Below are 288358 nucleotides of genomic sequence, written 5' to 3'. Positions count from 1 at the left end.
GGAAGTTCTTGGATGATTTGGGCGGGAATTTTAAAAGAAGCAAAAGCCTAATATAAATCGTGCCCTCATTGGTATTCAAGTCCAACAGGAGCTCCAAGAAACACGAGGACTTGCTATGAGGACAGTCAAAGGAAGACTGCTAGTCTTGAGCCGAAAAGGCCAGCTAGTGACACCAAATTAACCCAATTTGGTCGTAAAGCCGTCTACGATTTGCCAGATAACACGCTAATTGGACTGACGACCAATGGATTTCTGTTTCCTTCTCAGACGACAGCAGAGTGTGCTTGCACGGTAGCAATAGAAGAGGACGAATCTACTGAAGACCTAGAGAAAGATTCGCGCAGTTTTGCATGAAAGGAAACGTGACTTTTGGAGGAAGTTCTTGGATGATTTGGGCGGGAATTTTAAAAGAAGCAAAAGCCTAATAGATTTTTACTAAAACTGACGGTTCCATACGGCAGTATTTGGATTGGCCAGCGCGTAGCTCCGATTTAAATCCTATCGAACATTTATGAGTTGAACTTGATACTTTCTAGTCCATCACAAAACGGTGTTGTGCTAAAAATGATCAACGAGTCTAATTATCTTCCAAAGTTCGTCCCCAAAGTATTTTTTGTTGTGACATTGGCGCAGTCAGTAGGATTTTCGGGATTCAACGTATAGCACGTTAATTTTTCGAATTAACGATTAATCCATAGTATCGTATACCGTTTTGGGGTTCTACTTAGTTGGAAATTAAATTATTTTTCTTTTAAATAAATTCTACACTAAGTTTTGTTTATCAGTATTCATCAGTTTTCGATAAAGTGGAGTTCCGGCTTTCTAATCGATAATTTTTTCATATCGATAATCAGATGGTTCATTCGCAATCATATTTTTGACTTAGCCGCATTTATTTTGGCCTACTTAGTTTTCTGGTGAGTTATATTTAATAATAATCATAGCAAAGTTTGTAGACTATTCATTTTGACGGTTCGATTTTTTTTAATTTGACAAATTTTTAGTTTGTGGTCGTTCGGAAGCTTCATTACAACAGTTTCTTTGGGTGGCTTGGTTTTATCTGTTGATATCCCTTAACTAAATGGAAAATAAAATGTAAAATAGTTTCAATAGTTCAATGGGTCGTAAACGCGGCTTCCTTGTTGGTAAATCAAATATCATGGACTTAAATAATAATCACTTTTATGAAAAACAAATTTATTCTAAAACTATTTTTAGTATTATTGAAAAATCGGGTGAAACATTTTTTTAAAACAATTATTTGCTTAAATTGCACTAATAATTAAAATAAGTACCAGGGGGAGAACTAATAACGGGCTTTGCTCCCCGAAACACCAAAAAAATTAAACGTAAACCCCCGTTATTATTTTTTACGTGGATCGATGTCTGTGTTCAAATTTTGATGTTCGGGGTGACCTAGAAACATTTTTTTTGAATTGGAACCCTATGATATGACGTCGTAAATTGATTCCACACCCCAGCAATTTTCACTTTGGTCATAGAACTTTTTCCCAGGAATATTTTCTTGTTCAACATTGTGTGAATCCATTGTCCATATGCCCGGACATAATTTTGGAAATTTATATGGTGTGTTTTGAAAAACTTTTCGTCGACTTTCTCCTTTTTCCAATTTTTGAGGATTAATGACAATAACACGTTCATAAACTATAAACAAACTTTTAAAACCAAGAAATTTGAATTTATAGGGAAAAAATTTGACAACGTTGTGAATTTTTCAAATTTTTTTGTTTTTCTTTAAAAAAAACTCTGAGATTTTAGAAGAATTCAAGTTACATAATCTACAATTACGATAATAAAATTAAATTATCGTAATAAAGTTGATTTATTAGTTTTGGTTCAGTAACTTTTTATTTTTTGAAAAAAGTCGTTTTCCATGGATGCTCGTTTTAATAAAATATCATAAGTGGGAATTTTTAATTAACAAAAATGTAACGATGAATAAGGTTAATAGAAACTAAAAAAAAAATAGCTTAAATAAAAAATTATGAAAGAAGCAAGCGGAAATTATTTTCAGAATTTGAGATCGACCATTTGAAAATATAAATTTGAAAAAATCAATTTTGTATCCGTATTTACCCAATCGAGGGACATTTTTCATACGAAAATAAAATTCTTCAACTAATTTTGCGCATTTTTCATACTACAAACTTTGCTCTATCTCTTAAAATAAGACGTGGGGGAGAGCGGGAACTTGTTATGAAAAACGATTTTTATAAACTTGATTTTGTTCGAACAAGCTTTTGTCTATGAAACAAAATATATGAATTCTAAGCAATATTTAATTAGTTTCGTGAATACTAGATGGTGTTGTTTCATATATTTCAATAGGAGCCTAACAGTTTGAGTAGATATTTTAAAATAAAACTATTTGAAAATATAAATTTGAAAAAATCAATTTTGTATCCGTATTTACCAAATCAAATGACACTTTTTATACGAAAATAAAATTCTTCAACTAATTTTGCGCATTTTTCATACTACAAACTTTGCTCTATCTCTTAAAATAAGACGTGGGGGAGAGCGGGAACTTGTTATGAAAAACGATTTTTATAAATTTGATTTTGTTCGAACAAGCTTTTGTCTATGAAACAAAATATATGAATTCTAAGCAATATTTAATTAGTTTCGTGAATACTAGATGGTGTTGTTTCATATATTTCAATAGGAGCATAACAGTTTGAGTAGATATTTTAAAATAAAACTATTTGAAAATATAAATTTGAAAAAATCAATTTTGTATCCGTATTTACCCAATCGAAGGACATTTTTCATACGAAAATAAAATTCTTCAACTAATTTTGCGCATTTTTCATACTACAAACTTTGCTCTATCTCTTAAAATAAGACGTGGGGGAGAGCGGGAACTTGTTATGAAAAACGATTTTTATAAATTTGATTTTGTTCGAACAAGCTTTTGTCTATGAAACAAAATATATGAATTCTAAGCAATATTTAATTAGTTTCGTGAATACTAGATGGTGTTGTTTCATATATTTCAATAGGAGCATAACAGTTTGAGTAGATATTTTAAAATAAAACTATTTGAAAATATAAATTTGAAAAAATCAATTTTGTATCCGTATTTACCAAATCAAATGACACTTTTTATACGAAAATAAAATTCTTCAACTAATTTTGCGCATTTTTCATACTACAAACTTTGCTCTATCTCTTAAAATAAGACGTGGGGGAGAGCGGGAACTTGTTATGAAAAACGATTTTTATAAACTTGATTTTGTTCGAACAAGCTTTTGTCTATGAAACAAAATATATGAATTCTAAGCAATATTTAATTAGTTTCGTGAATACTAGAGGGTGTTGTTCCATCTTCATTCCATTTTCATTATAAAAACAGAAACTTATAAAACTTAACATAACCTATCAATTGAACTATCTTGAATTGTTATGAATGACAAGCTTTTGTTTGAATGAAATATTAGAGGACTCACAATATGGTTTTAAAAATGGAGGAAGCTCAAATAACATATTTAAAATTAGATAATTGAGTGAGAAATTATACATAAAGATAAGGAAACACATTTATGTTTCACAGTTTTGATGATACAGCCTTTGGTCAAATAAGAAAAGAAGATATAGTACTATGGGAGAGTTGACCCAAACCTTATCCTTAGTATATGCAGCGTTTATCCATGTTTCATCCAGGTGCTAAATAAATAACGTAATCAAATAACGTAATATTCACAATCATTTTTTATTAGCTGAAGCTTTTCAATTGGAATATAGCTAATTTCAACAACTTCATTAGCTGTATCCGTTTAAGAAAATTACGCAACAGACAATCTCACTGCATTACGTTAATACGACGCCGTCCCTGCACTACACATAATCTAGCGACTTCTGTAGCAACGCTGCACTCGCCCCCTTTCATTTGTGATAAATAATGGCGATGTTCACGTGATGATCATTCACTGATCATTGTTTTGGCGCATTATCATGATGGGGTTAACTGGATCATAATTTCCGACGATCCTGGAATCCTTTTACGAATTTTGTGGACAGATGAGGCTACGTATTTTTAACTACGTCCTCTAGTGGATTTTACACGCGTTTCTCGTGGCTACCGTTTCCCTGAATCTGTTATATAATAAGATTGACGGTGGTTCGTAGTTTTTCATTATGTTGAAACTATTTTGAGATCTGGGTTAAAATTCGAATGTTTCTGGACAAATTTGCTCGTCACATTTCCTCCACAAATGTGGACAGATATAAAATAGTAATATTTCGTTAACTATCTCACTAAAATCGATAAAACTTTCTAATAACCACAAATCTGTCACTTGTGGTTCAATTTCTCGAAAAGAAAGCGTTTATTTTCGTAGATTTCTTTTATTGTCACTGAATTAACAACTGGAATATATGTTTATATAGTTTCTTCTTCTTCTTCTTTTTCTTCTTTTTTATCGTACGCTAGGACTTAGTCCTGTGTTTGCATCAATGATCGCCTAGCTGATATTGGGATGATGAAGACCATTTTTTATACCATCTTGTAGGTGGTCGGGATGTATTCGGTTTTTCTTCATTTGCAATCTTTGACAACCGATCCTCTGACATTCCGCCCACGTGGTCTTTCCATTCCCTTCGCCGATTTCTCGCCCATTTCACCACATCTTGGATGTTACATATCTCCTTTATTTCATCAATTCTCTTGTGGTCGAATGGTGTTTTCTGCTCTGGTCTGTATCACGTATGTCATTACAAGTCTTGTATATTCCGATTTTGATCTTCTTCTTCTTCCTCTTTCAATAGGACCAGGTCCTGTTCAATCCTGTACGTTTGGCTCTCTTCCTGCTCTTGGTAGTCATATATTTCTTCTTTTTGGGCAAATAAGTTCAATTCCTCAATCACGAACCATAAAACTATGACTGTTAATTTTAATTTTGATGAAAAAACGTTAATTCAATCAATAAATACCCAATGTTGTTGCAGATATAGAAATGCTACAGAAGCTATTGTGAAAAAATTAAAACAGAAACTAGTACCGTCAAAATGATAACCATATCGTCATTCTTACCAACTTATCAACACCTGGAAGAAGAATCTTCAAAACAACCTTTATTTTCATCGACTAATATTATTAATTATGACAAAGATACAAATAAAGATTTGATTAATAACAATACGAAGAGTAAAGATTCAAATTCAATTGATAGAATTGGAAAAAACGATGATACTGAAGAAGTAAATGATATAAATAACGATACAACTATTGACAAGAATGAATATGAAGAAGAAAAACCGATTCGTGTTTATGGAAAATATAAATTCTTGTTATGGGAATTCGAAACTCCAATTATATGGTATAGTGTATTCTTTATAACGATGTGGCATATTTTATCTGTGTATTTTGTGGCGATCTATCCTTTTCCTGAAAAGATGCCTCTAACAATTTATGGTGAGTATGTATTTCTTCCAAATATTAGTTATGTGCATAAAATTCAACATTTTTAAACCAAAAAATCGGTACAAATTTTGTTTTTTGCGTTTTGCGCCGAACCTATGCAAGAATCAAAAAATGTTCAAAATAAGCTTTCATAAATTAAATTTCTGATGATCTCGAAGACTTTTTCCTCATTTTTTCAAAATCGCTTTACATGGATAAGGCCAGTTTTGATATGGAACGCCTCAATTGATGAATGCTAACAAAAAGGCTTCGAAAATAGCAACTTTGCGTTAATTCTATCTTTCATTTCCTCGCCTGTGATTGGGAGTGTTTTCAAAATTCACTTTTGATTATTCTCCCTTAAATAAAAATGAAAAAACTATTAGTAGGATTGATATTTCTGGAAAATTACTACAAGGCGTCCAGCAAAGGGTATCGGATATTTGTAACTTCAAGTAAACAAAAAATATTTGTAAACAAAATAAAAACTTTTATTGTTTTTTGATACTATACGAATTGGAAAATTATTTGGAAGATACGATGTTATCCAAATGAAGACCGTTACGTTGCTGGAAGTCTTCTAAACGGGAACGAAGATTGGCGATAACACGTCGACACAAAGCTGCCATTTCCGACCTGATGTTTTCCTTCAATTGTATTAAGTTCGTTGGATTATTTAGATAAACCTTATTTTTAAGGTATCCCCATACAAAATAGTCAAGCGGGTTAAGATCCGGGCTTCTGGAAGGCCAGTTAATGTTACCCCTTCGCGAAATGACTTTATTAGCGAATAATTCGTTCAAAACTTCCATCGGGTCATTCGAGGTATGGCAACTGGCTCCATCTTGGTGGAACCACGTTCTTGAGCTGAAACCTGCAGCTCTGGGACCAAAAACTTTCGCAATACATCGCAGTAACGGTCACTATTCACATTGATTGCTCGGCCTCGTTGATCTTCATGCAAAAAATTCCTTTAGCAGACTTAGCGGCCCAAACAACGACTTTTGGGCTTTGTAGGAGTCCTCCATGCTTTCGTCTCGGATTCTCGACTGTCCAGTACCGACAATTCTGCTTATTAACATGACGATGATGAACACGATGATTGAAAATGTGATACTTATAATATTGTTATTTATACTTTGCTCCCATTAAAAATATAACAAGCAAAGCAATTGATGGTAATCATTTTTGACATCCATACGTTTTACGTGAGTATCAGTTGTTAGTTGATTTCGTTTTAATGTTTCCCATTAAATGTATCATTAAAAGGTTGTTTCGTTATCAAGACAAATTACCCAACATAATCAGGGTTAATCAGGGTGATTTCAACCAAAAAAATAATGAAAAAATGCCCGTATCTTGGGGAAACAAATCAGTTTGTATAACACATAACATTTTTCAAAAAGAACTACAGAAAAATACGAGCAATGGAAATGAAATACAGCAACGAAAGAATTAGGTATTGAATTAATAGTTGAAACGATAAAAAACAAGTTTAGAGTGAAAAATAAGGTACTAGTTGAAGTTGTATGGGAAGCAATCCAATAACTAAGTACCCAAGATAACGTAGACTTAAGAAAAACAAAAAAAATGGTAAAAATAACCGTCTGGTGTTGTTGAAAGCTTTTCTTGGACAACCCATTATAGTTCAAATTAATGACCACAATCTCAGATGTATTCAGCAGAGTAGATTGTAAGAAAAAGTGAAAATTGCAGACGTTGTAGCGTGTAAATCTTGCAGACCTCAGTGTTTCTTGAGGACTCTCCTGGAATATTATAATAGCATCTGTTCAAACCAATTCCGAAAACCTTTTTCCATTCTGATATTATTGTAGAAATCAGTCCCAGAGTTGGATACAAAAAACAGGTTTCAGCTTGTAAACCAGCGGGCCCCAACTTAGTACATCACCAGCTCTTAAGGTCACCACAGGTCCCATATGAAACCTTTGTAGCGTGCGGTTTAAACCTCAGAAGTTTTTGGGGTCTCAACTGAAAGCCGAAGTTTTGCGGGCGGAAAAACCTCCGGAAAAAATTGAAGAAAATCGGCGTATATTTGAAACGAAAATTTTTCGTATTCGGCTTAATGGAAAATTATTTTTGATGTCTCCATTCGAAATATCTGCGAAAAAGGATACGATGTAAATCCGTTAAAAAGTTTTTAATTCATTTACTGCGCCAATAATCAATTGGTTTTGATCAAAATTTTTTTTTAATTTTCTGGGAATAGTTATACTCTTTTGTAGCCAGCTCCCCGTCTAAATATGGTTTTGAATCTTTTGTTTGACAGTTAGACATTTTAAACTGTTTCCAATCGTAAAGATTTTTTCGATTAATGAAAATTATTTACTGAATAGGATTTCCCTTGTCATTATTACTGTCTTTCCCTATTTTCAAAATGAACTCAAAATGGCTCTCTATAGTAAGATGGCGGGTCTCTATGACTACAATATAAAAGCGGTACGTGTTTGTGGGAAAGCTTAATCGGTACAGCTTCTAACACGTAAACAAATAAATGGGCTAGATAACTCGATGTAACTTGTTGTGATTTTTCATGAGAATCATCCCGAAACTCAACACACAAACATTTTTTCATCAAGTAAGTTTTTTATATCGAAAATGATTTGTTACTTTTCAGTTTGTTCTCTACTGAAAACAGATATTTAATTTTTTTGAATATAAAATTTATTTTTAAATGTCAAATGTCAATACTCGACGTTTTTGACAGTCATAAAATGTGTCAGTTTTATGACAGTTATACAAACATGTTTTTTCTACCATCGTGCGTAAAGTATGACGCTTTTGAGTGAATAAAACTTTACTTTACGCACTAGCGTCTAAAAAAACATACTTTGAGCAATAGTGCTTGAAAAAACAACTATTATTGAGGTCTCTATAGTGTAGTAGCTACAGTACGAGCCCCATATTCATCCCGAAACACAACACACAAACATTTTTTCATCAAGTAAATTTTTTATATCGAAAATGATTTGTTACTTTTCAGTTTGTTCTCTACTGAAAACAGATATTTAATTTTTTTGAATATAAAATTTATTTTTAAATGTCAAATGTCAATACTCGACGTTTTTGACAGTCATAAAATGTGTCAGTTTTATGACAGTTATACAAACATGTTTTTTCTACCATCGTGCGTAAAGTATGACGCTTTTGAGTGAATAAAACTTTACTTTACGCACTAGCGTCTAAAAAAACATACTTTGAGCAATAGTGCTTGAAAAAACAACTATTATTGAGGTCTCTATAGTGTAGTAGCTACAGTACGAGCCCCATATTCATCCCGAAACTCAACACACAAACATTTTTTCATCAAGTAAGTTTTTTATATCGAAAATGATTTGTTACTTTTCAGTTTGTTCACTACTGAAAACAGATATTTAATTTTTTTGGATATAAAATTTATTTTTAAATGTCAAATGTCAATACTCGACGTTTTTGACAGTCATAAAATGTGTCAGTTTTATGACAGTTATACAAACATGTTTTTTCTACCATCGTGCGTAAAGTATGACGCTTTTGAGTGAATAAAACTTTACTTTACGCACTAGCGTCTAAAAAAACATACTTTGAGCAATAGTGCTTGAAAAAACAACTATTATTGAGGTCTCTATAGTGTAGTAGCTACAGTACGAGCCCCATATTCATCCCGAAACACAACACACAAACATTTTTTCATCAAGTAAGTTTTTTATATCGAAAATGATTTGTTACTTTTCAGTTTGTTCACTACTGAAAACAGATATTTAATTTTTTTGGATATAAAATTTATTTTTAAATGTCAAATGTCAATACTCGACGTTTTTGACAGTCATAAAATGTGTCAGTTTTATGACAGTTATACAAACATGTTTTTTCTACCATCGTGCGTAAAGTATGACGCTTTTGAGTGAATAAAACTTTACTTTACGCACTAGCGTCTAAAAAAACATACTTTGAGCAATAGTGCTTGAAAAAACAACTATTATTGAGGTCTCTATAGTGTAGTAGCTACAGTACGAGCCCCATATTCATCCCGAAACACAACACACAAACATTTTTTCATCAAGTAAGTTTTTTATATCGAAAATGATTTGTTACTTTTCAGTTTGTTCTCTACTGAAAACAGATATTTAATTTTTTTGAATATAAAATTTATTTTTAAATGTCAAATGTCAATACTCGACGTTTTTGACAGTCATAAAATGTGTCAGTTTTATGACAGTTATACAAACATGTTTTTTCTACCATCGTGCGTAAAGTATGACGCTTTTGAGTGAATAAAACTTTACTTTACACACTAGTGTCAAAAAAAAACATACTTTGAGCAATAGGGCTTGAAAAAACAACTATTATTGAGGTCTCTATAGTGTAGTAGCTAGAGTACGAGCCCCATATGCGAAAGGTCCCAGGTTCAAGTCGTACTGATGCCATTTTTTATTTTTCTACGCAGAGAATAATTGACATATTTAATAATACGAATCCGTCTGTTGTATTTTGATAAAATTTTCGCTAGTAGAAAAAATATTGTATGCAATTCGTGTGTAAAGCCTTTTTTTTGGACTTATTCGTCGAAAAAAGTCCGAGAAGGTTTGAAGAATTGGGAAGCGCATCAAATCACTTGCAAGACGTATTGAGATTCGCGTTTGCGAGTGCTATACTACACGTGATTAGGTCCTTCTCGATCCTGCAAGCTGTTTCCCTCCTGATCTTGGCAAACGTGCGTTTTCTGAATCACCATCGATAGTAATTCCTTCGTTGTCGAGATGAGAACCAAAATGTTGATGCGGCAGCTGTTTGCTGAGGCGGCCCACGCGTCCCTCAACCAGTTCGATTGAAATAATTGAAACTGTCCCAAATATAGATAAATTGGGTCTCTAACGAGTTAATTTTTTTTATATATTTCAGCTTTCTGTATTGGTGGATTGTCAGGATTTGGTATAACGGCAGGAGCTCATCGATATTTTACGCATAGATCCTATAAAGCAAAGTTGCCATTGAAACTAATACTTCTAATGTGTTACAGCATCGCCGGACAAGTAAGTCGAATTCTATTATCAGGACAGTTCAATTAGAAAGAGATTTTCGAATCAAAATTGTCGAATTGTCAAAGGAAAAAATACGCGCGTTTATTTATTTATTCAAATCGAAGATTCTGGAGCTATCGGTGGTAATAATCATACTCGATACACTGTTCATACTAAAACACACACAATTACACTATACGACGTACGTTTCGATAACAAAGTTTATCGTCTTCAGTAACTATACCAAATTTTTTCACTATTTTCCATTCCTATGCTTCTAGTTTATTTCCTACTTGGCATTTTTCATTTTTGAGCCATCAGTTTAGACTATGAGTCTTGTTTGTCCGTTACTTTGGTATATGGTATCCGTGGTCGTATTTAGGGACACCTCATATTCCTTTAGAAGTCTTGGACGCCCAACCAAGTCACCGGGGTTGAACTGTCCTCGTATATTCGAAACATTATCCATAAATTCCAGGCAATATTGATTCATTAATTTATGTTTTTTCAGAATAGTCTCTATGATTGGGTGCGGGATCATAGAGTACACCATAAATTTAGTGAAACCAACGCAGATCCGCACAATGCGAACAGAGGCTTATTTTTTTCGCATGTGGGATGGTTGATGATGCGCAAGCATCCAGAAGTAATCAGGAAAGGAAGAAAATTGGATTTAAGGGATCTCACGGATGATCCATTGATAGCATTCCATATTAAGTGAGTAAACTTTATCTATTCTCATTCGAAGGACTATAGAAAGGATCCGAATCGAGCTGTGGTAGCACTAGGTCTCGTCCTCCGAAATTATGGATTGCTTAAAACATGAATCCTGATCACACATGATGATAAAATCTCCGGCGACTTTCATCTACGTTGCTTTACGATCTTACAGCACCGATCTTGTTCTTATTCAAATCTCGGTTGACGATGGTACCAAACGTGCAATCGCTCCACCATCAAATAGATCCAGGTCATGAAATTTAGAGCCGCAGCTACAGCAATTGGCCATGCATCGTTGCGGAAATGCTTTACGGGTGCCTTGGTAGCTGATACCACAGGCACGCACTTCTTCAAAGAAAGGAATTTCTATAAATTGACGTTCTGGGTGTACATGGGCCACGTCTGACTGTTGAGTAGGTCTCGGAATCAGTGCTGTAGGTGGGAAAGGTTTTTAGGAAAGTAACTACAACCAAAGGCACGGAAATGCTAGCTCTAGCTTTGGCTGACGATTTCTTGCTAGTATTGCTAGAACATCGACTGCCCATAGTAGCTAAGAGGCTTCCTAAGTTGTCTCCGAACCGCCATGTGGAAGCGCTTGTACTACTAGGAAATCAGAACATTCACAGAGATTTTTGTGTAGGCCTTATTACAAAATTTATAGCTATAGTTGTAACGATAATTTTATCAACGTTTCTGTTTCAGGCACTGGACTTTGATCAAACTATTCTTCTGCTTTATCTTACCGTCTTCCATTCCTCCTTTAGTATGGAAAGAAAGCTGGTTCTATAGCATCGGCGCCATTTGTTTTGTTCGATATATTCTATCTCTGAATTTCACATGGTCGGTGAATAGTTTCGCTCATCTTTATGGACACAGACCATATGACAAGTGAGTTACCAAATGTTATAATCGGTATGGGAATCTGTATCATCTTTTGAATACTTTCGGCTATATATTATTCATTGGAGCAACCATCTTGATGACCATAGTAACTTGGATCAACAACCACCATCATATGTCGCAAAGTCCACGACAACAGTTTGCTACCACGTCGTTTAAGGACAGTTTCCAGTACAACATCCCTTCGACACGTGGCAACCAGCTGATTAATGTGGCGATTTATTTCGGTGGACAACTTTTTTTGTTGTTATACCGAATTAACAAACGTCTCAGTCTCCTAATGAATCCTTGCTTCGATTCACTGTTCCACTTGGAGAAGACGAAGAGGTGCAGCTCGTGAATGACTAGCTTTTGAGGATACACGAAACTTGTACCATTGAAGGTATAATTCTTCAGAAGACTTTTGATGATTAGTTGACCAATAATTCGAATCATCAAAATCGGCCATCATCGAAAAAGATTTTGGAGGGATAACGTAGAAAGAATGCCAGAAGACAGATGGGCTGAAACTCAGACACCGAACACACGTAGACCTGTAGGCAACGAAGAGGTGGTACGAGAGCTGGAGTTCAGCTTCTCAGGAAGATCCAGGAACAAGGCCAAACGTATAGGATTTAATTGAACAGGATCTGGTCCTATTGAAAGAGAAAGAAGATAATCAGCCCGGAGACCCTTTTTCAGAGTTTAAATACTCTTATTGGTAATGCCGAGCGTGGCAGGATGATTAGATTAGATACGCTGGAAATTTGGAAAAGTCTACAATAAGTCACAAAACCTATACGCAATCAGTTTCTTTCTAGCTCAATAGTCTTGTTCATGCCTTTCATCATAATGATACCTAGCAACCGCATGTTTCCTCGATGACTGTAGCTGCGGCTCAACGTCTAATCATTTTGTTGAACAGTGACCAAATAACCTGATCGTTAACATTAAGGGCTTGGAGGCACCCATAGCTCACAGAGAATAGGAACAGGATGAATGACTTGGCCGGAGGAGGCTTCTGCGGAAGATGCTTTGAAATAATACAACTTTCGCAAGCGTTTGAACCAATCATCGAAGCATCTTTCCCATTCCGATTGAGGTACCTCCAACGCATCAACAACTACTTCAGGTGTACAAAAACGTTGATCTCGCAACTTTTTGTTGATCTGTGCGAGAAAGAAGAAATCATTTGGTTCCAAACAAGAACTGTACGACTAATCAAATCCATGGTTTGAGTTTTCAAAAACTTCTTTGTTTGAACTGATGTGTCCTGGTGGATTTGTCTCTTACGATTGGTTTCCCTGATTTTTTTTTAATACTTCTTGCCAACAAATGGTGGTGTAACATTAAAAATTTACTGTTCTACGTTGGTCTAATGGAACGGTGGCGGTACGTCCAGGTATTTCGAAAAAACAGGCGACAATTTGCGTCGAAGTGCATCGTGCGCGAACAACTTTTGTTGGATTTGGAAAACCAACTCGATATCACCAAAAGTTAGATGTCAGATGTCATATGTCAAGATGTCAATGTCAGATTTAATATATTCATATCAGTGTTGCCGTATCTCAAAACTTAGCGACTCACTTGGCTATTACAGCATCAAAATTCATACGAAAACTTTCTTTTCATTTATTTTTATTATCATCGTTTTCTTTATTTCAGGAAAATCTTCCCAGTTGAAAATGTAACGGTTTCATTTTTCGCCTTGGGAGAGGGATACCATAATTATCATCACACGTTTCCTTGGGATTATAGAGCGGCCGAATTGGGTCAGAAATTAAATATAACGACGGTGTGGTTGGACTTTTTCCAAAAGATTGGATGGGCGTACGATATGAAAGCCCCGTCCAATGAACTTGTAAGGAAAGTGGCTATTAACAACGGCGATGGGACACATTATAAGTGGGGACACGAAGTTCCCGAAACGGCCGATTGTTCTACAAAAGAAATTCGAAATACGCAATGAGTAACAAAATATTTTTATCGCTTGATTTGAAAGCGTTATTTCCAAAGAATATTTTATCAAAAATGTCGGTATTTTTAGAAACAATAAACATATTTAAGAAAATCGGAATTTTTCTTCACAAAGTTTCTTTTCTTTTGTGATTTAAATATCCTAAGTCGTAAGAAGAAGTGTTTGAAATAAACGAGGATCTAATACAGAGAAAATCAATACACAGACACAGGAAAAAATATATGAAAATGACGGAAAATGTAAGTTTTCCCCAAAGGTCACCGTCTGTCATTTGTTTAGCCTGAAGTTTAGTCTCTCGAATGCGATATCCACCATGTCCCTCGACAAACCAGAGTAGCCGTAACTGAGACTTATATAGTCCAGTCATTCAAGCTCAAAATAGTATCAAACCTCCGAATTCTTTAATGCGGCTCCGATTTCCACGAAAATTTAGAATTGAGCTCATCTCACCTTCCATATCGAAATTTATATGGTCGCAAGGTGTGTAAATTATTTTTAAGGGGTGAAAAACTATCCCTTATCGAAAAATACCAGAATTATAGTTTTTCCTACTTTTTTTTCAATTCAAATGTTTTTCGTTCATGCAGTATAAATATAATAACGTGTTGTATAATAGAAAATTCATATATTTTGATGTATCAACCCTTAAAAATCCTTAAAAACTACCCTTTTGATAAAAATAATATGGGAATAAATCTTTTAACGATTTAAAACATTGCAATTTCATTTTTACCGTAAAAAATTCATAACATTTTAATAAAATTTCATTTGATTATTGATTTTTATTATTCAACCCTTATAAACTACCCCTTTGCAGAGAATTAAATAAAAATAAAATCAAATGACTGCCAACTTTTAGATTTTGCATTATTTTAAGTATTAAAGTTTCTTGTCTCTAATTGAAGTAATTTTTAATTGTTTATGTAGTTTATCAACCCTTTAGAACCACCCCTTTGATAAAAAATAAAATTTTAATGACTGTTAATGTTTTGATTTTGAATTATTTCGGTATTCGAGTGTATTTTCCAAACACAAAGTGATTTTTCAATCTCTACACCCTAACACCCCTTAAAAACCACCCCTCTACCAAGATTATAAGTATATATCATGTCTTGGTACTCTCAAATGTACATACCGGCAACTTAACATCAACAGAAAAAATTCGGGCGCCAAAATTTGAAACTTTTTCATAACCTATAATTCACAAAAAATTTCAAATTCTTATTTTTGACGTAACTCCATTAATTTCGGGGCTATCACCTCCTACGAAAAACCATATTAAAGTTAATTTTCAGGACTACAAGCTTATGTTTGTTAAAAGGGCTTGAGACCCTCCACATTTTATTAATAAATGGTCAAAGGGCTATTGATAAGGAATCCTCGCACTATAGTGACTGATTAATTTGGTTATAACTCCGTCAATTTTCATGCTACAAAAAAATAAAAAAAAGCAGAATAATCGTCATAAAAAATGCTTTGATTTGACTGTTTATATGTTTTTGTATCTCTCATAGTTATGGAGAAAAAATGAACAGAAAATTTTTTTTTCAAAAATCAAAAAAAAGTATTATTTAATGCACATTTTTTTTTCTAAATTATACATTTCTAATCAACCAAAATTTCAGATGTCGTAAATAACATCCAAATAAAGTATTTGGTACAAGGAATAAGTTTAATTTTGATTTTCAATGAAATGACATTAGTTTTAGTGTAATATTTTTTTAGCTTTAACTGTTTTACATCATATCTCACTGAAATTTTAGTCGAAATAATTTTTATCAGTAATGATTTGAAAGGTCTTTTTAAGCTCTTTAAAAAGTATTTTATGACTTTTTGTTGAAAAATGTACCGTTTTCCCGTTATTTGAGGTTAAGTTCTTAATTATGTAAAATATAAGCTATTCAAGTATCTATAACTTACTTTAGGTAGAACATTAAGATGTTAAAATATATCTTAATTTCTTTGTTTTTTCATGAGCTTCATTTTTGCTCCTCACTCTTTTTTCGATAAAATACGTCATTACAGAGTTATACCTAAAAAACTATTAAAAAATCAATTGCGAATAACTCAAAATCTATTGATGTGACGAAAAAACTTTATATGGCATTTTTTACTTTAAATTTGTTGATCTTTCGATTTCTGGAGTTATTTTGGATGAAAATTTATCCACCACTTCGGCACCATGTAGATAGATCTCGCTTTTTGGATGATGATTTTATAAAATTATTTTTCTCTGTAATTTTTCTCTACCATATATTATTATTTCTGTGAGGATTACATTTTCTTTACATTATAGTTTACCAGATCATTAATGATTGTGTATATTTTCTCTTTCCATCATTTTGGTCTACATTTTTTTGTGTCTTCTTTGTCGGCATTTAATACTTATTGTAAACATATTGCCCATTTGTCTAGTTTGTACTTTGCCCTCTAGAAGCTCCGTCTCTACCATGATTTTTCTTTCTACTAAATATTTCTTTCGAAGACCTCAATTGCCACATAATATTATATTACTTCGCCACCTGGTTTTAGCTATTGCAAACATTTAAGAAGAAACCTGTAATTATTTTAAAATCTTCCATATTTATTTTTTCTTTTGAATGATAGAGGACGCAACTGTACATATTATTTTATTTACTGTATACTATTTAATAGTAATACGAGATATGTTTTTTGAAGTAAATATCGTGTTGAATTGAAAGCCAAGTCTAGTAATTTACTTTTTATTATATATACCTCCGATGTTAAGATATTTGCCATATCTTCCAATTATTAAATTTCATCGTTCATGGAGAGAAAGAGGTAGAAGTTCGATGTTCGATATTATTGTTTTTTTAATGATAAAGTAGAATTTTTAAGCAGATTTTTTTCGTTTCTGAGATGGCTTCGAAATAGGAAAAATTTTCCTTTGTATGGCTAAGGTTAGGTTGAATATTTCTACATTTGAATGGATTAGTTTGAAATTTTGACAGAAGCTCAAAAATGATGCAAATAGTATTTGCCAACGTATGCTTATAACCCAGGGGTGATTGCCACCCTTACTTGGGGGTGGAAATTTGAAATTTCGAAATAACACCGGGAATCGATAGAGAATTGAATTTTATCAAGAAAATGTGGAATGAAGTTTTTTATTTAACACGATAATTTCTGAGTTATAAAAAAACCACGTTATTCAACATTTTTTCACGAAAAACTGGAAAATTATGCATTTTCTGGAAAAAATTATTCTTATCAAAATTGAAGCTTATAAAAAAACAAAGAAATTAGTCAGTTTAAATCAAATTTTTTAAATAATATTCAGCAACTTATGAGTCTGAAAGCCAATTTTTTCTTTTTCTTAAATTTATGCAGAAGTTTGAGCTCAAATAACGGAAAAACGATTAACTTTTAATAAAAAATTTTAAAGTACTTCTTCACACCTTTAAAATGAGCTTTTACATAACCGTCTAGCATGAAAATTAAGCGAGTTATGACGAAAATAAGTTAGGTAACTCGAATTTGAAAAAAAAAGTCGGTTAATTTGACACCACGTGCGGCAAAATTAAAAGTAATCGTAGCCCATGTAAAATTATCTTTGTTTAAGCCCTAACAATACGTTCCAAAAGTTTGAATGGTTTAAAGTTACTAAGTAATAATGCCGAATAAGAAAATTTTCGTTGAGGATACTTATTATGTAAAAATATGGCTGAATATTTAGTGCCAAAACTATTATGACATATGACATATGTCAATGCAAAGATTCAATCAATTATTTTCTAAAAATTAACAATATTTGGCATGAATGTACAAATTAAACACACAGTATTACTCAACATAATTTCTTAAAATGGAAATAAACTGTAATACTGTAAGTTAAAAATCAGGGGGTTCAATGTTCATTAAAATAGAATTTATTCCAAATTAAAAACTCTCCCTGTATACTCCAGTTACTTATTATGACAAATGACATATGTCAATGCAAAGATTCAATCAATTATCTTTTAATAATTAACAATATTTGGCATGAATGTACAAATTAAACACACAGTATTACTCAACATAATTTCTTAAAATGGAAATAAACTGTAATACTGTAAGTTAAAAATCAGGGGGTTCAATGTTCATTAAAATAGAATTTATTCCAAATTAAAAACTCTCCCTGTATACTCCAGTTACTTATTATGACAAATGACATATGTCAATGCAAAGATTCAATCAATTATCTTTTAATAATTAACAATATTTGGCATGAATGTACAAATTAAACACACAGTATTACTCAACATATTTTCTTAAAATGGAGATAAACTGTAATATTGTATGTTAAAAATCAGGGGGTTCAAAGTTCATTAAAATAAAATTTATTCCAAATTAAAAACTCTCCCAGTATACTCCAGTTATAGTTGTCATTCAATTCAATTAATTAAAATCCTTTCTTCCTGTTTCTTCAACTTGTTTTTGTTCTAAATTTACAGGAAATTATGTTGGAAAATCAAAATTATTATGGTACGTTTTTATTTTGTTACATCGTACAACCCTGGTATTTAACTTTCCGATAATTACGAATTAGTCTAAATAAAAAAAAGTATATCGACCTCATTTTTAAAATTTCTTAAATATAAAAATAATCACATCCTTTAACTTCAGTAATTATGTTAATATCCGGGGTCACATCTTAAAAGTATGTACCTACGTAAAGCCGGTTTAAATATCGAGAAATTGCTCATTACCGAAATTAAATGCCCTTATTTATAAAGCAGTACATATACTTTCACTGTATTTGTCAAGTTCAATGGCATTGATACTCATTCGGATACGTGAATCGAGTTCCGTTAATTCTTTTTGTTTATTTTGTAGCCAACAGGCGCGGCTGCGCGGATTTGGTGTCAGAAGGTCACATTCGGCGATAATACAAAGATACAGGGAAAAATACGTTGTGTCTGTCGCATAGAAAACTTTAATCGCTAAGTTTTAAAAAAAAATTATTATTTATTAATTTACATGGTTCAAGACATGAAATTCAATGCTAAACTGAATACTAACTAATATTGGTTAATAATAAATAAGAAGAAGAGAGCAAAAGACAAAATGGAGGATTATTTCCTGTAGGAAACTAATAAAAAGATATTTTGAATATTAAACAACATGAAGAGGATACAGCGCGGGACGGTTGAGACAAAAAAGTTAATAAAAGATAAGAAAGAAAATTTTATAAAGTACTAACCGAAGCAAAATAAATAAAAGAAAAATTCTGAGTAAATTTCGGAAACAAAATGACAGAACACTATGGGGAAGATACAAAATGGTTCTATGGAACACAAAAAGAATCAAGAAGGAAAAAACGATGATAGTATGATGAATGTAAATGACAAAATGGTATATCATCAAGAAGGAAGAAGGAGTAATGAAAAGGGGGGATATCTTCAGAGTGAAACTAAAGATTTCAAGAAATAAATGAAGAAGAAGTAGTACTGATAAAGTAAAGTAAAATTTATCAAGAAAAAATACAGGAAATTTTGTAAATAGGAATTACACTAGCTATACAGGGTGTCCCACGACGAACTATCTGTATATGGCAAAATACTTAAAGTGAAATCATAAAAATTTGAAGAAAAGTCGAAACGTCAAATTTTATCTTCCAAAAAAAAATAATTTTAAAACAGAAGTGACCTAAAATCAAGGTCATTTAGATGCATTGATATATCAAAAGGTCTAAGAAATAAGAAATTGAAGAAATATACACAGGGTGTCCCACGACGTGTTAAAACTATCTGTATATGGGAAAATACTTATAGTAGAATCATGAAAATTTCTACGTTTGGGTTTTCGAATACGATCTTTTCAACTAATATATTTTCTAAGATGGTCGACTTCCGGTTCTACCGGAAGTCGACTGTAACTTTGTTATTTTGAATAAAACACCCTATATATTAATACATTTTTGAAATCTACGTAAAATTTCAGTATACTTTTATATAAAAACTTTTTTCGAAAAATGCATACTTTTTGAGTTAATAATTTTTTTATAAAAAATTTTATCATTGCAGACTCTTATAAATAATTTTTTTACAAGGATATCCCCAAAGATATGAAAATGGTTTCTGTTCGATTGCTTTTAGCAAGACTAGACGTATTTGAATCTATGTTGAAAAACTTTTCATTTTATACAGGGTGTGTATAACAAGTGTTCAAAGTTTTACGTCATAAATATCAAATTTCTTTATTTTTTGGAATAAAACCACCCGGTTTTTTCTATTTTAATGCATTCAGGGGTAAATAAGGCAATATCATGTAAATTTCCCTATACCAAAGCCTTACCTTTACCCAGTTATGTTTTCAAAAGTGAATTTACGTACAAATATAAAATCATATAATTTACATAAAGTACTTCGAGTAAACAATGATCTATAATATTTCGTAAGTAAACTATGTATTGGTATCAAGTCTGTTTTAGCAATGAGTTTGAATATAATGGGTAATTTGAATTTTTCGTTTTTTTGTAGTAATTAATGTGATACTAATTGTATTTCAAGGTCCTGTCGCACTTAACCTGCGCCTTTTTAAACAATCGCACAATAATTGGTTCAAATTTGATTTACAAATAACACCTTGCAATGTTACATTGTTTAAGGGAGACGTATTATATACGAGGTGTTACTTTTTTATCATCCAGGCAATTATATCCCTCAAAGTATTATATTGTATATTTAAAAAATTGATGATTTCCATTCCGAGTCCGTTCAGGCGTTCTACCCAACCGATTTGCTTAATTTTTTTTTTCAATGAAAGGTATTGATGCACAAATCAACCATCAACCATCGGATTTCATCTAATTTTCACCGTTCTCAAGTTATACTCAAATGCGATTTCCCCCTATGAGAGTTTTTCACATACACACGTTCTATCCTCAATATCTCAGGTTCTATTCAAGATAGAGACTTCGTTTTAGTTTAAAAACACTCGCTGAAACACCTTCTTTCTTTTGAGTTCTCGAACACTTAAATCGGTTGAGTTGGAGAGGAGCTAGGCGCGGACATTCAATGTGGAGTTATGGATTTTTGTAAGTTTTTGGCAATTTTTCTACATTCAAAGATCTATATCTCAGATTCTAATATAGCTACAAAGTTCGTTTTGATTTAAAAACACTCGTTGAAATATCTTCTTTCTTTTGAGTTTTTGAACACTTAAATCGGTTGAGTTGGAGAGGAGCTAGGCGCGGACATTCAATGTGGAGTTATGGATTTTTGTAAGTTTTTGGCAATTTTTCTACATTCAAAGATCTATATCTCAGGTTCTAATATAGCTACAGAGTTCGTTTTGATTTAAAAACACTCGTTGAAATATCTTCTTTCTTTTGAGTTTTTGAACACTTAAATCGGTTGAGTTGGAGAGGAGCTAGGCGCGGACATTCAATGTGGAGTTATGGATTTTTGTAGGTTTTTGGCAATTTTTCTACATTCAAAGATCTATATCTCAGGTTCTATTCAAGATAGAGACTTCGTTTTGATTTAAAAACACTCGTTGAAATATCTTCTTTCTTTTGAGTTTTTGAACACTTAAATCGGTTGAGTTGGAGAGGAGCTAGGCGCGGACATTCAATGTGGAGTTATGGATTTTTGTAGGTTTTTAGCAATTTTTCTACATTCAAAGATCTATATCTCAGGTTCTAATATAGCTACAGAGTTCGTTCTTTTCTATTATAATGATTTCTGATACTTATTTAATGGATTCGATGCGAGCGAAGCCGCGGGTAGAAGCTAGTCGCTATTAATGTCAAATATCTCTTTGTCATTGAACCGATATCTTTTTAGCGGCATTTTTAAGATGCAAAAGTCCAAAAAATCGCAAGAAACCTCATCAGCTGTCATAATTCCACCATTAGCTCGAATCGACTTCCTTTTTTGATTGGTCTCACGGAACAATTATCTTTTGGCATGGCAAGGGGCTGTTTAGGCCCTTCCACTCGAACTTTCGTTTGAATTTTGGTTAATCGTTGTGGTACCATTCAAGGAAATCCGAATGTCGGCGTGCTTTGGTACTAGGTTAGTTTTTATATCGTTTCCTTTGTAACCTCAACATCTCACGCAGATAAACGATATGATTGCGAACGATATTCAAGCGTCGACAAAATCAAATTTCTCACAAAACCATGAGTATTGTATATACAAGGTGTCCAGAAACTATAGGACTAGATACGATTCTAAGATGAGATTAGAAGTAACTTGACAACGCTGCTGAATCTGGAAGGCGGTTTACACTGTTTATCGAAACGTCAAACGTCAAACGTCAAACAGTGAACGTTGCGTTAAAATCATAGAATATGGGTTATACTTCGAATATAAAAATTTTCTTTTTGTGTGATTATTATTGAGCAAAGTGAATATTGGAAACCGATGATATTTTTTATCCAAATATGCAAGTACTGAACGCGCTGTTCACACTACCACTACACTAACACTCTAAATTACACTGAAGCGCGTCGTGACAGGTTATCGAAACGTCAAACGTCAAACAGTGTAATTGCGAGTGTTGGTGTAGTGGCGGTGTGGTCAATATGAATATCCCCAACTCTTCCAAACTTCAATTCAATCTAAGCACAAGGAATGGTTTTACCAAGGTCTCAAAGATCTTGCTGAACGTTGCGTTAAAATCATAGAATATGGGTTATACTTCAAATATAAAAATTTTCTTTTTGTGTGATTATTATTGAGCAAAGTGAATATTGGAAACCGATGATATTTTTTATCCAAATATGCAAGTACTGAGCACGCTATTCACACTACCACCACACTAACACTCTAAATTACACTGAAGCGCGTTGTGACAGGTTATCGAAACGTCAAACGTCAAACAGTGTAATTGCGAGTGTTGGTGTAGTGGCAGTGTGGTCAATCTAAGCGCAAGGAATGGTTTTACTTCTTAACTATAGAGAAATAATTAATATTATGTAAATGTGATAAATTAAATGAGATAATTGATTCATTGGCACAATTTGAATGACAGAACTTGACAATATGAGAACAATAGGTATATATCGTTTGTTTTGATTTCCATTAAGCACAATTTACGGAAAGTGGGATTTTTGGGTGGTGGAAATGAAGAATAATATTTATTTAACTGTTGGCTGATCTAATTCATAGTCTGTTGTGGTAGTGTTGCTTGTTTCACCAAGGGAATTAAGTATGTTCCAATTTATTTGTATTTTGATTATCAAAAACTGACTATGCTTCACTTTATTTTTTATGAACTAATCGATAATATTTTGGATTATTTCTCAGCAAAAATATTTCTCTACAAGTTTTTTTTTTAAATCGGATCAACTGGTTTCTTAATTTGTACCGATTTAAAAAATAGGAAAAAATAATTAAAAAATAAGCTTCTTAGTATTTACAAGCAAATTTTGAGGTTTGGAAAAAATAAAAATCTCTAGTGGTCAAATCTGGTGAATATATAGGTAGTTGAATGAAAATTATTTCTTTCCATCAATGCTGATTTTCTTTTTTAAATCTTCTGGGATTTCGTCCCCATTCAACACATTCATTGGAACTCAATGGAAATGTTTCCGGGCCTTGCTGCCTTTCCATTTTTTGACAGTAGTGAAGTTTACCGAATTTTGTCTACTACAACTTCAAATTGTGTTATTTTTCCCGTCAATAGTTGTTAGTAATGATATTTCCATTCAATAATGTCTATTAAATTGAAAAATATTTTTCAGACGACGCCATTTGAAAGTTGTTCGTTCTGTAATCATTTACATATCGAAAGTTTCGTTTTTAGTGTTCCATGTAGTGGAAATGACAGTTCCGTACTGCAAAACACTTCCGGGACGTTCTGGAGTGACTCTAGCCACTTGACAGTTGACAGTTTAACTTCGATGATTTTGCATAACCTTGAATTTTTCATTTTTGTTTCAGTACATATAAAATTCTGTCTATATACTAAGTTTTTCTTTTGTACCAGCTCATTTATTGTTTTTATAAACAATTCCGTATGCTAGATGAAAAGTATCAACAAATGGAAACTGTTCTTCATCTTTATCTAACTCTCACTGTATAAAATCTGCACCTAAGATTCTGATTTAACAGGAACATCTTTCGTTAAATTGTTTTCCATTTCTGGAAACTCTGATAACTAATTTGCATGATCCTCATCTTTTTCATTTCCGCTTTCTTCGTCAGATAAAACAGCAGAGGCTGGTGATTCTACAGACACATTTTCAGAAGTATTTTCTTCCAGAATCCAATTCGAAATCGTTATTTCAACGTTTTGATCCATTTTATTCCAGTAAAAAAGCATCAAAATATTATTAATGAATATAAAGACGATATAAATCGATAGGTATGCAGCACAAAACGTAGCAACATATTCATATTCACATTTTCTTAGAGTTCCTCTTCATCAGGATTATCCTGAGTCAAATCCTCATCCTCAATGGATGCTAAATTCGAGAATAACTGGCCATTGCAGTTGAAGTGTATTCTTATTTACTTTTTAGCAGCTGCACTTTCCTGGTACACTCCTTCGTATATTTGAAAGAAACAGTATTAAAAATTCCAACTGGAGCTGGATCCTTAGTGTTTACGATAAGAAGGAAGGTCAAGGTCCATCCTTCGCCGTCTCCAGCTCAGAGAATCCTTTGATCTATCATCTATCAGCTCTCGATTTGGAGGTACATCTTCAGAAAGCTGAAATCAGAGAGTTAGGATCGGAATCTTCATGATGAAAAGCCTTGATAGTTTCTCGTGCTTTTTTTTCAAGAAGCTTAACAAATACCAATACGAATAGTGTCAACTGAATGCCAGTTTTGGCAACAACGAGTGAAATCAGCCAAAAAAATTGTTATTTCGGCATACGAAGACATTACCGATGTAGAAGCTGAGTTTTCTCAATGGGAGTATTTGTTTTGAAGTATTTGCAGCTACTATTCGAAAAGAAATGTTTCCAATATCTCATTCCATGCACCATGCGTCCAGAGAAACATTTTTAAGCACTGGGGAGGTTCAAAATAGCTTAGCGATGCCAAACAGCCTCACTGGGCTATAATAGATTAAAGCCTCATATTGGAATTATGTCCTCGTTAATATGACTGTATTTTTGAGCTGTTGATTTGAAATTTTGATTGGTTTTTCAGAATTATGGAGCCGCATCTAGTCAGCAGCTCGAATTTATTATTGGCCGAAGTTAATGGTACTAAAAAAAATGATGCGTACACAACAAACACCACAGCTACGAAATACAATGATAATGATGGTAATAAACCTAAAATAGTGTGGTTCAACGCGTTTGTGTTTTTAGTTCTGCATTTGATAGCTTTATATGGATTATGGTTAAGTTTAACGTTGCAAGTTTCATGGAAAACAACACTTTGGAGTAAGTATTCAAATCAATATTTCAGTAACGTATAGAATAGAAAAACGATTAGTTTGACTCAAGGTTTCGTTATAAAGTTGCGTCGTCGTCGAGGCTTTCCCAAAACTTCCTCAGAGTCCGTTGCAGACATCTGCAGTTAGCCCATTCGACGATTTTCCTACTCGGAACACGACTTTGGATCGGAAGTTTTCGACGACTTCAATTCGGAAGTTTCTGAGTATCATTCTATACGAATTCCATCTGTTAGCAGGATCCTTTCCCTGTTTTCAGGCATTTCTTCGACTCAAACCTCATTAACGTTCTGTAATCCATCGTTGAGGGTCCCATTGTCCACCTCTTGGATTCCTGAATGTTTATTTGTGTCTTTGTACATGAATAATACATTAAAATTTCCGAAAATTATCTGTAGCTATTCCTTGTGATTGATAATACGTTTCAACGGTTTCAATCTATTCACGACTGGCGCTTGAATTTGAACGCTTTTGTTTGTACCGATTATGTAGCTGACTAATTTCATATTTAGTTTATTAAAGGCCGTAAAGTTTCCTATTTTCATGTCGTGGACAATACATTCTTAAATTTCTCTTTCCGCAATTAAAAAAGAAGAATGAAACATGTCAACAACAAAAGTAATTTTCTCCAGAATAATTATTATCTTCAGCTGTTGCTATTACTAAAATATTAAATATTTTTATTGCTGTAAGAAAGAAAATACCCATGAAAGTTCTATTTTATCTTTGCCATTAATTTCAATTATTCGTAATAAATGTTATGTATACAGAATGTCTCAAAACTTTACGCAAATGTAGAAGAAATCATGGGTGGCTGGAAAGTTGTTGGATTGACATGTAGATGGCGCTACAAGTATAAAATCCATGAAACAAATTTGACAGCTCTTGTACTCTCAGTTTGTTAATTGTATTTGGAGTGAGACAACTATATTTATAGAGCTTTGTTTATTGAAAAAAAATATGCTTGACTTGATAAATATTTTACCCATTTTGTCCTGGAAAAATAACTGATTTAGACGAAGCGAAATTAACTTCAAGGACGATGGACGTCACAAAGAGGTTCCCATCGAAGAAAACATCAAAATCCACAAAATAATTTTGGATGATCATGAAACGAAAATGATTGAGATTGTTCAGAGTACAAAGATATCAAAGAAACGACATATCGTGAACGAATATTTGGGAATGCGTACTGATGATTATGATCAAGATTCAGAACCGATTCGAAAGCGTTGAAAGACGCAAAAGTTGGCTAATTAGCTACTGTATTCTTCAGATCTAGCCCTAGAGACTTTTTCTTGTCTTAAAGCAAATTACTAATAAAATGATTAAGAAGAAAGATTATATATATACAGCAGGGGTCTTGCAGCTTGCTTTCTCGTTTTCCTGGTTAGCTCTGTCTTCCATAGTTTGATCAATTCCTCCCTTCCAGTTCCTGGAGGGTTTTCCTCGTCTCCTTCTATTCTGCTTTCTTCGGCCACTTGTTCTGCTCCATCACGTGTTCGTCCAGAGCAGTTGCTCAGTCTGTATTCTCTTTAAAGTCGTGTATACTCGACCTGTTCTTCGTCGTATCTCTAGAAGAAAGATTACAGTAGCAAATCAACAAGCAGACCTTAGCTGCCTCGGAACTAGATCATAAGCACTTGGTTCGATATTTGGTAGAAGAAAATGCACGATGTTTTTTTTTAATTCAAGATTTCTCTTCCAGGTTTCCTTTATCTGTCTTTTGCAAGTGTTGGAGTAACTGGGGGAGCCCATCGTCTCTGGTCGCACAGATCTTACAAAGCAAAACTCCCATTGAGGATATTTCTGATGCTGGGTCAAACGGCATCTCTACAAAATGACATTCACGAATGGGTGAGGGATCACAGGGTTCATCACAAATTTACTGATACGAACGCAGATCCGCACAATTCTTCGAGAGGTTTTTTTTTCTGTCACGTGGGTTGGTTGATGATGAAGAAGCATGAGGATGTGAAAATCAAAGGGAAAACTATTGATATGAGCGATGTTGCGGCGGATCCTGTAGTTCAGTGGCAACGAAAGTAAGTGATTATTAAGTATTGTGGCATTTTTGAACTTTGAAACCACTTCTATTTGTTTTCTTTCAAAATCGTTTCAACTTAACCATCATCATTATCCACGTCTTTGGAAACTGCTTTTTCTCAAAAGTATCGTTTGTATTTGAGCGCAATTCTCAATAACAAACCTTCATTTTATTTAAAAAACATTTTGAGTCGTTTTGTATTGGAAACTATTTATTTGAAAAAACCATCACAAATCTTCTCAAAAAGCAGCCAACTATTTCTGGATTGGAAGCCAACTCCTGGAAACCGTTTTCAAAAATAAACATTCAAGTCTTTGGAAACAATTAAAAACTTTAATTTGTTTGTAAAAACTTTTTTGTCATCTGTCTTGTTTCTTCTATTCGATAAAAAACCATCATATGACTTTGGGAAATGATTTTCTCAAAAGGAAACCATCATTTATCAAAGGACCATCAAAAGGAGATTTAGACATGGAATATGGGGACTGATCTATTCCAACCAGAGGATGGTTAACAGCGCATCCCAATTAGGGGTGCTAAACCATTATTATTATTATGTCTTTGGAAAGCTTTCTCAAAAAAATTGCATCATATGTATTTTCGTCTTTCTCAAGTTTTTGAAAACTGTTTTTGTATTTCTAATCCCAACCGTCATTGGTTGTTGGAAGGTGTCTTTTAAAAATCCATCACGTGTCTTTGGGAAATGTCTCTTTCAAAGAGGCAACATTATATTTTGTTGGGGTCTGTGTTTTTTCCATAAACTTACCATCATATATCTTTGGAAACTGCAAACAGAAGCAAATAATCATGTTTTTGCAAACTTGGAAACCAATATAAGTCTTTGAAACTGTTTTTTTTTTCCAAAAAACACCTTAATACGTTGCTTCAGTGTCATCTGCAAAGGTTGTAACCAAATTTGAACGTCTGTTGTTAACATCAGATACAGTAATGGACCTTGAACACCATCCTGAGGTACTCCAGATTCTATCGTATGGTAATTTGAGTAGATATCATCAACTTTGACTTGAAAGTAGATACCAAACTGTGTCGAACGCCTCTTGTATGTCGTGAAATACTCCAGCCCACACCTTTTTTTCTTCTAGGATTGTTGAATTATCGAATGCTCGTTTCTGAAACCGAATTGGTGTTGTGGTATGAGTTAGTTCATGGGAACAACTGGATTTAACGTAGAAATAGTCTTCCTAATACTTCTTAGTTATCGGATGCGTAGCTTCTGTAGTAGTTCCCCCGTTATCAGATCATACCCAGGAGCTTTCTTGAGATTTAACAGTTTTATTTGTTGTCGAACTTGATTGTCGATAACTTTTTATATTTTCATCGTTATTATTATCTGTTTAGAATTAGAAACAAATAATATTCAATCGGAATACGGTGTTTTCGAAGTTTTTGTCGACGTTTGTAATAATTAGAGATTTTCTTTTCTTTCAGATACTACATACCGTTGGTTATCTTATTAACTTTCGTAATACCAACTTTCATTCCTTGGTATTTTTGGGGAGAAGCTGCCATTAAGTCTTTCTACGTGTGTATTTGTCGATTTGTACTACAATTGAATGGAACGTGGGCTGTGAATAGCGCTGCTCACTTATGGGGATACAAACCCTATGATCAGTAAGTATTATTATTTTTTGAATCGGCTATTGTTGGAGTTATAGCTGTTCTAGTAAAGCAGCTTCGTATCTGAATAAAATCATTTCAATTACGTACCAGGTTTATGCACTTGAAGGAAATTAACTTCGAAGATGTGCTGGTGAAGTTTCTGTCTGGCTTCTAGCTGCACTAATGGTCAGTTGGATAGGATCATAAATTTCAATTTTCCATTCATTACATGGACTGCTACTTTTCTTATTCTTCTTAGCAAAAAAGGAATGGGTAACACCTACAAGGTGTTTTTCAGAGGTACACAACTAAGTTGACAGAGCTGCTTCATTTGATAACCCATTTACCAGTTTGAAATGACCTCAGAGTCTGGTTGTGTTCGTCAAACTTTTCAAGCTAGTTTAAACAACAACTTTTTTCATGACCACGTACAATCTTACTCATAATATGCAACCGGCGAGAGGCCAAACAGCTGGTGATCACTGAAGAAGCTCCAGAAGCTGGATAGAGAAACTTGGAAGATTATTCAAGGCGATACTATTCGTCAAATTTATCGAGATAGTTTAAATAACAATTTATTTCATGACCACGTACAATCTTACTCATAATATGCAACCGGCGAGAGGCCAAACAGCTGTTGATTACTGAAGAAGCTCCAGAAGCTGGACAGATAAACTTTGAAGATTATTCAAGGCGATACTATTCGTCAAATTTATCGGGATAGTTTAAATAACAATTTATTTCATGACCACGTACAATCTTACTCATAATATGCAACCGGCGAGAGGCCAAACAGCTGGTGATCACTGAAGAAGCTCCAGAAGCTGGATAGAGAAACTTGGAAGATTATTCAAGGCGATACTATTCGTCAAATTTATCGAGATAGTTTAAATAACAATTTATTTCATGACCACGTACAATCTTACTCATAATATGCAACCGGCGAGAGGCCAAACAGCTGGTGATCACTGAAGAAGCTCCAGAAGCTGGATAGAGAAACTTGGAAGATTATTCAAGGCGATACTATTCGTCAAATTTATCGGAATAGTTTAAATAACAATTTATTTCATGACCACGTACAATCTTACTCATAATATGCAACCGACGAGAGGCCAAACAGCTGGTGGTTACTGAAGAAGCTCCAGACGCTGGACAGATAAACTTTGAAGATTATCCAAGGCAATACTATTCGGAAAATTTATCCAGATTGTTTAAATAACAATTTATTTCATGACCACGTTCGATCTTACTCATAATATGCAACCGGCGAGAGGCCAAACAGCTGGTGATTACTGAAGAAGCTCCAGAAGCTGGACAGATAAACTTTGAAGATTATTCAAGGCGATACTATTCGTCAAATTTATCGGGATAGTTTAAATAACAATTTATTTCATGACCACGTACAATCTTACTCATAATATGCAACCGGCGAGAGGCCAAACAGCTGGTGGTTACTGAAGAAGCTCCAGACGCTTGACAGATAAACTTTGAAGATTATCCAAGGCGATACTATTCGTCAAATTTATCGGGATAGTTTAAATAACAATTTATTTCATGACCACGTACAATCTTACTCATAATATGCAACCGGCGAGAGGCCAAACAGCTGGTGGTTACTGAAGAAGCTCCAGACGCTTGACAGATAAACTTTGAAGATTATCCAAGGCAATACTATTCGTAAAATTAATCCAGATTGTTTAAATAACAATTTATTTCATGACCACGTACAATCTTACTCATAATATGCAACCGACGAGAGGCCAAACAGCTGGTGGTTACTGAAGAAGCTCCAGACGCTGGACAGATAAACTTTGAAGATTATCCAAGGCAATACTATTCGGAAAATTTATCCAGATTGTTTAAATAACAATTTATTTCATGACCACGTTCGATCTTACTCATAATATGCAACCGGCGAGAGGCCAAACAGCTGGTGGTTACTGAAGAAGCTCCAGACGCTTGACAGATAAACTTTGAAGATTATCCAAGGCAATACTATTCGGAAAATTTATCCAGATTGTTTAAATAACAATTTATTTCATGACCACGTTCGATCTTACTCATAATATGCAACCGGCGAGAGGCCAAACAGCTGGTGGTTACTGAAGAAGCTCCAGACGCTTGACAGATAAACTTTGAAGATTATCCAAGGCGATACTATTCGTCAAATTTATCGGGATAGTTTAAATAACAATTTATTTCATGACCACGTACAATCTTACTCATAATATGCAACCGACGAGAGGCCAAACAGCTGGTGGTTACTGAAGAAGCTCCAGACGCTGGACAGATAAACTTTGAAGATTATCCAAGGCAATACTATTCGTAAAATTAATCCAGATTGTTTAAATAACAATTTATTTCATGACCACGTACAATCTTACTCATAATATGCAACCGACGAGAGGCCAAACAGCTGGTGGTTACTGAAGAAGCTCCAGACGCTGGACAGATAAACTTTGAAGATTATCCAAGGCAATACTATTCGTAAAATTAATCCAGATTGTTTAAATAACAATTTATTTCATGACCACGTACAATCTTACTCATAATATGCAACCGACGAGAGGCCAAACAGCTGGTGGTTACTGAAGAAGCTCCAGACGCTGGACAGATAAACTTTGAAGATTATCCAAGGCAATACTATTCGTAAAATTAATCCAGATTGTTTAAATAACAATTTATTTCATGACCACGTACAATCTTACTCATAATATGCAACCGACGAGAGGCCAAACAGCTGGTGGTTACTGAAGAAGCTCCAGACGCTTGACAGATAAACTTTGAAGATTATCCAAGGCAATACTATTCGGAAAATTTATCCAGATTGTTTAAATAACAATTTATTTCATGACCACGTTCGATCTTACTCATAATATGCAACCGGCGAGAGGCCAAACAGCTGGTGGTTACTGAAGAAGCTCCAGACGCTTGACAGATAAACTTTGAAGATTATCCAAGGCAATACTATTCGGAAAATTTATCCAGATTGTTTAAATAACAATTTATTTCATGACCACGTTCGATCTTACTCATAATATGCAACCGGCGAGAGGCCAAACAGCTGGTGGTTACTGAAGAAGCTCCAGACGCTTGACAGATAAACTTTGAAGATTATCCAAGGCGATACTATTCGTCAAATTTATCGGGATAGTTTAAATAACAATTTATTTCATGACCACGTACAATCTTACTCATAATATGCAACCGACGAGAGGCCAAACAGCTGGTGGTTACTGAAGAAGCTCCAGACGCTGGACAGATAAACTTTGAAGATTATCCAAGGCAATACTATTCGTAAAATTAATCCAGATTGTTTAAATAACAATTTATTTCATGACCACGTACAATCTTACTCATAATATGCAACCGACGAGAGGCCAAACAGCTGGTGGTTACTGAAGAAGCTCCAGACGCTGGACAGATAAACTTTGAAGATTATCCAAGGCAATACTATTCGTAAAATTAATCCAGATTGTTTAAATAACAATTTATTTCATGACCACGTACAATCTTACTCATAATATGCAACCGACGAGAGGCCAAACAGCTGGTGGTTACTGAAGAAGCTCCAGACGCTGGACAGATAAACTTTGAAGATTATCCAAGGCAATACTATTCGTAAAATTAATCCAGATTGTTTAAATAACAATTTATTTCATGACCACGTTCGATCTTACTCATAATATGCAACCGGCGAGAGGCCAAACAGCTGGTGGTTACTGAAGAAGCTCCAGACGCTTGACAGATAAACTTTGAAGATTATCCAAGGCAATACTATTCGGAAAATTTATCCAGATTGTTTAAATAACAATTTATTTCATGACCACGTTCGATCTTACTCATAATATGCAACCGGCGAGAGGCCAAACAGCTGGTGGTTACTGAAGAAGCTCCAGACGCTTGACAGATAAACTTTGAAGATTATCCAAGGCAATACTATTCGTAAAATTAATCCAGATTGTTTAAATAACAATTTATTTCATGACCACGTACAATCTTACTCATAATATGCAACCGACGAGAGGCCAAACAGCTGGTGGTTACTGAAGAAGCTCCAGACGCTGGACAGATAAACTTTGAAGATTATCCAAGGCAATACTATTCGTAAAATTAATCCAGATTGTTTAAATAACAATTTATTTCATGACCACGTACAATCTTACTCATAATATGCAACCGACGAGAGGCCAAACAGCTGGTGGTTACTGAAGAAGCTCCAGACGCTGGACAGATAAACTTTGAAGATTATCCAAGGCAATACTATTCGTAAAATTAATCCAGATTGTTTAAATAACAATTTATTTCATGACCACGTACAATCTTACTCATAATATGCAACCGACGAGAGGCCAAACAGCTGGTGGTTACTGAAGAAGCTCCAGACGCTTGACAGATAAACTTTGAAGATTATCCAAGGCAATACTATTCGTAAAATTAATCCAGATTGTTTAAATAACAATTTATTTCATGACCACGTACAATCTTACTCATAATATGCAACCGACGAGAGGCCAAACAGCTGGTGGTTACTGAAGAAGCTCCAGACGCTGGACAGATAAACTTTGAAGATTATCCAAGGCAATACTATTCGGAAAATTTATCCAGATTGTTTAAATAACAATTTATTTCATGACCACGTTCGATCTTACTCATAATATGCAACCGGCGAGAGGCCAAACAGCTGGTGGTTACTGAAGAAGCTCCAGACGCTTGACAGATAAACTTTGAAGATTATCCAAGGCAATACTATTCGGAAAATTTATCCAGATTGTTTAAATAACAATTTATTTCATGACCACGTTCGATCTTACTCATAATATGCAACCGGTGAGAGGCCAAACAGCTGGTGATCACTGAAGAAGCTCCAGAAGCTGGATAGAGAAACTTTGAAGATTATCCAAGGCAATACTTTGCATTTTCGGAAAACTTTATATAAGAAGCAGTGTCTCGGTCTCAAGTCATAGTGAAATAACAAAATTTATTACACAAGTGTGAAATCCCAGTACGAAATACTCAATTGCACAGCATGTATTTGCTCAAAGCTTACCATTAATTACGATTTAACACTTTCTCTTTCAAATATTTTCTTAGAGAATTACTTGTTGTTGCAGAACAATAAATCCAGTTGAAAATAAATACGTGTCTGTCATTGGTTTCGGTGAAGGTTGGCACAACTACCATCACACTTTTCCTTGGGACTACAAAGCAGCCGAACTCGGAAATTATAGCTTGAATTGGACTACTGGTTTATTGGATTTGATGGCTTACTTAGGTCAAGCATATGATTTACGTACTGTCTCCGAAGATTTAATAAGAAAACGAGCGAATAGAACCGGCGACGGATCATGGAAAGACGGAAAAATCGATCTCAAGGCTATCGATAAAAAGAAAAATGACACCAAGCGCTCACAAGAGGAGTATGTTTGGGGTTGGGACGATAAAGATATGAAAGATGAGGATAAAAAACATGCTCATGTCTTCAATAAAGAAAATTAGTGTAAAAACAGTAAAAATTCCTTTTTTATATTCCAGTTTTTCATCAAATTATATTAGTTCCAAAATTCAGAAATATTTAATGTGTTTATTGTTGAAATTAAATAAAAATATACATTATATACTTTTTTTAAAACCTTTTCACTCACGATTCCACTAAAATATGCAAAAGTACTTTTCTACTGTACTAACTGGTAGTAAACAAAGTTTTTATCAGAGTTAACAGCGCCGGAATCACAGTTCTAGCCTACGCTGATGATCTGGTAGAGGTCCCAAGGACAAATTATGAAGATATAATATTTGCCAGGACGATACTTTCCAAAGAATCCTGTAGGATAAAACAATCTTCAAGAAAAAGTAATCTCTAAAGCTACTACAGCTAAATTTGAGCTCTTAGGCTTGATATGGTAACTTGAGCCTGAGTTGTTGATGACCGATACAACGGTCATCAAACCCATGATCGCATACGTATCGCTTGATTGGTGGTCCGATGGTCCGAATAAGAATAAACAACAGCTCAGGAAAAGCTAGAGAAAATCCAAAGGCTGATCTGTTTGGTTATCAAAGAAGATGCCTTACTACAACCTTGGAAGCGCCGCCTTTCCTTCCCTTATAGTGAAAAAGGCATTTATGGGCTCACAGGTTCCTCTAGCTAGATAGAAAAATCGAAGTCTGGGAATCCCTCAGGTGAACTAAGGGTTCTAGAATTAATGAAGCTATGCATGAATCTTCAGTCGGTATATGGCAAAAACGATCGTATGAAATTCCAATCGCCTGTTCAGTTCCCTCGAAGTTTTACGGTCATGAATTTATAAGATTTATAAACTTCTACATTCGCGTTTGTGCTAACGCCCTCGACATAAATTAAACAACGTACGAAGTGTGTGAAGATAAACGCTCGCGCTCGCTCTGAAGTTCGCGCCGCGTTCGCGCTAAGGCTCGCGATCCAAAGCCTAACCAATGAAAACAGTTATACAGGTCATATGACCAGCCAAGTCAGACTATTAACAACTCTAATTAATATTGCTTCAGACGGAGTAATGAAAAAATGTTGAATTATTACCAAAAACGTCCAAAGATTGATACAAAAAGATTATCTATTGATTATAATTAGAAATATAAAGATTCTAGATGAAAAATTCTTGAAAATCGAACAGGAAGCTAGTAATATAGAAGTAGGACCAAAAGAAGGGAAGATTTGGAGTATGTGGAGTTGAGAAGAAAACAAAATGGAGTTATGTATAAGAATATGGCGATGGGGAAATATATATTCGAGGGGATTGATGATTTTAAATACTTGGGAATAATAGTTACCGTCGAAAATGAAATAGAAGAGGAAAATTTTCGATATATTAAAACACGTCGCTTTCACGGTTCTCGTTACCGAAATTTTAAGTTGATTTATTACTGCAACTACTGATTCGGTGAATAAATTGACGATTTATCATTTGAGTCAAGTAGAATTTCACCACTTCAACCGACATCTTAATTAAGAATAACCGTTAACTTTTGCGACATTGTAACTGTATGTAAAAACTTTTTTTTTAGATAATGAATGAATGAAACATTCAAATTCATGCACTCGACGTATTGATGTATAAATAAAAATGACAATGGCAATAATGATAGTTCAAGTATGCTGAAAATATTTTCCAATGTTAACAATCGCTTTCGAATTGTTATTTTCGTATGTAAGCCTAATGCGGTCGACTAATTAAACTGACAATGTTCGTAGTCCGACAGAATTATACGTCGAGATTTCTCTTCATTTAACAACAATTCAAAAAAGCGTTCGAATGTTTTATTTCAAAATAAAAATATGCTTAATTCACCTCATTCTCCATTGGAAAACATCAACCACGTAATCAACCACGGAACTAGGATGGTTGAACGAAGCTGAAGTTCAAGATCTGTCTGTTGAAGATGTTGATGATGAAGCTACAGATGCTGGTGATTACTGCTTAGAGTATGGTTCTTCTTTGGAACAAGAACCAGATTCAGAAGATAATCAAAATGTATACCCTCAAGAAATGATTTATTTACCTCGTTCTCCATTGGAAAACGTCAACCACGTAATCAACCACGGAACTAGGATGGTTGAACGAAGCTGAAGTTCAAGATCTGTCTGTTGAAGATGTTGATGATGAAGCTACAGATGCTGGTGATTACTGCTTAGAGTATGGTTCTTCTTTGGAACAAGAACCAGATTCAGAAGATAATCAAAATGTATACCCTCAAAAAATGCTTAATTTACCTCGTTCTCCATTGGAAAACGTCAACCACGTAATCAACCACGGAACTAGGATGGTTGAACGAAGCTGAAGTTCAAGATCTGTCTGTTGAAGATGTTGATGATGAAGCTACAGATGCTGGTGATTACTGCTTAGAGTATGGTTCTTCTTTGGAACAAGAAACAGATTCAGAAGATAATCAAAATGTATACCCTCAAGAAATGATTTATTTACCTCGTTCTCCATTGGAAAACGTCAACCACGTAATCAACCACGGAACTAGGATGGTTGAACGAAGCTGAAGTTCAAGATCTGTCTGTTGAAGATGTTGATGATGAAGCTACAGATGCTGGTGATTACTGCTTAGAGTATGGTTCTTCTTTGGAACAAGAAACAGATTCAGAAGATAATCAAAATGTATACCCTCAAAAAATGCTTAATTTACCTCGTTCTCCATTGGAAAACGTCAACCACGTAATCAACCACGGAACTAGGATGGTTGAACGAAGCTGAAGTTCAAGATCTGTCTGTTGAAGATGTTGATGATGAAGCTACAGATGCTGGTGATTACTGCTTAGAGTATGGTTCTTCTTTGGAACAAGAACCAGATTCAGAAGATAATCAAAATGTATACCCTCAAAAAATGCTTAATTTACCTCGTTCTCCATTGGAAAACGTCAACCACGTAATCAACCACGGAACTAGGATGGTTGAACGAAGCTGAAGTTCAAGATCTGTCTGTTGAAGATGTTGATGATGAAGCTACAGATGCTGGTGATTACTGCTTAGAGTATGGTTCTTCTTTGGAACAAGAAACAGATTCAGAAGATAATCAAAATGTATACCCTCAAGAAATGATTTATTTACCTCGTTCTCCATTGGAAAACGTCAACCACGTAATCAACCACGGAACTAGGATGGTTGAACGAAGCTGAAGTTCAAGATCTGTCTGTTGAAGATGTTGATGATGAAGCTACAGATGCTGGTGATTACTGCTTAGAGTATGGTTCTTCTTTGGAACAAGAACCAGATTCAGAAGATAATCAAAATGTATACCCTCAAAAAATGCTTAATTTACCTCGTTCTCCATTGGAAAACGTCAACCACGTAATCAACCACGGAACTAGGATGGTTGAACGAAGCTGAAGTTCAAGATCTGTCTGTTGAAGATGTTGATGATGAAGCTACAGATGCTGGTGATTACTGCTTAGAGTATGGTTCTTCTTTGGAACAAGAACCAGATTCAGAAGATAATCAAAATGTATACCCTCAAAAAATGCTTAATTTACCTCGTTCTCCATTGGAAAACGTCAACCACGTAATCAACCACGGAACTAGGATGGTTGAACGAAGCTGAAGTTCAAGATCTGTCTGTTGAAGATGTTGATGATGAAGCTACAGATGCTGGTGATTACTGCTTAGAGTATGGTTCTTCTTTGGAACAAGAAACAGATTCAGAAGATAATCAAAATGTATACCCTCAAGAAATGATTTATTTACCTCGTTCTCCATTGGAAAACGTCAACCACGTAATCAACCACGGAACTAGGATGGTTGAACGAAGCTGAAGTTCAAGATCTGTCTGTTGAAGATGTTGATGATGAAGCTACAGATGCTGGTGATTACTGCTTAGAGTATGGTTCTTCTTTGGAACAAGAACCAGATTCAGAAGATAATCAAAATGTATACCCTCAAAAAATGCTTAATTTACCTCGTTCTCCATTGGAAAACGTCAACCACGTAATCAACCACGGAACTAGGATGGTTGAACGAAGCTGAAGTTCAAGATCTGTCTGTTGAAGATGTTGATGATGAAGCTACAGATGCTGGTGATTACTGCTTAGAGTATGGTTCTTCTTTGGAACAAGAACCAGATTCAGAAGATAATCAAAATGTATACCCTCAAGAAATGATTTATTTACCTCGTTCTCCATTGGAAAACGTCAACCACGTAATCAACCACGGAACTAGGATGGTTGAACGAAGCTGAAGTTCAAGATCTGTCTGTTGAAGATGTTGATGATGAAGCTACAGATGCTGGTGATTACTGCTTAGAGTATGGTTCTTCTTTGGAACAAGAACCAGATTCAGAAGATAATCAAAATGTATACCCTCAAAAAATGCTTAATTTACCTCGTTCTCCATTGGAAAACGTCAACCACGTAATCAACCACGGAACTAGGATGGTTGAACGAAGCTGAAGTTCAAGATCTGTCTGTTGAAGATGTTGATGATGAAGCTACAGATGCTGGTGATTACTGCTTAGAGTATGGTTCTTCTTTGGAACAAGAAACAGATTCAGAAGATAATCAAAATGTATACCCTCAAGAAATGATTTATTTACCTCGTTCTCCATTGGAAAACGTCAACCACGTAATCAACCACGGAACTAGGATGGTTGAACGAAGCTGAAGTTCAAGATCTGTCTGTTGAAGATGTTGATGATGAAGCTACAGATGCTGGTGATTACTGCTTAGAGTATGGTTCTTCTTTGGAACAAGAAACAGATTCAGAAGATAATCAAAATGTATACCCTCAAGAAATGATTTATTTACCTCGTTCTCCATTGGAAAACGTCAACCACGTAATCAACCACGGAACTAGGATGGTTGAACGAAGCTGAAGTTCAAGATCTGTCTGTTGAAGATGTTGATGATGAAGCTACAGATGCTGGTGATTACTGCTTAGAGTATGGTTCTTCTTTGGAACAAGAACCAGATTCAGAAGATAATCAAAATGTATACCCTCAAGAAATGCTTAATTTACCTCGTTCTCCATTGGAAAACGTCAACCACGTAAACGTTTTTTCAAATAAAATAGTAACCAGCAAACAAATTTGGCCAAATCAGGCGAATAGGGTGGATGTTTTATAAATGTTACATCACGTTAATCATTTAAAGTTTGAGTCGATGGAACGAAGCTGAAGATTAAGATCTGTGTGTTAAAGATGTTGATGATAAAGTTACAGATGCTGATGATTAGTGCTCAGAGTATGGTGGGATTATCACGATTTTTATACTTATTGATCAATAACCATTATTGGATTTTCTGACCTCCATTTCATGAAATTTGTTTTCGTAAGCTGGATATGATAAAATCTGAGTTTTTATATCTATACTTATGGTTTTTTTCGATGAAAATTGGATTTTTTAGGTTATATTCAGTTTTTCAAAGATAGTTTGATTCTTCTGATTTTAATTTGGTTGAAAATATTGTTTTTTGAGTCTCAATTGGTTTCAGATGTTTTATAAACGGCGGTTGTCGGCTTCTCCAAATGAAAAATTTTAATGTAAACTTTTTCAGAGAAAATTCACTTGAAAAAGACTTTTTCAATATTGATTTAGTTAAAAGTTGGATTTTTTGAGTTTCATCTTGTTAAAAATTAACCATTTTGTTTTTAATTTCGTCTAAAATTTGTTTTTCTGTGTCTAAAAATCAGTTCCAGGTTATTTCTTAACAAAATTGGCTTCTCCAGGTTTCATAGACAAATAACGGGTTATATTCGGGTTTATTATCCAAACATTAGTATTTCCATGATGAATAAGTTCAAAAACTGGCTTGTTTAATAATAATTAAATTTTACTCGAACATAATTATCGTTTTTTTTTGTTGAAAATTGGATTTCAGAAGTTATATTGAATTAAAAGTATTTTCTGAGTTTTTCGATATGAATTTAGTTGAAAACTGGATTTTTAAAGCTTCATTTTGTCGAAAATTAATTTTTACGATTTTAATTTGGTCTAAAATATGTTTTTTTCAGTTTCACTTGATTAAAAATTGGTTTCAGATATTTTATGAACGACTGTTGTTTTTTAGTCCAATAATTGGCTATGTTAGATATTATGTTAACTTTCTAGGATTTCCGGAGTTGTTGTTTTGTTAAAAATTAACCATTTTGTTTTTAATTTCGTCTAAAATTTGTTTTTCTGTGTCTAAAAATCAGTTCCAGGTTATTTCTTAACAAAATTGGCTTCTCCAGGTTTCATAGACAAATAACGGGTTAAATTCGGGTTTATTATCCAAACATTAGTATTTCTATGATGAATAAGTTCAAAAACTGGCTTGTTTAATAATAATTAAATTTTACTCGAACATAATTATCGTTTTTTTTTGTTGAAAATTGGATTTCAGAAGTTATATTGAATTAAAAGTATTTTCTGAGTTTTTCGATATGAATTTAGTTGAAAACTGGATTTTTAAAGCTTCATTTTGTCGAAAATTAATTTTTACGATTTTAATTTGGTCTAAAATATGTTTTTTTCAGTTTCACTTGATTAAAAATTGGTTTCAGATATTTTATGAACGACTGTTGTTTTTTAGTCCAATAATTGGCTATGTTAGATATTATGTTAACTTTCTAGGATTTCCGGAGTTGTTGTTTTGTTAAAAATTAACCATTTTGTTTCTAATTTCGTCTAAAATTTGTTTTTCTGTGTCTAAAAATCAGTTCCAGGTTATTTCTTAACAAAATTGGCTTCTCCAGGTTTCATAGACAAATAACGGGTTAAATTCGGGTTTATTATCCAAACATTAGTATTTCCATGATGAATAAGTTCAAAAACTGGCTTGTTTAATAATAATTAAATTTTACTCGAACATAATTATCGTTTTTTTTTGTTGAAAATTGGATTTCAGAAGTTATATTGAATTAAAAGTATTTTCTGAGTTTTTCGATATGAATTTAGTTGAAAACTGGATTTTTAAAGCTTCATTTTGTCGAAAATTAATTTTTACGATTTTAATTTGGTCTAAAATATGTTTTTTTCAGTTTCACTTGATTAAAAATTGGTTTCAGATATTTTATGAACGACTGTTGTTTTTTAGTCCAATAATTGGCTATGTTAGATATTATGTTAACTTTCTAGGATTTCCGGAGTTGTTGTTTTGTTAAAAATTAACCATTTTGTTTCTAATTTCGTCTAAAATTTGTTTTTCTGTGTCTAAAAATCAGTTCCAGGTTATTTCTTAACAAAATTGGCTTCTCCAGGTTTCATAGACAAATAACGGGTTAAATTCGGGTTTATTATCCAAACATTAGTATTTCTATGATGAATAAGTTCAAAAACTGGCTTGTTTAATAATAATTAAATTTTACTCGAACATAATTATCGTTTTTTTTTGTTGAAAATTGGATTTCAGAAGTTATATTGAATTAAAAGTATTTTCTGAGTTTTTCGATATGAATTTAGTTGAAAACTGGATTTTTAAAGCTTCATTTTGTCGAAAATTAATTTTTACGATTTTAATTTGGTCTAAAATATGTTTTTTTCAGTTTCACTTGATTAAAAATTGGTTTCAGATATTTTATGAACGACTGTTGTTTTTTAGTCCAATAATTGGCTATGTTAGATATTATGTTAACTTTCTAGGATTTCCGGAGTTGTTGTTTTGTTAAAAATTAACCATTTTGTTTTTAATTTCGTCTAAAATTTGTTTTTCTGTGTCTAAAAATCAGTTCCAGGTTATTTCTTAACAAAATTGGCTTCTCCAGGTTTCATAGACAAATAACGGGTTATATTCGGGTTTATTATCCAAACATTAGTATTTCCATGATGAATAAGTTCAAAAACTGGCTTGTTTAATAATAATTAAATTTTACTCGAACATAATTATCGTTTTTTTTTGTTGAAAATTGGATTTCAGAAGTTATATTGAATTAAAAGTATTTTCTGAGTTTTTCGATATGAATTTAGTTGAAAACTGGATTTTTAAAGCTTCATTTTGTCGAAAATTAATTTTTACGATTTTAATTTGGTCTAAAATATGTTTTTTTCAGTTTCACTTGATTAAAAATTGGTTTCAGATATTTTATGAACGACTGTTGTTTTTTAGTCCAATAATTGGCTATGTTAGATATTATGTTAACTTTCTAGGATTTCCGGAGTTGTTGTTTTGTTAAAAATTAACCATTTTGTTTTTAATTTCGTCTAAAATTTGTTTTTCTGTGTCTAAAAATCAGTTCCAGGTTATTTCTTAACAAAATTGGCTTCTCCAGGTTTCATAGACAAATAACGGGTTAAATTCGGGTTTATTATCCAAACATTAGTATTTCTATGATGAATAAGTTCAAAAACTGGCTTGTTTAATAATAATTAAATTTTACTCGAACATAATTATCGTTTTTTTTTGTTGAAAATTGGATTTCAGAAGTTATATTGAATTAAAAGTATTTTCTGAGTTTTTCGATATGAATTTAGTTGAAAACTGGATTTTTAAAGCTTCATTTTGTCGAAAATTAATTTTTACGATTTTAATTTGGTCTAAAATATGTTTTTTTCAGTTTCACTTGATTAAAAATTGGTTTCAGATATTTTATGAACGACTGTTGTTTTTTAGTCCAATAATTGGCTATGTTAGATATTATGTTAACTTTCTAGGATTTCCGGAGTTGTTGTTTTGTTAAAAATTAACCATTTTGTTTTTAATTTCGTCTAAAATTTGTTTTTCTGTGTCTAAAAATCAGTTCCAGGTAATTTCTTAAACAAAATTGGCTTCTCCAGGTTTCATAGACAAATAACGTGTTATATTCGGGTTTATTATCCAAAAATTAGTATTTCTATGATGAATAAGTTCAAAAACTGGCTTGTTTAATAATAATTAAATTTTACTCGAACATAATTATCGTTTTTTTTGTTGAAAATTGGATTTCAGAAGTTATATTGAATTAAAAGTATTTTTTGAGTTTTTCGATATGAATTTAGTTGAAAACTGGATTTTTAAAGCTTCATTTTGTCGAAAATTAATTTTTACGATTTTAATTTGGTCTAAAATATGTTTTTTTCAGTTTCACTTGATTAAAAATTGGTTTCAGATATTTTATAAACGACTGTTGTTTTTTAGACCAATAATTGGCTATGTTAGATATTATGTTAACTTTCAAGGATTTCCGGAGTTGTTTTTTTGTTAAAAATTAACCATTTTGTTTTTAATCTAGTCTAAAATTTGTTTTTCTGTGTCTAAAAATCAGTTCCAGGTAATTTCTTAAACAAAATTGGCTTCTCCAGGTTTCATAGACAAATAAAGGGTTATATTCGGGTTTATTATCCAAAAATTAGTATTTCTATGATGAATAAGTTCAAAAACTGGCTTGTTTAATAATAATTAAATTTTACTCGAACATAATTATCGTTTTTTTTTGTTGAAAATTGGATTTCAGAAGTTATATTGAATTAAAAGTATTTTTTGAGTTTTTCGATATGAATTTAGTTGAAAACTGGATTTTTAAAGCTTCATTTTGTCGAAAATTAATTTTTACGATTTTAATTTGGTCTAAAATATGTTTTTTTCAGTTTCACTTGATTAAAAATTGGTTTCAGATATTTTATAAACGACTGTTGTTTTTTAGACCAATAATTGGCTATGTTAGATATTATGTTAACTTTCAAGGATTTCCGGAGTTGTTTTTTTGTTAAAAATTAACCATTTTGTTTTTAATCTAGTCTAAAATTTGTTTTTCTGTGTCTAAAAATCAGTTCCAGGTAATTTCTTAAACAAAATTGGCTTCTCCAGGTTTCATAGACAAATAAAGGGTTATATTCGGGTTTATTATCCAAAAATTAGTATTTCTATGATGAATAAGTTCAAAAACTGGCTTGTTTAATAATAATTAAATTTTACTCGAACATAATTATCGTTTTTTTTTGTTGAAAATTGGATTTCAGAAGTTATATTGAATTAAAAGTATTTTCTGAGTTTTTCGATATGAATTTAGTTGAAAACTGGATTTTTAAAGCTTCATTTTGTCGAAAATTAATTTTTACGATTTTAATTTGGTCTAAAATATGTTTTTTTCAGTTTCACTTGATTAAAAATTGGTTTCAGATATTTTATGAACGACTGTTGTTTTTTAGTCCAATAATTGGCTATGTTAGATATTATGTTAACTTTCTAGGATTTCCGGAGTTGTTGTTTTGTTAAAAATTAACCATTTTGTTTTTAATTTCGTCTAAAATTTGTTTTTCTGTGTCTAAAAATCAGTTCCAGGTTATTTCTTAACAAAATTGGCTTCTCCAGGTTTCATAGACAAATAACGGGTTAAATTCGGGTTTATTATCCAAACATTAGTATTTCTATGATGAATAAGTTCAAAAACTGGCTTGTTTAATAATAATTAAATTTTACTCGAACATAATTATCGTTTTTTTTTGTTGAAAATTGGATTTCAGAAGTTATATTGAATTAAAAGTATTTTCTGAGTTTTTCGATATGAATTTAGTTGAAAACTGGATTTTTAAAGCTTCATTTTGTCGAAAATTAATTTTTACGATTTTAATTTGGTCTAAAATATGTTTTTTTCAGTTTCACTTGATTAAAAATTGGTTTCAGATATTTTATGAACGACTGTTGTTTTTTAGTCCAATAATTGGCTATGTTAGATATTATGTTAACTTTCTAGGATTTCCGGAGTTGTTGTTTTGTTAAAAATTAACCATTTTGTTTTTAATTTCGTCTAAAATTTGTTTTTCTGTGTCTAAAAATCAGTTCCAGGTAATTTCTTAAACAAAATTGGCTTCTCCAGGTTTCATAGACAAATAACGTGTTATATTCGGGTTTATTATCCAAAAATTAGTATTTCTATGATGAATAAGTTCAAAAACTGGCTTGTTTAATAATAATTAAATTTTACTCGAACATAATTATCGTTTTTTTTGTTGAAAATTGGATTTCAGAAGTTATATTGAATTAAAAGTATTTTTTGAGTTTTTCGATATGAATTTAGTTGAAAACTGGATTTTTAAAGCTTCATTTTGTCGAAAATTAATTTTTACGATTTTAATTTGGTCTAAAATATGTTTTTTTCAGTTTCACTTGATTAAAAATTGGTTTCAGATATTTTATAAACGACTGTTGTTTTTTAGACCAATAATTGGCTATGTTAGATATTATGTTAACTTTCAAGGATTTCCGGAGTTGTTTTTTTGTTAAAAATTAACCATTTTGTTTTTAATCTAGTCTAAAATTTGTTTTTCTGTGTCTAAAAATCAGTTCCAGGTAATTTCTTAAACAAAATTGGCTTCTCCAGGTTTCATAGACAAATAAAGGGTTATATTCGGGTTTATTATCCAAAAATTAGTATTTCTATGATGAATAAGTTCAAAAACTGGCTTGTTTAATAATAATTAAATTTTACTCGAACATAATTATCGTTTTTTTTTGTTGAAAATTGGATTTCAGAAGTTATATTGAATTAAAAGTATTTTTTGAGTTTTTCGATATGAATTTAGTTGAAAACTGGATTTTTAAAGCTTCATTTTGTCGAAAATTAATTTTTACGATTTTAATTTGGTCTAAAATATGTTTTTTTCAGTTTCACTTGATTAAAAATTGGTTTCAGATATTTTATAAACGACTGTTGTTTTTTAGACCAATAATTGGCTATGTTAGATATTATGTTAACTTTCAAGGATTTCCGGAGTTGTTTTTTTGTTAAAAATTAACCATTTTGTTTTTAATCTAGTCTAAAATTTGTTTTTCTGTGTCTAAAAATCAGTTCCAGGTAATTTCTTAAACAAAATTGGCTTCTCCAGGTTTCATAGACAAATAAAGGGTTATATTCGGGTTTATTATCCAAAAATTAGTATTTCTATGATGAATAAGTTCAAAAACTGGCTTGTTTAATAATAATTAAATTTTACTCGAACATAATTATCGTTTTTTTTTGTTGAAAATTGGATTTCAGAAGTTATATTGAATTAAAAGTATTTTTTGAGTTTTTCGATATGAATTTAGTTGAAAACTGGATTTTTAAAGCTTCATTTTGTCGAAAATTGATTTTTACGATTTTAATTTGGTCTAAAATATGTTTTTTTCAGTTTCACTTGATTAAAAATTGGTTTCAGATATTTTATAAACGACTGTTGTTTTTTAGACCAATAATTGGCTATGTTAGATATTATGTTAACTTTCAAGGATTTCCGGAGTTGTTTTTTTGTTAAAAATTAACCATTTTGTTTTTAATCTAGTCTAAAATTTGTTTTTCTGTGTCTAAAAATCAGTTCCAGGTAATTTCTTAAACAAAATTGGCTTCTCCAGGTTTCATAGACAAATAAAGGGTTATATTCGGGTTTATTATCCAAAAATTAGTATTTCTATGATGAATAAGTTCAAAAACTGGCTTGTTTAATAATAATTAAATTTTACTCGAACATAATTATCGTTTTTTTTTGTTGAAAATTGGATTTCAGAAGTTATATTGAATTAAAAGTATTTTTTGAGTTTTTCGATATGAATTTAGTTGAAAACTGGATTTTTAAAGCTTCATTTTGTCGAAAATTAATTTTTACGATTTTAATTTGGTCTAAAATATGTTTTTTTCAGTTTCACTTGATTAAAAATTGGTTTCAGATATTTTATAAACGACTGTTGTTTTTTAGACCAATAATTGGCTATGTTAGATATTATGTTAACTTTCAAGGATTTCCGGAGTTGTTTTTTTGTTAAAAATTAACCATTTTGTTTTTAATCTAGTCTAAAATTTGTTTTTCTGTGTCTAAAAATCAGTTCCAGGTAATTTCTTAAACAAAATTGGCTTCTCCAGGTTTCATAGACAAATAAAGGGTTATATTCGGGTTTATTATCCAAAAATTAGTATTTCTATGATGAATAAGTTCAAAAACTGGCTTGTTTAATAATAATTAAATTTTACTCGAACATAATTATCGTTTTTTTTTGTTGAAAATTGGATTTCAGAAGTTATATTGAATTAAAAGTATTTTTTGAGTTTTTCGATATGAATTTAGTTGAAAACTGGATTTTTAAAGCTTCATTTTGTCGAAAATTGATTTTTACGATTTTAATTTGGTCTAAAATATGTTTTTTTCAGTTTCACTTGATTAAAAATTGGTTTCAGATATTTTATAAACGACTGTTGTTTTTTAGACCAATAATTGGCTATGTTAGATATTATGTTAACTTTCTAGGATTTCCGGAGTTGTTGTTTTGTTAAAAATTAACCATTTTGTTTTTAATTTCGTCTAAAATTTGTTTTTCTGTGTCTAAAAATCAGTTCCAGGTAATTTCTTAAACAAAATTGGCTTCTCCAGGTTTCATAGACAAATAACGTGTTATATTCGGGTTTATTATCCAAAAATTAGTATTTCTATGATGAATAAGTTCAAAAACTGGCTTGTTTAATAATAATTAAATTTTACTCGAACATAATTATCGTTTTTTTTGTTGAAAATTGGATTTCAGAAGTTATATTGAATTAAAAGTATTTTTTGAGTTTTTCGATATGAATTTAGTTGAAAACTGGATTTTTAAAGCTTCATTTTGTCGAAAATTAATTTTTACGATTTTAATTTGGTCTAAAATATGTTTTTTTCAGTTTCACTTGATTAAAAATTGGTTTCAGATATTTTATAAACGACTGTTGTTTTTTAGACCAATAATTGGCTATGTTAGATATTATGTTAACTTTCAAGGATTTCCGGAGTTGTTTTTTTGTTAAAAATTAACCATTTTGTTTTTAATCTAGTCTAAAATTTGTTTTTCTGTGTCTAAAAATCAGTTCCAGGTAATTTCTTAAACAAAATTGGCTTCTCCAGGTTTCATAGACAAATAAAGGGTTATATTCGGGTTTATTATCCAAAAATTAGTATTTCTATGATGAATAAGTTCAAAAACTGGCTTGTTTAATAATAATTAAATTTTACTCGAACATAATTATCGTTTTTTTTTGTTGAAAATTGGATTTCAGAAGTTATATTGAATTAAAAGTATTTTTTGAGTTTTTCGATATGAATTTAGTTGAAAACTGGATTTTTAAAGCTTCATTTTGTCGAAAATTGATTTTTACGATTTTAATTTGGTCTAAAATATGTTTTTTTCAGTTTCACTTGATTAAAAATTGGTTTCAGATATTTTATAAACGACTGTTGTTTTTTAGACCAATAATTGGCTATGTTAGATATTATGTTAACTTTCAAGGATTTCCGGAGTTGTTGTTTTGTTAAAAATTAACCATTTTGTTTTTAATCTAGTCTAAAATTTGTTTTTCTGTGTCTAAAAATCAGTTCCAGGTAATTTCTTAAACAAAACTGGCTTCTCCAGGTTTCATAGACAAATAAAGGGTTATATTCGGGTTTATTATCCAAAAATTAGTATTTCTATGATGAATAAGTTCAAAAACTGGCTTGTTTAATAATAATTAAATTTTACTCGAACATAATTATCGTTTTTTTTTGTTGAAAATTGGATTTCAGAAGTTATATTGAATTAAAAGTATTTTCTGAGTTTTTCGATATGAATTTAGTTGAAAACTGGATTTTTAAAGCTTCATTTTGTCGAAAATTGATTTTTACGATTTTAATTTGGTCTAAAATATGTTTTTTTCAGTTTCACTTGATTAAAAATTGGTTTCAGATATTTTATAAACGACTGTTGTTTTTTAGACCAATAATTGGCTATGTTAGATATTATGTTAACTTTCAAGGATTTCCGGAGTTGTTTTTTTGTTAAAAATTAACCATTTTGTTTTTAATCTAGTCTAAAATTTGTTTTTCTGTGTCTAAAAATCAGTTCCAGGTAATTTCTTAAACAAAATTGGCTTCTCCAGGTTTCATAGACAAATAACGTGTTAAATTCGGGTTTATTATCCAAAAATTAGTATTTCTATGATGAATAAGTTCAAAAACTGGCTTGTTTAATAATAATTAAATTTTACTCGAACATAATTATCGTTTTTTTTTGTTGAAAATTGGATTTCAGAAGTTATATTGAATTAAAAGTATTTTCTGAGTTTTTCGATATGAATTTAGTTGAAAACTGGATTTTTAAAGCTTCATTTTGTCGAAAATTGATTTTTACGATTTTAATTTGGTCTAAAATATGTTTTTTTCAGTTTCACTTGATTAAAAATTGGTTTCAGATATTTTATAAACGACTGTTGTTTTTTAGACCAATAATTGGCTATGTTAGATATTATGTTAACTTTCAAGGATTTCCGGAGTTGTTTTTTTGTTAAAAATTAACCATTTTGTTTTTAATCTAGTCTAAAATTTGTTTTTCTGTGTCTAAAAATCAGTTCCAGGTAATTTCTTAAACAAAACTGGCTTCTCCAGGTTTCATAGACAAATAAAGGGTTATATTCGGGTTTATTATCCAAAAATTAGTATTTCTATGATGAATAAGTTCAAAAACTGGCTTGTTTAATAATAATTAAATTTTACTCGAACATAATTATCGTTTTTTTTTGTTGAAAATTGGATTTCAGAAGTTATATTGAATTAAAAGTATTTTCTGAGTTTTTCGATATGAATTTAGTTGAAAACTGGATTTTTAAAGCTTCATTTTGTCGAAAATTGATTTTTACGATTTTAATTTGGTCTAAAATATGTTTTTTTCAGTTTCACTTGATTAAAAATTGGTTTCAGATATTTTATAAACGACTGTTGTTTTTTAGACCAATAATTGGCTATGTTAGATATTATGTTAACTTTCAAGGATTTCCGGAGTTGTTGTTTTGTTAAAAATTAACCATTTTGTTTTTAATCTAGTCTAAAATTTGTTTTTCTGTGTCTAAAAATCAGTTCCAGGTAATTTCTTAAACAAAATTGGCTTCTCCAGGTTTCATAGACAAATAACGTGTTAAATTCGGGTTTATTATCCAAACATTAGTATTTCTATGATGAATAAGTTCAAAAACTGGCTTGTTTAATAATAATTAAATTTTACTCGAACATAATTATCGTTTTTTTTTGTTGAAAATTGGATTTCAGAAGTTATATTGAATTAAAAGTATTTTCTGAGTTTTTCGATATGAATTTAGTTGAAAACTGGATTTTTAAAGCTTCATTTTGTCGAAAATTGATTTTTACGATTTTAATTTGGTCTAAAATATGTTTTTTTCAGTTTCACTTGATTAAAAATTGGTTTCAGATATTTTATAAACAACTGTTGTTTTTTTATGCCAATAATTGGCTATGTTAGATATTATGTTAACTTTCAAGGATTTCCGGAGTTGTTGTTTTGTTAAAAATTAACCATTTTGTTTTTAATCTAGTCTAAAATTTGTTTTTCTGTGTTTTACTTGTATAAAAATCAGTTCAAGGTATTTTCTGGACAACATTCGCTTTTCTAGTTTTCATAGGCCAATAATTCGCTCTATTGAGAGCTACTTTTCCAAAAATAAGCTTTTCTAGCTTGAATTCGTTTAAAAACTGACTTTTCCTGATAATACTTGAAGCAAAATTCTTTCTCGAAGATAATTCAATTCAAAATTCAAAATTGTGTTTCAATATCTTATTTTTATTTTTATAACTCCACTTTTTGTGTAAGAACGGATTTTAGATGTTATATCAAATTGAAAATTGGCTTTTCCAAATATAATTGAGATGAAAATGACTTTTTCAATACGAATTTGTTAAAAAACTAGATAATTTTAACTCCACTTGATCAAAAATTGAATTTTCTGATTTTAATTTGATCTAAAGTGTTTTTTTAAGTTTAACTTGGCAAAAAACTATTTCTAGTTATTTTTATTGAATCAAAATTGGATATTATTGATATTGATTGGTTTAAAAAAGAGATTTCCTGTATTCAATCCTATTAAACGTTGATTTTTATAAGCTGGAAATGATCAAATGTGAATTTTTTCAACTACCCATATCGTTTTTGTTTCTTCACTAGAAACTGGATTTCATAGTTTACAATTACTAAAAAATTAAATAGCCACCACATTTGAGGACATTTCATTGATCGCCATGACTAAATGTATTGTATTGTACTTCGAATTGGTTGAGCATCCACCGTACGCACCAGAACTGACCCCTCTAACCTTAAAGTTTCAGTTCCAGTATGCTGCTACAACAGATTTTTCCTCCATTGCATTCTGTAATTTGTTAATTGAGACAGAATGTTATTGAGAAGGCACATCGTTTCAAATCTCACTTAGATCTTGTAGTTTCACTCTCCTATTATATTCCTGAAAGTTTGTGGTCCAACTGAAGCCTTTTGCTTCCTTTTATTATCAAGTATATTGGTTTGAAAAAACCTAATAACCTTTTTTGAGTTATTTAGTTTCCTTAGATCAACTTTGAATCGATGGCGTCGGGGCTCAATCAAACCTGATATTTTTTGACTTTATTTTTCACGAAAAAAGTTATTTATTCAATTTTTAACCGGATCATAATATTTCTCTCATGTAATATACCTTCTAATTCAAAAATTATTAAAACTAATCATTTCTAAAAACAATTTTATATTTTTTTTATAGAAAGTATAATTTTACTGGACTGTCGATAAATGATGAAGTGCTTAGACCATTAGTTTTATTTCAAGTGCTAAATATTTGAAACATTTTCTTTGTGTGCAATATCTACGGAGATAGTACTTATCATTTTGTATGTACACATTTCATTAGGGAAATAGAGAATTTTTAGAAAGTTATTTTCATATAAACAGCGAGATAAATATTGTAAAATTTCAATTCCGACACCTTAAAATGATTATTGTATTGTATTGTTGAAGTTTTATTTCTTCGAAACTTGAAACACACCTAGTTGGACAAGAGTCAATATTCTAAGTATTCTTCTACATATTTTTGTTTGTTTAATGGTTTTTCTAAGATATTCTCAGCTCCAAACAATTATTTAAGCTTTTTGTAATAATTTCTTTTATTCAATTATGAAATGTTGATCTTTCAAAACCCTCAGAACTTTATCAACTGCAGAAAAAATAGATAATTATCCTTTTGTCGGAATAATCAATTTAATAACCAATTTTTTGTTAAGCAACAGACAAATATAGACAATCTCACTGCAGTACGTCCCTGTACAACACCTGATACAGAGGCTTCTGCAGCGATGCGGCGGTCGCTCCTCCCACGCCGCTTATTATTCGTGGCACCACAGATTTTGACCAATAATAATGCCGCTCGGGATAATCACGTGCTGATTGTTTTGGTTTACTATTTTTCTTCGATAAACAGACTTTAATTAACATGTTTATAACTTCCAAATAGCTGAAGGTTGAATAGTGCAGTTTTCCAGTTTTCCACAAGGTGTGAAAGAACGCAATAAGCACCGGTAAGAAAATTCGTCTCAAATGAAGAAGCAGTTGCTGAAACTGAAGCCTACTTTGAAACAAATTGTTGTACAAGCACGACATCAGGAAGGGTGATGAATAACATCGATTTTTGGCAAAAAAATGTGTTTTTCTTAGTAACACGACTTATTGAATGAGTTTTTAGATCATTTGAATGCAAAAATCAAGGAAAAACGACCTCATATGTCAAAGAAAGAACAAATTTTTGACCAAGACAATGCACTGATTCACAAGTTGATGGCAACGATGGTTAATTCGAACGAACTAATCTTCGAATTGCTTCCTCATCCCCCGTATAGTCCAGATATTGTCCCCAGTGACTTTTGAATCTTGAAAGAATGTTTACCGGTGAGAAAATTCGTCTCAAATGAAGAAGCAGTTGCTGAAACTGAAGCCTACTTTGAAACAAATTGTTGTACAAGCACGACATCAGGAAGGGTGATGAATAACATCGATTTTTGGCAAAAAAATGTGTTTTTCTTAGTAACACGACTTATTAAATGAGTTTTTAGATCATTTGAATGCAAAAATCAAGGAAAAATGAACTCATATGTAAAAGAAAGAACAAATGTTTGACCAAGACAATGCACTGGTTCACAAGTTGATGGCGACGATGGTTAATTCGAACGAACTAATCTTCGAATTGCTTCCTCATCCCCCGTATAGTCCAGATATTGTCCCCAGTGACTTTTGAATCTTGAAAGAATGTTTACCGGTGAGAAAATTCGTCTCAAATGAAGAAGCAGTTGCTGAAACTGAAGCCTACTTTGAAACAAATTGTTGTACAAGCACGACATCAGGAAGGGTGATGAATAACATCGATTTTTGGCAAAAAAATGTGTTTTTCTTAGTAATACGACTTTTTGAATGATTTTATAATATATGATGATATGTTGGTGTTGTCTAAAATGCATACTAATGGGTCATACGATCCCAGGATTTTTTGTAAAATCTATTGGAAACATAATTGAAAAATATTCAGTGGTGAAAGAGTTATGGTTCTTCGAGGTAAATAAATCCTGAAGATTTCTATAGAAAATGACCTGGTTTGTCAAAATATTTTACTCAACATATTGTCCTCTTAATTGGATACATTTATTACAGCGAATCTGCAACGTTTCTAGACCTTTCAAAATGTTTCTTCTTGCTCTACAAACCAAACCTCCACAGCTTTTATTACCTCCTCGTTAGAAGAAAATTCACAACCTTTTAAACTTTTTTTTAGTTGAAGAAAGAGATGATAGTCGGACGGAACCAAATTTGGTGAATAAGGGGGCTGTTCTAGTAATTAAAAACCCTAAGCCACGAATTTTTTGCGTGGCAACATAAGATTTGTGTGCAGGGGCATTGTCCTGCCCTTTGGATAGTTTTCCGCTTCTTTTCTCTTTAATTTTTTCCCGTAGAGTCGTCAATAGTAATCTCCAGTTATTATTCTACCCTTATCCAAAAAATCAATCATCATTACTCCATGGAAATCCCAAAAAACTGAAGCAAGAACTTTTCCAGCAGATTTTTGAACACGAAACCTCTTAGGTCTTGTAGAACCAGAGTGTCGCCATTCCATCGATCGTTGCTTTGTTTCTGGATCGTAGAAATGTACCCAAGTCTCATCCATAGTAACAATTCGGCTTAAGAAGTCTACATCGTTGTCAAATCGAGCACAGATCGAACGCGATGTTTCTACCCTTACAAGCTTTTGGTTAACATTCAAAAATTTGGGGATTCATTCATTCTCATGTCCAAATTTTTTTCTTTCAATCAATTGTGTAACTCTGGTTTACTTTTTTGTAGTCAAACTTTACACTTACACTTCTAATAATTTATTGTTGGACACGCAATATTTTGTTTATCCATAGAACTGGTCTAGGCTAACTAGATATCATTACATCCTCGTAGATAAAAAATAAAAAATTAAATTTATGTCATGGGCGTCGAATTCCATCTAATTTGAATATTTCTTACATAATTATCGCCATTTAAATGTACGTTAGATATTAATGAGATAAACAACTCGTTGATCATATATCAAAAATATATAACAAGTGCAAGTGTGTGTGTGCCAGATCCTCCTTAATTAAATTCACAAAATTGAAAAGTAAAATTTAGTAAAAGTTGGGAGCAGTCAAATATCTGTTTATGAAGAGTAGGTCACTATATATTCTTTTTTTTTTATAAATTCTCATTGGTAGGTACTACTAAAACTTTCGAATCAACGAGAGGGGTACTCCGATCGGTTAGCAAGTACCATTTCTTGGCGGCATATTACTCATTCGAAGAACGGATTTCAAGTTCAGTGTCTCGGAAGTGAAGTGAAGTGCTTTACTTGAGCTTAAAAAATATATACGGTTATTTCCGATCCGTATCTTCATTTAAAGGTAAATTTACATAATTATAAAGATTTTTTTAATTAAATATGTCACTAATTAGATTATACGTCGTGTGTACATAGTAAGAAAGGTCATAAATAAAAAGAACTGCTCAAACATAGTTGGATAAGGCCACACCAGAGCTCTATGGATGGTGATCAATATCTGTGAAGCTAAATTCGTTTACAGTAGCCTTGAATTGACGCAGACATCGTCATGCTGATTCGCTGATTCTGCTTACACCTTTTTCGATGTTTTTCGACGCAACTAGTTCATCGAAAGGATTTCCTCGTGGTCCGAAAATATCCATCGCTTTTTGGGTGGTTTTCACGACTTTTGTTTCTTTCGGCACAGGCTCTCGATTCCCTGGAATGACACTAATTCTTTTCATAGTTTAATTGTTCATATTAAATAATTAGAAAAGTTGTTTTGAAAGTACAGATTTGTACTACAATTTATTTGCTTCTAGGCGCCGGTTACTTACAATAAATTCTGCTAATTTTATGTTTTCTCTATCTTCTAATGAGACCAATTTTTAATTATGATACACATAAGTCGTCGTAAACAGCCTCAATTCTGTTTTTGATGGCAGCTAGTTGAAACTTGCTGTATATCAGTCCAAAAGCTCATGCTTGGCATTACTTAAAAGTGATTTTCGATAAATAATAATGATAATAACAATAATAACAATAAAAATATGGAATCTACCACTCTCAAACCAATTCTAATAGAAATCTTCAGTGAAATTTATCTTTCAGAATCAGTGAATCATCTAAAAGTATAGATAAACAACAATATTAAACAAAAAACTAATCCCTTGGAATTTCAAAATAAAAACGGCCTCTAAATTGAATAATATTAAGAAAATAATGAACTTAAATATGTTAACAAACATATTTTTTCAAACATTTTGTCTATAATCAACAAGTGTGTGGTGTATTAAAAGTCAAATTATTCTCGAATAAAATTTTCAAAAAACAATGTGGCAATCGCGGTTTTAAGATCAATGAAACAATGTTTTTGATGAATACTTCTCAGACTAAATTCTACAAAATTTTGTGACATTAAACCTGATAGGTCAAGTGCAATATGCGAAAATATCTACAGAAACATAACCTTGATTACGTAAGGTACAAATACTGGAAATATTTTTGAAAAAACGTAGTTCTAGATATAAAACAATGAACAAAAATCAAACGGAATCGACAAATTCGGTGTAGTGGTTTGATTTACATAATTGGATAGTACTTATATTTTATTGGAAAATGAAAAGTAATACGAATTGAAATTAGTAGTAATTTATACGAAATGCAAAACTTTCAATTTCTAATCAACTTAATTGAATTAAAAATCGGAACACCGAATTTATTTAAATCGACTATACGAAATTGTATGACTAATTTTGTATTTGTCACATAGACAAATTAATAAACAGATTTCTACAATGATAAACACAAACTAGTAGGAAATGGTTGATAAGTAACATTTCCAACCAGTCAAAGAACCGTCTTCGGACGGTGATGATTCTGCGCAATAGAGATTACGTGTTCAGACAGGGCAGTAAAGATTCTGTTTTGTGTTCCGACCGACTTAGACATCGTCAACAGTTTCCGGGACGGTCTTTTTGGTACTTGGTTGATAGCAAGTACTGTACAGAGATTGCGTAGAAATGTCATTTGAGGACGGTTCAAATTATTAGGTCAGAACAAACCTTATAATAGCTGCGAAAGCTAACAATTTCGAGCGAAGTATACGTACAAACTTTGCACTGAGATCCAGCAAGCTGTTATTAATTGTCATGAACGATAACGAGGTTAATTTTTAGTTAAAAGAAAACCGTTGAAAATTTCAATTTTTTGGAGGAAATGACTAATTAAAAATCTTTATCCTTAGATCCATAGTCGCCTAAATAATAGCTGTAATCGTGGTAGATATCCTGAACATGTTCTATCACCAAATTCATGCTCAGTTTGAAATTGTGCTAATAAAACATGTTCAGGATTTAAAATCTTGTGTTCGTTGTGCACAGATTTCTAATTCCGAACGTGTTCTGAATACGTCCGGACACGGGTAAGGATTTTTAATCGGGCGCATGTACATTAATCCTATTTGTGATATTTACTATGAAATAACCTCAAACTTATATGGTTTTCTACATAATTGTATTTGAAAAACGTGGTAGTCAACTTTTGAAAGCATTCAGAACGTACTTTTTGCTCGAAAGAGGATATTTTTACATTAAATTACTAATCTAAACCTAACCTAACCTAACCTAACCTAACCTAACCTAACTTAACCTAACCTAACATAACCTTTTCGTGATGCTCTTTGAGTGCAAAAAGTTGAAAAATCGTGAATATTTTACAGCAAAAATTATCTAAGAAAATTTTATTTCATTATTTTTTTTTCTTATGGGGGGCTTCGCCTCCTGTACCCCAAACGAAAATAAATAACTTTTTAAAGCATTCAGAACGTACTTTTTGCTCGAAAGAGGATATTTTTACATTAAATTACTAATTAAATGTTCTATGTATTTTATTTCATAAATAATGAAAAATAACCGACAATTCTTTATGAAAAACATCAAATTATTATAATTTATTTATCGTACGTTGAGTTATATTCATCACAAAATGATGAAATTTATCAAAAATGCTTCATTTTGCTATAAAAATTTGTTTTTTTCATTATTTTTACATTAAATTACTAATCTAAACCTAACCTAACCAAACCTAACCTAACCAAACCTAACCTTACCTAACCTAACCTAACATAACCTTCTCGTGATGCTCTTTGAGCGCAAAAAGTTGAAAAATCGTGAATATTTTACATTAAATATTTTTTATATTTTATAAATAATGAAAAAAACGACAATTCTTTATGAAAAACATCAAATTATTATAATTTATTTATCGTATGTTGAGTTATATTCATCACAGAGTGGTGAAAGTTATCAAAAATGGTTCATTTTGCTATAAAAATCTGTTTTTTTCATTATTTTTACATTAAATTACTAATCTAAACCTAACCTAACCAAACCTAACCTAATCTAACCTAACTTAACCTATCCTAACATAACCTTCTCGTGATGCTCTTTGAGTGCAAAAAGTTGAAAAATCGTGAATATTTTACATTAAATATTTTTTATATTTTATAAATAATGAAAAAAACGACAATTCTTTATGAAAAACATCAAATTATTATAATTTATTTATCGCACGTTGAGTTATATTCATCACAAAATGATGAAAGTTATCAAAAATGCTTCATTTTGCTATAAAAATCTGTTTTTTTCATTATTTTTACATTAAATTACTAATCTAAACCTAACCTAACCAAACCTAACCTAATCTAACCTTACCTAACCTAACCTAATCTAACCTAACTTAACCTATCCTAACATAACCTTCTCGTGATGCTCTTTGAGTGCAAAAAGTTGAAAAATCGTGAATATTTTACAGCAAAAATTGTCTAAAAAAATTTTCTTTGCGTGAGGATTATTCTAGTTTTATTTTATTATTATTTTTTTTATGGGGGGCTCCGCTTTATAAATAATGAAAAACAACCGACAATTCTTCATGAAAAACATCAAATTATCCATTTATTTATTGTATATTGAGTTATATTCATCACAGATTGATGAAAGTCATCAAAAATGGTTCAATTTGTTATAAAAATCTATTTTTTTTAATATAATTATGTAGTATCAGGATAAATAATATAAAAAATCTTTGTTTGATAGAATTACAAGATTCACATTGAATTTGAAATGATAAAATAGTCATTTGAAACAAAGTATTGAACGCCATCTGTTGTTCAATAAAGCGATTTTGAATTAAAACGTTTGATTTTAACTATAAGTATCGATATCTCGAAAACGAAGCGAGATATCAAAAAATTTCATTCTTCATTTTCGATTTATTTTGGCCTAATCAAGCCAAATCCGTTAAATTACGGCCCCTCGGAAATCGTACTCTCCCCAATTGTAGTATATATTTTATTTTCCTAGCTAGTTTTTAATTCAAATTATAAATTCAGATATTCATGGAGTAATGTATGTTCAAAACATATTCTGAACGAATTATCTACCGCGAACGAAGCTATAACTTCAAGATTTTAAGTAATATACGAGGGCTGCTAATTGCTAATGCGTTTGAATCAATTGTCTATTGAGGTACCTCCAAAACATGTGATTTGAACGCATCAATCGTTTCTTCTGGCGTAGAAAAAAGTTGACGCGCACAATTTATCTCGGTTCCAAACCGTCAATTCCATGTTTTTACTGTTCGAAAACACTACACTTGTTTAATCCACTTCGAAAATCATCGCACAATATTCGATATTTAATTCCAGATGAATGTTTCAAGAATCTCGAATGACAGATGTCAAACTTTACGATGTCAGATTTGACATATCTACATCAGTGTTGCCACATATCAAAACATAAATAGCAACCCTTTTATTTGTAATAAGCGAAATTTTCTTTATACGAAAGCCTACGTAATATTTGAATGATATACCATAATTATGATAATTTACCATAATAACACAGTGGATTACGTAATACTCATTTGTCACAATGCGCAAACAAAAATAATCAACGAGATTACGAGACGTAAACAAAAGTGGAATTAAAACATCGTTAACTAGTTTGAAATGATATTATTATTTGTATAATACTATTAATGAATGAATATATAGAACATAGACAAATACTTTGATGATTATATTACTCAGATGTCATAATACTATTGATAATAATATTATGTAATTGACGTCTGCATATTCCTCAAACATCATAAAACTTTATTGAAAGAATCATTCATTCATTATGTGGAAATATTCGTGAAAATCCTGCACAAAAGATGATGCATTGTCATGGCGGAAAAACCAGTTTCCTGTCTTCTAAAAACCAAGTCTTTTTTTACGAAATTTTCTTAACAAATTCAAATATTAACGCTCTGATATGTAGGAACTAAATCTGCATGAAATCTGTCTTTAGTTCGACTCTGACGGACCATACACATGACAACATCCAAAGACGGAGAATACTAGGTAAAAAGACAAGCAAATAACCAAGAAACAACACGACCAGTAAACAAAACAACTCTTGACAACCAAAAATAATAGTGTCCGTTATTTGTTTACTTAATACGAGCGCATGTTTATATTTTGTCGACTAGCCAGAACCAGCAAGTGCCGGCTGATTTGTTTGTTCTCGTAAATTCAGTCTTGAAAGTTTTAAAATGAAACTATCGGTTGAAACTTGTGTATTAATCGCAAATCTTCATAATCTAGACAAAGATAACCTAACCTAACCTAACCTAACCTAACCTAACCTAACCTAACCTAACCTAACCTAACCTAACCTAACTTTAACCTAACCTAACCTAACCTAACTTTAACCTAACCTAACCTAACCTAACCTAACCTAACCTAACCTAACCTAACCTAACCTAACCTAACCTAACCTAACCTAACTTTAACCTCACCTAACCTAACCTAACCTAACTTTAACCTAACCTAACCTAACCTAACCTAACCTAACCTAACCTAACCTAACCTAACCTAACCTAACTTTAACCTAACCTAACCTAACCTAACCTAACCTAACCTAACTTTAACCTAACCTAACCGAAACCTAACCTAACCTAACTTAATCACTGAGTTGAAAATATCTCGATATAACCTGGGCTACAACATGAAAAAATATGGTTAGGTTAGGTAAAGTAAAAGTTTACATTAGGCAAAGGAACATAAAAATTCGATGCACGAATTTTGGAAAAATTTTGTGAATTGATGAGTTAAAGCTTGTGGTTTTTGGATTTGAGAAACTAGAGCTTGTGCGCAGGTCAAATGGAGATCGGATGTTGGATCCATGTGTAAACTCGACTGTAAAACACAGCGGAGGCTCGGTGATGGTTTGAAGTAAGGGCGATTGAAGACTTGGTAAAAATTAAAGATATTTTAAAGGAAGAAGAAGAAAAATGTAGTACGACGAAAGATTCGAACCCCCGATCTCCATATTGGAAAAAGTAATTCAACAACCTTACCAACTACACTGTTACGGCTCGATGGAAACAACAGTAATCAACAAAAGGGAAGAAGAATAAGTTAAAAGAGCCGAGATAAAGATAATGATAATCACAATGGGTTCAAACATAACACAGAAAAGAAAGAGAAAAGAAAAACGAAGAAATAGAAAAAGAGTAGGGGTATAGTCAACTGGGCTGGGCATATAATGAGAGGTAAACCAACTGAAATGATAAGAAGAATAATGTACTGGACTCCATTGTAGCCAAGGAGAAGAGGCAGGTTGAAAGAGACTTGGAGAAACGAAAGGAATGGAAAATAATAACAAAAGCAGTCAAGACAAACGATAAACTGTGAAGAAAACAAAATTAGAATTAGAAAACAAGGAGTAATACACAATGGAAAGGCTCTTCCAGCATGATAACGATTCCAAGCATTCCTCGAAGCTGCGTAAAGAGTATTTGAAAGAATTGAAGAAGATTTTACTGAAATTAATGAACTTCACATCTATGGAATATCCTGAAAAACAAGTAGAACCAAAAAGAGGACGATTATTTATCGAAATTTTCAAAGAGAACGTCAAAAACGTGGAATCAAAAATGTAATAATTGAATACTGTAGTTTCGTTACCACTTTATTCTAAGAAGAAGAATGTGAAAGCAGAGGAATTATATCAATAATAAAATCGATATCGAATATTTGAGAGTCTCTAATAAAGAAGACGAAAAAAGGGAAATAGGATAAAGGAGTAAAACAGCAAGATTGTTAAATAAAAATAATTAACCACGAAAAGTTAAATTATTTACCAAATAATAAAACTTAAGCATGTAAAATCCGAACAATGGATGAAAAGGAGCAAAATGAACTAACCAAGACTAACAAACAAAGAACTATCAGAATTGTATGAGCGCTCAAGTGTCCCTGGATAATAAAAGCGCATAGTACAAAGGTGGAGAAAGTGTGGAAAGAAGAAGAGAAAGAAGAATGATTGGAGGAGGTTCCTTCAAGTACAAACACCGAGAGAAACTCATGAAAGCAAAATAAAGTTAAAAGGAAAGTCAAAGAGTTCACAACGTACCCTAAAAACGCAGATTTACACTTGTGGGTTTTAATTTCCAAAAAAAGAAGCCTTATTTTCATAATTAACCACGAAAAGTTAAATTATCTACCAAATAATAAAACTTAAGCATGTGAAATCCGAACAATGGATAAAAAGGAGCAAAATGAACTAACCAAGACTAACAAACAAAGAACTATCAGAATTGTATGAGCGCTCAAGTGTCCCTGGATAATAAAAGCGCATAGTACAAAGGTGGAGAAAGTGTGGAAAGAAGAAGAGAAAGAAGAATGATTGGAGGAGGTTCCTTCAAGTACAAACACCGAGAGAAACTCATGAAAGCAAAATAAAGTTAAAAGGAAAGTCAAAGAGTTCACAACGTACCCTAAATACGCAGATTTACACTTGTGGGTTTTAATTTCCAAAAAAAAGCTTCTAGAAACTACCATATTTTCAAAAAACATAGTTTGGTTCAACGATTTCTTCTAAATTATGTTTATATATATATCAGTTATGTAAATAAACAATTAAAATATTAAATAACGCATAATTCAAGGTTACTATTCGTGGTATTGGATTTAGGCCAGTATTTTATTAGATAACAGTTATAACGAACGATTATTATTAATTTAATATTAGTTTTTGTTGTTTTAACTAGATCCATTTTTCGTCTGGCCTATTAATTTCACTGTCTTCTTCAATTTGTGGAGACACGCGGATTGCCAAATCATCACGGTTACTAGGTACATTTAATGTATGCTTGACGAGTTTCCTTTTTGCTATACACACATATATATATATATATATATATATATATATATATATATATATATTTGTTCTTTCGATATATTTTGGAGTTAGTCTTCGTGCGAATTTTGTCATATTTACATCGGGATTAGGAATCTAGTGATGATGTTATATTCACTTAAAACGAAATTGTTAGTTTACTTCAAATTCGTACCGAATAATGGGTAATTATTATTTTTTTTTGACCATTCTTAATTTTTTTCTATCTACTACGAAAATATGATTGGCACTGACAATTTTCATAATTGTATTTATCAACTACATCATGAAATAGTTTTTAATGCAACTAGTGTGTAAAGTAATACTTTTATTCACGAGTAGGACGATTTAATTCACTCACAAGTTTCATACAAAATAGACTGGATGGATTGTCGGTAGGATCGTGAATCGGAATCCATTTTGTTTGTTATTGAATCGTCTACGTAACCCTCCGCAACCGTGTTGGACTTCCACCCACCGTTTTTCTTCAGTTTTATTATACCACCAACGATACCTTCAGTTATTTTGACACCATATATTTTCCTGGGGATTCTCCTTTATCGTATTTCCAGTTTCCATATTTTTGATGCATGTAGAATTGTTTCATCCGCTTTGCTCTTGACTTATGCTTTTAAAACGGTTTTTCTTTCCCATTTTCTAATTTCTTGGTTAGTAGAGTGCATCCCCATTTATTTTGTTTGTTCTTCATCTATTTGTAAGCCAATTTTTTTTGCTTCATTCACGAATTTACTAAAAACCTTGTTTCATATATGTCTTTGATATTATTAGTAATACTAATCATCATAATCATCATACTAATAATTTTTTTTTATATTCCAAAAACTTTATATTGTTTTTTTTTCGCGTATTGAGTCATAAACCTTTTTAAAATCAATGAAATGACGATGTAGTCCCTCTTTTTTATCGCAGCTTTTGTTTTGTAAAAGTTTAAACGTTGAATATTTTCTCAACTTGGATCGTCTGGTTCTAGAACCTCGGTAATTATCTAGATGAGGTTAAACCCCTCCGATTTCGTTGAAATTTTAATATGTTATAGAAAAAAATTGATATAGGGCGCGTAAATCATCCCTTAACATAGTTTTTTAACTTCGAAGTTCCAGAAAAAGAAAAATAATTCATACATCATAGTTTAGCTTCGTATGTCTAACCTAACCTAACCTAACATAACCTAACTTAACCTAACCTAACATAACCTTTTCGTGATGCTCTTTGAGTGCAAAAAGTTGAAAAATCGTGAATATTTTACAGCAAAAATTATCTAAGAAAATTTTATTTCATTATTTTTTTTTCTTATGGGGGGCTTCGCCTCCTGTACCCCAAACGAAAATAAATAACTTTTTAAAGCATTCAGAACGTACTTTTTGCTCGAAAGAGGATATTTTTACATTAAATTACTAATTAAATGTTCTATGTATTTTATTTCATAAATAATGAAAAATAACCGACAATTCTTTATGAAAAACATCAAATTATTATAATTTATTTATCGTACGTTGAGTTATATTCATCACAAAATGATGCAAGTTATCAAAAATGCTTCATTTTGCTATAAAAATTTGTTTTTTTCATTATTTTTACATTAAATTACTAATCTAAACCTAACCTAACCAAACCTAACCTAACCAAACCTAACCTTACCTAACCTAACCTAACATAACCTTCTCGTGATGCTCTTTGAGCGCAAAAAGTTGAAAAATCGTGAATATTTTACATTAAATATTTTTTATATTTTATAAATAATGAAAAAAACGACAATTCTTTATGAAAAACATCAAATTATTATAATTTATTTATCGTATGTTGAGTTATATTCATCACAGAGTGGTGAAAGTTATCAAAAATGGTTCATTTTGCTATAAAAATCTGTTTTTTTCATTATTTTTACATTAAATTACTAATCTAAACCTAACCTAACCAAACCTAACCTAATCTAACCTAACTTAACCTATCCTAACATAACCTTCTCGTGATGCTCTTTGAGTGCAAAAAGTTGAAAAATCGTGAATATTTTACATTAAATATTTTTTATATTTTATAAATAATGAAAAAAACGACAATTCTTTATGAAAAACATCAAATTATTATAATTTATTTATCGCACGTTGAGTTATATTCATCACAAAATGATGAAAGTTATCAAAAATGCTTCATTTTGCTATAAAAATCTGTTTTTTTCATTATTTTTACATTAAATTACTAATCTAAACCTAACCTAACCAAACCTAACCTAATCTAACCTTACCTAACCTAACCTAATCTAACCTAACTTAACCTATCCTAACATAACCTTCTCGTGATGCTCTTTGAGTGCAAAAAGTTGAAAAATCGTGAATATTTTACAGCAAAAATTGTCTAAAAAAATTTTCTTTGCGTGAGGATTATTCTAGTTTTATTTTATTATTATTTTTTTTATGGGGGGCTCCGCTTTATAAATAATGAAAAACAACAAACAATTCTTCATGAAAAACATCAAATTATCCATTTATTTATTGTATATTGAGTTATATTCATCACAGATTGATGAAAGTCATCAAAAATGGTTCAATTTGTTATAAAAATCTATTTTTTTTAATATAATTATGTAGTATCAGGATAAATAATATAAAAAATCTTTGTTTGATAGAATTACAAGATTCACATTGAATTTGAAATGATAAAATAGTCATTTGAAACAAAGTATTGAACGCCATCTGTTGTTCAATAAAGCGATTTTGAATTAAAACGTTTGATTTTAACTATAAGTATCGATATCTCGAAAACGAAGCGAGATATCAAAAAATTTCATTCTTCATTTTCGATTTATTTTGGCCTAATCAAGCCAAATCCGTTAAATTACGGCCCCTCGGAAATCGTACTCTCCCCAATTGTAGTATATATTTTATTTTCCTAGCTAGTTTTTAATTCAAATTATAAATTCAGATATTCATGGAGTAATGTATGTTCAAAACATATTCTGAACGAATTATCTACCGCGAACGAAGCTATAACTTCAAGATTTTAAGTAATATACGAGGGCTGCTAATTGCTAATGCGTTTGAATCAATTGTCTATTGAGGTACCTCCAAAACATGTGATTTGAACGCATCAATCGTTTCTTCTGGCGTAGAAAAAAGTTGACGCGCACAATTTATCTCGGTTCCAAACCGTCAATTCCATGTTTTTACTGTTCGAAAACACTACACTTGTTTAATCCACTTCGAAAATCATCGCACAATATTCGATATTTAATTCCAGATGAATGTTTCAAGAATCTCGAATGACAGATGTCAAACTTTACGATGTCAGATTTGACATATCTACATCAGTGTTGCCACATATCAAAACATAAATAGCAACCCTTTTATTTGTAATAAGCGAAATTTTCTTTATACGAAAGCCTACGTAATATTTGAATGATATACCATAATTATGATAATTTACCATAATAACACAGTGGATTACGTAATACTCATTTGTCACAATGCGCAAACAAAAATAATCAACGAGATTACGAGACGTAAACAAAAGTGGAATTAAAACATCGTTAACTAGTTTGAAATGATATTATTATTTGTATAATACTATTAATGAATGAATATATAGAACATAGACAAATACTTTGATGATTATATTACTCAGATGTCATAATACTATTGATAATAATATTATGTAATTGACGTCTGCATATTCCTCAAACATCATAAAACTTTATTGAAAGAATCATTCATTCATTATGTGGAAATATTCGTGAAAATCCTGCACAAAAGATGATGCATTGTCATGGCGGAAAAACCAGTTTCCTGTCTTCTAAAAACCAAGTCTTTTTTTACGAAATTTTCTTAACAAATTCAAATATTAACGCTCTGATATGTAGGAACTAAATCTGCATGAAATCTGCCTTTAGTTCGACTCTGACAGACAATATACATGACAACATCCAAAGACGGAGAATACTAGGTAAAAAGACAAGCAAATAACCAAGAAACAACACGACCAGTAAACAAAACAACTCTTGACAACCAAAAATAATAGTGTCCGTTATTTGTTTACTTAATACGAGCGCATGTTTATATTTTGTCGACTAGCCAGAACCAGCAAGTGCCGGCTGATTTGTTTGTTCTCGTAAATTCAGTCTTGAAAGTTTTAAAATGAAACTATCGGTTGAAACTTGTGTATTAATCGCAAATCTTCATAATCTAGACAAAGATAACCTAACCCAACCTAACCTAACCTAACCTAACCTAACCTAACCTAACCTAACTTTAACCTAACCTAACCTAACCTAACTTTAACCTAACCTAACCTAACCTAACCTAACCTAACCTAACCTAACCTAACCTAACCTAACTTTTACCTCACCTAACCTAACCTAACCTAACTTTAACCTAACCTAACCTAACCTAACCTAACCTAACCTAACCTAACCTAACCTAACCTAACCTAACTTTAACCTAACCTAACCTAACCTAACCTAACCTAACTTTAACCTAACCTAACCGAAACCTAACCTAACTTAACTTAATCACTGAGTTGAAAATATCTCGATATAACCTGGGCTACAACATGAAAAAATATGGTTCCACCAGAAGCTTTAGCGATAGAAAATATTGAGAGAAGCTTTTAAAAAGTGAAAATAAAAGTAAAAGTTTACATTAGGCAAAGGAACATAAAAATTCGATGCACGAATTTTGGAAAAATTTTGTGAATTGATGAGTTAAAGCTTGTGGTTTTTGGATTTGAGAAACTAGAGCTTGTGCGCAGGTCAAATGGAGATCGGATGTTGGATCCATGTGTAAACTCGACTGTAAAACACAGCGGAGGCTCGGTGATGGTTTGGAGTAAGGGCGATTGAAGACTTGGTAAAAATTAAAGATATTTTAAAGGAAGAAGAAGAAAAATGTAGTACGACGAAAGATTCGAACCCCCGATCTCCATATTGGAAAAAGTAATTCAACAACCTTACCAACTACACTGTTACGGCTCGATGGAAACAACAGTAATCAACAAAAGGGAAGAAGAATAAGTTAAAAGAGCCGAGATAAAGATAATGATAATCACAATGGGTTCAAACATAACACAGAAAAGAAAGAGAAAAGAAAAACGAAGAAATAGAAAAAGAGTAGGGGTATAGTCAACTGGGCTGGGCATATAATGAGAGGTAAACCAACTGAAATGATAAGAAGAATAATGTACTGGACTCCATTGTAGCCAAGGAGAAGAGGCAGGTTGAAAGAGACTTGGAGAAACGAAAGGAATGGAAAATAATAACAAAAGCAGTCAAGACAAACGATAAACTGTGAAGAAAACAAAATTAGAATTAGAAAACAAGGAGTAATACACAATGGAAAGGCTCTTCCAGCATGATAACGATTCCAAGCATTCCTCGAAGCTGCGTAAAGAGTATTTGAAAGAATTGAAGAAGATTTTACTGAAATTAATGAACTTCACATCTATGGAATATCCTGAAAAACAAGTAGAACCAAAAAGAGGACGATTATTTATCGAAATTTTCAAAGAGAACGTCAAAAACGTGGAATCAAAAATGTAATAATTGAATACTGTAGTTTCGTTACCACTTTATTCTAAGAAGAAGAATGTGAAAGCAGAGGAATTATATCAATAATAAAATCGATATCGAATATTTGAGAGTCTCTAATAAAGAAGACGAAAAAAGGGAAATAGGATAAAGGAGTAAAACAGCAAGATTGTTAAATAAAAATAATTAACCACGAAAAGTTAAATTATTTACCAAATAATAAAACTTAAGCATGTAAAATCCGAACAATGGATGAAAAGGAGCAAAATGAACTAACCAAGACTAACAAACAAAGAACTATCAGAATTGTATGAGCGCTCAAGTGTCCCTGGATAATAAAAGCGCATAGTACAAAGGTGGAGAAAGTGTGGAAAGAAGAAGAGAAAGAAGAATGATTGGAGGAGGTTCCTTCAAGTACAAACACCGAGAGAAACTCATGAAAGCAAAATAAAGTTAAAAGGAAAGTCAAAGAGTTCACAACGTACCCTAAAAACGCAGATTTACACTTGTGGGTTTTAATTTCCAAAAAAGAAGCCTTAGTTTCATAATTAACCACGAAAAGTTAAATTATCTACCAAATAATAAAACTTAAGCATGTGAAATCCGAACAATGGATAAAAAGGAGCAAAATGAACTAACCAAGACTAACAAACAAAGAACTATCAGAATTGTATGAGCGCTCAAGTGTCCCTGGATAATAAAAGCGCATAGTACAAAGGTGGAGAAAGTGTGGAAAGAAGAAGAGAAAGAAGAATGATTGGAGGAGGTTCCTTCAAGTACAAACACCGAGAGAAACTCATGAAAGCAAGTTAAAGTTAAAAGGAAAGTCAAAGAGTTCACAACGTACCCTAAAAACGCAGATTTACACTTGTGGGTTTTAATTTCCAAAAAAAGAAGCCTTATTTTCATAATTAACCACGAAAAGTTAAATTATCTACCAAATAATAAAACTTAAGCATGTGAAATCCGAACAATGGATAAAAAGGAGCAAAATGAACTAACCAAGACTAACAAACAAAGAACTATCAGAATTGTATGAGCGCTCAAGTGTCCCTGGATAACAAAAGCGCATAGTACAAAGGTGGAGAAAGTGTGGAAAGAAGAAGAGAAAGAAGAATGATTGGAGGAGGTTCCTTCAAGTACAAACACCGAGAGAAACTCATGAAAGCAAAATAAAGTTAAAAGGAAAGTCAAAGAGTTCACAACGTACCCTAAATACGCAGATTTACACTTGTGGGTTTTAATTTCCAAAAAAAAGCTTCTAGAAACTACCATATTTTCAAAAAACATAGTTTGGTTCAACGATTTCTTCTAAATTATGTTTATATATATATCAGTTATGTAAATAAACAATTAAAATATTAAATAACGCATAATTCAAGGTTACTATTCGTGGTATTGGATTTAGGCCAGTATTTTATTAGATAACAGTTATAACGAACGATTATTATTAATTTAATATTAGTTTTTGTTGTTTTAACTAGATCCATTTTTCGTCTGGCCTATTAATTTCACTGTCTTCTTCAATTTGTGGAGACACGCGGATTGCCAAATCATCACGGTTACTAGGTACATTTAATGTATGCTTGACGAGTTTCCTTTTTGCTATACACACACATATATATATATATATATATATATATATATATATATATATATATATATATATATATATATATATATTTGTTCTTTCGATATATTTTGGAGTTAGTCTTCGTGCGAATTTTGTCATATTTACATCGGGATTAGGAATCTAGTGATGATGTTATATTCACTTAAAACGAAATTGTTAGTTTACTTCAAATTCGTACCGAATAATGGGTAATTATTATTTTTTTTTTGACCATTCTTAATTTTTTTCTATCTACTACGAAAATATGATTGGCACTGACAATTTTCATAATTGTATTTATCAACTACATCATGAAATAGTTTTTAATGCAACTAGTGTGTAAAGTAATACTTTTATTCACGAGTAGGACGATTTAATTCACTCACAAGTTTCATACAAAATAGACTGGATGGATTGTCGGTAGGATCGTGAATCGGAATCCATTTTGTTTGTTATTGAATCGTCTACGTAACCCTCCGCAACCGTGTTGGACTTCCACCCACCGTTTTTCTTCAGTTTTATTATACCACCAACGATACCTTCAGTTATTTTGACACCATATATTTTCCTGGGGATTCTCCTTTATCGTATTTCCAGTTTCCATATTTTTGATGCATGTAGAATTGTTTCATCCGCTTTGCTCTTGACTTATGCTTTTAAAACGGTTTTTCTTTCCCATTTTCTAATTTCTTGGTTAGTAGAGTGCATCCCCATTTATTTTGTTTGTTCTTCATCTATTTGTAAGCCAATTTTTTTTGCTTCATTCACGAATTTACTAAAAACCTTGTTTCATATATGTCTTTGATATTATTAGTAATACTAATCATCATAATCATCATACTAATAATTTTTTTTTATATTCCAAAAACTTTATATTGTTTTTTTTTCGCGTATTGAGTCATAAACCTTTTTAAAATCAATGAAATGACGATGTAGTCCCTCTTTTTTATCGCAGCTTTTGTTTTGTAAAAGTTTAAACGTTGAATATTTTCTCAACTTGGATCGTCTGGTTCTAAAACCTCGGTAATTATCTAGATGAGGTTAAACCCCTCCGATTTCGTTGAAATTTTAATATGTTATAGAAAAAAATTGATATAGGGCGCGTAAATCATCCCTTAACATAGTTTTTTAACTTCGAAGTTCCAGAAAAAGAAAAATAATTCATACATCATAGTTTAGCTTCGTATGTCTAACCTAACCTAACCTAACATAACCTAACTTAACCTAACTTAACCTAACCACTATTTTTAACCAAGAATATTGATAGAATATAAATCAATAAACAGCAATAAACAAAAATTCATAAAATTTAATCTTTTTCATGGTCAAACACGAATAAAAGAAACAAATATTGATAGATTTACTAACTATAGTCGTATATAAACAAAATAGACTAAATTCTCTACAAATTTTATGATACATGATGTCACCATTAGGTAATGAAGACATGCGAAGCTAAATTATGGTGTATGAATTATTTTTCTTTTTCAAAGTTGGAAAACTATGTGAAGGGATGATTTACGCGCCCTATATATATACATATTCTTGTTCAGCGTAATTTTCTCTTTAACATACTAAAATTTTAACGAAATCTGAGTGGTGTAACCTAATCTAGATAATTACCAATACCTATGTTGTCTTTATACTTTATTAATCGATTTAGCCTTTCCTTTTTTTATAAATTGGCCGTACTAGTGCCTTCTTTTTTATGTTTCTGGCATCTTCTCCATTTACCACAACCTCTGTAAAAGGTTACTCATTTCTTTTTTATTATTTTTCAGACTGTATACACTCCTTCTGTTAGAGTTTCGTCTCCGTCATTTTGATCTCCATTATCTCTAGTTTTTCTTTGGATTGTTTCGTCCCAACTTCTTCACTTCCCTTTAGAAACTTTTAATCTCTCCATCATCATAGAAATTCTTTATTTGTTGTATGTGTTTTTCGAACTGTGCCTTCTTTTTCTGTCCGCAGATGCGTTTTGTTATTTTTATATTTTAATAGTCGCTGTTTGTTTGTTGGGTTCTATGATTATTCCAGTTGAGGAAAGAGATGATAGTCGCACGGAGCCAAATCTGGTGGATAAGGGGGGTGTTCTAGTTATTCAAACCCTAAATCACGAATTTTATTCTTGGCAATATGAGATTTGTATGCAGGGACGTTGTCCTGCAAAAACAAAACACTTTTGGATAGATTTCCGCGTCTTTTCTCTTTAATTTTTTCCCGTAGAGTCGTCAATAGTAATCTCCAGTTATTGTTCTACCCTTATCCAAAAAATCAATCATCATTACTCCATGGCAATCCCAAAAAACTGAAGCAAGAACTTTTGTAGCAGATTTTTGGACACGAAACTTCTTAGGTCTTGGAGAACCGGAGTGTCGCCATTCCGTCGATTGTTGTTTTGTTTGTGGATCGTAAAAATGTACCCAAATCTCATCCATAGTAACAATTCGGTTTAAGAAGTCCACATCGTCGTCAAATCGAGCACCAAGGGTATTAACCACATCCTCGTAAATCTGCTTACCTCTTAACCCTTTCAAATACAGGTAGTACTTGATGATGACATTTTTTTTCTTTTAATATATTGCGTAACTCTAGTTTACTATTTTGGCGTCAAACACTTACACTTCTAATAATTTATTGTTCGTTACTATGGCAACGCAATATTTTTTGTTAATCTATGGAACTTTGTAGGTTATTTGTACTTATACGTCGGTATGCATTTATTGTTATAGTCATCTCGTGCAGAAAACTTAGTATGTGTGATTAATGACCTACTTTATCGGTCGTTAAATAATAAACTATAAAACCAGTGGATCGAAAACAATCAATAAGCATTTAAATAGATACCAATATCCATTGATGTTTTATCGCCTATTAATGTTTAATAAAATGTTAAGTACGGCTCAACTATAGTTATAAAGCATGTCTCAAGTGATTTCATAAAGATTGCAGTCTCATTTTTTGGAAAATCGTTTATAGAAGGATACCAATTCTCCCATATATTTGTCTCTATATATTGTTAGATGGATTCGACGATGAAACTCCGCGCGTGTCTTAAATCAAAAGTATTCTTCTTCTTTTTTATCCCTGTGTTATTTTTCCATGCGAATTCTTGTTCTCGAACTTCGTTATTTCCTTCTTTCGCCTACTTCCATCAATTTCCCGTTTATATTGAGTCTTTCTCTCTCGCCATTTCACCATAATTTTGTGTCTTAAACGTTCTTTTTGCATTCGATTACTTTTGTTTGCTTATCGATGTTTCTTTCGCTCATTACCCACAATTCGTATCTCACATTCTCAATTATGCTTTTCATTAACTTCCCTTTCCTTTCTATGTTTTTCACTACATTTATTTTTCATTCATATATAGATAATGATTATTCAATAACAAAATATCGTTTATGAATCATCTTCGCCTCAAAACTACTACAAATTCCTTATATAACTCTCAATCATCGCTATTAACTAGAAACAATTTTAATTTTGCTTTCTACTTCACTTTTACTTGTTAATATTGCCTTAGGTACAACATTTATTTGAGTATAATGAGTATTAATACTTTTGATTAGCTCTGTATAATGAAAAATATTTATTAAAGTCAAAATATTTATATATTGAACACATTGTTACCTTGTAGTTGTTTGTTTACTTATTTCAAAATCAAAAATAATAATAATATGACAAAATGTTCTTGAACTTTGTTATTCCAAACGGTCCACCCTATATATTTTGTGTTCAATTATTCTTTAATGTCAGTAAGTTGTTACAAAAGTTTGTCGAAACTGTTGCAGTAAAATATTTATCCAAATCATATCGAAGAAAAACCTACAACGACTGAAGACAAATCTTTAAATGTTTGTGTCCAAGAAACCATGCGATTTTTAAAACTTTACAATACATTTTGTAACATCCCTGACTGTTCTTATCTCAGTGGTAATCCTATCTTCTAATTCCTGAAAATTTTGCACGTTTTGTTTTATAAACGATGTTTTTTAAGTGATCCCGCAGGAAATAGTCTAAAGGATTCGTGTCGGGTGATCGCGGGGGTCATTTGATAAAGCCACGCCTTCCAATCAATCTTCTGGGAACGCACACACGCTTAATGAGGTGGGGCACCATCTTGTCGTTTAGAATATTATATTGTCTTTAAATGTAATTGAAAATACTTACTTGGATTCAGAAATACCATAGAATAAATCTAAATGCGCCGGACCATTTGGTTTGCCCTTTTTCGGGTTATTGGGTGTGGGATTCACGCATCCAACGAGGATTGTTACGTGACCAGTATCAACATATATGCCGTTTACGTTTCCAATAATACAAAAAGTGGATTTATCGCAAAACATATCGCAAAACATGATTTGCATCGTTTTGATTGTAACATTTTTCCATTATTAGGTCTGCAAACTCTTCACGTCTATCGAAATCATCATCTGACAGCTCTTGAACCCACGTTACTTTGTATGGATGGAGTTTATTATCACGTATCAATTTTCATTACGGATTCTTGCGAAATATCAAGTTCCCAAGTTTGGGTCAAGTATATGAACTGAAAATTAGTCACTTTTTTGGCTCCTGAAACAACCTATTCTATCGAATTTCGGGCTGGACTGTTTCCTGTAGAATAATACTCTATATAAGCAAAAACTTCATGAAATACTCCTCAGTATACAAGTTGAAAAATGATTCTATTTATTACAAATAATAAAATAACATAGAATCCCAAAAAAAGTTGATTTAATTCCATTCAAAAAAAGGAAAGTGGATATTCTTGTGTGAACCATGAAAGTTAAAACTGAAATCTCTTTCAAGGAAAAATAATTTTCCCGGCAGCTTCTTATTCTATTATAAAAGGAGTATCGAACTTATTGAACATCGCTAGGAAAAGGGTATGGAGCCAAAAGGAGATTAAGTTGAGTTTTCTCCGTTGAGCCAGGTTCTTCTAGGATCATCCTCGCACTTTCAGGGATGCTCTCCTTCAAGGAAAAATAGTTTTCTTGGTATCGATCTACCAACTTTAAGAAAACACTTAATAATGGAACACAACATCAGCCAAATGGCCGCCACGACTGCGCTTACAGGACCATATACTTTTCATGAAATTTTCCGTAACCAAATTGCAAAGCGGCTGCCCTATGTCCTCGATAGCCTCACGAATTCCATCTTTGAGGTCTTGAATCGATGCTGGACTGTTGGCGTAGACCTTATCTTTCTTTGTTGGCCCCAAAGGAAAAAGTCGCAAGGTGTTAAATCACAAGATCTCGGTGGCCAATTGTGATCACCTCTTCGAGAGATAACACGGCCCGGAAATTTTTCCCGTAAATGATCGAGATGGTTTCGTTGCTTGTGTGGTACGTAGCGGCGTCTTGTTGAAAGTAAACGTTATCCAAATCAATACCATCCAATTCCGGCCATAAAAAATCATTAATCATCTCTCGATAGCGCAATCCATTCACCGTAACAGTTGATCCAGCCTCATTTTCGAAAAAGTATGGTCCAATGACACCGCCAGACCATAAACAGCACCAAACAGTCACGCGTCGAGGATGGAGAGGATTTTCAACAATAACTCTTGGGTTTTCCGAGCCCCAGATTCGACAATTTTGTTTATTGACGTAACCACCAAGGTGGAAATGGGCCTCATCAGTTGAGATGATTTTTCGATGAAATTCCGGATCATTTTCATGCATTTCAAAGACCCAATGACCCAACTGAACTTTATAGGTCTCAAGACCCAAGTTTTTATGCAAAATACTGGGTAATGACGTTTATGGAATGGCTAATTCCAAAGAACGACGAGGAATGGACAAACCTGAGTTTTCTTCAACACTTTGGGCTACAGCAGCAATAACATCAGTTGTTCTTGAGCGACGTGCACGGGTTTTATTCTTCACATCATTAATTTGTCCCAACAGTTCGAATTTTTCCACCAATTTCTGTATTGCGGTCCGAGAAGGTGCTTCACGTCGAGCCAAAAATGTTTTAGTTTTACGAACCGTCTCTGCCAAACTTTCACCATTTTTATAGTGAATTTAAATAATTTCAATGCGATGTTGAAGCGTGTATCGTTCCATTTTCATTAATGGCGTAGTTTCTACTTGTCAAATGTCAAAAAATGACAGCTTCAAAAGTGACATTTACCGAAATAGCGGGCTGTTCAAAATAACACCTCTTATTGGAAAACCCGTTAATTCACACTGTTCCATGGTTCGAAATTAATTGACACAGACGAAGGCGTTCAGACTATGTATACATAATACGACCCTGTTTGGTTCAAGTACATCAACTGAAAATTAGTCACTTTCTTGGCTCCTGAAAAAACGTATTCTACCGAATTTCGGGCTGGACTGTAGAATACTGTATATAAGCAAAAACTTCATGAAATACTCCTCAGTATACAAGTTGAAAAATAATTCTATTTATCACAAATAATAAACTAACATAAAATCCCGGAAAAAAATTAATTCAAGAAAAAAAGGGAAGGATATCTAATTAAAAATGATTACATAATCATAATTATTCTTATACAAAAAAGTTTTACTTTATAAAAAGTCACACCAAAGTACTTATTAACATAAAAATAAAATGTAGTAAGTAAACCATGAAGGATAGGTTGTATAAAAAACGATAATCGTTGAAAAAATACGCTATTGTAGATAGTTAGACTAATATTTTAAATTTTTAAATCAAATAAAATCCTCTAACGAGGAAGATAAAAAAATAATTAAGGAACTTCGTTGAACTATAACTTTTACTTTTTTGTTATTTTCCAAAAACCCTTTGACAACCCTTTTGATCGACTTGCAAGCAGCTTTTTCATTGATACATAAGGCACTTTCATTTATTACGAGAGTGGTTTGAATATAACGCGAAAACTTTCGAATAAACATGAAGCCAACACCGGTCCTGCAGACAAGCCAGCGTCGGACTGGCCCGTGTTGTTCAGACGTAGCCAGGGGCGGCCTCGTGTGAATTGACGAAGACTGCGATTCGAAGATAGAATAATCCCGTGATAAGTAGAGATAGTTTAACGAAAAAGGCATCGGGGGAGGCGGTAAAAGTATGAAATTTCAGGTCTGCAACTTAAAAAAATTTCGGAAAATATAAATCAAGACCGCAAAAATTAATTTAAACGTAAATATTTCGTTTATTACGAGGGTGGTTTGAATATAAAGCGAAACTTTCGAATAAACATGAAGCCAACACCGGTCCTGCAGACAAGCCAGCGTCGGACTGGCCCGTGTTGTTCAGACGTAGCCAGGGGCGGCCTCGTGTGAATTGACGAAGACTGCGATTCGAATATAGAATCTTTTACAACTTTTCGGATCTGTGAGTTTACAAATATATCCTCTCTTAGAATTCCTTCTTTAATATATGCAAATATTGTTTGCGAATACAAATTCTTGTTAAGTATAGTATTTTTCACTATCTAAGGAAGTGCCTTTTCTAAATCTATATAAAATTCCATAATACCCAAAAGTCATAAATTTGTAATAATTTATTGAGAGGACATTTTATAGAATTTATTCATCTTTAATCCAGGCTATATTTGGTTTTTATTGTAGTAACATCGTTGGGTTTGGAATTTTAATTTTAATTTAATACTGAATGATACACAATGTAAAGGATTTTCCAATAAGAGGTGTTATTTTGAACAGCCCGCTATTTCGGTAAATGTCACTTTTGAAGCTGTCATTTTTTGACATTTGACAAGTAGAAACTACGCCATTAATGAAAATGGAACGATACACGCTTCAACAACGCATTGAAATTATTTAAATTCACTATAAAAATGGTGAAAGTTTGGCAGGGACGGTTCGTAAAACTAAAACATTTTTGGCTCGACGTGAAGCACCTTCTCGGACCGCAATAAAGAAATTGGTGGAAAAATTCGAACTGTTGGGACAAATTAATGATGTGAAGAATAAAACCCGTGCACGTCGCTCAAGAACAACTGATATTATTGCTGCTGTAGCCCAAAGTGTTGAAGAAAACTCAGGTTTGTCCATTCCTCGTCGTTCTTTGGAATTAGCCATTCCATAAACGTCATTACCCAGTATTTTGCATAAAAACTTGGGTCTTGAGACCTATAAAGTTCAGTTGGGTCATTGGGTCTTTGAAATGCATGAAAATGATCCGGAATTTCATCGAAAAATCATCTCAACTGATGAGGCCCATTTCCACCTTGGTGGTTACGTCAATAAACAAAATTGTCGAATCTGGGGCTCGGAAAACCCAAGAGTTATTGTTGAAAATCCTCTCCATCCTCGACGCGTGACTGTTTGGTGCTGTTTATGGTCTGGCGGTGTCATTGGACCTTACTTTTTCGAAAATGAGGCTGGAGCAACAGTTACGGTGAATGGATTGCGCTATCGAGAGATGATTAATGATTTTTTATGGCCGGAATTGGATGGTATTGATTTGGACAACGTTTCCTTTCAACAAGACGACGCTACGTGCCACACAAGCAACGAAACCATCTCGATCATTTACGGGAAAAATTTCCGGACCGTGTTATCTCTCGAAGAGGTGATCACAATTGGCCACCGAGATCTTGTGACTTAACACCTTGCGAGTTTTTCCTTTGGGGCCACGTGAAAGATAAGGTCTACGCCAACAGTCCAGCATCGGTTCAAGACCTCCAAGATGGAATTCGCGAGGCTATCGAGGACAAATCTTCTTGGAATCCTTGATGACCTTTTGATCATTACAACTTTTTTAGTCGGCACTAGGAATTATTCCGCAGATAAAACCTAAAATGACTGGACTAAATGAGATATTGAAATTTACGAAAATCGAACTCAAGGCACCATGTAAAGTGAAAAATATATTCACCAGGTGGAAGGTTAGCTGCTTATTTTCAGTAAAATTCCATTCTATATGTGGATATGTCAATTACCACTAATTGACATTATCAATAGTTAGTTTACTCGACATCATCATAAATATTGTGGCAATTTGGAAAGTTAGTTATTATAGAATTCGCAAAAAATGATAAAAATGAAAATGCCAACTCACACAACACATTTCAACTAGTAGAAGTTGATACATTCATATCGTTAGAGGTTAATTTCATCAAACTATTTTCCTATTATATCCAAGAATCACGTAAGTTTTGTTTCAAACAAAATTTGTTATTCGAAAACGATATTTTAGATTTATAGTCTATTTTTATTAATTAAAGAGTAATAAAATGATGAAGCATTCGGAATCCATAGGCGTAGACAGATATTTTTATTTATTTTGAGTATTTTCGTTGTTTATCTTCCTTTATGTAGTATTGTGCAAGCAATATTTGTAGTATTGTGAATCTTGTTTAGATGTTAAGCATTTCATTTCATTTTTCTCAACATACCGTATATTTTGTGTCTAATATTTTATATTTTGATTGAATTCACCGTTCAAACTATTTATTTTTTGTAGTATTGGTACTGATAATTTTTTTTTGTTAGGTTAGGTTAATATTTAATATGTATAATAATGGGAATAACCCCCAATTAAAATTAAATTTGAGCATAGTGGCGCATTCATTTACAAAATTGTTTTAATTCGTAATTTTTTAAAAAAAAACGCCCGGGAGGTGTTCTTGATTATGAGTGTAAAATGACACTTGACATATTTGACGTTTGAACAACAAAACATTAAATAAACCAGAAAAAATTAATTTTTTTTTTAGTTTCTTTACAATATTTTGATGAAGAAAAGTCCCTACATTCACTATCGTATCTCGAACCCATTAATTGTTATGAATTTTTTAAAATTGAAAATCGCCTAAAATCCTAATTTTCTTGAATTAGATAAAATATATAAAAAATCAAAACGCTATAATTTTGAATTCATTATATTTGTTATTTAATATAAAATGCTATTCGTCTTGATACGTTTTTTTTCCAAAATAACACGAAAGTTAAAATTAAAATAGAAGTGACTACTGAGCCACAATACGTGAACAAAAGAATATTCAAACAATTTGAAGAAAAACGTAACAAATAAAATGAAATACTTTTTTTGATAACTCATCAGTCTACGAAGACAAGAAAAAATGAAGCTGCGTGAATAAGAAGCTGCTTTTTCAATCAAAGCTACAACTTTAAAGTTATCGATATTATGGCACGAGTACGATTTCGTGGCGCTTGGATTTGACTATGCCATTTTGTAAACCGATCGAAAATAAGTCGAAAATGAAGAATAAAATTTTTCGATATTTCGCTTCGTTTTCGAGATATCGATACTTGGAGTTGGAAAAATTTATTTTTATTTAAAATTTGTATATATCAATCTAATCTAACCTAACCTAGCCTAATCTAACCTAACCTAACCTAACCTAACAAAACCTAACCTTCTCTTGGTGATCTTTGAGTGAAAAAAGCTCAAAAATCGTGAATTTTTTACAGTCAAAATTGTCTAAAAAAATTTTCTTTGCATGAGGATTATTTTAGTTTTATTATTATTTTTTTTCTTATCGGGGGCTTCGCTTTATAAATAATGATAAACAACCGACAATTCTTTATAAAAAACATAAAATTATTCATGTATTTATCGTTTGTTATAAAAATCTATTTTTTTCAATATAATTTTGGAGTATCAGGGTAAATAATATAAAAATTAAATAAAAAATCTTTTTTTTATTGAATTAAAAGATTCATATTGAATTTGAAGTGATAAAATATTCACTCATTCACAATATTCATTCAGTATTGAGCGCCATCTGTTGTTCAATAAAGCGAATTTTGAATTAACGTTTGATTATAACTTTAAGTATCGATATCTCGAAAACGAAGCGAGATATCAAAAAATTTCATTCTTCTTTTTCGATTTATTTTGGCCTAATTAAGACAAATCCTCTAAATCGCGGCACCACGGAAATCGTTATTTAGTGCAGGGCATGTTTCATCTTGCCAAAACTTATTTGGTTTATGTCCCACATCGATCTATATTTTGGTGTCTAATTTTTAGGTAATTTCTTCTCCATACTGAAATATAGGTTTCCTCTTAGTAAAATAGACATTATGAAATGCGTCTTCCAATTAAAACCTATTTCTTTTGAAAGTTTCCATAGAATGCTTCGTTTCAGTTCAGGGTAACCCATCAAAGCTTTCCTTCGAAGTCTTTCCAATGATTTTCTATTTGAAATTTTGGTCTTCCAGGAGCTTTACGTGCTGTTTGAATCCCACCACGTTTCCCAATCAATCGATCTGGACTTTATTGTCTTAGTATATGTTTTCTATGGTCTTGAAGTAAATTTGGTTTAATAAAAAACTTTTTGTCTAACCATAATTACCTAATCTGAATCACGAGTAAGCAACAAACATCTGTTTATACGTAGATAAACTGTACATCGTCTCTTAATAGAGGAAGTTTTATTTTTTTCAAGAGTTCAGTGTCAACGAAGTGATTTATTGAGGTTATTGGGTTAGTGACTTCAATAATACTTGCTGCGTGCCAAGTTCCATTCGAATTGTCTGAGATTTCACTTTCTTCGAATAGATTCACTCAAACGCAACAATGTATACACGGCGTCCTCTTGAAATTTATACATTGTGGTCGATAAGTCGAAATATTTGAACGTGGAACGCCACCCTCTTATTTTACATAGTTACCCACTTCTTGTTTTAGTCTTGAACTCTTCAAATGTCGAATTGGGTTTGTTCCATTAATTTTTGTGTACCAATTTAACTATTTGTTGTTGATTGATGTTTGTCTAATAATTTTCCATTTAAATCGCCGACATTTTAGTTCCGTGCTTTCTCTGATTCAACAAATTCTCTGTTTACGAGGGTTGCTACTTAAATTTTGAGATATGTCAACACACAGATCTGAATATGTCAAATCCGACATCGCCGTCATAAAGTTTGACGTTTCTAACGTACCCAGAACGCGGTATTGCGATACGAGGGCTATTTGAGTTGTTTACAGATACTTCAAACATTCGTCTTGGTAAAAAAGTGGAAATAAATCACATACACCAGCATTTGTTTGCAAGAAGTGTTCGAAAAAATCAATCGCAGAAGACATCACACATCAGTTCGAATAAACGTTTTTGAATAGTGTATTTTGGAAAACAATATCCTATTATGAATATCTGCCTCTTTTGTCTATCTCAAAATTTAAGTTAACTTGTTGATTTATTCGTTCTGTTTGTTAATTTAACGTAAATTTTCCGTTTTATGCGACGATAGTGCCTAGATTTTCATATTTCAATACTGTCTATAATATAAGGCTTGAAATTGCAAGCAGAGGTTCGTAATAATTGACTAGTTTCGACGTTATTACGTCTCAACAGAGTGGTTTAACAAACTATTACTTGAGCTGGGAACCCAAACTGAAGACAAAGTCAAATAGCGACACTCTTTGAATAAACTATGTAATAAATCTAAAAATTAATCCCTCAACGACTGGTTTTATACATAGAAAAGGGTCGACGACGTTTTAAACACCTAGGAAGCCATTAATTACGTAGTTAGTTACCTAAGTTGTTAATTTTTAGATTTATTACATAGTTTATTCAAAGAGTGTCGCTATTTTCGATAGTTCGAAAAGAAGAAATCCATGACTTTCCTGGATAATGCCTCGACGAATATTGAATTACTTCTTATCTGAAGAGCGTTATGTCAATCGACCTTTTTGTCGATATCAACATCCCCAATATCTCGCAATTGTAGAGATTTGTAACTACTGACTAGTTTCGACGTTATTACGTCTCAACAGAGTGGTTTAACAAACTATTACTTGAGCTGGGAACCCAAACTGACGACAAAGTCAAATAGCGACGCTATAATTGAAAGAATACAAGGAAATATGCAAACTGCTGTTTTATTAATCCCTCAACGACTGGTTTTATACATAGAAAAGGGTGGACGACGTTTTAAACACCTAGGAAGCCATTAATTACGTAGATAGTTACCTAAGTTGTTAATTTTTAGATTTATTACATAGTTTATTCAAAGAGTGTCGCTATTTTCGATAGTTCGAAAAGAAGAAATCCATGACTTTCTTGGATAATGCCTCGACGAATATTGAATTACTTCTTATCTGAAGAGCGTTATGTCAATCGACCTTTTTGTCGATATCAACATCCCCAATATCTCGCAATTGTAGAGATTTGTAACTACTGACTAGTTTCGACGTTATTACGTCTCAACAGAGTGGTTTAACAAACTATTACTTGAGCTGGGAACCCAAACTGACGACAAAGTCAAATAGCGACGCTATAATTGAAAGAATACAAGGAAATATGCAAACTGCTGTTTTATTAATCCCTCAACGACTGGTTTTATACATAGAAAAGGGTGGGCGACGTTTTAAACACCTAGGAAGCCATTAATTACGTAGATAGTTACCTAAGTTGTTAATTTTTAGATTTATTACATAGTTTATTCAAAGAGTGTCGCTATTTTCGATAGTTCGAAAAGAAGAAATCCATGACTTTCTTGGATAATGCCTCGACGAATATTGAATTACTTCTTATCTGAAGAGCGTTATGTCAATCGACCTTTTTGTCGATATCAACATCCCCAATATCTCGCAATTGTAGAGATTTGTAACTACTGACTAGTTTCGACGTTATTACGTCTCAACAGAGTGGTTTAACAAACTATTACTTGAGCTGGGAACCCAAACTGACGACAAAGTCAAATAGCGACGCTATAATTGAAAGAATACAAGGAAATATGCAAACTGCTGTTTTATTAATCCCTCAACGACTGGTTTTATACATAGAAAAGGGTGGACGACATTTTAAACACCTAGAAAGCAATTAATTACGTAGTTAGTTACCTTAGTTGTTAATTGTTACATTTATTACACAGTGTATTCAACGATTTGTTCTCAACAATTTGTATTGATGGACAAAAACTCTATTAAATAACATCGGCTAAGCAGAGCCGGACTAACGACAATTTGTACAAAACAAGTTTCCCACTCTCCCCACCTCTTATTTGAAGAGATAGATTAAACCTTATAATGAGGAAAATGCGCGGAATTTGTTAAAAAAAATGAAGTATCATTTAACATGGTAAATATGGAACAATTCTTCTTTTTTAAACTTATATTTTCAAATACGCCCTCTAGTGGTGGACGTAAAATTCTGAAAATAACTCTCACGCGTTTCTCGAAGCCACTTTTGCTGTAATTTTTTTGTATATTCGGCTGAAATATAATCCCTTTCTGAGATACGGTCGACGATAGTTTTCAGTTGCCCACCCGGTACGTAAATTTGTACAAAATGGCAGAGCGCGCATGTTCATCCATGTTCACACAAAATAGTCGTAAAAATTTGGAAAAAAAGCGTGCGTTTGTTTTTGCGAAGTCGTAAACGTTATTTAAACTATTAGTCCAGTCAACAACGGTTTTTGCCTCAGATATTCATCGAATTGTTTGAAATTTTAACACTAGATGATAAATACTTTAAAACCTATAGCCTTTTACTATGGGGTGGTAGTTTTTTTCCTTCAAACCAACCCTAGGAATCGATAGGAAAAGCATTCTAAGCAAATACTTCTGCATGGAGCTTTTTCGAAAAATCGATACTTTGTGACTTATTCGTGATTGAAATTTTGACTTCTTGATTCAAAAAAATCATATTTCTAATCAATTTGTCACAAATAACTCAAAAACTTTCGTTTAAACTTTCGTTTATAATTTATTAAAGGTGAAACTTATTTAGTGAACCGAAGATTTTGAAAATTCAATAATTGGAAAACGGGCAATTTGTCGGGAAAAATGTATAGAATCTTTTTTGAAGAACTTGAAAAAACCATTCAAATGAGACTTTATAAGACTTTCTAATGCTTAAAATAAGGGAGTTATGACGAAAATAAGATAGAACCCCTTCATTTCATTGAAAAAATCCATTCCTACCCTTGGTAATGCTACCCTATTTGGAATAAAATCTTATAAATTTGCAATTTTAATACAATTAAATACAAAGAATAGGGTGAAGAAGTTTGATTGGTTTAAAGAGCTTGATTATGAAAAAAATTATGGTTACAATAAAAAAAGAATTTTAAAATTTTTGAAAAACATTAAAAATAACTCAAAAAATATTAGGGGTGCGTTAAAAATGCTACAGAACAAAAAAAAAGTTATTTTTGAATAAGAATTTTGTTTGTTTTTTTTTTCTTAACTTCAGAGTTATCCTAACCTAACTTTTTAATGTTCACAGTTGCGTTTTGGAGCCCTTTGAATGTTTCCCTTCTAAACATCTAGGGTTCAATAGATTCCAAACCTTTTTAGCCTAATAGATTATAAATTTTCCTACAAAATTGTGCCTTTAATCGACCTCCTAGCTCAAAAATTAAGAGAGTAATACATAAAACAAACTAACAAATTGTTGTGTGTGTGTGTGTGTGTGTGTGTGAAAAAAGAGTGTGTGTTTTTTTGAGTTTCTGCATGCTTTAAGTTTCATTTTATAGAAGATTTTGAAGAACTTAATTCCAAAATATCACGCAAATCCATCAGTCTCGATAGAATTTTGAGGTGATACCATATTTTTAACGTTGTTCACTGGACTAAATAATGATTATCGTTGCTCAAGTGGGACCTGCTCTACATGATACTATCGAAGGTCAATGGCGCCTTTTCTCTTAGCGTTTTCTCCAACAACAGATTATTAAACATTTAACGTTTAGTTTAGTGGATAGATATTTCAAAATAAATGAGATGTTCAAGAGAAACTTTATAAATAACTGTTGAAATCGAAGGTGTTTCTGTATCAAAATGATATTGATTTTATTAAAATGATCCATTCTTTAAAATATTTATTAAGAAAACGAACTGTAGTAATAGTTTGATTAGTTTTTACCCGCGGCTTTGCTCGCATCGAATCCATTAAATAAGTATCAAAAATCATTATAATAGAAAAGAACGAACTCTGTAGCTATATTAGAACCTGAGATATAGAGCTTTGAATGTAGAAAAATTGCCAAAAACCTACAAAAATCCATAACTCCACATTGAATGTCTGCGCCTAGCTCCTCTCCAACTCAACCGATTCAAGTGTTCAAAAACTCAAAAGAAAGAAGATGTTTCAGCGAGTGTTTTTAAACCAAAACGAACTCTGTAGCTATATTAGAACCTGAGATATAGATCTTTGAATGTAGAAAAATTGCCAAAAACCTACAAAAATCCATAACTCCACATTGAATGTCCGCGCCTAGCTCCTCTCCAACTCAACCGATTTAAGTGTTCAAAAACTCAAAAGAAAGAAGATATTTCAGCGAGTGTTTTTAAACCAAAATGAACTCTGTAGCTATATTAGAACCTGAGATATAGATCTTTGAATGTAGAAAAATTGCCAAAAACCTACAAAAATCCATAACTCCACATTGAATGTCCGCGCCTAGCTCCTCTCCAACTCAACCGATTTAAGTGTTCAAAAACTCAAAAGAAAGAGGATATTTTAGCGAGTGTTCTTAAACCAAAACAAATTCTCTATCTTGAATAGAATCTGAGATATAGAGGATAGAACGTGTGTATGTGAAAAACTCCCATAAGTAATGTACAGGGGGAAATGGCATTTGAGTATAACTTGAGAATGGTGACAATTAGATGAAATCCGACGGTTGATTGTCAGCTGTCACACTTTGAGTACGATTGAAAATGATTTAGACATATAAGAAAAGGTAATAACGTGTGACGGATCCAATCTGTATCAAAAGGAACAAGATTTGTGTCTGTTGAAGCTGTGGAAGAAAATGCGGAGCGGAACTGACAGCAAAAAGCTTCCTGCACTGTTTGGAACAAAGGAAGATTCGCAAGGAGCAAAAAAAAATTTATATTACCAGTTTTTTTATATAATATCCATATCTTATATTATTACATTTAACAATCTCGATATTTTTAAATGAATCCAACAATTTATTGGTGGACTCGAATAATTTTACATTATTCATATTTATTTTTGATCCGTCTGTATTTTAAATGAATTATGTGCTCTTTAAACCTGACATTTAAGGATCTCTCAGTCTGCCTGACATATATCTTGTCACAATTTCATCGAAACGCACGTCAGGCAGTGTAATTGGTGTAGTTATAGTGTAAACAGTGTGTTTACAATTGACAATGACGTTGTTCCATAGACTTCACTCTCAAGGTAACTCCATAAAACTAAGTCTATACTTGGAATAATACGAATTCAATGGAATTTACATATTTTGTTTGTTTTACTGCGAAAACTATTTTCGAAGTAACCAACTTTATAAACCAACAGAATTTTTTATGTAAATAAACTATAAACTATGTATATAAAAAATATTTGATGACGTCGTAGTTTTCTATTGAAAAACAACGAATTGTCTTTTCATGGAATTTTCAAAAATACACATTTTTGAAGGATACATAGGGCAGACATCTCAGTATTTAGAAAATAGACTAAATGGTCATCAATAAGATAAATAAAATAAAACTGCATTAACAAACCATGAAATATTAAAAGAAACATAAATTTAATTATGTAAAGATTCAAAAATTCATCAATTCAAATCAAGAATTTCTAGAAATGGTTCGCATTCATAAAAACGCAAACCGATTCAAAAATACCCAAATTGTCAGTGTCAATATCATATTTTGACTTAAAGAAAAGTCGAAACGTCAAATTTTTTCTTCCAAAAATTATTTAAAAAAACTGATTTTAAAAGAAAACAGACCTAAAATGAAGAACATTGATTATTAATTACAGTGTGTTTTTATATATGCTATCAATAAACTTATTTATTTATTTTTTTTTTTAGTGATATGGCTCCTAATTTGTTAGGAAGTACTTCTTCGTTCATGATGGCAGAACCAACGTGTGCAGAACCAGTTCAGATAATAAGCACCAAAGATAACATCCACCAGAATCATCAAACGCACCAACAACCTACTAGACAGTCGACAAAAAGGAAACAACCTAAATACAAATGGGATATTGTATGGAGAAATGTTATGGCTTTCTTACTTCTACATACTGTGGGAGTGTACGGATTTTATTGTTTACTTCTTGGAAGAGTTATGTGTAAAACGATAATGTTCAGTAAGTTATTTTTTTAATTAGGGGAAGTAATGTTTGTCGTTTTGACTCTAAAATGATGAAATATTAGATGTTTTTGCAATTTGGAATAGATTGGTCAGAGGTATAGGGTTTTTTTAGTCTCGTAACAGTTAAAACGAAGAAAATTGTTGAGATGTTTACCGCGTTAGACGTTGGTAAATTCCAATTTCTTTGAATTCTTTAAAATCAATCAATTTGATCTCTTCGATTCCCCCATCTATCAGTAAGACCGACAACATCAAGCAACGACAAATCGAAGAAGAAAATAGTTTGTTCCGTATCTTGCTTTGTATGATCACGATTTTCTTGTATTACAACGTTGCCATATCACAACTGTAGTTACCATAAATTTATATAGTGTTGTTTTCCAAAAACGAATTTACTCCAATTTTAACCCTGTATATTTCTTGCCAATATGGAACTGAAGGAATCTAATGCAGAAAGTCACTAAGATACACATTTCTTCAACTGATTTATGTCAAAAATAAAACGATACCTCGAATGGCTTCGGAAATATACAAGTTTTTATAAAAGCATGTCTGGTTCTGGTTTTTTTTTACCCTTGTAGCGAAAGTATGCAAAAAACAAAGAAATCTAGTTGTTTTTCTTTTGAAAATATTCAAAAATTATTGTTAGTTTTTGGATCACATGTGTAGTTTTCTGGAAAATCCGATTTTCATAAATTTTCTCTTCAATTTTTCGCCTACAATAATTTTTTCCCAAACCACTGATATATTTTTGAACTTTTCGTACCAAAAACCCTTTTCCACAGAAATGTACAAGAATCCGAGCAAAATTTTTTCCCAATTTTGTAAATTTGAATGGAAAAATGTAAAAAAGTTTTCTTGTATTACAACGTTGCCACATCACAACTGTAGTTACCATAAATTTATATAGTGTTGTTTTTCAAAAACGAATTTACTCCAATTTTAACCCTGTATATTTCTTACCAATATGGAACTGAAGGAATCTAATGCAGAAAGTCACCAAGATGCACATTTTTTCAACTGATTTATGTCAAAAATAAAACGATACCTCGAATGGCTTCGGAAATATACAAGTTTTTATACAAGCATGTCTGGTTCTGGTTTTTTTTTACCCTTGTAGCGAAAGTATGCAAAAAAACAAAGAAATCTAGTTGTTTTTCTTTTGAAAATATTCAAAAATTATTGTTAGTTTTTGGATCACATGTGTAGTTTTCTGGAAAATCCGATTTTCATAAATTTTCTCTTCAATTTTTCGCCTACAATAATTTTTTCCCAAACCACTGATATATTTTTGAACTTTTCGTACCAAAAACCCCTTTCCACAGAAATGTACAAGAATCCGAGCAAAATTTTCTCCCAATTTTGTAAATTTGAATGAAAAATGTAAAAAAGTTTTCTTGTATTACAACGTTGCCACATCACAACTGTAGTTACCATAAATTTATATAGTGTTGTTTTTCAAAAACGAATTTACTCCAATTTTAACCCTGTATATTTCTTACCAATATGGAACTGAAGGAATCTAATGCAGAAAGTCACCAAGATGCACATTTTTTCAACTGATTTATGTCAAAAATAAAACGATACCTCGAATGGCTTCGGAAATATACAAGTTTTTATAAAAGCATGTCTGGTTCTGGTTTTTTTTTACCCTTGTAGCGAAAGTATGCAAAAAACAAAGAAATCTAGTTGTTTTTCTTTTGAAAATATTCAAAAATTATTGTTAGTTTTTGGATCACATGTGTAGTTTTCTGGAAAAGCCGATTTTCGTAAATTTTCTCTTCAATTTTTCGCCTACAATAATTTTTTCCCAAACCACTGATATATTTTTGAACTTTTCGTACCAAAAACCCCTTTCCACAGAAATGTACAAGAATCCGAGCAAAATTTTCTCCCAATTTTGTAAATTTGAATGGAAAAATGTAAAAAAGTTTTCTTGTATTACAACGTTGCCACATCACAACTGTAGTTACCATAAATTTATATAGTGTTGTTTTTCAAAAACGAATTTACTCCAATTTTAACCCTGTATATTTCTTACCAATATGGAACTGAAGGAATCTAATGCAGAAAGACACTAAGATACACATTTTTTCAACTGATTCATGTCAAAAATAAATCGATACCTCGAATGGCTTCGGAAATATACAAGTTTTTATACAAGCATGTCAATTTTTTTTTAATTTCTGAATTTTTTATTTAATAACTAAAAATAAACCCGTATACAAAAAACTATGGAATCTAAAGTATCGAAAATATTCAAAAATTGTATTAGTTTTCGAATTAAATGTATAGCTCCCCGGAAAAGTACAATTTCCATGAATTTTCTTCCAATTATTACCCATAATAATTTTTTCCTGATCTACCGATATCTTTTTTGAACTCCTCGTATCAAAAATCCCCTTTCCACAAAAATTCACAAGAATCCGAACAAAATTTTTTCCCAATTTTGCAAATTTGAATGGAAAAATGTAAAAAAGTTTCCGATTTTCTTGTATTACAACGTTGCCACATCGCAAAAATGTTGAATATGGAACTGAAGGAGTCCGAATTTGATAAATCATTAAGATACACGTTTCCTCAATTTATCGACAATGGATGATGGAACTTTAGTCGACCAGAAGCATTTGCAGCAGATCGGGAACATAACCTGAGCGTGTGTTTGATTCAAAAAGAGCAAAGGCAACCGATTCATCTTCATTCATTCTTATCTTCATTCGAGCAAATTTGGGCGCTGTTAGTGGCCGAAAAGTTCCATTAGGACATTACCTTCATTTCTGTGGTCAAACACTCGATGGTAACATCTTCACGACGCTGTTTTAGCTCCATCCAGCGCACAGCTTCCTCATGTCCAAATTTGTCTGCTAGCTTCGTGGATTTTCTTCAACATTTCTCGAGTAGTTTACAAATTTACTGAAAACGTTCACTATTAATGGCTGCCAAATGAATACTAAACAACGTGGCGTCTTCAAACTAGTACTGTATACAAACTACCGCCATCTCTAGGTCTATCCGTGTACTTCTGGTACAATCCTCGTATTTGTTTCACGTGTATTAAGCAATAATATCTATTTAGGCAACTGATGTACATTTTGAAGAAAGAAGAAGAAGAAGTTGTTTATTTAATAATATAAAAAATATTTTTTTTCCATTTTCAGATATTCTGTTGGCTGTCTTCGCCGGTTTAGGAGTTACAGCTGGTGCTCATAGACTTTGGGCGCACAGAACTTATAAAGCAAAATTACCATTCAGAGTGCTACTCGTATTTTTCCAAACAATAGCTTTACAGAACGACATCTACGAATGGGTGAGGGACCATCGGGTCCATCATAAATTTACGGACACCGACGCCGACCCGCATAACGCGAGTCGAGGTTTCTTCTTCTCGCATATAGGATGGTTGATGGTCAGAAAACATAAAGATGTTATAGAAAAAGGGAAAACTGTATATATGAGCGATGTCGAAGCGGATCCGGTGATTAGATTTCAGAGAAAGTAAGATTCAAAATCGAACAAATTTACTTTTAATGTGGATTATAACTACCCTCTTCAAAAACCAGCAGTTTTTGCCCTCGATACTGATTTCCTTTGTTCTCATATCTTGTTGGAATCCTGCTCGTCACTGAAAACTCCCGAATCATCAGGAATTATCAGAAAAAAGAGTTTTTAACGACATTCGGCAACCAAACGATTTATAGGAATATGAAAACTTCATTAACTTGCTGTATATAGTTCGCATGCACATTATTGTCCAAAAAACCCTTCATGAGTTAATTCCGAGCTCCAATTTATGCACGGTAAGCTTTTCTAGAAATATCTCCCGGCAACTTTCGAATTTTTGGTTCAAATAAATACCCTCCTTTAAGTTGTTTATACTTATTTGTCTCAAGTATTTAAATCTTTCACTTTCTTTCTTCATAGCATTCGAAAAGTTTCCATTAGTTCACCTCCATTTAAAGAAGACGCATCTTCCACTATCACCATTATTTCTTAGACAATATCCAAGGACGCTATCGTCTGCATTTTGAGGAACAAATCTTGCAGATTGCAGTTTTGGATATTTGGAATACCATTCAGTCTTTAACTCCTCTCGCCACACATCTTTCCATAAGTTTTTTCCATTAATCGAAGCAGTGCTGGAAGTCTTCTTTGGTGAGAGCCTTTGAGAGCTCTGTCGCTTTTTGCTTTATCGCTTCCATCGATTCAAATTGAGTCCCTTTCAAAGCAGACCTTTTTCTAACCTTCCAAGGAAATCTGAGCAGACCCGTTGATGCAAGAGCTTTTGGTCAGGAGTCATGTGTAAAATAACCGTCTCTTTATACTCGCTAAGGAGCCATTTTCCTCTGTACTAATTGTTTTCCAATCGATGTCCACATGGGTAGAGATTCTAATACATTTTGAGGTGGTTTTCTCTCCGGTTTTGCCTTTTTCTTCTACTCATCTGTCTTCTTTGTTCGTAACGTACCATTGGGTAGTCAATCAACCATTCTTCGGAACCTCTGGCTTCTATTCTTCATTCTTTCGCCTTCTATGTTTCGTTTTCGTTAACTTCCAGCTTTTCCATAAGTTTTGACAGTTATCTCCATGGTTTCCAATAAAGTTTGTATTCTTTCATTGTCACAAGACACCCCCATAAAGTTTTCTTTCTCTTTCTCCTGACGTGCCTTTCCCTGTAAGGGTTTTCAGGCTCCACGCTTCTAACTCTTGTGGATTTTGGTGTCTGTAGGATAATCATCATCAGTCATCTGGTGTCTGGACTATTGAAGGCGTCGGATCAAATATAACCTCTCGATACCAGATATGTACTTGAATAACATTGATTTTTAGTTAAGAAAAATTTAGTTTTATCGTTCTGAATTTTTCTCATATTGGAGAAAATTGATTGGTAATTATTTAATTGTTTCTTTCAGGTACTACGTTCTGCTGGTTACTCTATTAACTTTCTTATTACCAGCTCACATCCCATGGTACTTCTGGGGTGAAAATTACTTCTTGGCTTGGTACACGTGTATATTTAGATACACTTTGTCCCTCAACTTTACTTGGTTGGTAAACAGTGCTGCTCATATTTGGGGAACTAAGCCTTACGACAAGTAAGTTAAATATAAATAAGTGACACTTACTTATTATTTTTAGGAAAGTTTAATGTTGATAATTGATCAAATCATTCTGTGAATTGGTTCAAGGGATCTACTCTCTTAATACTTCATTGTATTTCTATCAAATGTCTTTCTTTTTAGCTTCTTTCCTGTAGGATCCATTTGGATTGTTGTAAATTTGCTTCTCCATTGATTTCTGGTTGGAAACGATTCAATTATTCCAAATCCACTGGGTGTAGAGTGTACCAATTCGTAGCACTCGACAACTCCATCTTGTATCTTGTCTACATCATGTCGCTGTACCATTATTTGGTGGGACCATGACCGTAGAGGTTTTTCCGTCATTCTGTGAATTGGTTCAAGGGATCTACTCTCTTAATACTTCATTGTATTTCTATCAAATGTCTTTCTTTTTAGCTTCTTTCCTGTAGGATCCATTTGGATTGTTGTAAATTTGCTTCTCCATTGATTTCTGGTTGGAAACGATTCAATTATTCCAAATCCACTGGGTGTAGAGTGTACCAATTCGTAGCACTCGACAACTCCATCTTGTATCTTGTCTAAATCATGTCGTTGTACCATTATTTGGTGGGACCATGACCGTAGAGGTTTTTCCGTCATTCTGTGAATTGGTTCAAAGAATCAACTCTCCTAATACTTCTTTATATTTCTATCAAATGTCTTTCTTTTTAGCTTCTTTCCTGTAGGATCCATTTGGATTGTTGTAAATTTGCTTCTCCATTGATTTCTGGTTGGAAACGATTCAATTATTCCAAATCCACTGGGTGTAGAGTATACCAATTCGTAGCACTCGACAACTCCATCTTGTATCTTGTCTACATCATGTCGCTGTACCATTATTTGGTGGGACCATGACCGTAGAGGTTTTTCCGTCATTCTGTGAATTGGTTCAAGGGATCTACTCTCTTAATACTTCATTGTATTTCTATCAAATGTCTTTCTTTTTAGCTTCTTTCCTGTAGGATCCATTTGGATTGTTGTAAATTTGCTTCTCCATTGATTTCTGGTTGGAAACGATTCAATTATTCCAAATCCACTGGGTGTAGAGTGTACCAATTCGTAGCACTCGACAACTCCATCTTGTATCTTGTCTACATCATGTCGCTGTACCATTATTTGGTGGGACCATGACCGTAGAGGTTTTTCCGTCATTCTGTGAATTGGTTCAAGGGATCTACTCTCTTAATACTTCATTGTATTTCTATCAAATGTCTTTCTTTTTAGCTTCTTTCCTGTAGGATCCATTTGGATTGTTGTAAATTTGCTTCTCCATTGATTTCTGGTTGGAAACGATTCAATTATTCCAAATCCACTGGGTGTAGAGTGTACCAATTCGTAGCACTCGACAACTCCATCTTGTATCTTGTCTAAATCATGTCGTTGTACCATTATTTGGTGGGACCATGACCGTAGAGGTTTTTCCGTCATTCTGTGAATTGGTTCAAAGAATCAACTCTCCTAATACTTCTTTATATTTCTATCAAATGTCTTTCTTTTTAGCTTCTTTCCTGTAGGATCCATTTGAATTGTTGTAAATTTGCTTCTCCATTGATTTCTGGTTGGAAACGATTCAATTATTCCAAATCCACTGGGTGTAGAGTATACCAATTCGTAGCACTCGACAACTCCATCTTGTATCTTGTCTACATCATGTCGCTGTACCATTATTTGGTGGGACCATGACCGTAGAGGTTTTTCCGTCATTCTGTGAATTGGTTCAAGGGATCTACTCTCTTAATACTTCGTTATATTTTTTCAGAAACAAATCAAAGTTACTTCGTGCGTATTAACTAATAGTTTTTTCAGATCTATAAATCCAACTGAAAACAAATACGTAGCAATATTGGGATTCGGTGAAGGCTGGCATAACTACCACCACACTTTTCCGTGGGATTACAAGGCAGCAGAACTTGGCGATTACAAAATGAATTACACGACGGCGGTTTTGGATTTCATGGCTTACATTGGTTTAGTGTACGATCGCAAAACAGCGTCAGTCGAAATGGTCAAAAAGAGAGTTGACCGCACTGGCGACGGATCTTGGACTAATGGAAAAGCAGAAGAAGAATCGCGAGCAGAAGATGGACATCACCATTCTTATGAAGATTGCGTCTGGGGTTGGGGAGATAAAGATATGAAAGAAGAGGAGATTAGAGACGTTATTGAGTTTAATAATTTAAAAGAGGACTAAATTTGTTTTAGTGTGATTGTTGTTATCATTTTATTTAAATTTTGTACGGCGTGACTTTAAAATTAAGAAGTAGTATTTAAAGTTGTTTCAATTGAAGTATTTATACAAATTACAAAATACAAATTTTGTAGCAGCTCATCTAATTATAAATGATACAAATAATTACAACTTTCAAAGTGTAATTTTGAAGCTTTATTCGTTGTTATTGGTTGAATACATCAAAAAGTAGAGTTGGATGTTACTAGACAGTCGCATCTTTAAATTTAGTGCTTTTTTTATCCTTTTTTCCTTATTTCTGCCATATAATTTCGTGGTTTTCCTTGTTCACTGTTTCCTTTAAACTCGAGATCCCCAAAACTTTGTATATTTGATCTTCCCATCTGCATTTCATTCTTCGTTTCGATCTTTTTTGTATTGGTTTCTACTTTTTCCTTTAAATTAGTTTAAATTCCAGATATTTCCAGAAGAAAAATCACAAACAGAAGATCAACATCATATTTATCAATCAAATTATATGTAGTTTGATTAGAATTTACAAAATAAGAGATTTGAATTTCAGTTAAATTATTTATTTTTTTATCATTTATAACTTTCTCGTTTATTCGAATTCGAACCATTTCTAAAAATTCTCTTTTTCGTGTATTAGATTCCGTTCCGAGAATTTTTGAATCTTTATATAATTAAATTTATGTTTCTTTTAATATTTCCTGGTTCGTTAATGCAATTTCATTCTGTTTATCGTATTAATGATCTTTTAATCTATTTTCTAGATACCGAGATGTCTGTCCTATGTAGACAGCGTCATAATTAGTACAAGGCACTTGACATATGATATTATTTCTTTTGTTTTTTGGTGTTTTTGATGTTAATTTGTCGATATCACATTTCGATAAAGGCTTAAATAAGTCAAAACGTCAAATTTTTATCTGTTTTTAAAAATTTATAAAAGGAACTAATTTTAAATAAAAAAAAACCTGAAAACAAGAACATTTGGAACTTATTGAGCACAAAGTTGATTTTTATTTTATCTTGACGTTTCGCTTGTGACTAGAAGCATTATAAAACGATTAAATATATTTAAAAATAATCGAAAATAAGTATGTAATGAAATTTTCGTTGAAATTTGTTTATAAACGTCAAAAAATTGATATTCACAGACATGTATGTTTGAAACTCTAATTAATTAAATAATAATACATTGTACTTAAGTTGTTTATATCTTGTTTATCATTAACTGATAATTTATTTTGTTTTATAAAGATCATTTCTTTGATAGTTAATTTTTGATAATTTTCACATTAAATTAATATTTTTGCTTTTCATTTTGTTTACGCAATGCGTTTGATGCATTTTTATCACATTTGTGACTATTTATCCTATTTACCAGATAATGCTTAGTCATTCCTATATAATGTCTTGAACAATTTAAACATCCGATTATTTTATTTTTAATTTGGTATTTGTGTATAAAATGTTGTATGTAAAGTGTCGAATATGTAAATTTAGTTGCTCTAATTTATGTAACTCCTTAAAATAAGTTGAGATTTAATATTTCCTGGTTCGTTAATGCAATTTTATTCTGTTTATCGTACTAATGATCTTTTAGTCTATTTTCTAAATACTGAGATGTCTGTCCTATATAGACGGCGTTAGAATTAGTACAAGGCTCTTGACATATGTAAATTTAGTTGCTCTAATTTATACAACTCCTTAAAATAAGTTGAGATTTAATATTTCCTGGTTCGTTAATGCAATTTTATTCTGTTTATCGTACTAATGATCTTTTAGTCTATTTTCTAAATACTGAGATGTCTGTCCTATATAGACGGCGTTAGAATTAGTACAAGGCACTTGACATATGTAAATTTAGTTGCTCTAATTTATACAACTCCTTAAAATAAGTTGAGATTTAATATTTCCTGGTTCGTTAATGCAATTTTATTCTGTTTATCGTACTAATGATCTTTTAGTCTATTTTCTAAATACTGAGATGTCTGTCCTATATAGACGGCGTTAGAATTAGTACAAGGCACTTGACATATGTAAATTTAGTTGCTCTAATTTATACAACTCCTTAAAATAAGTTGAGATTTAATATTTCCTGGTTCGTTAATGCAATTTTATTCTGTTTATCGTACTAATGATCTTTTAGTCTATTTTCTAAATACTGAGATGTCTGTCCTATATAGACGGCGTTAGAATTAGTACAAGGCACTTGACATATGTAAATTTAGTTGCTCTAATTTATACAACTCCTTAAAATAAGTTGAGATTTAATATTTCCTGGTTCGTTAATGCAATTTTATTCTGTTTATCGTACTAATGATCTTTTAGTCTATTTTCTAAATACTGAGATGTCTGTCCTATATAGACGGCGTTAGAATTAGTACAAGGCACTTGACATATGTAAATTTAGTTGCTCTAATTTATACAACTCCTTAAAATAAGTTGAGATTTAATATTTCCTGGTTCGTTAATGCAATTTTATTCTGTTTATCGTACTAATGATCTTTTAGTCTATTTTCTAAATACTGAGATGTCTGTCCTATATAGACGGCATTAGAATTAGTACAAGGCACTTGACATATGTAAATTTAGTTGCTCTAATTTATACAACTCCTTAAAATAAGTTGAGATTTAATATTTCCTGGTTCGTTAATGCAATTTTATTCTGTTTATCGTACTAATGATCTTTTAGTCTATTTTCTAAATACTGAGATGTCTGTCCTATATAGACGGCGTTAGAATTAGTACAAGGCACTTGACATATGTAAATTTAGTTGCTCTAATTTATACAACTCCTTAAAATAAGTTGAGATTTAATATTTCCTGGTTCGTTAATGCAATTTTATTCTGTTTATCGTACTAATGATCTTTTAGTCTATTTTCTAAATACTGAGATGTCTGTCCTATATAGACGGCGTTAGAATTAGTACAAGGCACTTGACATATGTAAATTTAGTTGCTCTAATTTATACAACTCCTTAAAATAAGTTGAGATTTAATATTTCCTGGTTCGTTAATGCAATTTTATTCTGTTTATCGTACTAATGATCTTTTAGTCTATTTTCTAAATACTGAGATGTCTGTCCTATATAGACGGCGTTAGAATTAGTACAAGGCACTTGACATATGTAAATTTAGTTGCTCTAATTTATACAACTCCTTAAAATAAGTTGAGATTTAATATTTCCTGGTTCGTTAATGCAATTTTATTCTGTTTATCGTACTAATGATCTTTTAGTCTATTTTCTAAATACTGAGATGTCTGTCCTATATAGACGGCGTTAGAATTAGTACAAGGCACTTGACATATGTAAATTTAGTTGCTCTAATTTATACAACTCCTTAAAATAAGTTGAGATTTAATATTTCCTGGTTCGTTAATGCAATTTTATTCTGTTTATCGTACTAATGATCTTTTAGTCTATTTTCTAAATACTGAGATGTCTGTCCTATATAGACGGCGTTAGAATTAGTACAAGGCACTTGACATATGTAAATTTAGTTGCTCTAATTTATACAACTCCTTAAAATAAGTTGAGATTTAATATTTCCTGGTTCGTTAATGCAATTTTATTCTGTTTATCGTACTAATGATCTTTTAGTCTATTTTCTAAATACTGAGATGTCTGTCCTATATAGACGGCGTTAGAATTAGTACAAGGCACTTGACATATGTAAATTTAGTTGCTCTAATTTATACAACTCCTTAAAATAAGTTGAGATTTAATATTTCCTGGTTCGTTAATGCAATTTTATTCTGTTTATCGTACTAATGATCTTTTAGTCTATTTTCTAAATACTGAGATGTCTGTCCTATATAGACGGCGTTAGAATTAGTACAAGGCACTTGACATATGTAAATTTAGTTGCTCTAATTTATACAACTCCTTAAAATAAGTTGAGATTTAATATTTCCTGGTTCGTTAATGCAATTTTATTCTGTTTATCGTACTAATGATCTTTTAGTCTATTTTCTAAATACTGAGATGTCTGTCCTATATAGACGGCGTTAGAATTAGTACAAGGCACTTGACATATGTAAATTTAGTTGCTCTAATTTATACAACTCCTTAAAATAAGTTGAGATTTAATATTTCCTGGTTCGTTAATGCAATTTTATTCTGTTTATCGTACTAATGATCTTTTAGTCTATTTTCTAAATACTGAGATGTCTGTCCTATATAGACGGCGTTAGAATTAGTACAAGGCACTTGACATATGTAAATTTAGTTGCTCTAATTTATGTAACTCCTTAAAATAAGTTGAGATTTAATATTTCCTGGTTCGTTAATGCAATTTTATTCTGTTTATCGTACTAATGATCTTTTAGTCTATTTTCTAAATACTGAGATGTCTGTCCTATATAGACGGCGTTAGAATTAGTACAAGGCACTTGACATATGTAAATTTAGTTGCTCTAATTTATACAACTCCTTAAAATAAGTTGAGATTTAATATTTCCTGGTTCGTTAATGCAATTTTATTCTGTTTATCGTACTAATGATCTTTTAGTCTATTTTCTAAATACTGAGATGTCTGTCCTATATAGACGGCGTTAGAATTAGTACAAGGCACTTGACATATGTAAATTTAGTTGCTCTAATTTATACAACTCCTTAAAATAAGTTGAGATTTAATATTTCCTGGTTCGTTAATGCAATTTTATTCTGTTTATCGTACTAATGATCTTTTAGTCTATTTTCTAAATACTGAGATGTCTGTCCTATATAGACGGCGTTAGAATTAGTACAAGGCACTTGACATATGTAAATTTAGTTGCTCTAATTTATACAACTCCTTAAAATAAGTTGAGAGCTTTTTTGATCTTTCTTTTCACTTATTTCTTTTGTATAGTTGCGTGGTTTACTTTGTATGCCATTTCTTCACTCTTCGGCTATTTCCTTTAAACTCTCGACCCCAAATACTTTTAGGTCTATCAGCAGCATTAAACTCAATCAGATTGCTTCAACTCCATTCCATACGTCAGAAAATTTGTCAAAACAAGTTTCAAGGGAGTAGTATTAAGAATTGACACAAATCTAGTATGTTTAAAAAGAAATCTATGGAATAATATTGATGCTTCTTGTTTCTACAAGCTACTCTGCCACATTCCAGCAGCCGGTTCTCAATATATTCGATCTTGTTATTATGATCTTCTTCTTTTTTTTTTTGTCAAGTTGTCATCTAAGTGCCCGGCAGTTGACAAAGGCGGAGTTTTATCGATACATATATTAAGCACCAGGTTATAGGGAAAACCCAGAAAACGCGCAACATCGTTGTTTGGTGGAGGAGATTTTGGCGGTGTGGTAGTTACCCAATAAAAATAGTTTAGGCAGGGGAGATCTTGAGAAGTTTGCCATAATTATAAAATGTGATTTCGTGAAAATATTATTTCGTTTATAAAAGTATGATGAAGTATTTTCACGAACGTTGCATTGAGTTCATTATCATTTTTAATTATGATTAAAATGTGTGATATAAATTGCAATTAAAATTTATTTAGGAGTAGTAATTCAAAGTGAAGTTAATTATATGCAGGACTGTTATTTGTTAACTTTCACAATGTTTATATTTTACGATAATAAAGCCTTTAAATATATTTATGACATTTTCTTCTTATTACAGTTGCTTACGAATTCCTCATAAATGATTTTATACTTTTTCGTTCTCTTTTACATTCCATAGAGTAAAAATTAATGTAAATCAAAGTTAAATTTTTAATAGACACTGTCTCTTACGTTCTTAATTTATTTAAACACTATACACTACACTAACTTACAATAAATCACTATCACTTGAATAATTCACTTAAATTCTTCGATTAGTTTCTATTTCGGTCCGTCCACTACGACTATTTAGTGTAAACTAAACGAATTAATGAATGGGGGTTGTTAAACCACTCTGTTGAGACGTAATAACGTCGAAACTAGTCAGTGGTTGCGATTGCGAGCCATTGGGGATGTTAGTATCGACAGAAAGGTCTCTTCAGAGGAGTTGTAATTCAATATTCGTCGAGGCATTAGCCAAGAAAGTGATAAATGATTTTATACTTTCTCGTTCTCTTTTACATTCCATAGAGTTTTTGTAAAAATTAATGTAAATCAAAGTTAAATTTTTAATAGACACTGTCTCTTACGTTCTTAATTTATTTAAACACTATACACTACACTAACTTACAATAAATCACTATCACTTGAATAATTCACTTAAATTCTTCGATTAGTTTCTATTTCGGTCCGTCCACTACGACTATTTAGTGTAAACTAAACGAATTAATGAATGGGGGTTGTTAAACCACTCTGTTGAGACGTAATAACGTCGAAACTAGTCAGTGGTTGCGATTGCGAGCCATTGGGGATGTTAGTATCGACAGAAAGGTCTCTTCAGAGGAGTTGTAATTCAATATTCGTCGAGGCATTATCCAAGAAAGTTGTTGTTTTCTTCTTTGAAGAAGATAAAAATACATTTTATCGAAATTCGAAATGATTATTCAGAGGAGATGGCGCCACTGATGAATGCTCAACTACATATACCAAATAGCGACGCTCTTTGAGGTTGTCTTAACTTCGAGTCTCAAGACTGCTCTGATGAGACGTAATAACGTCGAAACTAGTCAGTAGTTACAACCTCTCTTTGCAATTGTGAGTTATTGGGGATGTTAATATCGACAAAAAGGTCGTCAAGGCATTAGCCAGGAAAGTAGTTGTTTTGTCCTTATTTCAGAGATGAATAGTAGAAATCCTAAAGAATTATAAAAAAATAAAGAAACAAAAAATAAATAAATAGTTTTTCCTAGAAATTATTCAAAAGAAACAATGTAAATAAACCGGTTGCTATAAAAACTTATATTAAAACAAAAATCAAACGAATTCCGGGTATTTCTTAGACTGAAATAATTGAAATATTGACCACAAATTTCGAAATAGCTTCAAAACAAAGTATTGGAAATGTGAGGCTTGAAGACTGACAAATATTAATAAAAAACAATCACTCGGGCTGAAATGATGCAAATATATAATGAGAAATGTTCCAAAAGGGTATTTTGATGAAAAAATAAATTTAGATGTTTGTTAGGTTCACGGTATTGGAGGAGGTGGTTTTAAACTGGTCAAATGCTCATTTAAGGAATAATTGAGGCTAAAAAAATAAAATATTGAGCTTTGGATTTTATGAGGAAAAATCAAATTGTTAAATTATTATATATGAAAAATATATCTTTACAAAATCATCAAGGTTCACATTATTGGTGATACGTGGCTTCAAAATTGTTCAAATATTAATGATAAACATTGTTTAAAAGATCACTCGGACTGAAATACTTGAAATATTGAGCTCAAGTTATGGGGAAGTATTCTCAAAGGGTATTAATGTGGAGAAAAAAAACTGAGACCTTGGAAAGAGTCACATTATTGAAAAAACTTTAAAGGAATCGTCTTAAAGGGTATTTATATAATAAGGGGGTGTTAAAAGATAGTCTAATGTTCAACAGACCACACCCCCCCGCCCCTAATCCTCACCAATATCAAGTATTTGCAAAATATCAACTATTAAAGTTAGTGTACATTTTCCAATGTTCAAACCTTAAAAACTATGTGAAGGAATGTTTTTCGCGCCCAACATATATATATATCTTCTCTTTCAGCATAAAAAACTGTATAACATACTAAAATTTCAAAGATATCGGGCGTATGCAACTTAAACTAAATAATTACCAATTTTTTTTTTTACGTTAAAGCATTTATTCATCATTAATTAGGATCTCGATTCGGTTAGTTTTAAAGCGGACATTAGTGTCAAATACCTCTTAGTGCTTTTTCAATCAACTGCTAATATCCAGTGGAAAAAAAAATTTTGAAAACTCATTAAAAAGTTTTTAACTTAAAAGTTCACTGGATATTGTCACTAATAAAATGAATGTCTCCGTTGAGAAAAGTTTTGTGTATGGTATTCAATTGTCGTTTTTTTTTTTAGAAAAAAAAAACATTCTGAATTGGTAAAGGAACCATACATGTTCATTTTTATTCAATGTCCATGTCTTTTCAAATGTAAGATTTCGACCCACGTTTCTGTTAAATTCAAAGTTTGAAATTGATCCTGATAATCTTTTCACTTCATCCGGGATTTTTTCTTTCTCATCTCTCTTCTTTCGGTCTCCCTTATTTTTCTCTTGTTGTTACTTCCTTCTTACTTCACTTATTCTTGTTCTGTACGAGATATACCTTGTAATAATTCTCCAAGTTTCAAAATCTATCTATTTCGATTAGATATGTGTTTAATGTAATGCAATTTAATGTAACATAAAAACCTTACGTGTCACAATTATTTTTTTCATATTCTCGTATTTGTATAGATCCATTTTATCACATTCTTATGTTGTTACGAAAGAAATTTTTTTTGTTGACAAGTGACATTGTGGCCTCATCTTCTTTTCTCAATATCTATTTTTCACTGTCATAATCATATTATTATTACTATCGTTATCGTATGGTTGAATTTCATTTATACTTTCATGTCTGTATCTCCTCTATATAACAGTTTAGTCTTGTCAACTGTCAATCTTGACAGCAGTAGATGTGGAATAGTCAAAATTTGAAGTATGTATGTTTGTTTGGTTGCCTGCACCACAGATCGCTATTAATACATGTATAAATGTAACGTATTTTGGGTTGTATATAGTGAAGTAATTGAATACTAGAAAATTGATATATTTATATTTATTTAAAAATGGTACAACATTTTTCTAATTTTTTGGTACGGAAATTCCACAAAACGAATTAATGAAAAGTAAAGTACTAACACTTCCAGCAATATATTTCAAATATGAAGATGAAATATATAAACAAATTGATGTGAACTTCCAAATCAAATGTCATAGCACAATTAGTAATCAAAATCTTGAGGAAACTGTCTCACGCAAAGTTAACATAAAAATTAATAATAAATAGTATACAAAACCTCAAGATATTTAAGCTTCTTGTCTCAAAAAGTTTGGTTATCTAGCTATCGAATCCTAAGTTTGAGTGTAGTTTTTAAAAAAACTAAAAACTACATCAAAGTGCAATAAAAAAAAATAAATTGTGTTGAATTTAGGTGTCTTTTGTATTATAAAACAGGCAAAAAACATCGATATTACACTGAACATTAAAAGATAATTAATTTTTGTTCAATTAACTCTTATTCTATTGAAAAACTTTAGCTTAGAATTACACTAAGAGCATTAATTCTCCCTCTAATTTTGCTCATCCTTCTATTTGTTTGTTTAAGTTTGTTGTGATCACAAAAAAAGTATTTGTTTGATACATGTTTGTAAAATTTACTAACTAGAAATTAAATGTGTCTGGTTTTAATTGTGGTTAGGTCAACTTACACAAAAATATCACCTCAGTAGGTTATATAAAATGATATTATTTCTTGCATTGTAGATTGGTAACACAAAATCTTGCATTCCTATATGACACAAACAAAAATATATATTCTTAGAAACATTTCAAGTAAAAATATTTAGAGAGGCTATCTTTTATTTAGTCATATTTGTCTTGCAACCTTGAGTGACAATTCTTGCAAATTATTTTGGTCAATCTGATTGTTCGTGATGAGACAAACGACTGATTTCGATGTTTATTTCTTGTGCAGACAGTAGCTTTTAAAGTTTATGTTAACTACACCTGTCTCAGAAGTTATTTGTGAAAGTTGGGACACAGTAATTGCTTCTATAATGCCAGAGACATCTCTGACCTAGAGGAGGTATGCACTATTGACAAACTAGCAACTTAACGGTAACAAAGGTAACAAAAGTTGGCTGTATGCAGTAAATATGGTACTAACTTTTATTCTAAAGTGATTGGAAGAATCCAGAATGAGTTGCCTTGGCATATTTTTCAAAGTTTGCTTGTCATAACCTAACTTAATTTATGTAGACTAAGACACTCATTTATAGGCTAAGACCATACATTAAGTATTTGTTTTATGATCATTAAATATTACTTATTTCATTTTATAACTGTATTTTTATCTTTTAACTTCGGGGAAACCCCGCAAATCTAAAAAATAATGCAATACCAGCAGAAAGTTTTTAAGGTATTTTGGGTCTGTCGCAGATTGACCAAAAACATTCTGCTGAGGGGTATACAATCAATTAGTCAAAAATTATCATCACAATTGATAAAAAAAACTTTAATTATTTCATAAATAATATTTAGATAACTAAGCTCTTCATTCACTTGGGATAATAAGGAGATTTATTTCTAAAGCCGTTGTTGACGTATATAACGTGCTCATCGGGCTGTTTTTCGAAAACGAAATTCCTCACAAGGGAAAATAAACCACTAGTAAACATCATATTGTTCATCATTGAAATCATCATAACCATCATTTGTAATTTAGGCATAAACCAAGGCATCATTCCCGACATCATAAAAGCAGGCACCAAAAGATATTCTATCAATTTAGAAGTCGATTGCTTCATTTTTCGTCCATCTTCCGATACGTCAGGTTTAAAAGAAATACTCAAAGTCTCGTTGGTTACTTTTAGAATCAAATCTGAGATGTGCAGCGATAATTCTTCGGACCGAATACTGGACGTGTCGTTTACTGAAACAAAAAAATCGAATTATTATTCATTGCTGGCTTTGTAATGTTTACATCGTAAAATATTATCTGACCATCAGGTCTAACGCAATCCAAACATTCCTCTTCCAAAATTTGGTCTCGAAACATCCTTCCATTGAATAACGTTGGATACCACCATCTGAAGAACATCGGAGGTAAGCTGCGTAGCCCCCAGATAAGTGGCTCACTTTGTGATTGGTAAACAGTCCGGAGTACACAATAGATAAATCAGGAAAATCAAACGCAGAAGACGAATCAATCTCCAATACGACAATACACATCAGTTCAAGAAAAAAACGTTTTCGAACAGTCAAAACACCGAATTGATGGGTCATCCACCGTACAATCTTTGCTTGGCACCCAATGATTTCTAATTATTCCTGCAGGTCAAAAAAATCAACGATTTTCTACACCTGAAGACGTGATTGATGCGTTGGAGGTACCTCGATCGGAATAGCAAAAATGCTTCGAAATTAGGTTCAAACGCATGCAAAAATGTTTTAATTTCAATGGAGAATATTCTAAAAACCAAGGCCGTAGTCAATTATAAACATTTGTTTTTATTTCGTCTCAAGACGCCCTTTCATTGAATGAAGTCTAGCTGAGGAGTAGCTGGAATGCTTATTGGACACTTCCAACTGAAGAACATCGACAGCTCTAGTAATTTTGTAAGGAACCAAAGGAAACCTTCTCTATGAGTAGTCGTTTACGATGTGTTATGTATTACGTGATTATTCTTTGACGTATACCGTTCTATGCATCGTTTTTGACGTTTGACAAGACCGAAGCGTGGTTTTTGACGTTTTGAGTGTAGTTTTTAACGTTTTTGTATGGTTTGTATGTCGTTTTTGATGTTTAATGCATCGTTTTAGACGTTTTTTACGTGTTTTTGCATGTTTTGTGTGTCATTTTTGACGTTTAATGCGTCGTTTACGATGTGCTATGTATTACGTTACTATTTTTTAACGTATCCGTTCTATGCATCGTTTTTGACGTTTGACAAGACCGAAACGTGGTTTTTGACGTTTTGTGTGTAAATTTAACGTTTAATGCGTCATTTTAGACGTTTAATGCGTGTTTTTGTATGTTTTGTGTGACATTTTTGACGTTTAATGCGTCGTTTACGATGTGCTATGTATTACGTTACTATTTTTTAACGTATCCGTTCTATGCATCGTTTTTGACGTTTGACAAGACCGAAACGTGGTTTTTGACGTTTTGTGTGTAAATTTAACGTTTAATGCGTTGTTTTAGACGTTTAATGCGTGTTTTTGTATGTTTTTTGTGTCGTTTTCGACCTTTAATGCGTCGTTCACGATGTGTTATGTATTACGTGATTATTCTTTGACGTATACCGTTCTATGCATCGTTTTTGACGTTTGACAAGACCGAAACATAGTTTTTGACGTTTTGTGTGTAAATTTAACGTTTAATGCGTCATTTTAGACGTTTAATGCGTGTTTTTGTATGTTTTGTGTGTCGTTTTTGACGTTTAGAGCGTCGTTTACGATTTGTTATGTATTATGTGTCTATTGTTTGACGTTTACCAAGACCGAATACTCTTATACTATTGTTTTCGTCGATTTTGTTAAATGAACCAATACGTTCCATTGCAACAATTTATCAACTTTTATATTTAAAATGATGATTGGAATTTTTTGTTTTACAATTTTAAAATAGCCCCTAAAAGCCAGAGACTCTTTTCTTGCGATTAACGTTTAAAACTCAACTGTATTATCGTCAGATTTTTTCACTATACTATTTTAAAGTAGTGTGTGTGTGTGTTTGTGTTTGCGGTTTGCAATTCATAGTGTCCCAACCTCTACTTTCTATAGAATATTCCAAATATTTCCTTAAATTTTCATTAATGTTGACAAAGATCAGTAAAAAATTTAAATTATGTGTGTTTCTGTGAAAATTCGCGATGATAGTTTCGTCTCATAATTTAAATATATTTTCCCTATTAAGCTGTACAAACTTTTCATAAAAAATCTAGATACTCACGTTTCACATTATCATTCGTATTTTCCAAACAATTCCGTATATTTTCTTTATAAACTTGCTTATAACTCGCGCAAGGATTCGTAGTTAGAACTAACAAAATTATTATCAACAAAAACACAAACTTCATTATCTTTATCGTCCAAGAAACGTCTTTCAAATGCTAACCGACGATTTCCTATGGTAATAACCTACATTTTGTGGTTCGAGACTGACTACGGTTGGTTAGGTAGAACGGATACTCTCGCTCTGAATATCTCCGTTGAATGTCAATTAAAACGAGAGGGGCTCAATTCGGAACAAGTTCAGTAAACGATACACACGTTAATTCCTCATTAATAATATGCGATGGTCTCATTTGGCACGTGTAATTATCGACAATAAATATTAATTCAGAAAATATAAACCTATATTTTTAATTTTAAATGTTCAATACTTCAAGTATTCAAATTAAAAGCAACTTTATATCGCTAGATTTCTGATTCCCAACAACAAACAACAAAGCAAAGATATGGCAACACCGATGTGAAATGTCAATTCTGACATATCCATCATTAAGTTCGATTATTTTAACGGTGTAACCAGAACGTGTTGTCATACAAGGGTGTTGTTTACAGATACTTAAAACTTGTTCAAAAAATGGTTGATCGAATCGTTTCCATTTTATTGGTGATGTTGAATCACCATGAATTTCTTAAAGGTCGTCCAAAATGCGTTAACTGATATTTCAAGATTGTCGTACCGTGAGATTGAGACATACTTGGGCATTAGTTCCACTCGAATAACAGTCAATAAAATTTAATTACGTTGGCTCAAAAAAAGTTCCAACAATCGACTGTATGGGTTTTTCAGAACGAGAAAAATACAACAAAACTTGTACGCAGCACTTCAAAGCAAAGTTCCCCTATTTTTTCGGAATAACTGCACGTGTCTTCACCGTTCCATAGAGCTGAACGTACTGAACCTACCGAAAGAAACGTCAATATCAGTTTTATCGCCTCAAGTATCCCCAAGTTCATTCACTATGCTCCATCCATAGTATATAACCTCAAGTATGATTTATGTTATTAAATTTTGCAGGAAAAATATCAAATTAAAAACGTACTAGTGAATCTACTTTCTCGAAAACGCGTGCGTATAAGTAGTACAATAATTTGCCCCTGGCCAACGATTAACCTCTTTAAAACAGATCCAAACCAAGGTAAAACCATAATTTGGTTATTGCGGTAACTAACACAAAAATTCTTCGATCGATTTTCTTCTGTTATCCCAAAACTCTAATTAACATTCCGAGACAAATGTTTTGATCCTCATTACCACGCTACGATGATCATATTATTATTTTTCGGCATGTTTTTTCTGTCAAGTTTCACATAAATTCAATACCAATTTCAATCCTCATTTATTTGGTTAGATTAGGTTAGGCTAGAGTTAAGTTAGGTTAGGTTAGAGTTAAGTTAGGTTAGGTTAGGCTAGAGTTAAGTTAGGTTAGGTTAGGTTAGGTTAGGTTAGGTTAGGTGGATACTATTGGCTTTGCGGACGAACTAGAAAAAGTCATTAGAGCAGAAAATTAGGAAAAGCTAATGGACAAGGCAAACAGGGCTCTTGGAAAAATAGACCATTGGATGGAGGAAAATGGACATGCAAACGACAAGTTAATGCCCAATATTGGAGGCCCGAGGGACAAAAAGAGTCGTACAATCTGTATTGCTGTACGGATAATCGATTTTGGGGAAGACATCTGGATATTAAAAGACACAGACGAATATCAGAAGGAATACTGAGAAAAACGTTCAGATGCAGTTCAAGTCATCACAGCGATCCCCCCAATTGACCTTATTGTCGAAGAACGCACCAAAATCGAGGTTATATCGCTTGCGAAGCAGACAACACAGCCAAGGGTCAATGGACCAAAGAATTGATCCCTAATATTGAAGTGTGGATCAAATGTCCGCACCGAAGATTAGATTACTTATTGAGTCAGGTATTGACAGGATACGGATCCTTCCGTACCTACACGAAAAGATTCTGCAAGACAGAGGACACACTCAAAGAAAATCTGATACCTATAATGACTAGAAACAAGTCGGCCACACAGAAAATGAAGCAGACGATATTCATTATTGTATTGAAAGAGAATTTTGAAAAGTGGCCCCATTTTCATTCCTAGTGCTTGTTAACACCTCCAAGAAGACAGGGGAGCCCTATAAGGTAAAAGAAATGGAAACATCGGACTTGGAAGATGATTGGAAGCAGTTATCCGAGGATTTTGGTAAAATTTTTTTTTATAAGACATTTTATAAAGAAGAAAAACAAGGAAAAGCACAAAGGAGTTAGTTTCGAAGAAAGCTTACACCGAAGCACCTAATTTCATTGTATTCGGCAAATCTAATTCCTAAAGCACATCACCAATTCTTTTTTAATTTAAAAAGCTCGAAGAAGGTCTTACCAGCTGCCAAGAGTGACGAAGAAGATGAAGATACTGTTTTATATTCAATTCAATGTATTTTATTTGCCGAAACTTGATTTTATTAATATTTTTTCCAATTTTAATTAGGGCGACAAGCTTCGATTGCTGATTAGGTAAAGCTGCATGTTTTGTAGATGTCCCACTGTTGCTCTGAGGTAGCGATGTATGGAGTAAAAAAGTGCAATAGTATCAAGTCACTCGCTTCGATTCAAAATTAATTCCACCTTGTTGGAAATCATTAAAGCGAAATGCAACTGAACCAAGTTGTATCACCTTCAATCCAGAAGACTACGGTTGGTCAGCGATTGAAGGGAATTTAAAACCACATGGTTCATGGGCTATCCAACACCAATAACTGTCGAAGACATCTTGTTAGCATCGCAAGGATTAGCTTCAAGGATCAGCAACAAAATATAGAAATAGACAATAGCTTTTATGATTCCGATGATGTTGATAGTGACGGAGACGATGAAAAAGAAAACTAAAAGATGTAATTATAAGATTTGCATTTAGAATAAGCCTAATGTGTGACAAATAAAAATAATATTGTTAAAATTAATAACGAAAGCAAATGTAGTTCTCTAAACATTCCGTAGAAAACTTTTCCAATGAAAAATGGGTCTTTACCCAAGCGATAAAAATTGTCATTATGCCCAAAAACTGTTGTCTAATAAATAAACTTGATTTTCACAACATTATACAGCGAGAGTCCTAACTTAACCTAACCTCTAAAAACGCTGCAGCCGCCTGAGAGCTGGCAACCATTTTGATTTTGATTTGTAACACCATTTTCTCTCAAATACTGTAAGATTGACCGAAAAAACAAATCATATCAGTGTTTTAACGACATTAAAATTAATTACAGGTAATTACGGCTAATTTTTACAAGGCAATCCATTCCATACATCCTCAAGATCCCCAATTTATATTTATTAGAATTTAAGTACTGCCTCTGTCTTAATTAGATTCCGAATGGATTCATTTCGTGAACTGTAACTGTTTAACACCTCATTGTTCCCAACGTGACAATTTTTTTTAATTTTGTAACCGTTTTTGAATACAAATAATGCAGGATATTATTCTATCGTCATATAAATCATCGTCGGGCTAACTTTGAGCGGTATTACCGTCCAAATCGAAGATGGGATCTATGATATTGGTGTTAATATTTTTTAGTGTATTTGTATCATCTTGTCATGCCGAAAATAATGAAACAGAAATTAGAATGGACCAGTCTAGAGAGTTCGTTGAGAGATTGGCGGAACAAGGTATTTATATGACAATTACTATTATTTTTTCCCGCAGCAAAAGTTATCAACAATAATCTACTAGAAAGCAAATTCAAAGAGTGGAAAAAACAGTTTCAAAAAACAACTATTTCAGTTAAAAATATAATTATGGTCAGTGTACAATAGAATTCAAGCATTTATTCGGTTCTTAAGCAAAATTGAAGGACGATATTTTCATCCTGACTCAAAAAAGGCCCTAGGGCCTTAATATTGAAAAATCTCTTGTATAAATCTGGCTATTGTCAATGTATTAGTTTTTTCTAATTCTTTCGAAGCAATGGGGAAAGATTTTGTCGAAATGCCGTAGCTAAGAACACCTTTTAATAAATTTTGTTTTATCGAATCATATATAAAAAAGTTTATTTCGAATTAACGTCGTTTCTGTGTAGGGTTGGTTCAATTTTTCTTCACATTTCATCTTAGACGATTTAGCAAATGAGCGGAAGGTTTTACGTGTTGATCTATTTGAAAATTTGTCGCTTGGTATTTGCAAACAAAAATTGAAATATCAAATTCGAAAACAACAAGTCGATTTCTTATTTTTTGAGATCAACAAAATGTTTATAGAAAAATCAAAATTGACACACTGGACTCGGGGAGGTTTGTACAATCTAACGGTTAAAAAGAGATTCAAGATAAAGGGTAATACTAAACAGCAAGATTTAGTACAGGTAAAATAGGATTAAACTCGAAATTAAATTCAGTAGGGGTTTTCGAAATTATCGAACTTGTAAAATTTTGAAACGCGAATAACTCGAAAACTGAGAGGAATTTGAAAAAAACTGTCGAACAAAAATTGTAGAGCGTAAAATTTTCTACAAAAAAGGTCACTAGTCATTTTTTCGTTGGAACCATTGTTTCTGAGTAAATGCGAATTCAAGCCACACTTAGACTACTACGTTTTTGAAAAATCAAAATTGAAACACTGGACTCGGGAAAGTTTGTACAATCTAACGGTTAAAAAGAGATTCAAGATAAAAAGTTATTCTAAATAACAAGATTTAGTACAGGTAAAATAGGATTAAACCCGAAATTAAATTCAGCAGGTGTTTTCGAAATTATCGAACTTGTAAAATTTTGAAACGCGAATAACTCGAAAACTGAGAGGAATTTGAAAAAAACTGTCGAACAAAAATTGTAGAGCGTAAAGTTTTCTACAAAAAAGGTCACTAGTCATTTTTTCGTTGGAACCATTTTTTCGGAGTAAATGCGGATTCAAGCCACACTTGGACTACTACGTTTTTGAAAAATCAAAATTGAAACACTGGACTCGGGAAAGTTTGTACAATCTAACGGTTAAAAAGAGATTCAAGATAAAAAGTAATTCTAAATGACAAGATTTAGTACAGGTAAAATAGGATTAAACTCGAAATTAAATTCAGCAGGGATTTTCGAAATTATCGAACTTGTAAAATTTTGAAACGCGAATAACTCGAAAACTAAGAGGAATTTGAAAAAAACTGTCAAACAAAAATTGTAGAGCGTAAAGTTTTCTACAAAAAAGGTCACTAGTCATTTTTTCGTTGGAACCATTTTTTCGGAGTAAATGCGAATTCAAGCCACACTTGGACTACTACGTTTTTGTAAAATCAAAATTGAAACACTGGACTCGGGGAGGTTTGTACAATCTAACGGTTAAAAAGAGATTCAAGATAAAGGGTAATACTAAACAGCAAGATTTAGTACAGGTAAAATAGGATTAAACTCGAAATTAAATTCAGCAGGGATTTTCGAAATTATCGAACTTGTAAAATTTTGAAACGCGAATAACTCGAAAACTAAGAGGAATTTGAAAAAAACTGTCAAACAAAAATTGTAGAGCGTAAAGTTTTCTACAAAAAAGGTCACTAGTCATTTTTTCGTTGGAACCATTGTTTCTGAGTAAATGCGAATTCAAGCCACACTTGAACTACTACGTTTCTGAAAAATCAAAATGCATCATGATGGTTAAGATCTCTATTTTCTATTCCGGTAAGCTAGCATAACTTTTCGAAAATCTTGCGATATGAAGGGGTATATCAGCTACATAAGTATTTCATCATTCGCCAAGCAAATCCAAAGAGAAATTTGTCGTTCGTCAATATTTCCATGTCTTCCAGTCTGCGATTGGTTCCTCGTCCAGATTTTCATCTCAATCATCAACTCTCTCGTAGTTTTCTTCTTCCACATTGAGGCACTTTTCAGAACCATCACAATTTGGGCATAAATTTTTGAATTTCAACGTGTAAATTTAAATAAATAGCTCAAAATTGTTCATTATGGCGAAAAAAATGTTTCAGATTCGAGTTTTTTTCGTTTTTTTTTTTGTAATTTCTAAGAAATTTTCCGTAGTATTGTATATTCTTTTTATACCATCGAAAAGAAGAAATTTCAACAATTAAAAACCCACCAACTTTTTAAAAAAATCGAATATTTTTACGTGAGATTTTTCGATTGAAAATTAAGGTGTTTTTTTTGGTACTTGAGCCAAAATAGGGTGAAAACATAAATATGTGGAATCAGAAAAATTACAGTGTGTTTAGGACATAGAAAGGTAAGTTTTCACCAAATTTTGTGAAGAAAAAAAAACCAAAAGCATTATTTTTCCAATTTTTTACATAAATTTCGAGGTTATTGAGGTTTAATTATCTACAACTTTTCTATATACCTTTTTTGGCGACTCGGATCGCCCAAAATTTATTTTTCTCTTAATTCTTTTCATTATTTTCGATGGCTTCTGCCCTGGTCTAGCAATAAAAGTTATCGCTTCAGAATACCAGATTCACAAAATCGTTTTGGTTTTGAAACGCCTGCCAGAGCTCTACATCTTTCGAAATTTGTTCAAAACTATTTATACTTTCCGACAATATCTTAGTTTCAAATAGAGCTTAAAACAGATAAAAGTGAAAACTACCTGCTCTTTGTAAGATCGTTAAATTATTTTTCAAAACAATCAATTACAACAAAACGCAAAGTTGAGGTTTAACTTTTTATTTCGTATTGATCACCCAAAACTTTGTTTCTAGCAATAACCTGCAACAAATATCAATTTCTTCAATACCTACCCCGACTTACACTAAAAGAAAACAGTTTTTTCATGACCGACATATTTCTATCAAACACCCGTATATAAATACGTTGATTAATTTACATTCTATTTGTTGAGGAATCCCGAATCGACGGTTATTTTGTAGCGAAAACTTCAGTTTTACGTTCTAAGTGGTTGGCGGCCCTGCTTGTGACATTCAGCGCTGTTCTTTTTTACTTACACACTGAACGCACTGTTTACACCACCACTACACCAACAGTCACAATTACACTGTCTGACGCGCGTTCCGATAACCAAGTTATCGTCTTCAGAGACTGAAGGTAAACTAAATATTTGATTTACCTGTATTCAGACCTCTTTAGGCTGACTGATGGTTTTTTTATCCTTGGTAGATATATTTTTCAAAATTTGACTTCTGCACGCTTCCCGGACGAAGTTCCTAGCGTCTTGAGGAAGATACTGAATGGAAGACAGGTTGATTGAGCTTCAACTTCATCAATTTCATATTCATATTTTAAATTTATTTTTGCAAGTAATTAAATATCTGCAACACCATAAATCGTTATTTAGATTCTATTAGTTCATTGGTGTTTTCAATTTCAGGACGTACATTGGCCCGCAATTCATTTAAACGTTTGAAGATACTACTTCCGGCAATATTCTTCAAGCTAGGAATTGCGTTTACGATGTTGGTACTGGTCACTATCGTTTCCGTTAACAATGGCTTCATCGGTTTTCTTCTTCTCGTAGTCGGTCTGAGCAGCGTTTTGGCTAGATTCCAAGAAGCAAGAAGAACCCCCGTAGTACCGTATGTTAGTACTTTACCCTACTACCAACAAACGAAGTTTATTCAAGATTGGGATAGAAAAAATAGAGCTATCGATGTTGGCGAAAAAGAGACAGCACCTGTTTTTGATAATAGTTACGGACAAGGGTACGTCTACCCTCAACTCGGCGCTTATTACAAATCGGCTTAAATTTATCCATTCATTTATTATAGACTATAGATCCTGGATGCATTTTATCTTCCCAAATCGAAAAAGTTTAATTAAAATTGCTCTTAGTTTTTTCTATTCTTCAATGACCGTTGGGGGGACCTACTCCTTCACTCTGGAGTCCGATGGTTAAGTAGAGGACGGGTGCTGAAACGTTTTAATGATGTCCCATCTGGCACAGATCAATTTTTCAAACAACGCGACGAACCGACTCCGGAACTAGAAAATTCAATCTGGCTTAGAGATTTTGGTTTTCTCGTGGACGTTACAAAGAAATTAAACGAACCTAATTTGCAGCTTCAGGGAAGAGACAAGCGTTTTCCTATTTTTTAAGAAAAAATATCTCGAAATCCATTAGGACCCTTATGACAGCAACTATCACGTAGAAATAGTTTCTACACCGAAGAATAACTTCAAAAATCGTCTTCACGATTTCAACGAAGTGACTTTAGTAGCGCAGTTTGTTGTTTCACCCTTTATGGAAATTGATATCCAACAGTTTGCAAATTGTGTTATGCAGAACTTTGGCGAAGACATCGCTGCAACAGAAACGGAAGTAATCGAGTTTCAAAATGATTCGGCATTAAAATCCTTAGTGTCAAATGTACCAAATGTATCTGGCGTATTGTACATAACTCTCAGTAATAAAACTCAAAATGAAAAATTAGGTTTTATTACATAAAAATAGTCTATAATTTTATTATTCTCATACTCGTATGTTTTAGAAAGATATGTTGAATATTTATTCGTGTATTGAATCTAAATACAACTTGAAACTTTGTTTTTTTTTTAAGTAAACATCCAATTAGAATATTTTTCCGTTCCCTACAGGTAAGTAAAGGCGGATTCACACCAATAGGCACAGTCGGAGACAGTCGGGATCTCAATCGTGGCGGGTACGGTACGGAAATGGCCGCCAGTGAGAACAGTCTCATTGAGATCCCGTAGCGGTGACTTTGACTTGACTGTCTCTGACCGCGACCTGATCTGACCGTGCCTGTTGGTGTGAATCCGCCTTAAGAAAGGTGCAATTGAAGCCAGCGGTGTAATAAAGGGTATAAGCGCTGTCTCCTCTCAAAGATTGATCCGTCCTTATAACAGCATGATGGGGTCCTTAGAAATAAACTTCTTATTCGAATTTCTTAAATTTTTTTCAATTAATTGTGTTAGATACAAATGACTTGATGACTTCTTGCAGGTAAAGAGATACCAACACACTTGATGGTACAATTTTACTGATAGTGCGGGGCTATATGCTAGCTTTTAGCGTATAGGTATCTGGTTGAAGTCAAATAAGAAAGTTTGGGGTGTAATTACATCTGCTATAAAATATATTTATCACGTAACGAAGAAAAGCCCCCTATTTTTTTTATGTACCGACCATTCGCGTTCTAGTCGCTAAAAACCATTTTCGAGGGTGTTGAATTCGAATATGACATTTATTTTTTCTCCAAAATTGGGGGGATATGGTCAAAATCGAGTTTTAAGTCGAAAATCTGGAAAAAATTATTTTTGCTGTTCTACTGATACGGCCCGCGGGCCGTTTCCAGCCCCTGAGCCGTATCAATACAGCCCGCGATCGCAATGAGTGACAGAAAGAAGAATATATAGAATATAAGTGCCTAGACAGGCGAGAAAAAGAGACAGTATCGCCATCTCTTATCGGCAAGCTTTGTCGAGAACCATAGAACCTTCCGTGTAAAACGTCGGCGCGACGTGAGTCAGTTGAGTCGAGTAATCGAAGCGATACGCTTAGAGAAGGATTTTACATTGTACTACGAAGTAATGATTGTGCATTTGTTTGTGTCGTGCGAGTACGATATCCATAATTGTTGTATCGAGTTTCATAATTGTTACGATTCAATTTTGAAGCTTCACGGGCACCAATTTATTTGAATGAGTCAGTTGAGTCGAGTAATCGAAGCGATACGCTTAGAGAAGGATTTTACATTGTGCTTCGAAGTAATGATTGTGCATTTGTTTGTGTCGTGCGTGTGCGATTTCCATAATTGTTGTATCGAGTTTCATAATTGTTACGATTCAATTTTGCAGCTTCACAGGCACCAGTTTGTTTGAGTGAGTCAGTTGAGTCGAGTAATCGAAGCGATACGCTTAGAGAAGGATTTTACATTGTGCTGCGAAGTAATTATTGTGCATTTGTTTGTGTCGTGCGTGTGCGATTTCCATAATTGTTGTGTCGAGTTTCATAATTGTTACGATTCAATTTTGAAGCTTCACAGGCACCAGTTTATTTGAATGAGTCAGTTGAGTCGAGTAATCGAAGCGATACGCTTAGAGAAGGATTTTACATTGTACTACGAAGTAATGATTGTGCATTTGTTTGTGTCGTGCGAGTACGATATCCATAATTGTTGTGTCGAGTTTCATAATTGTTACGATTCAATTTTGAAGCTTCACGGGCACCAATTTATTTGCAAATGGAGTTTGACACATCTGTTTTAGTTGGAATGGAAGAGTTATTCTGTTTGCACTATGACCGAGATTATTCTGTTCAATAATTCATTTATTATCTTGACGAAATGATGATTGTACAATTGTTTCTCAGTTTCTTTCTTTATTTATGACGAGAGTATCTCAGATTTAATATTAAGGTCATATTGAATTATAAGTTTCCTTTTAAATTTTATATTCATATCTTAAAAATGTATTCGGAATTTTTGTTAGAATCTGATTATTTTTCTACGACTTTCTCCTTTTATTATACCAGTTATTCGTTCGAAACGAATTATAATTATTCTGTTTTATTGATGCTGGAGATTATCGGATGTAAATTAACTTTCGAGGCGTCTCCAAAATTTTTCCAATAATTTATGATAGTGAGAATGTGCAGGTTGTAAATTTCTTTTCTGAATATGATTAAGACCACGGAATAACTAATTAAAATAATTTTCAAGTATAAAATTTGATATTTCCGAAACAAGTCGATTATTATACGAGGGTTGCAGCTTCATTGTTTTTTAAAATATTTTCTATTGAGCATTTTTTCCATCCGATTGAGGTACCTCCAAAAACATTTGAACCACTTCTTCAAGCCTAGTATTCAAGCATTTCCCCTCCGAATTCTTCAATGCGGCACCGATTTATTTGAAATTTTGACAGATGACAGGTGTGTATCCAAAAAGCGAGATCTGCATGGTGCCGAAGTGCGCCCCCATCCCCGTGGGGATGCACCCAAAATAACACCAGAAATCGAAAGATCAGCAAATTTAAAGTAAAAAATGTCATATAAAGTTTTTTCGTCAGATCAATAGTTTTTGAGTTATTCGCAATTGATTTTTCGACCAAAAAAAACCGCGTTTTACAATAGTTTTTTACGTATAACTCTGTAATGATGCATTTTATGGAAAAAAGTGTGATTAACAAAAATGAAGTTCATAAAAAAACAAAGAAATTAAGATATATTTCAACATCTTAATGTTTTATCTAAAGCTAGTTATAGATAGCTTTTGTTTTATTAGTGATTCCGAATTGTATTATGTACTCGAAATACCTTTTCGTTTACCTGAAATTTCCCCTTGAGTTGGCGCAACTTTATCCTACACGTAAAAATGGGGTGAAAAATTATAAATCTGTATAAATGATTGATTATATTACATAAATAATGTATACAGTACAGTATATTAATATATTGTTCGAACTTTGAGCCCCAAGAACTTGGTACATCGCAATCATTTCTATATACAAAAATGGAGAAATTCCAAGATGGAATATACACGTGTTTCAAAATTATATAACCGTCAATATATACTGTGAGGGAAAATTATACATAAATTAGATATTGAAAGCATTTTTATATTTTAATTCGAATTTCGCGCTCTGGAAAGGGAATTTTGATAGGTTAGGTTGGTAACACGGATCTAGACTTACGTCAGATAGATTTAAACGCAATAAAAATGAAAATCAATTTTGAAAAAGTTTTTTTTCGGGTTTATTCTGGCCATCCAAGAAAGAAGTTTACAATATAATACAAATTCGAGTCTCTATAAGTAAATGACACTATCAGCTTCTCTTTCTTCTTCGTTTATTGACGTAGGCTCCGTATTCTTCGTCTCCATGCCAACCGTAGTGGTCCATAGCTATTCGATTTCCTGGATTTTCCATATTCAACGTATGCGTTGTAGCTCCTCCGGAGTTTCTTCTGTTAGTGAACATGTTTATCAACATCAATATGATTCCAATTTTACCGATGAAAGCACTTTTTATCATTGTGAAAAATAAAGATACCAACATCATGGGAACCATACTTGAGGATATTAGAAAAGGAGTAGCCATCATCGGTAACATTTTTTCCATTAAACTTTTTTCTCCCTTTCCTTTTCTTTTGCATTTTTCTCGTTTCTTCCTAGTACCATGATTACTACCACTACCAACTATATTTGGTACGTCTTTTTGATGTTTACTAGTTTCTGATGTAGCTTCGATCGAACGAACTGGTTTCTTTTCGTTTTTGATCAGGTTAGGAACTATCTTTCGAGAAGTAGATGAAGTGTTGTTGTTCAATATGGGATAGTGAAGTGGAGTGCTTCTGAGTTCGTGTTTTTCTGAAAAAAAAATATATAATTTGTAGAAATAAAATGGAATTAGTTATGTACCACGAATAAATTTTATCAAGAGAGTAATTTTGGAAGGCACCCATCACATATCCACCATGTAAATCCAAGTGGGTGTTATGGGGTGGGGCTTCACTTCAGCCGCCATCTTGAAAAACACGTTTTATCGAATATCTCGCGAACCGCGCATCGTACGACAAAAATTGTAGAAATCATTATTGTAGATAATAATATTTGCCATCTTTTTTATTTGAAACTTTTTTTTGTATAATGCATAGGTTTTTAATTATAGCGCTCCAAACTTTTTTCATTATAGTTTTTGCTAAATATTTAGTGAAATAAGACTTAAACTAACTTAGCCTATTTGGATTTATTGTGTTTGTTGATAAGACCTTTATTCAATGCGGTCATATATCTTTTTGAAAATTCTTTTATATATATTTCAAATAGATAAGGATTGATAATAGTTCATGTTGAAGGTCGAATGGGTTTTATTGCTAATGTTTATTCGATATTTAAGTCATGTATTAAAACAGGATATTTAGGCCATGTATTCAAGCATTTCCCCTGCGAATTCTTCAATGCGGCACCGATTTATTTGAAATTTTGACAGATGACAGGTGTGTATCCAAAAAGCGAGATCTGCATGGTGCCGAAGTGCGCCCCCATCCCCGTGGAGATGCACCCAAAATAACACCAGAAATCGAAAGATCAGCAAATTTAAAGTAAAAAATGTCATATAAAGTTTTTTCGTCAAATCAATAGTTTTTGAGTTATTCGCAATTGATTTTTCGACCAAAAAAAACCGCGTTTTTCAATAGTTTTTTACGTATAACTTTGTAATGATGCATTTTATCGAAAAAAGTGTAATGAACAAAAATGAAGCTCATAAAAAAACAAAGAAATTAAGATATATTTTAACATTTTAATGTTTTATCTAAAGCAAGTTATAGATACTTGAATAGCTTTTGTTTCACGTAATTAAGAACTTAACCTCAAATAACGGGAAAACGGTACATTTTTCAACAAAAAATCATAAGATAATTTTTAAAGAGCTTAAAAAGACCTTTCAAATGATCACTGATAAAAGTTATTTCAATTGAAATTTCAGTGAGATATGATGTAAAATAGTTAAAGCTAAAAAAATATTACACTAAAACTAATGTCATTTCATTGAAAATCAAAATTAAACTTATTTCTTGTACCAAATACTTTATTTGGATGTTATTTACGATATCTTAAAGTTTGGCTGATTAGAAATGCATAATTTTGAATAAAATGAGCATTAAATGAACCTTTTTTTTTATTTTTTGTAAAAAAATGTTTTTGTCCATTTTTTCTCCATAACTATAAGAGATACAAAAACAAATAAACACAGTCAAAATAAAGCATTTTTTATGACGATTATTTTTCTCTTTTTATTTTTTTTGTAGCATAAAAATTGACGGAGTTATAACCAAATTAATCTGTCACTAGAGTGCGAGGATTGTTTATCCAGAGCCCTTTAACCCTTTATTAATAAAATGTGGAGGGTCTCAAGCCCTTCTAACACACATAAGCTTGTAGCCCTGAAAATTACCTTTAATATGGTTTTTCGTAGGAAGTGATAGCCCCAAAATTAATGGAGTTACGTCAAAAATAAGAATTTGAAATTTTTTGTGAATTATAAGATATGAAAAAAATTCAAATTTAGGCGCATGGATTTTTTCTGTTGATACCTGTAGATAAATTTGAGAATACCAAGAGATGATATACTTATAATGTACTATGTATATATATATAACAGCGTTTTCTTATTGGGAACGTGGCAATAAAACACCAAAGTGTACTAACTTCAATATATTTTCCGAGCTTTCGAATACTTATGAATTAATCGTCAGGGAAATGATTAATTAAGATTTCCGGTGATTTTTGATAGTATTAATGCTTGTATAAAGTTTTAAACTCATAAACTTCATCTCTCAGTGCACATTAATCCCATACGAGGGCTGCTACTAAAGTTTTAAGTTAGACAAATAAAAACAATTATATGTAGTTGTTTTTTACCAAAATATTCTTCATAAAAATCAATAAACTTGTGCATGTGCTCGAACCAATAGTTGATTCCGATCGAGGTACCTCCAAACCACGAGATTTGAACACATCAACCGCTTCTTCAGATTAACCGTTGACCACAATATTTATTTTGGATCTGCGGGAGTAAAAAAAAATCATTGGGTGCCAAAAACGTTTTTGACTAACCAAACCTCATTTTTCATTTGTTAATTAAGTATAAACTTTCATTTCTATGGCAAAATTTTTCTTTTTATTTTGTTATTCCCGCCAACAACGCCCATTATCGTACCTGTACATATTGTACTTAACATTTTTTTTATGCAGATTTCGTAACATTTGTTGAGTTGCTATTTTATTGTATTTTTGCGTTAATAAAGTTGTTATTTGTTTTAAAAAACAGTATTTCATCGTGAAAACACGTAATTTGCAGCCAGTAATTTTTCCACCGATGCAGTAGTTTATATCAAGTGTATGAGCTGAATATTAATATGTGAAAAATTTCGAAAATATCATTACCTGTTGTTAAATATTCACTTTCATCACTAGCCTTATTATTTATTATCACATTGTCATTATCATTTAAACTGAATGTACATAAAATACACGGTAGACACAAAACTGAAAACACCAACCGCGAAATGGATATCATAACTACTGTTTTTGATGGTGATATCTCGCAGTTATGTTTTACCACGATTCTCAATTCCTCTCACGGTGCGTGGTCTCGACGAAAGTAAAGCAAAACAGGTGACCGAGAAGGCATCGTCACTGAGAATCGGTTCCGATTCGATAATAACCGTTCCAATTTTTTTATGTTAATTTTGATCTTGTGGCGTGTGTTGTTTTCGAATTGTTTAGATTATTTCGATTATAATCGTCGCCTGAAAGTATTGGGAATGCAGAAAAATAGTACAGTCGCATTTAAAAAAAATTGAAACAACTTATGAAGGTTAAAGCTGTGGGGACAGAAAATCAGTTCATTTTAGGTAGATTTAGAAAATACCAAGCTACAAAGTCGTTTAAACTTGTTCATTTAACATCCTAAAACTCCTCTTAAAACTCACATATAATTAGATGTGAGCAACTTTAAAAATCTGGGGTCAAAACTAAAAAAAATCGATTTCTTGCACGTTTTTTGCAAATAACTCGTTTCCTATGGGTTTTACGCTATTTGTATTTATTATCAAAATTGTAGAGCATTAAATTCTCTACAACTTTTGTCTTAGAAATTTTTTCATACGGTGAATCGTTTCTGAGATAGAGGGCGTAAAGCGCGTGGCTAGAATCCCGTTTGAAATCAACTTCTAGTCCCGATCAATCTTGTCAAAGTCCCAATAGTTTCTCGTCCGTTAAAACTTGACCCCACAGTATAATTTACGTATTTTAACTTTCACGGTTTGGTTCTAAGGTTAATGTATATTCCAAGGAACTATGTGTTACAAAATTATTGCTAATTAAACTAAAATTATTAGAGCAACACTGTATTTAATATATATTATCCACGGAACACTAAATTATCCATAAAACAATAGTTGCTTTGAAGCATGAAGCAGTTCAAATTGAATTACATATTTGTAGTAGCCGTCTGATTATAATTTCAATATTTCTATATCAAAGAAACTATTTATAATTTCAGATAATCGTTCAAAAGTATCAAATTAATTTATATATCGTGGGAAAACCATACAGAACTGTCAAGTATTTATTTTACTTTAACTATGTAGGGTAGAGAAAAAAAGAAGAACATTTGTTTACATCTTGTCATTGTCATTTGTCATTTGTCATTGTGGAAAGCTTTCGAACTGGTATTCAGCTCTCTTAAGTTGGCGGAAATAAATAATTATCTTACTTTTTCTTCCTTATTTACTTTTTTTCTTGATTATTCGAACAAATTTGATGTTTGTTCGAAATTATGGCCTTAATCCAGCTCTTAAGGTAATCAATTATGAGTTTTTTTTTATTATTCTACTCAATCTCAGTCAGTTATCGTTTTTTCGGTCAAAAAATATATTTGTTCCATCGCTTTATTCTCAGTAATTAATTTTTCAAATCCCTAGCACCATCATGTTCCAATTATCATTTCTGCGCATGCGCGCTTATACAAGATTACGCGCTTCATTTGAATCTTGTTTATATCAATCAACACAAATAACAAAAAATAAAAATACGTTTACATTTGACCGGACCTTTCGAAGTGCTTGTATTTTAACCCGCTGATTCCGAATCCGAGGTCGATTTGACCTTAAAATTTCAAGAAAACTTGGAAAAAACCGAAAAATAAAGGAATTCGGCAGTGATATAAAATTTTTTTTGGAACGAATCTAAAGTTAATTTCGATCATTAACAGTTTAAAATTTAAATAAATGTCAAAAAATGCTAGAAAACATTTTCACTTCAAAAATTCACTGTTTCTGAATCCGTTCTTTTATTAGGTACGTGATTGAGGAATAGATTTTGATTTGTTTTCAAATAATACTCGATCTATTTCACCTAAAAACATGTTGGTTACATTAATGACCGAAATACATCTACTTTTGTAATTATAACCATTCAAATCACGTTTTTAGACTCAGTTTTGAATACAATGTAACGTTAAATTTTTTTTAGAACACATACCATCCAAATAAACATCAAATAACATATACGTCGAATACCAAAAGAGTTTTATTAAGAAATGTATTCCATGTTTTTGTATATTTCCGCTTGCTGCTAATAGATGGCCATAATGTCTTTCTCTCTCGCTTGTCTAGACACGCGCCGCTCTAGAAATTACTTATAAACATCCATAGACTATTACGAGTATTTTAAACATCCGTAATGGAATCGAATGAAGTCTAAAAGCTTCTTTTTGTGACACGTTGCGTTCGCGGGCCTTATTGATACGGCCCAGGGGCCGGAAACGGCCCGCGGGCCGTATCTTTGACATGACTGGTTTACTATAACTGTCGGCGCGTTGAAATAAGTTTAGAGTTCAAGGAAAGCCAAGAAGAATGCGGAAAAGCAAAAATGGTTCAATAAAAACGTTTTTGAACAATCATACACTTGATAAGTCATCCATTGTTGATCTTAATGGAGCCATATACAGTTATAAATATTGAGCAGCCCTCGTAACTATTTTAAACATTATATAAACAGAAAATGTATCTGTGTCCAAATAAATATAAAGAAAATAGTACTTTAAAACCTACTACTGATTCAATTTTAATTTTTTCTCCAAAATAAATCCACGAAACAATTATTGTTAAATCAAACATTTAAATTTTTTGTTAATTCTCCGCAACATTGATTCGTAAATAAATAAACTAGATCAATACATTCTGAATAAGTGATTCAATGAAAAATCGAAATAACATAAAACCCAAACAATTTGAAAATGTGACGCAATATATTTTGAGATACTACAAGTATTTTTGAAAAAATCGTATGCATAACTATAGACAGATTTTCTATGGTATTTAGTATCAAATGATCAAATGTCGTTTAGCTAACCAATAACAAATGGTTATAGTATTTTTTTTTTTTTAATTGTTTTAAATCCATTGTTTTGAAAATAACGATAGTTGATTCACTTAAATAGCTGTCACTTTTTTCTGACTAATCGAAATGTCATGAAATTTGACACATAGTTTTCTGAAAGTTGGTACTTCATAAACGTCATATAGATTTGACAATGACAGCGCCATCTGTGTGTCCTACGCATTATTGAGTGATGTAAAGATACATAAAACATTTATTAAACGATAAAAATTGTATTTACTTATCATAATCACATTGATGAAAGGTAGAGAGAGTTTATTATATGAAGAAATTTTTTAAAAATTATTTGACGACTACCTGAGAACAAAAATCAAATTTTTAAAGTGTTACAAAATTTTACTGGACTAAAATACTGAGTAGTCGGCCGAGGACGACTTATACATCATCTAATTCTTGTACAACTTAACATTCTAGTGAAATCAGTCCGCAAACACAGAACGCGATAATGAATAAAGAAATTGGAAGAACCGTGGTTTTTATAACAAGAATGTTAACCACATGGTGCATAATAGTGATTTGTGAAGGTTTCAATTTAGAAGAGAACGCTATTTGTAATAATAATTATATTATAGAAGGTAAATGGAATCATAATTAATACCAATTGTTTTATTATAACTAGAAGTTCCGGTTTTGTAAGTTATTAGAGAATGCGCGTGTTATTTTTTTTTTATAATTACTATGTTTTTATCGTTTTTCTTAAGGAGCGGTTCTATTGGAGGTTTATCTTGTCTGATAATTTCTATCACAACTATTTTTTAGGTTATTTCATATTTTCGCGGTCCCCTTTTGACTCTAGAAAATCGAAAAATCGGCATATCTTCGCGGTCTCTTCATTTTTTCGTTTTGAAAATCGAAAAATCGGCATGTTTTCGCGGTCCCCTCGTTTTTTGGTTTTAGAAAATCAAAAAATCGGCATATTTTCGCGGTCCCCTCGTTTTTTGACTCTAGAAAATCGAAAAATCGGCATATCTTCGCGGTCTCTTCATTTTTTCGTTTTGAAAATCGAAAAATCGGCATGTTTTCGCGGTCCCCTCGTTTTTTGGTTTTAGAAAATCAAAAAATCGGCATATTTTCGCGGTCCCCTCGTTTTTTGACTCTAGAAAATCGAAAAATCGGCATATCTTCGCGGTCTCTTCATTTTTTTCGTTTTGAAAATCGAAAAATCGGCATATTTTCGCGGTCCCCTCGTTTTTTGGTTTTAGAAAATCAAAAAATCGGCATATTTTCGCGGTCCCCTCGTTTTTTGACTCTAGAAAATCGAAAAATCGGCATATCTTCGTAGTCTCTTCATTTTTTGATTTTAGAAAATCGAAAAATCGGCATATCTTCGCGGTCTCTTCATTTTTTCGTTTTGAAAATCGAAAAATCGGCATATTTTCGCGGTCCCCTCGTTTTTTGGTTTTAGAAAATCAAAAAATCGGCATATTTTCGCGGTCCCCTCGTTTTTTGACTCTAGAAAATCGAAAAATCGGCATATCTTCGCGGTCTCTTCATTTTTTTCGTTTTGAAAATCGAAAAATCGGCATATTTTCGCGGTCCCCTCGTTTTTTGGTTTTAGAAAATCAAAAAATCGGCATATTTTCGCGGTCCCCTCGTTTTTTGACTCTAGAAAATCGAAAAATCGGCATATCTTCGCGGTCTCTTCATTTTTTCGTTTTGAAAATCGAAAAATCGGCATGTTTTCGCGGTCCCCTCGTTTTTTGGTTTTAGAAAATCAAAAGATCGGCATATTTTCGCGGTCCCCTCGTTTTTTGACTCTAGAAAATCGAAAAATCGGCATATCTTCGCGGTCTCTTCATTTTTTTCGTTTTGAAAATCGAAAAATCGGCATATTTTCGCGGTCCCCTCGTTTTTTGGTTTTAGAAAATCAAAAAATCGGCATATTTTCGCGGTCCCCTCGTTTTTTGACTCTAGAAAATCGAAAAATCGGCATATCTTCGTAGTCTCTTCATTTTTTGATTTTAGAAAATCGAAAAATCGGCATATCTTCGCGGTCTCTTCATTTTTTCGTTTTGAAAATCGAAAAATCGGCATATTTTCGCGGTCCCCTCGTTTTTTGGTTTTAGAAAATCAAAAAATCGGCATATTTTCGCGGTCCCCTCGTTTTTTGACTCTAGAAAATCGAAAAATCGGCATATCTTCGCGGTCTCTTCATTTTTTCGTTTTGAAAATCGAAAAATCGGCATATCTTCGCGGTCTCTTCATTTTTTCGTTTAGAAAATCAAAAAATCGGCATATTTTCGCGGTCCCCTCGTTTTTTGACTCTAGAAAATCGAAAAATCGGCATATCTTCGTAGTCTCTTCATTTTTTGGTTTTAGAAAATCGAAAAATCGGCATATCTTCGCGGTCCCCTCGTTTTTGGTTTTAGAAAATCAAAAAATCGGCATATTTTCGCGGTCCCCTCGTTTTTTGACTCTAGAAAATCGAAAAATCGGCATATCTCGCGGTCTTTTCATTTTTTGGTTTTAGAAAATCGAAAAATCGGCATATTTTCGCGGTCCCCTCATTTTTTGGTTTTAGAAAATCGAAAAATCGGCATATTTTCGCGGTCCCCTCGTTTTTTGGTTTTAGAAAATCAAAAAATCGGCATATCTTCGCAGTCTCTTCATTTTTTGGTTTTAGAAAATCGAAAAATCGGCATATCTTCGCGGTCCCCTCGTTTTTTGGTTTTAGAAAATCAAAAAATCGGCATATTTTCGCGGTCCCCTCGTTTTTTGACTCTAGAAAATCGAAAAATCGGTATATCTTCGCGGTCCCCTCGTTTTTTGGTTTTAGAAAATCAAAAAATCGGCATATTTTCGCGGTCCCCTCGTTTTTTGACTCTAGAAAATCGAAAAATCGGTATATCTTCGCGGTCCCCTCGTTTTTTGACTCTAGAAAATCGAAAAATCGGCATATCTTCGCGGTCTTTTCATTTTTTGGTTTTAGAAAATCGAAAAATCGGCATATTTTCGCGGTCCCCTCGTTTTTTGGTTTTAGAAAATCAAAAAATCGGCATATCTTCGCAGTCTCTTCATTTTTTGGTTTTAGAAAATCGAAAAATCGGCATATTTTCGAGGTCCCCTCATTTTTTGTTTTAGAAAATCGAAAAATCGGCATATTTTGATCCCTACTAATCCAATTTGTTTTTGCAGGTAGAAAGAGTAATGGGATGAGTAACCTTCTAATGAAAATTCTTCCGAACATAGCGATGCCATTTCTAGTTCAAAGCATAATACTGCCTTTAGTCTTGGGTGTCATGAAGCTTACATTACTGAATAGTTTGCTTCTAGGAAAACTAGGCATATTTCTGTGGATTATAAACATTATATACAAAAATAATAATCCAGATGGAGTACTTTACAGCCATGCTATTAATATTAACCATGGAAATTATCCATACAAACAAGGCGGGTATCCCAATAAACAGTCTGATACATATGGAAGAAAAAGCAAAAAAAGAAAGAAGTAATGAGAAATGATGAAATTTTCATTCGACCTAGTCAATATTTTCTAAACGCAATTTGTATTGTTTCAGTTTCAATTCCTCAATAAATATATTTGAAAGTAATTACCTAAATAGTTTTTTCAAACATTATGCAGCTTTGAAGGAAATAGGAAGTTTCAATTCAACAATATTATTCTTAGACGACGCCATCTGAAAGTTGTTCGTTCTGTATTCATTTATACACCGAAAGCTGCGTTTTGAGTGTTCCATGTAGTGAAAGTGACAGTTCCGTAACGCAAAACACTTTCGGAACGCTCTAGAGTAGACAACTTTCTTAAATGTCATTCTAGCCACTGCAATGTTGACAGTTGACAGTTTCACTTCGATGATTTTGTATAACCTTAAATGTTTAATTTCGCGAAGTTATTTGTTTTATCTAAATATGAATAACAATGAATCATGATGGAAAAGAAAACATCAGCGATACAGAGTTACTCGAATCTACGTCATCTGATCTCACCGAAGAAAGCAATGCGGCCGTTATTAATTCATTACCGGATAAATAAGGTACGAAAACAGTACGAGCAATTTATGAAGTGGTGTCACCAGAAAAAGGCTAAAACCCCAACAGCAAACGTAGTGCTTGCTTATTTTTCAGAAAAATCTAAAATCTGGAAAAGCTCTACTCTATTGTCTATATTCTCGATAATTAAAAGTATAAATGAAATGTTTATAATTCTCTATTATTATTTTCTTTTCTCAGTGTAGTTGAAGAAGTTTTGGATCTTATGCGTTGTCTGAAAAATGTGTACGCCGCGGCTGAAATACTACTTTGTTGGACGAGCCTGAAAATTGCGAGACGAACTAAGAACACGGAACATGGAATTTTCTGACTCACTAGTGACTATACCTGTTTGTTTTATTTTTTCTATTGCTAATACTTATCATTTGTATGTTAGCAATTCATTGATCAAATTTTTTAGGGCTCCCCTTTCTTATATCCCAAGTTCTTATTCTCACATTATATAGTCTTTCTTTTTGTTTTTTCTTGTCTTTTTTCTATCTTCGAAGAATCATCTTGGATGAATAAACTCTCTTATGCTTTTAATGTCAATCTTTGTTTATTGAGCAACTTTCATTTCTCTTCTTGATTGACCAGTCCTTCTCCCAACTTTATTAAGCTTTCCAACGGTGTCTTTATTTTCTTCTCTTTACAGGAAGGTTTCCATTGCATTTTGTAATTTATCTGGATTATTAGTCATTATTCGTACTTCCTGAACCACTATATTGTTTTTTTGTTCTCCAGTCGTTCCAGTTGATTGTCCATATTGTTTTTCTTATTATTATCTCCTTTATTGAATGGATTTTTCAATTTGTTATGACCAAAAATAGGGCTTGACCCAGCTTCCAGACGTTTACCCTATTTTTTCACGTAAAATCCAAGGATATCATCAAATATAGAACGATCCATTAAATGAATCTCATGTTTGTATTGTTTAAAAGATTCTAAGACATCCTGTATACCTCTATATAATTTTAATGGATAGCTTCAATCAATTTTGATATGACTACGAGGAAAAGTATTTTTAAAATTTCACCGTTTGCCCCTTTAGAGACCTTATTTCAATCAAATTGTATAATAAAAAAATCAGTCGACAATAATATTGTTTTATTGTAATTTAATATAATGGCAGATATATAAATACTATGTATACGCAAATTAAATATTTATTACGAAATTGTGTCAGTCGATAAATCAGTTGCACCAATACTCATCGACAACTTCTTCGCAAGTGTCGCATTTAACGGTGCAACACCAACTGAAAGTGCAGTTGCAATTCGTAGTTATCGTCCTCCGGGTCTGTTTAATGCGGTAGCCGCATTTCTTACACAAATTTTGACAACTACTCGTTTCAGATTTGGTGACGTTTACATTGTTTTTGGAACACATTCGACCTTTGGTACCGGGAATACCTGAAAAAAGGCTAATAGTTATTTATCGTGATCTAATATTAATTCCAAAATATTATGAGAGTCAAAAAATAACAAAATTAAGCTCGATTCCATCGGAAATGGTCATCATGACATATAAATTACCAACTACAGGCACAGAACTTTTCAATGATACTACTTATATATTAATTTTAATTTGTTTGTCGGTTATCAATGCTTAAAAGGTGCATGAAGTTTAGAGGTATGGAGTAGTTTTGTTTAACAAGTAACTGCAACAAATTGTTTTATGTATATACAGGTTGTCCCACCTGTTAAAGTTTAAACTACCTGTATATGGCAAAATACTCATAGTGAAATCATGAAAATTTATGAGTTTGGGTTTTCGAATACGATCTTTTTAACTAATATATTTTCTAAGATGGTCGACTTCCGGTTCTACCGGAAGTCGAATGTAACTTGTTATTTTTAGTGGAACACCCTATATATTAATACATTTTTGAAATTTACGCGAAATTTTAGTATACTTTTGTCTAAAAACTTTTTTCGAAAAATGCATATTTTTTGAGTTATTAATTTTTTTGTAAAAAATTTGAACGTTGCAGACCCTTATATATTATGTTTTTACAAAGATATCCTTAAATATATGGAAACGGTTTCTGTTCAGTTGCTTTAAGCAAGGTCAGACGTACTTAAATCTATGTTGGAAAATTTTTCATTTTATACAGGGTGGGTATAAAAAGTGCTGAAAGTTTAACTTTATAAATATCAAATTTCTTTATTTTTTTAAATAGAACCACTCCGCTTTTTCTATTTTAATGCATTCAGGGGTAACAAATGGGGCAAAAAAATAAAAAAGTAGGGGTGACAATTATTTGCGTAAGTGCACCGACACCTCATCACCTTCCTAGATTTCTGACCAACGCACAAAAATGGTATTTTTGCTTATAACTTTTTCCGACGTACCCGCACAAAAAAATCGTCGAGATCAAATTCATAGGAAATTTCACGCCCCACACGATGACGTAAGTCGATTTGTGAAATGAAAATTTTTTCGACTTGAAATTTTCCAAAGAATGAAAATTTTTTTCGAAAGGTCGTTTTTTTAACTGAAAACTGCTCTGAAAATAGCCGTATCGAGATCAAAATATAGGGAAACATAAATTGTCTGATATAGAAAATTTACGTTTTGCCAGATTCGGAAAATTCAAAATGGCGGCCGCAAAAATCGGTTTTATAAGTTTTTTTTCAATCGCGCGTCGTTTTGGAAATATAAACGATATCGAAACGCGATTTTTTGCAATCGATAGGCAAACAATTATAGTTTCAGGTATAAAATAAAAAAAAATCATAAATTTGTGTACATACCTTATTTTAAACATTGAAAAAAATTCAATTTTTGTCATTTTTTCTCTCATTTCTGTATTTAAAAATAAAATTGAACATTTTACTTAAATTTGAAATGAGTTTGGCGTTGAAAAACGCGTATTTCGAAATAAAAATTTTTTAAATACGATAATTAGAAGCCAAGATATAGAAGTTCAAAGTTCGCTTCATACTGTGACCGTACTATAAAAAATTTTCAAATTTTGATTGTTACCCCCTGTGTACTAATCAAATACAAATTTGATAGAACGTTGTGTCACTGGCTGCGTTTAAAAGATAATATCGAAAAAGAATGTGTAGAACCACACTCTCGGAGACCAAATTGAGCGAAAATATATGAGTATACTGTATATTGCACTTATGTACATCAAAAATTATGTATAATATGTTATATAAATTGATTTATGAATATAAATTTACGTGTAACAATCAGAATTTGAGAATTTTTAATAGTACGGTCACAGTATGAAGTGAACTTTGAGCTTCTATATCTTGGCTTCTAATTATCGTATTTAAAAAATTTTTTTTTCCAAATAAGCATTTTTTAATGCCAAACTCATTTCAAGTTTGAGTAAAATGTTTCGATATCGTTTATATTTCCAAAAGGACGCGCGATTGAAAAAAAACTTATAAAACCGATTTTTGCGGCCGCCATTTTGAATTTTCCGAATCTGGGAAAACGTACATTTTCTATATCAGACAATTTATGTTTCCCTATATTTTGATCTCGATACGGTTATTTTCAGTTAAAAAACGACCTTTAGAAAAAAAATTTTCATTCTTTGGAAAATTTCAAGTCGAAAAAATTTTCATTTCACAAATCGACTTACGTCATCGTGTCGGGCGTAAAATTTCCTATGAATTTGATCTCGACGATTTTTTTGTGCGGGTACGTCGGAAAAAGTTATAAGCAAAAATACCGTCGAATTTTAGTGTTTTCCAAATTTGCTTGCAAGCTGCGTTTTCGAGCTTTCACGGTATTTGGTCGGTGCTTTTATTTTATACCTAAAACTATAATTTTTTCTCTATAGATTGCAAAAAATCGCGTTTTGATATCGTTTATATTTCCAAAAGGACGCGCGATTGAAAAAAAACTTATAAATCCGATTTTTGCGGCCGCCATTTTGAATTTTCCGAATCTGGGAAAACGTACATTTTCTGTATCAGACAATTTATGTTTCCGTATATTTTAATTGCGATACGGTTATTTTCTAAGCAATTTTCAGTTAAAAAAACGACCTTTCGAAAAAAATTTTCATTCTTTGGAAAATTTCAAGTCGAAAAAATTTTCATTTCACAAATCGACTTACGTCATCGTGTCGGGCGTAAAATTTCCTATGAATTTGATCTCGACGATTTTTTTGTGCGGGTACGTCGGAAAAAGTTATAAGCAAAAATACCGTCGAATTTTAGTGTTTTCCAAATTTGCTTGCAAGCTGCGTTTTCGAGCTTTCACGGTATTTGGTCGGTGCTTTTATTTTATACCTAAAACTATAATTTTTTCTCTATAGATTGCAAAAAATCGCGTTTTGATATCGTTTATATTTCCAAAAGGACGCGCGATTGAAAAAAAACTTATAAATCCGATTTTTGCGGCCGCCATTTTGAATTTTCCGAATCTGGGAAAACGTACATTTTCTGTATCAGACAATTTATGTTTCCGTATATTTTAATTGCGATACGGTTATTTTCTAAGCAATTTTCAGTTAAAAAAACGACCTTTCGAAAAAAATTTTCATTCTTTGGAAAATTTCAAGTCGAAAAAATTTTCATTTCACAAATCGACTTCCGTCATCGTGTCGGGCGTAAAATTTCCTATGAATTTGATCTCGACGATTTTTTTGTGCGGGTACGTCGGAAAAAGTTATAAGCAAAAATACCGTCGAATTTTAGTGTTTTCCAAATTTGCTTGCAAGCTGCGTTTTCGAGCTTTCACGGTATTTGGTCGGTGCTTTTATTTTATACCTAAAACTATAATTTTTTCTCTATAGATTGCAAAAAATCGCGTTTTGATATCGTTTATATTTCCAAAAGGACGCGCGATTGAAAAAAAACTTATAAATCCGATTTTTGCGGCCGCCATTTTGAATTTTCCGAATCTGGGAAAACGTACATTTTCTGTATCAGACAATTTATGTTTCCGTATATTTTAATTGCGATACGGTTATTTTCTAAGCAATTTTCAGTTAAAAAAACGACCTTTCGAAAAAAATTTTCATTCTTTGGAAAATTTCAAGTCGAAAAAATTTTCATTTCACAAATCGACTTACGTCATCGTGTCGGGCGTAAAATTTCCTATGAATTTGATCTCGACGATTTTTTTGTGCGGGTACGTCGGAAAAAGTTATAAGCAAAAATACCGTCGAATTTTAGTGTTTTCCAAATTTGCTTGCAAGCTGCGTTTTCGAGCTTTCACGGTATTTGGTCGGTGCTTTTATTTTATACCTAAAACTATAATTTTTTCTCTATAGATTGCAAAAAATCGCGTTTTGATATCGTTTATATTTCCAAAAGGACGCGCGATTGAAAAAAAAACTTATAAAACCGATTTTTGCGGCCGCCATTTTGAATTTTCCGAATCTGGGCAAAACGTACATTTTCTGTATCAGACAATTTATGTTTCCGTATATTTTAATTGCGATACGGTTATTTTCAAAGCAATTTTCAGTTAAAAAACGACCTTTCGAAAAAAATTTTCATTCTTTGGAAAATTTCAAGTCGAAAAAATTTTCATTTCACAAATCGACTTCCGTCATCGTGTCGGGCGTAAAATTTCCTATGAATTTGATCTCGACGATTTTTTTGTGCGGGTACGTCGGAAAAAGTTATAAGCAAAAATACCGTCGAATTTTAGTGTTTTCCAAATTTGCTTGCAAGCTGCGTTTTCGAGCTTTCACGGTATTTGGTCGGTGCTTTTATTTTATACCTAAAACTATAATTTTTTCTCTATAGATTGCAAAAAATCGCGTTTTGATATCGTTTATATTTCCAAAAGGACGCGCGATTGAAAAAAAACTTATAAATCCGATTTTTGCGGCCGCCATTTTGAATTTTCCGAATCTGGGAAAACGTACATTTTCTGTATCAGACAATTTATGTTTCCGTATATTTTGATCTCGATACGGTTATTTTCAAAGCTATTTTCAGTTAAAAAACGACCTTTAGAAAAAAAATTTTCATTCTTTGGAAAATTTCAAGTCGAAAAAATTTTCATTTCACAAATCGACTTCCGTCATCGTGTCGGGCGTAAAATTTCCTATGAATTTGATCTCGACGATTTTTTTGTGCGGGTACGTCGGAAAAAGTTATAAGCAAAAATACCGTCGAATTTTAGTGTTTTCCAAATTTGCTTGCAAGCTGCGTTTTCGAGCTTTCACGGTATTTGGTCGGTGCTTTTATTTTATACCTAAAACTATATTTTTTTCTCTATAGATTGCAAAAAATCGCGTTTTGATATCGTTTATATTTCCAAAAGGACGCGCGATTGAAAAAAAACTTATAAATCCGATTTTTGCGGCCGCCATTTTGAATTTTCCGAATCTGGGAAAACGTACATTTTCTGTATCAGACAATTTATGTTTCCGTATATTTTAATTGCGATACGGTTATTTTCAAAGCAATTTTCAGTTAAAAAACGACCTTTCGAAAAAAATTTTCATTCTTTGGAAAATTTCAAGTCGAAAAAATTTTCATTTCACAAATCGACTTACGTCATCGTGTCGGGCGTAAAATTTCCTATGAATTTGATCTCGACGATTTTTTTGTGCGGGTACGTCGGAAAAAGTTATAAGCAAAAATACCGTCGAATTTTAGTGTTTTCCAAATTTGCTTGCAAGCTGCGTTTTCGAGCTTTCACGGTATTTGGTCGGTGCTTTTATTTTATACCTAAAACTATAATTTTTTCTCTATAGATTGCAAAAAATCGCGTTTTGATATCGTTTATATTTCCAAAAGGACGCGCGATTGAAAAAAAACTTATAAATCCGATTTTTGCGGCCGCCATTTTGAATTTTCCGAATCTGGGAAAACGTACATTTTCTATATCAGACAATTTATGTTTCCGTATATTTTGATCTCGATACGGTTATTTTCAGAACGGTTTTCAGTTAAAAAACGACCTTTCGAAAAAAATTTTCATTCTTTGGAAAATTTCAAGTCGAAAAAATTTTCATTTCACAAATCGACTTCCGTCATCGTGTCGGGCGTAAAATTTCCTATGAATTTGATCTCGACGATTTTTTTGTGCGGGTACGTCGGAAAAAGTTATAAGCAAAAATACCGTCGAATTTTAGTGTTTTCCAAATTTGCTTGCAAGCTGCGTTTTCGAGCTTTCACGGTATTTGGTCGGTGCTTTTATTTTATACCTAAAACTATAATTTTTTCTCTATAGATTGCAAAAAATCGCGTTTTGATATCGTTTATATTTCCAAAAGGACGCGCGATTGAAAAAAAACTTATAAATCCGATTTTTGCGGCCGCCATTTTGAATTTTCCGAATCTGGGAAAAAGTACATTTTCTATATCAGACAATTTATGTTTCCGTATATTTTAATTGCGATACGGTTATTTTCAAAGCAATTTTCATTTAAAAAACGACCTTTAGAAAAAAAATTTTCATTCTTTGGAAAATTTCAAGTCGAAAAAATTTTCATTTCACAAATCGACTTCCGTCATCGTGTCGGGCGTAAAATTTCCTATGAATTTGATCTCGACGATTTTTTTGTGCGGGTACGTCGGAAAAAGTTATAAGCAAAAATACCGTCGAATTTTAGTGCTTTCCAAATTTGCTTGAAGTTGCGTTTTCGAGCTTTCGCGGAATTTGTTCAGAAATCTAGCGATGAGGGTTCGGTGCTTAAAACAAATTTTCTTATTGATACACTTCAAAAAACTAATTAACCTCCAAAATCGCAATATATACTGTACCTTCCATCGTATTTTGTACGCAATAGTCTGGCGATGAATCTAAATAAATCAATTTACGTTTGGTGCCCCGTATTTCTTTTTCTTCGACGAATGGTCGAGTAGCTGAATTTCCTATTATAATATATCTTTGTATTTCGTCGCTAGTTACTCTAAGAGCCGTTTTATGCAAATTTTTCAATTTTTTACCAATTTTTACGAAAGGCGGTAGCACCATCCAGCATGTCTGTAAAGTACAAGCCCCCGTCGTACCGTGACATCTGCATTTTTTCTCCATCGAACGTTTAATTACCTGAAAATTACATCCATACACTACCGGTCGAAACATTTTGCTAATCCATAAATAAAACGTTGAAATAATATACTTTTAACAAATTTTTCGAAACGGTGTCTTACAAACCAAAATAATACCGTCAGTCATTTACTTATTTATATTTTGTCGGTGAATGCGACAAGTTAAAACTTGCTGATTTATTCTAATTTAGTCCCAAGAACATTTTATGATTCATACTTTTTAGACCGAGACATCTTTTCGTCTGTTTCGTACACGAATCGTTTCCGTTTTCGCAATTTCAGACTCGTAAGTTTTAAAATAAGTAAAATCAAGAAACTTTCCTCCTTAATTTAGACAAAAATAACCATTAAAAACACCTCGACGTACCGTGAACTACGATAAGAAAAAATATGCGTCCACCAGGAGCTTTAGCGATAGAAAACGCCTTCGGAAAACTACAACCGCTGAAGATGAACGTTTTGTATTGATCAGTAGGCCCAGAAACAGCAACTTAGATCAATGAATCTAGAAAACTAACTTTTACAATGACAAGGAAATTGATTGTGAAAGAATCCACGTGTGATCCCGACTGTAAAACACGGCGGAATTAAAAGAATTGGAAATGAAGAATGTACTGAAAGTAATAATTTGGCCGTCGCAGTCGCCCGACCTCAACCCGATTGAATTGAGATAAATTGGATAGGAAAGTCAGAAAAGCTACTTCTACTTAACATATTTCGAATATCCTGAAAAACGAATGGATCCAAATAGACCACGATTATTTTGAACGAATCAAAAATTTAAATATTGATATACGAGGAGGTGCCAAAAAGTAACGGGCCACGGGTGGAGCTTTTGTAGTACTGATTTCTGCCGCTACTCGTCGCTAGTTCAGTGCCGCGCGGGCCGTTGACCTGCCACGTTCGGTTCGTCACTACTGACCGTTTTTGCTGTTTCACTTCGTTTTTTATGATGGCAAATTCAAGTAAACAACGAGCCGCTGTGAAATTTTGCTTTCTACTCGGTAAAAACGCTGCCGAAACTGTTTTAACGTTGAAAACTGCTTACAAAGATGATGCTATTGGGAAAAATTCGAATGTATGCTGCCCAAATCGATGAAAATGTTGAAAGAATTCGGGAGATTGTGCGTACAGCCAAACGATAAACTGTCTGAAATCAGTGGAATATCCTGGAGCTCGGTTGGTTAAAAATAACATGGTTCCAATGCCCCTTATTCGCCTGACTTGGCTCCGTGCGACTTTTTCTTGTTTCCACGCGTGAAAAGGGACATGAAAAGTCGGCGATTCGAAAACATTGAAGACACCAAGGAAAGAACGATACAAAAGCATGCAGCCATCCATAAAAATGAGTTCAAACAATGTTTCGGACGGTGGAAACACCGCTGGGACAAATGTATTACTTGAATTCCGGTTATTTTTGGGTACCCCCTCGTATATATGGCGAGCAAAAACTTTCGGCGAGTGTTTGTTGTTTCGAACTTTTCTATTAAAATACTAACCTCAATTCCAACTTTTTGATTATGTCTGGATACGTAAGCTCTCGGATCTAATCCCTTATCCAAATCATGTAAAACTTTTTTTGTAATATCAACGGCTGTATGCGTATCGTCGGAGCAGCCTGGCCAATTTGGTATCATATTATGGTTGTTCGATGGTCCCAATGATATTTTTGAGTGATCAGAATCGGGAATGGATGTTCTATTACAACGACAACCTTCAATTTGACCGCGTGAACAATTTTTTGTTATTGCATAAACTATTCCGGCTGCTGTTAATGCTTGAACAAAAGCAGTTTCCTTCGTGGACGTTCTTTGCCTAGAAACACTATTTTTTTTTAGTTTAGAATCGTAATACAAAGTTGTGATAAAGTAGAGCACGGAATTTAGAAAAAGTGCGAACGTTCATTTTTTATAAAAATACAAAAACACGTCACATCAATACAACTCTAGATTATTCTTAAAATTAATAATTATAAAATATAAAATCATTCAACTTCATAAAATTATTGTAATTTTGTGTTTAATAAATTTAAATGTAGGTCTAAACTCACCATTAAATCAAAAAATCACATTTAAAATGGATAAATTAGATGAAACTTACCTATTAAATGCCGTTCTAGGACAGTTCCATTTGTCCCATTGAAATATTTCTTGGCACTGACTTAAAGCTAGCTCTAGTCCGTTAGTAGTACTTGTGACAATATTTGGATCTTTATACTAAAAAATTCATTTAATTAATAGTTATTTATAATACCGGATGTCCGCCGGGAAGGTATACTATTCCGTTTGGCCGCCATTTTGGTAAACATTAGCGTTGACAGTTCATATTTGACAGGCGTGATGTAGAGACGTGGTAAATTTATTATTATTAAAAATATTCGGTAAACCAACGTGTTTTAATACTAATAAACCCAAGTATGGACCACAAAGTACTGCGAAATCGACCGAAAACATTACTACTGCTCAAGAAAGTGTTTAAAACAATCCATCAACCTCAATTCGACGCCGTGCTCGGGAACTTGGTCTTCGAAGACAACTTTGGCCGCCATTTTGGTAAACATTAGCGTTGACACTTCATATTTGACAGGCGTGATGTAGAGACGTGGTAAATTTATTATTATTAAAAATATTCGGTAAACCAACGTGTTTTAATACTAATAAACCCAAGTATGGACCACAAAGTACTGCGAAATCGACCGAAAACATTACTGTTGCTCAAGAAAGTGTTCCATCAACCTTAATTCGACGCCGTGCTCGGGAACTTGGTCTTCGAAGACAACTTTGGCCATCATTTTGGACAAGGATTTGCATTTGTTACCATTTAAGATGGTAACTGTCATTGGGAAGCGATGTCGTGATACGATTGAAAACTTTTCGACGCGACGACTGCATGCTTTCAGCTTGATTAACATTTGGTATCAACAAGACGGTACTACATCGCATACAACCAGGTTTACAATGAAATTACTGCGAGACCTCTTTCCACAACAAATTATTTCAAGAAATGGTGATGTTGATTAGCCTCCACGGTCGCCTGATTTGACTGCACCGGATATCTTAAAAGCGGGGTTTATGCAAACAAACCAGAAACGCTGAAGCAACTCAAACAAAATATTCGTGATGAAATTAATGAAGTACCGAGTGAAATATGTGAGAATGTATCTGATTTATCCGAATTTATCTGATATTGCATTCCATACATAATAGCCGTCATTAAATAAAACATTTATCAATGTAAGATTCATTCTCTTTCATTTAATCAAAAATTATAAACAAAGTAGTATACCTTCCCAGCGGACATCCGGTATAAGTGATGTAAAATGAAATGAACAAACTGAATAATTTGACGAGCAGAATAAAATCATTTCTAATACCAATACTACCCTTTTTCGATGATGAAATTTTGGCGATTTTGGAATTACATTAAACTTCAGAAAGCATGATAGTCCGGTCAAATTAGACCAAAAAATGAGAATGAAGCTACATAAATTCTCATCAAGCTGAAAATCTGTGAAAATTGTTTAAAATACAATTGAAAATAAAATTTGAATGTTTCCCATCATTTCCGCATATGAAAAAAAATTTTATTCAAGGTCAAAAGTCGAAAAAATTAGTTTTTCGCGATTACCAGCAAAACGGTAAGTTTTATCATGAAAATACCTCAGACAAAAATTGTAGATCATAAAATTATCTACAAAAAACGTGTTAATACTTTTTTTCCTACGAGTCACCGTTTCTGAGATATAACGATTCAAAAAGTTGTAAAAGTTGCACGAGAAATACCAAAACTACAGAACAACATCGTCGAACTTAAACAACATTTTTGTCAATTGATAATTTCTTACAAATACTCACAACAAGTCTAGTTTCATTTCAATTTTGTAAGAAAAGTTTACTGCTGAAACCATTAAATACGACAACTTTTTGAATCATTATATCTCAGAAACAGTGGCTTGTTGGAAAAAAAGCGTTATAACGTTTTTTGTAGATAATTTTATGATCTACAATTTTCGTCAAAGGTATTTTTATGATAAAACACATCGTTTTGCTGAAAATTGCGAAAAACTCATTTTTTCAACCTTTGACCTTGAATAAAATTTTTCTCATACACGGAAATGATGGGGTACATTCAAATTTTATTTCCAATTGTATTTTAAACAATTTTACTGATTTTTAAATTGTTGGAAATTTATGTAACTTCGAATGTCTAAATTGACCGGACTATAATATTTTCGGTTATCGTGTACACATTTTTACCAAATGTACCATATTCTCAACTTTTAAAAACTGTTCAGAATGATAAACAGGTTTCTTTTGCAAGCGGCATTCTATTTGATATTTCTACGGCACCCTATAAACCGTAATTGTCGATTTTAAAATTATTCAAACTAGATGTTTCCGCTGATACAAGTAAGGAACTCATTGTATATTACAACGTGTTTCTCAAAAAATATTAAGACTTACTTAGAAATAATAAAGTACGAAAAGGTTCCGATTCAATTGTTATAGTCGAACCCAAACGGTTCGGACGTATTGAAAACAGGTATAAATAAGTGAGGAAGCCCATAATCTCTCAGAAAGAAACTTCTTTTATTACTAATATACTAATAAAATAAAATGGTAAGAATTTGCTTTATTGAACAACAGATGGCGTTAAATACTTCGTTTCAAATGAATATTTTATCACTCAAATTCAATATGAATCATGTAACTCAATAAACAATAGATTTTTTTATTTAATTTTTATATTATTTACCCTAATACCCCAAAATTATATATTTTTATAGCAAAACGAGCCATTTTTTATAACTTTTATCACTTTTACACTGAAACTTTAACTCTTCATCGCAGATATTTTCTTTTTAATCATAATTCATTGTTTCTCATTAATTTAGACATAAATTCCGAATCAAGGTTATGCAAAATCATCGAAATTAAACTGTCAACTGGTTAGAGTCATTCCAGAGCGTCCCCCACACCTGATGGTTGGTAGATATAACACATTTACTGAAACTGTCAACATTGAAGTGGCTAGAGCTACTCCAGAGCGTTCCGAAAGTGTTTTGCAGTACGGAACTGTCACTATCACTACATGGAACACTCGAAACGCAACTCTCGGTATGTAAATGAATCATAGAGACATTACCAATATCTCTATGATATGAATACAGAACGTCAACTTTCAGATGGCGTCGACTAACAATGACTACCATGAAGATATAAATGCTGATGATGGTTCGAGCAAAAAAAATAATTCTTTGAAGTGACGTTAATCAGTTTTGAAAAACTGTAAAAAGTAATTAATGAGTTTTCTATTCTTCATGGACGTGAGGTTGTTCAAGAATCAAAGATGTACTCTTGTACTTATAAAACCAGTATGAAACAACCTTGAGGAAAATGAAACATTTTAGAACAACTTCCACATATTTACCTTCGGCTGTTAGGAAGTTAAAAGCAGGTTAATCAGGTGAAAATATGATTTTACACACGATGTATGCATGTTATTTATAAAAATGTTATTTCATACGATAATACTATTCATTTGGTTCAAATTTATAAGAACGAAAAAGCTATAAATGATAAAAAAACACCCAAATAATTTGATTAAAATTTATAAAACTATTTTGCAAATTCTAATAAAACTACAAATAATTTAATATTTCAGATGTAATGACTAAAGAAAAAATTAATTTTTCTTATTAAAACAAAGTTCTAGTTTGATTTTATTCTTATTTTGATATTCATGATGATTGATTAATATAAATACGCAAATTGTCAGTGTCAATATCATATTTTGATAAAAACTTAGAATTTTTATCTATATTTTAAAAATTATTTGAAAAAAACTAATTTTGAAACAGAAAAGACCTAAAATCAAGAACATAAACGTATCGAAAGGTCTAAAAAACAAGAAATTGAAACTATTAATACTTTAACTGTCTACATTTTGACTAGACTAAAAGGTCATCAAAAAAAATAAAACGGCGTTAACAAACTATGGAATATTGAAAAAACTCATTATTTAGTTTACGTACATAGGCTGTGCATGATAAAAAAAAAGACCTAGCAATGTATGTTATAATTTCAATGCAATTATGAATAAACTAAATTGACCGAAATAGATTCAAACGTGAATACTTTCTCAATAACTGATTTTTTCAATTAGAAGAGACATTAAATCAGTACAATTTAATAACAAGAACGCATAATTTTATTATTTTTTTTTTAATATAAACGTCCAGAAGTTTTTAAATCACCTTTCTGGGAAACTATAACCGGAGTAGATCTGCTGGATGTTACAAACTAAGTAAGAACAATCTACGAATGCTAACAAGAGTTCTATCGGAGCACTGTCGCTTGGATGGACACCTGAAGATGCTTAACCTAGACTAGATAATGCGACGTGCAGATTTTGTTGCCTTTATCCACATTCTCTCGAAGCATGAAACACTCCAAGGAAGGAACTCCAGAACACTACACCTGGCAGCGTATGAAATAGAAGACGAAGATCTCTGGCAATTAGAGCCACTCCTTATTCAAGACTTTTTAGAAAAAGTGAGATTAGTAGGATCCTTGGGGTCGCAGTATATACCAGACACCAAATCTATATATAGATATCACTTCCAGAATTTCTCTGATTTAGTATTTTTACCCAACGAAATATATTGATATTCAGTGGAGGATTTGCAGATTTACACATAAAGGCTATTTATCTTGAGCCCCCTCTGCTGACCTCAGAAATTCGATACCATGGTACACAATTATTTAAATTTTCATTTTTTGTGAATAAAATTTCAATTTTGCAATATGAGTACTAACGTTTCTTGTTAGATAACGTCTTAAGTTGAATTATGCTGTAGCTTCACTTTGAATTCGCGAAATCATTAATTTAGTCCGGTCAAATTATACCAAAAAATAAGAGAGAAGCTACATAAATTGCCATCAAGCTGAAAATCAATAGAATTGTTTAAAATACAATTGAAAATAAAATTTGAATGTTTCCCATCATTTCCGCATATGGAAAAAAAATTTATTCAAGGTCAAAGGTCGAAAGAATTAGTTTTTCGCGATTACCAGCAAAACGGTGAGTTTTATCATAAAAATACCTCAGACAAAAATTGTAGATCATAAAATTATTTATAAAAAACGTATTAATACTTTTTTTCCTACGAGTCATCGTTTCTGAAATATAACGATTCGAAAAATTGTAATCGTCAAAAATTGAAACTCCACCTGAAAAAACTATTTTCTTCCAAAAAGTCAACATCAATGTGAAATCTACCACCATACCACCACCACTATAAGGGATGTAGTGCTAAATGCGGTTGCAAAAAGTCTGATTGTTTTGTAGACCTTGTCAAGGCTCTGATATTGAATCGCCAACAATGGAGTGGACTTATTTAAAATTTTTTTTTTTTCAATTTAAATCGTTTTTATGTTTCCAATTATTTTGCAATAATTTCAAAGTGAACATGACCGCAACAGACCCGTGGATAAGCCTTCTGGGGAAACCACAGCTTTTACAACTTTTTGAATCACTATATCTCAGAAACGGTGACTCGTAGGAAAAAAAATATTAATACGTTTTTTGTAGATAATTTTATGATCTACAATTTTTGTCTGAAGAATTTTCATGATAAAACTTACCGTTTTGCTGGTAATCGCGAAAAACTCATTTTTTTGACGTTTAACCCGGAATAAAATGTTTTCCACGCAAGGGAATGATGGGGGAACTTTAAAATTTTATATTTAATTACATTTCAAATAATTTTACCAATTTTCCCCTTTATGGGAATTTATGTAACTTCGAATGTCTAAATTGACCGGACTAATTATATGAAATTCAGTATCTTCCTCTTTTATTGAATTATATATACCCCCCCTAATGTATCAAAGAATTTTCCTTGATTTTAAACGATATTTGTAGCAAAATAAACGAAGAAAATTGTATAAAATTTGAATTATAATAGTCTAGTTAAATTATTCTTCAAGTATCCCAAAATAAACCAACGCAATCAAATGAAGAATTATGAGGAAATGTCCGCTAAATATATCGAAAATCAATGAAAAATGTTGATTACAAATTTCAAAATTTTGACGTCAGAATTGCGATGTTGCCAATAACATAGCTTCGAGCTTCACATACAAAAAACGTGATAAATACAAATACTCACAATATTAGAAGCTATATTCCTGATTTTCATGAAAATTTCCCTGGTTTCAGACATCTGAAACGGATCACTTATCACTAGAATTAATAGAAAAAAATAAAAACCTCTACTAATACACTTCATCTTATTTAATATTTATAACTTAAAACGTTGAATGATTTCGTATGAATGGTGATCAAAGTTGAAAAATTTACCTCCATTTATTAAAAGTGGTGAAACAACCCTCACAACCCTCCCAACTTTCACTCCTCCGCCAATCCGAACAAAGCTTATTATTACAAAATTATTCTAAAAATAATCATAAAATTTACCTGAATTATAACGTTTTCCGGTTATTTATTCCTTCTATGAACCATAAAATTTTACTCCAACAAATCTATATTTAAATCAACATTAGGTAGAATAAAAGTTTAAAGTATGAATCATAGAAAAACTGGAAAACCTGATCTATACTCAATATACTCATGAACTTAGCACATAAGAATCAAATGTGTGTGTGTGTCAAATTTTGAAACATACCACAAATTATTTTTTAGACGACGCCATTTAAAAGTTGTTCGTTCTGTATTCATTTACATACCAAAAGTTGCGTTTTGAATGTTCCATGTAGTGACAGTTGACAGTTACGTACTGCAAAACACTTTCGGAACGTTCTGGAGTGGCTCTAGCCACTTCAATGTTGACAGTTTCAGTAAATGTGTTATATCTACCAACCATCAGGTGTGGGCTAGCTAAACGCGGTCGTGGTGGCCTCTGCTACACTCAAGAGTCACAGATGTGATATTCAAGGAAGTTACCGTTTGGATATGTCAAAATATACGATCAAGGTCACGATGATTGCTATCAATCGCTTTTTCATTAGGTACCAAACAAGGATGATGTTTTGATTGTTTTAAAAAAGTTCTGCTGGTGTACCATTCAGAATTGACCATTCTACGTTTTTTTTTATGGAATTTCTGTTAGATTTGGTTCTTCTTAAAAGACCCATACAATCGAATGTTATTTAGTTTCGGGTTCAAATACATAGACGTATGATTCATCGCCTGTCACGTCTTTTGAAGCACTGCGATTGAATTTTTGCATTTCTTTGCACCTGTGTTTGATCAATTGTCAAATCTTTTCGACAGCCAAATATCAATTTATGTACAACATCGATATTTTCTGGTACAACTGCCGATTTCGGACGACCTTCAACTCGTAGCGAAGTGCGACAAAGATTGAGTTCGGAAAACCAGCAAAACTCGGTGGATTGAGACGGTGCTTGATCACCGAAATTCGAAGCGACTTGATCGGCACACTGTTGTTGGTTTAATCCACGTCGAAATTCCATTTTTTTTTTTTCCAAGATGAATGTTTCAAATATCTGTAAACAACTCAAACAGCACCACAGTACGGCAAATCGTTTTGAGTACGTTCACCATAAAAAATGTCAAACTTTATAATGGCGATGTCATATTTGACATATTCACATCAATGTTGCCATATTTCAACGTGACTTCCACGCCCAGATATACTCGCTGGGGAGAAAGATTTTACTGCCAGGTTCAAGAAACCGACGTAAAGATCTGCCTTGAGAAGTATGAGCTTTTGAACACAAAGGCTTCAACCCAACCAATATTGAAGCTGAACTAGATTCTACTCTGGGTGATGCTATTCGTTATTTATATTAAAATATTAGAAACCAGAATTTAAACGAGTCCGTACGATCTGCGATGACCAGTGGTCGACCAGAAATGTTGAAGAAAATCCAACAATGCGGTACCTGATGATCGTCGACTGATCTAAACTGTTTTTGATCAACTTTGGATCACCTATAAATCGAATTGCTCTCTTCTGTATTGAATCGAGTATTCTTGGGAGCCAAGCTCCATATATGCGAACAATACTCCAAATATGGACGAATCTGGGCCTTGAAGAAGATTAGAAGCAGTTGGGGAGTATAAAGTTTTTTGGTCTTAAAGAGGACTGAAGCTGCCTTGAATAATTTTGCCACGTGACTCTACCAGGACATATTGTTAATACCCAACAAGCGAATTTGCGGTGATGGTGATATTTTATGTTCAGATGTGACCAAACCTTGAGTTGCAATACCAGACATCTTTGTGGAAACAACAGCCCAGGTTTTTGCTGCACAAAACTCAATCAGATTGCTTCCACTCCACTCCAGAACGTTACTAAGACCAGGTTTTGTCGAGTAGATCATTGATGTACAGGAAAAATGAGATTAAGTAACAAGTTACATCTATGGGGGACACCAATATTGACCTTGAACCTTTCTAAGGTGTGTTCAATGGCACCAAACCATGAGTTGCAATGTCAGTCATCTTTGTAGAAACAACAGCCCAGGTTTTTGCTACACAAAACTCAATCAGATTGCTTCCACTCCACTCCAGAACGTTACTAAGACCAGTTTTGTCGAGTAGATCATTGATGTACAGGAAAAATGAGATTAAGTAACAAGTTACATCTATGGGGGACACCAATATTGACCTTGAACCTTTCTAAACTGTGTTCAATGGCACCAAACCATGAGTTGCAATGTCAGTCATCTTTGTGGAAACAACAGCCCAGGTTTTTGCTACACAAAACTCAATCAGATTGCTTCCACTCCACTCCAGAACGTTACTAAGACCAGTTTTGTCGAGTAGATCATTGATGTACAGGAAAAATGAGATTAAGTAACAAGTTACATCTATGGGGGACACCAATATTGACCTTGAACCTTTCTAAGGTGTGTTCAATGGCACCAAACCTTGAGTTGCAATACCAGACATCTTTGTGGAAACAACAGCCCAGGTTTTTGCTGCACAAAACTCAATCAGATTGCTTCCACTCCACTCCAGAACGTTACTAAGACCAGTTTTGTCGAGTAGATCATTGATGTACAGGAAAAATGAGATTAAGTAACAAGTTACATCTATGGGGGACACCAATATTGACCTTGAACCTTTCTAAGGTGTGTTCAATGGCACCAAACCATGAGTTGCAATGTCAGTCATCTTTGTAGAAACAACAGCCCAGGTTTTTGCTACACAAAACTCAATCAGATTGCTTCCACTCCACTCCAGAACGTTACTAAGACCAGTTTTGTCGAGTAGATCATTGATGTACAGGAAAAATGAGATTAAGTAACAAGTTACATCTATGGGGGACACCAATATTGACCTTGAACCTTTCTAAACTGTGTTCAATGGCACCAAACCATGAGTTGCAATGTCAGTCATCTTTGTGGAAACAACAGCCCAGGTTTTTGCTACACAAAACTCAATCAGATTGCTTCCACTCCACTCCAGAACGTTACTAAGACCAGTTTTGTCGAGTAGATCATTGATGTACAGGAAAAATGAGATTAAGTAACAAGTTACATCTATGGGGGACACCAATATTGACCTTGAACCTTTCTAAGGTGTGTTCAATGGCACCAAACCATGAGTTGCAATGTCAGTCATCTTTGTAGAAACAACAGCCCAGGTTTTTGCTACACAAAACTCAATCAGATTGCTTCCACTCCACTCCAGAACGTTACTAAGACCAGTTTTGTCGAGTAGATCATTGATGTACAGGAAAAATGAGATTAAGTAACAAGTTACATCTATGGGGGACACCAATATTGACCTTGAACCTTTCTAAACTGTGTTCAATGGCACCAAACCATGAGTTGCAATGTCAGTCATCTTTGTGGAAACAACAGCCCAGGTTTTTGCTACACAAAACTCAATCAGATTGCTTCCACTCCACTCCAGAACGTTACTAAGACCAGTTTTGTCGAGTAGATCATTGATGTACAGGAAAAATGAGATTAAGTAACAAGTTACATCTATGGGGGACACCAATATTGACCTTGAACCTTTCTAAGGTGTGTCCAATGGCACCAAACCTTGAGTTGCAATACCAGACATCTTTGTGGAAACAACAGCCCAGGTTTTTGCTGCACAAAACTCAATCAGATTGCTTCCACTCCACTCCAGAACGTTACTAAGACCAGTTTTGTCGAGTAGATCATTGATGTACAGGAAAAATGAGATTAAGTAACAAGTTACATCTATGGGGGACACCAATATTGACCTTGAACCTTTCTAAACTTTGTTCAATGGCACCAAACCATGAGTTGCAATGTCAGTCATCTTTGTGGAAACAACAGCCCAGGTTTTTGCTACACAAAACTCAATCAGATTGCTTCCACTCCACTCCAGAACGTTACTAAGACCAGTTTTGTCGAGTAGATCATTGATGTACAGGAAAAATGAGATTAAGTAACAAGTTACATCTATGGGGGACACCAATATTGACCTTGAACCTTTCTAAGGTGTGTTCAATGGCACCAAACCTTGAGTTGCAATACCAGACATCTTTGTGGAAACAACAGCCCAGGTTTTTGCTGCACAAAACTCAATCAGATTGCTTCCACTCCACTCCAGAACGTTACTAAGACCAGTTTTGTCGAGTAGATCATTGATGTACAGGAAAAATGAGATTAAGTAACAAGTTACATCTATGGGGGACACCAATATTGACCTTGAACCTTTCTAAGGTGTGTTCAATGGCACCAAACCATGAGTTGCAATGTCAGTCATCTTTGTAGAAACAACAGCCCAGGTTTTTGCTGCACAAAACTCAATCAGATTGCTTCCACTCCACTCCAGAACGTTACTAAGACCAGTTTTGTCGAGTAGATCATTGATGTACAGGAAAAATGAGATTAAGTAACAAGTTACATCTATGGGGGACACCAATATTGACCTCGAACCTTTCTAAGGTGTGTTTAACGATAAAAACATGGTTGGATCGGTCTTTGAGAAAGCTAATCGATAAATTACGACAATAACCGGTACAATTTTAATTTATTTAGAAGGTTGGCATGCCACACCTTGTCAAAAGCCTTCCGATTGCTCGGTACTCCCCATATTTGTCTAAAGCTTCAGTCCATAAGTTGGTGACATAGGCCAGGAGTTCCCTGGTTGATATATGTTTGCAGAAGCTGTGTTGATGGTCGCTGATGATGTAGTCTCAAGATTTGCTCGGAAACGACTTTCTCCATTTCCTTGGTAATGGCTGCGTTTAAAGCAACCGGAAGGTAGTTGTTGGGAACGGTCTTTTATCTTTTATTTTCGGTGTGGATTGAACCCGAGCAAATTTCCAATCTGCAGGGAAGAGACCTCTTTTATACGATAGGGAAAAGAGTTTGCATCACGGTAACAGGTAATATCTAATACCTATTTACAATATTTTATCTTTATGCATAATAATGAATCATTACATTTCCAATACCGTGAAATATTCGAAATTGTTGCGTTGGAATTTTTGTAGTCTTTTTATTTATTTTATTACCTGCGATCAGATGATTTTGGAAAGAACTTTTATGACTGTCGGTAGTTTATTACTCGATGGAAACACGCTGCTTATTTTTGGCTGGCTAACAAAGGCGCAAAGGTCTTAGAAGTTTTTACAGTACAACCGACAATACATATCAGGTTTTGTTATATACCTGTGTTGAAGAAATAAGTAATGATAAAATATTTAGTATTCACGTTTTGTTACATATTACTACACCTTCGTTTACAAGATAGGTACACACCACATTTTATTGATACGGCCGTATTTTTTCAAAGTAGAAACTCTTTCTAATAAAGTGGCAAATAATTATTAACCACATAACTTTAGTAGGAACTTTTGATTGTCGAATAAATGTTTACCGTTTCTTCACCCTAGTTGATTTAAATCCGAACTAACTAATATGTCATGTGTCACTTTATTATGTATTTAACAAATTGTCTTTAGTACAGTGAACCAAGCAAATCACCTCGCAATTTTCATCGATTAGTTTGAAATTTTGACAGAAGTTTAAAAATTGATGCAAATAACCAGGGCCGGATTTAGCTAGGGGCTTGGGGGGCTATAGTCCGGGCCCCATCATTTTTTGATGTTTTGATACCTCAAATCTAACGTATTGAAATTATTTTGTGAATTTTTTCATACAAAAGTGGGCCCCGTCAATATTTTAGCCCCGGGCCTTATAAATCTTAATCCGGCACTGCAAATAACAACCTGATTTGATTTAAAATTTCGAAATACCACCGGAAATCGATAGAGAATTGAATTTTATGAAGAAAATGCGGAATGAAGTTTTTTATTTAACTCGATTATTTCTGAGTTATAAAAAAAAAAAGTTTTTCAACATTTTTTCACGAAAAACTGGAAAATTACGCATTTTCTGGAAAAAAATATTCTTATCAAAATTGAAGCTTTTAAAAAAACAAAGAAATTAGTCGGTTCAAATTAAATTTTTTAAATAATATTCAGCAACTTATGAGTCACTGAAAGCCAAATTTTTTTTCGTAAATTTATGCAGAGATTTGAGCTCAAATAACGGAAAAACGATCAATTTTTCATAAAAAATTGTGATATTTTTAAAGTAATTTTTCAGACCTCTAAAATGAGCTTCTATAAAATCGTCTAGCATGAAAATTAAGCGAGTTATGACAAAAATAAGTTAGTAATTTGAAAAAAAAAATGTCTTTTCAGTCGACGGTGATCCAGTACCGCTTTGAGGATTTTCTGCAACATTTCTGGAGTCGTCACTTCATTTGGTCGACCAGTGCCGGTCTTTGCAGGTCGTCCAGTCTCGTCTAAACTTTGCTACTCAATAGTTCAGTGTTTATAACGAAGGAGCAGTCTCGCCAAGAGTATAATCTAGTTCAGCTTTTATATTGGTGGGGCCACAGCCAAAACATATGCTGAATAGACTGTCTACTTTCTATTACAGTGGTATTTTTCAAGCAGCTATCGCCATCTCTAGATTAGATCAGTCCAGGTACTTCTGGGACCATCCTAGTAGCTATATACTTTTTCAACTTTTCTCCCATAAGACATACTCCTTCTCTCTACCCCCATGAGACATACTCCTTCTTCTCTCTACCCCCATAAGACATACTCCTTCTTCTCTCTACCCCCATAAGACATACTCCTTCTTCTCTCTACCCCCATAACAGATACTTCATCTTCTCTCTACCCCCATAAGACATACTCCTTCTTCTCTCTACCCCCATAACAGATACTCTATCTTCTCTCTACCCCCATAAGACATACTCCTTCTTCTCTCTACCCCCATAACAGATACTCTATCTTCTCTCTACCCCCATAAGACATACTCCTTCTTCTCTCTACCCCCATAACAGATACTTCATCTTCTCTCTACCCCCATAAGACATACTCCTTCTTCTCTCTACCCCCATAACAGATACTCTATCTTCTCTCTACCCCCATAAGACATACTCCTTCTCCTCTCTACCCCCATAATTTTGAAAGTTATGTTTAGTATCGCTTTTGTCTGCTTTTTCTGTGGTGTTGTACTGAAGTTTTCGGCCTTTTGTTTTTTTTTTTTGGTTAATAATTTTCTCAACGTATAATATATTGAACAATCTAACGACTTGTCAAAATCAGCTACCTTTCAGCTTGCCTTTGCTTTTACCGTTAGCTTTTGTGGTTTGTGAACTTATTTGATCGATTTTAGACATTATTTCCAGATTTAATGCGAAATTAAAGACTTGCTACGAAAATAAGTGCGGAATTTTCTCCCGGAAAGTGGCTTGGTCGCAAGTATATTGGAAACTTTTGGAAAATAAGTGGAATTAAGACTAAAGCTCTTTGCATCTAATAAAACTCCACCTGAAGCTTAAGTTTGTCCTAGTACCTTTCAACTGCCACTGGGTTATCATTTTGCAACCTACTGATATTTGATAAAACGCAGAGTAGAAATTAACGTCAAAAAAACTCCCAAAGAATAAGCACAAAAAAAGTACAAGTGTCTTAAATGTTGTAAATTGCTTGAAATCTTACCTGCAGACTAATTTAAAAAAAACTGCTAAAATACTCGGTTTCAGCTGTATTACTTTCACTGAAATAGTCCTTTTAACACCATGAAGCAATAAAACAATATAAGAAAACTCTCGTTACTGGAAAAACCAAAAAAAACTAATAGGTACATACGAGAAAATTAGTTATTTACCCCACGGCCGCCACTTTGCCGTAGATCAACTATATTCTTAGAATACCTAGTTAGTGTATTACTGAGTGGGCCTAAAGTACGAGGCCAATCTACGCATTACACAAAGGTGACTTTTACTTGTACGTAAAACCGCGCTTCTACAGTATCATAAAGAAACAGAAGAAGAATTATTACGTTCGAAAGATTCATTATTAATTTAATGTAAACAAGATACATAATATTTATTATAATGGATGTGGTACAAAAAATTTTCAAGGAAGATATTGATATTCAAAATAATTTTGTTTGGAATATGGATGTTAAACGAGAATTGATTGACGAAACGCCTAAAACAGATTTTCAAAATGTAGATACTAGTAGTATGCGTCCTATTAAACAAGAAATAAATGATGACCTTACAACAATTCATATATTGAAAGAATCGATCAGAGAAACTCAATCAGAGGAAAGTTTCCTTGAAGTTAAGATACCCAATATTAAAGACAAATTCAAATATTTTGGTAAGCAAATTAAATCAAAAGGTGAGTAAAATATTCGATCTGGCTTAACATACTTTATGTCATTATTTTTTCATATACTAACTTTTTTAAAAATCAAAATATGAGTAAATTCTAGATTTGCAGCATAAAAAGCACAAATATTTATTTCATTTTTAGCATTAAGTTATGATTAATATGAATAATATTATTAAAACCTCAACTAATTTCCGTAAAATTGTAAATTTCATGCTATTGGTATAAGATTAACATTATCTTGTGAACTTTGAGGAAATTTATTTAATTTTATGTTATATATAAAGTTTCAAAGGCATAAAATTTGCTGTATTGAACAGACTTCTTTCATCATGTAGTTAAAATTACTGCCTTTGGCTCCATTTTGCTATGGGAATTCCAAGCACTACTTTTTATATAGGAGGTTTCATGAAGAAAGTAGACAAATAATACCTATAGTTACAGATTTTGTTATTTAGATTTGAACTATGTATTCTAAAATTATTTTGTTATCCCTTATTTCCAAAATATATATGCTTATAGAATTTTTTTCAAAGAATGGCTCAAAATTTCCTTACAGGATTACTAAAAAATGGAAAATACCCGTTAAATCAAAATACTATTCCTGGAATAAAGATCTGTGGATTTTGTGGGAATTTATACACAAAACAGACAGAAATGCTTAGGCACATTTCTACAAACCATTTTATGAAACAAAAGAAATTACAACATAAAATGGAATTTCACCAGAAAAATGAAAGGTTTAAAAAAAGACAATTAATTGAATTGGTTAGTCAAAGAAAATTTGATGAAAATGTGAAGAATGAAATTGAAATAATTGAACATAATTTGGAAACAGAGGTGCAAGATATGAGATTTGTTGGTAATTTAGAGTTAGATATAGAAACAGGTGAAAACTTGAAAGGAAGAAATTTAACTAGTTTAAATACACACATGCCCAGTCACGCTACTAGTATATCTTTAAAATGTAAAATTTGCCTGAAAACGTTTACACAGAAAACTGATTTAAACTAACATACTTGTATTTACATAGGAGAGAAGCCATTTAAATGTGAGATTTGTTCGAAAACTTTTTCACATAAATGTAGTATGAAAAGACATTTGCTTATTCACATTGCAGAAAATTCACACAAATGTCACATTTGTTTAAAGATTTTTCCATTTCATTCGAATAAAAATTTTCGAATTCACACGAAAAAAAAGCCATTTAAATGTAACAATTGTTTTTCGCAGAAAAGTACTTCCAGAACAAATTTGCTCAGTCACACAGAAAGAAAACCTTTCAAATGTGACATTTGCTTTAAAACTTTCTCATATAAGAGTAATTTTAATGTACATTCACGTAGTCACACTGGAGAAAAACCATTCAAATGTGACATTTGCTTGAAAACTTTTTTGCAGAAGAGTAGTTTAAATGTACATTTACTTAGTCACACAGGAAAAAAACCATTTGAATGTGACATTTGCTTGAAAACGTTCTCTCAGAAGAGTAGTTTAAATGTACATTTGCGTGGTCACACAGGAAAAAAACCATTCAAATGTCACATTTGCCTGAAAACTTTCGTTCGAAAGGATATTTTAGATATACATTTGCCTAGCCACATGGGAGAAAAACCATTCAAATGTGACATTTGTTTAAAATCTTTCTCACAAAAGAGTAATTTAAATGTACATTTACGTAGTCACACTGGAGAAAAACCATTCAAATGTAACATTTGCTTGAAAACTTTTTTGCAGAAGAATAGTTTAAATGTACATTCACGAATTCACACAGGTGAAAAACCATTCAATTGTGAAATTTGCTCGGAATCTTATGCATGGAAACCTAGTCTAATTACACATATGCGTAGTCATACAGGAGAAAAACCATTCAAATGTGTTATTTGTTTGAAAACTTTTTCACAGAAAAGTAGTTTAAATAAACATTTTTTTATTCACACAGGAAAAGAACTCATGCATAATATGTAACATAAAACATTTACTAAAGGCTTGATGTTAATGAAAAATGTGTTTATATAAAATAGTATTCAAATAATTTTTACAGAGTCATTTTTTCACTGAAAATTCTGCACAGTCGTCTATTCATGAGTAAAAGTATTCTAATGTGAATAAAATCTAGATTTTTCTAACGACAATATTCCGATGAAATGAATTAACTCATCATGGTGATTTTCAAACAACAAGTTTTCGTTTTAGAAAAATAATTTTAAAATTGTAAGTTAAGGTGGGGCAGCTTCATACAGTTTTTATATTTTGTCTTACATAGGGTGTCATACATAAGAAAATGAGGAGTGTATCCCAAAATAAAGTTATTTACCTCTATACTAAGATGCATCCCTGATGAGTTAAGGGATCTGAAAGTAGGGCTTAAAATTTCGAACAAACTTATTTTTTCTATTACCCTTCAACTTGAAACTACCAAATTTAGTACACTGTATAAGACTATTAAGGGTATCAAGTAATAGTAAGTAGAGGACAATCGAATATTTCTGGGGGTTAATTGGAGATGACATAACCTTAAAAATCTTACAGAAATTTTTTACCTGTCAGTTGATTTAAAAAAAGAATATTTCCATACGATGGATAATTTAATCCTAAAACTTTTTATACTCTTCTATTCTTTCATAAAACTTTGTCATTTTCTTATGATAGTTAAGCATATTTATTATACCCCTATGATTAAAGCAAACCTCGCCAGTAAAAAGTTTTTTCTTTTGAAATCAATTTCGATATTTATGTCTAATTTAAACATATGTAGATACGAATTTTTTTATAATAAAAATACATTCTCTAATTAATACATATTTAAATTTTTGATTCAACGATGTAACCATCTTTTGCTTAGTGTTCTTCCACGGCAGCCTCGTTGCTAGTGCATTCTTTTTCCATTGGGACATCGAAGGTTAGTTCTCTTTGGCCTAAACTGTCAATGTCAAGGTAATCTATGTCCTCCATACCTTATTTAGCCTTTATGCCTTTATTAGAAGTGCTGGGAGTGGTTTTGTTCTTCTTTTTCTTTAGGCCGTGATCTGGTATTTTCCCAAACCTATAATTCATGGTGTAATCATTGGCATAGAAGGTCAGGTAGAATTGTTTGTCTATGTCTACTTTTAAGAGCTGACCATTATTTTTGTCTTTCTGATTTAGGCCTTTCCAGTGTGAAGTCCTTCATTCTGCGCATTCAAGATATCTTCTCCTGCACACGTCGTTAACTCAGCTACCGTCCAGCTCACGATCTGTGGAGTCTTCAGCAGTAACCACTCAGCCGACTGTGATGTTTCACGGTCGGCTGAGTCAAGGGAACATCAAATTAAAACCGTACATTGTTAACATACACATTTTTATTCATCTATGTATCATACAGTAACTATCAACTGATAATATTAATGTACGAGACCAATCTATGAGTTACACTCCGATGACTTTGACAATATGATATAGAAATAGAAGAAGAATTTATAACTTATGCATAATTTGGTTTTTATTGTTGAAAATATTTATTAATTTGATATTAATATAAAATAATGGATATGGTACAGAAAAATGTCAAAGAAGAAAATAATATTCAAAATGATTTTGTTTGGAATATGGATGTTAAACGTGAATTTACTGACGAAACGCAAGGGGAAGATTTTCAAGATCTAAACACCAGTAGAGTGCACCCCATTAAACAAGAAATAAATAATGACCTCAACATAATTCAAACGTTAGGAGAATCGATGGTTTCAACTAAATCCGAGGACGGTTTTCTTGAGGCTAAGTTACCCATATTTCAAAACAAAATCAAATATTCTGGAAAGCGAATTGAATCAAAAGGTGAGTACAATCTTGGTTCTTGGCTTAACATAATTCATGTGATTATTCTCGTACTATTTGAAAAAAGGAAAATAATGAGTAACTTATAAATTTCAAGTGTTACCTACTAGCATAAAAAATAATATATAAAAAAGTGATAGATACAAGAAACTTCAATTTTTGTTTAATTTTCAAAATTATTCGAGCCTAAACTGATTTTTATAGGTTATTCAATTACTTTACATAACATGTTTGACAAATTATTTTTTTGGTGTAATTGTAAATTTCATCCTATTGATATAATATTAACATTATCTAGTGAACTTTGAGCAAATTTAAGTTATATATAAAATTTTAAAGTCATAAAATTTAATGTATTGAACTAACTTCATTCTTGCACTTTTTCTTTCATCCTGTAGTTAGAATTACTACCTTTGGCTCCTTTTGCTATGGGAACAATAGTTTTGGACGAATCAGCTCAAATAATTCCAAACACTACTTTTTATATAGAAGGTTTCATGAAAATATCAATTTTTGAAAAATAGACAAATAATACCTATAATTACAGATTTTGTTATTTAGATTTGAACTATGTATTCTCAAAAGTATTTTGCTATCCCTCATTTCCGAAATATATATATTTATAGAATTTTCTCAAAGAATGGCTCAAAATTTCCTTACAGGATTGCTAAAAAATGGAAAATACTCGTTAAATCAAAATACTATACCCGGAATAAAGATCTGTGGATTTTGTGGGAATTTATACACAAAACAGATAGAAATGCTTAGGCACATTTCTACAAATCATTTTATGAAACAAAAGAAATTACAACCTAAAATGGAATTTCACCAGAAAAATGAAAGTTTTAAAAAAAGGCAATTAGTTGATTTGGTTAGTCACAGAAAATTTGATGAAAATGTGAAGAATGAAATTGAAATAGTTGAACATAATTTGGAAACAGAGCTGCAAGATATGAGATTCATTGGTAATTTAGAATTAGATACAGAAAAAAGTAAAAAATTGAAGAGAAGAAAGTTAAATCGACTTTTTTTAGTTCCACCAGGAGAAAAACCATTTAAGTGTGACATTTGCTGGAAATCTTATTCTTTAAAAACTAATTTGAATACACACATGCTCAGTCACGATAGTAGTAAACCATTCACATGTAAAATTTGCCTGAAAACCTTTCCACATCAAACTAATTTGAACAAGCATTCTTGTATTCATACAGGAGAGAAGCCATTCAAATGTGACATTTGCTTGAAAACCTTTTCACAGAAGAGCAATTTAAACGTACATTTACGTGGTCACACTGGAGAAACACCATTTAAATGTGACATTTGCTTGAAAACTTTCTCGCAGAAGAGTAATTTAAATGTACATTTACGTGGTCACACTGGAGAAAAACCATATAAATGTGACATTTGCCCTAAAACATTTGCACAAAAGAGCAATTTAAATGTACATTTACGTGGTCACACAGGAGAAACACCATTCAAATGTGATATTTGCTTGAAAACTTTCTCACAGAAGAGTAGTTTAAATGTCCATTTACGTGGTCACACAGGTAACAAACCATTCAAATGTGACATTTGCTTGAAAACTTTCTTACGAAAGGATACTTTAGATAAGCATTTGCCTAGCCACACTGGAAAAAAACCATTCAAATGTGATATTTGTTTAAAAACTTTCTCGCAGAAGAGTAGTTTAAATGTCCATTTACGTGGTCACACAGGGAAAAAACCATACAAATGTGACATTTGCTTAAAAACTTTCTTACGAAAGTATATTTTGGATAGGCATTTGCCCAGCCACACTGGAAATAAACCTTTCAAATGTGACATTTGTTTGAAAACTTTCTCACAGAAGTGTAGTTTAAATGTACATTTACGCATTCACACAGGAAAAAAACCATACAAGTGTGAAATTTGCTCGGAATCTTATGCATGGAAACCTAGTCTAATTACACATAAGCGTAGTCATACACAAGAAAAACCATTCAAATGTGATATTTGTTTAAAAACTTTTTCACAGAAAGGTAGTTTAAATAAACATTTTTGTATCCACACAGGAAAAAGAACTCATGCAAATGTGACATAAAACTTTTACCAAAAGCCTTGGTGTTAATAAAAAATGTGTCCATATAAAATTATTTTGAAATAACAATGACATATAACCTATAGATTGATGTTTGGTCTTACATTTCAATTTATAAATAAGAAAGAAGAAATTACGAGAGTGTACTCTCAATGTATAACTGAGACCAGACATCGTAAAAAAAGAAGATAATTAAAAAAAACGATCATTAAGAAAACTATAAAAAAACAAAAATAAATAAAGAAGGTACTTGAGTATTAATAGTAATTGAAAAAACCAAACAGAAATAAATGAAGAAGCTTTAGGAGTCTGTAAAACCAGAGTTACAGAAATAAATGAAGAAGCTTTAGGAGTCTGTAAAACCAGAGTTACAGAAATAGATGAAGAAAGTTAAACTAAGTACCCAGGGTAACGTTTCTACCAGCTGACTACAATGCGACGAATCCATTTTAAGAAGGATAATATAAAAAGAGCGCGCGAGAAAATACGTGACGTCGCATTACTTAAATCTGAAATTTAGATGTGTTTATAAACCATTATTTTATTTAGTTACTTAGTTTTAAAAATTTGTTTTCAAATAAACTTTTCATTTAACATACCGGCTGTTTCATTCTAAATTATACCCTAGACAACATGAATCAAATTAGAATCCTACATTATTCAAATAACATTCAAAGGCCTAAGCTTTAATTATTATAATGTTAACTTTGCATTTATCTATGTAACATACATTAACTAACAACTATTAATATTAAGGTACGAGACCAATCTATGAGTTACACAGATGACTTTGACATTATGATATAGAAATAGAAGAATTTATAGGTTACGCATAATTTGGTTTTTATTGTTGAAAAGATTTATTAATTTAATATAAACATAAAATAATGGATATGCTACAGAAAACTGTCAAGGAAGAAATTAATATTCAAAATGATTTTGTTTGGAATATGGATATTAAACAAGAATTTACTGACGAAACGCACAAGGAAGATTTTAAAGATGTACACACCAGTAGTATGCATCCTATTAAACAAGAAATAAATGATGAGTTTAACACAATTAAAACGTTAGGAGTATCAATGGTTGCAACTAAATCCGAGCACAGTTTTCTTGAGGTTAAGATACCAATTATTCCAAACAAAGTCAAATATCTTGGAAAGAGAATTAAATCAAAAGGTGAGCAGAATCTTGGTTCTGGAAAACATATTTCATGTCATTTTCATGCTTTTGTAAAAATAATGATTAACTTATAAATTTGAAGTATTACGTACTAGCCTAAGAAATAATGTATAAAACAGCGACTGTTACAAAAAGCTTCAATTTTTGTTTTGTTTTTAGTATTAGTACTTAACATACTACTTTTGGTCCCATTTTGCTCTGGGAACAAGACTTTTGTACAAATCAGCTAATGTCATTCCTAGTATTATATTATTATCAATATTTCTGAAAGAATAGCTCCAATTTCACTTTCAGGATTGGTAAAAAATGGAAAAATATCGAAATCAAATACTATTAAGATCTGTGAATTTTGTGGGAATTTTTATACAAAACAAATAGAAATGCTCAGGCACTTTTATACAAATCATTTTATGAAACAAAAGAAATTACAACATAAAATGAAATTTAGCCGAAAAAAAGAAAGTTGTAGAAAAAGACAATTAATTGATCTTACCAGTCACAGAAAATTTTATGAAAATGTGAAGAATGAAATTGAAATAGTTGAACATAATTTAAAAACGGAGTTGCAAGATATTGAGTTAGATATAGAAAAATGTGAAAAATTGAAGAGAAGGAATTCAAACAGACATTGGTTGGTTCAACCAGGAAAAAAGCTATTTAAGTGTGACATCTGTTCCAAAACTTTCTCACAGAAATGTAATATGAAAAGACATTTGCTTAGACACACTGATAACCCACACAAATGTGTCATTTGTTTAAAGACTTTTCCACAAAAGTTTCATTTGAATAGACATTTTCGAATTGATACAAGAGAAAGGCCTTTTGAATGTAACGTTTGCTTGAAAACTTTCTCACAGAAAAGTAGTTTAAAAACACATTTGCTCAGTAACACAGAAAAAAAGCCTTTCAAATGTGATATTTGTTTGAAAACTTTTTCCCAAAAAATTCATTTCAACACACATTTGCGAGGTCACACAGGAGAAAAGCCATTCAAATGTGAGACTTGTTTCAAAATGTTTTCACAGAAGAGTAGCTTAAATGTACATATGCGTAGTCACAAAGGGGAGAAGCCATATAAATGTGACATTTGTTCAAAATCTTTCTCACACAAGAGTAATTTAAATGTACATTTGCGTGGTCACACTGGAGAAAAACCTTTCAAATGTGATATTTGTTTGGTATCTTATTCATGGAAAACTAGCTATATTACACATTTGCGTAGCCACACAGGAGAAAAGCCATACAAATGTGACATTTGTTTGAAAGCGTTTTCACTTAAGATTCATTTGAAAGTACATATGCGTATTCACACAGGTGAAAAACCATTCAAGTGTGAAATTTGCTCGGAATCTTATGCATGGAAACCTAGTTTAATTACACATATGCGTAGTCATACAGGAGAGAAGCCATACAGATGCAAAATTTGTTCAAAATCTTTTTCACAGAAAAGTAGTTTGAATAAACATTTTTGCATTCACACAGAAAAATAACTCGTGCATATGTGATGTAACAATTTCACTAAAAGGATTTATCTTTATAAACAAGTAAAATGGTTTTCGTATTCTCAGCTTGAGAGGTATAGCGAATTTTTTACTATTAGTAATCAGTAAATATTTTCAATATTCGGATTCGAATCTGCGTCTCCAGGTATAAAAGCAAAAAAAGTTGCATTTGAAAAATCATGTCAAAAATAGGATTTGAAATCTCTTCGAAAGGTGAAAAAAAATTTGTATGAGAGGAAAAATTTTGTGTGGGAAAAATCACATTATACTTAATTTACTGAATTTTTTCCTAATAATGTCCAAAATTTCTTTAATTTTGGCTTACCTACAATACAAATGCAAAAAACCAAAGCGCGCTACAAGGAACATACCCTAAGAAGAAAAACAAACTTATTTGTTATTCAGTGGAAACAACATGGCGGATTTTCGATGTCAGTGCCCTCAATTGTACGTGGCAGAACTAATCTATATTCGCGGTTCATTTAAATTTTACAACACAAAAAATCTACTATATTCTATGTTATTCATTCCCATCCAATTCCGAAATGTTTTAGAGTTGGAAAGTGTAATATGTAAATAAATACTAAACAGAAATAAAACAGTTATTCAGTTGACCAGATTGTATATCATTAGAATGATCTAGTGGATATTATTATTTTGGGATGGTTTTAATTGTCAGAGATCTTCGTCTTCTATTTCATACACTCCCAAGTGTAGTGCTCTGGAGTTCGCCCATTGTACTGTAGCATGACTTCTAGGGTTTCTTTCTCGTTCATTCACTATCGTTGAAAGACAAAGTTTTCAAGTTATTTTTGGTAAATAGTGCTATTAACTTTTACTTATTTCTTGTTACTAAAAAATCAGAGAAAATAAAGCTATGTAAATATATACTACTTTACTCATATTTGACTGGACTAACAAGCCATTGATAACGTTAGTGTGCGCATGTATGAAAATTTGTCATTGAATTCACTTGGGCAATTTTACGCGCACGAATGCTCGATCTGTACATATCTTAAGATCAAACATGAAATAAAATTAAAATAAAAAATATATTAATAGTAAAAATATTTTATTCGAATTTTCACAATACTTTATTAGATTGTGAGTTGAGAAGATAAAATTAGATCAATGGTTTTCAAAAGTTGACTTTTAACCAGACACCAGACCATTTTATAGAAATAGAAGAAGAATGTTTATCTAAGTAACCGTCTTACATACATACGTATGTATGTCAGTCAGTTTTAATATTACAATTATAGTTGAAAGAACTTTTATTCAATTTTTAATTTGATATAATCTAGATAGAATGGATATCGAGCAATTAGTTATTAAGGACGAAATCGAAATTCACGATGATTTTAATTGGAATACGAATATTAAACAAGAATTGAGTGATTACAACTTAAGTTCAGCTCTACAAAATATTGATACGATTAGTATGCATCCTGTTAAACAAGAAATAAGTGACGATCTAAACACAGATCAAGTAGTTGAAGAATCTATGGCCGCCGCAAAAATAGAGGAAAACTGTATTAATATGGTTGATAAACCCAATTTTCCAAAAAAATTAGAGTATTTTAGAATAAAAACTGGAAAACGAATTGAATCACAAGGTGAGTTAAACTGATTGATGTGCTATTTACATGTAACATTTTTATGTCAATATTTTTGTGTACTTTTATTTTGTTCATTATTTAAACCATTTAGGAGGGGTCATTTCTTAAATTTCAAATAGCCACTTTCTTTTCGATTCTAGAAATCGATAGCAATCTGCAGTTACCAATAATGAAACAAAGTTATATTTGTGGCTGATGATCTGTGTATCATTCGAGATAAATATATACATGTTTTATTTTTTGTTTTAGTGAGAATTCACTGAAACAACTGCTCATATTCTTCTCTTAGTTTATGTTCTTTAGAGAAGATGTAAATCTATATTTGTCACAGAATTAGTTGTGATCTATTTCACATTTCAACAGCTGCTTTGCAATAAAGGATTTTGTACTTTTGTTGAGTGCAGCTATCTAAGAAGAGAAAAATACTGACAAATTTTGAATTCATAAAAACTAGTTTTAATTTTCTTTACAGTGTTGTTAAAAAATGGAAAACGTCTGAATCTGAATACCATTGGTGGGATTATATTCTGTGAGTTGTGTGGAAATTTGTACACGAAACAAATTGAATTCCTTTGGCACTTTTCTATAAGACATTGTATGAAATTGAAATTTTATCAGAAAAATAACTGTTGTCAGAAAAGGCCAACAACAGAATCTGCCCTTAACAGAAATTTTGACAAGAATATGAAAAATGAAATTGAAATAATTGAAGATGGTGGGAAAAAAGAAGAAGGTATTGGATTTGCTGATAATTTCAAGTTAACATTAGAAGAAATCCAGAAATTGGAAAGAAGTTATATAAATAGGTATTTGTCTGCTCGCGATGGAAAAAAGGCTTTCAAATATGGCATTTGTTCAAAAACTTTTTCACAGAAAAGTAATTTGAGTACACATTTGCGTACTCATACAGGAGAAAAGCCATTCAAATGTGAAATATGTTTGAAACGTTTTTCACAGATAGGTAGTTTGGGAACACATTTGCAGAATCATACAGGAGAAAAACCATTCAAATGTGACATTTGTTTAAAAGCTTTTTCACACAAATACAAGATGAAAATTCATTCGCGCATACATACAGGGGAAAAGAAATTTAAATGTGAGATTTGTTCAAAAACTTTTTCATATAAAATTAGTTTAAATTCACATATGCATAATCACACAGGTGAAACACCATTCAAATGTGACATTTGTTCGAAAAACTTTTCACAGAAATGCAGTATGATAAAACATTTGCTGCTTCATACAGGAGAAAAACCATACAAATGTGACATTTGTTCGAAAAGCTTTTCACAGAAATGGAGTATGAAAAGACATTTGCTGCTTCATACAGGAGAAAATCCATTCAAGTGTGAAATTTGTTTAAAAGTTTTTTCACACCAGTATAAGGTAAAAATACATTCGCGCATACATACAGGAGAAAAGAAATTTAAATGTGAGATTTGTTTAAAAACTTTTTTGCAAAAAAGTAATTTGAAATCACATTTGCTTAGGCACACTGGCGAAAAGCCATTCAAGTGCGAAATTTGTTTAAAAACATTTTCACTGAAAGGTAATTTGAATACACATTTGCTAAATCACTCAGAAGTAAAACCATTCAAGTGTGAAATTTGTTTAAAAACTTTTTCACGGAAAATTGATTTGAAGACACATCTGCGTAGTCATACAAGAGAAAAACCATTCAAGTGCGAAATTTGCTCAAAAGCTTTTTCACAGAACAGTCATATGATTGATCATTTACGTAGTCATACAGGAGAAAAACCATTCAAATGTGACATTTGTTTAAAAGCTTTTTCACACAAATATAAGATGAAAATTCATTCACGCATACATACAGGGGAAAAGAAATTTAAATGTGAGATTTGTTCAAAAACTTTTTCATATAAAATTAGTTTAAATTCACATATGCATAATCACACAGGTGAAACACCATTTAAATGTGACATTTGTTCGAAAAACTTTTCACAGAAATGCAGTATGGAAAAACATTTGCTGCTTCATACAGGAGAAAAGCCATACAAATGTGACATTTGTTCGAAAAGCTTTTCACAGAAATGCAGTATGAAAAGACATTTGCTGCTTCATACAGGAGAAAAGCCGTTTAAATGTAGCATTTGTATGAAAACTTTCTCACTAAAATTTCATTTCAATACACATTTGCGCAGCCACTTAGGAGAAAAGCCTTTCAAATGTGACATTTGTTCGAAAACCTTTTCACAGAAAACTAATTTGAGTACACATTTGCGTACTCATACAGGAGAAAAGCCATTCAAATGTGAAATATGTTTGAAAAGTTTTTCACAGAAAACTAATTTGAAAACACATTTACGTATTCACACAGGTGAAAAAGCATTAAATGTTGAATTTGTTTAAATACATACCTTTGCATTCAAACCAAAGTAAAAAATTAGCACCTGAAGCAGAAACACTGTGACAAACTCAATGATGAATGTAATTTAATAAGTTACCAACAACAGAAACACATACTTGAAAAAGGATAGAATTGACTGTAATGTGAAAATGCGTCTATTACTGTTAAATGAGGATTATTCGATATTTTAAGAACATTGATGTTCATGATCAAATGGTTCATTGACTGCTTAGTGGAGCACCTGGAGTGTCAACATCATACAAACCTCGAACTTCCGTTGCAGTTAATGGAAAAAAAATGGAATGTTCAGCTAATAAATAAAAAAGTTTCCCTATTGAAAATTTGTGTTTGATTTTAAAATGAAAAAAAATCAATAAAAAATTACTTTTATCCATGGATTAGTTGTCGAAAAAAGCTTAATTTTTCATTTTATGTCATTTGGAAGTGATAGTGGCATCCACATATGAATTTTCTTGGAAATAATTTTTTTCAAGCAAAATTTTACTGGACTAACAAGCCATTGATAGCGTTAATATGCGCAAATGCATACGTGCATGAAAATTTGTCATTGATTCAACATCCCATTTCTTCCTTTCCATGTTTGGCAAGACAAGGTTGATCCTAATACCAGATATCCGATATTAGGAGCCGCCGTGTGCACAAAATGAACACGATATAACCTCAAAAATGCCAACTAGAATAGTATAAACTAAGCCTAGTTTGAAACTAACACTCTTTCTCTAAATATTTCATATTATAAAAGTTCAAAACCATTACGTTGGGTGGTTAGGTTACAAAAACTGTGAACCAATAAAAACTCTCAAAATTCTCACAAAAGCAATAGAAACACATCGGCTACTTCACTGTAGGATTTCGGAAGCGCAGGATGCAGCATTTATAATCGGCTACTTCCGCCTATATCAAAATACAATCAACGTAAAAACCAAACACTTTTTATACATCGTACGTCCACTAGAACTACAATCTTCTCCTGCACAACGTCGTCTTTTATTATTTGGCATTCAGACGAGTTGGTTTTTTATCATATCGGAGATCGACTGTTATAACCTTAAAAAACAATGAATTGGAACTGCATGAATTATTCTCTCTAATGTCGTTGTGAATTATAATGATGAGTGGGTGAATAATAAATACGCCTCGTAATTCTTTGAAAGTGGACTAGACAAAATACCTCCACATTTACCACTTAATATAAAAATTGTTAACTTCGATAAAAGTGCCTGTCATAAACTAACAAGGCACAGAAAACAAAAAAATGTTGACGGTGAATGCTCAATATGTTTCCGATAGTTACTGATAGGCAGCAGTAGCGGTATGCGCTTCGTCCACTGAATACGACCATTGTTTCTCGTATGTATGCTGTGTGTGTGTTTGTATTTTGCCCGCGAATTACATTAGAAAAATACGCTTACAGGATGGGCTTTATCACGTTCGAGTATATGTGTTTCTACCATAGAAATTTTTTAATAGAATTTTCACAATTATAGATTGAAAGTTAAGGTAAATTTAGATCAATGGTGACTTTATTAACTTGACACTTTTCATATTATAGAAATAGAAGAAGAATGTTTGTCAATGTCACGTGATCTGTGTTCAATTAATTACAATTCTGGTTCAAATAACTTATTGACTTAATTTTATATAATCCAGACAGAATGGTTATTGAACCAGCAGTAATTAAGAACGAAATCGAAATGGAGGATGATATTATTTGGAATACGAATGTAAAACAAGAATTTAGTGATGAAATGCCCTATGCCGCTTCTCAAAATGTAAATATAAGTAGTATGCATCTTGTTAAACAAGAAATAAGTAACAATCTAAACACGGATCAAGTATTTGAAGAATCTGTAGGCGCTGCAAAAACAGAGGGATGTACTAATGTGGTTGATGAACCTAAAATTCCAAACAAATTGGAATATTTCAGAATAAAAACTGGAAAGCGAATTAAATCACAGGGTGAGTTACACTTACTTTCAATTTTGGTTGTGTGTAGCTATTTAAGAAGAGTCAAATATTCATGAATTTTAAATTTATAAAATCTAGTTCTAATTTTTTTTACAGTGTTGCTAAAAAATGGAAAACATCTGAATCTGAATATGATTGATGGGATTATAATCTGTGAGTTGTGTGGTAATTTACACACGAAACAAATGGAATTCCTTTGGCACTTTTCTAGTCATTGTATGAATCAGAAATTTTACCAGAAAAATAAATCTTGTCAAAAAAAGCCAACAACAGACACTGTTGTTAATAGAAATCTTGATGAGAATGTTAAAAATGAAATTGAAATGATTGAAGATGGTTGTAGGAAGAAAGAAGATATTAGATTTGCTGATAATTTTGAGTTAAGTTTAGAAGGTCAGAAATTGGAAAAAAATGATATAAATGGATATTTGTCTGCTCGTAATGGAAGAAAGCCATTCAAATGTGGCATTTGTTTAAAAGCTTTTGCACAGAAAAATGTTTTGAAGAGACATTTGCGTACTCATACAGGGGAAAAACCTTTTAAATGTGCCATTTGTTTAAAAGCTTTTGCACAGAAAATTGTTTTGAAGAGACATTTGCGTACTCACACAGGAGAAAAGCCATTCAAATGTGGATTATGTTTAAAAACTTTTACACAGAAGAGTGGTTTGAGGGCACATTCGCACAGTCATACAGGAGAAAAAGCTTTTAAATGTGAAATTTGTTTAAATGCTTTTTCAATGAAAAGTCATTTGAATAGACATTTGCGTAATCATTCAGGAGAAAAGCCATTCAAGTGTGAAATTTGTTTGAAAGCTTTTTCACATAAGTATAAGATGAAAAGACATTCGCGTATACATACAAGGGTAAAGAAATACAAATGTGAGATTTGTTTAAAAACTTTCTCCAAGAAAAGTAATTTGAAATCACATTTGCTCACACACAAAGGAGAAAAGCCATTCAAGTGTGAAATTTGTTTAAAAGTCTTTTCACGGAAAGGTAATTTGAATATACATTTGCTTAGTCACACACAAGTAAAATCTTTTAAATGTGAAATTTGTTTGAGAGCTTTTTCACAGGAACACAATTTGATTATGCATTTGCAGAGCCATAGGATAGAAAAGATATTCCAATGTGACATTTGTTTAAAAACTTTTATAGATAGCAGTAATTTGAAGAGACATTTGCGTAGTCATACAGGAGAGAAACCTTTTGAATGCTATATTTGTTTAAAAGCTTTTTCACAGAAAAGTCATTTGAATGATCATTTGCGTAGTCACACTGGAGAAAAGCCATTTAAGTGCGAAATTTGCTTAAAAGCTTTTTCACAGAAAAGTCATTTAAATTATCATGTGCGTATACATACAGGGGAAAAGAACTTCAAATGTGATATTTGTTCGGAAACCTTCTCACATAAAATTAGTTTAAATTCACACATGCATAATCACACAGGAGAAAAGCCATTCAAATGTGACATTTGTTCGAAAACCTTTTCACAGAAATGTCATTTGAAACAACATTTGCTGCTTCATACAGGAGAAAAGCCATACAAATGTGACTTTTGCTTGAAAACTTTTTCTCAGAAGTGCAGTATGAAAAAACATTTACTGCATCATACATGAGAAAATACATTCAAATGTAGCATTTTCATTAAATCTTTTTCACTAAAATTTCAAAGGTGACTTTTGATCGAAAACATCATAAGCTTCATAAAAATATTTTTAGAGTTGTAAATTTTTCATTTTCTATTATCAATCAATATGTACGTTTCAAAATGCATTTTCTCAGGCACAAATTAATTTTTTTTTGAATTTTTTTTCACAAAATTTCCTGAGGCCCTCCCGAATCGAATGATGTTTTGTGTTTTATTTCCTCGACTACATTTTCAATTGTGTACTTGCGTTTTTAAAAAGTATCAATTTTTTGTTTATTTTATAAGTCTTTGATATGAACTAGTGCCAGAATTTTAGAATTTAGAGAATTTGAGGGGCCTCATCTATTTTTAGAATAAGTGCAATCCATATGACTGAAAACAGTGCAAAATGCTTGTTTTGTGTTAGTTAGGTTATTAAAAATAAAATTTTATTTGAAAGAAATCAGAAACCTTTATTCTTTAACTAAATAATAAGGTAACAGTTTCTTAAATGGGCCGAGTGGCCATCCAGAAATTTCCACAAAGCTCCGCTTATTCTGACCAAGAGCGTGGCAAATAATCGAGAAACAACGCAAAGTTTCCATGCAATATAAAATAGTTCGGATACTCGATTAGAGATGGCGTTACTGTGCACAACGTCCACTAGTTCGGCCGCAACTGCGTTTGCCTCTCGTCAACTCTCTTCACTCCTCGTATTTTTCTCACATTTATTCTATTTACCATATACAAATATAAACACAAACACTCCACGTTAATATTATACAGTCATGCGTTTCACTTAAACGTAATGTTACTTATTTGAAACAATTGACTAATAGCCACAATAATATCCCAAATCATCAAAATAATCACTTAAATCCATTGACTAGTTGCCAAGAAAAGCTAAATTTTTTATTTTATGTCATTTTTCAAACTAATTTGACTGGACTAACAAGCAATAGAGTTCATGTGCGCAAATGCGTATCTACATAAAAATTTTACGAGCACTTGTGCTCAGATCAGTAAATAGTTTATATAAAGTAGAATCATAACTAAAACAAAATATATGTAAATACAATTCGTATTAAAAATAGTTGTTGTGCATAATACATAAAAATACTAAGATATATATTTCTAAAAAGTAAAAATATTGATTATGATTCTTAGAATAACATTGATCAAGTTAGATCAATGGTTTTTAAGTGGTGACTTGTTTAACTTAACACTTAGATCATATTATAAAAATAGAAGAATATTTGTACCCGTTCAGTTATATAACAATTTTTGATCAAATAACTTTTATTAAATTCTGAATTTGAAATATAAACCATACAGAATGGATATCAAGCCAACAGTAATTAAGGAAGAAATCGAAATTCACGATGATTTTATTTGGAATACGTATGTAAAACAAGAATTTAGTGATGAAATGCCCTATGCCGCTTCTCAAAATGTAAATATAAGTAATATGCATCTTGTTAAACAAGAAATGAGTGACGATCTAAACACAGATCAAGTAGTTAAAGAATCTATGGTCGCCACAAAAACAAAGGAATGTACTGATATGGTTGATAAACTTAAAATTCCAAACAAATTGCAATATTTCAGAATAAAAACTGGAAAACCAATTAAATTACGAGGTGAGTTACACCGATTGATGACATTTTTAGATGTAATATTTTTGTATAAAAATTTTTATATAATATCATTTTCTTGAATACTTTAGCTATTTGAGACAAAGCAAAATGTTTTGTTCATTCAGTTCTAGCATGATCAGTGTAGTATCTGAGATAACTTGAATTTTTTTTGTTTTGTGAGAATATTACATAGAGAGAAAAGGTGAAATTCGCTTGGCAATGCACATACGAATTATACTATAAAATACAGTAGAAGCAACTGTTTTAACTATTGTTTGAATTTTAACAGCCTGTTATTAACAGTGAACCACTGATTATTGTGCAAGTGAGCATAAGAGGTTTATTTCCAAGAGTAAAAATATTTTATTTGAATTTTCAGAATAACATACCTAAATTATACTCCATTTTATGTTCTAATATTTTTTTCCTATTCACCTATTCTAGCATTTGATCGTTCCTTATCTTAAATTGCAAGAAATATTTTGGTTTACTAGGTAGTAAACAAAAATGTATTCTTACATACATTATTCAATTTTTGATAAGTTCATTATCAATATCTGTATTGAATTTATTTTCCGTTGATGTCTTCTCTTATTTTTGTTACTAGTTTTTACTATATTAGTTTCAAACTCAAATTAGAATTACTATACCAGCTGTATTAGAAAGAAATAAAATGAAGTAGAATATAAAACATATCTATATCATATTTATAGCTATTTAAAAAGAGTAAAATGTTCACAAATTTTAAATTCATAAAAACTAGTTTTATTTTTTTACAGAGTTGTTAAAAAATGGAAAACATCTGAATCTGAATGCGATTGATGGGATTATAATCTGTGAGTTGTGTGGAAATTTACACACAAAACAAATGGAATTCTTTTGGCACTTTTCTACAAGTCATTATATAATAGAAAAATTTTACCAGAAAAATAACTGTTGTCAAAAAAGGCCAAAAACAGACACTGCTGTTAACAGAAAAGTTGATGAAAATGTTAAAAATGAAATTGAAATAATTGAAGATAGTTGGAAAAAGGAAGAAGATATTAGTTTTACTGATAATTTTGTGTCAAGTTTTAATGAAGGTCAGATAATGGAAAAGAGTGATTTAAATGGAGATTTATATGCTCTCAATGGAAGGGAACCATTCAATTGTGACATCTGTTTAAAAGCTTTTTCACACAAGTATAAGCTGAAAATACATTCGCGGATACATACAGGGGAAAAAAAAATTAAATGTGATATTTGTTTAAAAACTTTTTCGCAGAAAAGTAATTTGGATTCGCATTTGCTTACGCATACAGGAAAAAAGCCATTCAAGTGCAAAATTTGTTCAAAAACTTTTTCATATAAAGTTAGTTTGAATTTACATATGCATAATCACACTGGCGAAAAACCATTCAAATGTGAAATTTGTTCAAAAACCTTTTTACAGAAATGCAATATGAAACAACATTTGCTACTTCATACAGGAGAAAAGCCATACAAATGTGAAGTTTGCTCCAAAACCTTTTCACAGAAATGCAATATGAAACAACACTTGTTGCTGCATACAGGAGAAAAGCCATTCAAATGTGAGATTTGTCTCAAAACTTTCTCATATAAAATTAGTTTGAATACACATTTGCTTACGCACACAGGAGAAAAGTCATTTAAATGCGAAATTTGCTTAAAAGCTTTTTCAACAAAAAGTAATTTAAATACACATTTGCATAGTCATACAGGAGAAAAACCTTTTAAATGTGAAATTTGTTCAAAAACTTTTTCGAAGAAAAGTCATCTGAGTATACATTTGCATAGACATTCAGGAGAAACGAAATTTAAATGTGAGATCTGTTCAAAAACTTTTTTACTGAAAATTAATTTGAAATCACACTTGCTTAAGCACACAGGAGAAAAGCCACACAAATGTGAAATTTGTTTAAAAACTTTTTCACATAAAATTAGTTTGACTTCACACATGTATAATCACACAGGTGAAAAACCATTCAAATGTGACATTTGCTCAAAAACCTTCTCACAGAAATGCAATATGAAACAGCATTTGTTGCTTCATACAGGTGAAAAACCATTCAAATGTGAAATTTGTTCGAAAACCTTTGTGCAAAAATCTAATTTAAATACACATCTATGTAGTCATGTAGATGAAAAACCAATAAATGTGAAATTTGTTTGAATACACACCTTTGCTTTAACACCGAAATAAAACCAATTAAAAAATGGCATGGAGCAGAAACCTTGCGACTGCGGGGCTCATCGCAGTTTCTCGAGGCTTAAATTGGAAATATATGTATTAAAAATCAATTTCTGTGTTTCAACTCTAGAAATTAAAAATATGCATAGAAATGTTGATCAGACTTACCTGTAAACTCAAAAATTTTATGTAAAAAATAATATTTCTCTTATAAATAAGTCCATTCAGCTTCATACAAATATTTTCATTTTTTCAATCATTTGAGATACACTTTTCAAAATGCTTTCTCCCCTGCACAAATTGAACTTTTTATTCATAATTCTTTTTCACAGTTTCCTGAGACTCTCTCGAATCGAATGCACTTTGTTGCATTTCGATTCTTCTTATTGCTCAGAATTTTCTAACCATTGTGCTTCATTTCCTCGACTACATTTAAAATTGCTTCAGTAGGAATAGACCAAGTGAGAAGAAAAAAAATATTTTTTCTATACAGGCATGTATGTGTATATTGGAATGGTTGAATTAAATACATGAACCTGTAACCTTCTGTAGTGCAATATATCCAATTTTAAAGATAAGCAGTGACAGTTAATTGCAAAAAAACAAAAAATACACGCGTATTTCATATCCAATATATAAGGGGTGTGACATAAATATCACACTGCGTCATAAATATAACTATCTTAAATTTTTCCACTTTTCAGGAGAGAGAAAAAACCGTGCTATTTTTAAATATAGGAAAAAATTTCAAAAAAATATATAACTAACAAAAGTAGTTATTTATGATTAAATTGTTGAAAGAAAGATTTTATTTTGAGATTGGGGATGATGATTAAAAAACGAGTGTAAATTATATATTTCGATTCGTAAAAACTATTGATTACAGTTACAACTAGTGAAGAATAAATTCAATTAACTTCAGCGATTGAATTAACTTAATTCATTAAATATTACTTCAAGACAATCTAATTATAAGTTTGTATTCCGTGTTCTTTACTGTTTGGCATATGTCAATTGTTACTTCCTGTAATGAATAAGATGTAAGGTTAAAAAGATGTGTGAATAAGAACATATAACTAGAATAAAGATTAACTAGGTATCTGGATCAAGACAGAAAATTGGATATTGTCGGCATCTTCATATTGGGATATTCCTTCCCGTTAAAATATGTTTTACATATGTGTCGCCAGAAATTTACTTTCAGGAGATGAGCGTTTTCACGCAAGCGAGTATGTGTTCCATGCATAGATATAGTAATATCATTGTATAATCTATTCTTTATACAATGGTAATATACATCTTTAAGATTTATCAATTACAATTTATCTATGAGATAACTCTATCAATTATTATTGAATATTGGGTTTTCCCACAACCACGGAACATACCTTGGAAATGAAATTAGATCAATGGTTTTCAAATTCTGACTTTTATCTAGACACTTGAACCATATGATAGAAGAAGAACGTTTCTGCAGGATCAGTGTATATTAAAAATTTTGGTTCAAATAACTTTTATATAATTTTCTATTTGATAAAATCAAGAGCGAAAGGATATGGAGCAACAAGTAATTAAGGAAGAAATCGAAATTCACAATGATTTTATTTGTAATATGAATATTAAAAAAGAATTAAGTGAAGAAATGCCTATTGCTGCTTTTCAAAATGTAGATGAAATTAGTATGCATCCTGTTAAACAAGAAATAAGTGACGATCTAAACACAGTTCTGGTATTTGAAGAATCTATGATTGCCGCAAAAACAGGAGAATGTACTAATTTGTACGATAAACCTAACATTCCAAACAAATTAGAACATTTTAGAATAAAACCAGGTGAGTTACAAAGATTAATGTACAATTTAGATGTAACATTTTCTGTCAATATTAAATCGAAGAATGTATCATTGGTATGTTAGTTAAAATTATAATAGTTATACCATCTGTATTAAAAACAACTAAATTGAAGTTTTCAAAGTAGAATCATTGAAAATATTGATATTTACAGAAGGATGTTGTTCTATGTTTCTTATTAGTTGTGATCTCTATCATATTTCAACAGCTGCATCGTAATCAACGATTTTGAATTTAAAAGAGTAAAAAGTAGATGAATTTCAACAAAAAAAACTATACTTTTTATTTTCTTTACAGATGGAAAACATCTGGTTCGGAATATGATTGGTGGGATTATAATCTGTGAGTTGTGTGGATTATTATATACGAAACAAATCGAATTCCTTTGGCACTTTTCCACAAGACATTGTATTAAACAGAAATTTTACCAGAGAAATAGATGTAAAAAAAGGGAAACAACGGACCCTCCTGTTAACGAAATTGAGAAAAATGATATAGTTCAGCTTTATTTCAAAGAGGAAGAAGATAATTTTAAGTTGAGTTTAAATGAATGCCAGACATTGGAAAAAAGTGATGGAGATTTGTCTGGAAAAAAGCCATTCAAATGTGACATTTGTCTGAAAAATTTTTCACAAAAATATAGTTTGAAACGACATTTGATTAGTCATTCGGAAGAAAAGCCTTTTAAATGTAATGTTTGTATGAAAACTTTTTCACAAAAATATCATTTCAATATACATTTGCAAAGCCACTTAGGAGAAAAGCCATTCAAATGTGACATTTGTCCAAAAACTTTTTCACAGAATAGTTCTTTGAATATACATGTATGTGGTCATACTGGAGAAAAACCATTCAAATGTCACATTTGCTCAAAAACCTTTACACAGAAATACAGTTTGAAAAGACATTTGTTTCTCCATACAGGAGAAAAGCCATTCAAATGTGATGTATGCTTGAAAACATTTTCAGAAAAATTTCATTTCAATCTTCATTTGCACAATCACACTGAAGAAATGCCATACAAATGTGAAAGTGCTTTGGGGACCCATTTGCACAGTCATACAAGAGAAAAACCATTCAAATGTGACATTTGTTTAAAAACTTTCTCATATAAATTTAGTATGAAAAGACACTTGTTGAGTCATTCAGAAGAAAAGCCATTTAAGTGTAACATTTGTATGAAAACTTTTTCACAAAAATTCCATTTTAATATACATTTGCGCAGACACTTAGAAGAAAGGCCATTCAAATGTAACATTTGTTCAAAAACTTTTTCACAGAAAAGTTGTTTGAATGTACATGTATGTGGTTATACAGGAGAAAAGCCATACAAATGTGAAAGTGCTTTGAAGACACATCTGCACCGTCACACAAGAGAAAAGCCATTCAAATGTGATATTTGTTTTAAAACTTTTTCTCAGAAAAGTAATTTGAATACACATTTGCTTAGTCATACGGGAGAAAAGCCATTCAAGTGCGAAATTTGTTTAAAAGCTTTTTCACAGAAGTATAAGATGAAAATACATTTGCGTATACATACAGGGGAAAATAAATTTAAATGTGAGATTTGTTTGAAAACTTTTTCACATAAAATTAGTTTAAATTCACATATGCGTAATCACACGGGTGAAAAACCATACAAATGTGACATTTGTTCGAAAACCTTTTCACAGAAATACAGTATGAAAAGACACTTGTTGCTTCATACAGGAGAAAAGCCATTCAAATGTGATGTTTGCTCAAAATCTTTTTCAGAAAAATATCATTTCACTCTACATTATCGTAATCATACTAGAGAAAAACCATATAAATTTGAAAGTGCTTTGACCCATTTGCTTAATTACAAAAGAGAAAATCCATTTAAATGTGATATTTGTTCGAAAACTTTTTCACATAAATATAGTTTGAAAAGACATTTGTTTCTTCATACAGGAGAAAAGCCATTCAAATGTGATGTTTGCTTGAAAACATTTTCAGAAAAATATCATTTTACTTTACATTATCGTAATCATACTAGAGAAAAGCCATACAAATGTGAAAGTGCTTTGGGGACCCATTTGCACAGTCATGCAAGAGAAAAGCCATTCAAATGTGACATTTGTTTGAAAACTTTTTCACATAAATATAGTATGAAAATACATTTGTTGAGTCACTCAGATGAAAAGCCATTTAAGTGTAACCTTTGTATGAAAACTTTTTCACAAAAATTTCATTTCAATATACATTTGCGTAGCCACTTAGGCGAAAGGCCATTCAAATGTGAAATTTGTTCAAAAACTTTTTCACAGAAAAGTTGTTTAAATGTACATTTACGTAGTCATACAGGAGATAAGCCTTTTAAATGTGACATTTGCTTGAAAGCTTTTCCACAGAAAATCCAATTGAAGACACATTTGCATAGTCACACAGGAGAAAAACCATTCAAATGCGACATTTGTTTAAAAACTTTTTCACTGAGATTTAATTTAAATACCCATTTACGTAGTCACAAAGGTGGAAAACCTTACAAGATGGCAATTATTTGAAACTTTCCGGTCCTGTTCGTTTATGTTAATCGATGCTAAAGTTTGGCAAATGCGCCTACTGTTTTAACCTACTTTTAATGTGGCGACTAATCTCTGCATTTTTTTGTTAGCTGTTAACTTTATTTTTTTATAAAGGCAGTTTGATTTGTTTCCAACAAATTAGAGATTTCCAGGGATTCGAACATTCTAGAAATCGAGAGAGTGTATATAAATGAATCTTTAGCACCCGTAATAGTCAGTAAAAATTTTATGTCTCTGTGAACACATCGGCATAATTAAAAGTAATCCAAACGGTGAATTTGGATAAATTAGTTTGTTAAGTATTAGTGAATAGTTGAGTGTATTTGTTGTTATTTTATAAATAAATAATTCAGTAAGATTTACCAGTTGTATAATTTCACCCCACCACTTAAAAACACCGACTTTGAACATTGAACCTAACTTGTTTTTGTTTCCCATTTGTGTTTTTTTTATCTATTACTGATTTTGTTCCTACAAAGTCTTGTATTTATTAATTTTTTATTTAAAATCTTATGTGGAAAGATGTTCACAACAATTCCTCCGAACCGAATTTGGAATTTAGATGAGACGGGTGTAAGCACTGGTCAATCGCAGTCAAAAGTAGTTGCACCAAAAGGAATTTAACAACTAGGAAGTGTAACATTAGTCGAGAGGGGAGCCCTTGTTACTATGGGAGCAGCAGTTAATGCTACTGGAAACTATTTCGCCAATGCTGATATTCCCCAGAGTTTTTTTTAAGATAGAAATCTGTTTGTGCAATCCTGAAACTACTGGAGCTGCATCTCTCACAAGCTGACTGACTTTTAAACGTTCAATGGACGAACGCGTTTTATTAGTCTTAGACAAACACTATTCACATTTGTCTATTGAACTTTTCCACATCATACATCAAACAGGCTGCAGCCACTTGATTTAACTATACATGGCCCTCTTAAAACATTTTTCAGCCAAGGTGTAGCGTCTTGGCTGTTTAGTATTGGAGGAAAAACGTTTGACATTTAGTCAGTAGCAAAGGTTCTGGCAACTGCTTTTCCTCGAGCTTTCATGCTCAGCAATATTTTATGTGGTTTTAAAAATTTCGGAATATATCCACTGGACAGCGGTCAGATCAAGATGATTTTATGGGCAGCAGTTTGACAAGTGGCATCTGAATTTAAATAATGTTTTGTGAAATATTTTTGGTTTATGGACTGTGTAAGCTTTGAGAATTTTAATTTTTTTTTAAAGAAATGTGAAATACTGAGACTGAGAAGCGAGGCAGCAAGAAGAAGAACATAATAGAAAATGAAAATTGATCGATTATAGTATGAAAATCGTGCTCATTACTCAAACTTATCCACTCTTTACCTTACTACATAAGGCCCTCTTTCGAGTTGGACGTATTCACTAAAATATATATCCTCAAGTCTGTCATTTTTTAATATACCAACATTCCTTATCTGTCAGCTGCTAAACTTGTGGATAAAATACAAAAGAAAAATCCAAATGGAACTTTATCTGCAGGTTAATATCATCCGACAGATCCTCAACTACAAGATAACTAATTCAATAAACTGGCCTTAAATTGAATTTTCAGAATAATATGAATAAAATTGAGATTTAAAAAAAATTAAATTAAATCAATGGTGGCTTTTAACTAGACACTTACACCATAATATTATTGAAATAGAAGAAGAATGTTTCTCCACGATCTGTGTATATTACAATTTCTGTTCAAATAAATTTCAATTTGATTCTCTAAATGATAAATTAAAGACCGAAAAGATATGGAGCAACAAGTAATTAAGGAAGAAATCGAGATTAACGATGATTTTATTTGTAATATGAATGTTAAACAAGAATTAAGTGATGAAATGCCTAGTGCTGCTTTTCAAAATGTAAATAAAATTAGTAAGCATCCTGTTAAACAAGAAATAAGTGACGATCTAGTATTTGAAGAATCTATGATTCCCGCAAAAACAGGAGAATGTACTAATTTGGTTGATAAACCTAAAATTCCAAAGAAATTGGTACATTTTAGAATAAAACCAGGTGAGTTAAAGATATTGATGTGCTATTTAGATGTAACATTTTTATCAATATTCTTATATACCTTTACTTTGTCTAATACTTGTGCCATTTGAAATATTGTTTATTTGACGAACCATAGTAAATATAAATAATATTTATTTTCATTAAATAGAAAAATGCAATAATCTTCCAGTTATTTCTTCAACAACAAATAACCACTTCCTTCTTATTGATTTCACAAATATATACCAGTCTGTACACCAATATTAAAATAATGTAATTTTTTTTGCTCATTTTGTTCTAGGATGATTATTGTGGTATTCGAGTATTTTTAGTGAGAATTTACTGTAAATACTGTTTCTATTTTTTTTGTGTCAGTTTGTGATAACTTTAAAAAGCATTATTTGAATATTACATATACAGAAAATGTGAAATTTGGTTGGCAATGCACGTACTTGAATTAAACATCATTTTTTGTTGTCAGTTGTTTTCCCTATTATTTTTTCTAGCATTCAATCCTTCCTCATTTTTAATTGCAAGAAATTTTTTTCATTTACGAGATACAGCATCAATAATCTCAGTTTTGTCAAATTTATTATCAATATCCCAATTAAATTTAGTTGAAATTATCATTATTATACCATCTGTATTGAAAACAAATAAAATGAGGTTTTTAAAGAGGAATCATTGAAAATATTGATATTTACAAGGATTACAGGATTTTAAATTAAAAAAAAAACTAGTTTTAATTTTTTTCACAGATGGAAAACATCTGATTCAGAATATGATCGGTGGGATTATAATCTGTGATTTGTGTGGAAAATTATATACGAAACAAATCGAATTCCTTTGGCACTTTTCTGCAAGACATTGTATGGAACAGAAGTTTTACCAGAATAATAAATGTAAAAAAAGGGAAACAACAGATCCTGCTGTTAACAGAAATCTTAACGAGATTGAGAAAAACGAAATACTTCAACTTTATTTGAAAGAAGAAGAAGATATTAAATTTGCTGATAATTTTAATTCAAGTTTAAATGAATGCCAGACATTGGGAAAAAATGATATTAATGGGGATTTGTCTGCCTGCAATGAAAGAAAGCCATTCAAATGTGACATGTGTTTGAAAACTTTTTCACAGAAGTATAAGATGAAAATACATTCACGTATACATACAGGGGAAAAGAAATTTAAATGTGAGATTTGTTCAAAAACTTTTTCACATAAAGTTAGTTTAAATTCACACATGTGTAATCACACAGGCGAAAAACCATTCAAATGTGACATTTGCTCAAAAACCTTTTCACAAAAATACAGTATGAAAAGACATTTGTTGCTTCATACAGGAGAAAAGCCCTACAAATGTGAGATTTGCTCAAAATCTTTTTCAGAAAAATATTATTTTACCCTACATTTCCGTTGTCATAGTAGAGAAAAACCATACAAATTTGAAAGTGCTTTGACTCGTTTGCACAGTCACACAAGAGAAAATTCATTTAAATGTGATATTTGTTCGAAAACTTTTTCGTACAAATATAGTTTGAAACGACATTTAATTAATCATTTAGAAGAAAAGCCTTTTATGTGTAACGCTTTAGGCGACTGCGATGCTCTCCCACTACACGCTCCGTCATTGTTGACATTCAGGCGTCAGTCGGCGTTGTGCTACAGCCACGTAAAAATGTCCGCCATTATTGATGCTCCCGCCAAGTGTGAATTGCGAAGTGTGATTCGTTTTCTACAGGTTGAAGGCCATAGTGCTGCAGAAATCCATCAGAGAATGAGTCGTGTGTATGGGGAAAACTTCATGAGTGATGGTGTTGTGCGTGAATGGTGTCGAAAGTTTAAAGAGGGCCGTAAAGATGTGCATGATGAAGGGGGCCAAGGACGCAAATCTGTCGTTTCAGATGACCTGGTTCAACAAGTTGACAGAATGGTTAAAGAAAATCGCAGATTCACCATCACTACTTCGCCTACGGAATTTCCAGATGTTCCAAGGTCTGTTTTGTACTCTACTTAAATTCATTGGCAGCAACTTTCTTTGAAAATGATATTGAAAAGCTTGTCCACAGATATGACAAATGTCCCAATCTCTTCTGTGATTATGTCAAAAAGTAACCGTAAGTGTACTAATCTTTTGGTTACTCTTATATGAACTGGTCTTTTATTTATAGCCTATTGGAGGTTAAAAAAAACGGCCCTCGTACATTTATATGGTCAAAAATGCGTTTACAACAAATAAATTAGTTTGTTAAGTATCAGTGAATTGTTAAAGGTATTCGGTGTTATTTTATAAATAAATCAGTCAGTAAGATTTACCAGTTGTATAAATTCACCCCACTGCTTAAAAACTGTTTAAGTAAATAAGAAATTTACTATAGGGTAGAGAGACAAATATTAGACCCTTGGAATTTTTTTTCCTTTATTGTTCATTACTTCTCTGGATCCCCCAATCAATGCTGATTGGTTGGAGGTTCAGGCATCATGCTTTCTGTTGCGAAATTAACTAGAAAACACTTATACCGGAAGCACTTGCAATTCTCACTAATCTCATCACTTGAGGTCCGTAGTTTTTTCATCACGTCCTTCATTCTTCCAGGCTTGTTCCTTTTTTTACATTACCTTGTTCACTAGTCCCATCTACACTCTTTGTTTTACTAAAATCACTCAACATGCTGAAATTTAAATATTAAAAAAGGTTAGGTTGAGGTTATAGATCTGTTCAACAACACAGTAACGAGAGAAAACTCAGCTGATAGTGAAGGGGAGAGAAATGGAACTTGATTGCATTTGCCCGTAGCGCATGGACTATGATCTTTCTTCCTCGTTAGCTCTAATCAAAATTCAAACTGGCCCTAAATCGAATTTTAAGAACAACATTAATTAAATTGAGATTCAAAAAGAATTAAATTAGATCAATGGTTTTCAAATGGTGGCTTTCAACTAAACAGACCATATTATAAAAATAGAAGAAGAATGTTTCTCCACGATCAGTATACATTACAATTTTTGTTCAAATAACTTTTATTTACTTCTTTATTTGATAAAATCAAGACCGAAAGGATATGGAGCAGACAGTGATTAAGGACGAAATCGAGATTCACGATGATTTTATTTGGAATATGAATGTTAAACAAGAATTGAGTGATGAAATGCCTAGTACTGCTTTTCAAAATGTAAATAAAATTAGTAAGCATCCTGTTAAACAAGAAATAAGTGACGATCTAGTATTTGAAGAATCTATGATTGCCGAAAAAAAAGGAGAATGTACTAATTTGATTGATAAACCTAAAATTCCAAAGAAATTGGTACATTTTAGAATAAAACCAGGTGAGTTTATCTAATACTTGAGCCATTTGAAATATTGTTTATTTGAGAATAATCAGACGAACCATAGTAAATAACCACTTCCTTCTGATTGATTTCACAAATATATACCAGTCTGTACACCAATATTAAAATAATGTAAATTTTTTTGTTCATTTTGTTCTAGGATGATTATTGTGGTATTCGAGTATTTTTTAGTGAGAATTTACTGTAAAGACTGTTTCTATTCTTCTTGTGTTAGTTTGTGATAACTTTAAAACGCATTATTTGAGTATTACATGGACAGAAAATGGGAAATTTGGTTGGCAATGCATGTACTTGAATTAAACATCATTATTTTGTTGTCAGTTGTTTTCCCTATTACTTTTTCTAGCCTTCAATCCTTCCTCATTTTTAATTGCAAGAAATTTTTTGGTTTAGGAGGTAGTAAATAAAATGGTATTCCTACATGCAGCATCAATAATCTCAGTTTTGTCAAATTTATTATCAATGTCTGTATTAAATTCAGTTGAAATTATAATTATTATACAATCTGTATTAAAAACAAATAAAATGAGGAAAGTGGAAACATTGATATGATATCATATTGATATTTACAAAATGATTTTAAATTAAAAAAAAAACTAGTTTTAATTTTCTTTACAGATAGAAAACATCTGATTCAGAATACAATTAGTGGGGTTATAATCTGTGAGTTGTGTGGAAAATTATGTACCAAACAAACCGAATTCCTTTGGCACTTTTCTACACGACATTGTATGAAACAGAAGTTTTACCAAAAAAATAACTGTTGTGAAAGAAGGTCAACAACAAACACTGCTGTTAACAGAAATCTTGACAAGATTGTTAAAAATGAAATAGTTCAGCCTTATTTGAAAATGGAAGAAGATATTAAATTTGCTGATAATTTTAATTTAAGTTTAAATAATTGCCAGACATTGGAAAAAATTGATATTAATGGAGATATGTCTGCTCGCAATGGACAAAAGCCTTTCAAATGTGAAATTTGTTTAAAAACATTTTCGCAAAAAAGTAATTTGAATAGACATTCTCTTAGACATACAGAAGTAGAGCCATTCAAGTGTGAAATTTGTTTAAAAACGTTTTCACAGAAGTATTATATGAAAATACATTTGCGTATACATACAGGGGAAAAGAAATTTAAATGTGAGATTTGTTTGAAAACTTTTTCACATAAAGTTAGTTTAAATTCACACATGTGTAATCACACAGGTGAAAAACCATTCAAATGTGACATTTGCTCAAAAACCTTTTCACAGAAATACAGTATGAAAAGACACTTGTTGCTTCATACAGGAGAAAAGCCATTCAAATGTGATGTTTGCTCAAAATCTTTTTCGGAAAAATATGATTATATTATACATTATCGTAATCATAGTAGAGAAAAGCCATACAAATGTGAAAGTGCTTTGGGGACTCATTTGCACAGTCATGCAAGAGAAAAGCCATTCAAGTGTGAAATTTGTTTGAAAACTTTTTCACATAAATATAGTATGAAAGTACATTTGTTGAGTCACTCAGATGAAAAGCCATTTAAGTGTAACATTTGTATGAAAACTTTTTCACAAAAATATCATTTCAATATTCATTTGCAGAGCCACTTAGGAGAAAAGCCGTTCAAATGTGACATTTGTCCAAAAACTTTTTCACAAAATAGTTCTTTGAATATACATTTATGTGGTCATACAGGTGAAAAACCATTCAAATGTGACATTTGCTCAAAAACCTTTACACAAAAATACAATTTGAAAAGACATTTGCTTCTTCATACAGGATAAAAGCCATTCAAATGTGATGTTTTCTTGAAAACATTTTCAGAAAAATTTCATTTTAGTCTACATTTCCACAATCACATTGGTGTTAGAAACTCGTCCACTGATATTGACTGTAAAGCCGGCCCTGTTCGATTATGTTAATCGATGCTAATGAGCGAATGCGCCTACTGTCTTAACCTACTTTAATGTAGTGACTGTTTTTTATTATGGTAGTTTGAATTGTTTATAGCAAATTGGAGATTTCCAGGGATTCGAAAATTCTAGAAATCGAGAGAGTGTATATAAACGAATCTCTACCACCCATAGTAGTCAGTAAAAATTTTATGTCGTAGTGAACACATCGGCATAATTAAAAGTAAACCAAACGGTGAATCCAAATAAATTAGTATGTCAAGTATTAGTGAATAGTTAAGTGTATTCAGTGTTATTTTATAAATAAATCAGTCAGTAAAATTTTCTGGATTTATAAATTCACCCCACCACTTAAAATCTGTTTAAATAAATAAGAACTTTACAATAGGGTACAGATGCCTAGTGCGATTTTGACATTCTTCATCACTTCTCTGCATCCCCCAATCAATGCTGGTTGGTTGGAGGTCAGGATGACAAGTTGGGCTTTTCTTGTTCTTTATCATCGCCGATTTTGCACATACTACTAAATACTACTTTTCCCCGTCGCCCTTCAAATAATTCAATTGATAAACTGGTCCAAAATTGAATTTTTAGAATAACATTAATTAAATTGAGATTTAAAAAGAATTAATTTAGATCAATGGTTTTCAAATGGTGGCTTTCAACTAAACAGACCATATTATAAAAATAGAAGAAGAATGTTTCTCCACGATCAGTATACATTACAATTTTTGTTCAAATAACTTTTATTTATTCTCTATTTGATAAAATCAAGACCGAAAGGATATGGAGCAGACAGTGATTAAGGACGAAATCGAGATTCACGATGATTTTATTTGGAATATGAATGTTAAACAAGAATTGAGTGATGAAATGCCTAGTGCTGCTTTTCAAAATATAAATAAAATTAGTAAGCATCCTGTTAAACAAGAAATAAGTGACGATCTAGTATTTGAAGAATCTATGATTCCCGCAAAAACAGGAGATCGTACTAATTTGGTTGATAAACCTAAAATTCCAGAGAAATTGGTACATTTTAGAATAAAACCAGGTGAGTTGAAGATATTGATGTGCTATTTAGATGTAACATTTTTAATCATTATCAATATTGTTATATACCTTTACTTTGTCTAATACTTGAACCATTTGAAATATTGTTTATTAGAGAATAATCCGAGGAACCATAGTAAATATAAATAACATTCATTTTCATTAGATAGAAAAATGAAATAATCTTCCATTTATTTCTTCAACAACAAATAACCACTTCCTTCTTATTGATTCCACAAATATATACCAATCTGTACATCAATATTAAAACAATGTAAATTTTTTTGCTCATTTTGTTCTAGGATGATTATTGTGGTATTCGAGTATTTTTCTGTTTCAGTGGGAATTTACTGTAAAGAATGTTTCTATTTTTCTTTACTAAGTTTATGATAACTTTATTTGAATATTAGATGGACAGGAAAAGTGAAATTTACTTGGAATGCACATACTTGAATTATAAATCATTTTTTGTTGTGTTTTGTTCTCTCTATTCCCCTATACTAGCCTTCAATCCTTTCTCATCTTTAATTTCAGCAGCATCAATTATCTCAGTTTTGTCAAATTTTTTATCAATATCTGTATAAAATTATAATTATTATACCATCTGTATAAAAACAACTAAAATGAGGTTTTTTAAGTGGAATCATTGTAAATATTGATATATACAAAAGGATTTTAAATTGAAAAAAACTATTTTTAATTTTCTTTACAGATGGAAAACATCTGATTCTGAATACAATTGGTGGGATTATAATTTGTGAGTTGTGTGGAAAATTGTATACCAAAAAAACCGAATTTCTTTGTCATTTTTCTAAAAGACATTGTATGAAACAGAAATTTTACCAAAAAAATAACTGTTGTGAAAGAAGATCAACAACAGACACTGCTGTTAACAGAAATCTTGACAAGATTGTTAAAAATGAAATAGTTCAGCCTTATTTGAAAGAGGAAGGCGATATTAAATTTGCTGATAATCTAAAGTTAAGTTTAAATGAATGCCAGACATTGGAAAAAATTGATATTAATGGGGATTTGTGTGTTCGCAATGAAAGAAAGCCATTCAAATGTGAAATTTGTTTAAAAACATTTTCGCAGAAGTATAATATGAAAATACATTCGCGTATACATACAGGGGAAAAGAAATTTAAATGTGAGATTTGTTTAAAAATTTTTTCACATAAAGTTAGTTTAAATTCCCACATGTATATTCACACAGGTGAAAAACCATTCAAATGTGACATTTGTTCAAAAACTTTTTCACAAAAATCCAGTATGAATAGACATTTGTTTCTCCATACAGGAGAAAAGCCATTCAAATGTGATGTTTGTTCAAAATCTTTTTCAGAAAAATATCATTTCACTCTACATTATCGTAATCATACTAGAGAAAAACCATACAAATTTGAAAGTGCTTCGAGTCATTTGCACAATCGCACAAGAGAAAATATATTTAAATGTGACATTTGTTTGAAAACTTTTTTACATAAATATAGTTTGAAAAGACATTTGATTAGTCATTCAGGGGAAAAGCCTTTTAAATGTGATGTTTGTATGAAAAGTTTTTCGCAAAAACATCATTTCAATATACATTTGCAGAGCCACTTAGGAGAAAAGCCGTTTAAATGTGACATTTGTCCGAAAACATTTACACAGAAATACAGTTTGAAAAGACATTTGCTCCTTCATACAGGAGAAAAGCCATACAATTGTAAAAGTCCTTTGCGGATCCATTTGCACAGTTTTACAAGAGAAAAGCCTTTTAAATGTGACATCTGTTCGAAAACTTTTTCACATAAATATAGTATGAAAAGACATTTGATAAGTCACTCAGAAGAAAAGCCATTCAAGTGTAACATTTGTATGAAAACTTTTTCACAAAAATTTTATTTTAATATACATTTGCGCAGGCACTCAGAAGAAAGGACATTCAAATGTAACATGTGTTCAAAAACATTTTCACAGAAAAGTTGTTTGAATGTACATGTATGTGGTTATACAGGAGAAAAGCCATACAAATGTGAAAGTGCTTTGAAGAAACATCTGCACCGTCACACAAGAGAAAAGCCGTTCAAGTGTGATATGTGTTTAAAAACTTTTTCACATAAATATAGTATGAAAAGACATTTGCTGAGTCACTCAACATACATGTGCGTAGCCACTTAGGAGAAAGACCATTTAAATGTGAAATTTGTTCAAAAACTTTTTCACAGAAAAGTTGTTTGAATGTACATTTACGTAGTCATACAGGAGATAATCCTTTTAAATGTGACATTTGCTTGAAAGCTTTTCCACAGAAAATCCAATTGAAGACACATTTGCTCAATCACAAAGGAGAAAAACCGTTCAAATGCGACATCTGCTCAAAAACTTTTTCACTGAGATATAATTTAAATACTCATTTACGTAGTCACACAAGTGGAAAACCATAAAAGGTTGAAGATTAAAAAAACAATTGTAATTATAGGCGTCTTTTCCACTGGATAGGAAGAGTTACCATAGTATTAGCAACTCGTCTACTGAAATCGACTGTAAAGCCGGTCCTGTTCGTTTATGTTAATCGATGCTAAAGTTTGGCGAATGCGCCTACTGTTTTAACCTACTTTTAATGTGGCGACTAATCTCTGCATTTTTTTGTGAGCTGTTAACATTACTTTTTTTATAGGCAGTTTCTAAGAAGGTCTTTTTATTTGTTTACGAGATAAATTAGAAATTTCCAGGAATTCAAACATTTTAGAAAGCGAGTCTCCAACACCATTAGTAGTCATAAAAATTTTATGTCGTAGTGAACACATTGGCATAATTAAAAGTAGACCAGTAGACGGTGAATCCAAATAAATTAGTGTGTCAAGTATTAGTGAATAGTTAAGTGTATTCAGTGTTATTTTATAAATAAATCAGTAAGATTTACCAGATGTATAGATTCACCCCATCGTTTAAATACCTAGTGCGATTTTGTCAGTTCCTCACGTCGACACACTTGAAATTTTTTCTCCTGGGGTGGAGGGCAAAGCTGTGCCAACCTGATGACCAATGCAGGAAACTTTTCAATTATATTGAAAACAAAAGATGAAATAATGAGGGTCCTAGGTACAATTTTTGCCGGTAAAATTTGAACTATCACTTAACTTATTCCACCATATGAAATTATCTTTTATACGTTCAATTAATTGCACAAAAACATTTTTTTTTTTTTGGAAAGACAGTCACACTTATCAAAGTTCTTCAGCTGGGAGCGCATAACCTCGCTTTTTAGTGATTTATCGCTTCTGTAAAATAACTATTTTTGTATTATTTGTTATCAAGATACTTAATATTTTCAAAGATTGAATTGATGTGTTGTTGATTAAACGGTGGCCAGCTAAACTAGGTATCCAGATACATACAAAACGAAGAAGAACTAATTCCATAATCATAGTTTGTTCTAATAGTGTTTGTGTTGAAATAAAATTCATTATTAACAATAAATTAACATTCCAGAGATTAATTATTATTAATTTAATAGTAATTAAGGAAAAAATCTGTGATGATTTTGTTTTGAATAGTTAAAATATTGTTAGCAAGCATTCAATTGCACAAGAAACAAAAGATGAAATAAACACACTTCATATATCTAATAAAGTCAATATACCCAACATTCGAAACACATTTAAATATTGAAAAGTGAAATCTAAAAAAGAAACTAACTCATAAGGTGACTGGTGAGTTACACTTTATGTCAGTATATTCATATGCCAAATATTTGAGTTTTAGATCTGACCAAATTGTATTAATTTGGAAATTCTTATTCTGTTTCTAATAATAATTTAACTGCGTTTTGTCCTTATACTACAATGTGCTCCAAAAATTAAATAATGGATTGTACTTTTATTTAACTATTTTATAACAAAATTGATAATCTAAAAGCGAATTAGTAGATCAATGACACTCAATGGGAATTGGCATTTATAAAAATTGGCACTACAGTTTGGTGTGAGCCTTGGCCTCCTGGACAATTCGCCTTCAAACTGCTCTGTTTTTCACCAATGTTCCCCATCCTATCAATTTAATTATTTGTAAGTTTTCGTGAACTTGATCAGTCATTTGATATGGGCCTCTTTTTCTACTGCTGTATAGTTTGGCATTCATTCAAGTGTTTTAGATACTCACAATGGAGAAAACTTATTCAAATATGACATTTGTTAAAAATCTTTTCAACAGAAAAATCATTTGGTTGGACATTTGCTTACACATGAAGGACAAAAGCAATTCCAAAATGTTTATGAAGAGAATGAAAAAAATGAAATTCAAGTAGTAGAACATCAATTGAATGAGGAAGATATCAAAGAAGACTTCACTTTAAATGTAGATGGTGGTGAAAAATTGGAGGAAAATGTTTTAGATACAATGCAGGAAAATTATTCAAATGTGACATTTGTTCTTAAAATTCGATATTCTTCTTTTATATGTAGTTATTTATGTCAATTTGCAAAAACATGAAAATGGCCGCCATTTAAAAGGACGCCAGCTCGCCTATTCAAAACCTGTAGTTTTGTGTGCGCATTCAAGAAATATTAAATACCTTGGAAACGTTCATAAAACTTAACTAAGTTTCTTATAGGAATATTATTCTTGCAAGTACTTTTGTGATATTCATAGTTTTATAAAATATCAAGAAGGTCGTGTACTTGTGACGTGTCACTCAGTGTTACAATGAATAGTGACTTGCTACTTATACACTTAGACTATATTATAAATATAGAAGAAGAATGTATATTTAATATGAATTATGTATTGCTCAGTTTGATAAAATCCAAACAGTATTGATATGGAGCAAAAAGTAATTAAGCACGAAATCGAGATTGACGATGATTTTATTTGGAATACGAATGTTAAACAAGAAGCGAGTGTTGAAATGCCTCATGCTGCTTTTACAAATATGAATACAAGTACTATGCATCCTATTAAACAAGAAATATGTGACGACCTGAAAACAACTCAAGGACATGAAGAATCTATGGTCACTGTGAAAGCAGAGGGAAGCTGTAATACGGTTGATAAATTCAACATTCAAAACAAAATGGAATACATGGGAATAAAAAATAGAAAACCAATTAAATCACAAAGTAAGTTAAACTCATTGATGTGCTTTTTAGATGTAACAACTTTATGTCAATATTTTTATTTTCCTCAATACTTCAGACATTTTACAAACTGTTTATTTTATTTGAAAATAATCAGGAGGTAAATAAAAATAAAACAGTCTATCAAGTTAGTACATAAGATTTCAAATAATTAAATTGTATGTAATCAGAAAATAATCTTCATACTTGAAAATGATCTCTCAAAATTAGAAAACCAAACAATTTATTATATATTATTAATAGTCTCACAATCTAATAAAGGTAATATCATAGTTATTATGGAGAAACAACAATATTCAGATTTATCTAAAGAACTAATACTATAATACATCATACAAAGAACTTACTAATGATCCAATTTGCAAAACAACTGATAATTGTAATAAATTAATAAAAAATGTTTTTAACATCAAACTAATTGACAGAAATTAACAAACTATAACGCTATTTCTGCTAAATTCTACTGTTTACCAAAAATTCATAAATCTACTAGATATATCATTTAGACCCATTGTAGCATCAATTATTACTCTGATTGAACATTAATTAACTGGAATCTTGAGATTATAACAATAATTATTATATCAAAGACTCCTTTAAAAGGAAATTTTTTAATGATATGGTATTACCACAGAATTATGTCTTATTGAGATTAAATGTAATATCTCTCTTAAGTATTGTCAACTTGATTATATGTCTTACAGCTCTACAACATAAATGGAGTGGTATAAGTAAAATTTACAAACTTAATAAATAAACTCTATTAGAATCAATAACATGATACATATTTTTCTCATAATATAAAAATTACCAAAAAAGGAGTCTTCAATATCTCTTATATTAGCAGATTATATTTTGGATTTCGTAATATTTGCTTTAACTTGTAAATGTTGATATCGTCTCCTTTTTTGGAAAAAAATGATATTTCAACTGCTTCTTTGTAATCAAGTATTTTGTATTTTGGTTGTGTTTAAAAAGATTAGAATGTTCAGAGGATACAATAGTCTCAAATTTATAAAAACTAGTTTGAATTTTCTTCGCAGGGCTGTTAAAAAATGGAAAACAACTGAATCTGAATATGATTGGAGGGATTATAATCTGTAAGCTGTGTGGAAAATTATATACGAAACAAATGGAATTCTCTTGGCATCTTTGTACATGTCTTTGTATGAAACAGAAATTTTACCAGAAAAATAAATGTAAAAAAATGCGAAAAACAGACCCTAACAGAAATCTTAACAAGAATAGGAAAAATGAAATTGAAATAGTTGAAAATGGTTGGGAAAAAAAAGAAGATAATAGATTTGCTAATAATATTGATTCAAGTTTAGGTCAGAAATTGAAGAGAAATGATTTAAACACAAGAAATAAATTATTCAAATGTGACATTTGCTCAAAAACTTTGTCACGAAAAAGTAATTTGAACAGACATTTACTTATTCATACAGGAAAAAGGCCTTTTAAATGTGGCATATGTTCAAAATGGTTCTTACAGAAACGTCATTTGAACACACATTTGCGAAGGCACACAGAAGAAAAGCCATTTAAATGTGAAATTTGCTCAAAAACTTTTCCACGGAAAAGTAATTTAAACAGACATTTATTTATTCATACAGGAGAAAGACCTTTTAAATGTGATATTTGTTCGAAATCGTTTTCAGAGAAACGTAAGTTGAGTATACATTTGCGTATACACACAGGAGAAAAACCATTTAAATGTGAAATTTGTTTAAAAACTTTTTCGCAAAAAAACAGTTTAAACGTACATTTGCCAAAGCATTCTGGAGAAAAACCGTTCCAATGTGATATTTGCTTTAAATCATTTCCTTATAAAAATTATTCAACTATACATATGCGTATTCACACAGGAGAGAAGCCTTACAAATGTGACATCTGTTCAAAAGCTTTCTCAAACAAATATCGTATGAAAATGCATTTTCTTAGTCACTCTGAAGAAAAGCCATACAAATGTGATATTTGTTCAAAAGCTTTCTTACTTAAATATAGTATGAAAATGCACTTGCTTAGTCATTCCGATGAAAAGCCATACAAATGTGATATTTGTTCGAAAACTTTCTCATACAAATCTGGTATGAAAAGTCATTTTTGTAGTCACTCAAAAGAAAAACCATTCAAGTGTGACATTTGTTCAAAAACTTATTCACATAAAAAAACTTTAAATTTACATATGCTTAATCATACGGGTGAAAAACCATTCAAATGTCACATTTGTTTGGATTCGTTTATAAAAAAATATAGTTTGGAAATACACTCTCGCATTCATACTCTAATAAAACCAATTCAAAAGTGACATACAGGGTCTTTATCAATTAATGTATTCAGTTAAAACGCATTTTGATCGAAATGGCATTAATTTTCGTAACCCATCGACAGATTTTTTTAACTGTTGGTGCGTTTTGTTTGATTTGTTGTATTGAAATGTAAAAAAATTGAAAAAAAAATTGCAATGTGAAAAAAAAACATTTATTTTATATATATTTGTAACAGCCATCATTTTGTTTTTTTTTTTATATTTATTCCAAGGTGGTAAATTACGATCTAAGCTACTTTTCTCATAAAACTTTTTGAATTTTTCATTTCGTATTTACCAAATCGAGATTATCTCAGCGCAGTAGGAGGCTATCATTTTCGAAGTCTCGCTCTTTATAAAATAATGTTGAAGAAAAAAAATGTAACACTATATTAAAAAAATAGTAAACAAAAAGTTTTTTCTGGAATTATAATAAAGAAAACGAGAAAAAAAATATTTAATTATGCATCATTTTTCACCTTTATAACCTGTACCCTTAACTTCCTTCTATCTATTACAATTATCTAACCTCATAATTTTTAACTTTTCTTTCAATTTGCTATCATCAGATTTTCCTAAATTTATTTCTGATTCCACTTCCATTTTTTCTAAAAAATTTACTACAACTGAATTTAATGATTCAATGTTAAAAAGTTCAAAAATATAAACTTGAAGGGATCCTCATTTGAATTTATTATTGTGGTTATTGCAAAATTATTTACTATATTTACTAATGCTTTTGATGTTTCAACACTATTCCTTAACTTTTCGTAATCTAATATCCAATTGCCATTTTTCTAATTAACTAGCTGCCCCGACAGTTGTTATTCTGCATTAACGATGAATATTGACTTCAAATTGGTTTTAAAACCAAAAACTTAAAAATTATTCCAAAAAAACATTTAAAATTTTTTTTGATACATCTCAAAATCTACCTATAAGTCGTTCAAAAGTTATGAGAGGTTTACATACACACACTCTACGTTAGTAATAAGGAACCTGTTAAATGATATATTTGCCCTGAAGCTTAAAAGTTTGTATAAAATTTTCTTGAAGAAATTTTATTGCACAGAATTACGTCATTTGAAGACAATTATTGTAATGGTTCTAGTAGCCATACCAATGGCGTCAATTTGGATTGACCGCTCGCGTAACACAGTCCATGAGCTTTATTCCTAAACTTGAATGCCTTGCAATATTGGCATACAACATTTATTGGTTCAATAGCATTGATTTCTTGTTGACAGTTGAACAATTACTACCAACATAAATTCCCAAAATGTTCCATTTGCTGCTGATCAGAAACGCTAGAAATTTTTTGAGGAGTTAATTCCATAATTTTATCAAGATGTATTGAAAGTATTTATTTTCAATAAATTTTAGACGATGTACATTCCAGAGAATTTTTGGCTTAGACCTACGGTCTTCTATAAACTTCTAAGTATCGATGGCTTCAAAATGGTGGCTTGCGTAACTACACACTGAGACTATATTAAAAAAATAGAAGAAGAATATATGCTCACGTTCAGTACAATACAGTATAATTTTTGTTGATATAACTTCAATTCAATTTGTAATGTGATTCAATCTAGGCAGAATAGATATGGAGCAGACAGTGATTAAGGACGAAATCGAGATTCACGATGATTTTATTTGGAATATGAATGTTAAACAAGAATTATGTGATGAAATGCCTAATTCTGCTTCTCAAAATGTAAATACATGTACTATGCATCCTATTAAACAAGAAATAAGTCACAGCCTAAAAAAAACTCAAGGATATGATGAATCAACGGTCACCGTAAAAACAGAGGAAAGCTGTAATACGGTTGATAAACTCAATATTCAAAACAAAATGGAAAACGTTAGAATAAAAACTAGGAAGCCAACTAAATCCCGAGGTGAGTTACATTCATTAATGTGCTATTTCAATACAACAACTTTTGTCTCTATTTTTCTTCTCCTAGTTTCTTATTTCATTTTGTGTTAATGTCTAAATGGTATATTAATATTAGTTCATAAAAAACATAAATAAATTAAATACCTAATCAAAACTGTTGTTGTGTGACGTAGAAAGTAAGTAAACATACTTAAATGAGAGTAAATACAGTTTAAACAGAGTTGTCGGGATTCTTTTAAAAAATCACACGCATGGCTGTGAGTATTCAATTTTGTAGAATACAAGATGACATATCATTGGTGCATTGTACCAGAATGTACAAACACTAGTATAAAAACACCAAATAAAGTTTTTGTGCAAGTCCCTCGAGAGGAAAAGCGACGAAAACAATGGTTTCAAGCTATAAGAAGGGATTATGCTAGCATAAAACCTGGGAGCCCCGTATTTGTTTGTGAAGACCATTTCAATGTAAGTTTTATCAATTGATATAAAAGAAATGTTAACTCATTGTTATTTTTTACTCTAGCTTGAAACAGATTTGGAAAATTATATGATGTGGAAACTAACACAATGCAAAAAAATTCTAAAAAAAACTACTGTTCCAACCAAATTCGATTGCCAGAAAGATAGGAAAAGGGCATTACATGAAACACCTCGTCCGTTGACATTGAAACGACAAAAAAACGACGTTATCGAAGAACATCTTAGTACCTCAACTTCAGCTGGCTATTCAAAAGATATAGAAACATCAATGGATATCAACATTACAGTAATTCCCCATTAAATATTTTAGAAGTTTCTTCATCATCACCCATTTTAGAAGTAATAAGAAATCCATCCTCAGAAATTACAAGTGATAAGGCAGTTAACATCTACCAAAATGATTTGTAAAAATTATTCACTGTAAAAGTTTATATTTGTTGAGTCACTACATCTCCAATCAAACAGTCAAGGGAAAATTATAGCTATACATAGAAGTGCCAAATTAGATTTAAATAATATTTGTTCAACTTTATGAAAAATTAGATTGGCACAAATTTTTCAAGAACTTGGTGATGTTTATGAGATATCGTGCAGCAAGTATAATTTATAGGAAATCAGTTCAGAAAGTTAAGGAGTAGCTACAAATACCATTTCGAGTTCTGTACAGTAAAGTCCAATATATAATTGATTGCTTGGAAATAGAAATACAGAAATCTACAGATGCTTTAAAGCCAACACTTACCTGTTCTGATTATAAAAAAACAAACACTATTAAATATTTAGTGAGCTCAACACCAGGTGAATTAATATTTATTACAACAGGGTTTGAAGGAAGAACAACAAGAAGACATTATTATTATGCCCGATAGATGATTCAAACATGCGAAATATTTATTGATTGAGAAAAAATGTTCACTTTTAAGACCAATTGTTGTGTCGAGTTCCATAATTGCATATTTGTGTTTGATTTGTAATAAAACAGTTGCTATTTGTAAGGAGTTTAATTTGAAGAGACAGTATGATACAAATCAAAAGTCAAAATTCGATTGTTATACTGAAAAAATAAGAATCGACACATTGCCATCTTTAAAATCTAAACTTCAAGGTAAACAACTCATGTTTACTATATACTTGTATAATTTAATAAATAAAATGTTAAAATAATTCAGTTCATTTTTTTTATTTTCAATCTGACCTACCCACGAATTCAAAATTTAATATTTGGCCCTCTGGAAAATTGAGTTTTTTTGCTTTATATAAAAGGAGTACAATGTTTAGAGGATACACAAATTTTAAATTTATAAAAACTGGTTTTAATTTTTTTTACAGGGTTGCTAAGAATTGGAAACCATCTGAATTTGAATACAATTGATGGGATTATAATCTGCGAGTTGTGTGGAAAATTATATACGACACAAATCGAATTCTTCTGGCACTTTTCTACATGTTGTTGTATGAACAAAAAGTTTTACCAGAATAATAAACGTAAAAAAAGGCGAACAACAGATCCTGCTGTTAACAGAATTCTTAACGAGAACGAAAAAAATGAAATAGTTGAAGACAGTGGGAAAAAGAAAAAAAAATTCAGAAACTCCCATAATTCCAAGTCAAGTTTATACGATGGTCAGAAATTAAAGAGAAATGATTTAAACGCAAGAAATAAATTATTCAAATGTGACATTTGCTCAAAAATTTTATCTCGAAAAAGTTATTTGAACAAACATATGTTTATTCATACAGGAGAAAAACCTTTTAAATGTAATATTTGTGCCAAACCGTTTTTACAAAAACGTTATTTGAATACACATTTGCAAAGTCATACAAGAGAAAACCCATTCAAATGTGACATTTGTTCGAAAACTTTTTCACGAAAAAGTTGTTTGAACAAACATTTATTTATTCATACAGGAGAAAGGCATTTCAAATGTGATGTTTGTTCGAAATCGTTTCCAGAGAAACCTCAGTTGACTGTACATTTGCGTACACACACAGGAGAAAAGCCCTATAAATGTGAAATTTGTTTGAAAACTTTTTCGCAGAAAAGCAATTTGAATGTACATTTGCCGAAGCATTCAGCAGAAAAACCGTTCAAATGTGACATTTGTTTTAAATCATTTCCTTATAAAAATTATTTAACTATACACATGCGTATTCACACAGGAGAGAAGCCATTCAAATGTGACATTTGCTCAAAAGCTTTCTCAAGCAAACCTCTTTTGAAGAAGCATTTGCTTACTCACAAAGAAAAAAAGCCATACAAATGTGATATTTGTTCGGAAACTTTCCCGCACAAATATGGCATGACAATTCATTTGCGTAGTCACTCAGAAGAAAATCCATCCAGATGTAACATGGGAGAGAAACCATTCAAGTGTGACATTTGTTCTAAAACTTATTCACATAAACAAACTTTGAATTTACATATGCTCAATCACTCAGGAGAAAAACCTTTCAAGTGTGATATTTGTTCAAAAAGTTATTCGCATAAACAAACTTTAAATTTACATATACGTAATCACACAGGTGAAAAACCATTCAAATGTCACATTTGTTTCGATTCTTTTATAAAAAAATATAGTTTGGAAATTCACTCTCGCATTCATACTCTAATAAAACCAATGCAAAAGTGACCTATATTCAAACAAATGTATATAGTTGAAGTTTGGCAAAGGGTTGGCGGCTCTACCAACCAATGCCTTTTGCTAAAAGTCACTTCTGAGTTCGCAAATTCCAACTATAGTATATAGAAATATGGAGGGTAGAGACAAGGAGTACCATCTCATATGGGAGCTCAGCTTAAAAACTGTCCGCTTGTAGACGGTAAATTATATTTCAAAATTTAACCACAGTGGCGCTCCAATCGGACGAGATATCATATGATCGTTCAGTTCAGTCTTCCGTCCGTCTTATTTGAATATGCAATGTTAAAAAATTTTAAATGACTAGAGTCGTCGCTTTATTTAAAATTTACTCTCATGCTATGTAGCGTCTCTGTAACATAAAGGATTTGATGGATACTTTCTGTAGCACAGAGATGGTTCTCTTTACTTCACTTTCACATTATTAACTTCGAAAACACTTTCTAAAAACTTTATACTTTACTACCAACATAAATTCCCAAAGATTTTTCATGTTACTACTGATCAGAAACGTTAGCTAATATTTAAAGAGTTCATTCCATAATTTTATCAAGATTTATTCAAAGTATTTATTTTCAATAAATTTTACACGATGTAAATTCACACTTACAATTGTATAAAGAAATTTGTTTTTATTTCTTGTATAAAATTCGTGATTTCATGGTACATTCGTGAGAATCTTTGGCTTAGACCTATGGTCTTCTATAAACTTCTAAGTATCGATGGCTTCAAAATGGTGGCTTGCGTAACTACACACTGAGACTATATTACAAAAATAGAAGAAGAATATATGCTCACGTTCAGTACGTACTATAATTTTTGTTGTTATAACTTGAATTCAATTCGTAATGTAATACAATCTAGACAGAATAGATATGGAACAGACAGTTATCAAGGACGAAATCGAGATTCACGATGATTTTATTTGCAATACGAAAGTCAAACAAGAATTTAATGATGAAATGTCTAGTACCGCATATCAAAATGTAAATACAAGTAGTATGCATCATATTAAAGAAGAAATAAGTGACGACTTAGAAACAGTTCGAGAATTTGAAAAATCTATGGTCACCATAAAAAAAGAGGAAAGCTGTAATACTTTTGATAAACTCAACACTCAAAACAAAATGGAATATATGAGTATAGAAACTATAAAGCCAACTAAATCACAAGGTGAGTTACACTCATTGATTTGCTATTTAGATGTAAAAACTTCAAGATAATATTTTTATAGATTTTTATTTTCCTTAATACTTCACACATTTTAAATACTGTTTATTTGAGAATTATCAGAATAAAGTATTTCAGTTATTTCTTCAACTTTAAACAGGTCCTTTATTCTTATTGATTCCAATCTTTAGATACCAGTTTTGAAATTTTTTGCTTATTAAGTTCTAGCATTCTCTTAGTTTATGATAACTTTAAATAGCATCACTTGAGTATTACAAAGACAGAAAAGGTGAAATTTGCTTGGCAGTGCACATACCTGAATTATACATCATTTTTTGTCACAATTCTTTTCCCTATTTTCCTACTCTAGTCCCTAATGCGTCCTTAAATTACATGAAATCTGTTGAGGTACTAGACAGTAAACAAAATGGTATTCCTACTTGATGCATAATTTATTCTGTGTTGATGTCTTTAGTTTCTATCACCAGTGTTTTCATTGTAGTTGGTTTAAAACAAATTAGAATTATAATATGAGCTGTATTTAAAAAAAAACTAAATGTTTAAAATTAGAATCATTAAACATATTGTTATTGGGTTGAACACCATCACTTTCCTCAGAGAAGATGTGTATTTATTATAACTTTAGCCAGGAATTATCTGAGGTGACAAGAATTTAGTGTTTATTGCATTATGTCTTCCATAATTTCAATTCTCTTGTGTTTAATTTATAACTAGTTTCTGCAAAACATAGCTCTATAGCTTCCATAGGAGGAAGGTATTGGTATTATGAAATAATTTGCCTATTTTTGTATCAATCTTATTTTTTCCATATCTCATTGAATAGTTTCTATTGATATTATTATTGTAGGCTTATAGAGGTATAGAATTGAATATTTATATATAAAGACTGGCATATCAAAGAATCTTTGATCCAGATAACATTAATATGGACTTTTTTCTGGACGGCTAATTAGAATAAGATCTATTAGCTGCAGAAATATCTGTGACATCTTTTTATTGCTAATCACAACTTTATTAACAATAACATGATTGAGTTTGTTAAATCAAATAAAATATTATACAACTTTAAATTTCCAAGTAGGATTCAAAAGTGAGCAATGCGAGGGTGGAAAGTTGTCTAAAACAAGAATTACAGTATTTATTGCTGGATCGTTTAAAAAATATAAGTGCAAGGAAAAGCTAAAAAACCGCGTTGCTTTAAGAACATTCACTCGTTACCTGTAACATATGAAACTTAACCTTAGCAGAAATTGTAAACGAAAACTTTGGCCAACAAGGCACTGCAAGAAGGGTTGCGTTTAGGCATCTGTAGAGTTTTAAAAGTGGAAACGCTCCAGGAGCCCCTGCTTAACCAACAAAATCCTGTAGGAAATAAGTAAAAGAAAAAGATGTTACAATGTGAGTTGTAGAAAATGCCAATAGCCAATTTGTAACGAGTGTGCAATGAAAGTTTGTAAGAACTTTGTATAGCAGTATTCGGGGCTAGAAAAAAAAACTTTTTCTTCCACATTTTTTTTGGAAATAGGTTATTTTAGTTTTTCTTCACAACCTTAAGACTTGACAAATGTAGAAAAAAACTTAAAATGATTTGTCCTTTGTGTATTTTAAAATTTTTTTCTCAAAACTTACAATATTCATTCTAAATTTTTTATATTTGATATTATATCTATTAATAAATCAACAATACTGATAAAAACTGTAGTTTACTTTCAACACCCCAAAATTGTGCATTATGTTAAAGAAATAGAATGTTTGATTAAAATAATTATTTTTTAATTTCATACAATCTAGACAGAATGGATATGGAGCAGACAGTGATTAAGGACGAAATCGAGATTCACGATGATTTTATTTGCAATACAAAAGTCAAACAAGAATTTAATGATGAAATGCCCAGTGCCCCATATCAAAATGTAAATACAACTAGTATGCATCATATTAAAGAAGAAATAAGTGACGACCTAGAAACAGTTCGAGAATTTGAGGAATCTATGGTCACCATAAAAAAAGAGGAAAGCTGTAATACATTTGATAAACTCAACATTAAAAACAACTTTGAATATATGAGAATAAAAACTGGAAAGTCAACTAAAACACAAGGTGAGTTACACTCATTGAGGTGCTCTTTAAATAAAACATTTTTTGTGTCAAATTCTTATATTTTAAATAATTTTGGATCATAGTTGATATGAATAATATTAATTTTAACCCATTCAATACGGAGAGCGTGCCGGCGCGCTCGTTTCCCTTCACTTTACAACTCGACATCAAACTATCCGTTACAAAAAAAGAGAGATATTCGTTAGTTAAAGTTTGGTAGGATTGGAGGGTTTTTGTAAGGAATTTGGTTTGTTTGAGGTAGGCCCCGATATAGGAATTGCTCCTCTGCAGGGCTGTGGTGGTTAGGTTAGAAAATGAAGTGGACCTTGCAAGTAAAAACGGTTCTTTCTTTGTTTTTTTTTTGAATTTTGTGTTTTTTTCTTCTTTAATCTAATTTTGGGGGGGGAGGGGGGTCGGTTACAGCTGCGGCTGTATTAAGGTCGATTTATATATATCGGTACCGTGTCCGGAAGTTACCGGATAGAAAAAAAAAGTGTATACATCATTATGAGACTGTTTATACACTGGCGTTTCCCGGACGGGGCCCGTCAGTGCCCGGACAGAAATTCATCCGAACCGATATATTCGCTGGGGGCACCGCTGGTGACATTGACAAGGACCGCACGGACTTGTATAAACGCGAATCTGAGTATAGGCAGTTGTGGTTTTCTTCGTCATACGTGCATATAAAGAAATAAGAAAATTTTCGATTTTGCTAGGTATTCTTAACATAAAGGAGTCTGCCCACTACACCGAATCTTACCATGACCGTAATAGGAACGTGTCAGGCAAAAAAATATTCTTTGTATAGAAAAACATGGCACTACGTCCACTAGACCGTTCCGTACCGTCACCGATCCGTACCGTCGCGTGCCATGCACGGAGCGTTGATAATTGTCGGCGAGAATATTTTGCCGGTGCCGATACGCTCCGCGCATGGCAAGCCACGTTGTCCACCATGAGGACCGTTATAAACGCGCCTCAAACGCCTTCACTGAATTTGGTTTGTCATATGTTGCCAGTTGAACGGGACGCGCACGTATCTACACGGTGTGAAATGGATGACGAAAAATTAATTGAACTCGTCCGTAAATATGAGTTTTTATATAATCTACAACACCCGAAATATACGGATAGTGCGAAAAAGGAAATGGCTTGGAAGGAAATTTCGGAAGAACTGAAACAATCAGGTATGTTTATTAAATTATTATTTATTTGAATAAGCAATTCGATTACATGGTTATCCAGTCCAATTGGCCTTCAGTTGTTTGAAAGAAATCCGCAAATTGATCGCGTACTTCAAAAGCGGTAGAAACTGCATTATCCCCAGTTTGTCCATCGATTTTCCGAAACTATAAGTCCGATTGCAAATATTTTTTTTGTGTTGGGTTAGGGTATAGTTCAACTTTAGGAGCAGTGCGTCAGTATCACAATTATGTTTTTTAAAATGTATATTACGTTTTTTTACAGCTGCAGCTTGTGAACAAAGATGGCAAGGGCTAAGAGATGCATATAGAATAGCAATAAATAAGAAAAAAGGCAAAAGTAGCGGACGGGCAGCCAAGAAAATTGAGAAATGGGAATATGAGGACGAGATGTCTTTTGTGGCTTCATTTTTGGTCGCAAAAAAAACTTTAGATAGCGTTGACCTGTCGAGTGACGATGAAGAGTCTCAATAAGAGGTTACTGAAGTCCAGAACCCTCACGATACATAATATATAACAGAGTGAAGTAAAAAAGGCAATAAAGAAGGCGAAAGTTCAACCGAAACAGTCAGCATCCGCTGTTTTGATGTCTAGATTATTAGACGAGCAAATGAATGTTTCGCGACAGTGTGACCACGACGAACTCGATCGTTTCTTTTTGAGTATATCAGCAACAGTAAAAAAATTTTCGCCTTACCTACAAGCAGTAGCAAAAAATAAGACATTCAGTTTCGTTTCTGAAATGGAGTTACAGCAGCTCGCGCCACCTGGGTTTATTACAACTACACCTCAATATACGGACACCCCATCTCCAGCATCGAGCTCTTCAAGCGTTCGAACAAGTGCTACACCTATATCTACGTCTCCTTGGAATACGGCTGGCAACGATTGGAATAATCGGTCTGAAAATATGTTTCAATAGGTCTCTAATTCATTTTTATACATAATATATATATAAAATATGTGAAAAATTTATTTACTTACCGTAAACACACGGCAAGCTTTTTTTTAGGTGACAGAGATTCTCTGAAGCAATTTTTTGCAGCAATTGATATGTAGACATTCGGAAATACCGAAAAAACTTTTCTTCATCTTCAACTAAGTGCCTGTACAACGTCCGATATTCTTCAGTTTTCCGTTTTTTTATAGTCTCGTGAATCCAGTAGCGTCGAGTGGGTTTTTGATTCTCTTCTTCTTCCTCATCGAACATTCGGACACCAAACCGGCATCATACGGGCATTAAACGCCGTCGATTCGTTTCAGTGGGCATAACAAGCCGTATCGTATTGCCTTCCGTGCTTGATACGTTCATAGCACGGTCATGGTATGATACGGTGTAGTGGGCAGACTCCTTAAAGTTTTAAAATCGGACAAGTGAAAGTGTGCCTTTATTTTAAATCGAATTTCAGGTAAGTGAAACACATTTTTCGTAGATTTTACTTTTGTTATAGCTATTAATTTTCAGATTCCACCTGTACATAAGCAAAATAATGTTAGAAAACAAATATGACAACTAAATAACTAAATTGACATTTTTTCTTATTAAAAATATTTAATTTCAACATAAATAACTTTGCAAGTTGTATATAAAAATTCTAACATTTATTTTTGAGACCATTCTTAGAATTATCGTCCTTTTTAAATTCTTTATCTTGTTTTTTTAGTTATTTTTCAAGTTTTAGGATTTATTTCTCCATTTTTAAACATTCTGTTTTTATTTTTCCTGATTTCACTTTATCCCATTCTAACTTTTAAAAACAATATCGTTTCTATATTTCTCACAGTGTATTTTTGCTCATTTTTTTAATCAATTTTTAGAAGTAATCATGAACATCCCTCAGAGAAAAACAAAATTAATTTTGGAGAGTGCATTGATTAGTAAATTTTGTCAACTGAAAAGATACATTTTTTTTTCCAGTAAAAATGGTTCGTCCACGAAGAGGAACGGGAAAATCAGAAGAAACCGGACCACCAAGTGTAGTTCCTGAGCCAATTCCATCAACAAGCACTGCTCCAGAACCAACTACAGCTTCTGCTCCTCACGATGAAATTAGGTTTGTAAAAATATTACATTACATTTTAAGTGATTTGTCCAGTCTACTAAAAGTTGAGCCGAGATGTAATTTGCTAATAAATTGTTTTAGCTCGAAACGGAGGAAACAAGAGATTGTATATTCTTCGAGTACAATTGTATACACGAGGGAAGAGCTGATGAGAATGTTGGCTGAAGAAGACGAAGAAGACTTCAACGAAATGGACGAGAGTTTGGAAGAGTTGGACCGGGAAAATTTATTTGTGGAGCCTCTGGATGAGGTTGAATATGATGGAGAGGACATGGAATTTTCCGTTCCAGTTCATGAACTTATTGAAAAAGAATCTGCACAGATAGATAATTCTAATCGTTTACCCAATCCTCCTATTGCAAGACAATGGTCGAGAGAAAGGCCAGACGTCGACCCTATTCCCTTTACCCTAAACCCCGGGGTCGCACAAGATATAAGCGGTTTATCAACCCCCCGAGATTTTTTAAATTTAATATTAACGGAAGAAATGATGAATCACATAATCGTACAGACAAATTTGTATGCCTTATTTTTAAGTGCCACCTCAACTGCTCCTAGGGCCCTAATAAAGACATGGAAAGATTTGGAGCGCGATGAATTTTTATATTTTTTAGGGCTTCTCTTCCATATGGGGACGGTTTCTCTCAATAGACTGTCGGATTATTGGAACACCGATCCAATTTTGTTTGGGCTAACCTCCTTTCGTAGGGTGATGAGCAGGGATCGGTTTATCGGGATATTACAATGCCTGCATTTCGCAAAAAATCCTGAGCCCAATGAACCAACTCCCGCTGACGGATTGTATAAAATACGGCCTCTGATAGACATTTTTCGTAGAACCATGGACGCTTTGATAATTCCAACGAAAAATCTTTTCATCGATGAGTCCACGGTTCTATGGAGAGGTCGGTCTGTTTTCCGGCAATATTTGAGAAATAAGGCCCATCCATATGGGATAAAAATGTATATGCTGAACGAAGCGTCTGGTCTTGTGCTAAGATTTATCGTTTACACAGGTGCTTCCGATCAAGAAATTGGTGGAAAAGGGCATGCTGATCTTGTTGTTCGTAAATTGATGGACGGAAAACTCGATGTTGGCCATTCTCTATTTATGGACGACTTTTACAACAGCGTGAACCTTGTCCACGAGCTTCTCGAGCGGAAGACTTATGTGACAGGAACTCTTAGGAGTAATCGTAAAGGTAATCCTCCTCAAGTAATTTTAGCGAAGACCAGAAGGGGCGAGGTCGTTGACTATTACAGCGGAGAAGGAGTAGGTGTCCTCAATTGGCGACACAAAAGGGTAGTGCTGATGATCAGTTCAGAATTTTCTGGAAAAATGAACGATGTAACCACCCGTCGAGGAATTGTTATCCGGCAACCTGAAATGGTTTCAAAATATAACGAATCGATGGGCGGCGTTGATCATTTAGATCAAATGATGAGTTATTACCCAATAGAACGGAAAACGCTCAAATGGTCGAAAAAAATCGGGATTCACATACTCCATCTTTGCATGTACAACGCCTTCATCCTGTACAATAAATGCCATCCAAAAATGGACTTATACGATTTTAGAAATTCGGTAGTTAAATCATTGTTGCCACCGGTGACAGTTTCACCGACGACGAGCCTACCTCTAAAGCGGGGTAGTAAGGGGCTTTCTCCACATTTTCCCTCATTTTTTGGGGTTTCCGATAAATCAAATAAAAAAATCAGAAAAAGGTGTGTATTTTGCGCAAAAAATAAAAAACGGCAAGAAACAGCCCACTTATGCCCGGCCTGTCCAAATAAACCCCCCTTGTGCTTAGTTGACTGTTTCCTTAACTATCATAAAAATATGGAATTGTAATTATTTTACATAAGTGTATTGTTTGTAAATATAATTTTAATTGAATTTATATAAATTTTCTCATGTTAATTTTAGTAAATAAGTTTTTGAAAAATTGTACATATAATAAACGTTTCATAAAAAAAATGTAAAAGGTTGTTTATTTAGTATATTTGTTATACGGGTGAACTGATCCCTTTATCACTGACGGAGAGCGTGCCGAGGCGCATCCGCTTAATTATCGGAAATAGGACCTTGGGATTTTTTTAATTCAAATTAATGTTAGATCGAATAATTTGTATCAAATAACCTTTCCGCCAGAGCCAAAGGTTTATCTCAAATAGCCCCGTACTTAGTGATAATCTATCAAAATGGTTGCCGTATTGAATCTCACCAAGCTACGCCAATGTTTACCGCAGTGTTTCTGGCAGGAATATTTCGAAGAAATTGTGTACATACGACTTACACAGAAATGCATTTATGTTAAAGATTCGATATTTTCATTGGGAAACAGTGGAGATGATGAGTCCACGTGGACCGACGGTTTGTTAGATGTATACCGAATTTTATACGGTGAAATATTGATTGTTCCTCGCATAACTGCCTTCTGCTATTGATATTGGAAAAACTATAGTTATTTATTTATTTGAGCGCGTGTCTGTTCCGTCCATTTGGAAGAGGATAATTTTGAATATCCTCTGCAACAAAAGTTGTTAAAACTATTTCCCGAGAAATAGTAGAAATTTAAAAATTGACGCTTTTCCAGTATTACACCTTCCTGGCTCCTTACCAAAACAAAAAAATGCAAAACGGTCAATTAGGAATTATAAAAGAAGGCAACGAAGTGCTGTAGAAGAAATATTAAGGGAATCATCACATTGTATGGTACCTGAACATTCAACTTCTAATCACGAATACCATTTTCAAATGTCCAATGACGAATCTATGTTGGTTGAAGTACATGAAACTGCAGTTAACGTGGAAAATAATGATGCAAACAAAGAGCGGGAGTAAGTTGAACATAAGTATAATAATAGTAATAACAATCATTTGAAATCTGAACTGAGACTTTTTTGTTTTAGGATAAATAATTTGAAGGAAAAAATAAAAATGTTAGAAGAGCAGAGGGAGGCACTTCTTCGAAACATTGATGTAGTAAAAGATTCAGCACATAAAAAATATCAAGATGCTTTGGCAACTGTTTTCACAAAGGGACAAATTCAAAAATTGATGGATCCAATAAAAGGGAAAAAAATCCGGTGGTCGTCAGAAGATATTGCATCGGCTATTTCTCTCCGGAGTGTTAGTCCTAAGGCTTATAGATATCTAAGGACAAATAGCTATCCTCTACCGGCTCTCTCCACCTTAAGAAGATGGGTCTCGTCTAATACAAGTCGATGAATTTTGAAGAAAGTCATACTGTAGACAAAATCTACTGATATAACTGAAACATATCGAATACAATTGATATTGACAAAAAAACGTAGATAGATAATAGGACAGCACAAAACCTGCTGGTACATGGTATATTTTCTAAGTGGAAACAGCCGGTCTACTACCACTTAGACCAGTCGATGACCAAACACATTCTAGAGGAAATATCTGAATTATTTTTGACGAATATCGCAGTAGTTGCAATTTCCAGTGATTTGGGTTCATCATGATTAAATTGAATTAGTCCAGCTGTACAAGTTTAAGCAAATATTGCTATTGAATATGCCGGAAAAAATGAACTCATGTCTCGTAATAGTAATTGGAAGAAAGCAGCTGATTGTATACAATTATTCAACGACTGGTTTGATCAATTTAACCCCAGATTCTAAGTTTGCAATAAATTGTCCGACATAAAATGCGTTTGGAACAGACTTACAAAATAAAAAAAGTTATTAATCAAAGTCAAAATTCATTATTTCCATGAGACGGGAAACACACACACATAGGATCGATGGGGATTTTTAAAACTTTATTTTTAATGGTAAACCAACCACCAATATTTGGCTTTCCGGAAATTTTTGTTATTTGACCACTATTTGTATGTCTCAATCGACCGGAATATGTGTCAAGTGTTTCCTGAAGAGCTATCGAATTTGTTGAAATTAATTTCGATAAAGCAAGTGATATTAAAATATTGATGATCAGAATAAACCGATAGGAAATTCGGCCAAGGGACCTTGTTTTGTTTCAAGTTCTAAAGAGAGAATAAAACCGAACATGACCGCGCGTGACAACCCGGAGCGGTAATGCGTGTAAGACAAATCAAGTTGGTTGGCTTTTTTAAAACTTTGGATAATAAAATAGTTCAGACTTATATAATTTCAAATATTTATTATATACAATCAAAGTTACATACGAACAACCAAATTCAAATATATATTATTTAAGAAAGAGCTACTTAGGCCAATTTGCTTAGGGTCAGTTAGCTGATCGGGGTTAAAGCATGAGAACTGACACGAAGCATTGTCTACCGTTTTTATTCGCCACGGTTTCACAATCGTTGGTGTTATAATAATACGATGAAATGTAAACTGATGCAACTAAACTAACAAGAGTGAATCAAACATACAACCTTATTCTGCACAAGTTTTTAATATTGCGGTTTGGTATTCAAATGTTAGGAACTAAAATACTTCTTAATACAGCCTTATGGGGCATGCAAGATATTTTACGCTTATCCAGTTTTTTAAACTGTATGACCGAAACATATATAGTACTGGCTGAAGCAGCTAGAGAACGTATTTGTTTTCCCAATTTATTGAACCCTTAGAGGATTATATCACAGATAAAATTCAAGTGGTAACAATTAAACTCGAAAACATATACTTGTCTCATCGTAGCAGCAATTTACAGCCCTCGAAAGACATTCTATATAGAGTGAAGTAACTAGGGGTTCAAAATTCCTAGTTGCATTTTGATGCTTAGCTATATAAAAAACATAAACTGCTTTGAAAGCCTCTTCACTCTTAGGCTGCTCTATGAAATTGAATAAAATGTTTAGTACTGCTCTGACCTTGAAAACAAAATGTCCTGCAGCAGCGAAGATGAAGTTGTAACGATGTTTGTTTATTATTACATCCTTACATTGAAAACAGTTTAACCGTGACATCTAAGGAATTATCTCAAGATGATAAATATTTTGACTTTATGTACAGAATGACCTTTACACCCAAGCTTTCTTAATAAGGTCATTACGTGAATATTCAGGTAATGTCAGACACGAGCGGTTTTCAATCTTTAGCACCAATTTTAACATTTCCGACTCTAGAGACATTATTTCATAGAACAAATGATAAAACATATTCCGCAGGTATTCACTTAGTTGATGAAGAACTGTGACTGATGTTGCATACCGAGAGCAGACGAATCCTACCGACCAATCCGAATGTCTCTATTTGATAACATAGCGTCGGTGTGTTGTGGGGGTTTTAAGGGTATTTGAGTAGGGCTTTAGAAATAAATTTTTGAGAGTTGGGAACACTAAAGAGTGCTAACCAGGACAGTCCACTTTCATAATCTTGTTTCATTCATTTTGTACGATGTTTTTATCTTTGAAGTAATAAAATTTGTAAGAAAGGACTACTGTTTATAAATTGATATCGTTAATAATTTATCAAGCAGATTTGATTGTCTCTTGCAGTGTGTGATTGGACATATGTTTATTCAAACAACTTTTTCGTGCAAAAGACTTGGGACAAATGTCACAACTGAATGGTTTCTCACCTGTGTGACTGAGTAAATGTGTATTCAAACCACTTTTTTGCGCAAAAGGTTTCAAACAAATGTCGCATTTGAATCGCTTTTCTCCCGTGTGACTTAACAAATGTCTGTTCAAGTTATTTTTCCGCGAAAACTTTTTTTCACAAATATCACATTTGTATGGCATGTCTCCAAAGTGATTATGTACATGTGTGGTCAACTGAATTTTCTGTAAGAAAGTTTCCGAACAAAAGTGACATTTGAATGGCTTTTCCCCTGTGTGGATACGTAAATGTGTGATTAAACTAGCGTTCTGCGAAAATGTTTTCAAACAAACGTCACATTTGAATGGTCTTTCGCCTGTATGGCTACGCATATGTGTATTCAAATTACTTTTTTGTGAAAACGGTTTGAAGCAAATGTCACATTTGAATGGTTTGTGTCCAACGTGATTCTGTAGATGTGTGGTCAACTGATTTTTATGTAAGAACGTTTCTGAACATAAGTCACATCTAAATGGCTTTTCTCCTGTGTGAATACGTGAATGTGCCATTAAACTAGAGTTCTGCGAAAAAGTTTTCAAACAAACATCACATTTGAATGGTTTTTCCCCTGTGTGCCTACGCATATGTATATTTAAATTACTTTTATGGGTAAACGGTTTCGAACAAATGTCACATTTGAATGGCTTTTCTCCTGTATGAATTCGAATGTGTGCATTCAAATTACTTTTATGTGAAAATTGTTTAGAACAAATTTCACATTTAAATAACTTTTCTCCTGTATGTACAGGTAAATGATTGTTTAAACTAATTTTATGAGGAAAAGATTTCAAACAAATGTTACACTGGAATGGTTTTTCTCCATTGTGACTTTGTGAATGTATATTTAAACTACTTCTCTGTGTAAAGGATTCCATACAGAGGTGACATTTGAAAGGCTTTTCCCCTGTGTGTATACGTAAATGTGTAATTAAACAATATTTATACGAGAACAGTTTAAAACAAACATCACATTTGAATGGCTTTTCCCTAGTATGAATACGTGAGTGTCTAATCAAGCTTGAGTTCTGTGAAAAAGTTTTTGAACAAATGTCACATTTAAATGGTTTTTCTCCAGTATGCACAGACAAATGTTTATTTAAACTAATTTTATATGGAAAAGATTTCATACAAATATGACATTTGAATGGTTTCTCTCCTGTGTGATGGTGTGAAGTAGAAATTTGCAAGTAATTACGTCTGAGTAGTTTTACTCTTGTGTGAATACGTAAATGTTTGTTCAAACTAAATTTGTGTATGAAGGATTTCTTACAAATGCCACATTTGAGTGGCTTTTCTCCCATGTGAATACGTAAATGTGCAACTAAATTAATTTTTTGGGTAAAAGATTTTGAACAAATATCACACTTGAATGGTTTTTCTCCTGTGTGGATACGCAAATGATTATTCAAACAACTTTTCTGTAAAAAAGTTTTCAAACAAACATCACATTTGTATGGCTTTTCTCCTGTATGACTACACATGTGTACATTCAAATTACTTTTATATGGAAACAGTTTGAAACAAATATCACATTTGAATGGTTTTTCTCTTGTATAAACAGGAAAATAGTTATTTAAATTAATATTATCAACAGTTTCCATAGAATCACATTTGAATCGTTTTTCTCTGGCATGAATACGAAAATGGCTGCTTAAACTACTTCTACGTGTAAAAGTTCTCAAACAAATAACACAATAAATTGGATTTGATCCTGTGTGAGTATCCAACTGTATATTTGAATCACTTTTCTCCTCTACAAATGATTTTGAACCCTCACCTACACAAGGGTTTGAATGAGCAACATCCAACTGATTTATGGTTTCCTGCAACTCTTCTTTAAATTTATGTTCAACTACTTCAATTTCATCTTTCACATTAATCTTTCTCAAAATGTAATTTTGATGGTGAAGTTTATTCTCATTTTGTTTTACACAATGGCTTGTGGAAAAGTGACATAAGAATTCCACTTGTTTCGTGTATAAATTCCCACAATATACACATATCATTAATCCCATAGCTTTTGGTTGGATATATTCCCATTTTCTTAGCAGTCCTGCAACTGTTAACGAAAATTGAAAAAATTTATATAAAACATTAAAATATTACAATTCCATTAATATATAGTATGTTATTAAATAGAGTTTGAAACTGGTAAGGAAATTGGGAATATAAGCACATAAACAAGTGAATCAAATAAACTATTTTAAAGAAACATCAAGATTAGACTTATAATTTCATTCATTTACTCAAAGGAGTATGTTCTACAGTGGTAAGTATGGGTAAAGACTAAAAGCAATTTTATGTAATATTACAGTTATAGACTTTTATCAGAAACATTATGCAGTGGAAACCAAAAGTTACCTTAAATATCGAGAGACAAATATTCACTGTAGGGACTCTGTGTTTGCAATAATTTTTTTATGGAATCATTTTACACTGGGATAAAAAAAGAGTGGTTGCATTCATATGGGAAAGCAAACTAAGAAAACTCTGTGATAAGTATAAGCTACAGATATTATACACAATAACAGTTTATGAAGTAATTTTTGCAGAGAAAACTCAAATAATTGTCTAGATATACCCTGACAAAGATGTACGGACTAGATGTATCTGTAGTGCAGTGACCACGAAAACTAATCCTAAAGCAACAATAAAAGTTATTCTAGACTTAGTGTACATTTTTATACAAAGACATGTCAAATGAAACAATTTTGTATGTTTATTATTATTGAAAATATTTAACATGCAAGCACTAATAAATTATATATAACACTAAAATGGGAAGAAATCAGTTCAACTCACCTTTCGATTTAGTCTTCTTTCTAACGTCTTCTTTTAAATATTTCAGTTGGTTTCTAATGATGTGGTGTGTATTAGATATGTTCGTTTTTCTGTTGCTACCTGTATCCACATGGTTATTAAATATTTTCTCTGTATCTAATTCATCATTTATCTCATGTTTTATTTGAATTCCATCCATTTTTCCAATTAGATGTTGATTTGTTAGTGTAGATACTTCATCCAAAAATTCTTTCCCAACATCGATAATAGATGGAAAATCCTCATAAGTATTTATTTCCTCCTTAATGTTTTGGATATTCATTTCTTTCTTTATAACCTCTAGGTATATTTCCTTGATTAGAAAATTTTAATATAATAGTCAGTGTTATTACAAGATAGTAAGAGGTTGTCAAAGCCGTGGAACACAACTTTGATAAACATGGACGCTTGGGGTCTAAGCTGGAACTACTAATATGACATCCTTCATATAATACTGGCAAATTCAAATTTTATTCATGGCGCGTAATTTGAATTATTTGATGGTAGTATATACTGCTAAGTACTGATGAATTTTGAAATTCATGTTTTGGTGTATTATATTTCACAAAATGGCATATTTTCAATACAAAAGATGAAATTTTTAAAACTATTATGAAAAAAAAATAAATTTGGAGATGTATTAGTTGTAATCTTGTTCGGAGAAAAATGTTGTAAGAGTATTTATTTCGTTATCCAAGTAAAACGTAGACAAAAAGGCTTTTGAAAGTAATCTGATGATCTAAACATAATGTATGTATATTTAGTAATAAAAATAAAACTTGAAGAAGCTATATATTTTTTTAAACAAAATATTGCATACAAAAATAGCTAATTTAAATGTTAGATCTTTAGTAATTATACCCAATTTTAATAAAATTCATCAATTGCAGTTTAATTAATATTGTTTATAGGACACAAACACGGAGCATAACCCAACAATAATGAGTCATCAAGAGAAACATTTCTACCAACATCAAATTATCCCATTTTGTCTCAAATTCCCCAACTTGATATGTAGTTATGCTAGCAGATCCATCTAGGGCTCTAAGCTTGAATTACAAAAATGATACATCTTTAGACCATCTGTGTGGAACGTCTATAAAGTATAGTCCATTCAAGTTAGACGAAAAATCGCCGTTTCAGAGAAAAAAACTTAACCCAGACGTGTTGTACGCTGGCCAATCAGATTTAACTGCAATCAGGCGAAGGTATTAATAGTTTTTGCTTTATCGCTACAGGGTCCCAAGGGTCAGTTTCGTTGTGTGCTAGTATATTTTAAAAGATCTTTGGTGTACTGTGTATTTCAAGTTTAATATTTTTAAAATGTCAGATACTGATACAGCTGAAGGAAATCCAAATTTGTACTGCCACAATCGATTTAAAAAGACATAAAAAAAACTGCATTTTAATATTAATGAAAAAAAAACCGATTTTAAACATTTATAAAAATAAATTCTAAGCAAATCATTTGTTGTCTGTCGATAACATCGTGAGAAAGATGTTTACGTGGCCGTAGCACAACGCCGACTGACGCCTGAATATCAATAATGGCGGAGTGTGTAGTGGGAGAGCCTACAGCACACGCCCACTTGTTAATTTTGGCAATTTCTGTCCCTTCGTACATTGTGGATAGTAGTAATACAACTTCATTTTTGGAGGAGGGGACATACATTTTCAAATGTAGCTGAATCTTTATCATTTGTCTATGTATAATGTTAAATAATTTATCAAGCAGATTTGAATGTCTCTTGCAATGTGTGATTGGACATATGTTTATTCAAACAACTTTTTCGTGCAAAAGACTTTGGACAAATGTCACAACTGAATGGTTTCTCACCGGTGTGACTAAGTAAATGTGTATTCAAACCACTTTTTTGCGCAAAACGTTTCAAACAAATGTCGCATTTGAATGGCTTTTCTCCTGTATGGATAATCAAATGTCTGTTCAAATTGTTTTTCCGCGAAAACTTTTTTTCGCAAATATCACATTTGTAAGGCATGTCCCCAAAGTGATTAGGTAGATGTGTGGTCAGCTGAATTTTCTGTAAGAAAGTTTCCGAGCAAACGTCACACTTAAATGGCTTTTCCCCTGTGTGGATACGTAAATGTGTGATTAAACTAGCGTTCTGCGAAAAAGTTTTCAAACAAACGTCACATTTGAACGGTTTTTCCCCTGTGTGGCTACGCATATGTGTGTTCAAATTACCTTTATGTGAAAATTGTTTCAAACAAATGTCACATTTGTACGGCTTGTCTCCAAAGTGATTATGTAGATGTGTGGTCAACTGAATTTTCATTAAGAACGTTTTTGAGCATAAGTCACATTTAAATGGCTTTTCCCCTGTGTGAATAAGTGAATGTGAGATTAAAGTAGCATTCCGTGAGAAAATTTTAGAGCAAACGTCACATTTGAATGGTTTTTCCCCTGTGTGGCTACGCATATGTGTATTCAAATTATTTTTACGGGAAAATAGTTTCAAACAAATTTCACATTTGAATGGCTTTTCTCTTATAGGCAAATACTTATTTAAATTCATTTTATGAACAGTTTCATTAGAATCACATTTGAATCGTTTTTCTTTGATGTGAATACGAAAATGGCTGCTTAAATTACTTCTACGTGTAAAAGTTCTCAAACAAATAACACAATAAAATGGTTTTGATCCCGTGCAAATATTCAACTGTATATTTGGATGAGTTTCCTCCTCTACAAAAGATTTTGAATTCTCGTGTGCATATGTGTTTAAATTATCAGTAACATCCAACTGGTTTGTGGTGTCCTGCAAGTCTTGTTTAAATTTGTGTTCAACTATTCCAATTTCTTCTTTTACATCAATCTTTTTTAAAACGGAATTGTTATGGTGAAGTTTAATCTTATTTCTTTTTATACAATGGCATGTGGAAAAGTGAAATAAAAATTCCACTTGTTTTGTGTATAAATTCCCACAATATTCACATATCATTAACCCCATAGAGTTTGGTTGGATATATTTCCATTTGCTTAACAGTCCTGCAACTATTTAATAAAACTAAAAAAATTTTTATGGATTTTTAAGTATGTTATAAAATAGTTTGAAATTGATACGGAAAGATTGAAAAGTCCTTGGGATTCTAATACATGAAAAAAAGAATTTTTAGAAATGATTCACATTCATAAGAACTAATAAGGTATAAATGATAAAAAAACCTAAATAACTTAAGTTAATAACTTATAAATTCTAATAAAATTCCCAATAATTTAATTGCTTAAGTATTGCTATGTATTTGTGATGTAAGGACTGAAGAAAAATTAATTTACTATTTTGATTTCATTTTTAATTCTTAGTCTTTATTATCTCTAGACATTCCATGAGAACTTTACCCGTATGAAGTTATCCATGGATTTCTACCACGAACTTTTGTGAAAAGATGTCATTATAATACACATAATGACATTATAATAGGCTACATTCTATTCTGAACCGAAGACCCAATAAATAAAAAAAATTATTTAACTATTACAAAGTTCATCTAAATAGAAACCAATTAACCAAAAATTGTAATGCAAGTATTTTTAATAACGTAATAAGGTTTACGTTTGAGTGCTAACGCGCATCATTATCGACTTCAAACAAGCATTCAACAGTCTGAGAAGAAGGGCAATTATAAAGGACATGGAAAAACTACAAGTACCAACAAAAAGTTGATATAATTGGTGAAAATGACTATGCAAGGGTAATAATAAAAAACGGACCACCTGAGGAATTTGGAATAAATGCTGGGGTAAGGCAGGGTGACGGACTCACAGTGGTATTACAGTTGAAGAATTTAACCAAATTTAAAGTAGATATTATTGAAGTTATTTTATATGTAAATACTAATAAATTAATTATATATAACATTGAAACAGACATAAATTAGTTCACTTTACCTTTGGATTTACTTCTGTTTTCACCGTCAATTTTTAAATAGTCCTTTTGATTTCTAATGTTGTGTGTACTAGAAATGTTCCTTTTTTGATTGTTATCTATATTCACATGGTTATTAAATACTTCCACTGTATCTAATTCATCTTTTATTTCATGTTTTATTGGGTGAATTCCATCCACATTTCCAATTACATTTTGAATTGTTAGTGTAGATACTTCACCAATCGACCCAATATCGACAATGGATGGAAAATCCTCGTAAGTATTTATTTCTTCTTTAATATTTAGGATATCCATTTCTTTATATGTTCTTGATTAGATAATTTTAATAGGAAAATATTATTTTAAAAAAAGACAGTACGAAATTGTCAAGACCTTGAAACACATCTTGGATGAATATAGGGTGCATTCCTCTAAGCACTCACGACAATTAGAGTTACAAGACGTTTTGAGTTAAGAGGTTATGTTATAATTTGTAAGTTATTGAATTTTTTAGAGGAGTGCTTAATTGATATATATAAAACTAAAATCAAAATATCTTCTGCGGCGGTAGAAATATATTTCGTAGTGCGTCACAAGAATGCTTCAAAAAGATTTATAGTATCCCACACCGCAAGAAATAAGATAGTTCATGTCGTCGCAAACGTTAGACAACGTCATCAGTGACATTTTCACCGTGACTACAACGATCGTAGACGCTATGTGAAACGCCCAAAAGAATATTTCAGGCGTCGTAAACGCCTAGTGGAATGCACCAACCTCTTTGGACATACGATCTCATAGAACTAATGAAAAAATCCCATTAAATTACTTTTAACAATAGACATAATAATTATTACTATATCTATGCATTTAACTCAATGCAATCCTTGGAACACAAATAGCTGACAGGATCACAAAACTCTTCTAAACAGTAATTCAGACCGCTAGTCAGGTCAATTCAACGAAAAAATTACATTGTCTCGAACCATCCAGATGTACTATCACTCGTAGTAGTTAGACAGCTGAACATATAAAACAACGGGTATGAAAACCCTTATTTACTTAGAAATATTGATGGACATAATTGTTCAATTGAACTGAAAACACAGTTTAAACTACTATTACAATAACACTAATAATTACACTATATGTAACGCGTTTCGATAGCAAAGTAACAGTCTCTGAAGACTGTTATTGAAACGCACGTCGGATAGTGAAATTATTTGCTTGTCTAGTAGTAGTAGTGTACACAGTGTTCAGTATGAACGGTTCCAGAATGTCCAATTTATAGTCTAATAGAGTCATTTTCAATAATTTCAGACACTATTCCCTAGTGTGTTGTTGGCTGTATTATGATAATGTAATGTTTTTCTTATTTATTTATACGATTTCTATTCGTGGCGAATTAATAAACACTGTCTCTTAAGTTCTTAATTTATTTATTTAAACACTATACTTATAAAAATCAGAAAAGAAACAATATATTGGTGCAGTGAGTGTGAAGTGGGACTCTGCTTAATACCTTGTTTCAAAATTTACCATACAGAATTAAAATATTAATAAAAAAAATTGCATAAATTAGTTAAAAAACGAATAATTAATAATTATTTGCAAAAAAATAAATGATTTTTTGTACCTAAATTGATAAAAAAAATGTACATTAAGGCATCATTTTATTGTATAATTTTATTAAATGCTCTGTTTATCAAATACTTTTCTATTTGCAATAACTTTTCCTTATTTAGATTCAGTTATGAATCTTCATAATCCAACTTTACTAAAGGTTATTAAGACCGCGACTAATGAAGGGTTAAAGCCCATATTTTCACGTGAGAATTTTCGATTGAAAATTAAGGTGCTTTATCGATAAGGTAAAAAAAATATTTCAAATAGAAAAAATTACAGAATGTCATGTTTAAAAATCTTTTTATATATTTTTTTCAAGATAATAATCAATGAGCAGAAACTTGTTTATTTGAATTTTGAGGTTATGTGAAAAAAGTGTAAAAACAAAAGTTGTAGGCATTTTTATTACCTACAACTTTGTAATTTATCGAGTTAAATCGATTTTTACCTTTATAAACTGTTTCCCTTCCACTTCTCGATCTCCTTCCTTTATTGCAAATTCTGTTCAAATATATTTTCTTTCAGTACAATTTCAATCACGCTGCTTTTCTTCTGCGTGACTACGCAAATGTCTATTCAAATTAGTTTTGCTTAAAAATGTTTTCAAACAAATATCACATTTAAAAGTTTCGTCTTCTGTATGAATGCGCAAATGTCTCTTGAAATTATTTGCATATCGAAATGAATTCAAACAAATGTCACATTTGAACGGTTTTTCTTCTGTATGACTAAGCAAATGTCTATTCAAATTAGTTTTTCTTGAAAATGTTTTCAAGCAAATATCACATTTAAAAGTTTCGTTTTCTGTATGAATACGCAAATGTCTTTTCAAATAATGTGCATATCGAAATGAATTCAAACAAATGTCACATTTGAATGGTCTTTCGCCTGTATGGCTACGCAAATGTGTATTCAAACTACTCATTTGTGTAAACGTTTTCAAACAAATGTCACATTTGAATGGCTTTTCTCCTGTATGGATAATCAAATGTCTGTTCAAATTGTTTTTCCGCGAAAACTTTTTTTCACAAATATCACATTTGTATGGCATGTCCCCAAAGTGATTACGTAGATGTGTGGTCATCTGAATTTTCTGTAAGAAAGTTTCCGAGCAAACGTCACACTTAAATGGCTTTTCTCCTGTGTGTATACGTAAATGTGTGATTAAACTAGCGTTCTGTGAAAAAGTTTTCAAACAAACGTCACATTGGAACGGTTTTTCTCCTGTGTGGCTACGCATATGTGTGTTCAAATTACTTTTTTGTGAAAATTGTTTCAAACAAATGTCACATTTGTACGGCTTTTCTCCAAAGTGATTATGTAGATGTGTGGTCAATTGAATTTTCTTCAAGAACGTTTCTAAACATAATTCACATTTAAATTTTTTTTTTCCTGTGTGAATAAGTGAATGTGAGATTAAAGTAGCATTCCGTGAGAAAATTTTCGAGCAAACGTCACATTTGAATGGTTTTTCCCTTGTGTGGCTACGCATATGTGTCTTCAAATTACTTTTATTTGGAAACAGTTTGAAACAAATGTCACATTTGAATGACTTTTCTCTTATAGGCAAATACTTATTTAAATTCATTTTATGAACAGTTTCATTAGAATCACATTTGAATCGTTTTTCTTTGATGTGAATACGAAAATGGCTGCTTAAATTACTTCTACGTGTAAAAGTTCTCAAACAAATAACACAATAAAATGGTTTTGATCCCGTGCAAGTATTCAACTGTATATTTGGATGAGTTTCCTCCTCTACAAAAGATTTTGAATCCTCGTGTGCATATGTGTTTAAATTATCAGTAACATCCAACTGGTTTGTGGTGTCCTGCAACTCTTCTTTAAATTGATGTTCAACTACTTCAATTTCATCTTTCACATTAATCTTTCTCAAAACACAATTTTTAAGGGGATGTTTAATCTTATTTCTTTTTATACAATGGCATGTGGAAAAGTGACATAAAAATTCCACTTGTTTTGTGTATAAATTCCCACAATATTTACATATCATTAACCCCATAGCATTTGGTTGGATATATTTCCATTTACTTAACAGTCCTGCAACTATTGAATAAAACTAAAATAAGTTTGTAGAAAATTTGTATGGAATTTGATAGTGTGTTATAAAATAGTTTGAAATTGATACGGAAATTTATAATAAATATAAATTCAAGTATGTATAAAGATTCAAAAATTCTTGGTACAGAATCTAATACACGAAAAAGAGAATTTTTAAAAATGATTCACATTCATAAGAACTAATAAACTATAAAAGATATAAAAAGACCTAAATAACTTGAGTGAAATTTATAGTTGATTAAGTATTGCTATATATATATATGATGTAAGGACTGAAGAAAAATTAATTTTTCTTATTAGAACAAATTTCTATTTTGATTTTATTCTTATATTTTGAGTTAATTAAAGTTTTATATATTAGGACATTTAAATATGTCCTAAACTTATATTTCATATAATATAGCTTCTCTCAAAACAAATAGTAACTTCTATCATCCGATAAGTTTACTAGTTGATATTTGTTGATATATATATATATATATATATATATATATATATATATATATATATATATATATATATATATATATATAAATACATATATATATACATATACATATATATACAAATACTAATAAATTAATTATATATAACACTGAAACAGACAAAAATTAGTTCGACTTACCTTTGGATTTAGTTCTGTTTCCACCGTCAATTTTCAAATATTCCATTTGATTTCTAATGATGTTGTGTGTACTAGAAATGTTCCTTTTTCTATTGTTACCTATATCCACATGGTTATTAAATATTTCCAATGTATCTAATTCATCTTTTATTTCATGTTTTATTGGTTGAATTCCATCCACCTTTCCAATTACATTTTGAATCGTTAGTGTGGATACTTCATCAATAAATTCTTTCCCAACATCGACAATGGATGTAAAATCCTCGTAAATATTCATTTCTTCTTTAATATTTAGGATATCCATTTCTTTCTTATTAACCTATTTCATGCGCCGTAAACGCTTAGTGGAATGCACCAACGTCTTTGGAAGTACGATCTCATAGAACAACTGAAAAAATACCATTTAATTACTTTTAACCATAGACAAAGTAATTATTACTATATCTATGCTTTTAGCTCAATGCAAAATCCTTGGAACACAAATAGTTGACACGATCACAAAACTCTTCTAGATAGTAGTTCAGACCGCTAGTCAAGGTCAATTCAACGAAAAAATTACATTGTCTCGAACAACCAGATATATATTATCTGTGCTATTACTCGTAGTATTTAGACAGCTGAACTCATAATGTAACGACTACAAGTAGTGCTATTGCGCACCAGCTGGGAAGCAGCCAATGAGAATTCGCTCCTAAAGAGATGCGCAGAACGAGTGAAAAATGAGCATTCGGGAAGAACACACCTTGTAGTCTTTAATCATGGCTGAACTTAAAAAACAACGGGTGTAAAAACTCTTACTTACTTAGAAATATTGATGGGCATAATTTTTCAATTGAACTGAAACGCACATCGAATAGTACAATTATGTGCTGGTATAGTAGTAGTATTAGTAGTGTAGTGTTCAGTATGAACAGTTCCAGATTGTCCAAATTATAGTCTAATAGACTTTGAGTCATTTTCAATAATTTCAGACACTATTACCTAGTGTGTTGTTGGCTGTATTATAATAATGTAATGTTTCTCTTATTTATTTATACGATTTCTATTCGTGGTGAAATAATAAACACTGTCTCTTATGTTTTTAATTTATTTAATCACTATACACTACACTAACTTATGATAATAGCCGGACAGGTCCGGCTTAAGGATCAATTTCGCGAACTTGTTTGTAACAATAAGAAAAACCCATCAAAAGTATTTTACAAAGTCAACTTTAATGAGGATTTCATCTAAAGAGCAATACACAAAGCAGGAGAATGTTTATAATGTGAAATGGCTTATTTCAGAACTAACATATCAAAATTTAAAAGCAATTTGTAAGGATTTAACAATACCAATATTTACTATTTATTGACTTTAGGAAGGCTTATGATAGCCTAATAAGATCAAAAGTATGCTCAGAGAGAATAACATACCAGAAAAGATAAGACTTTTAAAAAAGGCTCAAAAGGAAAGGTCAAACTAGAAAAAGAATTCAGATACCTTCGATATCACCACAGGAGTAAGACAAGTGGACGGGTTGTCCTCCCTTCTGTTCAAACAATATTTAATTTAAAGTCAATCAAGTACGAATTCGTTTGTGGAAGAATAAAAAATTGTTTTCTTGGATGGCGGGTCGCTTTCAAAAAGTCTGGGGGGCTGAGAACATGTGCTACCCATATCACTTTAAGGGAAAATGGTTTTTCCCGTATAACAATGCAAATATACATTCGAAACACTTGCACGAGAAAATGTTTTTAATCTAATGTCACATTTGAACGGATTTCTCCCGTGTGAATACGCGCGTGTACTTTTAGATAAGTTTTATGAGAAAATGGTTTCAAACAAATGTCACATTTGAATGGTTTTTCTCCCGTGTGATTGGACATATGTACATTTAAATAATTTTTAGAAGAAAATTGTTTCAAACAAACGTCACATTTGAAGGGTTTTTCTCCTGTGTGACTGCGCAAATGATTGTTTAAACTACTTTTATGCGTAAAATATTTCTTGCAAATGTCACACTTGAATGGCTTCTCTCCAGTGTGACTACGCACATGTGTATTCAAATTACTTTTATGTGAAAACGGTTTCAGACAAATGTCACATTTATAAGGCTTTTCCCCCGTGTGACTACGCACATGTTTGACTAAATTACTTTTATTAGAAAATAGTTTCCAACAAATGTGACATTTGAATGGTTTTTCCCCCGTGTGACTACGCATGTGATTAGTTAAATCAGTTTTACAATGCAATGGTTTCAAACAAATCTCACATTTAAATGGCATTTCTCCTGTGTGACCACGCAAATGTATTTTAAGATAAGTTTTTTCTGTAAAAAATTTTGAACAAAAGTCACATTTGAATGGTTTTTCCCCTGTGTGAATCAGTGAATGTTTCTTTAAACTGACTTTCTGTGAAAATGTTTTCAAGCAAATGTCACATTCGAATGGCTTTTCTCCTGTATGACTTCGCAAATGCGTCTTCAAATCATTTTTCCTCGCAAATGGTTTTAAACAAATGTCACACTTGAAAGGTTTTTCTCCTGTATGGCTTCGCAAATGTACCTTCAAATCATTTTTCCTCGCAAATGGTTTTATACAAATATCACATTTGAATGGTTTTTCTCCTGTATGACTTCGCAAATGTACTTTCAAATCATTTTTCCTCGCAAATGGTTTTATACAAATATCACATTTGAATGGTTTTGCTGTTGTGTAATCATGCGAATACATATTTGATATACCTCCTTCTATAGATGATTTCGAACCCTCACATACACGCTTGATCAAATTATCAGTAACATCCAACAGATTTGAGGTTTCCTGCAATTCCACTTTCAATTCATGTTCAACTACTTCAATTTCATCTTTTACTTTAATATTTTCCATAATACATGTATAATTTTTACTATTACGGTGAATTTTAGTATTATATAATTTGTTTCGCTTTTTACGATGGTTCATTGCTATGTGGCATAATAATTCTATTTTTTTCGCATATAATTTTCCACAATATTCACATATCTTTAATCCCGTAGCATTTGGTTGAATATATTTGCCTTTTCTTATCAGCCCTGTAACTGTCAAAGACAAGTAATTAGATAATTTCTAGAAAGAATCAAGGGAGTTGGCAGTTTATGATTAAGAGGGGGGCAATGGGGCAATATTATGGAGGATAAAAATATGAACGCCTGGTACAGTCGAGAGCATGAAGCGTTACACTTTGGAAGTCTTTGTCTCGATGACTATTATAATAATATCAATGTATAAAAGGATGTATAGAATGTATATATATAGGAAAGGTGTATCCCATTAGGAAATCCTTTGTTATAATACAGTAAGGTAAGTAAGCCTGTTTGAACAAAATAGTCCAATTTTTGTTATTTTTTTCTTTTCTTAATGCCCGATGATATCTCAACTGTTCTTTATCTTTAATTGACTTATTTCTACTTTTAAATATCTCATACTGCTTCTAACTAATCTTTGAATCCACTATGTTATGATCATAGATCTGAACATTCTTTTTTTTTCTACTTGAAACATTTTCAAAGATAAAAAAATGAATAATTTTGTTTATTCAAAGCTTTTCAAAACAAAATACAATGAAAATATAAGCTAACTCTAATTAATAAAAGACTCAGTTGGATAGGGCATATAGTTAGAATGGATGAAGATAGTTGGATTTGAAGATATATATTAAGGGGAGAAGGAAAGAAAAGTAAAAGAGGGGGTTCACAGAAATAATGGATAGAAGTATGTAGAGAAGACTTAAAAATAATATAAATAGATAAAAATAAAATAAATGGAGGAAAGCAGTAGACAGACGCCAAGCCCTGTGCCTATAATGCCTTTTGAGGTGTTTAAACATCCATTTATATTGATAGTTTTTCTAAATGTGGTCTTCTAATTGATAATGTATTTTGAAAATAACTTAAATTTGAAACCATATCTCAGAAAATTTAAATGGAAATATGCATTTGCATTTGAATTACATTTAACAATAAAACAGCCTTAAATCTGTTAAACCGACCTTTTGTTTTAATTTGCTTTCCACTATCAACATTTAAATATGCAAATTTACTTCTTATTATTTGAGTGTTGAGAATATTCTTTTTTGTTTTACTAGTTACATCCAAACGATTTTCAAATATTTTAATTGTATTTAAGTCATCATTCACTTCTCGTTTGATTGAACAAATTTCATTTATTTGTTCACTTGTATTTTCAATTTTTATCGTAGATATTTCGTCAATTAATTCTTGTTTCATATCGATATTCGACAAAATATCATTGTGGATATCTATTTCTTCTTTAACAATTTGGATATCAATTTCTTCTTTAATATTTTGGATATCCATGTCTTTGTTAATAATCTTAATAAGTACAAAACTGAAAGAATAAATCACAATTTCAACTATATAAGACACATAACCTCAATACATCATAGGATAATCATAGCCATAGAAAAAGCAAACGCAATTTGTCAAATCCTTGGAACAAATGATTGATATGATGATGACCACGTTCAGTAAAATTAAGTGAAGCTTTTGTACTACAACAGCCGATGTATTTATTTATAAAGTCATCTCACTCTTGGCGTGAGAGACTATAGCGCATTTTTTACCGTTAGCAATCAGCTAATATTAACAAAAATTTCAATTTTTAAAATGTTTCCATAAAAAATAAAACAAGAAAAATATTAATAATTTTGTCCTCATTATTTCTTGACAATAATAATTGGTTTATGAAATAAAAAATTACCACGCAAAGAACAACGACACTAGTGCTGGTCCTGCTACATAGAGTGCTTTAGTGTACACTTCCTGAACTAGTTCTGCCAGTGCAGCTTTCAAGAACAAACCTCATTTATTCGAATGGAAAAAAAGCAAAAGGTTATTAAAAAAGAAATGGAAATCCAAAATGTTAAAGAAGAAATGGAAATATACGATGATTTTCTGTCGAATATCGATGTAAAACAAGAACTAATTGATGAAGTATCTACGCTAAAAATTGAAAATATAAATGAACAAAAATATGATATTTATTCAATCAAACAAGAAGTAAATAATGATTTGAATACAGCTAAAATATTTGATAATAGTGTAGATGAGGCTAGTAAAACAGAAAGGAACATACTCAGTATTCATATCATAAGAAACAAACTGGGATATTTAAAAGTTCACCATGGAAAGCGAACTAAATTAAAAGGTGAGTGACTGATTTATGGCTGCTTTAGACTTTGTTTTATTTTTTGCTTTATATCAACTTTCATAACGCATTTAATTCCGATGATGACTTCTCAATTTATAGATGGGAATTATAATAATTTGCAATAAGAGCAACGTTTACAAACATTTTACATACTTTATGTACACATAAAAATTTTAACAGCTCTGGAACCCTGACAAAATTGATTGAATAATTGTTATTATTTGTCATTATCATCATAGTTTATATCTGGCTTTTTTACTATTTCCTAGAGATATTTTTGATCTGCTTATTTGTCTGATTTCCAGTTATTTAACTGCCTTTGTTTGGTAAAAATTAACCTTCAAATTTTGTTTTTTTTATTCATATTCTTTATGTTTATTTTTCTATCAATAGACACCATTATATTCATTTCTTAGTTTATTATACTTTTTCATGCTATAAAAGTATTAATGTTTTAACTCTTGCTACAAAGAAGAAATTTTTTCAAAGCTTTTCCTTTTTCTGACAACTCGTCTTTAATACTTACAGGACAAATGAAAAATAGAAAATATATTCAACCAAATTTTAGGGGGTTAATGATATGTGTGTATTGTGGGAAACTATACACAAAACAAGTTGAATTATTATGGCACTCAGCAATGACTCATTGTATGAAACAAAACAAATTATACCCACAGTTTAACATTCACCATAAAAGTGATACTTGTGTTATGGGAAATCTTAATATAAAAGATGAAATTGAAGTAGTTGAACATAAAATGAAAGTGGAATTGCAGGAAACCACAAATCAATTGGATATTATTGATCATTTAAACAAACATGTACATGGGGGTTCAAATTCATCTGTAGAAGGAACAAATTCAAATATGCCATCGAATGCATACACTGTAGGTAATTTCAATATACATATGCATAGTCACACAGGAGAAAAGCCATACAAATGTAATATTTGTTTAAAAACTTTTTCACAGACAAGTGATTTGAAAAAACATTTGCGTATCCATACTGGAGAAAAGCCATTCAAATGTGACATTTGTTTAAAAACTTTTTTACAGACAAATGATTTAAAAAGACATTTGCGTATCCATACGAGAGAAAAGCCATTCAAGTGTGACATTTGTTTGAAAACTTTTTCAAACAGGAGTAATTTGAAGAGACATGTGTGTAGTCACTCAGGAGACAAGCCATTCAAATGTGATATTTGTTTAAAAACTTTTTTACAGACAAGTGATTTAAATAAACATTTGCGTATCCATACGGGAGAAAAGCCATTTAAATGTGACATTTGTTTGAAAACTTTTTTACAGACAAGTGATTTGAAGAAACATCTGCGGATTCATACTGGAGAAAAGCCATTCAAATGTGACATTTGTTTAAAAACTTTTTTACAGACAAATGATTTAAAAAGACATTTACGTATCCATACAGGGGAAAAGCCATTCAAATGTGACATTTGTTTAAAAACTTTTTCAAACAGGAGTAATTTGAAGAGACATATGTGTAGTCACTCAGGAGACAAACCATTCAAATGTGATATTTGTTTAAAAACTTTTTTACAGACAACTTATTTGAAGAAACATTTGCGTATCCATACAGGTCAAAAGCCATTCAAATGTGAAATTTGTTCAAAAACTTTTTTACAGACAAGTGATTTGAAAAAACATTTGCGTATCCATACAGGAGAAAAGCCATTTAAATGTGACATTTGTTTGAAAAGTTTTTTACAGACAAGTGATTTGAAAAAACATTTGCGGACCCATACCGGAGAAAAACCATATAAATGTGACATTTGTTTTAAAACTTATTCACATGGATGTAATTTGAAGAGACATATGCGTAGTCACACAGGAGAAAAGCCATTCAAATGTGACATTTGTTTAAAAACTTATTCACATGGGTATAATTTGAAGAGGCATATGATTCGTCATACAGGAGAAAAAACATTCAAATGTGATATTTGTTCGGAATCTTTTTTATTTAAAAGTAGTTTAAATTCACATTTGCACTCATTACATAAGAAAAATGTAGATTGAATAAATATATATTTGAACCAACTGTTTCCTTTGATGAGTTTATATATTTTGTATTGTATTGAAAATGATTTTGAAACTTGAAAATGTTTTATATAAAAAATAATAAATAAAAATGCTAGTTTTTAATTCATAACCTTGCCATTGTGTGTGTGAGCTCCTCATTAATCAGCACAAATTCTAAGACAAACAGTCTCTATTTAAAATGTATTTACTTTCAAGATAGACAAGACCTAGACAATTAGAGCTCGTAATCCCTATGTGGGTAGTCACTTATTAGTCTTCTGGTCGTTAAAAGTTCATCTTTACTCTTTAGGTATGAAATACCTATAAATTTTTAAATATTAATAGTAATTTTTTAATTTAAATTACAAGTATTTAAAAAACATAGTAACTTTATAGCCATTGTATGATGGGAAGAAATTATTTAATAGCGATAAAAGTATACAAAAATGACAGTTGAATATTATTGTTACGAACTCTTCCACGACATAGACCGTGAAGTCGGTCCTGTTCGATTACGGTAGTATCTAAAATTTGGTGGATGCGTCCACTACAAATTCAGAGTTATTTTTTCCAGGGATGCAAGTGAGACAATTGAAGGAAAGACAAAAAAGGTATATAAGGCGAGAAAAAAAAAGAACAGAGGGGAATGACAATCTTATTGGCAAGGGAAGGGAAGTGTATAGAAGTTTTTCGAGTGAATCAATAACAAGGACAAGAAAAAAAAGGCTTAAAAGTGTTGAGATTTAACTTACCCGAAACATTAGGAAATAAACTTGAGTCACATTTTTATAATTAAGTCAGTTGTGACCCAAGGGAAACTGCAATTAACCTTCCTGGTGCCGTATTTTTAAACAAAATAGACTTTTAGGTGAAACAAATAAATTAATTCATAGTTAATCAAAAGAAAAGAATCACTATTGAATTTGCAACATATTTATTAAACTAAAGAATACAAACATAATAATTAACTTACCTACAAAATAAGAAGGAAGAATTTATTTGAATATAAAATTGTCAACAAAAGAAAATAAATCAATCTTATTAGTCAATCAAATTCATCTTAACCTCACAAACATAATTAACTGATTTCCGAGCACAGATCTACCAATCCAGAAATTGACATTTTGTTAATGTAACCAATTTGAAAGCATAATTCTAAATTATAAATGTTAATAATTGATTTATCTATGTGTATTCTAGAGATCTACATAGGAAACTGTGTATTGGAACATCTATAAGGTAGGCAACCCTATCGATAAGCCCTATTCTTTCAATAAATAATTTCATAAGCAAGTTTATTTCTGATAATAAAAATTTTCCACGTGTTCGTTGTTTTCGTCAAGTCCTACCTTTTTCTTTTGACAAACATAATAAATTGTTGTAATTAGATACAAATTGCGAGGTTAGGTATGACAGCAGCGATAAATAGCACCGGAACGAAGAATGCGTTATCGCAATGTATATATGCGAGCGTTTTCGTTGTGGGATTGTGACAAAATTAAACAATAAGGTGTACTAACTCTAATATATTCCCGAGCTTTCGAATACTTACGTATTACAAATATCACATTTGAATGGCTTCTATCCTGTAGGAATTTGCAAATGTATATTCAAATTGGTTCTATGTGAAAAAGATTTCATACAAATGCGTTTTGTAACGTTTTTCGTATATATTTATACTCTTTCTATTCGTGGGGTGAATTAATAAACACTGTATCTTGCGTACTTAATTTATTTACATATTATACCATACACTTGACACTTACAATAATTTACTTATAAATATCACATAAATAATTACTTTTTACTAATTCAATCGACTATTTATTTAAAACTGAACTTACTGCGTTACATTAACTTATTTATATATCACAAATAAAAATCTATAAACTTCTAGAACAAAAAGAAATAAATAAATAGACTTTCCTAGAAATTATTTAGAAGAAATATATTATATACAAAAAATATACGCCGCATGATTCACCGAATTTTTTAAAATTCCATAGTAAATGGACAGGGCCGGCCCAAGGAACGTAACAGTCCTTATTTTTTTCTACATTTACCGGAAAACGCGGATCTATCTCCACGATTTTAATACACGGCTGTACAATATTGTGATACCTGCATCATTAGAATGAATTTCGCTAATTTCGGCCATTTTCAAACACAGATCATCCCCAAAACTGTTGCCTGATTGTATAAATCGGTAATGCTAAATTTAATTTTTGGAACAAAACAAAATAATAGTAGGATGAAACCGATCGCAAAAGGAGGAGAATATGATAAAAATGAAAAAAAAAATAATTTACTGGCAATCTGAGGTCTGAAAGGGAAAGGGGGTGAGTTTATGTCGAAACTTCTCACGTGAAAATATGGGGTTTGATTCCTTGAAATTTCTACTTCAAGACAAAAGACCTAACCGACTTTTTTTTAACCCTTTCATTAGTCGCGGGTTATCTAACAGAATCAAAATCTTTTTATATATTTATTTCAAGATAATAATCAATGAGCAGAAACTTGGTTATTTGAATTTTGAGGTTATGTGAAAAAAGTGTAAAAACAAAAGTTGTAGGCATTTTTATTACCTACAACTTTGTAATTTAACTTCCACATCTTGATCTCCTTCCATTATTGCAAACTCTGTTTAAATATATTTTCTTTCAGTACAATTTCAATCACGCTGCTTTTCTTCTGCGTGACTACGCAAATGTCTCCTCAAACTACTTATCTGTGTAAAAGTTTTTAAACACATATCACATTTGAATGGTTTTTCTTCTGTATGACTAAGCAAATGTCTATTTAAACTACTTATTTGTGTAAAAGTTTTCAAACAAATGTCACATTTGAATGGCTTTTCTCCTGTATGGATAAGCAAATGTGTATTCAAATTGGTTTTTCTTAAAAATGTTTTCAAACAAATATCACATTTAAATGTTTCATCTTCTGTATGAATGCGCAAATGTCTCTTCAAATTATTTGCATATCGAAATGAATTCAGACAAATGTCACATTTGAATGGTTTTTCTCCTGTATGGCTCCGCAAATGTGTATTCAAATTAGTTTTTCTTAAAAAAGTTTTCGAGCAAATATCACATTTAAATGGTTTTTCTCCTGTATGAATACGCGAATGTTTTTTCAAATTATCCGTACATGTGAAAGTTTTCAAACAAATGTCACAGCATGGCTTCTCTCCTGTATGACTACGCAAATGTGTATCAAAATAACGTTTCTGAGAAAATTTTTTCAAACAAATGTCACATTTGAATGGCTTTTCTCCTGTGTGACAACGTAAATGTCTATTCAAATTAGATTTAAGTAAGAAAGTTTTCAAACAAATGTCGCATTTGAATGGTTTTTCTCCTGTATGGCTCCGCAAATGTGTCTTCAAATTAGTTTTTCTTAAAAATGTTTTCAAGCAAATATCACATTTAAATGTTTTTTCTCCTGTATGAATAAGCAAATGTTTCTTCAAATTATCTGTACATGTAAAAGATTTCAAACAAATGTCACAGCATGGCTTTTCTCCAGTATGACTACGCATATGGGTATCAAAATTATGTTTCTGTGAAAATCTTTTTAAGCAAACTTCACATTTGAATGGCTTTTCTCCTGTGTGACAACGTAAATGTCTTTTCAAGTTAGATTTAAGAAAGAAAGTTCTCAAGCAAATATCACATTTGAACGGCTTTTCTCCTGTATGGATACGCAAATGTGACTTCAAATTCGTTTTTCTTAAAAACTTTTTCAAGCAAATATCACATTTAAATGGCTTTTCTCCTGTATGGATACGCAAATGTGTCTTCAAATTAGTTTTCCTTAAAAATGTTTTCAAGCAAATATCACATTTAAATGGTTTTGTTCCGGAGTAAGTATTCAAATCCATATTTAAATTTAAATTATCAGTAATATTTAACTGATTTTTGGTTTCCTGCAACTCCACTTTAAATTCATGTTCAACTACCTCAATTTCATCTTTTATATCATGATTTTCCATAATGCAGGTATCACTTTTATTTTTATGGTTGATTTTTATTTTATATAATTTTTTTCTTTTTATACAATAATGTATTGCTGAGTGCCGTAACAATTCCACTTGTTGTGTGTATAATTTCCCACAATATATACATATCTTTAACCCCATAGCATTTGGTTGTAAATTTCTCATCAGCCCTGTAACTATTAAAGACAAATTATTAAATAATTTGCAGAAAGTATTATGGCCGATCCACACTCGCACGATGATCACTGCGTGAAAAGCAGCACAAATCATAGCTAAGATTGCCTATAGTCTACACTAGCAGGTTCATGCCCGGATCACAGTATAGTTCACACTCTTGACCCGAATGCACTTCTTGTAGTTTTCTCAATCAAAGTTTATTTGTAGTAAGTATAGACAGTTAAAACACTATGGCAGGTGCTCATTTTGTATGCAGCATTGTGGTGTCAGAAACACAACTGTCTATGGCAATTCCAATTGAGCAACCCACAAATGTGGAGTCTGACAATTTTCTAGAAACGAGCCGCGCAAAATATGCGAATCAAATCCACACTCATTCTTCATGGGTACTTCTCATCATCGCGCGCGAATGAGGATACGGCTTTAAGATATTAATAAACATAAATTAATTTGTAGATATTTTCCATGACAATAATAATTATTCAAACAAATGTTACTTTTTAATAACTTTTCGTCTGTGTTGTCAAAGATATATTCAAAATACTTTTGAGTGAAATATTTCATTCAAATGATTTTTCTGTGTGAAGTCTTTTCGATGAGAAAGAATTTGATTAAGTGCCATAACAATTCTGCTTGTTCCGTTTATAAATTCTCACAATATAGACAATCATTAACCCCATTAATCAGTTCTACTTACCTCTCGACTTAGATCGCTTTCCACCGTCAACTTTTAAATATCCCAGTTTGTTTCTTAAGATATGAGAACTGAGCATATTCCTTTTTGTTTTACTGGCTACATCGAAACGGTTATCAAATATTTTAGTTCTATTCTGGTCTTCATTTACTTCTTGTTTGATTGAATAAATTCCATTTATATGTTCACTTGTATTTTCAATTTTTATCGTAGATATTTCGTCAATTAATTCTTGTTTCATATCGATATTCGACAAAATATCATTGTGGATATCTATTTCTTCTTTAACAATTTGGATATCAATTTCTTCTTTAATATTTTGGATATCCATGTCTTTGTTAATAATCTTAATAAGTACAAAACTGAAAGAATAAATCACAATTTCAACTATATAAGACATATAACCTCAATACATCATAGCCATAGAAAAAGCAAATGCAATTTGTCAAATCCTTGGAACAAATGATTGATATGATGATGATCACGTTAAATCAAACAATAAAATTGAATATATGATTTGCTTTTGTCCTGTTTATCTAGGTAATGAACGCTAGAATATTTGTGCGTTAACAAATTCTTACCTTAATTATTATCTACAAACTGCGAACGGTGGATCTCTTCTCTATCACGTGATCTACGATTTATCAAACACAAATTTTCTCTATACTATCTCACACACACACACACACACACACACGTTTCTTTGAATTGACAGTAGCAATCATAAAAAGAGACGATATAATTCACTTAAGTGAATAACTGATCGTACTATAAGTTGAATTTGAAGTTAACAGATTTTGAGGTTATGTGAGCTTTGTTTACTGTTTTTAGCGAATTTTTGGATATAGTTGTTTTAAGAATTAATTTGACTTTAATTTTACATCAGTAAATAGAAATTTAATAAATCATCAACTTGTAAGCAGAAATTTTATAAATCATCAACTTGTAAATTTTTGACATTTCATAATACCTAAAATGCTGTAAGACGGAAAGATCATATTGCATCAATCAAGTGGCTCACATTGTAAGTGAAGTATTGGTGTATTATGGGTAGACAAATGAAGATTGAATTAATGTTGACATTACAGTATATTGAACATATTAGGAGGATATCATAACAATATTAGAGCATTTTACACCTTAAAAGATACAATAAACTGATCACGAATGACAACAGAGGTCACACATCAACACATGCTATTTTTTCAATGCACTTGAAATAACTGAACTAGACCAGTTTCCTAAATACAGACAGAGGCCAAACTGACAAAGGAATTCAGAAATACAACAAATTTACCAATGAAATATATACCTCACTTAACAATAAATTTTATTGATTGATTAGTGATTTCGCTAATGCCTTCGATTGTGTTGATCATGAAATTCTGATTAACAAACTAGAATATTATGGCATCCGAGGTGTTTCCTTAGAATGGTTTGAATCTTACTTTGAATGTCAAAAACAATTGATAAGAGCTAATGGCAAAGTTTTAAGTAAATTGTCATCTAGCAGTGGTGTACCTCAGGGTTCAGTTCTTTGTTTGCTATTCATTAATGATGTCCCAAACTTACAAATTTATGGTAAATTCACTTTATTCACATATGACACCAGCGTAACCTGGAGTGGTCCAGATATACAAGCTTTACATTCTACCATAGGCAAATATCTTATTACTACTAAGTTTTGGTCTGACGCGAATGATCTCTCTTCAAACACTCAATAGTGACTTAATACGATCCTCAAATTCGTTCAAGTTTCTTGGTCTACATATTAACGGTGCCCTCCAATGGTCTGTACATGTAGAAAACTTGGCAAAGAATTATCCTCTGCTTGTTGCGATTAAATCTGTGTCTGAACAGCTGTGTTAGTTGTAGTAATTCGCCGTTTATTTTGTTTGGGAAAACAAAAAATACTCTATTTAATTGCACTTGATTTATATATAACAAATCAATACAGTTATGTCTCAAAAAAAAAACAATGTTTCTTCGCATTCGATGCAAAATAGTTATGTGTAAAAGATTTCATACAAATACCACAATTAAATGGATTACCTCCTGTGGACTATGCAAATGTCTATTTAAACTACCTTTATATATAAAACATCATATTTGAATGGCTTTTCTCCAGAGTGAATAAGCATATATGTATTTGATCTATTTTTATGTGAAAATGATTATGAACAAATATCACAATTAAAAAAATAGTTTGGCTATTCACCAATGTGACTTCTTAAATGTTTAGTCAAACTAGTTTTATATGTGAAATATTTCATACAAATGCCACATTTGAATGGCTTTTCACCTGTATGTCTTCGTAAATGTATATTCAAACTACTTTTATATGTGAAAGATTTCAAACAACTGCCACATTCAAATGGCTTTTCTCCTGTGTGACTTCGTAAATGTGGATTTAAACTACTTTTATATGTGAAAGATTTCATACAAAAACCACATTTGAACAGCTTTTCTCCTGTATGACTAGGCAAATGTGTATTTAAACTACTTTTATGTGTAAAAGATTTCATACAAATGCCACATTTAAATGGTTTTTCACCTGTGTGACTTTTTAAATGTGTATTCAAATTATTTTTATTTGTAAAGGATTTCATGCAAATGCTACACTCAAATGGCTTTTCACCTGTGTGACTTTTTAAATGTCTATTTAAAATTCTTTTCCGTGTGAAAGATTTCAAACAAATATCACATTTAAATGGCTTTTCACCTGCGTGATTTTTTGAATGTGTATTCAAACCATTTTTATTTGTAAAAGATTTCATACAAATGTCACATTTGAATGGCTTTTCTCCTGTATGACTCCGTAAATGTATATTCAAACTACTTTTATTTGTAAAAGATTTCATACAAATACCACATTTGAATGGCTTTTCTCCTGTATGATTGCGAACATGTATATTCAAACTACCTATCTGTGAAAAAGTTTTTAAACAAATGTTACATTTGAATGGCTTTTCTCCTGTATGACTACGCAAATGTTTCTTCAAGTAACTTGTATATCGAAAAGTTTTTGAACAAATGTCACATTTAAATGGTTTTGCCCTAGTGTAAGTATTCGATGACATATTTGAATTAGTTCCTTTTACAGGTAATTTCTCATGTACACGTGTGTTTAAACTATCAGTAACATCCAAATGATTCATGGTTTCTTGCAACTCTACTTTTAATTCAGGTTCAACTACCTCAATTTCACTTTTTATATCAAGATTTCCCATAATACAGGTATCACTTTTATGGTGATTGTTACACTTTGAAAATAATTTGTTTTGTTTCATACAATGATTCATTGTTATGTGCCTTAACAATTCTACTTGTTTTGTGTATAACTTCCCACAATATACACATATCATTAATCCCATAGCATTTGGTTGAATATATTTCCCTTTTCTTATCAGCCCTGTAACTGTTAAAGACAAGTGGTTGAAAATTTGTAATTTGCTTGCAGAAGAATGAAAACAATACTTTTTGTAAATGTGCATATTGTCATGAAAAAGAAAAATGGAGTTAGTAATAAATACAATAGTATCTATTGATAGAAAATGAACCAAATATGAAAAAAATACCTAGAAGGAAGGAAAATTATTAAAAGTACAGTTGAATAACTGGGAAAGTGTGGATGTAGCCCAGACAGATCTACACAATAATCATAAGATTAAACAATAACAATTTTTCATTCAAATATGACAAGGTTGGAAAGCCTGTAAATATTTTAATGTACTTTCTAAACTGAGAGAGAAAAATATCAAATAGCACCTCAAAACAGTCAAATTTTTCTGAATTATACTTCTGATAAGAAACAAATATTGTCAATATATGTTATTACACCTTTAAAGTTAAATAGAAATTAAAAATATCTCTGGCTACCCAGTATTCAAAGAATATGCAAATATCAACGAATTATATGTAACACAAAAGTATTCATACATTAGTTCAACTTACTTTTTGATTTAATTAGCTTTACACGGTTAACTTTTAAATATCCCAGTTTGTTTCTTGCAATGTGAGTACTGAGAATGCTCATTTTTGTTTCATTGGCTGCGTCCGCATGGTTATCAATTATTTCATTGTTTACTTCTTGTTTGATTGAATAAATTCCATTCATTTGTTCATTTATATTTTGAATTTTTGATACTTCGACAATCATTTCTTGTTTTACATTGATATTCGACAGAATATCATCGTGGATATCAATTTCTTCTTTATCATTTTGGATATCCATTACTTTCTTAATAACCTCTTGCTATAGTTTCGATTTCTTATTTATATAGAATTAATAAATAAAAAAAATGTAATAATTATCATTGTTTAACAACATTTGCCACATCAATACATCATCTGTTTGTCGAAACCACAGAACAAATATTCGAATTTTGTTGGAACAAATCATTAACCCAATCATGACCTGATTGCTCGAAAAGTAATCTGGATCGCGTTCACTGAAGTTCTGAAACCGAACGAAGAAGTAGCTTCGTTCGTGAATATGATTCCGAATCAATTTAGCGACCGATTTCTTAATTCCTTTCAAATGTTTTGAATTATTGGATCAGTTTCGTGTTCGTCGGTCACATCGATTCCGTTAATTATTAATTCCGAACAGGTTATAGTAATTATAGATAATAGCTTTGTCGCAATTAAAGTTTGAATCGATTCTGAATCAATTGGTAACCATTATATGGATCGATATAATGCGCACGCTTGATTAAGAGCGTCATCAAGATGTTCTTGGAGTAAAGGAATTTGACCAAAGATAGTCGAAAGACTTGTGGAGCCGGCGTACTTGCTATGATCGTTCGGAATCATTTTTGGTAGATCTGATTTCGAATCAATTTTGGTTCAGTTCAGAACTTCAGTGAACGCGATCCGGATTGCTTTTCGAACAATCAGATCGTAATCGAGTTAGCCATTACTTTTTATTATTACTTATTTTTATGATAACAATGATAAAAAACAAAAAAAAACTTACCTGCGAATATAAAGAATAAATTCACCACAAATTCATTTTGATTTAAAGTGCAGATAGGTAGAGGACGATTTAGAATATATTCTGCGGTTTTATTGAATTTCTCGAACGGAGGGAATTAATATCTTCAAAGCCGAATGGGATGTTACAATAGTAATTTTCAACTCAGATCAAACTGATAAGCAAAATATATTAATACAAGTAATTGAAACAAACTATTAAAATTAAGGCTACTTTAGAAATTGTGACGAGAATTTATCTTTTATAATGAAAAATATTCAAATACTATAATTTATTTAATATTAATCCCCTTAATGGTATGCCATTTCCCTGCTTTAATTTATCAAAACGCTGCCAATAATGTCGCTTTTTTGGGAAAACATTTTCCTCTGATACTTATAAAACACAAAAAAATTGGGAAATTCTTCAGGCCCACATCGCCACAAATTTGAAAATAGTGCTGAGAGAAATTATAAATATTGAATGGAACAGTTTACATTTCTTTCAGGGACACAAAATAATCAAATAGCGTATATGCCTAATCTTTCAGGATTACAGTTGAGGTTAAAAAAATTTTGGCTAAAACAAACTCGAATAAAGGAAGTAAATTAAATACCATATTAGTTTTTTTATTGCTTAACAAAAAACAAATATAGCTAGTTGTAACTGTATACCGAAAATCTAAAATAATAAATAAAACCTTTCCTATAGTATCGTTAAAACTGTTACGATTTGTAAACATCCGACTAATACAGTCTTCAATTTTCTTTTTCATTTTTGCCTCAAAATTCAAAATTGCTCCATAGTATTTGTGTTCAGAAAAAAATGATAAAAAACATAAATTATGAATTAATACTATAAGTAGAAATAGTAGTACATCTCACAAAAGAAAAACAAGAGAATCTACAACACTGGAATGTACGGTGTACGTCCAATCTATTGTTTTTATCTGAACTGGAAAGTGAATGACCCTGGAAATCCACCGCCAAATGAAAATTCCTGACCTCCGTGTGAGCTACCTCCAAAGAATCTTTGAAAAACTTGTGTTGGGTCAACATCTAAAAAAAAAATTAAATTATAAAAAAAACTCCACCCTTGTTTCGATCAGAACTATTGCGTATAAATTTACGGCCGTATGCGGTAACGTAGCGTAAAATGTCAGTGTTTGTGAGTGGGTTATGTGCTTTTATTTATAATTACAGCAAACAGAATGAGACATGGGCAATAGAGCAACTGTTGGTTTGCGGTGTTGTCAATAACTCGATAGAGAAAAATTTAAAAACTATTATCCATAAAAAATTCTTCCTCTCCGTCTTCATCAACGTTGTGGTCATCATATAGGATCATACCAAAGAGGATCGGTGCGAGTATATCTGGAATAATTTATGTATGTGTATATTGGGGTACCACGTACACCACGATTCACAGGATCTATTGTGTCCCCCTTTCTTGCCGCGATACCGGGGATCTCAGTGTTTACAGTTGATCTATTAATGAAAATCTATTTCATTTTCTCTTATGTGTCTCACACACAATACATTAGCCTACATAGGCTAATTATATTCAGCAGATCTTATCTTGTTATAGTTTCTCAGGAGTGACTTTGCCTTTCTCGGGCCCTGTAGATTGTCCCATTAACCGATTTTAGTTATCTACTTCTTTTACAAGATTTTCTCTATTGTTCTATAGCTGATACCACAACAAGATTCAGGTCATATGAAGGGTTTGTATGCCCTACTTTAGAGAGTCTGTCAGCTATTGCAGGATAACTTTATTTTTCTTACTTAGCTAGTTTATTCTATCCAGGTTAGATGCGAGGAAACCCCGAAGCGCCGTGGTCAATCCTTTAAAGTACTCTGGTTTGGTTAGGCTAGGTTTGTACTTTGAACGCCTTCTCTTCTTAACCTTTCAGTTCTATCGCTTCGTTAAGCACCTTATTGGTTGCTGGCATAGTCTTCAGGAAAGAAAACCCTATCAAAATAAGGACCCATCATCCCTTTCCCCTAGTCAGACTTGCAAAGTCGAACTCCACTATCTTCGAATAACCAAATTTGGTCCATATTTGTGCGTTATGTATGTGAAATTTCATTAGGATCTGAGGTGGGTGGTATACTGAAGTCGTACCAAAATTTTATTAGAAAAGTCCATGTCAACATACAGCATTACTTGATTATTTGTTTTAAATAATTATTAACTAATTGAATAGAATACTGACCTGGCATTCCACCATCAAATTCATCCAAGTCTTGTCCATTATCATACCTCATTTTCTTTTTGGGATCAGAAAGTACACCGTACGCTTCTCCGACATCCTTGAATTTTTTTTCTTGTTCTTTTTTCTCGCTTTCAGAAGCATTAGCGTGTCTGTCGGGATGGTGAATGAGCGCTCGTTTTTTATATGCTTTTTTTATTTCATCTTCGCCCGCATTTCGTTCAACTCCGAGAATTGAGTAATAGTCTTTTCGTTTTGATAATTTTAGTGCGAGCTTTGCGTCTTGAAGTAATTTTTTATTTTCTCTGGAAACAAACACGATGACAACAAAAGTATATCGCTACAAATTTTCTATAGGTTTCTATGTTAGCTTATAAATACCGTTAAAGTTGGGTTAGATTGTTCAGTGAAACGCTAGATTAATTTTTGTACTAATTGAAGTTGAATACATCCTTAAAAACAAAGCAAAGTTGAAAAGGAAATATAGAAATAAGTGATGAGCCGGAAGAAGATTTTATATTGAAAGGTTCATAAAAGTATAGATATTAACAAGGGTACAATATTAAGAAGAAAATTAGAGAGTCAATACCCATATGAACTAAACCAAATGGAAGACCCAGAAAAATATGGAAAGATGCAATTAAAAAAGGTTCAAAGGGCATCGCTATATATAACTGGAAACCAAAACGTGAAAATAGAGTCAAGTGGCAAAAAAAATAACGAAAAGAGTAAGTTATTAAAAAACAGAGAAGAGGAATGCTTATCTGAGAGTGTTTTTATTTGTATAAAGACATTTCTTACCTGCTCTTATCCATTTTGAAAACTTTTTCATAGTCTCGTACTGCATCTTCATGTTCCCCAATGTCCGCATAGCATTTCGCCCTCCGAAGAAGAGCCTTAACGTAAGATTCATCTAAATTGAGTGCCGCTGTACAATCATCGATTGCTTCGCGAGTTTTCGCTAGTCTTGACAATACCGTTGCACGATTGAAATAAAGTTTGGCATTCGTTTTTTTATTAAGTGGATCTATTTTCAATGCTTCTGTATACAAGTTGTAAGCGTCCTGAAAAAAATAACTCCTTTTACTCCACCATTCAATTATTTGGAAAATATCTATGAGAATCAACTAACAACGGATTGCTTAATTTAAACAGGGGAAAGTTTGGTATTTAGAGGATTTGTTTTCAGAGTCACCGAGGAATCCAATTGCATTTTGGTAAGTTTTCCTGTCGTTCTTGCTTTTTTTACATTTATAAAGATTTTTAAACCTGATCCTAGTATTTCGTTGACATAGTTTGTGCTTTGAAGTTTCTCCTATCGACAAAATCTACACAAATAATCCTCAGTCGCGAACAATGCCTGCTGGAAACCTGGCAAGATTTCTGATATTTCGTTTAATGACTCTACTTTGTCACAGTCAAATTGATCGCTCCTTATAAATGATTTTGTAAATAAACTTACTTGGAATTTGCAAGCTTTGTATGCTTCATTGCCGTCCTCTTTCATTTTCTTCAATAACTTGGCTTTTTTGTAAATATTCATGGCTTTTTTATGATCCGGTGCCAATCTCAGTACCTGCTGAAAATGCTGGAAAGCACTGTCTAAATTATCTTCATAAAATAAACACATTCCTCTAACGTATATCGCATCAGCATTTCCTTTATCTATATGCAAAATGCTGAAAAGGAAAAAATAATTATTAATTCGTGTTATAAGTACGTAAGTGATGTATCACTTCACAAGGAAGTGTTATTGGAGGTGACTAGTTGATTCCTAATAATAATATAATTCTAAAAGAACTGAAACTTCCTTTAAATTGATTATCCAGAAGCCTTCGAACTTCAAGACTAAAATGCGGTGGTGCACCATTTTGTTATAGATAAATTTTTACTTTTATTTGGATCTGGAAATGCCGCAGTTAGGTCTGGAGGCACTGCCATACTAAGATGTTCCAAATATCGACTAGCTATTAAATTCCCACGGAATAATTAATGAGTTTTTGGGGACCACATTGTTAAGAAAACCTGCATTTTCATCATAATATCTCTTGAATATTTCGCTATATTCCAAATGACTTTCCGGAACATCTACTGAGGGTTTGTATTAGTGCAGTTTTTCTTTTTTTTTTTGAAAATTTGACTTATTTATGACTAAAATTATTTTGTAGGGCAATTTCTTTTATAGTTTTGTAGGGATTGTCTTCTAATGATATCCCTCACGCTTCCTGTTTCATTAAATTTTGCAACAACTCCTGTTACTGTTCACCTAACAATTGGAGGTATTTCAAAATGTGTTCTTTCTTTGTGCATTACTTTATCATAGCTCTGTATAATACCAGGGGACTTCTATATTATTTTTCAGCTTCTTCTTCACCAATGAAGGGTTAGGTTTTTTAGGATTCACACTGATGTTGAAACACTTAAGCCGTAGACTTTTATAGATACAACCGCACGAATCCTATAGACTGCGCCAATTATTTTTATTTTCAAAGAAACGTTTTTTAAAAGAAAACAAAAGTTTATACTCACAATAATACCAATTATTGAGCTGAACAAAATTATTTAATGAAATAACAAATTAAAAAGCTGAACAATAATATACAGGTCTTGGTTTTTGGTAGTATTATGATGAAAGTTCAACGACTACAAGTGAACTACTACAAGTACCATTTCAAAGATCCTTGTTAAAAAAAAAAAACATGGAATTATATGGATTAATTACCTGTTAGCTATATCTTGAGCTTCTTGAAATCGACCGAGAAAAGTTAAACATTCGGCTTTGATAAGTTTATAACGGTTGCAAGTAGGTGCCTCATCCATACAACGATCCATGCAGAAAACTACTTTTCTATAGTCTTGCTTTTCGTATGCTTTGTTGCTTTCAGATTCGTACTGTTTCAGTTTTTCGAAGGATTTCAATTCATTGGCAATAGCTGTAGAAAAAAAAAAAAGAATTTAAATCCTAATTAATCATAGAACATAAATATTAGGGTGATTTATTTCTGAACCAAATTTTTTTTCGGTGCTAAAGCAAAATATTAATCTTCACATAGATAAAAAAATTGGGCTCTTAATATCAATTTTGAGTACTTACAATTTAAATATAAAGTTTCACTATTTAAAAATCTTGTAAAATAATTTTTTTTTTAAATTTCTAATACTCACTGTTTACAATATAGTAAATCAGTTCGATGGACCTTGTGGGGAATTTTATGTTCTTCAAAATGGCTTCAGAGTTAATTTTTTTTCAAAAACTGTAGTTCAACGACTCCTTTTGGTGAATCAGTACGATTTACATAAAAAAAGCGATTTCGAAGGGTATAAAATTCTCCACAAGGTCCATCAAACTGATTTGTTATATTGTAAAAAGTGAGTAAGTATTAGAAAACTTCATATTTAGATTGTAAGTACTAAACATTGTTGTTAAGAGCTCAATTTTTTTTCTATATGTATATTAATATATGTTAAATCAAATAAATACACTGTGGCAAATTACTATCCAAAAGGCAAGTCTGAATTATTCAATAAAGTTGATTTTAGTTGAGGTTTAAAAACAAAATCTTAACTAAGTTCACAGTTCATTTTATCTTTAATTCTTTGGCCGATTTTAGCAATTGTTTTTCGAATTGTAACTTATTTTACTGTCTGCTAATTTTTTTTAACCCCCTTGTAAAGTTTTTGGATCCATTGGATTATATTCTATTCAACTGGTAGCTATTCCTTGTTATTCCCTTTACTTCAACAAATCCTCCGGATCAATTAATGTACAGAAATGCTTTGCAGACCATTAGATGTATTTTCGTTCCAAAGCTGAATCATTATTCGGTGGATAAAGCCGCTGAATGTGTCTTTCTTTTTTACAGCTGAACTAACAAATCCGTTATGCATACTCTTTTCTATATTATATAAAAGAGGTGTCTTCCCAGCAGCAAAATCTGCTGCTGGGAAGATATCTTGAGTCTGCTAACATCATCAGCCACCATCAATATGGCTTCCGTAAACATAGGGAATCTCCTGGCCTATGTCACCAACGTGTGGGGAATCCAAAGCATTTTCACTGGACATATCGAAGACTTTTGACAGAGTTTGGCGTGCCGATCTTTTAAATGAATTAAGATCGTAGACATAGTAGCTTTCTTAAAGACCAAGATCCACTTCAGAGAAAGATTTGAGGTCTGGTGTTCCCCAGGGGGATCCGATCTATAGCTTCACCGACGATAGCACACTGTTGTCGTCGTTCAAATCAGAGATATCCACTCTATGAGATTTATCTATGCTTAAGTTTGTAAATTGCCTCCATGTACTCAAGTCACTTTTTACATTTTGTTGAAGACACGCATTAAAGCTTTTGCACTAAAACTGACAACTTCTGAACAATTTTTAGGTTAGGATTTCACTTATTTACTCTGAATAACCAAATCAAATAAATCTTTGATTTGCTTTGCAAGTGTACTTTAAAGGAAAGGGCTTTTTTTCTCCTCCAAATTTTTAAAATTTGTTCAATTTTGTTAGGTTAGGTTAGACATAAGTCACAAGTCTTTTGTTAGTAGAACTTCCTAGTTAAGTGTGTCGGTTTGAAATGCTTCAAACGTCGTACTTCGTTTTATGGATTGAACAATTCTCACACAAGCACATTATTGTGTGCACTATTTCTTATTTTCACTATAACAGCTAACTTCTGTTTTCACAGATAGAATTTCGAGATCTTGTTCGATTAGAAGGTTTGGGACGTACCTTGGAGCACTGATAATGACGTTTGGTACCTTTCTGGAACCGTTGTTGTACACGCACACTTTTCATTTCATTCGCTTTAATTTTCCATGTCTTGAATCATTGTCTAGTTTATTCAGATGCAATTGAAGATATCTAGAAGCTATGTTTGGATTTTGATGCGATGCAAGAAAAACTATGTTATTTGTTAATGTTGCACTGGTTGTGGGATCAAGAACGCTACCTTGGGGAACCCCTGCTTTAATTCGGTACAGTTATGTGTACTCAGTTTGATATTTCACCAGAAAGAATCTTTCCTTGACGTATGATTTGAAGATACTTGTCTTAGTCTTTGTTGGTGTTAATTGTTGAATTTTTTGGTGACTATTTTCTCTACTTTATCAACCATAACGAATTACATTTTAATTAGACGTACACCTGAACAATTTTCACTTGGTTACAGGCAACTGAATAACCAAGTCAAAGAAACCTTCTTTGTTGTAGGTGTAATTCAAAGGACAATTTGGACAGGACAAATTTATGCTAAAATCAACTTTTATTGAATAATTTGGGTCTTTATTGATTCCTATAATCTGATCTACTTACTTTGTCCATCAACCTGCATATCCTGAACTTTCTTGATTGCAAATTCGGCTGTTTTAAGATCTCCCATTGCTAAACTACATTTAGCCATACGTACATAACCTTTAGCAAATTTGGGATCTAATTGAACACACCTTCTGACGTCTTCTAAGGCTTCAATGAATCTGCCAACATATATAACCTTATAAATTTCGCATTCTCTCATTTTTATGCAGCCGCAAAATATAATTGACATTCAAAGTGGTGTTTGGAGTAGTTTGATCTAAATCAAAATAATTCTTTTCGTCTATAATGAAATCTGTATTCATAGCTACACGTCTGAATGTAAATGAAGATAATCTTAGAAGAAAATAGAGAAAACCCTAGAAAAGGGTGTAGATAGAAAAAAAAATCATTTACTGGGATAATATACAGTCGTTGAGACACACAAAGGTTCTCCTGGGAACCTATAACCAAGTAAAAACAACTTACGAATACTAACAGGAGAACAATCATCTTAAAAATCACTTAGTGAGATTATAAATTTGTGACATTTCAAATATACAGTAGCATTCGAGACGCAGATAACATTTTTTAAAGAAAATCAATGACAGTGCTAAAAATTCCAACAGAAATTGACAGAAAGTGACAAACTATGTGAAGTTGGTGATATTCATACTGAACACACTATTTATTTCTAACACTAAACCAACACTCACAATTACACTGACGGATGCGCGTTTCGATAACTAAGTTATCGTCTTCGGAGACTGAAATTAAACGCAGTATGTTCAGGACAAGTTGTACATTTACTAAAATATAATTTCCGGAAAAAAAACCAACTAAAATAAATAATTAATTACAGATAAATTAAAAAATACAAACCGGTTAAGCATCATGTAACAGGCAGCTCGGTTTCCATAATAGGCGGCTGTATTTGGACAAAGTTTAATGGCTTCGCTGTAGAGAGGCAGTGCAGATCTATATTGCTTAATTTTATATAATTGGTTTCCATTTTCTTTTTTGAGTTCAGCGAGCCTATAAAAATAAAACCAAATATAAAAGTAACTCTATAAAAAAATTCATTTTTCAAGCATTCTTTTACTTCAATACGTTAGTTAAATGAATGGAATTTTGATTCACATTGTTAATTCTTTATTATTAAACAGAATTACTGATTAACGACACGCGACGTGAATTGATTCCGCAAACGATTGGCCTTGCGATTTATTTATGGTTATCGTAAAGGCCAGACGTACCGGAAATTGTAAACGTTTAAAATCGAATGGTAAATCCTTTGGAATCGGTATACGCACGATCAAGACATCCTCTTCTTTGTATTTTCCCTTTATTATTGTTGCCTCGATGACGTTATCCATCACCTTTTTCACAGCCAATCTATTGCACAGTCGAAGTTGATTAATGTTATGCAGCACGATGACAACTCATCCTACTTTTAACTGCAAATTGTGAGATGGTATTCCAGGGAATTTAAAAACTACTTGGAAGAGTTGACTACGTCATCCTGGTGCATGTAGTCTAAGAGCTAGTCGCCACTTTGACTAAAGTACTTCCACAAGGCTTGAACTTTTTCTATATGTTATTTAAGGGGCCCCCCAGGGGCCGTACAAGAAGAATTTGAAAGTTGCGACTGGGACGATTAAATTTCTCAACTTTCTTTTCAATTTAAATCGATTTTGTCTTTTCAATATTTGCCAAATTCCATTATTTTGCAATGCATTAAACATAATCACATCAGACCCGTGGATAGTGACACGGTATCGAATAGAAAGTATCGATGCTGTACTCAAGAGTAGTATCGAATGAAAAGTATCGTACTGATAAATGTATCGAGTACTTTTCTTGGAGCGTACGCGTCAGAACATCAATATCACTCAATAAATAAAAATAAAAGGTTTTGGCACACAAATTTAGTACAATAATAAAGAGTTTACAATAATAAGTCGACTGTAACTTTACAAATTTTGAACATTATGAAAAAAGAACTATTAATTTATTTATTCGATACGATATCTGTTGAAAAGTACTCATTGAATAATAGTATCGAATAAAAAGTATCGATTACAAAAGCATCTGTATCGAAAGGTAAGATACTCGATAGATGGCGTGGAAACGTTTGCACATTATGACGATTACAACTTTTTAAATCATTATATCTCAGAAACAGTAATCCGTAGGAAAAAAATTATTATTACGTTTTTTGTAGATAATTTTATGATCTACAATTTTTGTCTGAGATATTTTTACGATAAAACGTACCGTTTTGCTGATAATCACGACAACCTTGACTTTTGACCTTGAATAAAATAGACCTGAATGACGGGAAAATTAGATTTTAAACAATTTCACTGATTTCACAAGTTTCAGAACGGCCGTGAACGTAATCCGGGTTAGTTTCCAAAAATTCCGATCATTCGATAATAGTTTCCGAAAAGTCCTTGTAAAAGTCCTTCTTAAAATAAAAATTGATGTTTCCTATATCAGTGATTTGTAAATTTGAAATCAAAACCCAAATTCGTGAATGTGATTACAGTTAAAATATTCACACAACAATTAATTTAACAAAAACAAAAACCTAATAAATAATTGATTATTCGGTATATATTTAACTGAGTCAAACCTCTTAAGTATCATTAATATTATAATAATTTGCCATTCAATCTTATGACTAATGGAAATTACGTTTTGATTCAAAATAAAAAATTACGTTGGTGGTACCCACTTTCCTTAAATACAATATTCAAATGGATGATAATAAGCAATAAGTAACGGTATTTTTAACAGATTTCAATGTCATTGCGTTTATTTTTAAAATTTTATAACTGGAATATGATATTTAATATCTTTCGAGATAATATTTATGTTCAAATATTATTTTTTACTCAATTCCCCAATTTCTTTATGCTATCCAAATCAATCATCTGATAATATTAACTTAATTGGTTATCAAACCTCAAAGCAAAAGATTGCTGGGTACCTGGGTCTACCTAATGTTGAAGGATACACAAGACATTGTTTCAAACCCTCGTTATCAACTTTCCTGGCAGACCCAGGAGCGGACATTCTGATAATTAGACAACACAGAGGATGGAAGTCCAACAGTGAGGTTGAAATAAGAGAAGAATTTCAGAAAACAATCTGGGCCAAGTCGTTGGTATACACGTAGATATCACAGCTTCAAATGAAATTAACATTAGGCAAGAAGTTCAAGAGAATATTCACCCAGAAAATGGACATACATCAAAATAATCTAGGAAACACGATGCAAGTGTAACCTATGCTATCCCAAACTATAATAGACCCACAGCCAAAGCTGACATTTTATGCAACATTAGATCAAGCATATTACTTGTTAAGTAGTACGGGCATTTCCAATAATCGATTTGATTATATGTCATCCACTTCATCCTTTTCCAGGTATTTTTTGGTTCATACTAGTCCCTTGATATCATGCTAGTACCTTTGATATTGTAGATTGCGTCATGCCCCTTAATAACGTTAGAAAACAATAATTGTAGCAAACAAAGCATGCTATCAGCAATAAACAATAATTATATCTATAGTGAATCATTCTTTCATTATTTGGTTCAAAAACTTTTGGATGAAGAGAAAAATTATCATTTTTTGGCCATTGATTTGTACTTGGATATTGTTATCAATCAGATTTTTCCTTTTTATGAAAAAAATGTTGATTTTGTAGAAAATTTTTTAGACAAATTGCTTCTGTACAAGAAAATCTAAAGATGTGGAAAACCAACCATCTCTGCAGCTGCGTTAGCAGAGGTAATTCCAAATTACCCTAAGACTTTACAATAAAACATTGAAAAGAATTATAAACCATAACTAACACAGAATGTATTGTTGGGATAATAATATTGTAGTTAATACAAGTAATTAAATGTGTAAATATGTAAATAAATTGAACCCCTACTTAAATCTTCTGAATTGATTCCTTATATATGGAGCTAAAAAAATGACAATTCATTTTCTATTGAAGGTCATCATACTTTATATAATATTTATAGTACATTTTACATAAATATACAATTTATTCAAAGAACAAGTTTATAATAATAAGTCAGCATTTAGAAATTAAGCTAAGGATAATTAGAATGTAAAAAATGGATCCAAGTGACACCCATCATAAATGTTGTACATTGAAACTGTCTGAGATTAAAATTTGTGTATAAGCAGTAAAAACATGCTACTAAACATTATCAATCTACACAGTAAGTCAAACAAAAGTAAAAATCATTTAGGACTTATATAATCCAACTAAATAAGAAAACAATAGATGATAGGGATTATAAGGAATCTGCTTTTTCTAATATTCAAACTATTATCAATGCTATTGAATCATCATTTTTTGAAATGTATGTTAATGAATTCATTCAAATTACATTGCAGATTATATTGGAAAACAACTCTCCTTTTTTATAATTTTATAAACTGTTTTTGTGACAAATTCCAAATACAACGAACTGACTGCGCCTGAATAATTTCAGCTGTCATAATAAGGAACAAAAACGTGATAGTAGGTACATGACCTTTATTTAAAAATAAATAACATTTCTTAAAACTGTTATTCTACGATTTAGATATAAAGTTAATATTTTCATGTATCATTTGAGACAAATAAATCTAAGTTCTTATCAGTGTTTAATTTGGCATCATAATCAATATGTGGGTCATTAGAAAAACTAACAAATTGGGTATTGTGCTATATTAGAAAATGAACCATGATAAGTACTTTGTACTGAATTAGTTTTGATTAACTTGATACATCAATACAATAATGTGGAATATACTTTTTAGAAAATTAATATGTACTTACTCTTCTGGACTCCTAGTAATAATATCATCATTTTCATCGGCTGAATCCATAATCACCTCATCTACTACGTCCGCCATCTAAAAAACTTGTGGTCGACTGGTCGATTGTCAGTTTGTGTGAATGTCAATATCAATATATGATACATGATCAGAAAATTCATTCGATTGTCGTTCTTGATGAATGACAATCAGGCGCGCTTCTGTCATAAATTTAAAAATGAATTTTTAATTCTGTTGATTTTGTTAGATCCTTATATCAGTTTGTTACGAAGCTACTCAGGCATTCAAAAATTTCCTTACTTTGACAATTAAATGAGTAGATCAGATTATTTGGGCAGCCTATTGGCAAACCAAAATAAACATCAAACTATTCTTCACAACTACTTTGTAACTCAAGACGAAAATTCTAATAATTTGCAGACCTATGAAACTAATTATTATGCCTTTCAAGAACCCATTTCTAATCCCCCCGAACCAAAAGTTTCGATATGGGAGTTTTTAAGTAAAGATGATTTGAAGGATTTTTTGAAATTACACTGTACGCGTGAAATTAAAAACTATTTAGGTAAGTAAACATTGTTTCTATTTTATTTTTTATTTAAATAACAATATCTTGAATAAACTGAAGGTTTGTTAAGATTAGGGAAAGAGAAGTGAAGGTGTACTCTTTAGTGAGGTTAAGAAATGAAAGAGGAAGAAGAAAGAGCGTGAATAATGTGATGGATTAACCTAATAGGTTAGATTTAATATGGATAAGTAGAACAGAAAATGATAGATCTCAATTTTGTTGTACAATATGCTAAGAAAGTTTTAAGCCTTGTCTTTTTTATTTTATTGTATCCTCGAGTTTTGAATACGCATTGGTTAGGTACGCATTACAACGTAGCTCTTATACGGGGGTTGTCAGAAAAGTTTATGATCTCATCATGAAAACGTTGGTATTGCGTGATAGATTTTCACTAAAATTTCAACGCACAATGAATTTGATTATTATAGATTCGATGAAGATGAATAAATTTTTTCCAAAAGGCGCAGCGAGAATGCTTTTTATAGAATTGATGTGTTCCGTTACAAAATTCTGCCAGAGAAATAACTACAACTTGAGAAAAAGTGGTGCCTTACTATCGCAATTCTTTTTGACACATATCTTGACTACAAGTTCTTTTGACAAAACAACAGAAAAAGTGTTCAATTATTTCAAGGAACTCGCTCTGGCTCATGCACTTCCTGATGTGAGTATTCAATTTTTTTTAGATACGAGGCCATTTTGACGGGAGAATAAGTTGTTCAACTGTCAAAAAATCCTATCTCCGGAAGTAAATGTCAATTGTCTATAGAGTTTCATGATGATCGTCGTGGGGTGGCTTATCATACTCTTACCAAATCTTTACAATTAATTTCTTATACGTTTATCAAACAGAAACTTTCCAAAATGGCTGCGCATGCGCAAATATATTGATAATTTCAGAAAAAACCTCGTATATTCAGATTTTGCACAAAGCTGCCCTTTTATGTTGAATACGAGTGCAGTTTTATATGTATATTTAACTCGATAGTGTAGTAACTAATTACCCTCCAATTAAGCTGAAATATTTTTCAGTTTCCTCCAAAAACTGCTAAAATATTTTCGCAAGACGAAACTAAGAATAATATGAAATTTTTCTGCAAACTCTACTTGCGAAATTTACCTCTGATTCGATTTACGAGTCTTCCCAATTTTGCGTTTTTTCTGTATTATGAAGTTGAAAAGCAAGAAGAAAGAGAGAAAAAAGTGAGGAAAAAACAAGACGGAGACAAGAAAAAGAAGAAGGATAGTAAAAAAGGAAGTAAAGCAGGAAGTAAAAAGGGCAAAAAATGATTTTGATGATATGTAAATGGTGTGGAAATTGTTTTAAGAATTTATTATATATTTATAAAGTTAATAACAATAAAAAAAATATTTCATTATTATAAATATGATCATTCAATTATTTTATAATCGACAAAATCCACGAAAAAATGTAGATTTCTTGAAAAAAAGTCTGTGTGTATCGGATTCTTTCTGCATAATTACATTCATATAATCCATTTTTTATTTTGACTTTTTTTCCGAAATAAGGGATGATTTATATAAGGGTTGAACATTTGGGATTACAAATATTTGAGTTGAACACAAACAAAAAGAATCAATGTAAGTAAGCTACCATAAAGTAATTAAATATTTTTTTAATTTTATATTTACCAGTTTTGCTTTATAAGGGATGAAATAATCGAGGATGGTTGAAAAATTATAAATACTATATTGAAGCATTAAACAACTTTCATTTAAACCTTAAAAGTATTTTTCTACTCATTAAGTATTTATACTTCTGATTTTATTGATTTTTTGCAATAAGGGGTAGTTTGGACCCCTACGAGTAATTAGCACATATCGGCATTGGGTAGATTTTGTAGATAAGGGTAAGTCAAGCTTAGTTCCAAATTTTTATGCAAATCGATTCAGGTTCGAGGAAAACAGAGGTACCAATTTTCAGAACAATTGACAGAAATCCAATTTCCATAAGGATTGAGCAGGTTCCTTTCTTCATAAAGTAATATAGAAACAATAAAATGTTTATAATTGCAAATTAGCTTCCAGCTGAAGTAAAAATAGCATTTCAAGACAAAAAGTAGTTGAAAACGTTATATATTTCAGTAAATAGGAACAATACAGTTACCAAAACACATTATTAAATTTTTTTACTTTCTTATTTACACTCATTTATAAAAAGTTATAATTTGATTTAAAATAATATTTCATTATTTATCTTCCATTTCCAACTGCTTCATTCTTTGTTCTAAATTGGAGACTAAACTAGATTGATGTGAATTCAAGTCACTAACTAATTGAGAACCTACTCTGTTTACAGTTTGTACTAGTTCTGCTTGAGCTGTTTGAAGATTGGGAATTTTACTGTATTTAATAAGATCATCTTTATTTATTAGAGTGTTTTCCAGAATTCCAGCTAAAAACAATGAGTTAATTTTAAATAAAACTCATATACTTAAAAAAAAAAAACGATTTTCAAAATTTTCTATAATCTACAGCTTGATTTCAATTTACCAATTTAAATTTAATAGAACATCGCCAAGAAACATAAACAACTTAACTGTTCCACTGCTGAATCACTCTACTTATAGTATATGTTTATTTCCGAGAGAATAATAAAACTCAATTACTAATCCAAAACTTAGTTATTATTACAGAATTTCCTGAGCTAATACAACTTTTCGGGCTTTTATTGGTCTCTTAAGCTGTACAGGACAATAGAAAGAAGTTTGTACGGGTTAAAAGCATTTGTGTTAAAGATTACAGAGCTGTATCATAAGATCAATAAATACTTATTTGCAGCAATGTCATTAAATATTGTGCTATGATGTTGACAATTATAAATATATCAGAATTAAACAAAATTTCTGAATTTCCTGTTACCCAGTTGTCCAAATTATAGAAAGAAAAAAAAATTTGCAAACATATCAAATCAGAAACTAGATGAATAGTATGGTCAAAGATATTGTTAAAAACTAAACAAAGAAGCAAAACAACAATAAAAGAGTCCTGACACTTTCGTTCTAATGAATATAGAGTAATATAAAGGATCTTACCTAACATAATTAGTTGAGGACATTTTTTTGATATTTTCAATACTTTATTAACTTCTGGTTCAGGACAAAAAAGGATCATGTTGTTTGATGTGACATAAAAATCTAAAACGGTCTCATAAGGCGTCCCTGAAACAGCAGCTGATAACATCTCTCTTTCATATTTCTTCAATTCCATTCCTTGTTTTTTGAATAATGCGTAATTCCTGAAGTTTTCATCTGCTTTCATAGAGTTGAAATGATAAAACACTATTAATTTCGAATTTTTGAACGAATTATATAGTTCTTTGGCGTAAATATCTCTTAAAGGATTGAGATCTTTTTTCTTTTCCAATTTTCTATTTAATCGACACAATTCTACTAACGGTTTATTTTTATTAGGATTAATAAACCATGGTTGCGTTAAAGCTAAATATTTTGCTTTCTCAAAGTGTGGTGGTTTAGGCCTTTGAATGTTAACTTTTCCCCTGAATCTCTTACACTGAATAAAGGGGGTTAATGATTGCAGAAAAGCTAAAATTAACAAGATTAGTCAGTAAACACATTTTGAAAGTTTATCTAACCTTTTCGGTATAACAGAGCCATTATCGGCCAGTTTTTTTCATTTACTAGGTATAAAGTTTACCAAGTTCTACAAATATTGAATATTCAAATTACCAAAAAACTAGGTTACCTGTCTTATCAATAGGGTAACCATTTTTTATTTAACCCAAGACTTTTCGGAAACTGATCGGGTTAACCCAATCATGATCTAAATGTTAGGAATCATGTTCGATTGTTGTTCGGAAACTGATCGAGTTAATCGTGTTGTTTTATGATCCGTTCCATTTGTTTATGGCTTTTTTGAACTTTAAAAGAGTTAACGCAGAAAAAAGTCAAAAGTCCTTGTATACCATGTTTTAAATTTGAAATTTCCACCGAAAATTAAACGTAACGTTCGGAAACTGTAATCTAAATCTCGTTCTGGGCTGGGATAGTGAATTAGCTAATATGTAATTTATCTGAACACGGGCTATAGTTTCCGAAGACTCTTTCAGATAGTAATTCCATGATCCGACTCCACTAATGGTACGTTCCACTTAACGCCCTTGTCCATTCCAGTAACGTGAAAGACCAAGGACCTAATAAAATTTGAAAGAACTGTTATGTTGATAATGCTACGAGATATATTAGTACAATATAGATTGTTTGTGTATCCGAAAATGAATCTAGAGGTTTTGATAGCCATTTAAAATACTCGCTCTCCGTGTGCTATGTGTTCATAACCAATCTTCCAGCAATCCAGCACAAAACACAAAATGTGGAAAACAGTATCGTCAAAATGGAGATGCTGAAGTGAAAACTGGAGGATATTATGTTTTATGTTGCTTCATTCACCTGTCACACTAAAATAAGTGCTTTTTAGGTTGGGATTGTAAATTTATTTTTACTGTGATTGTAATAAAAAAATAAATACAGTGATTCCAAAACTGGGAGACTTTTAGTGTAAGTAATATAATAGCAAATATTTATAAAATAGTTTAATTACTAAAAACGGTCAAACCATGTATTAGAATATGGCGTCACATTTTAATAACCAACTATACTGTGGCTTTACTGTTTTTATTTCTTAAATGTTTACCACAATATCTTAAAAATAATAATTGCATAATTTCTCAATACATCACTAGTCTACAAATTTTTATGTTCATCATTCATTGGAATTTTTGATGGTATATTAATTTTTGGAGATATAAAGCTTTGTTTTTTTAGTTTTGGTTAGAATATTTAGTTCTTAAAAAACAAACAACATAATTAGGTTTAGTAGTTTTTAGGCTCATTTTAAGTTTGGTATGGTGGATTGTTGATTGTTTATGAACATATATACAACTACCTTTACAAATTGACAACCCATCAAATGTTTGTGTTTTAAGTATAACTTCCTGCACTCTGTGAATATTGGAGGGTATGATGTTGATAAGTTATCTAGAAATGCAGCTAATTGAGAAATTCATAACCTTTCGCATTTTTAGTCACTTAGTTATATGGAGGTTTCTTTTCTATCCCATCATTTGAGGTATAATCTTCATCTCTAGTTATACCACAAATACCAGTTTCTATTGTATCAATTTTAGATTGATATTTATTAATTATTAATCTGTAACTGCTTGAAATTTTTGTATGACTAAGATTTGTTAAACAAGTATCTTTTAAAGGCAATATGTGAGTTACAAAAATTTGTATCCCTCACAATCGCAGCAGTAGCATTTTATAGATCAATATTGGTTTAAAAGCTACAGAATAGATTGATTTATATTATATATCTAATAAACATTTGGTATAAATATTGGATTAAATTGTGTTCGATTAAACATGTATGGGGATCTTAATGGCCTGTAGAAACAGGTTTTTAAGTTTTGCATCGAGCGAGGATGAGTTGGGGTGTATTTCATGGTACAGTGTATCTATCCAAGACTATAATATTTAGTTAATTTCGAATGATAGCTGAAATAGAAATTATTGAAAGGTTTTATTAAATTGTGGTACAAATATTTGCAATATTACAGTTGTCCACTAAATATTCTCCTATTCTACATTATATGGTAATAGATTCGTTGAGGCATTTCAAGGCTTGTAGAATGATTAGTTGATTCTGTAATTGCAAGACTTATTCAGTGCAATACCAATATCATATTTTCCTTCTGTGTATTTTCTCTACAGTTCTTTTATTTGATCACTCTTGATACATATTAATTGTAAAAGAATTGAGGTAGGTATGTGATTTTGAGATTTTGAAGACCATGAAGAGTTAACTAGGCAAATAATGGATTGTATATTTACCAATGGCTCACAGCAGCACCAAGTTGAACAACTTGATTTGCGTTTTGGATACATTTGTTTATTAAAAAAAACTGAGGTATTGGGATATAGGTTTTAAGAACGGCATTTATTAGCTACTAAAATGAAAGTACGTCTACAACTGAAACAAAATAATTTGCAATACCTGTGACAAAATCAAAGGAGGCTCTTTGTTGATTTCCAAAAACAAGCCTAAAAGCCATAGTACTTCCTAATAGTAACTGATATCCTTCTATACATATTGCATACTCAGTTAACATATTGAAGATTTGCTGTCACTATGTTGATATGCAGGATTTTGTAGGACAAATAATAATCAAGTTACAGATTAGTCCAAGAAATATAAGCCATTGATTCCTCATGAAAATGTGATTCCTTCCCTTCACACATAAAACTGGGTTTAAAGAGTAAATTAGTTAAAGGTTATGTATGTGAATGGTAGAAATTAGACCTATATTTTCAGTTATTACTTTTTTACTGCCTAGTTTTTATGTGTTTGTTATCTATACCAGCGCCACTATTACCATAACTGGTATGATGATTTGGTTTGATCCAAATGTCATATAGATACAATTCTTTTTATTTTGATTAATGATGAAGTGCTAATTGTTAGTTTTTCTGAATTATCCAAATCGAGGGATTTTTCCAATTTAAAATGAATTTTTTATATGATCTAGATGAGAAAAAGAACGAGAAGCTCCTGGAAAAAGAAACAGCAGGAAACATCTAATCAGGATGAAACGGAAGGTGATTCTCAGGTGGCAAAAGATCAAACAAATTCAGAAAAGAGTAATGTAAACGATAAAGTAGCAGGTGATTCTGAAAATAATAAAATAAATGATAAAGAATTGTCTGAAGGTGTACAAGAAAACAAAAAGGAGGATAAGGATGAGCAGAATTCACAAGGTAAGTCAACAGGTATAAACACTGATCAATCTTCGAATAATATTGATAATAAACCTGAAATTGAAAATGAAAATGTACAGGGGTCAGCCCCATCACCTAATGCTACTGACGAAAATGTACAAAACATAAATGTCACTGTGACTAATAGTGAGGATAATCAAGATAATACACAAGAAGCGACACCTGCTTCGGAGTTGCAGGTAACTGATGACAATGATAATAGCCAACAAGAAAATAGTCAATCAGCACAATGTCAGCAAGAAAATGATCAACAAAAGATTAAGCAACAAGAGAATGATCAAAAAAAGATTGAGCAACAAGAGAATGATCAACAAAAGATTGAGCAACAAGAGAATGACCAACCACAAAAAATTGAGCAACAAGAAAATGATCAACAAGAGAATCATGAAGAAGCTTTTGAAAGTGAATATGTCAATAATAAAAATAATTCAGAAACTAATATAATAGAAAATAATAAGCAAAGTCAAGAACGTTCACATACACCAGACTCCAAACCTCCCGAAGAAGGAGCGCAAGGAAAGAAACATATTACTTTAAAGAGATCTCCTTCACATCAACGTAGATCATCGTCACCTTTGGAGGATGGAGAAATAAAAGAACCGCAAGAGAAATCTAAGAAAATTACATTGAAAAGACATACTTCTGATGATGGTAATTCAGATTTTATTAATAAAATTGTTATCAACAGAAGAGCTTCAAGTGGGGATGATAAAGTGGACAAGAAAAGGCGACAAAGTTTAGAAGAACGTACACATATAGTAATAGGTAAGTCATATAGTTTGCTTAATATAATAAAAAATGTGTATATGCGAGAGTGAAAGGTGTACAAGTTTTCTATAAATATTTTAATTGGTGATAATGTGGTTAAAATTCTATAAAATAAATTAAAACTAACATTAAACTAAATTTTCTTGGTGGTAATTTTTTGGTTTATGCAGTAAACTAAGGATAATTATAAACAGTTTTAAAAATAGAAAAATAATATTTCCTTAACTAAAGAACAAGGAAAACAAGGATGTTGTAATCAAAACAAAACCACCAATACTGACTGACCTGAAGTAATATCTGCTCATAACCTCACAAAATGAAGGAATTAAACTAAAAAATTAAAAGTTGGCGAACTCTTAGTTTAATTTTAATTTAAATTTATTGTTAATTTTCAGCATGAACTGCAAGTAGCATTTCAGTGTCTTTAGTAATTCAGTAATTTAATTTGTTAGTTTTTAATATTATTTTTTAATTTTGGCTACATAAATAAGATTAACTTTAGAACCTATTGAAAGTTATTTTAAAAGTTACATTGCAACGCCTTCATTTTTAAAAGATTAATTTTCGGTTTTCTATATTTCACTTATATTATAGTTTTATTTGATTAGAATGTTTGTCAATGTTAATGACAGATTTTGTTTGAAATTGTAGTGGATTATAAATAATTTTGTTGAAAAATGTTACAGCACGTCCTACAAAACTAGCAAAACCAGTTAAATTGAAAAGACAAATTTCAAGTCCAGAAAACAACGAATCTCTACTTCGGCCGCGTATCAATAAAACACCTTGGGGCAAAACCAATTGGTTGGAAAATATATCTGCTACCAGTTACAAAATAGATGTCGATTCTATTAAAATAGTCTGCCCTGTAGTGGAATTTCTCAACGAATCAGAAGTAAAACTCGATTGTATTCCAAGAGAACGGACTAAATCTGAAAACGAACCGGTTACTAAAAAAGTGGAAGAAGAAGAGAAAACTGAAGATGAATCCGAAAGGGAACACACTGAAGAGGTGAATTCTAACAATATTATGTATCTGTTGCAAATATATTTAAAATTACGTAATTCAATAATTCAATTTTTGAAGTATGTCTTCAAAATATGTGTTTTGAACATAAAAATAGGTTCTGGTATTGAAATTCATCAATCACATAGTGTGTTTTTGTTTGTACATCAACAAAAAGAAGTCATCTGGTGCTAACTAGAGCTGTAAGGTGATTGTCCCATTAATTCGACCTTCTGGCAAGTTAAAAATTCAAATGTCATGTCTTAGAAATTCTCCAATGACTTCTAGTAAACTAATATTTAAGTATTAATCGAAGTTCAGCACCTTGCCGTGGTATAACGCCACGTAATACAAAAAAAATGAGTCACTACTTGGTTCAATGTGTTTTTCCCCAACTTTTTTTGTATTCGAGTCATCTTGAAAGAACCACACACTTCATTGACCCTTTGCTTAGTGGTTTAGGATATAAATAATTAAACACCAGTCCAATTCCAAATGTTAGAGGAGTTAATTCTGAAGAAACAAGAATGCTGATGTACCTCATTATATATTTTTTGTGATCGGCGGATTCTGGTCTAAAATTGAAGTATCTTTTTCTTGATGATGTAAATATTGACGTTTCGACTTACTTCAGTCTTTATCAAAACCGAAAATCAAGACAAATCATCGTAAAAAGCATAAAAACCTCTAAGAAGTAAAAAGTTAAAGAAAAAAAATTAAAATATAGTAGGTTCAATGACAAATTTTATGTCTATGGCTATGGCTATTACTTTTCATTATCCAATGTATTTCTATAATTTTTAAAATTATTTAATTTGAATTTCTAACAGGAGGAATCACCTGAAGAACAAAAAATTGAAGCAAAACCGAATATTATTGCTTTGAATAGAAAAATTAGTATAGTGGAAGATACAGCAGCAAAATTACAACCACCTCCGAGTCCTGCAAAAAATCCGGTTTCTGAAATATTATATATCACCAATTTGGTAAGACCGTTTACTCTGAAACAATTAAAGGAATTATTGGAGAGAACCGGAAAAATCAAGGAAGGTGGTTTTTGGACGGATAGGATCAAATCTAAATGTTATGTTCAATATGAAACTATCGAGTAAGTAATTTTTTGTAACAATAATAGTAAATCGTCTTTATTGGTCTGATATGTGTACAAAATACGAATTATAAAGTATACAAGATACATACATCATGCAAAAGGAGTTGCGAGATTTAATGTATATGTTATTCTTCCACCTAACCACTTCCAGCACCCAAAAAAGATAAAGTTAGCTACAAATTTGCTTACTAAATCAAATTACTCAGTATTTAGATTTAAGAGAATTTATGCCACACAATTTAAGGTCCTTGTGGAGAACATTATAACCATTAACAGCTACATAGCTCATATTTTATGCTAAGAGATGATTAAAAAATTTTTTTGTTTCAGTTTATGTATTTTTTTCATGATAAACAAGTTTTGCCCTTAAATAAACAAGTGTCGAATGTTTCAATACTTTCTTAGCTTAAAAATAAATCTATATATATAGATAACATACATAAAACAAATTTTAGTCTACTCAGTCTCTGAAGACTGTGACTTCCTTATTAAAACTTATGTCAAACAGTGCTAGTAATTATAGTAAATATTTTTAGTACTTGACGATATACGAATAAAATATTCTAAATTTTAGGCAAGCGGAAACGACAAGGAATGCCTTACATGGTATCAACTGGCCTATTGGAAATGGGAAACAGTTAGTCATTGATTATGCTACAGAAGATGATATGGAAAAAGCGAAGAATCCTGTTTCCCTACCCTCACCCGCTATTCCAGAGAAATTTCCACAAAAAGAGAACAGGGTAAGCACGATTTTAGCATCATAAACTATTAGTCTTAGGTTTATAATGAGTGGTATAAGTTGTTTTTGAGTTTTTTTTGGTAAACAGTAGGAACACCATTTAAACTGTCAAATTGATGTGTGATTTATTGGAATTGTTATGTATTTATCAGGCACCAGAAGTTGTAGAAAACAGGAATAGAGATAGAGAACGTGAAGAAGAAAAGGAACCAGAGAAAGAAGAACGAAGATGGGAGCCGTCCGAAAGGGAATGGAATAAAAGTAGAGATCATCATAGAAAACATTCGAGGAGTCCAAGTCGAGGTAGAGACAGAGAAAGGGCTAGAAAACATAGTCGAAAATCTTACACTCCTGAAGGTAATTACAAAATTTTCATTTAAAGAAATAACAAGAAATAGTTGACACTTCTTCATTGTCATTTTTTGTTATCTTCAATATCTTGTTATCTCTATTTCCATTTGACGTTTTGGATTCCCATAATATACTAAGTTAAGCTGGAGGATTTGTTTCATACCCATAAGTCGAGTTCCTATTATGAAATAATAAATCATCGAAAATTCTCTAGAACAGTCCACAGTAATATTTGGAGCTTTGTGTTTGGGTGTGAAAAATGTTTTTATAATTGAGTCAATGACGAATGTGGGAATCAGAAACGTTAAATGGATATGTGAATGACATGATATTAGAGGCGATCAAAAATTACAATGAAGAAGTATCAATTGCTTATTAGTGGGATGATCAATAATAATAGCAAACTGTTGATTGATTATCGTTTTACACAGTGAGAACATCTGTGATAACTTTTTCGTTATTTGATGACAACATTGTAATCGATTTTCTTTAAGAGACAGTTTCAATTTCAGATATTGGTAGAAAGAAACACAAAAAGCAGGATGATTCAGTACCGCAAAAACTGATGGATGATTTATTCTTAAAAACTAAAACAACACCTAGTATATACTGGCAACCCCTTTCTCCACAAGAGGTATGTAAGTGACATTAATACATATAATATATGAAGAATGGTGTTTATGTGGATTATGGTTTTTCTCGATGAATACCAGTTTTTAAAAAACAATTATAACGAACTTTATTAAATAATATAAATTACCAATTTTTAACAAAAGTTACAATAAAAATCAAATCTAATTAAAAACTTGGGAAGCTCATTAGAAATATCGCACAATAATTTAAAACTGCTTACTTTTAGATAGATTATTTTATAGAAGTGAAGCAATTTCCAGTTCCCTAACCCCTGTCCTTTTTTTTTCAAATTCAGGTTTTCATTAAACGTCTATATCATATTTCACCTTCGGAAGTTGCATAATCCTGAACCAAGTCTTGTATATTTATGCTCCGGAATAATTCTAATTTTCGCTGTATTCAATTTCTTTTGTTTTGGACATTTTTTTTATGTGCTTTTTCTTCTTTTCGACCATCAATATGTTTTCCTTTCTTTTTCTTTGATAGTCTTTCCTTTCTCATCTACTTTTAGCTGCATTTAAAAATCCTGTTTTTACTTTATTCTCTTAATTTGTTAGAGGAAGGGATCGCTCTTTATGTCCTATCATTACATTAATATGATGCCTTTTGAGGTAGATTGGAAATGAGGTAGAAAGAATTGAGTAGAGAGAAGTAGTAAAGCGGAGAAGAATAATGGGGAATGTTTATGCCAAGGGTCTAGAAGACCTGAATTATATATAAAAACAAATTTTTATTTATAATTTATCTATATATTAGCAATGCCATACACTGAAACAGTATTCAGAATAACTTTAATTTAAATCAACTCTCTAAATGGGCCAGTTCATTCCTTGTCAAAATAATAGACAGTGTTGAAATTCTTCGGTAGTACAGTAGTACACGGCCCCTACCTCCAGGCCTCTACTAATATTTCTTCAATAAAATTAATCTTGAATTTGATCTTTCAGTAATATTTTTTTATATAAAAAATTTCACTTATAAAAAATATAAAAGACTAGTCAATCTTTAACTCTACATCTATATTTCTTTTCAATTACTCCATCATATGATTATTATATATTATATGACTTATATATTCACCAATTTTTCGAATTGCTTTATTCTATACTATATGAATACTCATTAATTTTATTTATTTATATTTTTGACTTTAATGGAATTAGGAAGTTTTTTTTTTCATTTCTAGATAGCAACCAAACAGCAACAACGGTTGGTACGCATGGAAGAACACAAGAGGCGCATCGAAGAAAACAAAGGACGTTTTAAAGAAAGAGACAGACGCGGCACCTATAGACGGCGTTGACACTTTTCTAAATTTTTTAGATATTACAGGACTTAGCTTTTTTTTTGAGTGAATGGGTAAACTTGAAGCATGTAGTTTTAGTATGAATGATGGAGAGATTGAGCTCCGTTAGGTTTAGTAAATCTAAATTTTTACAAAGTCACCATTTTTTCCTTTTCCGTGTGCGAGTTGCATGAATGGTTTCAGTAATACCGATTGTTATAGGGCTCCAGATTATCTTCGTTTGACGGACGACTACGGATCCACTTGGAAAGTTCTCCTATGAAGCAGTCTTTCTTTTGTAATGATTTCAACGAAGTAGCAGCAATTAAAAGAATTCCTTTTTCGAGTGTTACTTTTTTGATATCTCATCATATATAGAGACTAAATAAAAATTGAAGAACTCTGTACTGTACATTTAAATATAAAAAAGTATAGTAATTTAAATATGATGAATTTTTTGTTTTTTTTTTCTTCTTCTGAAAACTCTGCTATAAAATATTTGCACAAAATATAAGGACTAAAAGATAAAATACGAGGCACATCTAGAAAGTGAGTTTTCCGGTGTTTTCCCCTTTATACTACTGCAGAGGCTACCCCAGTGCATTTTTCTTCTTTGGAAAACATGCTACCATTTACATACATACATGAGCTAAGAACCACACTGGGTGTAGCTAGAAATGTAGCTATTACATCTCTGAGTTGTCAACTTGCAAGACAAACTCTGTGGAGATGGAAAGAATGTTATGTGCCAGGCAAAGGCATACATAAATGGGATGTTTCATCTTACCAATCAACTGCTCCACCTAAACAGGCACAAAATTCGACTAGTCACTGATCTTATAACTAAACACAGTCATCTAAGACACCATATACATCCAGCCGGATAGGCCATGCTTCGTGCCAATAGCGTGTTGGAATATTTTAGTTAGTAATATCTTTAGCTGTTAGCTGAAAATTTGTTTAACCTTTTTTATTACAACGAAAATGTTTGAAATAACGTTATTGATTTTTGTATATTAATAAATTGTGAAAAAATTATTGAATTGCAGTATTTCTAGATAAAAATATGGCCTTAGTTCATTTTATTGTAAGTAATCTTCTAAAAAGTACTATTTTCGAGTTATGCATTTTTTCACTAGAGCCAGTGATACAATCAGTACCATGTCTCGATGTGTTTATAAATGATTTCAATTATTCAATATTGAATATTTCAATATTCTAATTAACTATTCTAATTTTGTAAAGGAATACTAAAAACTAGACATACAATATACAATATATTTATTTTTTAAAACTAAGTGAACGTGTATAAAATCTTTTAAATAAAATTAAAATCTACTCTATTTGCAGAATACGTAGAGTAATAAAATAAAGAATTTAGGGAAAGTTGGATTAGAATATTTTCTATCAGGACAAATCTTTTGTGAAAACCTGTAATAACCAAACGCGCACAGCAATTTTTGTGTACATAAATAAATATTTCTGAGAATAAATTTCGACTTATTTTAATTATGTTGATTACTTGAAAAATATTCCAAATCTCGCAATTACTTTGTTGATTTTCGATATCGAAGGGAAACTGGTTTAAAAAAGTTCATACTATATGATTTATTACTCTACGTACTTTCTAAATAACAAATTGTGCATGCAACGCCATAATTTCAACTGGAAATGATTCAGAATAATAAAGGAAACAACTGAAAATGTGATAAATACGACATTAAATAAATATTTTAGAATAAATTTTCATAGACAGCACCCCGCATTCTGAGAGAAGGTGCTTGGCTGTTTCCTTCCTAAAAGGAGTTATTGGGAGTTTTTTTCCGGTGTTCTTCAAGGAATAATTCACAGGACAGTGTCCATTGAGTCTCTCCTTAGCTCATTTTTGCTTAACTGAAAGGTTTTATCAGGTACAGTTAGTAGAATAAGAAAAAAGTAACTTTGATTGTTTGACCAGGGGTCTAGCATCATATTTCTATTTCTTGTTGTTTTCCAATTTTTTATTAAGACATCTTGTTTGGCGTCATAATGGATGAGATTACAAACGAGGTAAAGCATGCTGGAAGAAGATACCGGATGGGAAACAAATAGCGAAAGTTTTTAACATGCAGATATCCCTTAAGTGAACCAAGACTAGAGCAGAGAACACTATAACTAAGGGAGATATGTGACATCCAGCATGTAGTGAGATGGGCGAGACATCGGCGAAGGGAATGGAGAGACCACGTGGACAGAATGTCAGATGACCAGTTGGCAAAGATTGTAAAGAAAGAAAATGATGCAAACACAGTAGTTCTGGCTGGTCATCGTTTCCGGGCGAAGTGATTGTGAAAAATCGAAAGGTGGTGGACCTTAGTGAGGTCAGCAATTCCTGTAAACACAACCTTTTGAGAGACCGCTTAGGTTATGTCAAGATTTGGGCGGTCCCAAAAATGCTGACGGATGACAACGAACGGCTACATGTGGCAACGACCCCTAGTGACAATAAACATGTTTCAAACGTGAAAATTCGTTGGGAACCTTTCTTAATTGACAAGCTTCGTATAAATACTTTGAAGGGCTCTTCTAATCTCTGATGGAATGAATATCTTTGCATTGCATCGGTAGTTACGTTGTGCAATGAGTGTCAGCAATTAAAGAAACCGAGGAAAAGTTATGTGAATATTATACTGAAAGTGCTATGTCCAAAGGAATGTTTTCTGAGTAGTTTATGACTTTTTTTCAATGACGACGATGCTGAATTCCGTTTTTATAGTAAATTATCTTTTTTATTGAAGAGAATAACTGCGCCAAACCGTCCTCACGCCAGCCAGATGTAACTGAACGTATTAACAGTGTGCTATATTTATCTAAAATATTTATTTAATCAATATGAACTGCAAAATATATTCGATGAAAAATTGGTATATTATAGATAATTATATATATTTATATATAAAGATTTTTTTGGCAAAACTAATTGTACAATTTTAACTAATCTACTTTTTGTACGAAAAAAACTTGAAGATGATTTAAATCGAGACGGACAGGAGCTTCTAATACAAAATAACTATCTATAAGATGTTGTCTATTTCTCACAAGCGGGTAGTTCGATTGTAGCAGCTAGAAAATTATAGGAATCCTAATTAGTAAACTAAATTAATACATAAACTAGTTAAACATCGAAATTTACTATATGCATTTTTTTGTCGAAGCTAAACCAAAATATCTGAACATCCTATTACACTCGATTAATTCTAGTGGTTTCTGCCGGGCTTAGTAGAGGATTAGAAGCTGTTGCCGAGTATACAGGTGATTGTTTGGTGATTTTAATCGATTTTTATCGATTAATTCAGTGATATAACTCGCGTGCGATATAGCTTTTTGGTATTTAAGAGGGATCCGCGTTTCTGTGAAACCACCTTGGCTAAATCTCCCACGTGACTATGTCCTAACCTCAACAAGCAGTGATGGTGATATTTCGAGTCCAGACAGGACCAAATACTGAGCTACAGCGCCAGCCTTCTTTGTAAAAACAGCAGCCTGGCTCTATACTCCATCAGATCGCTCCTACTTCACTCCATGTTTTCAAGATGGGTGTTGATGGTTGCTGATTCGACGGCGGCTGATTTGGATGACTGTGTGCTATCATCGGCGACTTATAGATGGCGTTTGCAGTTTTGTAGAGTAGATCGTCGATGTCGGTGACGGGATATATTTATGGGGAACACCTCGAATCTTTCTCGAGTTGTGACCATCGATATTGACTTGGATGGATCGGTCTTTGAGAGAGCTACTAAACTAGTCGATAAATGAGGATGAAAACCGTACGATCTTGATTTATTTTGAAGGTTTTAAGGAGTAATTATGTACGGGTATTTGAAGCATTGTGTGCCAAAATGAATTCGCCATCAAGAGAGGTTATTTAGTTACCTATTTGACTCTCATAAATTCTCCTTTGCCACAGGTTATTCTTTGTTTGAGATTTTTGTCTTGCCGAAAAAAAAACACCGAAATTTACCAATACTGAAGCTTCTAAATTTCTATTTTTTTGTCTGTCGAAGTATTTTTTTTCAATTTCGATTGAGGTACTTCCAAAACATGTGGTTTGTCGTGGTCGAGAATGATTCGTCTTCTGCGATTGGTTTCCCTAATTTTTCGGACACATCTGGCAAACAAATGCCAAATATATTTCGAAAAATCGTTTGCTTCGAAATGCTTCGTGCGCGAACAACTTTTTTTGGATTTGGTTCTAATATTGAAAGACCCTTACAATCGATTGTTGTTTAGTTTATATATGCTTAGATCTATGATTCGTCGCCTATTAAAGACATCTTTTGAAGCACCAGAATTGAATTTTTTCAGCATTTTTTATCACTAATCGATACAAGCTTCTTTTTGAGCGATTGCCAAATTATGAAGTATCCAACGCGAACAATTCGATTTGACAGCTAAATATTGAACGTATGCCAGTGGAATTAATGCCCAACTTGTTCTGAGTACGTTCACCATTAAAAATGTCAAACTTTACGATGACTGATGACTGATATGATGTCAGATTTGACATATTCACATCAGTGTTGCCATAACTCGAAACTTAAATAGCATTCCTCGTAATAACAAGAGCAAAACACTGGATATAATAATCGCAAACTGAATTGAGATCTGAAAAACAAATTAAAATGGCTGTTATGCCAGTGGAACTAATGCCCAACTCGTTCTGAGTACGTTCACCATTAAAAATGTCAAACTTTACGATGACTGATGACTGATATGATGTCAAATTTGACATATTCACATCAGTGTTGCCATAACTCGAAACTTAAATAGCATTCCTCGTAATAACAAGAGCAAAACACTGGATATAATAATCGCAAACTGAATTGAGATCTGAAAAACAAATTAAAATGGCTGTTATGCCAGTGGAATTAATGCCCAACTCGTTCTGAGTACGTTCACCATTAAAAATGTCAAACTTTACGATGACTGATGACTGATATGATGTCAGATTTGACATATTCACATCAGTGTTGCCATAACTCGAAACTTAAATAGCATTCCTCGTAAAAACAAGAGCAAAACACTGGATATAATAATCGTAAACTGAATTGAGATCTGAAAAACAAATTAAAATGGCTGTTATGCCAGTGGAACTAATGCCCAACTCGTTCTGAGTACGTTCACCATTAAAAATGTCAAACTTTACGATGACTGATGACTGATATGATGTCAAATTTGACATATTCACATCAGTGTTGCCATAACTCGAAACTTAAATAGCATTCCTCGTAATAACAAGAGCAAAACACTGGATATAATAATCGCAAACTGAATTGAGATCTGAAAAACAAATTAAAATGGCTGTTATGCCAGTGGAACTAATGCCCAACTCGTTCTGAGTACGTTCACCATTAAAAATGTCAAACTTTACGATGACTGATGACTGATATGATGTCAGATTTGACATATTCACATCAGTGTTGCCATATCTCGAAACTTAAATAGCATTCCTCGTAATAACAAGAACAAAACACTGGATATAATAATCGTAAACTGAATTGAGATCTGAAAAACAAATTAAAATGGCTGTTATGCCAGTGGAATTAATGCCCAACTCGTTCTGAGTACGTTCACCATTAAAAATGTCAAACTTTACGATGACTGATGACTGATATGATGTCAAATTTGACATATTCACATCAGTGTTGCCATAACTCGAAACTTAAATAGCATTCCTCGTAATAACAAGAGCAAAACACTGGATATAATAATCGCAAACTGAATTGAGATCTGAAAAACAAATTAAAATGGCTGTTATGCCAGTGGAACTAATGCCCAACTCGTTCTGAGTACGTTCACCATTAAAAATGTCAAACTTTACGATGACTGATATGATGTCAGATTTGACATATTCACATCAGTGTTGCCATATCTCGAAACTTAAATAGCATTCCTCGTAATAACAAGAACAAAACACTAGATATAATAACCGCAAACCGAATTGAGATCTGAAAAACAAATTAAAATGGCTGTTTGGACATGACGTGGGCCTCCAATCGCTTAGCGCCCTCAGTGGTTGTATGTATTATGAAGCGGTAAAATACCCGATGTATTAAAACACATATTTACTTATAATAATTATTGAATACGTGAAATATAATTTCTAAATATGCAATAACAGAAACTAATTCTATAAACATTGTCACCCACCTTTCGAGGAGTCTTCTCTTCAAGTCAGGAGGGTATGTAACATAAATATATTCATTATCTTTATCAGGTGCTAGATAATAGTCTTCGGTATATATTTGATTTCCGTCCATATTTTGGTGCAGATCGTGCCTTAATGCATGAGCCGGAGATGGAGTTGACCTATCAGTAATGCTAGCACTAGTAACGCTGACGTCGTCAGTACTAAAAAAGTTTTTACTATCAGGGGGTTAGAATCGGTCACTGCAGCACAAGAGGTTTCTCAAAAGCCCAACAAAAATACTAAAAAACAAAGTCTATTGTACCTAATGTACCTAAAGGAAGGTACCCAATAAGCTACGGCCTCGGAAAAAGATGTGGAGGTAAGTAGGATACAAAACCCTCAAAACTAGCGTTTTTTGGAAGGAGTATATGTATTTTGGTTAGGTTATTGTATATTGCATTTCATCAGCGACACTTTTTGTATCACTGGGAACGTTATTTCATCGATTGCAGTTTGGAATCCGTAGTAGCACCGAGTCTAATCCTCTGTGATGTTGATTCGCCGAAAGGACGACACAGGGCTTCCATCAGTTTTGCTTTCTGTTCGCCTGCGGTACAAATCGGAAACATATTCTTCTTCTTACCCAAATCTTTGCAGACCATGGTGCGCTTCGAGTTCCTTCAATTCCTCAATCGTAGAGTCACTCGCCGATCTCTTGAATGTTTCGTACTCGCTCAATCATGTCTGATGTTCTGCTTGTCGACGACTGACTTGATCTTGTCTCATGTCTTTTAGACACACATCGTTTAATTTTTGAAATCTCACACCAGAAAGGACGAACATAAATTCGAATACCAAACATAACCTTGAAATTTTTTGTATTTGTTAAATATTTGGAATAAATATAACAACTGTTGATGTGCGCTAGAAAACCTCAAGAGCAGTAACCGGCTAAAAGAGAATTTAAGTGTATTTAAGCGCTATAATATGTAACTTACTCAAATAAAACCCAAATAATATAGTAGCACATACAAATACCCAATGAAGTGACCATAATTATCATACAAAGAAGGCCCCATGGAAAACTTCTAATATCCGATTGAGAATCCTCCCAGTATCTGTCGCAAGTGAGGTACCAACAAACTGCTCTGTTGAGTTCGTCTAGAAAAAAAAATTCGACAATATACAGCGTCATTAGGAACAATTCTTATTTTGAAACAATATGTCCAAGTTTCGGATCAACTCTGAAGCAACTAGTGGAATTGCTTTTTTCTGTATCGAGTCGAGCATCCGCAGAGTATGCTAAGAGGCCAAGCTCCACATAAGCGAGCAATAATCCAAGCAAGGACGAATCTAGGCCTTGTAGAAGCTGTTGCTACAGAGAAGCTCCAAATCTCAATACCTCAATAAGCGAATTTGCAATGATACGCAAACTTTCATGCGAAATGTTCCGTTAGAGGAATTTGATTGGCCTATCAATGACAATCCCGGGCGTTCACCATCAAGAATTTATCATTATATCCACTTAATTATTTCATTTGCTGCTTTGATCACCATTTGTTCAATCTCAATAAGACTTAAAGTTTGGCGGATGCGCCGGGTACATTTTTTGGAAGGCATTTTCTTGTATTGTTTTTATAAGTTGTTTACGTTATGTTTTGACTGTTTTTATAGACACAATTTCTTGGGAGGCTTTTTTTATTTGTTTTTTGTTCATTTTTTTAATCGACTTTTAGAAGTTAGAATATGGTTTAATTATGAACATCCCTCAGAGAAAAATCCCGTTGACTGTTTTATAAAAATATGGAGTTGTAATTGTAGTTAATTGTTTGTAAATATAATTTTGATTGAATTTATATAAATTTTCTCATGTTAATTTTAGTAAATAAGTAAAATTGTACATATAATAAACGTTTTATAAAAAAAATGTGAAAGGTTGTTTATTTATTATATTTCCTACAATTTTATTTGATATAAAGGTTAAATACTTTAGTTTCTCGGTCTTGGAACCAACAACGAATTAGTTACAAGGTAAGTCGCGAAGTTAGGCTACCCGCTACACAGGTGAACTAATCCCTTTACCACTGACGGAGAGCGTGCCGAGACGCACCCGCTTAATTATCGGAAATAGGACTTTGGGATTTTTTTATTTCAAATTAATGTTAGATCAAATAATTTATATGAAAAATCCTTTCGTCCGAGCCGAAAGTTTATCTCAAATAGCCCCGTACTCGGTGATAATCTGTCGAAATGGCTGCCGTATTGAATGGCATTCTATAATCCGAATTATCTAGAAGTTTGTTAGATATTTTTTTAAATAAGTGAGAACAATTCAATATGAATAATGACGTACCTTCAACTTCTTTGAAATCTTTTAAAGATAATTGTAAGAGTAAACCACCTATGCAATCTCTAACTAAAATTTCGCATTTCGTTTTGATTTTTTGTAGTTCCTCCGGCTTACAATGGGCTTTGAGTTTTTGCAATTCGGCGAATCGTTGTTGTCTATTGTCAGGTGCAGGCAAGGCCGAATCAACCAAATCGCTCTGACATACGTTGTTGGAGTTGTTTTGGGATTTGTCATCTTTGTTGTTGCCGCCGTTTCGTTCTTCTGAAAAATAATTCGTAAATTGTATTAGTCGGGAATACTCGTGAGTGAAAAAACGATACAAATCGCGGTCAAAAGATTCTAGCAAAAAATCTGTAGCTTTAATCTTTTTCAGATTACAGCATCTCAAAGCAAACAGTTTTAGCTTTGGAATGAATGGTCTATGTTGTTAGCGAGTTAGTAAAGAAAAAATATGAAACGAAAAGGAATCTCAAACAATTAAAAAGGGTTTTAATTAACAGTAAAGAAAATACAAGCTTAAATTCGTCAAAATAGTAATTCATTTGAAATTGACCCAGCTTCCCATCGATGCTATCCCATTTTGAGGTCCAAGCAACGCGCTTGACAAACCATTTCGACATCCTGTATGAACGAAACCTGCAGTATGTGGACAGGAATTGTCCTGCATTAGGATGAAGTTTTCGTCGATGAAACTAGCGTAAGGAACGACGTGATCCCCTAAAATTTCTTCTATGTATCTGCTCCACCGCAAAATTCAATAAAAACAAATTCATTTTTTGCTTCCATTGAAATGCCCGCCCAAACTAGCGAGGAACATTCACCAAAAGTTACGTTTTCTTTTATGGAACACCACGCGGATCACCAGGTTTCCTCTTCTATCCATACAGACACATTCCGCTTTCGTCTGAGAGAGAATGGAGCCTCATTGAGAATCAGTCCAATTAAAATGTTCTCTGGCTAATCGTACACGGGCTGCTCGGAGCTGGTCATGGAATGAATCGGTCATCTTTTTCTTTCGGAATCGCGTCTTCGACTAACTAACTTAACCAGTCTCTTGGTAACGACGATCAACTCTGGAAACAGCAGACTGACTCATGTTCAACGCACTGGCCACTTCTTGCTGACTCTGGCCTTGTCGCTTAAGTAGCTTTATCACTTGTTGTGTCTATTTTCTTGTTTGTTTAAGGGAGATGTGTATCGATTGACGTTTGATCGCTGATAGTGATGGATCAGGCAAATATTCTTTTCTAGGGGTCGGTGGCCTCTAATTAGCACCGTTGTAAACAAGTATGAAAAAGGATTGTTGGACTGGGACAGCAAGAAGCTGGTAATTATTTAGTTTAACTTACACCTCTTCGATTTCGTTAAAATTTTGGTATGTTATAAAGAAAATTACGCTGAACAAGAATATGTATATATATATAGGACGCGGAAATCATCCCTTCAGGTACTTTTTTGCGTTTAAAGAATCAAATAATTGTAATTATTTTTCAGTGATTGATATTTAAGTTAATCGTTGAAACCTTAACTAATCTAATCTAACCTAACCTATCCTAACCTAACCTAACCTAACCTAACCTAACCTAACCTATCCTAACCTAACCTAACCTACATACTTCTGTACAAAATGAAATCCAATCACAAGCAGGGGTTGCTGTTAACGAAAACTCTTCCATGGTTTTTTTCTTGATGATAAAATAGATATACAAACTGTATGTAGAATCATCGCTTATTTTATTTATTGTCGACCACCTCATCAAGAAAAAACCGATAACAGCAACTCCTGCTTGTGATTAGATTTCATTTTGTAGAGAAGTATGTAGGTTAGGTTAAGTTATTAGGTTAGGTTAGGTTAGGTTTAAATATTACAATCACTGAAAAATCCTTAAAATTATTTGATTCTTTAAACGCAAAAAAGTACCTGAAGGGATGATTTCCACGCCCTATATATAATTATATTCTTTTTTATAACATACCAAAATTTTAACGAAGTTATGGCCGCTTTACCCCACAACTAAAAAACCACTTTGCCCCCTAATGTGATCCAATATACTCGTAAAAACTAAATTAACAAAAAACACGTAGTATTAGTTTTGTTTTCTGTAGGTTAACTTTGATTTAATAAAATACTTTTTAGATTTTAGATTAGATTAGGCTAAAATGCTTACGAACTTACATCTAAATATTACAAGCACGTGCTAAAAAAACTTTGAAAGGTCAAATAAACAAACATATTCATTTGATTACATACTGGTTAGTTTAGGACGCTAAAGAGTACCGTTGCATGTCATACTGCTCATAGATGTCGCTGGGAAATATTATTAAAAGCCATTTTGCCCCTAGGGGCCGCTTTGCCTCGACTTCCCCTAGATTAATTATGACTATTATGATATTTAATACTAACGGTTACTATTCGTAGATTCAGTCGCTTCATTTTTCTGGCAATGTCTCTTGAAACTGGCATCATTTTTAGCATGTTTCTGCATGTGCGGATAATTGCCATTTTTAAAAGTATATTTTGCTATATGTCGAGGACTCGAAGTTGCCAATGCTTTCGAATATGCCGAAGCTTCTCGCCAAATTTCAATATCAGTGTTTTCCTGCTCTTGATAAACCGATTTTAGGTCTTGACTCTTCAAAACATCACATCTCATGATGTCGCAATAGTCGGCAAGGCACACTGCGTCTTCAGCCTGAAACAATTCGGATGTATTCGTTACAGCCGTTTGTTACAATCGCTCAATAAAGATTGTGTCATTTGGTGTGAAGAAATGCTGAAAAAATTCAATCGCCGTGCTTCAAAGACTTCTATAAGATCGTGGCAAGCGACGAATTATGGATCTAGAAATACGGATCCCAAGTTAAACAACAATTGACTATAAGGGTCTTTCAAGATGAGCCAGATCCAACGAAAGTTGTTTGCGCACGAAGCATTTCGGAGCAAATGATAGTCTGGAATAACTGGACATGTTACACCGTTCCATTAGAGCAACGTAGAACGGTCAATTCTGAATGGTACAACAGCATTTGTTTGCCAAAATCAAGGAAACCAATCGCAGAAGACGAATCATTCTCCACCACGGAAATGCGAGCTCTTACCCATTAGTTCAAACAAAAACCTTTTTGAACAGTCAAAACATCGAATTGGTGGATCATCCACCGTACAGTCCTAGTTTGGCACCCAATGATTTTCTCACACCATGCGTACCATGAAAAGAATCTTCGAATCAGTAAAAAATGAAACTGGGATCAATTTTACTAGCAAAATAGGATGGAATTTAAATAAAAAACAATTAAAGTTAACAGGAAAGAAGTTTTAATGAAGAAATACGACATAGAAGCATGGGACGACGATTGCAAAAATAGATGCTTGAAAGCACCTGTGTCGAAAGATCAAAGGCTTATTATCTTATATGCTGGAGGTGGAGCAGGATTTATAACTAAGACATTTACAATTTTTGAATCCAGAATGAAAACCGGAGACTATTAGATATCACAATGCACAGTTAGAGCCTATTCCACACTATCATCCAGAGCTAAGCTCAATAGAAAAGAGGTTACTGTATAATTTTGAAAAAATATTTGTATAAAAGTTCAATAATACAATCGATATAATTCCACGATGATAAATACCAAGTATTCAAAAGCTCGGGTGACGTATTGAAATACACCTTGGTATTGAATTTCCACGATCCTACAACAAACATCAAGTTGTGTAAGCGTCGTCAAGGTATAACACGTTTTCTATGAAAGCCGTTCTATAGATTAGAAATCTGTCTAGCAACAGAAAACAACTACAAAAATAACGATACAACAAATTATTTGTTGCTTTTTTTATCATACCTTGTTTATATCATATCAAAGTAATTGGAAACTTGCCTAGAAGCTAAGCTCAATAGAAAAAATATGGGCGTTAGAGAAGTAACTTTTAATTGGGTGATGTGTGGACGTTAACACGAAAAACATTTTGTCAGGTGACTGTATAACATTGGAAAAATATTTGTACAAAAGTTGAAATGTTTTATTTTGGGTCAAATTTAATAATTCATACAAAATTTAAGACTGTAAAGTACAATCCTTGATTGATCAAGTCCACGATGATAAATACTATTCAAAAGTTTTAATTTCCACAATCCCACAACAAACATAAAACATCTACAAAAGCATCAGAGTTATTGGAAACTTGCCTAGAAGTATATGGTTATCAAGTAATATCATTCCTAATATTTGAACAAAACTTACCACATTTATAAATTCCTTGTGTCGATTGTCAAAATGCATATCTAAATATTTTTCTTCGAAGAAAGATTTTCCGCAAATACCGCAAGTCCATTGCGAAGCTCTGTGTTGTTTTTTGGCCGCTTGTTGTGGTCCGAATATGTCTCTCATAGGATGAAAAGGACATTCTAATGGTAGAGTAACTTTAAATTTTTCTAAAACTGGTAGCCATTTTGTTTGTATTATCTTTCTCACTATTCTAGCATTATCTCTTGGACAAGATATCTTGAAAACCGAAGGTCCCGGCCATGGTATCAAAGATAACACGAACAGAATAGTTACCTGCAAACAGAATCATTTTTATTTAAAAATATTCTTATGAATCGTAATCATACTTTTGCGATGGTTTAAAGTTTAAATTTTGTATTTTTTTCTTGCTTCGTCTTTCGATTCAGACCGATATTCTGCAATGGCATTAGCAAATCTGCCTCTGAAAAATTAATTTGTCATTTTTAAACCTTCACTAAGATTTTCCAATTAAATGTCACGTTGCAAGTGCTTGTTGAAGCGTCTTCTTCAACGGGATGTGAATTTAACATTTCCTCCAAGTCGGTTTCGGTTAAATCTTCATCTTGTGACTCAAGCAACTCCTGAGAACGTTCAAACCTATCTCTTCCTATTACATTTCCAATTATGGAATTTTCTTTTTCTTCGTCATTTTCCGAAGTCAGAGCAGGCCAAAGCTTTTTCCAGTATGATTTCAATTTGTGTAACTTCAGTTCTTCAAATTATTCTTTTATGTTTACCATGCTATGTCAAATTTCTTCCAGAATTCTAAAACATTCATACCAGGATCAAATTCCATATTATCCAATATGATTCTGGTGTAATGGAGCTTAAAGGCCTGTATTATTCCTTAGTCCATAGGTTGAAATGAAGCTGTCGTGCTAGGAAGTAAAAATGTCACTTTTATATTCGGACAGAAAGTTTAAAATTCGCGAGGATGACCTGATGCATTATCCAAAACTAGAACTGCTTCAAAGTCTAAATTTTTTTAAATAAGAATTTCAGAAACAAAACAATTCCGGAACTGGTCACAAAAAATGGCGCTTGTAACCCAAACTTTTTTATTAGCACGCCAAAACACTGGCAGGTTGTCCTTGTTTTGATTTAACGATCAGCAGAGTATCAGTGGTTCAAAGACACAATATCCAGATGCATTAGAACATTCATCTATCCATTGCTGCCTTGAATCCAGGGGTAGACTCTTCGCTTTTAGAAATGATTGTTTTGTTTGGAATTCTCTTCCAAAACAGTGCAGTTTCGTCTGCATTAAAGACTTGCTTAAGTTTGTATCCTTCATCAGCTACTATGTTTGCAAATTTCTCTGCAGATGCACCTTTTCCGATGAGTTTAATGCTATATGCAACGATTGTCTCACTTTGAACTTATTGAACCAACCTTCAGATGCTTGAAATCCTCCACCTGGATATTCACCACCGCAACTACCACCAGATTCCTTAAAAAGTGCGTAAAGACGTTTTCTCTTCTCCCGGATCATTAGATTACTCAAAAGTACCATTTTTTGGTTGGTCTTCCATCAAAGCAACAGTGGTTCAATGACACAATATCCAGATGCATTAGAACATAGCAGCAGAGTAACTCTATCCATTGCTGCCTTGAATCCCGGGGTAGACTCTTCGCTTATAGAAATGATTGTTTTGTTTGGAGTTCTCTTCCAAAACAGCGCAGTTTCGTCTGCATTAAAGACTTGCTTAAGTTTGTATCCTTCATCAGCTACTATGTTTGCAAATTTCTCTGCAGATGCACCTTTTCCGATGAGTTTAATGCTATATGCAACGATTGTCTCACTTTGAACTTATTGAACCAACCTTCAGATGCTTGAAATCCTCCACCTGGATATTCACCACCGCAACTACCACCAGATTCCTTAAAAAGTGCGTAAAGACGTTTTCTCTTCTCCCGGATCATTAGATTACTCAAAAGTACCATTTTTTGGTTGGTCTTCCATCAAAGCAACAGTGGTTCAATGACACAATATCCAGATGCATTAGAACATAGCAGCAGAGTAACTCTATCCATTGCTGCCTTGAATCCAGGGGTAGACTCTTCGCTTATAGAAATGATTGTTTTGTTTGGAGTTCTCTTCCAAAACAGCGCAGTTTCGTCTGCATTAAAGACTTGCTTAAGTTTGTATCCTTCATCAGCTACTATGTTTGCAAATTTCTCTGCAGATGCACCTTTTCCGATGAGTTTAATGCTATATGCAACGATTGTCTCACTTTGAACTTATTGAACCAACCTTCAGATGCTTGAAATCCTCCACCTGGATATTCACCACCGCAACTACCACCAGATTCCTTAAAAAGTGCGTAAAGACGTTTTCTCTTCTCCCGGATCATTAGATTACTCAAAAGTACCATTTTTTGGTTGGTCTTCCATCAAAGCAACAGTGGTTCAATGACACAATATCCAGATGCATTAGAACATAGCAGCAGAGTAACTCTATCCATTGCTGCCTTGAATCCAGGGGTAGACTCTTCGCTTATAGAAATGATTGTTTTGTTTGGAGTTCTCTTCCAAAACAGCGCAGTTTCGTCTGCATTAAAGACTTGCTTAAGTTTGTATCCTTCATCAGCTACTATGTTTGCAAATTTCTCTGCAGATGCACCTTTTCCGATGAGTTTAATGCTATATGCAACGATTGTCTCACTTTGAACTTATTGAACCAACCTTCAGATGCTTGAAATCCTCCACCTGGATATTCACCACCGCAACTACCACCAGATTCCTTAAAAAGTGCGTAAAGACGTTTTGTCTTCTCCCGGATCATTAGATTACTCAAAAGTACCATTTTTTGGTTGGTCTTCCATCAAAGCAACAGTGGTTCAATGACACAATATCCAGATGCATTAGAACATAGCAGCAGAGTAACTCTATCCATTGCTGCCTTGAATCCCGGGGTAGACTCTTCGCTTATAGAAATGATTGTTTTGTTTGGAGTTCTCTTCCAAAACAGCGCAGTTTCGTCTGCATTAAAGACTTGCTTAAGTTTGTATCCTTCATCAGCTACTATGTTTGCAAATTTCTCTGCAGATGCACCTTTTCCGATGAGTTTAATGCTATATGCAACGATTGTCTCACTTTGAACTTATTGAACCAACCTTCAGATGCTTGAAATCCTCCACCTGGATATTCACCACCGCAACTACCACCAGATTCCTTAAAAAGTGCGTAAAGACGTTTTGTCTTCTCCCGGATCATTAGATTACTCAAAAGTACCATTTTTTGGTTGGTCTTCCATCAAAGCAACAGTGGTTCAATGACACAATATCCAGATGCATTAGAACATAGCAGCAGAGTAACTCTATCCATTGCTGCCTTGAATCCCGGGGTAGACTCTTCGCTTTTAGAAATGATTGTTTTGTTTGGAATTCTCTTCCAAAACAGTGCAGTTTCGTCTGCATTAAAGACTTGCTTAAGTTTGTATCCTTCATCAGCTACTATGTTTGCAAATTTCTCTGCAGATGCACCTTTTCCGATGAGTTTAATGCTATATGCAACGATTGTCTCACTTTGAACTTATTGAACCAACCTTCAGATGCTTGAAATCCTCCACCTGGATATTCACCACCGCAACTACCACCAGATTCCTTAAAAAGTGCGTAAAGACGTTTTGTCTTCTCCCGGATCATTAGATTACTCAAAAGTACCATTTTTTGGTTGGTCTTCCATCAAAGCAACAGTGGTTCAATGACACAATATCCAGATGCATTAGAACATAGCAGCAGAGTAACTCTATCCATTGCTGCCTTGAATCCCGGGGTAGACTCTTCGCTTATAGAAATGATTGTTTTGTTTGGAGTTCTCTTCCAAAACAGCGCAGTTTCGTCTGCATTAAAGACTTGCTCAGGTTTGTATCCTTCATCAGCTACTATGTTTGCAAATTTCTCTGGATATGCACCACCGCAACTACCACCAGAATGCTTAAAAAGTGCGTAAGACACTTTGTCTTCTCCGGATCATTGGCTTACTCAAAAGTACCATTTTTTGGTTCGGTCTTCGATCCATAACGACAACGCAAGATCCATTTTTTTTATCGCGAACAATTTTTACTGATTCCCTGGTAATGTATGATGATATGTACCTGGATTTTTCAAACAATCCCTTATATTTAAAGTCTTAAGAATGCTGAGCATTATATGTTTACCCAAGAATAATTCTCGGTCTAGTTGAAAGATATTTTTAAAGACTCTGAAAAAACTAGAGCTAAAATCCCCGAGTAATTGTAACCCCTATGGGCGTGAAATTTAATTAACTAATGCTTTCCAAATAAACCTAAAAACCAGCTGAATATTTTCGATAATATTTCTACACCAACTAACAATGTTAACAAGTTTATAATCGACATTTTTAGTTGATAAATATTTTGTTGATTTCGATCTAGACGAATGTAAAGTTTCATAACCTACCCTTAACCTTTTGACACACTTACGTGTACTTAAATATCAAACATTCGTGTTATTTATAACACGAAATTTAATATACTAAATGAAGAAATTAATTACCTGGATATAGAGAGAATTCGGCTTCATTCATATTCTTCACTATGACATTGTTAAAAACATTAACTCTATATCGGCACTTTTGGTAGAAGCAAATAGGACGCTGTTCGGGCGCAGGTCGTTTTATTAAAGGCGTACGCCTACTTTTTTTAAGGGTTGAAAGTTTCATACAAGAAAAGTTTTAGAGTTCACCATCCATATGGTGTATTTACCGTCAAATTTAATCGGAGCGCTCGAAGCCGTATCTTGGTCAATCAGATTCAACTTGATTCGGAGTGATTGTGATTGATTCGGATTCGTTTGGTGTGAAAGGGCCCTTACGGAGCTCATTTGAAAGAAAAATACGACAAGATGGAATAGATCAAAGACCAATGGTTAATCTGTGTAGATTCGAAAGTTGTGGCTTTGGTATTAGGACTACAAAGTGGAAGTCTGAGGGTTGATAAATCTCATAATTATTTCTTTTATTCAAAATGTGGGAATCTACTGATGAGCAATTTGTTTAATTATATGGAAGACGTCAAATATCCCGAGGAAGAAGACGTAGAACATTCAGAGACACTTTAAATATTGTTCAACTTTTGTTCTTGTTTATGATGGTGTGGAATTTCTATTAACAAAACCTGAAGAGTGGAAACCTTTGTATCTTTAGCGTCAACAATTAATTTATACTTGTAACTTTAGAAGTTACAACTGTAACTCTGTGAAAACGTTCGTGAAACGCCTGCACTTGTAGAATTGTAGTTACAAGTGTAAAAAAAGTAACTGCAGTGAATTTGTAACTTGTAACTTCGTGCAACAGGCCCCTGATGTCGAAAAAAATTCGTTATCACCTTAAATGAAAAATAGAAGCTTGGATGGCAAAGTTACTGGTAACTTTTTGGGTAAATACAGATTCCATCAATATTCTGATCTCATCAAAAAAATGCCCAATGCATATTGGGATGTAATATGTCAAATTCCAACCTAAATTTATTACTGGTAAATATGTAAACTTCAAATGACGAGTATGGAGAGTGTTTTTTCCATCAAGACCATCGCCACAAATGAGAAGGAAGCGCTACCATGGAAAATGGAAAAAATGGAAACCAGCACTGCTTGCAGCATACTGTTGGTCTTTAATTAGTTATATGGAGGAACTCTACATATCTCCACCGTAGATTTTTGGAAAACTATTCAGAAAGAAATCCTCCATAAGTTACGTGAAGAAACTCTACATATCACCACCATAGATTCTTTAACTTTGGAAATCTCTTCAGGAAGAAACCTAAATTAGTTATATGGAGGAACTCTACGTATCTCCACCGTAAATTTTTGGAAAACTATTCAGAAAGAAATCCTCCATAAGTTACGTGAAGAAACTCTACATATCACCACCATAGATTCTTTAACTTTGGAAATCTCTTCAGGAAGAAACCTAAATTAGTTATATGGAGGAACTCTACGTATCTCCACCGTAAATTTTTGGAAAACTATTCAGAAAGAAATCCTCCATAAGTTACGTGAAGAAACTCTACATATCACCACCATAGATTCTTTAACTTTGGAAATCTCTTCAGGAAGAAAGTTAAATTAGTTATATGGAGGAACTCTACGTATCTACACCGTAGATTTTTGGAAAACTATTCAGAAAGAAATCCTCCATAAGTTACGTGAAGAAACTCTACATATCACCACCATAGATTCTTTAACTTTGGAAATCTCTTCAGGAAGAAACCTAAATTAGTTATATGGAGGAACTCTATGTATCTCCACCGTAGATTTTTGGAAAACTATTCAGAAAGAAATCCTCCATAAGTTACGTGAAGAAACTCTACATATCACCACCATAGATTCTTTAACTTTGGAAATCTCTTCAGGAAGAAACCTAAATTAGTTATATGGAGGAACTCTACGTATCTCCACCGTAAATTTTTGGAAAACTATTCAGAAAGAAATCCTCCATAAGTTACGTGAAGAAACTCTACATATCACCACCATAGATTCTTTAACTTTGGAAATCTCTTCAGGAAGAAACCTAAATTAGTTATATGGAGGAACTCTACGTATCTCCACCGTAGATTTTTGGAAAACTATTCAGAAAGAAATCCTCCATAAGTTACGTGAAGAAACTCTACATATCACCACCATAGATTCTTTAACTTTGGAAATCTCTTCAGGAAGAAACCTAAATTAGTTATATGGAGGAACTCTATGTATCTCCACCGTAGATTTTTGGAAAACTATTCAGAAAGAAATCCTCCATAAGTTACGTGAAGAAACTCTACATATCACCACCATAGATTCTTTAACTTTGGAAATCTCTTCAGGAAGAAACCTAAATTAGTTATATGGAGGAACTCTACGTATCTCCACCGTAGATTTTTGGAAAACTATTCAGAAAGAAATCCTCCATAAGTTACGTGAAGAAACTCTACATATCACCACCATAGATTCTTTAACTTTGGAAATCTCTTCAGGAAGAAACTTAAATTAGTTATATGGAGGAACTCTACGTATCTCCACCGTAATTTTTTGGAAAACTATTCAGAAAGAAATCCTCCATAAGTTACGTGAAGAAACTCTACATATCACCACCATAGATTCTTTAACTTTGGAAATCTCTTCAGGAAGAAAGTTAAATTAGTTATATGGAGGAACTCTACGTATCTCCACCGTAGATTTTTGGAAAACTATTCAGAAAGAAATCCTCCATAAGTTACGTGAAGAAACTCTACATATCACCACCATAGATTCTTTAACTTTGGAAATCTCTTCAGGAAGAAACTTAAATTAGTTAGGTGAAGAAATTCTACATATTACCACCATAGATTCTTCAAATTTTGGAAATTTTCATCATCTCGACTTCTAGCTACGTATCCAAAATATCACAACACTTTATTCATACATAATGATGATGATTGTCTGGTAGTTACATTTAACTCTTCCAAAATTAGTTCTCTGCGTAGCCCAGGGAATGCTAACCAATCTCCTCCAGCACCAAATGAATCAGTCTATTAGTTCTAAGTGTCCACGATTCTGGTTTGTATAAGAATATTGACAAGACCAACGCTAGAATCATATTTCTTTCAAAGTTTTTGGTTATATATGACCTTTGAAATATTTCAGGAAGTCTTAGCATCGCTCTTCTGGTCTTCGTCTTCATATACACCCATATTGTTTATTGTTGACCCCAGAAATGTAAAGCTATTCACTGTTTTAGAGATTATCAAGCAGTTGAAACCTGTTTACTACGTTTGGTTAATTTACTATCATTAGTTTCTTTCCTTTCCTGCCTACATTGTATGCGTTTTGCCAGCGTAGCGATGGCACGGAGCGATCGGAGGTTGAAAAGAAAACGGTACTCGTATAATAAGTTAGAGATGGCAATTCCTATTCGATATTTGTATTAAGTGCTGTATGAGTTTACAAAACTCCAGATTTTTGGTTCAAAAGGTCATGATCTATCAGCCAAATAGTTTTGTCAGTTAATGCTCTTTTGTTTTAAACACTGAGTTGGCACGTTTCATGAATTTTCATCAGTGAACAGCTGATTGGTGAGTAGCTGTTTCCATACTTAGAAGACAAAGGTAATTTAGATTATAGATTCAACCGTAAAGAAATCCTGACGTATCTTTGCAGCAACCAGAACCTACTTGTTCAGCTAGAGTAAGGGCGTTCGACAAGCTACAAATTTCTTGAGGATTCAAATTCTGTACTGCAAAAAGAATCCATTGACATGAAACAACTCTACAATATGGATAAAAGTGGACTATCTACTGTTGATAAACCTCCTAAAATTTCGGCAACAACCGGACACAAACAAGTGGGATCTTCGACAAGCGCAGAGAAAGGCTTGCAAGTGACATCTACATTCCTCTAGCCTTGATATTTCCAGGATGAACTTTTTAATAAAACACTTCCCGGAAGTTTAAGTTTGTGTCAACAGTCTGGTCGGATGAACTCAGAACTGTTTCTTCAGTGGTTAAATAATTTAACAGCTGTAAATCTTTGCTTCCACGCTCACAGAATGAGTTTTTTTGGACCTCTAAAGGTATATTATAATCAGGCTTGTACCACATGGTTGAAAAATCATTCAGACCGTGTTATTACTGATTACCAAGTGAGTAAACTCTTTTCCGAAGCATTTACTGAAGCATTGGTCGGATTTGGTAAAACAGTAATCATTCCATTTATTTCCGAAATTGATATTATGATAGAAGTCGTTTCTGAACTACAGATCAATAATGATGGAGAAGATAAGACAGAAGTCAAAAAAAAAACAAGAACGAGCAATTAAAAAAATCAAAAATTGATGCTCAATGAATTGAAAAACCGAGCGACAATTCGAAGGAAGAGTTAACAAAAATCCATTAGTCTAGACTGTAATTGAATCTGCGTGATGAATCTCAAATAACACAGGAGAGGTCAAGGGCAGTGGTTGAAGATGAAGACACTGACGAAGAAAGCGAACCCTCTCAGGAGAAGGATTATTTAGTACTTCAAAATTGATTCAGTGCAATTTTGTGCTCATTTGGAGTGTACTGGTTTGTCACCAAATAAAAATATCCATTTGCAAAATGTGCAACTAATATCAATTAAGGAAATTGAATTCTTATTTAAGGGAATTTTCTAAAGAGAGTTTGTGCTTTATAAAGTTGTTTACTAACCAAAAAAATTTCGAAAATAAAGTTATACTTAAAAATATCTGTCGCTTTAAAAAACTAAGGAAAGTGTGTAAAAAACCATGAAAGATATATCTGCTGAAATTTGCAACAAAAAATTTGAAACTTTTAATACTGGAAATTTAAGTTTAACAATTTTATAAATGGAGTATTTTATACCTAAGAGTGGACCCTGATTACTGCCCCAAATGCGGCGCTCATGAATTCTAGATAGCGATACTGGTTGCTTAGTTACCAAGGGTCAGAAAAAAGGACGCTCACTCGAAATATCGATCGCTTGAAAACTATTTCGAAACGAATACAGATACAATCGAGTTGAACATAATCGAAATACGCTCAATTCGATTAGAGCTCTGTTTTTTTTTCAATAATTGCAATAATATAATTATATTTATGTTTCTTATTTATGATACAAATGATTGCGACATATTTTTTGTTGAAAATATGAAAGAATACAATCGAAATTTATTGATTTGCTACGGTTAGTTCCTGTTTGGAGTGCCTCTAGAGTCCGTTCTATGAACTAATTATAGAAAACTATATATTGGATTTA

General features: G+C 32.1%; 27 protein-coding genes and 1 long non-coding RNA gene across 47 annotated transcripts in view; 17 read left to right on the top strand and 11 right to left on the bottom strand.

Annotated features, from left to right (window-relative positions):
- The window catches only part of LOC130895849 (acyl-CoA Delta(11) desaturase-like), a 24392-nt gene extending 10384 nt beyond the window's left edge, over positions 1-14008 (top strand). For 2 of the 3 annotated variants that reach the window (XM_057803409.1, XM_057803410.1), the window contains exons 2-6: positions 4969-5434; positions 10322-10452; positions 10952-11157; positions 11863-12048; positions 13705-14008. In XM_057803409.1, coding sequence (XP_057659392.1) covers positions 5029-5434; positions 10322-10452; positions 10952-11157; positions 11863-12048; positions 13705-14008 — 1233 coding nt within the window. In that variant the 5' untranslated portion in view covers positions 4969-5028. Of the gene's footprint in view, positions 1-723; positions 918-4968; positions 5435-10321; positions 10453-10951; positions 11158-11862; positions 12049-13704 lie in introns of those variants that run through there. The other variant, XM_057803408.1, reaches the window with a different exon arrangement.
- A 9153-nt stretch (positions 14009-23161) lies between these two features.
- LOC130894782 (acyl-CoA Delta(11) desaturase-like) lies at positions 23162-34573 on the top strand. Its single transcript, XM_057801765.1, has 5 exons — positions 23162-23176; positions 25128-25366; positions 27086-27422; positions 28874-29056; positions 34159-34573. The coding sequence occupies exons 2-5, from the start codon at positions 25132-25134 to the stop codon at positions 34541-34543; spliced, it is 1140 nt and encodes a 379-aa protein (XP_057657748.1). The 5' UTR covers positions 23162-23176; positions 25128-25131; the 3' UTR covers positions 34544-34573.
- A 20429-nt stretch (positions 34574-55002) lies between these two features.
- LOC130895220 (acyl-CoA Delta-9 desaturase-like) lies at positions 55003-95756 on the top strand. Of its 3 annotated transcripts, none has more exons than XM_057802411.1 (5): positions 55003-55190; positions 87935-88215; positions 91379-91715; positions 93131-93313; positions 95147-95756. In XM_057802411.1, the coding sequence occupies exons 2-5, from the start codon at positions 87939-87941 to the stop codon at positions 95529-95531; spliced, it is 1182 nt and encodes a 393-aa protein (XP_057658394.1). In that variant the 5' UTR covers positions 55003-55190; positions 87935-87938; the 3' UTR covers positions 95532-95756. The 3 variants fall into 3 exon arrangements, with proteins under 3 accessions (XP_057658394.1, XP_057658392.1, XP_057658393.1); XM_057802409.1 differs by lacking the exon at positions 55003-55190 and adding an exon at positions 79184-79313; XM_057802410.1 differs by lacking the exon at positions 55003-55190 and adding an exon at positions 87786-87881.
- A 9944-nt stretch (positions 95757-105700) lies between these two features.
- LOC130895244 (uncharacterized) lies at positions 105701-108348 on the bottom strand. Its single transcript, XM_057802453.1, has 2 exons — positions 108150-108348; positions 105701-106127 (listed from the first exon to the last, which is right to left on the bottom strand). Exons 1-2 carry the CDS (start codon positions 108274-108276, stop codon positions 105754-105756), a joined length of 501 nt encoding a protein of 166 aa, XP_057658436.1. The 5' UTR covers positions 108277-108348; the 3' UTR covers positions 105701-105753.
- Positions 108349-111733: 3385 nt separating this feature from the next.
- On the top strand, positions 111734-116509 carry LOC130895350 (uncharacterized). Its single transcript, XM_057802586.1, has 2 exons — positions 111734-111884; positions 115537-116509. Exons 1-2 carry the CDS (start codon positions 111758-111760, stop codon positions 115908-115910), a joined length of 501 nt encoding a protein of 166 aa, XP_057658569.1. The 5' UTR covers positions 111734-111757; the 3' UTR covers positions 115911-116509.
- Positions 116510-119849: 3340 nt separating this feature from the next.
- On the bottom strand, positions 119850-123273 carry LOC130895166 (uncharacterized). 2 transcript variants are annotated; one of them, XM_057802338.1, is made up of 2 exons: positions 123071-123273; positions 119850-120490 (listed from the first exon to the last, which is right to left on the bottom strand). In XM_057802338.1, the coding sequence occupies exons 1-2, from the start codon at positions 123201-123203 to the stop codon at positions 119949-119951; spliced, it is 675 nt and encodes a 224-aa protein (XP_057658321.1). In that variant the 5' UTR covers positions 123204-123273; the 3' UTR covers positions 119850-119948. The 2 variants fall into 2 exon arrangements, with proteins under 2 accessions (XP_057658321.1, XP_057658322.1); XM_057802339.1 differs by lacking the exon at positions 123071-123273 and adding an exon at positions 122546-122665.
- Positions 123274-126521: 3248 nt separating this feature from the next.
- LOC130895266 (uncharacterized) lies at positions 126522-129615 on the top strand. The gene is made up of 2 exons (XM_057802488.1): positions 126522-126666; positions 129227-129615. The coding sequence occupies exons 1-2, from the start codon at positions 126537-126539 to the stop codon at positions 129541-129543; spliced, it is 447 nt and encodes a 148-aa protein (XP_057658471.1). The 5' UTR covers positions 126522-126536; the 3' UTR covers positions 129544-129615.
- A 1558-nt stretch (positions 129616-131173) lies between these two features.
- On the bottom strand, positions 131174-153753 carry LOC130895824 (protein Wnt-8a-like). Its single transcript, XM_057803375.1, has 6 exons — positions 153684-153753; positions 146243-146316; positions 140170-140285; positions 139569-139884; positions 137779-138067; positions 131174-131493 (listed from the first exon to the last, which is right to left on the bottom strand). Exons 1-6 carry the CDS (start codon positions 153751-153753, stop codon positions 131276-131278), a joined length of 1083 nt encoding a protein of 360 aa, XP_057659358.1. The 3' UTR covers positions 131174-131275.
- Positions 153754-158193: 4440 nt separating this feature from the next.
- Positions 158194-161245, top strand: LOC130894754 (zinc finger protein ZFP2-like). The gene is made up of 2 exons (XM_057801724.1): positions 158194-158572; positions 159235-161245. The coding sequence occupies exons 1-2, from the start codon at positions 158281-158283 to the stop codon at positions 160650-160652; spliced, it is 1710 nt and encodes a 569-aa protein (XP_057657707.1). The 5' UTR covers positions 158194-158280; the 3' UTR covers positions 160653-161245.
- Positions 161246-161435: 190 nt separating this feature from the next.
- LOC130894753 (zinc finger protein 665-like) lies at positions 161436-167661 on the top strand. Its single transcript, XM_057801723.1, has 3 exons — positions 161436-161828; positions 164638-164949; positions 165425-167661. The coding sequence occupies exons 1-3, from the start codon at positions 161537-161539 to the stop codon at positions 167320-167322; spliced, it is 2502 nt and encodes an 833-aa protein (XP_057657706.1). The 5' UTR covers positions 161436-161536; the 3' UTR covers positions 167323-167661.
- Positions 167662-168876: 1215 nt separating this feature from the next.
- Positions 168877-174753, top strand: LOC130895823 (zinc finger protein 208-like). Its single transcript, XM_057803374.1, has 4 exons — positions 168877-169300; positions 169406-170929; positions 172253-172582; positions 173359-174753. Exons 1-4 carry the CDS (start codon positions 168997-168999, stop codon positions 174750-174752), a joined length of 3552 nt encoding a protein of 1183 aa, XP_057659357.1. The 5' UTR covers positions 168877-168996; the 3' UTR covers position 174753.
- A 1428-nt stretch (positions 174754-176181) lies between these two features.
- On the top strand, positions 176182-179528 carry LOC130894752 (zinc finger protein 845-like). The gene is made up of 2 exons (XM_057801722.1): positions 176182-176602; positions 176918-179528. Exons 1-2 carry the CDS (start codon positions 176326-176328, stop codon positions 179143-179145), a joined length of 2505 nt encoding a protein of 834 aa, XP_057657705.1. The 5' UTR covers positions 176182-176325; the 3' UTR covers positions 179146-179528.
- A 769-nt stretch (positions 179529-180297) lies between these two features.
- On the top strand, positions 180298-186752 carry LOC130895526 (zinc finger protein OZF-like). Of its 3 annotated transcripts, XM_057802868.1 has the most exons (3): positions 180298-181197; positions 181938-184506; positions 185149-186752. In XM_057802868.1, the coding sequence occupies exons 2-3, from the start codon at positions 184242-184244 to the stop codon at positions 186300-186302; spliced, it is 1419 nt and encodes a 472-aa protein (XP_057658851.1). In that variant the 5' UTR covers positions 180298-181197; positions 181938-184241; the 3' UTR covers positions 186303-186752. The 3 variants fall into 3 exon arrangements, with proteins under 3 accessions (XP_057658851.1, XP_057658850.1, XP_057658852.1); XM_057802867.1 differs by lacking the exon at positions 185149-186752 and having other exon boundaries at positions 181938-183494; XM_057802869.1 differs by lacking the exons at positions 180298-181197; positions 185149-186752 and adding an exon at positions 184670-184812 and having other exon boundaries at positions 183747-184506.
- A 355-nt stretch (positions 186753-187107) lies between these two features.
- Positions 187108-191113, top strand: LOC130895482 (zinc finger protein 761-like). Of its 3 annotated transcripts, none has more exons than XM_057802797.1 (2): positions 187108-187482; positions 188194-191113. In XM_057802797.1, the coding sequence occupies exons 1-2, from the start codon at positions 187218-187220 to the stop codon at positions 189642-189644; spliced, it is 1716 nt and encodes a 571-aa protein (XP_057658780.1). In that variant the 5' UTR covers positions 187108-187217; the 3' UTR covers positions 189645-191113. The 3 variants fall into 3 exon arrangements, with proteins under 3 accessions (XP_057658780.1, XP_057658781.1, XP_057658782.1); XM_057802798.1 differs by lacking the exon at positions 188194-191113 and adding an exon at positions 187822-188091 and having other exon boundaries at positions 187114-187482; XM_057802799.1 differs by lacking the exon at positions 188194-191113 and adding an exon at positions 187784-187821 and having other exon boundaries at positions 187114-187482.
- A 917-nt stretch (positions 191114-192030) lies between these two features.
- On the top strand, positions 192031-198400 carry LOC130895485 (zinc finger protein OZF-like). Of its 3 annotated transcripts, XM_057802808.1 has the most exons (5): positions 192031-192583; positions 196505-196813; positions 197090-197280; positions 197339-197581; positions 197633-198190. In XM_057802808.1, exons 1-5 carry the CDS (start codon positions 192286-192288, stop codon positions 197636-197638), a joined length of 1047 nt encoding a protein of 348 aa, XP_057658791.1. In that variant the 5' UTR covers positions 192031-192285; the 3' UTR covers positions 197639-198190. The 3 variants fall into 3 exon arrangements, with proteins under 3 accessions (XP_057658791.1, XP_057658790.1, XP_057658789.1); XM_057802807.1 differs by having other exon boundaries at positions 197339-198400; XM_057802806.1 differs by lacking the exons at positions 196505-196813; positions 197090-197280; positions 197339-197581; positions 197633-198190 and adding an exon at positions 193645-195864 and having other exon boundaries at positions 192185-192583.
- On the top strand, positions 198190-200960 carry LOC130895487 (zinc finger protein OZF-like). Its single transcript, XM_057802811.1, has 2 exons — positions 198190-198400; positions 198625-200960. The coding sequence occupies exon 2, from the start codon at positions 198750-198752 to the stop codon at positions 199923-199925; it is 1176 nt and encodes a 391-aa protein (XP_057658794.1). The 5' UTR covers positions 198190-198400; positions 198625-198749; the 3' UTR covers positions 199926-200960.
- On the top strand, positions 199934-210226 carry LOC130895480 (piggyBac transposable element-derived protein 4-like). 2 transcript variants are annotated; one of them, XM_057802795.1, is made up of 5 exons: positions 199934-201107; positions 202917-203225; positions 204248-204415; positions 209091-209334; positions 209407-210226. In XM_057802795.1, the coding sequence occupies exons 1-5, from the start codon at positions 200810-200812 to the stop codon at positions 209723-209725; spliced, it is 1338 nt and encodes a 445-aa protein (XP_057658778.1). In that variant the 5' UTR covers positions 199934-200809; the 3' UTR covers positions 209726-210226. The 2 variants fall into 2 exon arrangements, with proteins under 2 accessions (XP_057658778.1, XP_057658777.1); XM_057802794.1 differs by lacking the exons at positions 204248-204415; positions 209091-209334; positions 209407-210226 and adding exons at positions 206349-206484; positions 206575-208473 and having other exon boundaries at positions 199941-201107.
- LOC130895489 (uncharacterized) lies at positions 204421-205902 on the bottom strand. Its single transcript, XR_009059469.1, has 2 exons — positions 205415-205902; positions 204421-205332 (listed from the first exon to the last, which is right to left on the bottom strand). It is a non-coding gene; the product is annotated as an uncharacterized LOC130895489 (long non-coding RNA).
- Positions 210227-210634: 408 nt separating the features above from the next.
- LOC130895479 (zinc finger protein 271-like) lies at positions 210635-223670 on the bottom strand. Its single transcript, XM_057802793.1, has 4 exons — positions 223544-223670; positions 223105-223492; positions 214864-215181; positions 210635-214120 (listed from the first exon to the last, which is right to left on the bottom strand). Exons 2-4 carry the CDS (start codon positions 223406-223408, stop codon positions 211932-211934), a joined length of 2811 nt encoding a protein of 936 aa, XP_057658776.1. The 5' UTR covers positions 223409-223492; positions 223544-223670; the 3' UTR covers positions 210635-211931.
- Positions 215078-219244, bottom strand: LOC130895484 (zinc finger protein ZFP2-like). Of its 3 annotated transcripts, none has more exons than XM_057802805.1 (2): positions 218792-219199; positions 215078-215194 (listed from the first exon to the last, which is right to left on the bottom strand). In XM_057802805.1, the coding sequence occupies exons 1-2, from the start codon at positions 219084-219086 to the stop codon at positions 215145-215147; spliced, it is 345 nt and encodes a 114-aa protein (XP_057658788.1). In that variant the 5' UTR covers positions 219087-219199; the 3' UTR covers positions 215078-215144. The 3 variants fall into 3 exon arrangements, with proteins under 3 accessions (XP_057658788.1, XP_057658786.1, XP_057658787.1); XM_057802803.1 differs by lacking the exon at positions 215078-215194 and adding an exon at positions 215661-217897 and having other exon boundaries at positions 218792-219244; XM_057802804.1 differs by lacking the exon at positions 215078-215194 and adding an exon at positions 217774-217910.
- Positions 223671-224171: 501 nt separating the features above from the next.
- Positions 224172-227586, bottom strand: LOC130895483 (zinc finger protein OZF-like). 2 transcript variants are annotated; one of them, XM_057802800.1, is made up of 2 exons: positions 227116-227586; positions 224172-226165 (listed from the first exon to the last, which is right to left on the bottom strand). In XM_057802800.1, the coding sequence occupies exons 1-2, from the start codon at positions 227441-227443 to the stop codon at positions 224841-224843; spliced, it is 1653 nt and encodes a 550-aa protein (XP_057658783.1). In that variant the 5' UTR covers positions 227444-227586; the 3' UTR covers positions 224172-224840. The 2 variants fall into 2 exon arrangements, with proteins under 2 accessions (XP_057658783.1, XP_057658785.1); XM_057802802.1 differs by having other exon boundaries at positions 224172-226159; positions 227116-227556.
- Positions 227587-227921: 335 nt separating this feature from the next.
- LOC130895481 (zinc finger protein ZFP2-like) lies at positions 227922-230442 on the top strand. Its single transcript, XM_057802796.1, has 2 exons — positions 227922-228293; positions 228825-230442. The coding sequence occupies exons 1-2, from the start codon at positions 227960-227962 to the stop codon at positions 230327-230329; spliced, it is 1839 nt and encodes a 612-aa protein (XP_057658779.1). The 5' UTR covers positions 227922-227959; the 3' UTR covers positions 230330-230442.
- A 2561-nt stretch (positions 230443-233003) lies between these two features.
- Positions 233004-239553, bottom strand: LOC130895822 (zinc finger protein 271-like). The gene is made up of 4 exons (XM_057803373.1): positions 239158-239553; positions 237422-238621; positions 235207-235608; positions 233004-234508 (listed from the first exon to the last, which is right to left on the bottom strand). The coding sequence occupies exons 1-4, from the start codon at positions 239435-239437 to the stop codon at positions 233004-233006; spliced, it is 3387 nt and encodes a 1128-aa protein (XP_057659356.1). The 5' UTR covers positions 239438-239553.
- Positions 239554-240786: 1233 nt separating this feature from the next.
- LOC130895486 (dnaJ homolog subfamily C member 7) lies at positions 240787-252660 on the bottom strand. Its single transcript, XM_057802809.1, has 8 exons — positions 252538-252660; positions 248568-248720; positions 247707-247867; positions 245113-245323; positions 243853-244069; positions 243192-243454; positions 242394-242695; positions 240787-241236 (listed from the first exon to the last, which is right to left on the bottom strand). The coding sequence occupies exons 1-8, from the start codon at positions 252612-252614 to the stop codon at positions 241124-241126; spliced, it is 1497 nt and encodes a 498-aa protein (XP_057658792.1). The 5' UTR covers positions 252615-252660; the 3' UTR covers positions 240787-241123.
- A 100-nt stretch (positions 252661-252760) lies between these two features.
- On the top strand, positions 252761-254416 carry LOC130895488 (uncharacterized). The gene is made up of 3 exons (XM_057802812.1): positions 252761-253101; positions 253533-253768; positions 254137-254416. Exons 1-3 carry the CDS (start codon positions 252849-252851, stop codon positions 254392-254394), a joined length of 747 nt encoding a protein of 248 aa, XP_057658795.1. The 5' UTR covers positions 252761-252848; the 3' UTR covers positions 254395-254416.
- Positions 254417-255185: 769 nt separating this feature from the next.
- LOC130895478 (39S ribosomal protein L10, mitochondrial) lies at positions 255186-256894 on the bottom strand. Of its 2 annotated transcripts, XM_057802791.1 has the most exons (3): positions 256721-256894; positions 256161-256670; positions 255186-255520 (listed from the first exon to the last, which is right to left on the bottom strand). In XM_057802791.1, exons 1-3 carry the CDS (start codon positions 256740-256742, stop codon positions 255315-255317), a joined length of 738 nt encoding a protein of 245 aa, XP_057658774.1. In that variant the 5' UTR covers positions 256743-256894; the 3' UTR covers positions 255186-255314. The 2 variants fall into 2 exon arrangements, with proteins under 2 accessions (XP_057658774.1, XP_057658773.1); XM_057802790.1 differs by having other exon boundaries at positions 255186-256670.
- Positions 256895-257450: 556 nt separating this feature from the next.
- Positions 257451-266271, top strand: LOC130895476 (apoptotic chromatin condensation inducer in the nucleus-like). Of its 2 annotated transcripts, none has more exons than XM_057802785.1 (8): positions 257451-257642; positions 259673-260687; positions 261377-261702; positions 262527-262804; positions 263382-263550; positions 263702-263906; positions 264413-264534; positions 265720-266271. In XM_057802785.1, exons 2-8 carry the CDS (start codon positions 259673-259675, stop codon positions 265834-265836), a joined length of 2232 nt encoding a protein of 743 aa, XP_057658768.1. In that variant the 5' UTR covers positions 257451-257642; the 3' UTR covers positions 265837-266271. The 2 variants fall into 2 exon arrangements, with proteins under 2 accessions (XP_057658768.1, XP_057658769.1); XM_057802786.1 differs by lacking the exon at positions 257451-257642 and having other exon boundaries at positions 259738-259901; positions 259982-260687; positions 265720-266159.
- Positions 266272-266292: 21 nt separating this feature from the next.
- LOC130895477 (uncharacterized) lies at positions 266293-283250 on the bottom strand. Of its 3 annotated transcripts, none has more exons than XM_057802788.1 (7): positions 283145-283238; positions 278580-278897; positions 276742-277030; positions 274341-274598; positions 272986-273148; positions 272008-272223; positions 266293-268920 (listed from the first exon to the last, which is right to left on the bottom strand). In XM_057802788.1, exons 1-7 carry the CDS (start codon positions 283169-283171, stop codon positions 268893-268895), a joined length of 1299 nt encoding a protein of 432 aa, XP_057658771.1. In that variant the 5' UTR covers positions 283172-283238; the 3' UTR covers positions 266293-268892. The 3 variants fall into 3 exon arrangements, with proteins under 3 accessions (XP_057658771.1, XP_057658772.1, XP_057658770.1); XM_057802789.1 differs by having other exon boundaries at positions 272008-272208; XM_057802787.1 differs by lacking the exon at positions 266293-268920 and having other exon boundaries at positions 271922-272208; positions 283145-283250.
- Between the last annotated feature and the right edge of the window lie 5108 nt (positions 283251-288358).

This window comes from Diorhabda carinulata, chromosome 6, assembly GCF_026250575.1.
Source record: "Diorhabda carinulata isolate Delta chromosome 6, icDioCari1.1, whole genome shotgun sequence".
Lineage (NCBI taxonomy): Eukaryota > Metazoa > Arthropoda > Insecta > Coleoptera > Chrysomelidae > Diorhabda > Diorhabda carinulata.
The sequence above is the reverse complement of the archived record's forward strand: the minus strand, read 5'-3'. Positions and strand labels throughout refer to the sequence as shown.

Excerpts from the sequence above, each read along its gene's own strand:
- LOC130894782 (XM_057801765.1), top strand. The coding sequence starts at position 25,132 with ATGGAGCCGCATCTAGTCAGCAGCTCGAATTTATTATTGGCCGAAGTT. Across the intron at positions 25,367-27,085 it reads ATGGAAAACAACACTTTGGA|GTTTCCTTTATCTGTCTTTT; the intron begins GTAAGTATTCAA and ends TTTCTCTTCCAG. Across the intron at positions 27,423-28,873 it reads GTAGTTCAGTGGCAACGAAA|ATACTACATACCGTTGGTTA; the intron begins GTAAGTGATTAT and ends CTTTTCTTTCAG.
- LOC130895220 (XM_057802411.1), top strand. The coding sequence starts at position 87,939 with ATGGCTCCTAATTTGTTAGGAAGTACTTCTTCGTTCATGATGGCAGAA. Across the intron at positions 88,216-91,378 it reads GTGTAAAACGATAATGTTCA|ATATTCTGTTGGCTGTCTTC; the intron begins GTAAGTTATTTT and ends TTCCATTTTCAG. Across the intron at positions 91,716-93,130 it reads GTGATTAGATTTCAGAGAAA|GTACTACGTTCTGCTGGTTA; the intron begins GTAAGATTCAAA and ends TGTTTCTTTCAG.
- LOC130895244 (XM_057802453.1), bottom strand. The coding sequence starts at position 108,276 with ATGAAGTTTGTGTTTTTGTTGATAATAATTTTGTTAGTTCTAACTACG. Across the intron at positions 106,128-108,149 it reads TACGAATGATAATGTGAAAC|TAAACGACACGTCCAGTATT; the intron begins GTGAGTATCTAG and ends TTTTTGTTTCAG.
- LOC130895350 (XM_057802586.1), top strand. The coding sequence starts at position 111,758 with ATGGGATCTATGATATTGGTGTTAATATTTTTTAGTGTATTTGTATCA. Across the intron at positions 111,885-115,536 it reads TGAGAGATTGGCGGAACAAG|GACGTACATTGGCCCGCAAT; the intron begins GTATTTATATGA and ends TTTCAATTTCAG.
- LOC130895166 (XM_057802338.1), bottom strand. The coding sequence starts at position 123,203 with ATGATATCCATTTCGCGGTTGGTGTTTTCAGTTTTGTGTCTACCGTGT. Across the intron at positions 120,491-123,070 it reads AAGTGAATATTTAACAACAG|AAAAACACGAACTCAGAAGC; the intron begins GTAATGATATTT and ends TTTTTTTTTCAG.
- LOC130895266 (XM_057802488.1), top strand. The coding sequence starts at position 126,537 with ATGAATAAAGAAATTGGAAGAACCGTGGTTTTTATAACAAGAATGTTA. Across the intron at positions 126,667-129,226 it reads TAATAATTATATTATAGAAG|GTAGAAAGAGTAATGGGATG; the intron begins GTAAATGGAATC and ends TTGTTTTTGCAG.
- LOC130895824 (XM_057803375.1), bottom strand. The coding sequence starts at position 153,753 with ATGTCTAAAATCGATCAAATAAGTTCACAAACCACAAAAGCTAACGGT. Across the intron at positions 146,317-153,683 it reads AAGCAAAGGCAAGCTGAAAG|TGATAAGTGATCCGTTTCAG; the intron begins GTAGCTGATTTT and ends TATTAATTCTAG. Across the intron at positions 131,494-137,778 it reads CGTACAAAATACGATGGAAG|GTATTCCCGGTACCAAAGGT; the intron begins GTACAGTATATA and ends GCCTTTTTTCAG.
- LOC130894754 (XM_057801724.1), top strand. The coding sequence starts at position 158,281 with ATGGATATGGTACAGAAAAATGTCAAAGAAGAAAATAATATTCAAAAT. Across the intron at positions 158,573-159,234 it reads AAAGCGAATTGAATCAAAAG|GATTGCTAAAAAATGGAAAA; the intron begins GTGAGTACAATC and ends ATTTCCTTACAG.
- LOC130894753 (XM_057801723.1), top strand. The coding sequence starts at position 161,537 with ATGGATATGCTACAGAAAACTGTCAAGGAAGAAATTAATATTCAAAAT. Across the intron at positions 161,829-164,637 it reads AAAGAGAATTAAATCAAAAG|ATAGAATGGATATCGAGCAA; the intron begins GTGAGCAGAATC and ends GATATAATCTAG. Across the intron at positions 164,950-165,424 it reads AAAACGAATTGAATCACAAG|TGTTGTTAAAAAATGGAAAA; the intron begins GTGAGTTAAACT and ends TTTTCTTTACAG.
- LOC130895823 (XM_057803374.1), top strand. The coding sequence starts at position 168,997 with ATGGTTATTGAACCAGCAGTAATTAAGAACGAAATCGAAATGGAGGAT. Across the intron at positions 170,930-172,252 it reads ACATTTACTGCATCATACAT|TGAATTTGAAATATAAACCA; the intron begins GAGAAAATACAT and ends TTTATTAAATTC. Across the intron at positions 172,583-173,358 it reads AAAACCAATTAAATTACGAG|AGTTGTTAAAAAATGGAAAA; the intron begins GTGAGTTACACC and ends ATTTTTTTACAG.
- LOC130894752 (XM_057801722.1), top strand. The coding sequence starts at position 176,326 with ATGGAGCAACAAGTAATTAAGGAAGAAATCGAAATTCACAATGATTTT. Across the intron at positions 176,603-176,917 it reads ACATTTTAGAATAAAACCAG|ATGGAAAACATCTGGTTCGG; the intron begins GTGAGTTACAAA and ends TTTTCTTTACAG.
- LOC130895526 (XM_057802867.1), top strand. The coding sequence starts at position 180,933 with ATGGAGCAACAAGTAATTAAGGAAGAAATCGAGATTAACGATGATTTT. Across the intron at positions 181,198-181,937 it reads ACATTTTAGAATAAAACCAG|ATGGAAAACATCTGATTCAG; the intron begins GTGAGTTAAAGA and ends TTTTTTTCACAG.
- LOC130895482 (XM_057802797.1), top strand. The coding sequence starts at position 187,218 with ATGGAGCAGACAGTGATTAAGGACGAAATCGAGATTCACGATGATTTT. Across the intron at positions 187,483-188,193 it reads ACATTTTAGAATAAAACCAG|ATGGAAAACATCTGATTCTG; the intron begins GTGAGTTGAAGA and ends TTTTCTTTACAG.
- LOC130895485 (XM_057802806.1), top strand. The coding sequence starts at position 192,286 with ATGGAGCAAAAAGTAATTAAGCACGAAATCGAGATTGACGATGATTTT. Across the intron at positions 192,584-193,644 it reads AAAACCAATTAAATCACAAA|GGCTGTTAAAAAATGGAAAA; the intron begins GTAAGTTAAACT and ends TTTTCTTCGCAG.
- LOC130895487 (XM_057802811.1), top strand. The coding sequence starts at position 198,750 with ATGAACAAAAAGTTTTACCAGAATAATAAACGTAAAAAAAGGCGAACA.
- LOC130895480 (XM_057802794.1), top strand. The coding sequence starts at position 200,810 with ATGGAACAGACAGTTATCAAGGACGAAATCGAGATTCACGATGATTTT. Across the intron at positions 201,108-202,916 it reads AAAGCCAACTAAATCACAAG|ACAGAATGGATATGGAGCAG; the intron begins GTGAGTTACACT and ends CATACAATCTAG. Across the intron at positions 206,485-206,574 it reads GCTCCTCACGATGAAATTAG|CTCGAAACGGAGGAAACAAG; the intron begins GTTTGTAAAAAT and ends AAATTGTTTTAG.
- LOC130895484 (XM_057802803.1), bottom strand. The coding sequence starts at position 219,086 with ATGGATATCCTAAATATTAAAGAAGAAATAAATACTTACGAGGATTTT. Across the intron at positions 217,898-218,791 it reads AAACAGAAGTAAATCCAAAG|TTGCAGGACTGTTAAGCAAA; the intron begins GTAAAGTGAACT and ends TTTATTAAATAG.
- LOC130895479 (XM_057802793.1), bottom strand. The coding sequence starts at position 223,408 with ATGGATATCCTAAATATTAAAGAAGAAATGAATATTTACGAGGATTTT. Across the intron at positions 215,182-223,104 it reads AAACAGAACTAAATCCAAAG|AGGTTATAAAGAAAGAAATG; the intron begins GTAAGTCGAACT and ends AAATATACCTAG. Across the intron at positions 214,121-214,863 it reads AAAGAAGACTAAATCGAAAG|TTGCAGGACTGCTAAGAAAA; the intron begins GTGAGTTGAACT and ends TTTCGTTAACAG.
- LOC130895483 (XM_057802800.1), bottom strand. The coding sequence starts at position 227,443 with ATGGATATCCAAAATATTAAAGAAGAAATTGATATCCAAATTGTTAAA. Across the intron at positions 226,166-227,115 it reads AAAGCAAATTAAAACAAAAG|TTACAGGGCTGATAAGAAAA; the intron begins GTCGGTTTAACA and ends TGTCTTTGACAG.
- LOC130895481 (XM_057802796.1), top strand. The coding sequence starts at position 227,960 with ATGGAAAAAAAGCAAAAGGTTATTAAAAAAGAAATGGAAATCCAAAAT. Across the intron at positions 228,294-228,824 it reads AAAGCGAACTAAATTAAAAG|GACAAATGAAAAATAGAAAA; the intron begins GTGAGTGACTGA and ends TAATACTTACAG.
- LOC130895822 (XM_057803373.1), bottom strand. The coding sequence starts at position 239,437 with ATGGATATCCAAAATGATAAAGAAGAAATTGATATCCACGATGATATT. Across the intron at positions 238,622-239,157 it reads AAAGCTAATTAAATCAAAAA|TTACAGGGCTGATAAGAAAA; the intron begins GTAAGTTGAACT and ends TGTCTTTAACAG. Across the intron at positions 235,609-237,421 it reads ACATTTAAGAAGTCACATTG|GTTATATGTCTTATATAGTT; the intron begins GTGAATAGCCAA and ends TGATGTATTGAG.
- LOC130895486 (XM_057802809.1), bottom strand. The coding sequence starts at position 252,614 with ATGGCGGACGTAGTAGATGAGGTGATTATGGATTCAGCCGATGAAAAT. Across the intron at positions 245,324-247,706 it reads TATGCAGGTTGATGGACAAA|CTATTGCCAATGAATTGAAA; the intron begins GTAAGTAGATCA and ends TTTTTTCTACAG. Across the intron at positions 243,455-243,852 it reads ACAAAGCTTGCAAATTCCAA|GACGCTTACAACTTGTATAC; the intron begins GTAAGTTTATTT and ends TATTTTTTTCAG.
- LOC130895488 (XM_057802812.1), top strand. The coding sequence starts at position 252,849 with ATGAGTAGATCAGATTATTTGGGCAGCCTATTGGCAAACCAAAATAAA. Across the intron at positions 253,102-253,532 it reads TGAAATTAAAAACTATTTAG|ATTCGATGAAGATGAATAAA; the intron begins GTAAGTAAACAT and ends TGATTATTATAG. Across the intron at positions 253,769-254,136 it reads TGGCTCATGCACTTCCTGAT|TTTCCTCCAAAAACTGCTAA; the intron begins GTGAGTATTCAA and ends AATATTTTTCAG.
- LOC130895478 (XM_057802790.1), bottom strand. The coding sequence starts at position 256,742 with ATGGCTCTGTTATACCGAAAAG. Across the intron at positions 256,671-256,720 it reads GGCTCTGTTATACCGAAAAG|CTTTTCTGCAATCATTAACC; the intron begins GTTAGATAAACT and ends TGTTAATTTTAG.
- LOC130895476 (XM_057802785.1), top strand. The coding sequence starts at position 259,673 with ATGAGAAAAAGAACGAGAAGCTCCTGGAAAAAGAAACAGCAGGAAACA. Across the intron at positions 261,703-262,526 it reads AAAGGGAACACACTGAAGAG|GAGGAATCACCTGAAGAACA; the intron begins GTGAATTCTAAC and ends AATTTCTAACAG. Across the intron at positions 262,805-263,381 it reads GTTCAATATGAAACTATCGA|GCAAGCGGAAACGACAAGGA; the intron begins GTAAGTAATTTT and ends TCTAAATTTTAG.
- LOC130895477 (XM_057802787.1), bottom strand. The coding sequence starts at position 283,171 with ATGAAGCCGAATTCTCTCTATATCCAG. Across the intron at positions 274,599-276,741 it reads TGAATCTACGAATAGTAACC|AAGAACGAAACGGCGGCAAC; the intron begins GTTAGTATTAAA and ends ATTATTTTTCAG. Across the intron at positions 273,149-274,340 it reads AGATTTCAAAGAAGTTGAAG|ACGAACTCAACAGAGCAGTT; the intron begins GTACGTCATTAT and ends TTTTTTTTCTAG.